At 46.6% G+C, this 254134-nt stretch overlaps 1 protein-coding gene across 1 annotated transcript; it reads left to right on the top strand.

The window, feature by feature from the left end:
- Nucleotides 1-34201: 34201 nt before the first annotated feature.
- LOC144818807 (protein NipSnap homolog 3A-like) lies at nucleotides 34202-233593 on the top strand. Its single transcript, XM_078676577.1, has 6 exons — nucleotides 34202-34433; nucleotides 93600-93807; nucleotides 186395-186553; nucleotides 206775-206924; nucleotides 212667-212753; nucleotides 232140-233593. Exons 1-6 carry the CDS (start codon nucleotides 34377-34379, stop codon nucleotides 232214-232216), a joined length of 738 nt encoding a protein of 245 aa, XP_078532703.1. The 5' UTR covers nucleotides 34202-34376; the 3' UTR covers nucleotides 232217-233593.
- Nucleotides 233594-254134: the final 20541 nt, after the last annotated feature.

Genomic DNA, 254134 nt, shown 5'->3' on the forward strand with positions numbered 1-254134 from the left:
CTCAGCACCACCACAGCATCACTCAGCACCACCACAGCATCACTCAGCACCACCACAGCATCACTCAGCACCACCACAGCATCACTCAGCACCACCACAGCACCACTCAGCGCAGTCCCAGCATCACTCAGCACCACCACTGCATCACTCCGCGACATCACAGCATCAATCTGTGCAACCATTCAACAACAACTGGTTCAATTATGTTCTCTCAATGTTTCAAGCTCTATTACAAATGTCACAAAAAGATGTTATTTCACTTCTGTTCTTGGATTTTCATCACAATAAAATACACTGAACATAATCTTCACAAACGTTATTTACAAAAGTTTAAGCTATTGCCAATATAAATTACAATCACTTTTATTTAAGTATTAATTATTTAAAAAAATTAAAAGCCGTTGCTATTTGTAATATCAATACATCTAAGTCACGTAAATACAAAACATGTTGCATTACAAATGCTATACTCGTCACATGTGCGAAAGTTATAACTATTGGCATTGAAAATGACAAAGCTATTAATTTAGCTATTTTCAAAATCAACACATAAATAAAAAAATTGTCATTTACAAGACCAATAGCTCAAACTTTCATAATGCGAGACCTATTGCATTGCAAATGCTTGTCTCTCTACCAGTTTATTAAAAAAAATGTTTTTCCATCCCAAACTCTTTATACCCTATGAAGTATTCTGCATTTTGGCTTCACAAATACCCTACATCAGTGGTTCTTAACGTGTGATCCGAGGACCTCTGTGGGTTGTGAGCCCTTCTCAGGGGTCCCCATCTGTGTTAAAAAAAATTAATAATATTAGAACTAATACATTAAAATGAATAAAGTATATACAAATAAAGAAGCACAATTGAAAATGTATAAACGTTTTTATATTTGATTGTGGATTAAAGAAAACATTTCAATATTTGAGCAATTGTTTTGTTGTAAAAAAAATATATATATATTTTTATGTATTGTTTCAAAGTTCAAATCATAGACATTGCTTTGGAGGGGGGTGCCCAGCTTCCAATATTAACTCAGTGGAGGCGCCCGGAATTGAATAATGATCCAGTGGGGGTCCACAGAAGTCAAAAGGTTAAGAACCGCTGCCATACATTTTTGGGATTCATATATGAAATATGTACGGTTTTCAGTACATAGTGTATGCCTATAGGCGTCATGATAGGTTCATGGACATCATAGACAGACAATCAGGCTTATACAGTAAGAAGTACATTTTCTTTGGGCCTGGCAAATTCAAAGTCTTTTCTGAAATAATGAACGAATTTGTGTTTTTCAGGCACCAAACAATCTGCTGGGAGACGTTTATGCCTCAGATTGGGTGCCAATATATAGTTTCAATTATTTATGTTAGATGTAGTGTGAGTAATAATATACTTCCTTGAATGCACACTGTAAATTGAATGGTTTGCTTTGTGTGTGCAGGGAAAACTCAATGTTTTGCATGCTTGAGTTGCACCCTGTGTTTCTTGAGTGGGATGTTTAGATTATCAAAGTATTACATGTACTTGTATAGGTTAGTTTTAATTCACAGAAACCATACATAGCTGTGTAGTGATTAGTGTGGGCGTTGTACAACCAAACCTACGTTCTGATAGGTCATGTGAATAGTTATGCCGACTATTTAGTCAGACTATGTATATGCTGTGTGGTGATTACTGATTGGATTGTATTGCTGAAATTCTTTGGAGTATTCTTGAAAGTTTGAAAGGAATTATCTATTCCTTGTGGTACACTATTGATGCTGACCTGGACCCTCAGTCTTACATTGCTTTTGGGGTTAGCACTTCCTCATCTGATGTTATGGGATTTTGTTTGTCTAATAGTCCGATCATTGTGCACTGATTGTTGCGTTGTTTTGATGTTCTTGTTTTCATGGGCAATTTCTAATGTCTAAGTATGTGGTGCACATGTTTATACGAATCATGTGTAACTGTGAGCCCCATAGCGAGGAGCCTCCGGATTGCCAGTAAGTATTCAACAGAGACAGTTGACAGTAGAGCTTCTTGTGTTGGGAGAGAAATGTGTGTAAGAATGTATAGTATATATAAGGTTCTATTGTCAGATGTTTACATCCTGCCAGCCAGAAGGCCAGTTGAGCCAAGGCTGAGCAGCAGAAAATGAGTATTACATGAGGGATATTGTGCAAACCATTTACATGTAACATTTATGTTTCTGAAACAAAAAGTATTATGGACCTGACCATGTCAAGACCTTCTTCTTTAAAGTGGAATCCACTTTGTAACAGAAGATTCCACAACATAACAAAAGACGTGGAAATACAGTATTAATATTACACTAGCAGGAAAGCTAATGAATGTCATCCAATGCTCTTACCATTTTCCTTGCTTTTATTCTACTGTCTAAAGGGTCGACTGGATGATCCTTTATGAAAGAAACACCAGTAATGACGATGACGAATCCCTCAGAAATGTGCAAAATTAATTCATCAAAATATTGAATTAGCTCGCACAATTAGATAGCATAGGACCCACTTTCATAGTTGAAAAAGTTGAAAAATATTTATTAGTCCGAAAAATTGTATTTTCTTCTCCGTCTAATTTACTGTTCTTTTTTCTTTCTTTCAATCTTTAATAAATACTTTGCTCCATTTTCTTCCATTTTACTATAAATTCTCTCTCTCCATTGCTTACTTATGTTCAGTAATAAGTATTGCACCAAATCTATGAAGTATCCAGGTACTTACACTTGTATGGCATAGAACCATCAGAAAGTGTTTCCATTTTAAATCATCCATACTTCAATGTCAGTTTCATACGTCTTTATTTCAATTTTTACACCATAAAAGACATCATATAAAAATACATACATATTTCATAAAACACAGTGCATAATCAATTTATCAATTTAAATATACACATTAATCCTCTATACATCATTAATCCATTAAGACTTAATTAAATTGACTCAAACAGACGTACAAAAATTCATTCATAATAAAAAACTATCACCTAATCAAATGACAGATGGGAACCTAGCTCTAATAGTCCATGCCCACCCTAAAAACTTTGCTACACCTATAGTCACACACTCTGAGGTATTTGTTCTTAGAACCCAGAGAGCTTCCGCACACACCCGTGTCTTAATCCTCCTACAAATGGGTTTTAGCCATTTGCATCGGGGGGCAGAATCTGCAGGGCAGGCAAAGAAAATATGACCGATAGACTCCCTGTAACCACTACACCAGGGACAGAACTCTGTTTGCTGGCAGCGCCATTTGTGTGTAACCATCCTAACAGGTAGCGAGCCAACTCTAAAATGGTGGTAGAGCTTTCTGTCCAAACTTCTAATGATGATGTCCCAATAAGACTCTAATCGAGTGTCTACCTTATGAGTCATAAACAAACCTGTCAAATTTGCAGACTGTGATAACATGACAGATTTTTCTTTTACAGTCGCCCAATATAATAATTTAAATTCTTTTTTAGACGGAAAAACATTGTTTCCCGGATCTGACCACTGTAGACTTAGACCCATGTTTCGCAATATAGACTTCACTTCACGAAACCACGGGAGGTTGCCTGACCCTATGATTGATCTTAAATCTAAAATTTCTTTAGCAAATAAGGCCAGTTCCGGTGTAGACCATATACGTCTTCACAGAGCTACCATCCTGTACCGTGCTAAGTCTTTAATTGAATGACAGCCCATGTCTAATAATAGAGGTTGGAACGGGGTTGATTGTGGGAGACTTACCAGGCTGCGCAGAAACTTATTTTGAATTGTGACCAAAGGAGCAAGATCCACAAAGCCCCATAGGTCTGCACCATAAAGGATTGCAGAACTTATTTTTGCATTATAGATTTTTAATGCTGGCATTATCCTTTTAGTTTGTGAACATCGTTGCTCCTTACTTCAATGTAATTCACATCTACCTGGGCATTTGCAAAATACAGACAGTGACATGCGGAGACATACTAGTAGTTTAAAGAGTTACCTTGCATTAAACCCAAAATTAGCATCAATTGCATATTGTGACAGGTTGACATGAGCCCCAGAATAGACATCACCAATGCAACCCTAAATTGGAAGAGGTCACCCATTGTCCCTGACCTGAAAGTGACGTCACTCATGGACCCTTTCTGACAGTCACAGCCCCAGAAATGACCTCATCCAGGGGAACTGGCCCGAAGACCCAATCATTACTGACATTGGCCATGAACCTTGACTCTGAAAACTCACCCCAGAAGTGACCTCACCATGAGCCTGCCCCCTCCGAATTCCTGAGCCAGAACTGACACAGGTGGTGGCTACAAAATCCATGTTCCCAGGGGCCAAATCACATTAGACCTTCAATCTCATTCCTCCATGCAATGCACAGAAAGTACAATAACTAGTGGCCTAAAAATCAGGGTCCCATAAGGTAAACCACTGTTTGACCCCATCCCACCTTGCAATTCACAGGAATTGAGGTCGCAGGAAGTGAACAGTGTGATTACACCCTCTTTCTTGGCCCAGGCTAATTAGAAGAAGCTCATGACACAGCCGCAATCAGAGTTCAACATTTGCTACATTACAAAGATTCTGCTATTTCAATAAAGCGATACTGCTTCTTTACCAAAAAGACACTACATGGGGGACATGGCTAGCTGCCAAGGAAGGTGGCAGCGAGCTATAGAAGCTCCGAAGCCATACAGTAATAATCCTCAAATATACGCTCAACATCCTGATGGAGCTGTGAGCAGCTGGGGCGCTGGTGTGCCTGTGACTCCCTGGAAGCCTGGAAAGGGGGGAGGGGTTTGAGGCAGACGCCTAAAGTTGTAGACGCAAAAAGCCCTGCATGATTGTTGAGAGCACCCTTGCCGGCCATCAGACTGCTGCTGTGATGCTTGTGGCCCCCAGTTGTTGGCGGGGCAGCCCTGTCCCACCGGCCCGTGGATCAAGGGTTGATGAGAAAGGCCTGACTCGGGGCAGCAGAGAGAGGCCCTGGAAGGAGCGGGGTCGGCCATTCTGCTTGCTGGGCTCCCTGGGAGCAGATGGAAGATTTGTCTGCCCACCACAGTCTGAAACGTCAGTGAGTCAACTTGTGAAGTGGGCCTGGGGGTGTGGCTGACTCTGGGACTGTAGTTGCAGGGTGCCCAAGCTAAAGAATATGCAGAGGTCTTGGGTTGGGCCCCTAGGTGAGAGGGGCTTGGTGTAGCCTGTGGGACTTGGGCCCTCTCACCTCCCCCTCACCTGCAGTTTGTTCAGGACTGGAACTATAGAGTTTGCCGTGGCATTTCAGGCTCCTAAAGTGAATGATACCCATCGGGGGCAGTGCGAGCGCCCACTGTTTTAAGCCAGTGTTGGCCCCAGGGATTTCTGACCGGTCATGTGGCCCACTGATAATATACAACAATTTTTATTGTCGTGGGGAGAACCACTGAATCCACATCCACTTTAAGTAGTACCTTGCTCCTTGGAACACGTTGAGCCCGGCCTGGCAGTTGTACTGAGTTTCGGAGGTGTCCATTGAGGCCGGAGCTATGGATGAGGCCTCCCGGTGGTGTAGGGGTGGTGTCGTCCTGGTCCCGTGATGACCCGGTGGCGAAAAGAGGAGTCAGCTCTGGACATGGTGAGAGGTAGTAACCAGAGGTTCATGCAAAAAGGGAGTCTGGACAAGTACCAGTTTAAATGTCTTCTACAACAGCGGGGCCGCGGGGTCGACAGCGGAGGGGAGGCTAGCGAGTTGCAGCGGAATGCAAAGCCTACCCTTTGCTCCATTATAGCTGACCTTCAGGACCTATGGGGCTCAATGGCACCTATTGAGCCAAAACTGGACACAGTCACTACAGAGGTCAAACTGTTCTGGGCAGATTTCCAAAAGATTTCCTGAAAAAGTTGCAAAATTGGAAACTAACATAAATGGTCTACTAACAACAACAAAACGCCTGGAGGAACAGGTGCAGACCTTGACCAATCAAAATGCAGCCCTGGCGACAAGGCTGGAGGGCCAAGAGGGGTGTGCAAGGACAAACAATATCAGAGTGGTGGGTGTCCCGGAGGGGCTGAAGGGCCTGAGTGTGGACCTTCTCCTAGAAGACCTTATCCGTAAACTTTAACCTAAGAGAATGTCCAACTTCTTCTCAGTGGAACGGGCTCATCACGTGCTGGCCCCCCATCGCCACCTCCCCAAGGCCTGGGGATTGCCACATAAAGTCATTGAGCAGATCCTGAACTACAGGGACCGAATGCAATAGTTCAGACGTCTCGCTCTCAGGGAGACTTATGCATTGAAAATGCAACGATCCGTTTCTTTCCAGACTTGGTCCGACAGGTTCATTTTGATGCAGTTAACAAAGCACTGCGAGAAAAAGAAATTAAATATATGATGCTCTTCCCTGCCAAACTGAGAGTAATGGCCAATAGAAAAAAAACTTGGCATGCTGTCACACCAGAGGAGGCGTGGGATTGGATCAAAGGATGAAGGGTAGTGTGCAGATGAGCGAAGGTTGAGTTTGAGGGACTAGCTCCCCCAACCCTCCTCCCCTCCCTCCTGGCAGAACAAAGCAGCTGCAGATTCCGCCATGAATTGAGCAAATGGAGCTGGGTGGGGATACCCCTAAAGGATTGTAATTGATGTGAAATATGACAGTGACTGGCCTGCTTTGGGTTGCAGGGTTTGGGTGTGTGGGGATGGGCACATACAACTCAGATAACTTTGAACTGGCCTCAGTAGTGATGACGCAATTTTTTGATTTTTTTCTTCTTATAGGGATGCACATATACAATCACTGATCTTATCCAGACCGTACTGATCTTGGCCGCCATAGTCAACCCCAGTTACTAGATGCTGTTAGAGAGTCGACAGGCGCTCTGCAAGTTGGGGGAGTGGGTAGTTCAAAACTCATGATGCATGGAGTGGATAGTTATGGGGATTTACATATGTATTACAGTTAACAGAGTTTTTTGGCTTCATGTGACACACGTTTCTATGAGGGGAGGACAAGGGTCCCCGCCTCTTTTGGAACCTCGACCATGCAATGACATTTAAAATCAAAGCATGAGAAGGAGTAAAAAACCAGGTGGCAAGTGGAGAGGCCTCAAGCGGAGGCCAAGGACGGCACAACATTGCCAAGTATGCAAGAAGAATTGTACCAAAAATAACAAGAGGAGACCACCCTGCATCTTAGAGTATTTCCACTATAGTGTATGAAGTTCAAGGTACATATAATGGTACCTGGAATAGAACAATTTGCGTGGGGAGGAGCAGTTGGAGGAACACTACCGCAAGATTCCAAAATAAAAAAAAAAACATTTTTTTTTAAAAAGTGTCCGATTGCCGCAGGATTTATTGAAGAAAAGTGAAAATCACAAAAACATCACCAAATCCCTCCAAATACCCCAAAACAGTACTTTTGAGATAAACCCACAAAAAACACAAGCTAAGAGCTTGTCTCCAGTAAGCCCCCAGTAGGCTGTGAACAGGGCCTGGACACAGGCCAGACCATGTGGCTACCCATTACAGCGCACTGGTAAAGGTTGTATGTAATCGGTATACAGTGTAGGGCCAGGCTGCAGGCAAGGCCCTGTAGCCAACACCCCTCTCCACACTGCCATAGGCTGTGCAAAGCAGGGATTGGCTGCACTTGGTAGGTTGGGTGCAGAACTTGGTTGAGGAGACTGCTGCCCGCAATGGTTAGGGGGCTGGGCCCTGCATAGACCAGGCTCTGCACCCTAGCTCTTTCTGTGCATGGCCAAATACTTTAAAGGGCTTTGAAATGTAGTATATTGTTTAAAAATATTTCAATAAATAAGTAGTCAAAAACTGAGTTATGTTTCTGAGTCAAATGCACAAAATCCGCAGAAGTTGCCAGCTATGGTATCAAGAACACAATAACTCATTTTGTTTACAATGCACAAAACACCTATTTGCCAATTTTCCAGGGAAAAACAGTCCAGCACGGGTTAAATATGGGGTGTGATGTGAATTATGGCATTTGTTTTGTGCACTGCATACCGCAAATGGTGAGTTTCAGTGGTTTTGCGCATTTGAGCTAGACCCATAACTCATTTAAAAAAAATTGTATTGACATCACATAAGTGTAATATACATAAGTTCATAACATAAAACAAAATAAATATAAATAGTCATCAATAAAATACATCGAACATACCCGAGTATTTAAAGATAATCCTAATCATCGACTGGTATAACTGATCAGGAAAATTCCAAATATTTAGCCTTTACAGTAAAGTCAGCTTATTTCCTTATTTTTTTTTTTCCTTTTTTGCTACACCCATTCAGTCCTTTATACATGACACAAAAAAAAAAGTTTCTTTATCCTAGTTAAACAATATCGGAAGATCCATTGGACCCCAAATTTTCTCATTCTTGACCATAGCCTTAGCCAGGGCAAATTCCATGTCATAAATTCCTTTAATAATAGACCACCAATCACAGATCGTTGGCGGCAGTGGGGAGACCGACATCCCAGTGATAGCCAACCTAGCTGCCACCATCATGATTGAGAAAGACCGTGCCACAGCCGGTTTATTTACCTTTTAACCTAACATAATTTCTAGAACCATCAATGTAGGTCCCACTCCAAGTTTGCTATGGAACACTTGACCGATATTCTGCCAATAAGGCTGCAATTTCGGACATTCTATGAACATGTGAATGAGATTTGCAGCCTGAGTCCCACATTTAGGGCATTTGGTCTTTTCGCCACCACTATTACCTCCTGCCCATTTATCAATCCTTTCAGGTGTATAAATACAACATACCGATTGTACGAAATTGTTGTAATTGCAGACTCACAGAGTGGACTGAGTCACCTGTGTTACCCAAAGCCTGTCTCAATGACTGGAACAGCTTCTACTGGATTAATAGAAAAAATTGCCAAATCATCCGCGTATGCGGTTATCTTCAGGCTGCTAGAAGTAGTCCTTAATGATTTGATATGTTTATTAGCTTGTGGGTACATATCAACGGCTCTACATAAAGAGCAAATAACAGCGGGGAAAGAGGGCAACCCTGCCTCGCCCACAAGAAATATCAAATGAAGTAGAATATGATCCAGAATATGAGAGCTTAGCTGTAGGTTTATGATATAAGGCACGCACCCACTGTCTGAACTGCCTCCCAAGGCCAAATGCACTCAATGCAGCCCATAAGAAATCCCACCGACCTTGTCAAAGGCCTTTTCGGCATCTAAAAGGATCATACCCAGACCCACCCCCTCTTTCTCCGCATAATAGAATCCCCCAATGGCCATATTAACGTGAGCCTGTAGTATCTCTGCCAGGTATAAAACCATGTTGGATATCGGACACCAAGCCTGACATCATTGGGGCAAGTCGATTTGCGAGAACTTTCGAGAAGATCTTCCCATCTGTATTTATGAGGGAGATGGGTCAGTATGATCCACAATCTGTTGGTATTTTGCCCTTTTTAAGAAAAAAAAACAATCTGGGTGATAGTCCATGACTCTGGCATTTTACTGTCTATACCAATATATTGGATAACTGCACTAAATGGGGCAAAGTGCTTTTAAAAACCTTTTAAAATTCAATAGGTGTTGAATCGATCCCGGCAGCTTTGCCTGAAGGTAGTGCAGAAATAGCTGTTCCTATTTCTTCCAATGATACGGTATTATCTAATGATGTTACCTCGTCATCGCTCAGAACCAGAAGATTACTTTCTAGAATATATTGTGTAATGTCCTCCTTATCAGCTATAGCAGAAGACGAATAAAGTTTCTGATAAAAAAATGAGAACTGCTCCAGAATAGCTGAGGTATGGTTGTGTAAAGTACCATCTGCACTCTTTATAGCCTTAATTTTAGTTTGGGCCTTTGCTTCTGCTGATTGAAAAGCTAAAACTTTACCAATATGTTCACCATATTTATATTGTTCCTGACGGTACTTATTATACCTTTCCGCTATTTTTCCCCTAACAAAAATTTTCATTGCTGTTCTTGCATCTAACAAAGAAATAAAGAGCTGATCCTGGTCTGGTTGACATCGTATTACCACCTCGACATGTCGCTTTTCCCTGTAAGCAAGATGGCGGGCTGACACCACCACAAAGCACACAGCATGGGTAAGCCTCTCCACACTTGGCGGTATATCGAATTGTGCTCGACCCGGAGCGGAGGAAATAGCAGAGGAAATAATGGATTAAATCGGCTGTTTATCTATCTAAACCAAAGGGCCGACTTGAACTCAATATTTCAGGAACGATAAGTGAAGAAAACTGGAGGACTTGAGGACGTATGCAAGTAATCGGGCTGCTGGCACTCAGGCTGCTACGTTGGCTGGCTGGCTGCCGCTCGACATACAACAGGCCAGGGCTGCTTTTCGGCTTCCCAACGACGTTGGTTTCGAGGCGGTACATGGCGCCTCCAAAGAATCCTCTGAGGGGGACACGGGCTGGTTGTGCCCTTGCCAATACTGACACAGGTGGAGGTACAAGCGAGGCTGCTGCTGCTGAGAGTAAGGTCGGAGGGTCGGCTGTCGGTAAGCCAATACTGCGTCTATTTCAGACAGGCTGCTGAGCTGCTTGCAACCGGGTCGGTGAGTCAGATGGATGATAGCAACAAACTATTTGAAACATTGTTGGAGACAGTACCCACGTGTCTGAGTGAAATTAAAAAATTGTCACAGTCCGGGACACAATGTAGCACTGAGGTTGGTTCTGGGATTAAAAAGGGGGGACAAAGAGAAGCAGAGACTGATCTTTCTATAGAGGGCAGCCAGGCTATCCCTACGCCAGTCAGTCCCTAATGGAGTTGAGGGGCGGACTTTCCGAGAAGAATAATCTGGGTCTCACAGTTAACAATGTAGTTAATAATGAGGGCGCTGACAGTGGAGAGACATATAATAATGTCTTGGAAGAATGGGAAGAGCTGGCATCTCCTAGCGACGATACTCTAGTAGCTTCAATAGCGGGAGTAGGAGATGGTGTCAGATTTAATAGGACCCCCCCTGGAAAGAAAACTAAGGCTAGAGTCAAAAATAAGAAGACACCGCAGAGGCAGGGCAATTTACAGCAGTGCTTATTTCAAACTAACATGCATGGGAAATGTAATTCAGAAAATAGCTCTCTCCGTAAATGGGTCCAAGCAAAGGGAGGAGTGAAAAGTATGGTCTCCCGAATCACTGGCAATAGCCCTAATGAGAATAATATTGAAAGCAATACGGCAAGCAGTTGAGAAAGGGGACAGTTCTGCTAAAAAACGAATGGAGATGGGTGCTAACACTCGACTAACATTTACCACAGCAGCATCACTTCCAGTGGAAACAACTCAGCCTTTGGATACTCTGGTAGACTCTGACCTGACACTCATCTCGATAATGCAGTTTTTGAGAGATCAACAAACTGAAGCTCAAGGTCAATATATATGGCGAAATCGGATACAGACAAGATGTCACAATTGTTGCAGGAGATGTCAGTAAAAGTTGGGGTTCTTGCTAGCGATGTATCGGATTTACAACAGAGAGTTGGAGAGACGGAACAAACTGTACGCCTTACAGACACTACGGTTCGGAAACAGATTACTCAAATTTCAGCCCTTCAGCTTAAGCTTGAGGATTTAGAAAATCGTCAACGTCGCCATCATTTGTGAATATATGGTATTCCTGAAGGAGCGGAAAGAGCGGATGCCAGGGCCTATCTTGTACTGCTATTCCAGAGGGATTTCCCTGATTTATCTGATTGGGACTGGGATTCTCAGCTGCAGAGAGTACATAGGCTCCCAATTGTTAAATGTAACCAGGATAGCAGATACCCTCGTCCATTCATAGTTTTTTTGGGGAACTTTTTATTAAGGCAGACAGTTTCTCTTAAAGCCCGAACCAATACACCGGTTACTGTGGAGTCTGTTACCTTTTTTGTTAGATCAGATCTCTGTAAAATCACTATGGCTAGGCGTTGGCAGCTCCGTCAGTCAATTGATCTGCTTAAGGCTCTTGGGGCCCCAGTGTTTCTACAAGAACCGGCACGTCTGAAGGTCTTCAAAGATGGATGGGCTTACTTTTTCAATGATGAACATGATGTTAAGTCGGCCATTGCTAAATGGCAAATGGAAGCTGCTCAGATGTCTTGTTTATATATATGCTTTCCTAGTGATATGACAACCAGTCTTTTTGGATTAGTTTAAATGACAGTGTTTATTTTCTGTTTTCTCTTATCGCTTGGGGGGTGTGTTCAGGTGTGGGGGTGGCTACCTTAGCGGGGTGGCTCTGGAGTGCTGCTCATTCAGTGGCTGCTGGTTAAAGGGAGGATTCCTCCTTCAAGTAACAGGGAGGGGTTGGGGTTTTCTAGGGCCTCTCGGGTCAAAGGGAGGACTGGGTGGGGTGGGTGGCAAACATTTTTTAAAAAGGACATCACTAGGGTAAAATGTAGTTATCACAAGAGGTCACTAATAAGTCATCAGGCTTTGTTTTCTTTTTTACTTTTTTTAGGTTAATTTCTGTTTGTAGGGGAATATTGATAAGGAATATAATTCAGTATGGCTAAGATAAAATGTATGGTATGGAGTGTGTCCGGACTCAATAGTGTCAATAAACGACAATTGGTGCAGGAAGGGTTAAAATTGCATCAACCGCATTTAGTCCTCATAACTGAAACTCATTTGGCCTATAAAGACCGTCATTTGTTGAAGCATTTGGGATATGAAACAATTGTTAGTACTTCCCAAACAATATGCATTTAAGGATCTGCTATATTAAAAGAAAAAGGTTCTTTAATAAAATAGCTAAGACAATGGCTGACCCAAAAGGTTGATGTGCATTTGCCCAAATAGAAATCCGTGGCAACAAATATGTATTTGGTTCAATATATGGACCAAATACTGATGATCCTGGCATATTTGATTTTCTTAATTTAGAAATGCTGAACTGGGATATTGAACGTTTTATAATGGGTGATTTTAATTGTGTTATGGATTATAACATTGATTCTACAAAACGAGGGGGTACTAGTAGAATGCTTAAAGTTAGGGCAGCTAAACTTGAAATGGCCTGATTACAATCTTTGCAGGATGGTTGGAGGCAGATATATCCACTTATTCCGGGTTACACTTATTATTCGGCCCGCACAAATCTTACTCTAGAATCGACATGGCCTGGATCTCTGACAGTTTAGTATCAGGATTAGATTTTGCAATATGTCCTCTGGTGACATCTGACCATAACCCTATTTTGCTATCTTTTACAGTTATTCCTGAAGCTAAAAATGTTAGACCATTTTCTTTTCCTAGATATCTGCTTACTGATGGGGAATATGTATCCAGAATGAAGCAACAATTAGAGTTTTTTTTTAGGAAAATACAGGGAGAGCTTCCTCATCTATCAGTTGGGATACCATGAAAGCTTATGTTAGAGGAATGAACCAACAATACATTTGGCATCAGAATATGCAAAGGATATGAAGAAACTGATTATGGTCTTACAAAACAGGGAAAAGTAACTCACTTTTAAGCAACTTCTTTTTATTGAAAAAAATATATGTGTGTCTAAATAAAATCCTAACTTCTAGATTAAAGTTCTTTCTGTTTTGAATTGCAGAAAGCAAAATTGGCGAGGCTGCAGGACAACAGTTACCATCATGAGTTTTTACCACCTATGATTTTAAAAATAAGAATGAAAATTTCTGTTTGAGAGATTTGAAGACTGTTGTTTTGATGACATTGATGGTTTTGAAAAGAAATCCCCGAACATACTCCTTGATGACTTCTGAGCATTTAAAGGTTTTGCTGCCACTATTGTAAATGCCCACCTAAAGCACATTTTTATATTTAATATTATGGGCCTAAGATCAATAATCCTCAGCTGGATGGATGCCAATAAGTGTCTACAAGAAGTATGTTGATAAATTGATAAGACTGCTGTATGATTCGTTTGGAAAAATTGTCCTAGTGAAAAACCTTCAGAAAGATCCAACGTACATGTAACTCTAGCAAAAACTTGAATGAGTACAAAATAAATTATCAACTTTTTGTAGTTTGACAGAATGAGCTGTAGAAACATACATGCACTAATGTTTTCTGACAAAAATCCAACATACTTTTGAACAGAACAACCCTTCCCAGGTTCCAAATTCGATGATCTTGCATTTTAACAGCATTTATAAACAACTTAATCACCCTAATGGGTTTAGAAAACTTCCCACTGAACCCAGGTTTTTTGATAGCCACCAAAACACAAATATTCACTTTGGTACTTTTGACAGCTTTTCTAGAGTCAAACAAAGGCTTCCTCACTACAGTTCTCTCAATCTCTCTCTCACTCCACAAGTCTCTGTCAGAACTCCCAGCAGGCTTTCTCTCCAATTCATGCACCCAAGGTGGTTCCACTAAAGTAAACAGAGTTCTGCCTTTGAACAAAACAAAGGGAGATTTACCTGTAGTACTAGGTCAATCCATACTCCAGTTGTATTTCAAAAGGTAGCATGCTAACTCATGCTAAGCAAGCTACAGCAAAGACATTGTGACAGTACATTCTTCAGTAAACATCACTTCAGTAAGATGCCACAGGTGCAAGCAGATGCCACAATTACATTGCCCCAAAGATTTGGAACTGTCTTCCTCTGGAAGTCCGTCAAATTTCCTCCACCTCTTCTTTCAAAAAGGAAGTGAAAAAATCCTAATGCTCAAGTTTCTGCCGTAAAGTCCTCTGCTTCATTACTGCCCTCTATTTTGTTGTCTAGATTGAATTTTTACATGGTTCTGTACCTTGGAATAAGATTGTTTACATGATATGTACATATATGTGCTGAGTGTTCTTATCCCATTACTGTATCCGTCTCACTGGCGTAACGAAAAGTTAGGGGGCCTCCCTGCACGGTACTGAGAGGGGCCCCCTCTGGGCAAAATCAGGAGCTCTCTGGCCACAGTGCAGTGCAGAGGGGGCCCCTTGGAGCTAGAGGCCCCCCCGCACCGCGGGGGCTGCGTGGGCCTGTGTTATGCCCCTGATCCGTCCGCCCCTAATGTGAAGTGCTCTGATACCCATAGGGGTAATGAACGCGCCTTGTATATATATGTAACAAATTTTCTCTTCCCAATATTGAATCCTACTTACCCACAATTGTGAAGCGGGTTGACACCCGTGTGGGTAATGTTCGCACGATACAAAACTTTATAAATAAATAAATCGGAAGATGTAGCTGTTCTGTATGTACCTAAGATAGGCAGAATGCACATCAATGAAGCAGCCTCTGGCATTACACATGGCTTGCACGTTGATGGAGTGTTAGTGGTGCAAGCTGGGGAAGTGATGTTCCCTGTGGTGGCGTGGCTGGATTATCATATATGAGCACTAAATGCAATAATACACAATGGAAATAACAATGGTATAGAATACCATTGCCAACCATTTCCTGTCCACCAGTGACTGTGGTGTGGTGATAAACTGGTGCACTTAGCTGGTGATGCATCTGAGTTTCAGTTGAAAACATTGTGATTAGCTTGCCTTTGAGATTGCCACTGTGTCTCCACTGATCCTCTGTTAATATCAAGTTGCAAGGAAAGGGACTACAGCCAAAATGTTTACAGGTACACAGATGACCTTGTAGAGGGCTACAGGTGAATTAGGCCCTTTATCCTAGTCTGCCACCTTGTCAAGGTTCATAATAGGTAAAAAGCTGAACTATCAATGACTGCTTCCCTGGACATCCTAAATGGTCTTCTTTCTGTAAATCATACTTCTCTTCCTCCGGAAATTGTTCCTCAAAATGAGGGGCAAGGCAACAAAGACATTTACTTACATAGTGAAATAAAATATAATTTTATCTGTGTCTTGCCGTATCATGCGTTCAGCCCATAGGTTATATGTGGCTAATGTAAGGAGTTTCATATGTTGATGGGTGTGGTAGAGTCCTGACTGGGCATTCATTCCCTCTCTTGCAAGGGTAAGTGTGTTGCGCTAAATAAACATTGTATATTCTTTGCATTTTTAATACTAAAAAATATAAAGTTATTAAAGAAAAAAGTAACTTTCTTTCAATTTTCTTCTCAATTCATGTGTAGCGTCAGTGTTATTAAATGACAACATCTCCATAAAGAATTGTGAGGTCTTTTAACAAGATGCAATCCTACACCGTCTTCCTCCTGTAACTTCCTGCTCCTTTACAGACCTCCATCTATCAAGGCAACATTCCCAGAAGCACTTCTAGGCACAGTCTCAAACCTGATAACAATACACTCCAACCTATGTGTTCTGGGTGACCTTTTTTTTATTTCAAATCTTTTTTATTGAAATTTGGAGAAAAAAAAACAGAAGGCAAAGACAATACAATAAGTCTTCCATTACATAGATTGATTCAACCATGGTAATAAATGACACCTACACAAAACCAAAGGAAAGAAAGAAAAGTAAAGTAAGGACAAGTGTATCAATGCATCAAGGTTAAGCAGGCAGTGTGAACAATAACCACAGTACATACAAGAATGGAATATACAATCATTGGAGCATACGGTGATAGAATGCAGAATCAATGAAGCATACATAGATAATCAACCGTTATAGGGTTACATCATGGGGGGTCAAAGTGGGATGACGAAGCATCCAAAGATGACCACAGTTTTTTGTTGGAGGGTTTCCATGTAGCTGATTGCAGCGCTGGGTTGTCAGCCCCTCCCAAGAAAGAGAGCCATTCTAACCAGATTTTAAAATTGGCCTCAGCAAAATTCTTCCACTTACAAAGGATGACCTTGCATGCCAGCGTTAACATTACATCTAAAAGTTGCCGGTCATGTACGTCTGGCAATTGTGTGTCCATTGGACCCAGAATGATATAGATAAATTCCTGTACAGGTTTAATTCCAAATATCTGGTGGATATAAGCAAAGACTTTCCCCCAAAATGTTTGTAGCATGGAACAGTCGAAAAGCATATGCGCTAGATCCCCAGGTGCTGTCTGGCAATTCCAGCAATTGGGCGTATCTTTCAGGTGGCATTTAAACAGCTTCTGAGGAGTCCAGAATGCTCTTTTCAGCAGCATGTACTTTGTCTGACAGAGGATCGGGGAAACCTTGTTTGATAGTGCAGTACTATGTATGACATCCCAATCTATCGCTATTCCCGTTGAGTTAGGTTCCGATTCCCATTTACCTTCCGCTAGCTTATGGGGTTTGTTGGGCATGGGAAGGAGTAACTTATAGACTCTAGACACTAAATGGCCAGCATGGGACAGAATTGGCAAACGCGTCATAAGCCAAGGCAAGTCAGTAGTTAGGGTACGTTTGGAAATGATGGATTTTAATTTCAGGAATTGATCAAATTCTATGGGTGGCAAGTTAAAAGTCGTTTACAGTGTCGAGAAAGGGATGGGTAGCGTACCTTCGTAAAGGTCTTTTACCATGTTGATACCGCTTTTAGCCCACAGATCCCAATAGAGGGTTTTACCATCTATCCGAAACATAGGGTTCCTCCACAGTGATACCAAGGTAGATTTCTTGATCACGGAATTAGTTTTATGGGATTGGTCAAGCCTTAGCAGGGCTCGTTTGGTGTTTAGTAGGATATATTTGGAGTGAGGTAAGTGCGATAAATCCATGCTAAGGAGGGCTGGAAGGGGTGCATGTGCAATGATAGATTTTTCAATAGATAGCCATACTGGAACATAGGATGGAGAATCGACTAGCCAAAGAGCACCTTGTTTGCAGAGGAAAGCCGTCTGGTAGTTCCTGAACGAGGGGAGGCCTAGGCCGCCTTTCTCTTTTGCTAGTTGCAACTTTTTTTATGATATCCTGGCTCTTTTCCCTCGCCACAGGAACTCCCCAAACAGCTTATCCACTTTCTTGACAAACTCATCCGTAAAAGTCATTGGTAGCATGCTAGCTAAGTAGTTAACCAGTGGCGTGCACATCATTTTAAGAGTCTCAGCCCTACCCCACCAGGATAGAAACTTGGGTGACCATCCGTCCAATAATGTGGCTATCTTTTTTTAAAGTTAGATCCTCATTCACTTTTAAGGTTGATATTAAATCTTTCCCGAAATCCAGGCCCAGATATTTAAAGGATTGTGGTTGCCAAGTGAGGCCAGATGTAACAAGTATATCTTTATTTCCGACATTATTCAGGAGTTTGACCTCCGTTTTGTCCTTATTCAGTTTATAGCCTGAAACCCTAGAGTATTCGTCAATTGTAGTCATTAGCGCCGGAATCGCCTCGTCAGCCCTTTCCGACATAATGAGCACATCATCTGCGTACGCAGTTAGTTTTACAGTACACCCGTTAAACGGCACACTGGCAATGGCCTCATTGTTCCTTATATGATATAGGAAAGGTTCAATTGCTAGCAAAAACAAGGACGGGGAGAGAGGACATCCTTGTCTCGTTCCCTGGTTTAGACAGAAGGATGAGGAGAAGGAGCCACCTGCTCTAACCTTAGCAGTGGGGCAGGCGTACAAGGACATTACGAGTTTCGTAAATGTTGTGCCTAAGTTGAATTTGTGTAAAACTGCCTCCAGAAAAGCCTAGTCCACCTTGTCAAAGGCTTTCTCGGCGTCCAACGTGATTGCCGCTGTGGGGGTATGGAGAAGCTTGGCTCTCTCTAATACGTGAGCTAATCCTCTGGTGTTATCGCTGGACAGTCTATGTTTTAAAAATCCAGCTTGAGATGGGTGTATCAGGTTAGGGAGGACTCGCTGTAGCCGGGTGGAGAGAATCATAGCTAGCAACTTACAATCGAGATTAATCAAGGAAATTGGCCTGTAATTTTTTGCCAGGGATGGATCTTTGCCTTCCTTGGGGAGTACCGCAATAATTGCCTCCGCTAAAGTGCCCTTTACCTCACCTGTGTCCGTAATTTCTTGGAAGAGGTGAAGAAGAGGGTCTATTAGGTCTGATGCAAAGCTTTTGTAAAATGTAGCCATGAAGCCATCAGGGCCAGGCGCTTTTCCGCACTTCAGGCCTTTGATCGCCTTCTCTACTTCACTCGCTGTGAACGGGTCATTTAGACTCCGTTGTTCCTCTGATGATAATTTTGGTAAGTCGCATTCTTGCAAGTAATCCTGAATCTTACCCTCATCAACCAATTCGTTTTTAGCATATAGGCTCTCATAAACTCTTTAAAGACTTCTGTTATTTCTTGGGGATCTGAATGGCTTAGTCCTGCAGAATCTCTTATAACATTAATAGAGTTCTTCTGGACCTTGAATTTTAGATAGGCAGCCAGGCTTTTGCCTGCCTTGTTAGATTCGCAGAGTTTAAATTTCAGCCGTCTGTCTAGCCATACTCCCGCCCTTTCACTCACCAATTTGTTGTACTCGTATTTCTTATTAGTCATAGTGTTAAGTGTCTCCCCATCCCTATTCATCTGGTGTCTATCCTCTAAGTCTGCTATCTCACTTTCTAGTTTTTCCAATTTTGCGTTATAATCTTTGTTCATTGCAGAGCGAATCTTTATACATATTCCCCTAAGCGTACTTTTCAAGGCCTCCCAGCGCACAAGGTCTGAGGTGTCCCCTCTCATGTTTAGTTCCAGATACGACCGGATGGCTGTTTGGATGGCAATCCTATGCTGTTCTTTATTTAAGATTTCTTCGTTTAGTCTCCATGACGTTTGTCTTGGAGAGGGCTTAATGTTACTGATGGAAAGGGAGATACATGAGTGGTCTGATAGAACTCTCGGTTCAATGGATCTATCCTCTATCCTCGGTACCCCATTTTGTGTGATGAAGATGTAATCAATACGTGAGTATGAATCATGTGGGGAATAGTAAAATGTGTAGTCCCTATCAGTGGGATTCTGTATTCTCCATGTGTCAACTAGATTAAAACGACGGCACAATTTAAGGAATGCGTTATGTGATTTGTTCGGTTTGAAAGTACACTTCGAGTCTCTGTCTAGGGCAGGATCGAGTGGGAGGTTAAAATTCCCGCCTAGTATGTGTACTGCCGTGTCAGGGATAGTCTCGATCTGTTTCACCAGTCCCGCCCAAAAGTTTAGGTCACTAGTATTAGGTGCATAGATATTGGTGACGTAATATTCTGTGTTATCCCTGGCAAGTTTAGCTGTGACCCAGCGTCCTTTTTCGTCAGCTGATGAGGACAATAGCTCTATCTTGGATTTTCTCGCTAGCAGTATCAATACCCCGTTCTTTTTGCCTAATGCATCTGAGCCCACCACCTCCGAATAGAACTTATTACGCAGCGTGTAAAATTGTTTCGTGTCTAGCTTGGTCTCTTGTAACAGGACAATGTCGCCTTTCTGTCTGCGTACATAGTCTAATATCTTCTGTTTTTTTATGGGCTGATTCAAACCTTTCACATTCAAGGACAAAATCTTTAATTTGTCTAAGGAAGCCGCCCCGAGCGGTGTGTTAAGCGTAGGATGTACCATTTAGGATATTGCATACACCATAAGTGCATTATAAACCTCAAGGAGTTGTGCACCATGCGGTAAATCAGGTAGAGTATCCCCTTGCTTGTCGTATATGACACTAAGTTGACTAGAACCTCGAGCAGGTGTGAGATCACATAGAGATAGCACGCAAATGACCCATCTTGTCCAAACAAAGATCAAAAAGGAAAATGAAAATGGAAGCAAAAATAATAACCACAGCATACAACACACACACCCCCTGACCACCCAATCCCCCCACCCCACCCACCCCTACTGCAATATGTAAGCATGGTGATGTGAGGAAAACCACAGTAGTCCCTCCCGTCAGTATTAGTATTGCATAAACATTGGAACAACATTCTGAAGTATTTAAACCGCACACTAAACCTTTAGAACCATGAGTAGTGTGACTAAACAATGGGACTATAGTCTGATGAACCCGACAATCTCTAATAATATGAAAACAAATGGAGTTGACTTAAGTATAAAGAGAGCCATTGTAGATTAATGTGACATCAGATTCTCTATTTCGGGGTTCCCCAGGGTCCAAGAGATGTGGTACATAAACAAGAATGGCTTACTAACAATAGGTGGCCCCTTCGCCAACAGTCTTAATAAAGCTGTGAAAAGGTGGCAATGCCACACAATTTATATAACTTAAAAACCGGCCACATTTCTAAACTAGAACAGTAAGTGGGACCATTGAAAAGAGGTCAATTAGGCGCATATATGTAAGCGAATATATCAAACAGATGTGACATTAGAGAGTCAAGAGCATAATAATTTGTTATAAGTTTTGAGCCAAAATAATACGCTGGAGCATAACTCACAGTACCAAGAGAGGTTCTCGAATATAAAATCCTAGTGTAATAGGTACCAGAACGACTAGACCTGCGAATCAGTATGAGTAATAGGGTTCAATCGTAGACAGCATATATCAAAAATGCTCATTTGTATCCGAAAGCCGAGGCCGCCATACTGTCAGGATTATTAGTGTCCATGTCGCGCTCCTCCAACTCTTCGAGCATGCGTTTGAGTTTCACAGGATCCGTAAAAATGTGAGGAGATCCACGAACCATTACTCTATATTTCGCTGGGCCCACAAAACCAAATTGGTATCCCCTCGACTTTAATTGTGGGCGCAGGGCCAGAAATGCTTTTCTTACTTCTACTGTTTCTTTGCTATAAACCTGTGAGATACAAATCTTCGTGTCTTTCCATAGGATATGGTTGTGTTTCTGGACAAAGGCTAGGATTTGTTCCACATGCTGATATCGTAATGGCTTACAGACGATGGGTCTGGGAACTTTTTGCGTCTTGGTGATTCTCCCGGGTACTCTGTGTGCTCTGTCAAATTCCAGAGGATTGACGAAGGTCAAGTTTGTGGCCTGAGCAAATCATGATTCCAAGAACTGGACACAGGATCCCTGCGAATCCTCTGATCCTTCCGGGACCCCAAAAATGCGTAGGTTCCCTCTCCTGTTTCTATCTTCCAACTCAGCCAGTCTTCTAGCGGTTTGGTCGGAGGAGATGTGTAGGTGTTTCAGAGCTGCACATGTTTTGACTTCAATGTCTTCAAGTCGGCTAATCCTGGATTCCGTCTCTGTCAGACGTGCATTAGTGTCTCTAATATCTTGACGAATCGCCACCACCTCCTCCTTAGTAGCCTTGGCCAAATCTTTCACTTCGTCCAACCTGTTTAAGATCATGTCTATTGCATCAGTGGTAACTTTCTTTGTCTTGTTCGGCGATCCCGGGTTCGAGTGGTCAGATTTGAGCCTTTTCAGGGTACTCTGATCTTTGATATCCATTGCGACTGTTCGGGACCTTGAGCGTTGCCTCGAGAGATTCGCCACAAGCGCGTAGAATAGACTTGATCAATGCTCTATGTGGCTGACGTGGTCGCGTTGATGTAAATAGAAGGTTAGACAGGCAGATTAGCGTAGAAACAATAGCTCTCCCAAGCAAAAGAAATTGAAGGGCTGCGTGGGGCTTAACGCCTGGCAGAATCCGGAAAAACCTGCCCTGAAGATTGGAACCTGATCAATTCAGCGCCATACATAGAGAACAGATACATGGGAGGAGTTACACGGTTTCTGCATGCATGATTTGCCAGCTCATAAGACACAGAGCAATTAACAGGTACTCTCAGCGCAGATCATGGGTCTGCCGTAGGATGTCGCATAAGTCCATTAATTACTGATCGGACACGTGGCGTCATGGGAGGAATCACCGCCAGTAGAGAAACATGCGTGTCACCCATATGGTGTATGTTCACCAGACCTTCGTCGCTAGTTCAGAATTGCGTGTCAATACATAGCTAATTAGTACTGTTACTGCCTCTTATCAGGAAAATCGGCACTAGAAGCCACGGTTGCTCGTGTCGCATAATTGTGAAGATGGCGCCCGCCATCTTGGTAAAGGCACTGGAAGCCCTGAGCCCCACATGGCGGGTCGAACTGTACTCACGCGTCTGCCGCTCGATGTTACTCTAGGTCCCAGAGCAGGGTCTGAATACTCAAGCCTTCAGGTCACCACCGTGTCTCAGTTCAGCTATGTGGTCCTGGGCAGTTACACCGCATCTCCGATCGCGCGGCGTCCCGCGCTCACTTCCTCATCGGATACACGGCTAGGATCGGTCCGGTTTCACGCTCGACGTTTCGCCGGCTCTGGAGCAGCCCCGGTCCCGAAAAACAGCCCACTGCATTCCGCTGGTGATCCGATCCACAAATCCGCCTTTACATCGCGGGTTTAGTAGAAAAGAGGCGTTCCAAATCTTGATGTAGGATCTCGTCGCGGGAGGAGAGACGCTTTACACCGCCATCTTCCTCGGCGTCCAAACCACGCCCCCCCGTGTTCTGGGTGACCTTAACATTGGTATGATAAACCCAATATGACCCATCCATAAACAATAATCACTGGCCTAGATGCATTAAACCTGCATCAGATTGTCCACAATCTAACACACACCGCTGGACATATCCTAGATGTCATTTTTGCTAAAACTGAACTAGTTACCTTTCAAACTATAACTCCAGTCACATGGTCAGACTACCACTTGCTTGCTTTCCAACATAAAACAACGCTAAGCGACTCACCTAAAACTACCTTACATCCATCCACCTATCGGCTGTGGAACAAACTCAATTTGGAACACTTGCAAACACAACTAACATCCTGTACAAATCTGGAAACCATAAATTCTGTTCAAAATCTATATGAGTGGCTACAGGAAGCTGATACCACTCAAAACCACACAACAGAACAAAAGAAAAAAGCGCCTTGGAGAAATATAGAAATAAAAGACATAAAACAACAAATTAAAAAGCTGCAACATACCTAGCTCAAAACAAACGCCAAACAAGACAAACTTCACCTACAGAAAATTAACAGATTATACAAGTCAGCTATCAAAAAAGCTAAGAAAAGATACTATTCAGACAGAATTCAAAAGGCTAAATGTGCAAATAAAGAATTGTATAAAATACTCAATTAATTTTGCAAACCAAATTGCCTAGAAAGAACTCATCCTGTTACTCAAGATTTCACAGACAAACTGGTAAATCATTACACGGATAAAGCAGACATGTTGGACTCGTACTTAAAAACAGAAACAAAGGACTAGCACTAACCCTTGTACAAAACAACAATCCAAGAATGTTCTAATCAAGCCTCTCCGTTCCTTCCAACACATCTCACACGATGAATTTATAGACCTGGTCAAAGCAAGCAGGCCTGCTGGCAGCCCTTCTGACCCCTGTCCACCACAAACTTTCAAGACAATTCTTTTAACAACCTCTGCTGCCACTCCAGTAAGAAGAATCATCAACGATTCTTTAACTACTGGAATATTTCCAGAAAAACTCAAAAAGTCATACATACGCCCTTTACCGAAGAAAACAAACTTGGACCCGCTGAACCCTGATAACTACAGACCCATTACAAATGGACCTTTCCTGGGACAACTGATAGAAAGAGCAGCGTTCACCCAGATGTCACAATTCATTGAAGAGAATGACATACTTTCAGACTTCCAAACAGGATTCCATCGGGGAAGAGGCACTGAATCTGCCCTCCTTGCCATCTGGGATGACCTAAAAAATACAGCTGACCGCAACGGGGTTGCTGCACTACTTCTCTTGGACCTCTCAGCTGCCTTTGGCACGGTTGACCATGACACTCTGAAACAAAGACTTTATGAAGCTGGCATAGAGGGAACTGCTCTAGACTCGATCGCGTCCTACCTTCGAAACAGAACTAATGTCATCCATAACCCACCTTTCTCGTCCAAACCGTACTCCACAAAAGCAGGGGTCTATCCATGTTCTATCATCTCGCCCATGCTTTTCAACATCTACATGAAGTCATTACCAGTACTGATCAATAAATTTCACCTCACGTGCTATAACTATGCAGATGGCACGCAAATACTCCTTCAACTGGAATGCCCCAAAGGCATTGGAAAATCACCAAGTTTCAGCTGTCTCAGAGCCGTGGATCAGTGGATGACTTGGAGCCATCTCAAATTGAATGTTTCAAAAACTGAAATACTCACGTGTGGCGAATGGAAACATTACAACCCGCTTGCCGCATGGCCTGATGAACTGGGATCACTGCCTAAAGTATCAAAGGAAGTAAGAAGCCTCGGAATGACCATGGACTCCAAGCTGTCGATGAATTCCCAAGAGGATAAACTAGCAAGATCAAGCTTTGCTACTATAAAAACGTTTCAACAAATTTTCCCTCATTTGGGATTTCTACACAAGGTCCAAGCTACCATCTCCCTTGTTATGTCCAAACTCGATTACGCCAATAGCCTCTACCACGGATCAACTTTAACGACCATGAAAAGACTACAACGGATTCAGAACTCGGCTGCCAGACTACTCTTGCATATCAAACCGCGAGACCACATCTCCCCTGCCTTGAAAGCCCTGCATTGGTTACCGGTTGCCAGGAGATCCACGTTCAAGCTGCTTTGTATCACCCACAAAGCAATACATGGAATAGGACCACTCTTCATCAGGAATAAAATCACCAAACACATTCAACAAAGGAACCTCCGCTCTAAAGGAGCATCTCGCCTCAAAATCCCACCATACAAGAAAAAAACTATGGGTGGCACATCCTTCTCTGGAAACTATGTAACTCTTTACCCCCCAACATAAGGTCCACCGACAACCACCTTATCTTCAGAAAACTACTCAAGATGTGGCTCTTCACCACATAAGCACCATACGCAAACAGAAATTTACAGCATATCCCTCTGTATATAAGTATTTGTTTTTCACTATAGATATGTACCTATCTTTGTGTATTACTTTGTATAAACATGTAAAATAATTTTATGTTAAGAGAAAAAAATAATAATAAATAAATAAAAATTATCTTTGGTCTACATGTACCTACTTCCATTGTGCATCTATGTACCTTCCATGTACTTGGATCTGTGTGTCTGTTACTTTTCTCCTGAAAAAGCATATCCAATGCACTACCCTATTTCTCATCCTGTGCCTCTATCAATATCTTTAATCTACATATACTTACCTCCTTTATGTATATATATACTTTCAATGTACTTATGGATCTATATATTTATCACCGTCTTCTAATTTAGCATTTCCAATGCACTACCCTATTTCTCAGCCTATACTTCGCTCAATATATCTTCTAGCCCCACCTTCTGACTCATCTCAAACTTCTTTCTAATACTCCTTCCAATGCACTACACTATCTCTCATCCTATACATCTATCAATACATCCTCTACATCCACTCTCTCGTTTATCCCAAACCCCATACCACTACTATGATCGCCAAAATAACCCTTTCTAGACTCTCTCCTACTCTACCTCTCCTTGCATCATCTGACACCTCTTTTTACTATACCGATCCCCTAAAACAAACCTTTCTAAACTCTTCCCTCTGACTCCTCCCCTCCAAAACTCCTTTATACTCTTCCAAAAGCCTGCTTCCACTGCTAAGACCGAGAAAAAAAATCCTTCACTCTTTTATCCCTCCACCATCCCTTTCAATCAAATTAACAGACTAACATGTTCACTCTTCAAATTCCATATTCAACTATACTAATATACTACCCAAATAACTGAATAGCATATCCACTACTCAAATGACTTCATATTTATACTATACCAATTTTCAACACTAATCCTTTATGGGTTCCGGAGTGGCATGCTACTCGCCAGAAAAGCGCTTTAACGCCCATCAGGGGTAACAAGTGCTATATGAATGCAAATCTTTCTTCCCTTTTATCCCTCTGCTATTCTTCCCACTCCAAGTAACTGACTAATATCCACCACTGAAATTACATCATATTTCACCATATTAATTCACCACTAATCCTTTATAGGCGTCCTGAATAGCGTGCGTCAACAAGCGCTATATAAATACAAACCTTTGTCCTCCTCTATCCTTCTGCTTTCATTCCAAATCCAAATAACTGACTAACCTATCCACTACTTAAAATGTACTTGCCCTGCAGATGACGAGTGAAGGCACAGAGAGGCAGACGGAAGCAGCGATATCTGTACTCCGGATTGGATCCAGAGGCAGAGGGGTCCACCCAGAGCCAGGGAGGGGGGGGTCCATGAGACTGGGCAGAGAGAGGGGTACATGAGTATTTCATTGCAATCACGCATCCCGACTTTGCAGTGATTGTTTCAGATCGAGCCTGATTCCAAGATGTGTACTTGGTCATCGGAACACCTTGAACGCTGGTAAGAGGCAGGAAATGTATTTATATGGCCATACTTCGTGGAGGCAGCGCGAGTGTTTTACAGTTAGCGCTGTATGGAGGGGCCGTCTCCTTGTTACCTGGGGAATTATCTAATCAAGTGCCTGACCCTAAAATGGAGGTCAGATTGTGACAAAGGGTTCTATATGTAAACACCGGTGGTACCAAACGATGCAGTTTTGAAGTGGCTGCAGCAGCAACCATTGGAGTAGTGCCCTTTACCAGCAGGAAGGGATCCAATGTAGGATCAATGTGAGCTGCCTATGTAGGTATATTTGATCTCAAGCAATAATACCTACTTGATGCCCTGGACTATATAAAGTTGTGGAACACTTCCTATCGATTACGAGGCGATGCAGAGGTATTCTGAAACAAAGTGGTGTTCATTAACATTTGTTTGGTCCTTGTTCTTTGGATTGTGGTGTTTCTGTGATTGTATACCCGGAGAAAACACTAGCGCCCCCAGTCCTACCAGCAGTAACGAAGGGGCCCCATAAAGTCGGTCTCCAACTCCAGTGAGACTGTTTGATTTCTGACGATACACCTTACCGGTCCTCGCAAAATGGCGGCCACCTAGAGGCTTCGGCAGCAACTGTCCGACGTGGGCGCTCTTCAGTGCGGGACTGACGCCTTTCCCCCACCCCCTCCACAACCCTGTGGGGGCCCGACGCCTTCTGCCCTACAAAGCGGTGATTGAGCCCGTTAATTGCTGAGTGCCACAGGCAGGCGGGAAGGCTCACGCTCTCCTTGGCGCAGCAAGAAGTGCCAGCTGCACTGTTCAGGCCATTAACAGCGGTGTAGCAGGTAGTGCCAGCTGCATCGTTTAGGCCTTTTACAGCTGCGGAGCAAGTAGTGCCAGGTGCATCGTTTAGGCCTTTTACAGCTGCGCAGCAAGTAGTGCCAGCTGCACCGTTTAGGCCTTTTACAAGCGGCGCAGCAAGTAATACCAGCTGCACCGTTTAGGCCTTTTACAGCTGCGCAGCAAGTAGTGCCAGCTGCACCGTTTAGGCCTTTTACAGCTGCGCAGCAAGTAGTGCCAGCTGCACCGTTTAGGCCTTTTACAGCTGCGCTGCAAGTAGTGCCAGCTGCACAGTTTAGGGCACTTTATCCGAGGGGACATTTCTGATTGAGTTCGGACTCTCGCTGCATTGGCAGCAACCTTGAAATTATGGTTTCAGGGCATTTGAGTCCCCCTCTGAGATGGCCAGTTGGCCAGGGAGACTGCGAGGTTTGTACAGAGCCATGCCCTTTTTAAGTATATGTGGTGCTAGGAAATGCTTTTCGTGTTGTATGATTTACGCACCCTGTTCTGAGCACCTCTAAAGGTGGCCTTATGGTGACGAGGCTGTCGTGCATATTTTGATTTTGCTAGTCAGATTTTGTTCCACCCTATGCTCTTTGCCCCTAATGTTAGTGATTCTCAGGAGATTAGGGTCCAATAGTAGTCTGTTGAGATTATGGGCGTACAATGCGGTTGGTGCCGAATGTGCTTCTGTTACAGGCTGATGCTAAGTACAGTGGTCACTGGGTGTTCATTTGTGATCTGTTTTACTTTAACTAATTGTGCTTCGTGATGGTTTTGACAGTGGCCCAGTTGGTCCTATCATATGTAAACATTTCCCTTGTAAATATTATCTTGTGCCAGTTGGCTTCATGTATACCTAGTTGAAGGGCCCAACAAATACCCACCTCTCTTCCCGGACGGCACATTAGTTCAGATTTCCTCATCCGACGTCTGGAATATATGCCCCCTTTTAGTCCTTATACTTCTCCTCACCACCGCTTTTCTAGTAACACCCTTCTCATATTCCCCCCCGCACTCCTTCTCCTCATTTTCCCAACATGGCCACCACTCGGGTTAAGCTGGAATTAACTGCTACAAAATCATTTATCCTCCCGGCCAGACTAAAGCTTCAGTAAAACGATTGAAGCATAACACTATTGAACGTTTCCCTGATTCCCATTTTGTTGATCAATTTTACAATGGTCGTTTTGGGAGGCGCAAAAATTATTTCATTTTCTTCACTCACAACACCCCCTCTTGGTCCACCAGCTTATATAATTCCCTTAACGTCAACTCCTCCTCCTCTATCCCTCATGGGAAACAACTAAAGATTTCCCCCTCTGCGTATTTCAACGGTTCCCTCACCATCTCAATCTATAACAACGGTACTGTCATGATCCAAGGCAAATACACCTGTCTCTCTTTCTTTGACCACCTGTTCCCCTCCCTAATCCCCTCCTCTGCGACCGGATTTTCCCCTGACTCTCCTTCTAGCTCTACCCATTACTCCCTTTCTCCTCCCCTGACCCCCCTACACTCCAATAGGCTGCACCCTTGGGGAGGCACAGGTCTGCCCCCTTCTTTCCCCCTCCCTTGTGCCCTCCTCTCCCTTTCCTCCCACTTCACAGTGTGCCCCCCCCTTCATCACGTCAGCCGTACCACTAGCTAATATGCTCCTCGTCCAATCTGCACCGTCCTGGTACTCCAATCTCATCTCCTCCCCCCTATTCCTACCTGCTACTCCCTTTTGTAGTCCACCCCTCCTCCAACCTCCTCCCCCAGCTAACTTTCCTTATGCTCCCCTTATTCCTCCCTCTCCCCCTCTTCTCTACCCTCTCCTCCCCTTGCTTCTTACCCCGATTTCTCCACATTCCCATTGCATCTCTCTCCTTCCTCCCACTCCGCCAGCAATGCTGTGCTACCCCCTATCCCACCTTGGTAACCCTTTCCATCTCCCCCCATCGGGCCCAGCAGAACCATTTCCTTTCTTCAACTTCCCCTTCTCCCAACCCCCCTCACTCTGCCAGATGCCCGTACCCTCACAACCACCTCTCCTAGCCAACAGGACCTCTCCAACCACCTCCCCTCTTTTCCTCCCAAGCCTCCTACACTCCTATGACACCTCACAGTCCTCCCCTCTCCCTCTCCTCCACCGCCTTGATCCACACCCATCTCCCCCTAAATATGTCCTTAATTCCTTTCCTTCGTGCAACGCCAACAAAGACAACTCTCCCTTAACCTCTGATACACCAATCCCCGCTCTCAACCTCCACCTTTTTCCCACCTATGAACCCTATACCCCAACTCTCCTCCTGTCCCCCAACCTCTCCCTGCCTTCCACCACCAATTTCACCCCCTCATTTTGCCATCGAGACACCCAACCTTCCGTGCTCTGCCCTACTCTCTCTTGAAAATAAGCTAGGCTCTCTTATCACCTTCATCTCCCAGATGTAGCTTCCATTTCACTTTTAAGCTCCAAGATTTCCACTTTCCCATTCACATCAACTCCTTTGGAAAACTCTCACCTTCCCACGAGATGCACCTCGCCCCCTCACCCCATCATAGCCAATCATAACCTGTCGTCTGCAAACATCGTTCACTCACACAAGCCCTTGAATGCCACCCTTCTTCAACTTGCATATCCGAGTAACCCAACTATCTACACTATTCCGACCATCTCTTCTGTCAGAACCAAGCATCCACCTAAACCCTCCCGTGCACCCCCGTATAAGTACACTATCCCTATCACCCTTCTTAGCCCAAGTGCCCCATCACCAAAACAGTCTCAACAGAGCTGCGATGTCTGCTCCACAACTGCAGATCTGCAATAAAACACAAACTCGAAATCTCTGATACCATGACCCTTCGCAATATTGACATGTTCTTCCTAACAGAGAACTGGTTCAACGATACCTCTTACTCTATGTTTGATCTCCTATTACCCACATGCTATTCTACTTTTAGGAATGACAGACCTATCAAAGTTGGGGGAGGTGTTGCAATCATCTTTAGAAACTCCTTACAACTTAAGGCTCCTCCCATCAGTGCCTTCCGCACTTTTGAATGTCTATCTCTTGAGCTTCAACTACACCACCGCCCACCCCTCGGATTCCATGTCATTTACCGCCCACCTGGCAGCGGCCCTTTGTTTATGGAGGAACTCACTGACTTCATCAGCGACCAATACACGCAAAGTGACAATAAGACCTTCGTGGGTGACTTCAATCTCCACTGGGGCTCTCTGCAAGACTCTTCCGCGAACTTGCTGGCCACCTTCCTCTCTACAAACGATCTTATCCAACACTGCCCAGAATCAACACACTCTAAGGTTTCAATCCTGGACCTTGTTATTTCTAAAGCAGGCATGCTTTCTATCGCTACCCCTATTCACGTAGACTGGTCCGACCCCCTCCTCATCCCATTCTCTCTTCACCTAGCACACTCTATAACTTTTGGCCAACCTAAGAGGGCTACCTCCTGGTTTTGTGACACTAAAAATATTGACACCGTTTCCCTCTGTGCATCAGCTTTGCTGTCACTTCCAAGGCTAGACCCGAACCTAGATGTTGACGATCTCACCTCCCAATGCCTCTCAGTCCTTGAAGTCGAAATCAATAACGTCGCTCCTCTCCAAAGCAAAAAGAAAAGGCCCATTTCCTCAGCACCTTGGTTCAACAAATCCCTCTATGAAGAAAGGAAGCACCTAAGACCCCTGGAGAAACAATGGAGGCAAGCGCCCTCCACCGATAATTTGGCCACACATCGTTCAGCAAGAACAAGTACCACAAGCACATCTTCCTTGGGAAAGCATCACACTTCAAAACCCTCCTTGACGCAGCCAAAAATAGACCCAAAAACTATTAGATCTCATCAAGAATACTAACTGATCTCCCCCAACCTCCAAGTTGGAGGATTCTGCAAAGAAAGCTGCGGATTTTGCTGTATTCTTTGATGAAAAAGTGAAATCACTTGTGGATCAGGTCGCTCACCCTACCCCTCCAGAGGAGCGCAAATCACTAACCCTTTGGCAGAACTTCGACCCCATCTCTGAAGATGTCCTCCTCAAGTGCATCCTCGAAACAAAGCCCTCAAACCATTCTCTTGACCCCATCCCTAGTGCCATTGCCATTGACTTTTATACCCATTCTCTTCCCTATTGGACCACTCTGGTCAACCTCTCCATCTGTCAAGGCTCCCTTCCTGTTCCCTTCAAAACTGGGCAGGTCACCCCTCTGCTTAAAAAACCCACTGCTGATGCGAATGACCTATACAACTTCCGCCCCATCACCAACCTATCCTTTCTTACGAAGATCACATGAAGATGTGTTGCGAATCAGATCTCTTGTTCATATCAAGGACAATGATCTTCTTGACAATTTTCAGTCCAGCTTCATCCAAAACTGTTGCACTGGAACAGCCCTGCTGCAAGTGATTGATGACGTGCTGCGGATACTCCATTCGGGGGGGGGGTCTTGTCTTCTAATTCTCCTTGACCTTTCTGCAGCCTTTGACCAGTGGCGGCTCCCCCATTGGGGCGTGGGGGTGTTGCCCCCGCTGCTTTCTCGCCGTGCGAGAAGGCAGAAACAGAATTGGCAATAATTACCATTGATTCTGCCTTCTCGCACGGTGAGAAAGCGAAGTGCCTGGCTACGGGTGGGCGGTCCTGCTCGAGGGCAGGGTGGTGCGGCTTGGCTACTGTTGTTAATACTGACTGTTTGGGAGGTCTGAGGCCGCCCAAACAGTCAGTATGAAAAACAGTGGGCAAGCCGCCCACTGTTTTTCTGTTCTCCATTCAGCAGCTCGTTTCATTTATGGGGGCAAAAGAAGCGACCACATCACACCCATGTTATCCACCCTCCACTGGCTTCCCATCGAGGCAAGATCTATCTACAAGACTGCCTGCATCATCCACAAAGCTTTGCACTCCTCCTCTCCTCGCTACCTGGTGAATAAACTGAAACTCTCTGGAGGCTTTAGACCATCACGAAATGCGGAAAATCTACTGCTTGAACCTCCCAATTTCAAGAAGGAAAGATCGATGGCCCAATCCTTTTCAGGCAACGCAGTGAGAATCTGGAACTCACTTCCGCCTCAGCTCCGGACCACCAGGCCTTCAAAACTGACCTCAAAGTTCTCCTCCTTCAAAGACACTTCCAAAGTTAATTCATGCCCTCTCTACTATCTGAAGGAAGACCTTTTAGTATGAAAAATTTCTATTCTCCAGGACTATGGAAGTGCCTTCCCAGTGTGTTCTTGTGTTTTGAGAGCCTGCCATTTATTGCAGTACTACCCTTTTACCTGTGTTTGGTACTCTTTTGTAACATGCACACGTCACTTTTCTCTTGTAACACACTGTTTGCTACCTCTTACATTTTGTTTGCTTTCGATACTTGCACAAGTGCCACCATTGCCTACGTAACGTTTGTTGTGTTTGAGTGTCCTCCATTTATTGCAGTATTATACCTCTACTTTGTACGCTTTTGTAACCTGCACACATGTCACTTTTTCCTCCTGTAATGCACCGTTTGCTACCTCTTGTATTTTGTTTGCTCACGATTGTCACTTTTGCCTCATGTAATGTAGCGTTTGCTTTTGTAATTTGTTCACTTGTAATGTTCTCATGTATCAGTTCTGTTCCTATTGTGAAGCGCTCTGACACCTTCGGGTAAAGTCCGCGCTATATAAAAATGCATAAATAAATAAATAAATAAATACTAATTCAACACTAATCCTCTATGGGTCCCGGAGTAGCGTGCTACTCCCCGAAAAAGAGCTTTGACGCCTCGTCAGGGGTAGTAAGCGCTATATAAATGCAATTACAATACAATACAATACTAACAAGCATAATAACGAATGGAAGCAAGCATTTAGGAGGGACAATAACAAACCAATTAAAAATATGGGCGGAGAGTGGACGAGGCCTCAATTCCATTCTCCAATAACAGCTTGCCTGCAGCAGTGCCTGCCTACCCAGGCTCGACCTAAAAAGTTTAATTGAAGTTCTTCCCAACCAAATGCTATAATTAGGATAGCCAACACCTGGAAGTACTTTTGAAATACATTTTTCTGTTAATCACATAAGGTTATAGATAAAGGTCTCAGGCCAGACCTAAAAAACAATTAATATGCCGATTGCCGTGGCTCTTTTTAGTATGTTTCGCTCTTTGTTTACAGTGTAACGAAAATTTCGAGTCCAATGTATTTTGAACATGTTTACACGGTAAACTATTTGCACATTAAAATCGCGCCAGTCGTCTCGCCATGATAATGAGGGGTTTGACAACAGCTTACGCTGTGTTTGTGCTTAGGCAGAATATTCTGTGCTCTCTCGGCTTCCGTACACTGGAAGACGGCAGAAGGCAAAGTGCTGTGCGACGTGGGGTGGGGGTAGCAGAGAATCTAAGGGGGAGGTGGCTGTACTGCCCCAGTGGGCAGGCTAGGTTAGGCTTTTCTCCGGCGTGTAATTTAGGCAGTGGCAAGTGCTGTTTCCAGACATTCTCTTTCGCTTCGCCAGCCAACGGTACAATGATGGTCACTCGGAGCCTGCTGAGGGGAATGGCGGCGGTAGCGGCGCGAGCCGAGGTAACTAACAGATTTCAAAGCCCCCAGACTGCGCGAGCGGTGAATCGAAATCAACTGTCAGCGTTGGCACAGGTGGCTTCCACTGTTGGAATCCCCGGTGCTTTCTCCCTGACTGCTTACAGTAGCTCCACCTCGCAACGGTTTTAATTACTGCCTGAAACGACTTTACTGGAAGTCGCATTATCAGGCAGACGTTGAGAAGGTGGACTGCAGCCTGAAACTACATTACTGGAAGCAGCAGCAGGCAGGCGTGGGGGAGGTGGCTTGGCTCTGTGTACTTCTGCACGTTCGCAATGCCAGCCTGCAGACAGTAGCAGCGGTGGAAGGGTGGAGGATTAATGGTGGCCCACTTATACTGAAAGTGACATTTTAATTCACATTGTTTACTTACGTTTTCAAATCGTGAGCCAAATTTCACAAGGGGTACGATGTTCGTGACTGTCTGTAAATCTAACCGCACACATTTCTGTTTCTGTTCTATTCACTTTGCTTATGTTTTATATAGCGCTAACCCGGCCCATGGGCATTGGAGCGCAACGACAGAGCCAGACTGTTACTGGATTTGTTAGGTACTGAATCGCAGGTTGTTGAGCTGAGGACCGCCTTCGAACATGGTTCCTCGTGTTTAATTTCGGTGGTTTAGCCACTGGACACCATCCCACTCCTCTCCTTTTTGCGTATGATCTGCTTGATTCTCCACGTGCTTCGAGTAGACTGATCCGAACCTGCTACTTTATTTGTTTCAACAAAGGCATTAGTATCTGGGAAACGTTTCCCTGTAGAGCTAGTATTCATCTTGTTGAGTTCTGGACATTGTGCTCTGTTAATGAATGCCTTTGCCATATGCGTCCTTGTACGCTGACCTCTTAGCGTTTCCACCCCTAGCCCCTCTAGTATGTGGCAAAGTTTAACACACAATACTGTGTGACAAACATACAGTTGCATCTCTAAAATAAAGCCGACCACATTTCGTTTGTGGGAAAAAAATGGTCACAAGTTTATTCGCATTATGTTATGCGGCACACAGGTAGGGTTAACTTACGGGTGATTAACCGTGTGCAGCGCCGTTAAGGGCACACTGCTGACACCCATCCTGAAACAATCCCCAGCCTCCGGGTATCACAGTGCTGTCTTATTCGCTATTCGGTGCTGTGTTTTCCTTATTGGGGCTGCGGCTCAAAACATTTTACTGGTTGCTGCACCTGTGTTGCCATGGAGCAAGGTAAGGCCAACCCCCAGCTGTCAGGATACCAACTGTTCCTCGCAGGATGGAGGGGTCGCTGTCTCGTTCTTCTCATGGCCCCCTTATGGCCTGAAGGTATCATATTTAGCTGCCCATCCCCATCTGATAACTGTTTAGTTTCACCTTCCTTTCGCTCTATTTTAGATTGGAAACTGACCCACTGTAATTGAATAGCTTATCCAGGCCAGGCATTTTCTTTGCATTCTGGAACTTGTAGTTCCCAAGTTATTAAGACTACAAACCATCGACTGAAACAGTAAATACTTGGGGCCGCATTTATGAGGATGTACGTCACTTTTTGTGACGCACCAGCAGCGTAAAAAATGCGCCTTGTTGAGCCATATTTACAAAGTGACGCATCTAGGTAGATGCATCACTTTGTAAACCCCTGCACCACATTATACCTGCGCCAGGAATAATGTATGCAGGGGGGCGTTCTGACACAAGAAAAGGTCATAGTAGTGACGCAGTGAAATCTATAAGACTTCATTGCGCCACTTGTAGGACACAAATGCGTCAATTTCTTACGCCTGCCTCACAGCAGGCGTAAGACTGACGCAGGCCCTTTCACATGGGGCTTGCCCCATGTGAAAGGACACATTCCCTGAGTTGCGTCATTTTTGTGACACACTCCAGCAATGCGTCACTTTTGCGCCATACAGATACGTCCGAAATACCGACGTATCTGTAACTCCTTGCGCAATGATGCGTCATACTGTAAATATGACGCATCATTGGTGTCGCAAGGAGGGCGCAATGAAAAGTGACGCATCGCTGTTTTCACGCAGCGATGCGTCACTTTTCATAAATGAGGCCATTGGACTGGGGGAAATACTTCTGGGACTAAGACATGTTACAGAGCTGCCGAAGTGCCTTGTGGATTAGAATTTTTTTTTTCAAAACAACAGTGGTCCCATGCACAAGAAATATTCTGAAAACAATAAATATAGACACAATGGGTACTATATTAGTTGTGACATGTCCAGCCGGACAGAGGTCTCTATCTTTTACTTTCTGGAAAGATCAGAGACAAAATTCCTTCAACAATTCTTTGTAGTAAATGTAAATGTAAATGTATAGGCATTTATATAGCGCACTACTTACCCGTAGGGTCCCAAGGCGCTTCGACCGCTGCGAAACCCTTCCTGGCTTCCCTGAGAGATGGTCCCTTAATGGGTATCTCCAGGGTGAGACCAGGCATCCCCGGCGGTCTGGTGGGGCCGTTAGTGAAGATGAGGCAAGCTAATGCCCAGAGTTGCCGAGTGTGATCGCTGATCAGAGTGGGCACCGAGGCGAGAGAATTATCGAGTCCGCTGACCCTGGTCCAGAAACCTGCCGCGCCGGGAATCGAACCCTGGTCCCGGGCCGTCCTCTGCTCTCGGGTCTGCCGCCTCTAACCAGTGAGCCACACTACTTCACTAGTAGTGGGGCACAAGCCTGTACCCTAACACATACAAATTGGCATAGTGAAGAAATAACAAACAAACAAAGCAGGGCTTTTAGGCAAAAGCTTCAGATTTCCGTGATTAGCAATGTAACAGAAATTCAGTTAACACCATTACAAGCATATAACACAAGGTATGCGTTTTTAGGTTTCGCCTGTCGAAAGCTGCGCAAGCAGCGTTTCGCGCAGGCAAAATCTTTTGTCTAGAGTATGTGTGTGTAGTCCGGCCCCTCTGTTCCATTGGCTAGCTCCATAAATGGAGGCTAGCCATTGGAACAGAGATCTGCTCGTCATTCTGCGAGCAGATTCGTGGGCGTTCCTGCGATTTTTAGGCTTTCCGCCACGTCATGCGGCGGTGGGCGGATGTAATTTTTTTTTCCAGGCCGGCATCCTTCGTCACACCAGCCTGCTCCCTCTCCCTGTGAGGACGCAGACCCGACCCGCTCCCTACTCCGAGCAGGGGTGGGCTGCACCATTTCACTTTTCTTGTTTTTATTGAGGTTGTATTATCTCGGTCGTGAGTTTCAGAGAGCGTTTTCGACTGTGTGGTTGAAATATTATAAGGAGTGTGCATTGGGCGGATCAGTTTGGGGCTTCTGGAGTCGAGCACAGTGAGGCTCCAGACCCCTCAGTGAAGAACACGCTATTAATATTTGTTTTTCAATATAACGCAAATAGCACTCTTACATATCCGCCGCATCAGGGAAAAGGGATATCGTATGAAATCGGGCACCTTCCTAAAATCGGGCAGGAATTGAATGGCTTTCTTTTCGTGGAAGTATTGCTCTGCTGATTTCGCATCCCCGGTGTTGTGCTGGTCACAAGACAGCGTGGCTGCGTTCCTTTGCCCTCGGTGACCTGTCCAGAGTCAATCACTTATTCCACAATCCAGTGGACCTTTTAATTTGCATGCGGTGGGGCTGCAGTCGGCGTGGAGCTGTTTATGTTGGATGGAAGGCAGACTTTGCAGAATGTGTTTGCTGAATTGATTTCTGTGTAAAATTGAATACCGAGGCCCGGATTTATAAAAGGTGTTGCGTTGTCTGTACGTTGCACAAGGCGATGCAAGGCAGAGTGCAGAGTGAGTGTGTAGAGTGAGTGTGCAGAGTAGTGAGGGCAGAGTGCAGACTAGTGAGTGCAGACTAGTGAGTGCAGACTAGTGAGTGTGCAGAGTAGTGAGTGCACAGTAGTGAGTGAGCAGAGTAGAGAGTGCAGAGCAGAGAGTGCAGAGCAGAGAGTGCAGAGCAGAGAGTGCAGAGCAGAGAGTGCAGAGCAGAGAGTGCAGAGCTGAGAGTGCAGAGCTGAGAGTGCAGAGCTGAGAGTGCAGAGCTGAGAGTGCAGAGCTGAGAGTGCAGAGTAGAGAGTAGAGAGTGGTGAGTGCAGAGTAGCGAGTGCAGAGTGACTAGGGAGTGCAGAGTGACTAGGGAGTGCAGAGTGACTAGGGAGTGCAGAGTGACTAGAGAGTGCTAGGGAGTGCAGAGTGACTAGGGAGTGCTAGGGAGTGCAGAGTGACTGCAGAGTGTTAGGGAGTGCAGAGTGACTGCAGAGTGTTAGGGAGTGCTAGGGAGTGCAGAGTGACTAGGGAGTGCAGAGTGACTAGGGAGTGCTAGGGAATGCGGAGTGCTAGGGAGTGCAGAGTGACTGCAGAGTGACTGTAGAGTGCTAGGGAGTGCAGAGTGACTGCAGAGTGCTAGGGAGTGCAGAGTGCTAGGGAGTGCAGAGTGACTGCAGAGTGCTAGGGACTGCAGAGTGCTAGGGACTGCAGAGTGCTAGGGAGTGCAGAGTGCTAGGGAGTGCAGAGTGCTAGGGAGTGCAGAGTGACTGCAGAGTGCTAGGGAGTGCTAGGGAGTGCAGAGTGGCTAGGGAGTGCAGAGTGGCTAGGGAGTGCTAGGGAGTGCGGAGTGACGAGGGAGTGCAGAGTGACTAGGGAGTGCAGAGTGCTTGGGAGTGCAGAGTGCTAGGGAGTGCAGAGTGACTAGGGAGGGCTAGGGAGTGCTAGGGAGTGCAGAGTGACTAGGGAGTGCAGAGTGACTAGGGAGTGCTATGGAGTGCTAGGGACTGCAGAGTGACTGCAGAGATTAAGCTAATGGCAATGTAAATGACACTGCCATTTATTTATCTGTTTTCAAAACCAACACATAAATACAAATTTTGTCATTTACAATGCCAATAGCTCTAACTTTTCCAAAGGCGAAACCATTGCATTGTAAATGCTTGTTATGTATATGGTGCTCAGAAATGTCGACGGCGTTTCGATCCCACTAAGTAATCATGGGGATCATCAGGACATTAATAATGCTTAAACAGTATAAGCCTCTAGTGCCTAGGAAGGAAGGGGAAGAGAAAGGCATAGAAAACACATTACTGGGTTTGCCAATGATTAAAAAGGAAAAACAGGAATGACAAACAAGTGACTGTGACTGTCTGTTAAAAGGCACATTTGTACCAGTGATGGTGACAAGACTATGCAGTGCATTAAGTGCAGAGGAGTGGTGGTACTAGTTTTACAAATTGTAGAAACGGCGAGGAATGACCCATTGTGACGTGGGTTGTGCTGGCAAGGTAGGACCATTCAGCCGGGCAATGTGCCGAATCTATCTGCAGTTCGAGGGCGCTGAAAGACCCTTTTCTTCATTTTACAACTTGCGGTACCCGCTCCGCGGGTCCCGCTGCGCACCTTCATCGCCTGGGAAGCCCGGACACTGCACCCCCGCAAAGCGTGTGTTGGGCAGGGCTGCGAGCGAGTGGGGCCGGACTTCAAGGTCCAGAAGCCTCGGCAACCCGCGCCTCACACCATCTGGCCGCTCTCCCTGTCCACCACGCCCCGCCTGCACACCTGAAAAGGCCGGGGAGGAGAAGACGCCGTGGGAAACATTACCGAATCTATCTGCTGTTCGAGGGCGCTGAAAGACCCTTTTTCTTCATTTTACAACTTGCGGTACCCGCTCCGCGGGTCCCGCTGCGCACCTTCATCGCCTGGGAAGCCCGGACACTGCACCCCCGCAAAGCGTGCGTTGGGCAGGGCTGCGAGCGAGTGGGGCCGGACTTGAAGGTCCAGAAGCCTCGGCAACCCGCGCCTCACGCCATCTGGCCGCTCTCCCTGCCCACCACGCCTGCACACCTGAAAAGGATGGGGAGGAGAAGACGCCGTGGGAAACACTACCGAATCTATCTGCTGTTCGAGGGCGCTGAAAGACCCTTTTCTTCATTTTACAACTTGCGGTACCCGCTCCGCGGGTCCCGCTGCGCACCTTCATCGCCTGGGAAGCCCGGACACTGCACCCCCGCAAAGCGTGCGTTGGGCAGGGCTGCGAGCGAGTGGGGCCGGACTTCAAGGTCCAGAAGCCTCGGCAACCCGCGCCTCACGCCATCTGGCCGCTCTCCCTGTCCACCACGCCCCGCCTGCACACCTGAAAAGGCTGGGGAGGAGAAGACGCCGTGGGAAATACTACCGAATCTATCTGCTGTTCGAGGGCGCTGAAAGACCCTTTTCTTCATTTTACAACTTGCGGTACCCGCTCCGCGGGTCCCGCTGCGCACCTTCATCGCCTGGGAAGCCCGGACACTGCACCCCCGCAAAGCGTGCGTTGGGCAGGGCTGCGAGCGAGTGGGGCCGGACTTCAAGGTCCAGAAGCCTCGGAAACTCACGCCATCTGGCCGCTCTCCCTGTCCACCACGCCCCGCCTGTACTCTATAGGTCCACCTATTTAAGAGAAGGTCTCCACCCGTGGCGCGGGAGCGCGCAGGAGCGTCCCGGGAGAAGCCCGGGACAAGGGCGGGACCGTCTAAGGCCGTCCAAGGACGATCAAGGTCGGGTCGGGCCCACCCTCTTTCATCGGGGACTTGAGGACTTCCTCCCATTAATAGGTACTTGTTTGATAAAGACTTATCGTCGCTTTTGATTTTTAAATTGTACCTTCTATATTTATATGATGTCCTTACGCTCAGGGAAGGGTAGGCAGGTAACTGTAAAGACGAATAATGGGAAAGCAACTGGAACCTTAGATGATTTTATTATCCGGGCTACGGGGATTTTAGAAAAAGAAATTGCCCTTACTGAAAAGCGTTTGTCACTACACTTAATAACAGGGAAACGCTCTTCTCTGGGACGAATTGGCTCAACAACTACCCCTGAAAGGAGTACAGAAAATAATTTGGAAGCCAGCCCAACTCTTGTAGTAATTTCCGAAACCCAGCCAAACACGATTGAAGATCTAGGGGGCTGCCCTGATGAAGCCCCTATACCATCAAGTATTACGGGGGATAGTACTCAATACTGTAATTTGAGCATCAATGGGTCTACTCCTACGCAATCCCAAGTCTTAGATTGTGACCAAGTAGTCACACAACCCATTAAACGGAAAAGAAGGGGGAACCATAGGAATGGAAGTAGAGCCAAACTAGCTAAGACAGTTGCACCAAGAGTTTTGGCAAATGTACCCAAGCAAAAGGGAACCCATTCAGGCGATGTGGGACAGAGAACCTTTCCATGCTCAAATAATAATGAAGAACTATTGGGAAAAATTGAGAAATTGGTGCAAAACCTTTTGTTGCCCCTCTTAGAGAGAACGCAAATTGTTAATTTAAAACTAGATCAACTAGAACACCTCATCTCACTTAATACTCACTCTCTTGAAACATTGGCTAATAAGAGTAAATCACTTGAGACGGAGGGTAATAACATTACATCAAAGAAAGGGGGTCAGAAAAATCCAATTAAAGTTCCCCAAACACCCACAATTGTGGACCCCCAGTTAGCGCCCGTACCATCAGTACGGACTAAACCCGTACCATCAGTACGGACCAAACCTGCAATAGTGGCCACTGTGGGGTCCCAAAGTCAAAATGTGGCAGCCACAGCATCATCGTCTGATGCAACTACATCTAAGCAGGCAGTCACCTCTGGGTCTAAACCAACTCCATTGCAGGGAACTGTAGTCGATAGTGACAGAGTATCCAAAAAGAAATTACTTCCTATAAATTTACCTCCAGACTCTGCCCCTTTTATGGTAATCCTGACAGGAGTCCCAGCAGTCATGCCTAATAAATCGGAATCAAATCAGGACCTTATAAATAAAGTAACATTCTGGCTTAATAATAATAGGCCACTTCCCCCTGACTCTAAAACAAAAATACTCAGTGTGCGAAGAGCCCCCTGGGTGGGACCAAGTAAGAAGGATCTAGAGGGGGATTGCATCCTGATTAATTTCAGGGACACCTGGGTAAAAGATATGATTTGCCGTAAACCAAGGTTTGCTAGAGTTGGAGATATCCAATGCATAGGTTTGGAATACTTTTACCCTAATCTGAATTATGCTCCACCGAATCCGTACCATAAAAATTCTGGGTTGAGCTTCCAGAGTGAAACATATCCTAGGTGGACACATAGAAATATGGCTGCATGGCCGACCCAAAATCACCCGGGAATGTGGTACCAGGGTGATGGTTACGTTAGGGGACCACCATGTAACAATAACAACTTTATGCAACCACCCATTAATGACCCAAGACCAAGAATCCAGGGAGATGACTATCTGGGGTGGATGAAAAACAACAAAGGAGTGACTTTGTGAAAGGAGGTATGGAAAGAACCTAGGAGAAGAACAATCTCGGTTCCATTAAATCTGTGGTAATGGTTATGTAAGCCAATACCCACTCATGCATTGTGTCTTAATCTTGGTCTATGTGATGCTAGCTGTTCCACTAATGTACCGTCTGGTACATAGCTCCCCCTCTGGAGGTAACGATCTGCAACGGAGGAGCTCTTCTCTTTTAGAAGGACCCTCACTCACCACTAGTTGGTGACATGCTTCATCATCGGGTCCCCGCTAGGGTGACCGAATATCACCCTAGCGTGCTACAACGCCTGACTACAGCGGAGCGGGATGTGGTGAGTGGAACAGTGCCCAAATTAGAAGTGACTATACGTGATGTGCTAGTGCAATTTAAAAAAAATGCGTAGGTTGTAACCTTTACAAAAATTTTTAATGATGGTCAACCCGCATTAGCTAAAAACAAAGTGAGCGGACTAACCAAGGTTCTGAGTTAAGGAACCTGAGTCCTAAAAATTGGTCGACATGTTTCTGCTGTTTTTTAGTGCTTTTTGCTCAGCATTCTTCAGGACCTAATATCTAGTCCTCCGGTGGTGTACGCGCGCTAAGGCGTACCCTCCCGAGAGGCTCTAAATGTGAAAAAACAATTTAAATATAAAATATGTGTGAAAAATCACACATCAGTAACCATGTTCATCTCATGCCATTTGCAGAAACAATCATAGAAACAAAAAACGGGACATATAAATGCCCCTTCGGTGAGGCGGGTATGTTTCACGCGGTGGCTTATTCGGCACTCGCGGCTCCCCGCCCGTAACCTACGTTCTGGTCAGGTCCCTCCCGGAAGGGGCATGTATATGTCCCGTTTTTTGTTTCTATGATAGTTTCTGCAAATGGCATGAGCTGAACATGGTTACTGATGTGTGATTTTTCACACATATTTTATATTTAAATAGTTTTTTCACATTTAGAGCCTCTCGGGAGGGTACGCCTTAGCGCGCGTACACCACCGGAGGACTAGATATTAGGTCCTGAAGAATGCTGAGCAAAAAGCACTAAAAAACAGCAGAAACATGTCGACCAATTTTTAGGACTCAGGTTCCTTAACTCAGAATCTTGGTTAGTCCGCTCACTTTGTTTTTAGCTAATGCGGGTTGACCATCATTAAAAATTTTTGTAAAGGTTACAACCTACGCATTTTTTAAAATTGCACTAGCACATCACGTATAGTCACTTCTAATTTGGGCACTGTTCCACTCACCACATCCCGCTCCGCTGTAGTCAGGCGTTGTAGCACGCTAGGGTGATATTCGGTCACCCTAGCGGGGACCCGATGATGAAGCATGTCACCAACTAGTGGTGAGTGAGGGTCCTTCTAAAAGAGAAGAGCTCCTCCGTTGCAGATCGTTACCTCCAGAGGGGGAGCTATGTACCAGACGGTACATTAGTGGAACAGCTAGCATCACATAGACCAAGATTAAGACACAATGCATGAGTGGGTATTGGCTTACATAACCATTACCACAGATTTAATGGAACCGAGATTGTTCTTCTCCTAGGTTCTTTCCATACCTCCTTTCACGAAGTCACTCCTTTGTTGTTTTTCATGAAGCTGTCCGGGGTCTAGGAGTGTCCACTCATACCCTTTCTCTCTTGTTGCTGATATACAGATATCTGGGGTGGATGCCATATAATATTCCTCTAAGAAATCGTTTTGATCCACTTGTGGGTATGGAGGAGTTGGATTGACCACTACATAGTCCACCTGGAAATGTTTTGCCAATAGTAGAGCTGAGCCAGAGGGAGGATGGGGAAAGCGGGAATGATAACTTGATGGAGGATGTGCCTGTATGTGATGAACAGATTACTAATCTCCAGGACTCAGAGGTCCGTACCACCCAAGAAAGTGATTCAAATCTATCTACCCTAAGGCAAGATTTGGTAGCACGATCAGAACTAGTTGGAGATAAACTATGTGAATCAAGGCTGCGTCTGATCTCATGGAACATCGCTGGACTTGCTACCAGATTGGAGGATGAGGCCTGGTTGGATTATGTGGGTGGCCATGACATTTTGTGTCTTCAGGAGACATGGAGCCGAACACCCCAGAACATTGATGGCTTTCAACCATTTAACGTCCCGGCGGTGCCATCACCAGCAGGGAGGGCAAAGGGTGGGTTAATGACAGCAATTTCGCTTAAACTATGTAAACTTGAACCATCTAAGAGAGTTGACACCTCATGGTACCAATTGCTTATGTTGGAAAATTTGTTTCCGGAGCCGCTGGTATTGGTCAACTGGTATTATAATATCTTTAATGATAATGAGACATCTATAATATCGAGCTTGGAGGAAGCAATAGTCCAGGCACGTTGTGATCAGCCCCTACTTTTTATCATCTGGGTGGGGGACTTCAATTGCTCATTGTATAGACATGGTGATTCGAATGTGTGTGGTTTGAAGGACTCACATGAACAACCCCTGACACATTTTAAACACACACCCCAGGGGATGCTTTAAATAATATCATCATCTTAAACGACTTATGTATAGTGGAGCCCTGGGTTGTCCCAAATTCATCCCCAATACCAACCTTTCAGGGAAGTAGAGGCTCGATAAGTTTCATTGATTTCGCAATTGTGTCTAGTGGCTATTTTCATTATGTTGACAAGCTTGAGGTAATTGTAAATGCTGCCAGTGATCACAATCCTCTAATGTTATCCCTGCTTTGTCCTGTTAAATCCAAACATCCAGTTTGGGAGCAACCCATAAAATATAACAGGAATCAAGGCATCATCCTTAAATGGGGTAAAATAGATGCTGTTAGCCTAGAGGCAGAGATCCTAAATGCCTATAGCTCTGAATTTGAGTCATGTCTATCGCCTACAGCCAACCCTGAAAAAGTTATAGGGAATTTTGAAATTTTATGTGGGCATGTAGCTGACCGTCTCAAAAAACCGATTGGGAAAAATAAATCAAAGGGCCCCAGATGGTTTGATGCCGTGTGCTCTGCATCGCATAGATCCTTAAAAATGGCATTAAAACAAAAACCAAGGGACAAAGAGTTGGTTAGAACGTCCAGAATGGCCTACAAAGAGGCCATCAAATTAAGGAAGCAGGATTTAAAAAACCTCGCATGGGAAGATCTAGAGAAGGCCTCGGAACTAAAAGATAGTAGGCTCTTCTGGGAAGTAATTAATCGTCCACTTTTTACGAGCGATGCTAGGGATAATATTGTGATGCAGATCACAGGTGAATCATGGGAAGCCCACTTTGAAAAAATCTTTAACCCAAATGCAATTCACTTTCAGGGCTTACTGGAGGACACTAGGGATCTGGTGGCCTCACAGATATCTTTGTCTCTGAGCTCCTCGCTCACTTTGCAAGAGGTGGAGGATGCCTTGAGGAAAGGCATATTATTAAAAGCCCCTGGCCCTGATGCAGTACCTTTGGATTTCTTTAGGCACAATACTAAGGTATGGGCACCTTTACTGCTAAATGTGTTTAGGGCAGTTGTTATTGGCCGTATCCCGGCATCATGGAAGGAGGCAGTGGTGGTGCCGATTTTTAAAAAGGGCGACAGATCTGACCCCCGATGCTATCGCCCTATATCATTAATTGATGCATCATGTAAACTGTTGGGTAGGGTCATTTTAGCTAGACTGGAAACATGGGCAGATTCGGTGGGCCTCATTGTGAATTCCCAATACGGGTTCAGAAAAGGAAAAGAGACGGTCGAACAGTGTCTGAATTTGGCACTAATTATAGGCAAGTACATGAAGGCAAGGAATTCTTCCATCCACCTTGCCTTCATGGACCTTTCGAGTGCATTCGACACTGTGTGTAGAAGCAAGCTCTGGCAAATGATGGGTGATATGGGCTTTGAGGAATCTTCGGTCACATTGCTCCGTAGACTGCATGAAGCGACAACTGTAGCCATAAGGTTCGGGCCAGGGGGGGAAAAGACAAAATCTACCCCCTCAACTGAGGGTGTACGACAAGGTTGTATATTAGCCCCTTTTTTGTTCCTTGTGTATACAAATGGCTTAGAAAAATATCTGTTGGACCATTGTTGTGACTTCCCGAAGGTTAATGGCAAGAGCATACCTATGCTTTCTTACGCCGATGACACGGTACTTATGACCCTCACAGGAAATAGCATGCAGATCTGTCTTGATGCTTTTAATGGTGGAGAAGTGTGGCTCACTGGTTAGAGGAGGCAGACCTGGAAGCAGAGGTCAGCCCGGGACCAGGGTTCAATTCCCGGCTCGGCGGGGTCTTGAGTCCTAAAATGTCCATGGACTCGACAATTCTCGCTCCGGTGCCTACTTGATTCACGGGTTCACACTCTGCGACTCTGGGCAATAGCTTGCTTAATCTCCACAACGGCCCCTCGCGGCGGGATGCCTGGCTTTCACCTTGCGGATACCCTGCCGGGGTTATCTCACAGGGGAATACCAGGACGGGTTCCCTAAGCAAGCGCTTAGAAACCGCTCGGTGATTTGCGCTATATAAATTCCTGTACATTTACATTTACATTTATGTTGGACCTGGACCTTAAGGTAAACTTCACAAAATCTTTTGCTATGGTCTGTGGCCCAAAGGGGACTAAATCTAGAAAGTTCATGGTAAATAATTTTACCATTGAAAAGGTAGAAAATCTTAACTATTTGGGAAACCTTTTTAATAATAAATTGAGTTGGGCCCCATTAATGAAGACTCGAGTCCAGAGCGCTAGTCGCTCCATAGAAGGGCTATTCCGCTTCTGTGGTAAGTTAGGTCAAAAACCTGTCACACATCTAAAAACCTTGTACAGATCTAAATGTCTCTCTGTGGCCACCTATGGGGCAGGGGCCTGGGGGATCGAAAGCCCTGCCTCGATACAAGTCATGGAGAACAAATTCATAAAGCGTGTACTAGCAATTCCATCAGGATCATCAAATACATTTGCTCATGACGAAATAGGATTGAGTTATGTGAGTGATACCATCCGTCTTTCACCTTTATTATTATGGGGCAAAATATGGTTATCTGAGGATCTTCAGCTCTCTAGAGATATTCTTCAGGACTGTTTAAATCAGGAAAATGGGAAGCAGATCCCTTGGATATCATATGTTAATGAAATGCTTCATAAAATAGGCTTGGGTGATGTCTATGATAACCCTGAAAAAATCCAGGGAGACATTAAAACTGTTATCAAAACAAGTTACTGGAAATCCTCACATGAACACTCTCTGGTTAGGCCATCTGGATGTATGGTTAAACTACACCACCAGTTTTATTTAACTTTCACAACTCATGTGCAATGGCGGTTTTATCTCACAAGGTTTAGGCTAAATATCCTGCATTTTCTTTTTGCCTTCCCTAAACAAGGGGGTTGGTGTGAGAGGCTGCCCCCTTGTCCTTGTAATAACAAAGTTAGTCAAAGTAGTATGCATGTTGTCCTTTTTTGTTCCTTATATAAGGATCCGAGAACTAGGTTTATTAAGCCCATATTGAAGGGGAAGCAACCATGTAACTACAAAGAAGGTTATGACTATTTGTTATCGTTGTCATCTTCTGGAGTGTGTTGCGCCATGTTAAATTTTATACGAGTGTCTCTCCTGATTAGGAAACGATATGGTTAAATTGGCCTTAGACCTGTTCGCTCTTGTGGGATGTCGTGTTTTCTACTTTTTTGCTTTTTTGATGGTCATTCTAGTATAAATACCCTATGAAATAACGCCTGTTGACTTAAAGTGATCGGCATGGGTCCTATTGTCTGTATGTTCCGCTATGCTAAACTATTTGTGAATATATTAATTAATGTCTTTATCTGCTCAATGTGTAATTTTAGTTTGCTTTTTTTTAAAAACATTTGTAAATCATGTTTTGTAAAATCTGTTACTTTTATGATTCTTTCTGAATCGAATAAAGTTTTTGAACCGAACCGACTAGGGAGTGCTAGGGAGTGCAGAGTGACTAGGGAGTGCTAGGGAGTGCAGAGTGACTGCAGAGTGCTAAGGAGTGCTAGGGAGTGCAGAGTGACTGCAGAGTGCTAGGGAGTGCAGAGTGCTAGGGAGTGCAGAGTGACTGCAGAGTGCTAGGGAGTGCAGAGTGCTAGGGACTGCAGAGTGACTGCAGAGTGCTAGGGAGTGCAGAGTGCTAGGGAGTGCAGAGTGACTGCAGAGTGCTAGGGAGTGCTAGGGAGTGCAGAGTGGCTAGGGAGTGCAGAGTGGCTAGGGAGTGCTAGGGAGTGCGGAGTGACTAGGGAGTGCAGCGTGACTAGGAGGTGCTAGGAAGTACAGAGTGACTAGGGAGTGCTAGGGAGTGCAGAGTGACTAGGGAGTACAGAGTGACTAGGGAGTGCAGAGTGACTAGGGAGTGCAGAGTGACTAGGGAGTGCAGAGTGCTTGGGAGTGCAGAGTCCTAGGGAGTGCAGAGTGACTAGGGAGGGCTAGGGAGTGCTAGGGAGTGCAGAGTGACTAGGGAGTGCAGAGTGACTAGGGAGTGCTATGGAGTGCTAGGGACTGCAGAGTGACTGCAGAGATTAAGCTAATGGCAATGTAAATGACAATGCCATTTATTTATCTGTTTTCAAAACCAACACATAAATACAAATTTTGTCATTTACAATGCCAATAGCTCTAACTTTTCCAAAGGCGAAACCATTGCATTGTAAATGCTTGTTATGTATATGGTGCTCAGAAATGTCGACGGCGTTTCGATCCCACTAAGTAATCATGGGGATCATCAGGACATTAATAATGCTTAAACAGTATAAGCCTCTAGTGCCTAGGAAGGAAGGGGAAGAGAAAGGCATAGAAAACACATTACTGGGTTTGCCAATGATTAAAAAGGAAAAACAGGAATGACAAACAAGTGACTGTGACCGTCTGTTAAAAGGCACATTTGTACCAGTGATGGTGACAAGACTATGCAGTGCATTAAGTGCAGAGGAGTGGTGGTACTAGTTTTACAAATTGTAGAAACGGCGAGGAATGACCCATTGTGACGTGGGTTGTGCTGGCAAGGTAGGACCATTCAGCCGGGCAATGTGCCGAATCTATCTGCTGTTCGAGGGCGCTGAAAGACCCTTTTCTTCATTTTACAACTTGCGGTACCCGCTCCGCGGGTCCCGCTGCGCACCTTCATCGCCTGGGAAGCCCGGACACTGCACCCCCGCAAAGCGTGTGTTGGGCAGGGCTGCGAGCGAGTGGGGCCGGACTTCAAGGTCCAGAAGCCTCGGCAACCCGCGCCTCACACCATCTGGCCGCTCTCCCTGTCCACCACGCCCCGCCTGCACACCTGAAAAGGCCGGGGAGGAGAAGACGCCGTGGGAAACACTACCGAATCTATCTGCTGTTCGAGGGCGCTGAAAGACCCTTTTCTTCATTTTACAACTTGCGGTACCCGCTCCGCGGGTCCCGCTGCGCACCTTCATCGCCTGGGAAGCCCGGACACTGCACCCCCGCAAAGCGTGCGTTGGGCAGGGCTGCGAGCGAGTGGGGCCGGACTTCAAGGTCCAGAAGCCTCGGAAACTCACGCCATCTGGCCGCTCTCCCTGTCCACCACGCCCCGCCTGTACTCTATAGGTCCACCTATTTAAGAGAAGGTCTCCACCCGTGGCGCGGGAGCGCGCAGGAGCGTCCCGGGAGAAGCCCGGGACAAGGGCGGGACCGTCTAAGGCCGTCCAAGGACGATCAAGGTCGGGTCGGGCCCACCCTCTTTCATCGGGGACTTGAGGACTTCCTCCCATTAATAGGTACTTGTTTGATAAAGACTTATCGTCGCTTTTGATTTTTTGTTCCTTGTGTATACAAATGGCTTAGAAAAATATCTGTTGGACCATTGTTGTGACTTCCCGAAGGTTAATGGCAAGAGCATACCTATGCTTTCTTACGCCGATGACACGGTACTTATGACCCTCACAGGAAATAGCATGCAGATCTGTCTTGATGCTTTTAATGGTGGAGAAGTGTGGCTCACTGGTTAGAGGAGGCAGACCTGGAAGCAGAGGTCAGCCCGGGACCAGGGTTCAATTCCCGGCTCGGCGGGGTCTTGAGTCCTAAAATGTCCATGGACTCGACAATTCTCGCTCCGGTGCCTACTTGATTCACGGGTTCACACTCTGCGACTCTGGGCAATAGCTTGCTTAATCTCCACAACGGCCCCTCGCGGCGGGATGCCTGGCTTTCACCTTGCGGATACCCTGCCGGGGTTATCTCACAGGGGAATACCAGGACGGGTTCCCTAAGCAAGCGCTTAGAAACCGCTCGGTGATTTGCGCTATATAAATTCCTGTACATTTACATTTACATTTATGTTGGACCTGGACCTTAAGGTAAACTTCACAAAATCTTTTGCTATGGTCTGTGGCCCAAAGGGGACTAAATCTAGAAAGTTCATGGTAAATAATTTTACCATTGAAAAGGTAGAAAATCTTAACTATTTGGGAAACCTTTTTAATAATAAATTGAGTTGGGCCCCATTAATGAAGACTCGAGTCCAGAGCGCTAGTCGCTCCATAGAAGGGCTATTCCGCTTCTGTGGTAAGTTAGGTCAAAAACCTGTCACACATCTAAAAACCTTGTACAGATCTAAATGTCTCTCTGTGGCCACCTATGGGGCAGGGGTCTGGGGGATCGAAAGCCCTGCCTCGATACAAGTCATGGAGAACAAATTCATAAAGCGTGTACTAGCAATTCCATCAGGATCATCAAATACATTTGCTCATGACGAAATAGGATTGAGTTATGTGAGTGATACCATCCGTCTTTCACCTTTATTATTATGGGGCAAAATATGGTTATCTGAGGATCTTCAGCTCTCTAGAGATATTCTTCAGGACTGTTTAAATCAGGAAAATGGGAAGCAGATCCCTTGGATATCATATGTTAATGAAATGCTTCATAAAATAGGCTTGGGTGATGTCTATGATAACCCTGAAAAAATCCAGGGAGACATTAAAACTGTTATCAAAACAAGTTACTGGAAATCCTCACATGAACACTCTCTGGTTAGGCCATCTGGATGTATGGTTAAACTACACCACCAGTTTTATTTAACTTTCACAACTCATGTGCAATGGCGGTTTTATCTCACAAGGTTTAGGCTAAATATTCTGCATTTTCTTTTTGCCTTCCCTAAACAAGGGGGTTGGTGTGAGAGGCTGCCCCCTTGTCCTTGTAATAACAAAGTTAGTCAAAGTAGTATGCATGTTGTCCTTTTTTGTTCCTTATATAAGGATCCGAGAACTAGGTTTATTAAGCCCATATTGAAGGGGAAGCAACCATGTAACTACAAAGAAGGTTATGACTATTTGTTATCGTTGTCATCTTCTGGAGTGTGTTGCGCCATGTTAAATTTTATACGAGTGTCTCTCCTGATTAGGAAACGATATGGTTAAATTGGCCTTAGACCTGTTCGCTCTTGTGGGATGTCGTGTTTTCTACTTTCTTGCTTTTTTGATGGTCATTCTAGTATAAATACCCTATGAAATAACGCCTGTTGACTTAAAGTGATCGGCATGGGTCCTATTGTCTGTATGTTCCGCTATGCTAAACTATTTGTGAATATATTAATTAATGTCTTTATCTGCTCAATGTGTAATTTTAGTTTGCTTTTTTTTAAAAACATTTGTAAATCATGTTTTGTAAAATCTGTTACTTTTATGATTCTTTCTGAATCGAATAAAGTTTTTGAACCGAACCGACTAGGGAGTGCTAGGGAGTGCAGAGTGACTAGGGAGTGCTAGGGAGTGCAGAGTGACTGCAGAGTGCTATGGAGTGCTAGGGAGTGCAGAGTGACTGCAGAGTGCTAGGGAGTGCAGAGTGCTAGGGAGTGCAGAGTGACTGCAGAGTGCTAGGGAGTGCAGAGTGCTAGGGACTGCAGAGTGACTGCAGAGTGCTAGGGAGTGCAGAGTGCTAGGGAGTGCAGAGTGACTGCAGAGTGCTAGGGAGTGCTAGGGAGTGCAGAGTGGCTAGGGAGTGCAGAGTGGCTAGGGAGTGCTAGGGAGTGCGGAGTGACTAGGGAGTGCAGCGTGACTAGGAGGTGCTAGGAAGTACAGAGTGACTAGGGAGTGCTAGGGAGTGCAGAGTGACTAGGGAGTACAGAGTGACTAGGGAGTGCAGAGTGACTAGGGAGTGCAGAGTGACTAGGGAGTGCAGAGTGACTAGGGAGTGCAGAGTGCTTGGGAGTGCAGAGTCCTAGGGAGTGCAGAGTGACTAGGGAGGGCTAGGGAGTGCTAGGGAGTGCAGAGTGACTAGGGAGTGCAGAGTGACTAGGGAGTGCTATGGAGTGCTAGGGACTGCAGAGTGACTGCAGAGATTAAGCTAATGGCAATGTAAATGACAATGCCATTTATTTATCTGTTTTCAAAACCAACACATAAATACAAATTTTGTCATTTACAATGCCAATAGCTCTAACTTTTCCAAAGGCGAAACCATTGCATTGTAAATGCTTGTTATGTATATGGTGCTCAGAAATGTCGACGGCGTTTCGATCCCACTAAGTAATCATGGGGATCATCATCAGGACATTAATAATGCTTAAACAGTATACGCCTCTAGTGCCTAGGAAGGAAGGGGAAGAGAAAGGCATAGAAAACACATTACTGGGTTTGCCAATGATTAAAAAGGAAAAACAGGAATGACAAACAAGTGACTGTGACCGTCTGTTAAAAGGCACATTTGTACCAGTGATATATATATATATATATATACACATATACATATATTGCAGTTTTATATAGCTCGAACTTAACCCGAAGATATCAGAGCGTTTAACAGACAAGCACATTATTTTTAGGCAGAGGGGATTACGTGATTTGCACAGAATAACAATGTTTAGGGCTGCCGCCAGACCGTAAACTGGTTCGTTCCCCATCTTAAAAGTTGGCCGGCCCAGCCGTTAAGCCACAGCCTCTAGCACCCTCTATCTTTACATCATTAATCTCGTGCCCCTCACCCCTCCGGTGGCTCCCTCCATCGTCTCGGGATCAGCAGGCTGCGCACTGAGATCTCCAGACGGCCCCATCACGAACAGTATCTTCTGGGTGACGTCACGCCGCCACCCCCACCTTGAAAAAGAGCTTGGGCTGGCAGCGGAAGAGGAGAATAGAACACCGCACAGAACACTAAATAAAAATCTTCCGTTGCTGAGAACAATTGATACCTCAGAGACATTTTAGTATGTTAAAAAGGGCCATTCGTTCTCAGCTGCACTAAAGTTATTCGGCAGACAATCTGCAGTTGAGGCGCACATTGATATATTAGGGGCTCACCACTCCTGCCAAAAAAACAACCTGGTCTCAGTCCCATCCCCAGGGAAGGATAGCCCAGGAGCAGCTACTATAGCCTTACAGACCACTTGAGGGTGTAAATAGCCCTCAGCTTGAGTTATAGACCACAGTTGTGGAGGAAGGTCTATAAAGAGGGACAGCGCTTTTCACAACGGTACATACAGCCCGAGGCAAAAGGGCTAGAACATTCCATAAACTGTGGGTAGAATTTTCTAAATTAAAAAGGGAAAAATAGAAAGACAAGCTTTAGAATGTTGGAGCTGCGGGCCCATACCAGCCATTAGTAGCCTTGAGCCTTCAGTTGAGCCCTCAATGTCCCACTATTCTAATACAGAGAATAGATGAATTCTTTGTCAGAGAATCCCTTTGCCTTGCCCGCTTAATTCAGAGCAAGTGTCCTTCACGCAGCTGTGACACGCACTCTAGCAATAGGTTTGCGAAGGAGAGGGGCACACTGGCGGGCGGAAATTGTACATTTTAACCATGCAGCAAATTAGAGCATGCAAAAGTGCGAATAAAATTGACACTCTTTGTTCCGCCGCTTAAAAAAAAGGACTTTTGGTCAAATGTGTTTTGAAAACATTAGCGCTTTACACAATGTACGTGTTAGTATCAACACACTGCACAAACATGCGTTGGCTTTTGAAAAAAAAATGGGAGAAACCGTTGCGCACAAAACTCCGGCTTCAATTGGCTACACTATTTAATTCTTTGATAAACATCAAGGATATACCTTTTTCTCTAAAGAAACAAAAACATATTTGAGCTGAAGGTTGTAGCAAAGCTCACGTCCACTTTAAAAAGAGTATTTTCGCTGCACCAAACAATTAATGTCACAGTCAAGTGACTGAATTCCTTTCTTATTATTATTTCTCTTTGCTATTCATGGGACTACAATGAGACACTGGCTCATTTCCAATGCAGGATGCATTTGAATGATACATGACATTCTCTGCAGCTAGCATCATAATGTCAGATTCAAAACGAGGTAAGAAGTTTTCTCGGCGCGCGCTTGAAGTGTTCAGCTGTTCATAATCTATAGCGTTAACAATTTATCATCAAACCCGGAGCCTCGCTGCCAACTTATCAAAGTGCCCATTGGATGCCTATGATCAATCCCGAGCATCGGTCTCTCCGCTGTTCCCAACATTAGCGCAGACAACAGAATCAGTGGACTATCGAATGCAATTACAGCGCGCGAGACAGACAATAAAGATTGATAGCGCCTACTCTTCCTATCGCACACAGCGCTAGTGGGGGGTTGAAGCTCTGCCTTGAGCCGCCCCCGTTTAACAATGATTGAAAATATGCATTTGTGTTGGTAAAATACTGCAGCCCGCCCCACTTCATTTGCTGAACACATTATCAAATTAAATGAAAAGCGAACTGCCAGGAGCAGCAGTTACTGCGTAGTAGGGATGAATATTTACTTTACGGTGTTAGCAGCACGCACAGAGTCGGGCGTCTATTCCCTGTTGTCGCCTTTGCGGGTCACAGCGAGTAGGTTAGCATTTGGAACGGAAAATCTTCAATAAAACACCTCTTGCTTTTTCTGGTGATCTCTGTCAGAATAGTTGTTGTTTTTTTTCTCTTCTAGCAAAAAGCAGAAGATTGGCTACACAGATTCTAAGAAAGTGTAGGTGAAAAGTAAAAAGAGCACAGTCTGGAGTCCAGTCATGCCCTAATTATTTATTCCCGAATCCCTTACCTCCGTGTCATATGCTTTTTTTTTCTGTAAGACAGACTTAATCGACCCCCAAATACAACAAGAGAGAGGCATGACGTTAGAGGGAGCAGAGCAGGAGGGGGGTGGGCGGCAGCTTCGCAGCTCAGGGAGCAGTGATGCGGAAAGTGAAAGCAAGCACCATAGAGGCATGACGTTAGAGCAGAGGTCTTCAATCTGTGGGGCGCGACCCCCAGGGGGGTCGTGGAGTCCTGGGAAGGGGGTCGCAGATATCTGCCAGAGTGCAGTTCCTGGCGTCGGGCTGATTGAGGGTGCTCAAGGCGGAGGCCGCCTAATTCACACCGAGGTGTGAAAAACATCAAAGCCTCGTTAACAAGTAAAGGTCTTTTAAAGACCTGTGATAGTACTCTGGTGTGCCTTTGTGTGTGTCCAAGCTGTTTCAGCCAGGCTGACATACAGGAGCTGGGGGGGCGTGGGGGGGAGGCTGTAGCCCTTTTAGTTTAATGGACTTAGCTGTGTTTTTTTTTTTACTTTTAACGTTTTATATAGCGCTAGTTTAACCCGTAGGTATCAGAGCGCTTTACAAATACACAGTAAACAGCAGAAGGACAGCAGAAGGACAGCAGAAGGACATTACAATCATATCATTTTGTTCAAGTCCCACGAGCCCTCATACCTGGTGCCTGTGCAGGAGAATTGTGGCTGAGAGTCTGTTCCTCATGGTGAGATGTTTTCACAGCCGGCTGCCAACCCCCCGCCCCCCCCCCCCCCCCCAAGCAGGGAGGCACAGAGATGCCCTCCCATGAGAGAGGAAGACGAAGCAGAGAGATACTGACCCCCCATGAGAGAGGCACAGACAAGGTGGGTGAATGAATGATGGGTGGATGGATGGATGAAAGGGTGGACGGATGAAGGATGTATGGATGAAAGGGTGGATGGCTGTATGGATGGATGGATGGAAGGATGAAACGGTGGACGGATGTGTGAAAAGGTGGTTGGATGAATGATGAGTGGATGGATGTAAAGATGAAAGGGTGGATGGATGGATGAAGGATGGATGGATGTGTGAAAAGGTGGGTGGATGGAGGATGGATGGATGAAAGGGTGGATGGAAGGATGAAAGGGTAGATGGATGAGGGATGGATGTATGGATGGATAAAAGGTTGCATGGATGAATGATGGATGGAAGGATGAAAAGGTGGATGGATGAAGGATGTATGGATGGATAAAAGGTTGCATGGATGAATGATGGATGGATGGATGTGTGAAAAGGTGGGGGATGAATGATGGATGGGTGGATGGATGGATGAAAGGGTGGGTGGATGAAGGATGGATGTATGGATGAAAGGGTGGATGGATATATGGATGGAATAATGAAAGGGTGGATGGATGAAGGATGGATGTATGGATGAAAGGGTGGATGGATGAAGGATGGATATATGGATGATGGATGGATAAAAGGTTGCATGGATGAATGATGGATGGATGTGTAAAAAGGTGGGTGGAAGAATGATGGGTGGATGGATGGACGGGTGGATAGGTAAAGGATGGATGTATGGATGGAAGGATGAAAAGGTGGATGGATGAAGGATGGATGGATGGATAAAAGGTTGCATGGATGAATGATGGATGGATGGATGTGTGAAAAGGTGGGGGATGAATGATGGATGGGTGGATGGATGGATGAAAGGGTGGGTGGATGAAGGATGGATGTATGGATGAAAGGGTGGATGGATATATGGATGGAATAATGAAAGGGTGGATGGATGAAGGATGGATGTATGGATGAAAGGGTGGATGGATGTAGGATGGATATATGGATGGATGGATGGATAAAAGGTTGCATGGATGAATGATGGATGGATGTGTGAAAAGGTGGGTGGAAGAATGATGGGTGGATCGATGGACGGGTGGATAGGTAAAGGATGGATGTATGGATGGAAGGATGAAAGGGTGGATGGATGATGGATGTATGGATGGATAAAAGGTTGCATGGATGAATGATGGATGGATGGATGGATGTGTGAAAAGGTGGGGGATGAATGATGGATGGGTGGATGGATGGATGAAAGGGTGGATGGATGAAGGATGGATGGATGTGTGGAAGTGTGGGTGGATGAATGATGGATGGATGGATGTGATGAGGTCTAACAGGCGCATTTATGGTTGTCGATAGTTGTTTATGATGAGGAGTACCAGTTTCTAGAATCTTTTGTCGGAAGGGGGTCCTTACGCCTAAAAAGGTTTTACAAGGGGGTCTCGGCATCAAAAAGTTTGAAGACCTCTGCGTTAGAGGGAGCAGAGCAGGAGGGGGGTGGGCGGCAGCTTCGCAGCTCAGGGAGCAGTGAAGCGGAAAGTGAAAGCAAGCACCATAGCCATATGGCTTCAAGCTAGCAGCAGGAAGCGCGTGCATGCTAATTGAAGCCCTGTGGGAAAGGGGAAAAGCAACAAAAACGGGTAGAGGAGTGACGAGTGCATACAGCGGGACCTGGCCACGGGCAGCAGAAGCATTTACGGCTGGAAACACGGGGGGGGAGGGGCGGGAACGGGGCACACACGGGCAGCGGGAGGGGGGCGGGATATCAAATAAAAATGCAGAGCACTGACCTGGACTTCGTGGAGCAAAGAGAAGTCGACGGGCCCCCGGCGCCATCTTCGGCGGAATGAGAGAACACGCCCTGACAAAAAAAAAAAAAAAGAACACGCCCACCGCCGAGATGAGCGCACAGAGGGGCGGAGAGGGAAAAAATCACGGGAACGCCCCCGAATCTGGTCCGGCCTTTGACGGACAGATCCGGCTCCCAATGGCTAGCCTCCATTTATGGAGCTAGCCAATGGGAGGAGGGGGCGAGGAGGGGGCGGGATACCCGACCCAACAGAGAAACATAAGGATTTTGCTAGCGCATGCGTACTTCGTACGCATTGCCAGCAAAACCTAAAAATGAGTGAAGGCTCTTGATATGCTGGGGCTGATCTCAAAGGGTCATAAAAATAAAGGGAGGACTAGGTGGGAGCCATCTTGGCGAGTGATAGTGAGTGAAGTGCTGGGCAGAGTCCATGCAGTAAAAAAGACAAAGTGGACTTATGTACAATTGATAGAGCTGGACAAAAGAAAAAAGGGTTAAAGAAAAAATAAGTAAAGTGCTGTACAATTATTATACATAGCGAAAAGGAGCACACGGTACTGACACATGAATACTGGCAATTGCATATGCATAGTTTATATCAAATTAGTCCAATCCTCTTGTAGATTTAGTTCTGAATTCAGGCTGTCTGTTCTCAGGATCCATTTAAATTCCTCTTTGTTGAGCAGTTTCGTCAAGTCACCTCCTCTAGGGGGTATGGTAACCTGGCTGATTACAGTCCATCTGACATCATTTTCACTGTGTCCCTTTTCACTGAAATGTTCCACAAGTGGAGCGTTGATTGTTCTGTATCTGATCCTACTACGATGTTGCGAGATCCTTAGTTTAATCTTTTGTTTAGTTTGGCCCACGTAGATCATGTTGCACGGGCAAAAAATTTCATAAACGAGGTTACAGCTGTTACAGTTCGTAAATGTTTTAAGCTCATATCTCACCTCTTTAAACACAAATTCTTTACCTTCAACACAAAGGTCACAGACAACACATGATCCGCATTTAGAATGTCCCCTCAGGGGAGGGAGTGCCTAGAGGTCTTGCCCAGAGGTCATTCAGTGTGATGTTGGCCGTTTTTGCACGGGGTAGAGACGCCCTCACCAATTGGTCTTTCAAGTTTTTGCTCTTTTTAAATGCAAACATTGGTGCTTCTAGGTCAAGGGTCCCTGAGTTGAGGACATGCCAGTTTTTCTTAATGCTTTTGCGGATTTTATTAGACACAGTAGAAAATGTCGTGACACATACTAATTTGTCAGAGGGTTTCTTTGGTTTAGGTTCTAGCAAAGTCTCACAGGGGCAATACCAAGCCCTTTTCATGGCATTTTTAACCAGGCGGCGGGGGTAGCCCCCAAATCTCAGCTTTGCTGCAAGTGTGTTACCTTCTGTGAAATAGTCTGTTTTTAGGAAGCAATTCCTTCTTAGTCTCAAAAATTGAGAGTAGGGTAGACTATCCCTAAGGGTTCTAGGGTGGCAGCTGTGATAGCTAAGCAGTGTATTCCTCTCAGTCGGTTTACGGAATAAGGACGTGAATAGCAGGCCATCCTTGTGTTGGATGCATAGGTCCAGGAAAGGGAAACTAACTTTGCTGTGGGTAAGAGTGAAGGTTAAGCCATTGCAATTAATATTCAGCCAATGTAAGAATAGTGTAAGGGCTTCCACAGGACCCCCCCAGATAAGAAAGACATTGTCTATATAATGTTTCCACGTTAGAACCCCTTGATGGAACGGCTTAGTGGGAGGGAGGATGATGCTACATTCAAGCCAATCCATGTAAAGAATAGCCAGGGTAGGGGCAAAAATTGCACCCATGGATGTGCCCCTTACTTGTTGATAATACTGATTATCAAACATAAAGAAGTTCAGAGTAAGACAAATTTCTAGCAGTTGTATAATGAAAAGTGTAGGTACCGTGTGTGGGCGGGGTCGGCTGTTAAGTATGTTCTCCATGACAAACAGTGATTCTCTTTGCGGGATGTTTGTATAAAGCGACTCCACGTCCAAGGTGCATAGAGTTTCGCTTTCATTGTCAAAGGGATGATTCTCAATCAGGTTTATCATAAACATACTGTCCCTGATAAAGCAGTTTGTGATAGGCACGAAATCTTTCAGGAAAAAATTAACATAGTGACCAAGGGGTTCCAGAACAGACCCACAACCAGATACAATTGGTCGCCCAGGAGGGTTATCAAGTCGTTTGTGGATCTTGGGGAGGGTATAGATAACCGGGGTCCTGGGATTAGTGACATTCAGAAAAGTAAGTTTGTGTTTGCTTAGAAAACCAGTTTCATGTGCCTCTGTGGTGACTTGTTTGATCAAGACTTGCAGTTCTTTGGTGGGGTTAGTTGGTAGTCTGCAGTAATGGTCTATGTTGGAGACTTAACGAAAAAGTTCAGTTTTATAGGTATCAATACTCTGTAAGACTATCCCCCCACCCTTGTCGGCAGGCTTTATGACAAGATTGTTGTTGTCACGTAGTGATGAAATGGCCATTTTCTCATCTAGTGAGATGTTATATGGGATAAATAAATGAGATTTCGCCAGGTTAGAAGTTTCTTTAAGTATAACTTTCTCGAATGTAATGATCTCTTTAGGGATCATGTTGGATGTTGGGGAAAAGGTAGAGGGAGGTCTAAACGGTGTGATGGCAGTCTTGGGCTGGGCGGGGTTCTGATCAAAGAATGCACGGAGTCTGATTTTCCTGAAGAAACCCAGTAATTCAGATTGAAGGTCGAGGAAATTCGGGTAAGTGGTTGGTACGAAAGATAAATGTGGATTAGAAAGGCATGACACCACATACTAAAGGTGCAGTAATGTTGAAACAGTAGGGATTGTAGGACCACATAGAAACCCGCCTTAAAGCTCATACACAGCGGTTTAACCAACTCTTGTAGCCCTGCTTGACTGCCTCATATTTGTCCATAGCCTTTTCATTGTGGAAAGTAATGCAAATACTAGAAAGATGTGAAGGCGCAAGACAAGCATTTTCGATGATTTAAACTCGGTAAGTCATGGCGAATTGGTCGTGAATGCGAGCTACTTAAACAAGCAACCAAAAACAGCGACGGGTGGGAGACAGGGCCAGACTGAATACAGCAACCAGCCCTGGCAGATTGCTGCTCGACCGGCCCTGGGGGAGGGGCGTGGGGGGATTAGCAAAAAGCACCTCTCCCGCTTTTGTTACAGGGGGGCTGATGTTGCAGCACTGTGCAAAACCGACCCCCACTGCCACAAAAACAGCCCCACCCTTCTGGCCCACCAGGGAAATGCCCGGTGCCCGCTGCGACCAGTCCGGCCCTGGTGGGAGGTGGTGGTATTGGGACGGCTCCGCAGGGGAGATTAAGTGATGTAGGATCAAACTAACTCCAAGGGGCCGATTCACAAGAGTAATCTGAGACCGAATCCTAACTTTAAGACTTTCTGTATTCACAAAAGCATTTAGGAGTAGCAAAGATAAGAATCCTATCTTTACTACTCCTAAAGCCCTTGAATACAGAGAGCCGTGAAGTGTAAACTTAAGACCCAAACTTATGTTTAACTGAGACAGAATCCTAACTTTACGATTTTTGGTATTCTCAAAGGGCATTTAGGAGTAGTAAAGTTAGGATTCCTAGCTTTACTACTCCTAAATGCCCTTTGTGAATTCCGAAAATCGTAAAATTAGGATTTTGTCTCAGATTACTTTTGTGAATCGGACCCCATGTTTGTACCACAAAAATGAAATGGTTCCAACGGAGGTGGCTACTGCGTTTAGGGAGACGATGCAATGGAAATGCAAATAGAATTAAAAGAGAGGGTGGGGGAGCAGGGTTTTAAAAACAAGACCAGATCAATCCTGTGAAAGCACAAAGTAAGTCCAATGAAGAACAAGATGCAGATACCTTTTCTAGGAACGGATACAAACTAACTCCCATGTTTGTAACACAGAAATGAACGTGCTGCTGATGCAAATAAAACAATCATTTACAATGCAATGGCCTCGGCATTATTAAAGGTAGAGCTATTGGCATTGCTCATGACTTTTTTTAAATCATAAATAAATGGCATTGTCATTTACATTGCCAATAGCATAATTGTTAAATAAATGGCATTGTCATTTACAATGCCAATAGCGTAATTGCTCGCAAATGCAGGACCTATTGCATTTATACCCACACAGAGCCACACACACAAAGCCTCCCACACACACATACAGAGCCACCCACACACACAGAGCCCCCACACACACAGAGCCCCCCACACACACAGAGCCCCCCACACACACAGAGCCCCCCACACACACAGAGCCCCCCACACACACACCCAGAGCCCCACACGCACACAGAGCCCCCCCCACGCACACAGAGCCCCCCCCACGCACACAGAGCCCCCCCCACGCACACAGAGCCCCCCCCACGCACACAGAGCCCCCCACACACACAGAGCCCCCCACACACACAGAGCCCCCCACACACACAGAGCCCTCCACACACACAGAGCCCCCCCACACACAGAGCCTCCCACACACACAGAGCCCCCCCCACACAGAGCCCCCCCCACACAGAGCCCCCCCACACACAGAGCCCCACACACACAGAGCCCCACACACACACAGATCCCCCCACACACACCCAGAGCCCCCCCACACACACCCGCATAATTTGGCCCTTTCCAGCCGCATCGTTCCAGTGGGCCTGGTTGTACTCTAGAGGACAGCTTGAGACCAATTGCAGGGTGAGCTCTCTTGACCTCGGGCAGCTTGCTATAAAATATGCAAACATGTGGATGTGGGAGCCCAAGTGTCGCAATTCCTACAGCTGGAATAGTGTACGGGGATCAACTTGAAACAGAAAGAGAGCCGAAACGACCCGTAGACTCCGAGCCAATGTATGTATGTTGTGTCCTGCGGCCCTTATTGACTGGAGCACAGATACTCGCCGTGATTGGGAGCCGCAGGGAAGTTCCGGAAAACTTATTAGCTGACAGATAATAAATAGATCCCCGCGAGCAGAGCACGCAGGCGCTGTTCATAACCAGTATCACACTCCGTGTTTAATAAATAAGATAAACGTCTGACCAAAGGACATATTTACAACTTTCTAAAAGAACGTGTACTAGCGCAGATATGCCATGAGTGCCATTAGAAAATGGTGTTGACTGGACCGGGCCCGCCAGTCCTCTTTCTGTGGCGGTGATCGCCGCTCTCCGCCGTCGGCCTGGGATGGGAGTGAACTGGGATTGGGAGCGGAGCTCCGGGAGGGAGGAGAAGGCCGGCCAAGGGAGAGACCCGCAGCAGGAAGGACGGCGAGAGTGGCGGCGGGCGGCCCGGGCCCCCTGCGCTCTGCTGAGGGCTGTGGGCGGCGGCTGCCGGTGCAGTCACGGCTTGGGGCGGCTCCAGGCTCCCTCGCAGTCTGCGCTCCAGAGCCGGCTGAGGGAGCCGCGGGCCGGGTGCGCGAAGTTGCGGATCGGCCTCGGCTTGTCATTAGGAGGCGGCGGATCTCAGGGGCGACATGTCGCGCCTCGCCGTGCATCGGGATGCTGACCAGGCTCTACAACATCAAGAAGGTGAGGCGGGGTCCCGGGAACTCTGACAGCCGCTGCCCGGGGAGCTGGGAAGGGGCAGTGGTGGGCGTTGCTAGATCATGTCCACCCTCAAATGTCAATGTCTAATTTTATTTTTATCTCTTGCGCGCTAAAGCTTTCGGAAAGAAAATCAGGGCAGAGCAAAGGGTCATCAAAGTCCTCATTCAAAAACTATTACTACCAACTCGGTGCCAAGAAGACCTAACTTCATGTCCCATTTGTCCCTTTCCTTGAGGAATTCTGCACTTATGACCCTAGTTTTAGTGCTTTCTGCACGTTTCAAGCGTAGGGAAAGGGCATGGGAACTTGTGGTGAAAGTGAGCAGCATTGCCTGGCCACTCCTCGCCCACGCCCCGAGAGTGTTTATCATTTGGTCTGTTCACGCTGCACACCCGCCCCTTCTGGTGAGGTGTCCTCTGTATGGCGCACAAATACAGGCCCCTACACGCCGTATAACTCTTGAAACATTTAACTCCTAGCAGCTGCTGCTAGATATACAGACTATTCATTGAGCGAGGCAGTGAGTAAGCAGTCGGTGACAACGCCACGCCTCTGGGCTCGGATATGAAGTACTCGAGTAACATTAAGAAGTCCCGCTTCAAATGTTGGCATGTATTTATAAGCTGATAGCAATTTAATCCATTAACTTGAGTATGGCTTGTACGTGTACAAGACAAAGTACTTCCTGCCAACAACAACAACAAAAAAATGGCGGCCGCAACTCCGAAAATTTTCGGAATAGGGGGCGTATTTTTGGCGTTCTGAGTGACGGGTGACGTCACAGTCGAAAGAAAGCAAAAACACGCCCCGAATCCGAAAGATACGAGGCTCTAAAGGAGTGACGCCCCTCTCCTCCAATGGCTGGCCCCCTTTTAGGAAGCCAGCCAATGGAGGAGAAAGGCGGGTTCAAGCCCCCATACTCCAAAACATTAAATCTCCTCCCGGAGACTGCGCAAGCGCAGCCTTCGGTCCTCGACCTAAAAATGAAGCAGCGTGCCCAATTACTACTCACTGGGTCATGTAGTTTGATCCAGGAGTACAAGCTTACCTCAAAAAACCTTATGGACACTAGAATATTGAACAGGAATTGAAACGTCACACCTAAGCAACATAAAAACATGGAAATGTCACACTTAAGCAAGCTCGAAACTTGGCATCTATGGGCCATGAGTTAAAATGTTTTTGGGGTACACAAGTTGAAAACTGAATGTTCAAGTGTATGCAAACCTATGAACAGTAATTAAGTTCGCAAATTGTTACCAACCCATTTTCAGCACAAAAGCCCTACTGTTCTCAGCCGCCCCTTGTTTCACCTCATAACATTGCATAGTTGTGCCAGTCATGAGGAATTAACTGTTGGAAAATAGAAGGGAATTAGGGATCAAACCAGTGTGTATCTTTTACACAAATCATGGCATCTCAGCTGACAAGGCCAACATTGTGTTGTATTAGGGTAAATTTTGGAGTACTACTCTGGGAGCGCCCCTTGCTCTTCCCACCACACTCCATCAGGCTCTCTTGTAGTTTTATTTCAACCATACATTCTTTTTTACTGTCGGGCATATTTCTGTAACTCAGCAAAAAACATTTTTGGAGCTCGGTAACTTGTTTTATTTAAAGAGTGACTTCTGGCCTAGCAGACAGTACACTTTTAGCATTTCGATGAACAAAAGCACTATCCCTGGAGGACTTTTTGCCCTGAGTGGATTGGTGTGCAGCACATTTGACAGTAGCAAGTTTTGAAAGCAACTGAAGGGTCTGAAGCAAACCTTTTACATGGAACATATTTTTGATAGGGGCCACCTGTATTCAGAAGAACCTAAAATCATCGACAACCCCAAAGGTGTCCTGAGAATCATTAAAATTGGTTATAGTTTTCTGTGCACCTACAATGCAAGCACGTATGATGGCTACCATTTCAGCTGCTTGAGCTACTGAGAATCTGCATGGAGTAAACATCAGTGCTCAATAACTTTTTGTATGGTACAGGCAACAGAACCTTCAGCTAAAATCCCGTCATCGTTTCTGAGACACTAGCCATCAACGTGATATTCATGATCGCAATTTGGTAACGGTTCATTGGTAAGGTCAGTACGAGGTTTGGTCAAGTGGCCAAATGTTAGAATACAGTCAAAGTCAAAGTTAAAAGTTTGCTTTATTCGGTTAAAATTTAAAACCATCAAAGCACAGGACAATATTTCATGATGTAAATAGTCATATTACAAACAAACAGAATATATCAATAACACATTACAAATAAACAATTACTATAAATAATACATGAGCCCAATATGTTAGATAGCACCATCAAAAAAGAACACTTGGCATACAAATATATAGGATTAAAAGTTTGTCACCCATGGAGTTCTCCGTTTAAAATCCAAAAAATTAATCAGCTAAATCGTCACACCGCAAATTTTCTGTTTAAAAATCACTATAAATAAAACGGTAGATGGCAATTACTACTGTAGCTGTACTTTGTTTCTTTGCCTGATGGCCCTGTGTTGTAACTAGCTACCCTGAAACACACCACTGAGGTCCCAAGCATTTGCAGGTAGGCCATAGACGGTCTAACTTGCTCAAAGTTACAGCCCCTTAACAATGGCAAAATAAACATTTTACGTAATGAAACATAAAACTCACAGAAAAAAAACCTATGTAAGGCATTCTGCTCAGAGAAATTGTCACAGGGGCAGGGCCCCAAAGCCCCTTCCTTGGAAAAACCTTTTGGGGATGATATTAGCCATGGGAGCATGTTATACTTGAACCTTAATAAGACAAACAGATGATATGGCTTGTTTATATAGGTCAAGTACGGCTGAATTTCTTTCCCTATACTCAGCATAACAAAACTCTTGACTGAAGGTTTTTCCAATTCCCCTTCTTCCCTCATTAACATTGCCCTGTTCAGGAACTGAGTCGTTATGGCTTTAATAGCCGTTTAGCCCAACGCGCTAGGGTTCGTGAACAAATCAGGGCTGCCCAGTGAGTCCATTTGGGTTTTACTATAACGGATCCACGGGATATCAAGGGCTCTGTCTAAAATCCCAATAAATAATCAGCTAAATCGTCACACCACAAATTATCTGTTTAAAAATCACTATAAATAAAACGGTAGATGGCAATTACTACTGTAGCTGTACTTTGTTTCTTCGCCTGATGGCCCCTGTGATGTAACTAGCTACCCCGAAACACACCACTGAGGTCCCAAGCATTTGCAGGTAGGCCATAGCCGGTCTAACTTGCTCAAAGTTACAGCCCCTTAACAATGGCAAAATAAACTTTTTACGTAATGAAACATAAAACTCACAGAAAAAAAACATATGTAAGGCATTCTGCTCAGAGAAATTGTCACATGGGCAGGGCCCCAAAGCCCCTTCCTTGGAAAAACCTTTTGGGAATGATATTAGCCATGGGAGCATGTTATACTTGAACCTTAATAAGACAAACAGATGATATGGCTTGTTTATATAGGTCAAGTACGCTGAATTTCTTTCCCTATACTCAGCATAACAAAACTCCTGACTGAAGGTTTTACCAATTCCCCTTCTTCCCTAATTAACATTGCCCTGTTCAGGAACTGAGTCGTTATGGCTTTAATAGCCGTTTTGCCTAACGCGCTAGGGTTCGTGAACAAATCGGGGCTGCCCAGTGAATCCATTTGGGTTTTAATATAACGGATCCACGGGATATCAAGGTCTCTGTCTAAAGACATACAGTCTTGGATAATCAATTGGTTTAGATTAGGTGGCTGCTGTGCCCAAATTCTCAACCAACCTAATAATGGGGCCACAGCAATCTGATCTAAAATATAACCAACACCAAGGTCCTCATGAATATTAAAAGTTGCAGCAGAAGCTGGGAGCGACAACAACTTTCGTAAAAAGATATTTTCTGCTGTTTGAATTTCGCTAACGTATGTAGCCCCAAACCTTGCTCCCGTATAGCACCATTGGGGACACACTTAGCGTTATAAATTTTCATGAGTGCCGGGAGCGGTTTAGAACCTAACCGTTTTGCAAACCCTAACAGTGCCCCAGACGCCCTGGCAAGGGTATTCTTTTTATGGGCACGCTGCGTGACCCAAGACCTTCTCTCGTCAAAAAGTATCCCTAAATATGGAAAGGCTGGAACTTTAATGAGCTCCAACCCTTTATAGAAATATTTTGCCTTCTTTGCCCGGGCCCCACCTATTGACATAGAGTGTGACTTTTTAAAATTAGTTATTAAGTCTAGAGAGTCCATAAAATTGATAAAACAATCTAAAAGGGATTGTAGCCCTCTTGCCATTCTTGCCACTAACACTGCATCGTCTGCATATAATAGTGCAGGGATCAGTTTTGAGCCAGCTCTTGGGATATCCTTACGAGATGAAATTAATGCGTCTTCCAGGTTATTAATATAGAGCGTAAACAGCAAGGGTGCAAGGATACAACCCTGCCTTACCCCTCGCTTAACTGGCCAAGCTTCTGTTAAAGTCCCATTCTCATTATAACGGACAGCTGCCGTGGTATTCTCATGGATATCAGCAGGAAAGATATCAATGCAGGGTCCAGCCCCATGCCATAGAGTGAAGCCCATAGCTTTTGCCTGTTTACAAGGTCGAAAGCAGTGGACAAATCCATAAAAGCTAGATGAATGTCCCCCTGCTTTGCGACCGTGTACTTCCCTATGACAAGATGTAAGTTAAGGCATTGGCCCGTTGTGCCCTTTCCTTGTCTGAACCCATACTGTAAGTCCGAGACGACGGAATTTTGTCCAGCCAGTCAGTAAGGCGGGCTAGTACGGCTTTTCCCAAGATCTTGGCAGAAGAGTCCAAGAGTGAGATCGGCCTATAACAGGCCGGATCTTCTCTTGAGCCCTTTTTAAATATTGGGACTATAACTGCTTTACCCCAAGACGATGGGAAACCAACTTTAGAGGCTGCGTTAAAAACAGAAGTTAAAATCTTCGCCCATACACTAGGGTCGGCCCTATATAAATCAGCCGGCACCACGTCCGGGCCAGGTGCTTTCCCCTTTGCTGTGGACACAATCGCCTCCATTACTTCTTCCTCTATAAAATTAATTTTTGGGGCCTTTAAAATTTCCTCAAGAGGAGTGACCGGTGACTGACTGGTCTCGGAGTATAGGCCACTAAAGTGTTCCACCCACCTTTCTGGGAGGATGAGACAATCTTTGATTGTGTTATCTGTCTCATCAAATAATGGACTATTAATCACTTTCCAGAAATGGGTGCTATTTGTCAGAACACTCGCTTGGGTCAGTTCATCCCAAGCCATCTCTTTTAGCTGGGTTTTCCTTACTTTAATTGCGTATTTATAGGCCCTTCTGGCCTCTGCAATTTTATTAGTGTCCCCAACAGACTCTTTCAACCCCTCCAAAAGTGCCGTATGAGCAGTAATACAAGCTAGGTCAAACCAGTTTCTAAATTTCTTGGGCCTTGGTTTACCACGCCGAGTCAGATTTACCGCTACCTGTTTTGTGATACGGTCAAAGGCGCCAAGGATTACCCTTGGCTCAGAGTCCGTATTTAGACATAAACTCAGATCCTCAGAATTACTACTATACAAATTATCAAGGTAGTCAGCTGGAGTAATTACCTCCCATCTCAGCCTTCGACCCGACATTTGGTAGCTATACTAGAATTTGAAATAAGGGCCAATGGTATCTCACTTTCAAGGGCCTTAATTTTAATGCCCATCGCAAGGGGATTGTGGTCACTCAGACCATTCTGTGTTACTCAAAAAAAGCCTATTAGGTCCATCAAAGGGGATGATACTAAAATATAATCGATAATACTACAGTGACCTTGACCTGTATAGGTAGGAACAGGGGACGGGGTTTCTGCTTGTGAAGGGCACAACAAGTAATGGGCGGATAAAAGACTCTCCAGAAACGACCCGCTCTTCGTGTGCTCAAAATGGGTGACCCCTTGCGGGCTGTATTCATACTCAATACCTTGTAAACAATTTAGATGACAAACATGGATATTAAAATCGCCAAGAATTAAAAGATGGTAGGGCATATCATTGTTTACATCATAATCATCCAAAAAAATAGACAATGCTCTTAAATGGTCCAATTCATCTATTTTAGTAAAGGAATTATAAAAATTTACCACCAACAGTGTTGGGAGGTTATCACCTACAAGTTTAATAGCTAAAATATTGGGGGAACTTGTCGCTACCAACTCTGGCCTATAAAATAATTTGAGGCTGAATAATAACAAGAGACCACCCCTCGATCTCCCCATTGGAGATGGTTCAGCATTTTTACTAAACGAGTGATACGCATCTAGATGGTAGAGATCTCTAGCCTCCCAGGTTTCCTGCAGAGCAATAATATGATGAGTTGACAGAAAGGCCTCCCAGTTTATGTCCCCTCTTTTCGACCTCAGCCCGGCGATATTCCATGACAGAATCTCTAGTTTATTCTCGTCTACAGTCTGCCCTATGTGTTTTGTTTCCAAGACCGCTATATTAACCGGATTTGGCAGAACAACCTGGCATCCGACCTCATCTTCAAGGTCAGGCGCCTCTGCCAACAACCCAGTTGCTGGCCGACGTACAAGAAGCACGTCCCTGTCCTGCAGTTAACCTTGGTCATCTAAATTGGACAGAGCCTCAAAACTATTTGAGACTGGGATGATTGGAATGATCCTCCCTTGTGAACTCACAGAGGGCCTATAAAAATAACCCAATGGGAGAGCCATAATACAGGTAGTGGTTGTGGAGTAATCTTGTGCTTTAAGGGTTATTTGGGCAAATTCCGGTCTTCTAAAATTGACAATAACACAATCCCACCTTATCTTTTTCTGTGACTTGCCAAGCCATGCCACTCGACGCACCATCAAGATGTTGTTCGATAGTAATGGTCTAAAGCCTTTGTGTCTAGTGAGCCAATCCACAGTTTTATTTTTTAGCTGGGGCCAGGTTTCAATTTGGTCTGATCTCAATGGAGGAACACCAGCCAGAACTACTACCAAGGGGCCCGCAGCTGATGGTAAATCAATGATATCCTGAGCTGGTTTCATCGTGATGTTATGGGCTTGCCTGTCCTGCCTACTACCTTGCTCTACTGTGGGGACATTTGTCGTTCCAGACATGTTGTTTATGGGTTGTGGGTATTGTACACCCGGAGGGTGTTGGTGAATTTGCTGGGCTAGATCTTGCTGTAAGTTACCGGCTAACAATGTCTGGCTACCAGAATGCAAACTCGCACCCGCCACTAAATGATTAGGAATTGATTTTCTGGCATTCGGGTGGTCAGTAGCCGTGATAGTCATTTGCTTGCCCAGAATCTCACCTGTTTCTAAGCTCCTTGAATTAATAATAGGAACATTACCCCCCCTACATTCTGTTGGTTAGTGCTATTTCTAGCTTCAATATCTTTAACCACGCTAATGACTTTATCCTCAATGGCCTCAAGCTTGATCCAAAAGGGGTCAAGAATGGATGATATCAATGACTCCATACGCTCCCAGAAAACCAGACTACACCCTGAGTCACATGGGTCATTTACATCAGAATGTACAACCTGGTCCTGAACCTCCCCAACATCAGGGGTACCTGGTGCTTTCCCCTGACCGTGTCGCTGGAACACCCCTTGTCCGTTTTGCCAAAGGCTCCCCCAAGCACCACTTACACCATTACATTCCCTGGCCGACCTTTTCGGCCGGGTTGATCGGGTGTCGCAAGTTTCCCCTTTATCTAAGGGGGGAAAGTTTTAGTATTGGCTAGGGTTTGATCAGGAGGACAGGACAGATTTTGCAGGTTAGAATGAACCATACTCCCATCTTGTATTGCCTCACACGCAATACCATCCTGGGGAATGATACACTCCTGAGATCGTGGGTTATGCCCAACTCTCGAATCCAGAATTGGACTTAAAACTATATCCCCTATGTCCCTCTATGGGTGGTCTGCGATGGCAGCGTTTAAGAGGCTAATGGGTTGAGCCACTTTCACAGGTGATTTAGCCGATTGAATATTACCCATTGAAGATCTTTTTTGAGCTGCATAGACTCCTAACGAAAGCCTTTTTTCTGTTTGCATTATCTCATGTTGGAGCAAAGAACCAGCTCTCACCAAAAAGGCATCCAAGGTGCCTACCACACTTCCCCCCCACCCCAACCTTCTGTCCACCTCCGTTGTGTTTAGAAGTCATAGCCCCGGTTTAATATTACACTCTTAAGACTTTTGAATCTACTAGACACTTTAAAAGGATTTTATCCTGCGATTAGAGAGGCTATAATCAACAGGGACGCTCACGCTCACGTTCACAAAGCAGCTATGTTATATCCACTAATCACTCCGAGGATACCCCCTCGGATGTATGACATTACAACGCATGCTTTTACATCGCATGCCTTTACAACGCGGTTTTTACAACGCATGCCTTTACAACGCTTGGTGCTTTGGGGCGCTGGATAGTGAATTGTTTAATTTACTATTCCAACTCCAGTCCCCGTGGATAGTAGGGAAGGTGTTGGATAGTACATTAAACCTATTCCCTATCCTAGAGCGCCCCCCAGCGCAATGCGTTGTAATGGTTTGCGTTGTAAAAGTTGCGTCGTAAAGGCACTGCGTGGTAAAAGTTGCGTTGTAAAGGTTGTTTACCTACCCCCTCACTACTAAAAAGCAAAGCGGCCACTAAAAGTCTTTAGATCAATGTCACCATAAATACAGACCGCTTACTTTATGTCCCAATTTGAGGGTTAGAGGGGCGTCCCAGCCCAGCCTCTTCTGGCCTCTGACGGCCGCAGATGGTCCCGCCCTTGTCCCGGGATTAACCCGGCGCGGCCTGCGCGCGGTCCCGCGATGTGGGGGCTCTCCTCAAATTTAAGCGCCTCTGGGCGCGGTGTAGGCGGTGGCGGCTTCCGCCGCAAAGGCTCCCGGGGATTGTAGTCCCCCCTCTCCTCTCCCCTCTGTGTCCATGCTGCGCTGGAAAGATGCAGCAGCGAGAGGGAGGGAGACCATGCAGACCAGCAGCGGCACACGGAAAACAACAGGAGTCCAGGTAATGCCCCCGAAGAAGTGACCACAGAGCCCCCAGTCATGAAGTTACACAGCAAGAGCTCCGGGGAAAAGGGAAGCAGGATTCAACACAGTACATCATACCAATGTTACATGAGAAGTAGACAGCAGTGGCATTTCACATTTTGACAACCTGGACATGGAAAGATGCTGACTTGTGGTGGTCTGTGTAAGTACAGTTACAGCATGAGGTGCAAAAGCAGTGAGAGGTAGTCTTAATAGCAATGGCCACTGCATGTGGGCACAGCGGCAGTCTTGCTGCTACAGCATCAAGAGCAATGAAATAATCAGGGGTATAGCTCCATTGTGGTGTTAGGGGTGTGATTACCCCCCTAATAAATTAATTCTGAGCTGCGTAGTTGGGTTCAGGGGCCTCCAGTCGGACTAGCAGTTTCTGTGGTCCGGTTTCCTCTTGAATTTGCAGCCCTCATAGCACAGACAAGCGTCTCTATACAACTTTGCAGAGCCCCACCTCTCCTCTTCCCTCTCTCACAAAACAGACCAAGAACAAACAAAGGACTTGACTGCTCTTATATAGTGCAGAGAAGCCTTTTATAGTTAATACTATTTTCATCCATTTTGCCATTTTAGTGGCAGTGATGGTTGGAAAATCTCAGTTTCACACCCCATAAATATAACTGACTAAGCTATATAATGTGCAGTAGTTTGGTTTTTTGGGTCACTACAACCTTGTACTAACACACCTAAAACAAAACCCTTTCTCTCATGGCAATACAACAAGAAAAGTTGGGCATAATCAAACAGTCCTCATATGGGTGCAAATGGCAATACTTGTTTCAAACTCTCAAAGGCTTGTTCTGCCTCTGTGGTCCTACACAAAGGTTTATGGGTGTCTTCGTGAAATCTTGCAATAGTTTCACAATGCTAGTATACTCCAAAACTCACTGTTTGCACTACTCTGCTATCCCCTAAAGCTTGTATACCTGGGAGTTGGTAACAGGTCTGGGTAGCTTCTGGATAGGTTTGATGTGATGTACAGACAGGTGTTGTTCTCCAGCCAAGATGTTATGACCTAAAATATCCGAACGGGTCAGATAGATTTGCAGTTTCTATTTATACACGATATGTACCTTTTTAGTCAATTCAGTCAACAAGTGCAGAGAATCGCCCTCATGTGAGGGTTCAGGTAGGATCAGGTCCGGCAATTCTGGTTGGACGGAGCAGGGTCCAGTTTTTTTTGCATATGGCTGGGTGGAAACAGAAGTAGTATGGTGTGCAAAATAACAATGGACTGGGATGTAGCTCTGAGTAACTACCAATGGCTGAGTTTAATTAAAGCATTTCATCCGTCTCTTTTTTGTATACTTCAGTGCGACACTCGAAAGTTGAATCGGCATACCTAAACATGGGGTTTGTGCACACTGCACCAAGTTATACCCGACTGATGAGCCCTGATGAGGGTGAAACAGATCTTGGGTTGCTTGTGTTCCGGTTCACGGAGGACCTGTTCTGGCAGTTCTGGTTGGACTGTTTCTATTGGAGCTGAGTCATGACTGATATTCTTAGGTCTTGGTTCAAACTGAGGTGGCATGATGTGCAAAATAATGATGGACTTGTCTGTGGCCAGGTGTAATTTCCAGTGGCTGATATTAAATCAAGTAATCCATCCATCTCTTTTTTTTTTAGGTCGAGGACTGCGTCGCACTGCGTAGCAGTGTGGGCGGAGCTCCGAGATTTAATGTTTCTTAGTTAGGGGGCTTGAACCCGCCCCTCTTCTCCATTGACTGGCCTCGTAAATGCTGGCCAGTCATTGGAGGAGAGGGGCGTCACTCCATTTAAGCCTCGTCTTTTTCGGATTCGGGGGCGTGTTTTTTGCGTTGTTTCTCACCGTGACGTAATCCGTCACTCAACAAAAACACGCCCCCCAGTCTGAAAAGGACGGGGCTTAAATGCAAATGGCGAGCTCTACAAAGGGGCTGCGTGCATATCTCTGTGCACAGCCTGGACTCTCTGCCAAAATTCGCATGTCTGTGTGATCCTGGGTACCGGTGTGCGATCGGCACACAGTGAGGCTTTGGAGGGACTGCCGCTCCCTTTAACTGCTGCTCCGGCGCTCGAGAGTGCGACTCCGTGCACTGCCAGAGGCCGTTATCAAGAAGAGGCCTGAATCACCGCCACGGGCCCTGTGCCACTGTGGGAAGACGTGCGAGTAATTTTCCCCCCGTGTTGTGCCCCAGAAAGATCACCGCTACAAAGTGCGTGGACGAAGCGGAATTCCAGGAAGAGAGGAGAGCCGCCGACGTCACCACTGGTCCGCGCTGGGATTGGTCCCAGCTGCCCGGAGTTCCCATTGCGTCATCGAAGGGCTGCGCTGTGATTGGTCCCAGCGCCCGTGAAACCCACAGCGTCATCAACCAGCCGCGCTGCCATTGGTCCAGATTGGTCCAACTATAAGAAGTCAGTGACTATGGGGATGAGTGAAGTCAGAAATAAGTCAGATGTTAGTTCTTCGTGCTTTATTAGAACTGCTGCCTGCTCTATTTGCCCAGGCCGTTCGACATATTTTACAAATCAAAATGTTCAATGTTTTTAAAGCACGAACATTATATAGTGAATAAGTGCACGCTTTTAATGTATTGCTCCTCCCTCTGTCTTGGGCGGGTTCAGAGTGGCAGTCGCTCTGGGTCACTTATATCTGCGCCAGTATAAGAGGTGGGAGAGCTTTACCTAGGCAGGATACTGCCTGCAGCAAGTGTTAAGAATGTTCTAGTGATCTTGCACTTTTCTCTCTATTATATGGCTCAATACTGGATCACAGATGCTCCAAAAGTTGGAAGTCTGTTGACTCTGACATCACAAGCCCCCTCCGTGTTCGCATTATAGCTGGGCATTGCCTGACCCATGGAAGCACTCTATATGAGCATTGTGCATGAATACACAGGTTGTCATGGCACTTTAAACATTTCAGCACTTGCTGCAAAGCTTGTCTATACACACTAATTCCTGCTAAAATTGCGCTTTTGTAAGTATTGTTTTTAGGTCGAGGACTGCGTCACACTTACTTGTCTCCTGCATCTCTTTATTCTGTCTTATTCCTCTCAGGCATCTCTTCATTCTGTCTTACTCCTCATGCATCACTTTATTCTGTCTGTCTTTTTCCTCTCTGGCATCTCCTTATTCCATCTTACTCGTCTCCTGCATCTCTTTATTCTCTTACTTTTACTCCTCTCCTGCATCTCTTTATTCCGTATTACTCATTTAAAGCATCTCTTTATTTCGTCTTACTCCTCTCATGCCTCTTTTTATTCCATCATACTTGTCTCCAACATCTCCTTATTCCGTCTTACTTTTATCTCCTTCATCTCTTTATTCCATCTTACTCCTCTTGCACCTTTCTAGTCTCTTACTCCTCTCATGCATCTCTTTATTCCGTCTTACTCCTCTCATGCATCTCTTTATTCCGTCTTACTCCTCTCGTGCATCTCTTTATTTCGTCTTACTCCTCTCGTGCATCTTTATTATGTCTTACTCCTCTCATGCATCTCAATTCTGTCTTACTCCTCATGCATCTCTTTATTCCGTCTAACTCCTCTTATGCATCTCTTTATTCCGTCTGACTCCTCTCATGCATCTCATGCATCTCAATTCTGTCTTACTCCTCATGCATCTCTTTATTGCATGTTACTCCTCCTATGCATCTCTTTATTCTGTCTTAATCCTCTCATTCATGCATCGTTTTATCCTCTTACTCCTCTCATGCATCTGTATTCCGTCTTACTCCTCTGATTCATGCATCTCTTTATTCTGTCTTACTCCTCTCATGCATCTCTATTCTGTCTTATTCCTATCATGCATCTGAATTCTTTCTTACTACTCATGCATGCTCTTTATTCTGTTTGTCCTCTCGTGCATCTTTTTATTCTGTCTTAATCCTCTCATTCATGCATCACTTTATCCTTTTACTCCTCCCATGCATCTGTATTCCGTCTTACTCCTCTGATTCATGCATCTCTTTATTCTTACTCCTCTTGTGCATCTCTTCATTCTGTCTTACTCCACTTTTACCTTTCTAGTCTGTCTTACTCCTCTCATGCATCTCATCTCTCTAACCGTATCTTTTTCTCTCATACAACTCGTGTGCGTCGTACTCCTGTCATGCTCCCCTCTAGTTCGCATTTTACACCTGTCATGCCACTGTCTTGTCTTGCTTACTCCTCTCATGCATATCATTATTCTTTATCTTATCATGCACCTCACTGGTCTGGGTTTTACTCCTCTCATGCACTTCTCTAGTCCTCATCTTACTGTCATCATGTAGCTCTCTGATCTGTCTTACTCCTCTTTTGGATCTCTCTAGCATCTCCAGCATGTGTCTTACTCCTCTCATCCACCTCTTGTCTCTAACTCCTTTCATCCACCTCTATAGTCTGCATCTTATTTCTCTCATCTATCTCTGTAGTCTCTTACTCCTCTCATACATTTCTCTAGTCTTTGTCTTACTCCTCTCATGTACCTCTGTAGTCCATGCCTTGCTCTTCTCATACACCTCGTTAATCAAGTCGTACACCTTCCATGAAGCTCTCTAGTCTGCTTCTTACTCCTGGTGTGCCCACTGCCTTTGTCTTACTCCTTCCATGACGCTCTCTAGTCAGTGCTTGCGGGGGCGGTGTAGACACTTGGGGGTAGGGGCACAGTATGGTGCCACCAGCGTGGGTCACATGGGGCGCTTTACGGGGGCAGGGTGGTACCAGGACGCTCACCTCCCTTTAAATGTGTCGTAATAGCAGAGGGGTGGGGCTTCTGGGCTCCACCTGGGGATCGGTGCCAACCCTGAGCACCTGACTCTCTCTCAAAGGCACCATGCCCACCAGGACGTGGTGCTGACAATCCTGACGTTCAGGGCCTCTGACTCCACTGGCTCTTGGGCTCGCTGCTGTGTGGTGCAGGATATGCAGGGCAGTTTCACCTCTTCCCGTGCTGGCTGTTTCCGCCTTCCATAAAGTAGCGGATTTGCATTTTTATTCCCGGATGTCACTATAATATTCAGTGGTAAGCGCCTGTGGCCGATTTGCGTTTTTCACTCCTTGTTTAGTTTCAGCGCGCGCTACTGGTATTTATTAATGCTAATATGTGTTAATCCCGGTTTTTCTCTGCCTCCGTTCCCTGCTTGTCATCCCGGTTTTTCTCTGCCTCTGTTCCCTGCTTGTCATCCCGGTTTTTCTGTGCCTCTGTTCTCACGGTTTTTCTGTGTCTCTGTTCCCTGCTTGTCATCCCGGTTTTTCTGTGCCTCTGTGTGTGTGTGTGCGTGGCTCTGTCTGTGTCTGTGTGTGCGTGGCTCTGTGTGTGTGTGCGTGGCTCTGTCTGTGTGTGTGTGTGCGTGGCTCTGTCTGTGTGTGTGTGTGCGTGGCTCTGTCTGTGTGTGTGTGCGTGGCTCTGTCTGTGTGTGTGCGCGTGGCTCTGTCTGTGTGTGTGTGTGTGTGTCTCTGTGTGTGGCTCTGTGTGTGTGTGGCTCTGTGTGTGTGCGCGGCTCTGTCTGTGTGTGTGTGCGCGGCTCTGTGTGTGTGTGTGTGCGCGGCTCTGTCTGTGTGTGTGTGTGCACGGCTCTGTCTGTGTGTGTGTGTGTGTGTGTGTGTGTGTGTGGGGCTCTGTGTCCGCGAATACTCTCTACTACTCTCTAATGCTCACCTATTGCCATTGTAAATGACAATACCATTTATTTATGTTTTTAAAAAAAAAGAAAAAAAAATGTCATGAGCAATGCCAATAGCTCTACCTTTAATAACGCAGAGACCATTGCATTGTAAATGCTTGTATGGTATACCCCATCATAATTTGGCGGCAAATAATTGCCACTGTGGAACTGGCCACCCGTCTGGGATATTGGGTTAGAGTTGTGAACATGTGAATATGAACAGAAACTACACTTAAATATATACCATGATGGAACTAGTGCCCTAAGTTATGTAGTCTCATATAAGATGTTATAATAGATATAATATTCAGTCTTTATGTTTTTAGAGAAAACAAATTGTCATTTTCACGCAAAACTGCCAGATAAACGTTCTCATTTTTGTTTAGGGACTTTGAAATTGATACCATCACTATACAAAGCAAAGTACAATTTAGTGTTGACAAGTGCCCCCCCCCCCCCCAGGAGGTTAGAAGGTGAAGAAGGACTCAAGAGGAAAGTGTTGGTCTGTAATTGGACCATAAGAGAAAGACATAGGATCAGTAATATATTGAGGAACATGTGTGTTGTAGATGCCAAAGAACGAGGTAGTACTGGGAAATTGCAGATTTTCGAGGCAGATGTGGTAGCGACAGTGTCAGTGAGGTATGAGGTGGGCATTCTGTTAATGACCTATCATATGTAAGATCCTACAGGTTTTTAGGAAATAAAGCTTTCAAAGAACAGTCAGCTCCCTGTAGTGTGTTCTAAAGGATAAGGTCTCAAATTTGAGGGAGAGAGGTGAATGTAGATTGTTCAAACTGGTCATTTGACTTCTAGTGCACATTTGGACAATCCTGTTTCCAGTGCCCTAACTAACCACAATTGAAACATAGGAAACTACCAGGCAGTCTGGATGTCCCACTTCACTGTACCTAGCTCTGCCCAAAAATCCCACCTCCCTGTCAACCCTGTCCTCCTCGATCATTGTGCATCCTATTCAACATAGGCCCCTCCTACGTTTAGATTCAATGGATTCTTTCTTTCACTTTTGCACAACAGAATGGTTAGAAACTGAAAGCAGTACAGAAAGACCTCTAATTTGTCTGGTCAGTAGCCTTTAAAGGAATACTGCTCCTTGAGTGATTTCTTTAGCATTATCAATACAAGATAACAATCGAACACATCGTTCAAGCAATCAATGTAAGCTGCATGTGTTTCCCCTTTGTTTAGTTTATAGTTATTATTTTTGGATCAGCCACTTTAATAATATACATTTCAACAGTAGCATTTAACTCGGCATCTCTAGCCTCAATGAGAGCATCCTCATTAGTATGTGCTTTTGGTGAATTTTCTTTGTCTATCAATCAGTCTCTCGCTTTACAAAACATAATTACGTGTAGCAATTGCTTGACATCAGCCCAATTGCGTTTATAGTATCGAAAACAATTTGCTGTTATTTTTTAAACTTTTATGGGTTATTGTGTATTTTAGTAAATTGTGTGGTAATATTTAGGAGATTGGATGGGGACCTGGGAACTTAGATGGTGACTCATACTCCCTATACCATAGCTTGGTACTCTCATACGAGTAGGAGGGCATCTGGTTGGAAGTGCGAGACGTCATTGGGGCTTCACTGTCTTTCTCACCGAATGGTAGGGTATTGAGTGAGACCAGACCATGGTTGGCTAGGACGGTGTTGTGGTGGCAGCTTCTTGTCTTGTACCAATAACACGATCACTCACTGCATTCACAAGGTTACTGAGCTTGCTTGCATTGGATGTGCCAAAGTCCTTTTTATCGGCCAATTGAGTGGTGCACACAACACATGTAGCCCTTCATTGTCTCTTAATCATGATCCATTTACAAATACTACATCAGCAAAATGTTCAGAGGTTCATCTTTAATGTCCGGATGAGCTTTTGTGTACATCTGGCACTGCACACAATCATGCATCTGGTTGGGAAGGCAAAGGCAATAATGTGGCAACATTCAAAACTGCACTTTTTACAGGTATGGTGGGAGTAGCGAGCAATGTTATTTCAGAACGTGTAAGTCGGGCTTCCGACAAATGTTGTGTTTTACATTTGCATTTACAAGATTTCCACTAAATGGGTTGCATACAATGTCACAGGATGCCCCAACACAATATTATCATACTGTTTCACAGCTATTGCTACTGCGGAAGTGGTTCTCAAGCACCCTGGGAGAGCTGTCACTACGGGCTCCAAATAAGCTTAATACTACATAACTGGACGCTGTCTATGACCACAGGCAAAGAGCAAACCACACTCTCTGTACAGTACAGGAAAAAATCTTTATTGTAGTCTACCATACTGAGGGCTGGGAATGAACAGATTGCATTTTAAGCTCTAGAAATAACATTTAACAATCCTCCAACCAGGGTACTGGATTGGAGATTTGCATCCAGAACAATTTTTGAAGGGGTTGGTCTATGAGGGTAAAAATTAGAATCCACTGCCTAGAACACCACACAATATTGAGGAATTCCCTCAACACTTTTCTTTCTCTCCCTCCATGCCATCAGTAACATTGCTTTCATCCTCTCCTGGGACACCCTCCATGTGCCTTTCTCTAATTCATACCCTAAATGGATTTTTCTAGACTGACAATATTGGAGCCAAATGATTCATCAAACCAATAATGCCCCATTTACAAGCCTCTCATAGGTGAGGCAGTCAACAAGGCATTCATGTATTTAGCAAGCACAGATCTTTGAGCAAAATGCAAATATTCTAGACCCATGTGAAGGACATGGGAGAAAATAGATGATGATTTGGTATACCCTTGTGGAATTCTTTGTTAACAAAACCCATATTTTTGACGTAAAAGCAAAGGAATATTGACTATCTTCGTGCAATAGTATTGAGGAAAAAATGCAGAACATATTCTTCCATGTCAGGCATGTGGGACATGATCACGGCAGGGTTTGGAACAATGGCGAAATTGAGGTTCACTATTTCATTAATTGCTCTCATATCTTTGATCATCCTTCAAAATACCCCATCAGCTCTGAGCGCAGGGAGAAGGGGATGTTGCATGGGGTGGATTATATTCTGATGATAATCTGCCTCAACACATCTTGTATTGCAGGCTCAATTCCTTACACTGCCTTCTGTGGCAATTTATATTGGGGAATTCATGGTAACCTAGCACCTGCCTTCAACCTTACATATACCGGCTGTGCATTGTACATCTTCCCTATTTTGCCACCATTCGCCACCCAGATTCAAGTTGGCACACTCTTGCGCAAATCTTCAGGGACCTGATTTAATTCCGAAGAGTTTATACACTACATCAACATCAAAATCATCACTTTAAAATGTGTTTGGATATTTTGTCTGCATGCACACACTTACCGGAGTACAATACAAAATTCAGTTAATCTTGCAGAATAGATTTCTTCCCAACAAATCCAGTGGGCTAATATAGCTGACCAAAAAGTCATGTTGTTCCGTGATGGGACCTATAGTTACCAGGATGGGGTTTGAAATGGGATGAATGATAATAGATTTGCAAATGTTGATTGCTTGCACTTATTTTCCAGAGATGGGCAATTAGGGTTCTTCATTTGGTCTTATAGTAGAATTTGCAGCCCCAGTATCGACCAAGAAATTCACAATGTTTACATTCACTTTCCATTTCAATAAGGGCCTTTTTTAGGTCTTGCCTAGCAACGCAGCGCTTGTGCGGCTCGCCTTGGCGAGATCTATTATTGTGGGCTTTGCTTCCGAAGGGGTACAGGAGATGTGCACGCACGGCCAGACAGGTGATGTGCACGTGTACGGCTCATGTCATTTGAGCATAACGCGCGCATGGTGCGCTTTCACTTTCCTAGTCCACGCGCACAGCGCCTCGTGCACTCAGTGCCTATAATCATGCTCCAGTGTCAGCCACCCCTCAGCAATAAGCTTGGGGCCCTCCAAACCAGTTCTGGCCAGTCCTGGAGCACTTTGTTTACATAACTCCTTCTTTCCTTTCACAATGCAGGGCAGAGACATCAGACGCACCACAGGAGGTGGAGCCAGCACTGTGGAGGGAAGGCCCAGCCCTATTCAGTTCCCAGGTGCAACTCCTCCCACCCATATGCATGTAGATCTCTCTATTCAGTCCTGTGCTGACTCACCCTGTCTCCTCAAATTCTCCAGCCCCTGTCACTCGCAGAACCAGACACACAATACACAACCTAGCAGAGGCAGGCTTGGATAGTTAGGCAAGCAAATACCTACTTTCCAAAAGTGGTGTTTTCAAACACAGAATGTTCAAACCAACTTCACTAAAAGGTATATTTTTTCATACTGAGTTCAAGCATACTAAACTCAAATTTCTACCATGTTCCTGAGTCAGTTAGGATTATAAGATGTAATAATCAAACTGCCCATTCTGGACTATGGGGAACAGGTAGCCCTGCAATAGTGGAAAACGAAAATGGCTGTAATTCACTATTAGGACATGCCACACACACCAGGGCATGCCCTACCTTATACTTACAATGCACCCTGCCCTTGGGCCTACCATAGGGGTGTCTGATATTGTTGGACCCGGTCCTTTGGGCAGGTCTACCCCGTGACTTTTTGCTTTTTCCTCGCCTGTTTTTGGAACCTGGATTGGTGATTGTAGGCCTCTGCGCACTTTTTCACTGTGGTACAGTGTAAAGTGCGTGTGCTTTCTGTGTATGGATGGTGAGTGACCTGCCCTCCCATAGGAATGAATGGGGAATATGTATGCCCATGGTAGATTCCTGATGCATGGGGAGTGCAGGGTCGAGTTTGATATGTATGAACTCGTGAGAATGAATGCTGCAAAATGATGTATGCAGCATGACTGTGTCTAGTCCAGAAGTACCACTTTTGGAAGTTGGCATAATTGTGTAAGTTGGTGCTAGCGTGTGATTGGCTGGTGAGTCTGCCCAGGCATGCCTGGGCCTGTTGGTAGATGGACTGTCTGGTTTGAGTAGAACAGGGTCTGCAGGGTCCGCAAGGCCCCGAAGGAGGGCGTAGATGAAAGGCCCCCCATCTGCTGTTAGGGAGGAGTGGAGAGAGCTCTGGTGGTGCCAGGCTGTGTCTGTCGGCCCACCCTGGATGACTCTCCCTCCCGATGGCCCCCTGTCACCTCTGACCTGAGGCTGACAGGGGAGGGAAACCAGATACTCCCAGAGCTTAGGGCTCGCCTTGCACGAAAGCTTCAAAGGCTTCAAAGCTTTTTCTGTGGATAAGAAGGGGCTCTGCCCCTTCCAAAATGTTCTTGTCCTGGCTCTTGTGGCTGAGTCGGATCTACCAGGGGGGGCGCTGCCCAGCCCCTGGGGGCCTGGATTCCTGGACTCCTGGGGGGACCCTTCTGCCCTGCCTGGGCTGAAGGGGGGACTTTGCTTAGCCCCCTGGGACTCTCTGGGACCTTTGTGCAGCATGGTGGAGCTGCATTGCTGAAGGACTTGGCTGGACTTGTCCCGGTAGCGCTGAGGGAGCGCTTCATCTGCATCTAGCGCTGAGAGAGCGCTTTATTGCCTTCCAGCGCTGGGGGCGCTGGACTTGTCCTTCCTAGCGCTGAGAGCGCTTTATTTCCTGCCCATGGCGCTTGGTTGCACTTCTAGTGCTGGAGCGCTTTGTGTGCCTCTATAGCGCTGGGAAGCGCGCTGCTGCTGGAGGCCGGCGGCGGATCGGCGCGGGAGCCCACTCCGCTTATTTGTCCGACTTGGATTTGCCCAGGTTTATGTAAGTTACGAGTGCCCACCTCGCGATTGCTGCCCGCCTGCCTGCCTAGCGAGGGCCGCCGCGCTGCCCGCGGCGACCCGGAAGTACCTGGCCGGCCGGCCAATCCCTGCGCGGCCGGCCGGAAGTCCCGCCCCGCAGCCTGTGAGGCGGGAGGAGGAGGAGGAAGGCGCGAGGGAGATGGCGGCCGATGCCGAGGAGAGGGGAGAGCCTGGGGGCCCGAGGCGCATTGTCGGCGCCTGCCCCAGGAAGACGGAGGAGCCGCCCCGTGAGCCCCGGTGAGTCTGGGCTGAGGGCGGGCCGAGTGGGAGGTCCCCCTTCGTCAGAGCGGCCCCGTATGGCAGCGGGCCGCTCCAACGGTGTGTAGAGCCTGGGAAGGCTCGAGGGGCCAGTCTTTGTCTTGAGGGCCCGCATTGCTTCGCGCCTAGTGCCAGTAGGAAGCCGTGAAGGCTTCCTGGGCGGCCCCGTTGGCAGTGGGTCGCCCCAACGCATTGCAAAGCCTTCAAGGGCGGCCCCAGTTGGCAGTGGGTCGCCCCAACGCGCATGAGCCTAGAGAGGCTCAGAGGGGCCGCATTATGTGTGCGAGCCCGTTTGGCTCCCGAGAGGGCCATATTCGAGAGGGGGGCTTCGGGGCATATTTTCGGTGCTCGTCCCCTCCTGCCCCTGAGTGTGAGGGCTAGAGTCCGGTGAGGCTCATGGGGGCATCTGTGTTTTAAGAGCCTGTGTGGCTCCAACGGTTGGCATCATTGCTTTAGAGCCTTTGAGAATCCAACGTCTGGGGCATGTGCTATGCCCAGAGCCTGTGTGGCTCCAGCAGTGGCGCAGTTGGCGCCGAAGGGCCAGTGAGGGCCCTGGCTCAGTTCTGTTGTTCTCCAGGTGCCCAGCACTTAGTGGGCACCTGCTACGTTTAGGCTTTTTGGTACTTTGAGACTGGCGCTGCATGGCAGCACACCCTGACACTGAGACTCAGGGCGTCTGAGCCCCAACAAGGCCGTTGGCCTAGGGACTGCCACAGGTAGTGGCTCATGTGATAGTATCTGCCTAATGTGAGTTTTGCGCATTGTGATGTGGTGCTAGGAAATGTAATGCTTTTAGTATGATTACGCACCTTGATCTTACACCTCTGAATGTTTTTAGACATCATGTGATTCGTGCGCTATTGCTTTACTTTGACACCCCTGAATGTTTCATGCATTATGTGTCTTTCTCTTCTTGCGCTACACCTCTGAATGTTTAGTCATCATGTGTCTTCTGGCGCTGCACCCCTGACTGTATTTTAATTGCATCATGTGCTCTGTCCTGAACACCGCTGAATGTGTAGGTCTATACATCATGTGTTTTCTTTCTTTACTACTCCTCTGAATGTATATTCATGCATCATGGGTAGTGTGTTTGGAGCTATACCCCTAAGTGGATTTCATCCTTAGGTGGTTGTTCTTTCTAGTACAGGTGGTCCTAGTGAGGTCCTGGTCCCCTGCGTGACAGTCTCCCAAGGAGTGTAGGGTTGCGTAGGTGGTACTTACCTGTTCCCAGTAGTTACTGGGTGTGATCTATAACTGTTACTTTGTGTTACAGTGAAGTTTATATACTTTTATTCTAATTTCTGACAGGTATTTCTATATCTGCAAAGTGTTGATTCAGACAGTGGCCCATGTGGCCCTGTCTTGTAAGTAATCCCTTGTGAATATTGCCGTGCCCGTTGGCACAATGTACATGTGTAATTTCTATCTGATATGTCTTGACAATACAAAAGTTATTTTAATATAACCTTGTGTGGAGTCTCTTTTGTGGTGTACCTCGTATGTTGTTGCTGGTGTGCGCTGACGCAAATGCTTTACACATCGCCTCCGAGTTTAGCCTAGACTGCTCGCGCCATGCTACCTAGAGGGTGAGCAGGGGTTATCTTGGCGTGTGACTTCCTTGCCCTGACTGGAATGGTGGTTTCTGCCTGGCTTTGGCATAAGCCTTAGCCTACCAGAAATAGCCGGTTTCCAACATTGGTGTTTCAGCGGTGCGGATTTGGACTTGCATTTGCCCAGTGCCATAGCGACAACTGGCTACATTACAAAAACTCTGCGTTTTTCAGATAGTCACATATTTGGGATTATTGTTTTTGATTTTATTTTTCCTCAAAAGTGTCATTTTCAGATGGTGTTCCTGCGCTTTATGTTTAGTGGCAGATGAGAGAAAATGACAGGGCGGGACGCCAGTAGATAGGGGAGGTTCCCATAGGTTAGGAATCCCTTGCTGGGTCCAGTGTCCAATTCCCGTTCCTGTCCCTGTGTGGGTAGATGGAAGAGAGGGAGGGTGGAGGAGAAATTGCTTGCTCAGGAGGGTGGTTATTCCCTGAGTGTAGTGTGTGTGTCTGGATTCCCCAGTATGGTAGGATCCAGTGGTGGCAGCTTAAATGTGTCCAGTGCGTGAATTCCCATTCCCAGTTCCCAGAGTATGGTGCCTGGTGCTCAGTAAGAGAGTGACAGGTTGAGAGTCAGGGCAGTGAGGAACTGTCTCACCAGTCTGGAGGGGGAGTGTGTGGATGAGTGGTGTCTTGAACTGGAGGAGTTCGTGTGAGTTTTTTTTAAGGAGCTTGCACGTGAGGTGTACCTCTGGTGGTGTGCAGGACGTCCTGCAGAGGCATTGGACAAGAAGGTGGATGTCTGGCGGTGTGCTGGATGTCGTGCAGAGACATTAGAAAGTGATTCTAAAAGTAGTGGCTTGTGTATCTGATGATCCTGTGTAGGTGAAGAGGTTCATGTGTAGCCCAGCTATGTCCCATTAGGATGATAGGGGTGTAGGGGCTCACGTCCTGTCTCAGTGGAGGCGGAGTGAGTGTGGGACGGTGTGTCCCACGTTAGCCCGAAACCTTGTCTCAGGGCCTGGAGGGTTCCCTAAGGGAGTGCCAGGTCAGGGGCCTAGGCTGTACTTACAAGTCATTTGAAGAGGATCTTCCTGTGTCTAGAGGACGGGGAGTTTCTGTAACCAGAACTCCGGCGGTCCTAGTGTTGGGCTGTACCGCTCCTAAGTGGAGGGTGCAGAAGTCCTGGTTCGCTGGGCATTTGACCGTCTAGAGTGCTTGACCATTTGTGGGGCCTCTGGAGGTTATTCCCCGAGGAGGGGGGAGGCCAGGTTCAGGTTCAGCCTGACCTGGAAGGAAGGGCATCTGTAGTCAGTGTCCTGACCGGTTGTTGGCTTCCAGGGGTACCGCTCCCAGGTGGGAGGGTGCAGAACTCTGGAGGGGGGTGCAGAGGGACGGTGTCCTTACTTCTGACCCCGGTGGGAGGAAAGTGTGTTGCTGATACGCCGCTGGCGTGTGCTCTGTCTAGCCTGGAACATACTGAGAATCCCTCTGTGATAGGGAGTACTGGAGGAAAGTGTGTTGCTGATACGCTGCTGGCGTGTGCTCTGTCTAGCCTGGAACATACTGAGAATCACCCTGTGATAGGGAGTACTGGAGGAGAGTGTGTCGCTGCTACGCCGCTGGCGTGTGCTCTGTCTAGCCTGAGACATACTGTGCCTGTGATAGTGGAACTGGAAGGGGGTGCAGAAGGACGGTGTACTTCTGACCCCGGTGCAACTTAAGGGTGTAAATCCTAGGTTGGGAGATTAGGAAACTTCTAGGTCAAGAGGAGTCTCTACTAAAGTGGATCAACTGAAGAGACTGAGGAGGCGGCCCTTGCTGTGTGTTCGGGGGCCCACCTGCAGTTTGTTGTTTCCACTAAGGTAGACGAAAGGGGGCTTTGCTGTGTGCTGTGTCCCCCCACCTGCTTGAAGAGGGACTGTGCTGTGTGCTTTGGACCTCAGAAGTGGAATCGTTTCCAGGTGATAGACCAGTGACGGAGTGAGGTCCTGATCTGGTAGGAGAGTTGTGTTCTGGTGAGTGCTTCGCTGTGAGGGTTATTCCTTCACCATGACTGGAAGCAAGGGTCCCTACTTGGTCTAAGGTACTTACCTCTGCCAACATGAGACCCCCAGTTCTAACATTGATGGAGTAGAGGTAGGGTGGGGCATGCTTGCCCGTGACCTCTAGTCAGCCGAGGGTGTGGTCCCTAGGTTGTAGGATCAGTGGTAGTGTAGCTACCCTGAGAGAGAGAGTGGAGATTGGCTATTGTGTGCCAGGGGCTTCTGCCCCCACTCTGTGGATTGGTTAGGACCTGTGATCTTTGGATGGCCTAGGGCCTGGTCCTGGCTGTGGATGACTAGTGTGTACCAGTGGGGTATCCTAGTTGTGTCAGAGAGCTTTTGTTGAGGGAAATCCCTGTGGGTTCCGAGTGGCGAAAAACTGTAAGGTGGCCCTGCCCTGCAGGCCCGTCTCCGTGGTTTTGTCGCCCAAAGCATTGAAGACCATCAGTGTATTGATTGGTCTACCCTGCGTTTTGGCTGGAAGGGGGATGTGTTGGACCCGGTCCTTTGGGCAGGTCTACCCCGTGACTTTTTGCTTTTTCCTCGCCTGTTTTTGGAACCTGGATTGGTGATTGTAGGCCTCTGCGCACTTTTTCACTGTGGTACAGTGTAAAGTGCGTGTGCTTTCTGTGTATGGATGGTGAGTGACCTGCCCTCCCATAGGAATGAATGGGGAATATGTATGCCCATGGTAGATTCCTGATGCATGGGGAGTGCAGGGTCGAGTTTGATATGTATGAACTCGTGAGAATGAATGCTGCAAAATGATGTATGCAGCATGACTGTGTCTAGTCCAGAAGTACCACTTTTGGAAGTTGGCATAATTGTGTAAGTTGGTGCTAGCGTGTGATTGGCTGGTGAGTCTGCCCAGGCATGCCTGGGCCTGTTGGTAGATGGACTGTCTGGTTTGAGTAGAACAGGGTCTGCAGGGTCCGCAAGGCCCCGAAGGAGGGCGTAGATGAAAGGCCCCCCATCTGCTGTTAGGGAGGAGTGGAGAGAGCTCTGGTGGTGCCAGGCTGTGTCTGTCGGCCCACCCTGGATGACTCTCCCTCCCGATGGCCCCCTGTCACCTCTGACCTGAGGCTGACAGGGGAGGGAAACCAGATACTCCCAGAGCTTAGGGCTCGCCTTGCACGAAAGCTTCAAAGGCTTCAAAGCTTTTTCTGTGGATAAGAAGGGGCTCTGCCCCTTCCAAAATGTTCTTGTCCTGGCTCTTGTGGCTGAGTCGGATCTACCAGGGGGGGCGCTGCCCAGCCCCTGGGGGCCTGGATTCCTGGACTCCTGGGGGGACCCTTCTGCCCTGCCTGGGCTGAAGGGGGGACTTTGCTTAGCCCCCTGGGACTCTCTGGGACCTTTGTGCAGCATGGTGGAGCTGCATTGCTGAAGGACTTGGCTGGACTTGTCCCGGTAGCGCTGAGGGAGCGCTTCATCTGCATCTAGCGCTGAGAGAGCGCTTTATTGCCTTCCAGCGCTGGGGGCGCTGGACTTGTCCTTCCTAGCGCTGAGAGCGCTTTATTTCCTGCCCATGGCGCTTGGTTGCACTTCTAGTGCTGGAGCGCTTTGTGTGCCTCTATAGCGCTGGGAAGCGCGCTGCTGCTGGAGGCCGGCGGCGGATCGGCGCGGGAGCCCACTCCGCTTATTTGTCCGACTTGGATTTGCCCAGGTTTATGTAAGTTACGAGTGCCCACCTCGCGATTGCTGCCCGCCTGCCTGCCTAGCGAGGGCCGCCGCGCTGCCCGCGGCGACCCGGAAGTACCTGGCCGGCCGGCCAATCCCTGCGCGGCCGGCCGGAAGTCCCGCCCCGCAGCCTGTGAGGCGGGAGGAGGAGGAGGAAGGCGCGAGGGAGATGGCGGCCGATGCCGAGGAGAGGGGAGAGCCTGGGGGCCCGAGGCGCATTGTCGGCGCCTGCCCCAGGAAGACGGAGGAGCCGCCCCGTGAGCCCCGGTGAGTCTGGGCTGAGGGCGGGCCGAGTGGGAGGTCCCCCTTCGTCAGAGCGGCCCCGTATGGCAGCGGGCCGCTCCAACGGTGTGTAGAGCCTGGGAAGGCTCGAGGGGCCAGTCTTTGTCTTGAGGGCCCGCATTGCTTCGCGCCTAGTGCCAGTAGGAAGCCGTGAAGGCTTCCTGGGCGGCCCCGTTGGCAGTGGGTCGCCCCAACGCATTGCAAAGCCTTCAAGGGCGGCCCCAGTTGGCAGTGGGTCGCCCCAACGCGCATGAGCCTAGAGAGGCTCAGAGGGGCCGCATTATGTGTGCGAGCCCGTTTGGCTCCCGAGAGGGCCATATTCGAGAGGGGGGCTTCGGGGCATATTTTCGGTGCTCGTCCCCTCCTGCCCCTGAGTGTGAGGGCTAGAGTCCGGTGAGGCTCATGGGGGCATCTGTGTTTTAAGAGCCTGTGTGGCTCCAACGGTTGGCATCATTGCTTTAGAGCCTTTGAGAATCCAACGTCTGGGGCATGTGCTATGCCCAGAGCCTGTGTGGCTCCAGCAGTGGCGCAGTTGGCGCCGAAGGGCCAGTGAGGGCCCTGGCTCAGTTCTGTTGTTCTCCAGGTGCCCAGCACTTAGTGGGCACCTGCTACGTTTAGGCTTTTTGGTACTTTGAGACTGGCGCTGCATGGCAGCACACCCTGACACTGAGACTCAGGGCGTCTGAGCCCCAACAAGGCCGTTGGCCTAGGGACTGCCACAGGTAGTGGCTCATGTGATAGTATCTGCCTAATGTGAGTTTTGCGCATTGTGATGTGGTGCTAGGAAATGTAATGCTTTTAGTATGATTACGCACCTTGATCTTACACCTCTGAATGTTTTTAGACATCATGTGATTCGTGCGCTATTGCTTTACTTTGACACCCCTGAATGTTTCATGCATTATGTGTCTTTCTCTTCTTGCGCTACACCTCTGAATGTTTAGTCATCATGTGTCTTCTGGCGCTGCACCCCTGACTGTATTTTAATTGCATCATGTGCTCTGTCCTGAACACCGCTGAATGTGTAGGTCTATACATCATGTGTTTTCTTTCTTTACTACTCCTCTGAATGTATATTCATGCATCATGGGTAGTGTGTTTGGAGCTATACCCCTAAGTGGATTTCATCCTTAGGTGGTTGTTCTTTCTAGTACAGGTGGTCCTAGTGAGGTCCTGGTCCCCTGCGTGACAGTCTCCCAAGGAGTGTAGGGTTGCGTAGGTGGTACTTACCTGTTCCCAGTAGTTACTGGGTGTGATCTATAACTGTTACTTTGTGTTACAGTGAAGTTTATATACTTTTATTCTAATTTCTGACAGGTATTTCTATATCTGCAAAGTGTTGATTCAGACAGTGGCCCATGTGGCCCTGTCTTGTAAGTAATCCCTTGTGAATATTGCCGTGCCCGTTGGCACAATGTACATGTGTAATTTCTATCTGATATGTCTTGACAATACAAAAGTTATTTTAATATAACCTTGTGTGGAGTCTCTTTTGTGGTGTACCTCGTATGTTGTTGCTGGTGTGCGCTGACGCAAATGCTTTACACATCGCCTCCGAGTTTAGCCTAGACTGCTCGCGCCATGCTACCTAGAGGGTGAGCAGGGGTTATCTTGGCGTGTGACTTCCTTGCCCTGACTGGAATGGTGGTTTCTGCCTGGCTTTGGCATAAGCCTTAGCCTACCAGAAATAGCCGGTTTCCAACAGATATGAAGAAAAGGGAAGATTTTGGGACAGGCAAGTGGGTGCACTGGCCAAGTCGACATGGCAGTACTGGACTGCCCATAGGCTCTGCAATGGCCGGCCTGAAACCCACGTTACAATCTGCTTCTGTGGGAGGCACAACCAGTGCTGCAAGCCCACCAGCAGCATTTGATTTACAAGCCCTGGGCACACATGGTGCACTGTACTAGGGTCTGACAAGTAAATCAAATAACTCAATCATGGAGTCACTAATTAGTACAACAATTTAACACAGGGAACGCTTTAGCACTGATCAGTAGTGGTAAAGTGCCCAGAGTCATAAAACCAACAAAAACAGGTCAGAAAAAATACAGGATGAAGGCAAAAAGTTCAGGGATGACCCTGCAAAAAGGGCCAAGTCCAACAGTGTCACATTGTGAAAAGGTGCACAATAGTTTAAAATATGCACCATTTTAAATTATATTTAATTTGAGAGAAGCATTCCATCACTTATTATTAGTATTATTTTTATTATTAGTATTATTTATAGTATTATTATTACTTCAAGTTTGTTGTATGCTGTTTTTATTAGTGTTACGCTTGAGTATCATTTACTTTCTGTTCATCCTTTTAATGTCTACATTGCAACTCTTATAATAATTTAATTCCTCAGGCAACTATCATTTTATTTCTTAATGTAATGTCTATCGTGGCATAATAAGGCTCAAATCACACAAATATATAGAAAATTATCTATATATATATATATATATATATATATATATATATATATATATATATATATATATATATATATATATATATTATTAATAGACTCCACAATTCGAAATATATAGATACATATAAATATGAAAATGACACATTTTTATCCCATCATTTCATCCATACCACTCATAACATGTACTACTTCAGCACATCAAAACTGTTGAAGATTTTAATTTCTTTTTCCTATGTTTAATCTAATTAATACATATATCCTTAACTTGAAATATGGTTGTACAAATAGATCACAATTGTTTGAGACGAATGTTTTGATACATCATGACAAATAAACCATATGCAAAGATCCATATAATCAAATTTCCAGGTACTCTCCAACATTCAGAGTACATACGATGCTCCATGTATATTGGATACTCCACTATTCTCTATGTGTGTTTCAGCTGTGAAGCTTTCCCCAAGAGAATCCTATTGCCTAATTTGGGAGTTTTAATCTCATAAACTAAATAGCCTAAACACCTTTCCCGTGCCAATTCCGTTCCTATGCATTCTCAATTATAGATGGCATAGATTCATGATTTATTGCTAGTGGTCCAGGCCCGGGATTTCCAAACTTATTTTATAGAGCTTCATCATATATGACATAAGGAGGTGACAAAGTCATATGGAGGTGCCAAAGTCTCTTTACTGTTGCGGTGGATTTAGCACATGGCTGGACCCTCTCAGGTTATAATCCACTTTGCGGTCAACCCGGGTAACGCGATTAGTGAGATTGACGTGAAGTTGCAAAAAAAAAAGTCTTAACTTGAGTATATTCACTTTCTGTTCATGCTTTTAATGTCTACGTTGCAACCCTTACCAGATTAGGCCATTCTATCTCATAAATTTATGCAAATCATGGGATCCCATACTCGCTACTAATACGTTAACAGTTCACCAGCATTTTATGAAATTGGGACATTTTACCCTTTCCCCTAAAAATTATGTTCACATCAACATTAGGCAAAGTGCATTCTGCTTTCAATTACCTCTATATAGTTACTCTTTATCTGCTTTCTAATTCCCTGAATATTTTTCTTCTTCAGGTACGAAGATCATTTGCCACTGGACCGCGCCAGCAAGACAGCAAATTCTATGAATTCCGAACATATTCCATTAAGCCAGATAAAATGAAAGACTTTATTACTTTGACCAATGACAATTTTCACCTGCGAACAGCCCATTCTGAACTTATTGGCTATTGGACCTTGGAGTTTGGTGGTCTGAACAAGGTGTTTCACATTTGGAAGTATGGTATGCACACTTTCTCTTTGCATAGTAATTTCAATGTGCTACACAGTAAATTGATACATGGCTTCTGTTTTGATAATCCTGCTTGCATAATTTGCCAGGCAGAAAAATTGGAAACTTGAGAATGACAAATGAAAGAAATAATAATCACCCACATGCACAGCATATACATGTTAATTCTGTATGTATGGCATGTAAGGCTTGGCATAGTAAAAAATAATAGTTGTAAGGATTTTCAGAAGCAATTGTATTTTTGATCGTATTATATTTATTTGTATGAGGGGAAATGTGTGCCACAGATTCAAGCGTATTAGAAGATGGCCTAGTGCCTCGGATGATGAGTTAATATTCTTTTGCATAATATAGTTTATGGAATAAAAAAAAATGAGTAAAGTCCTCCATAAACGTAATTGTTTTTTTCAATTTTTTCAACCTTCATAATGGACATCTTATAAGCAACGTAAAAGAAAGTCTTGCTTCTATTAAATATATGGAGGGGAGCATTATGCTTCTCTTAACTTTAAAATTCATCAACAGCAAAGAAAACGTCCAATAAAAAAGTACAACCCATCATGATTACTCCAGTAAACTGATAAAGCATGCTCCAACCAATAGAACTAGCCATGAGTCTATAATATCCTTGAACAGCACCTTCCTTTTCTCGTTTCTTTGATGTAGTTACACCTCATCCTCTCCTCCCGTTAGTCCCTCTTCTGGTTTTCACCTAGCCGAACACAATTTAAAATTAGCGTATATAAGAGGTCTCAGAAAAAAGATAAACATGCAACATACTTTGTCATAGTGTATCTCTTGTATCTCCATTTTTTTCGGACGAGTGAGATAATATTCTCCTCCCTGTCTTTACCCAGACGTTCTTTCCCATTTTTTTTAGAAAATCTCGATTCTCTGTTAAGACACGAGGGCGCTGAGTATGCTAGTTTAAAGCTTGCTCAAAACATTTCCAACCTCGCTGTCAATAGGTTTAAAGTAAAATTCAGTAAAAACGAATTCTTCTATTGCCCTCATTATATCCTTTAAACATGTACCTGCCTGGAACACATTGAAGGCTATTACACCTCTAACAAAATTTCTCATCTGCTAAGGAAGCTGGTTGGCTAACTGATCTTGAATTATTTTAGTCTACAGGATATGTTAACCGTTTCAGGAAAAATTACCTTTCTACCGCATATAAGGTCTTCATTATTTTTCCATTTTGAAAACAGTTCCCACAGCTGTTAATTTTTTTTTTTTTTTTTAAAAGACGTTTATTATTATTCAATACAGCAGTACATATAGCGAAGCCTACAACCCTGTGGGCCAGCTGCAACATTTCGATGTAACGTGAGGGTAGGGGAGTGTAGAGAAAGGTGCACCGTACCATCTATTGTACCCTCAGTGAATGAGACTTTAATTACATTTTACGTATCACATGCGCTCATTATACAGTTATGTCTGCAAGTGACGTCTTATTTTTTCATTTTTTTCCTATAAGTAAACAGTTTAACTCTGCAAACAAAACAGATCAGTTCTCTTCGGTATGTCCCAATTTGTAGCTGCGCCATCGCGTATGTTTCCGGCATCCATGACACTGAAACCCACAAAACGGAGCGTCAGTCCTTGGGGGCGCGGCAATGGAGTAGGGGTTAGCAGTGCATGTGCACAGTCTGCCTTTGTCATAGTGTGCGACAGCCATTGAGAGCAGTGGGGCCCCTCGGGCTGTCGACAGAGTGTGTGAAGCGCCTAACGGATGAACGGTATAGCCACGCTGTGTTCTCGGAGGACGCCACCCGCCTTCGGTCTCGTGGCCGGACATGTGTCCAGGTACATCCTCCAGGTGTGGCGTGTAAGGAGGTCATGGCTATGTTTGGGAAACAAGAGTCTGAAACAATGAACATGGGGATATGTGTGGGATGGGGAGTGGGAGGGGAGAGTGTACTTGCGGGAGCGATGCCACGGAGAGGGGCCGGGAGTATGTTTCAATCCGTTGTGGATTAGTGAGTCTTCGTGTGGATGGCCGTCCGTGCCCATAGCCAGCATGTCGGACGTATGGCGCAGCCGCTGCTCAGGGCGTTCGGGGGGGAGGCGGGCTGCCTACTGGCCGCAGGCGCCACATCTCCAGCGCTCCCGGCGGGCGGGTGTCGTGGGGGGGGATACAGCCTGTATCCCTGTCGTCGTCACTACTGCCCCAGCAGTGCTATCCCATACGCAGCGGTCTCTATGTGAGCCCTCTGGCCGTGCCCTCCCCCTGGAGGGACCTCAGGATGTCGTCCCAGAGTTGTGCTATCGGGAACTGCCTTAAGCCCGCCATCTCCTCCCGGTGTAGTGCCATGCTTTCTGCTCTAGCCCAGTTGGTGAAGGATGCATACCAGTGTTTGGGGATTGGCGGTTCCCTTCGTTTCCAGTGTTTAGTGAGCAGTCGTTTGGCTGTGATGAGGCCTAGATCCCAGAACCGAGCTTGTGTCTTATTGAGTTAGGTTCTTTGGTATAGCCCAAGAATACAAGCCTCCCACGTGTGTGGTAACCCCGGGCCTGTGCAATGTGTCAGGAGAGATGTCACCTCCCCCCAGTATGTGACTAGAGAGGGACAGTGCCAGAGCATGTGTAGGATGTCTGCGCCTAGCAGGTCACATCTGGGACAGGCGGCAGTGTTGGTCATGAAGTATCTGTTGATTCTCTCTGGCGATAAATATGCCTGGTGCAGTATGTACAACTGAATGGTCCGGAAACGGGAGTTACGTGGGATATTCACGGGGCTGGCCAGAACCAGGTTCCATTCCTTATCCGTCCAATCCCTCCCGCGGTGGGCCGCCCATTTGTCCCTAATGGGTTGTGTGGGTCTTTGTGTGTGCATGAGGAGGGCCTGCGCCAGCCAGCGAATGATGTGGGAGCCGTTGCCCATGACATGCAGGTACTGCAGTAGGTGGTGAATCGGTGGCTCATCCTGAATATCCCCCCAGGACTCCGCATATGCCCGCAGTATGGACGCGTGGAGCAGGAATTGCCCCGCCGGCAGACCCGTGTCCTCCGACAGTTCCGCAAATGGGAGCATGGCCCCATCCGCATAGAGGTCGCCCATGGTCTCCACCCCAGCCGCAGTCCAGCTCTCCAGAAGACGTGGTGTCACCGTTCCACCCCTCCGGGGGGTGCCCATCAGGGGGAGTGCAGGGGCATATGGCCTGACTTCCTGAGTCAGTTTTAGGCTACGGATGAAGCATTTACGGGCCACAGCCACGTGCAGGGGTAGAGGGCGGGGTCCCTTGGTCAGGGGGTGAAACAAGGCACAGACCTGCGAGTGGGTCCATTGATAGTCAGCGGTAGCCGTGTCGTCAAGGTGCGAGCCGCTAAGCCAGTGTGTCACCCATTGTAGCTGTGCAGCCAGGTAGTACAGCTCCATGTTAGGGACTGCCAGCCCTCCCTCAGCAGTCGGGGAGTACAGCTTCGCCAGTGCCACGCGGGGGCGCCCAGCGTTCCAGATCAGGCTGCGGAGCATGGATTCCAGGTCACGGAATATCTTTGTGGGGACATACAGTGGGATGTTTGCAAAGTGGTATAGTAGCCTGGGCAGGGCTATCATGCTGGGCACATTCAGAGGCAGAGTCTTCCAGAAGGCCATCTGGGCCCGCAACGAGGAGATGGCAACAAGGGACAACCTTTCTAGTCTAGGAGATGGCGCGCACCAGGTTGCCCTCCAGTATGCTTTGCGTGTCCCTGTATATATACATTCCGAGGTACTTGAATGTGGTGGGATACCATGTGAGTCGAGTGCCTCCGAGGTGCACATCACATTCCCGCAGGTCCGGACTGAACGAATACACTCCGGACTTAGTCCAGTTGACCTTGAGACCCGATACTTCCTCAAAGGTCTGGAAAATGTCCGACAGCGCGCCCGGTACCGCGGTGAGGTCCCGCACATACAGCAGCAGGTCGTCCGCGTAAAGCGAAACTATGTGCACCCCGTCAGCCAGCGGGATCCCCCAGTCTGCTCCCCTGTCCCGCAACAGTGCCGCCAGGGGCTCAATGGCCAGAGAGAAGAGAAGGGGTGACAGGGGGCAGCCCTGTCGGGTGCCTCTGCGTACCCGCACCGCCTCCGAGAGCAACCTGCCCGTCCTCACGCGGACACTGGGACGCTGGTAAAGTTGTCCGACCATGTCCGCGAAAGCATCGCCCACGCCGAATCTGTCCAGCACCGCCCCCAGATAGGGCCACTCCACGGAGTCAAAAGCCTTCTCAAGGTCTAAAACTAGACACCCCGATCTCGGCCAGTGCAACGTGGCGGCTTCCTGAACTCGGAAGAGGCGGCGTATGTTACGGGAAGTGCTCCTTGCTGGCATGAAACCATTCTGATCATCATGCACTAGGTTTGGGACCTCTAAGGCCAAGCGTCGGGCCAACAAGGAGGTGAAGATTTTATAGTCAGTGTTCAACATGGCCAATGGCCTGTAGGACCCCATGCATGTTTCATCCCTGCCTGGCTTCAAAAGCGAGACCAGACTGGCCTCATTAAGCGTGTCCGGGAGCGCCGAGTCCTCGATCGCGGCATTATAAACCTTGAGCAATTCCGGGATCAGTGTGTCCGAACATGCTTTAAAAAATTTGGCAGGTAAGCCATCCGTGCCAGGGGATTTGCCATTGGATAGGGCGAAAATGGCCTCACGCATTTCCTCCTGGGTGAATGGTGTTCCTAGGTCCCCCTGTTGCGCGTTCGTAAGGGAAGGCAACTGTACATCCGTAAGGTAATCTGAAATGGACGCCGAGGAGACCCTCAACTGGGATTTATACAGGGCCTGGTAGTGTCCCACAAAGGCTTGGTGTATCTTACTCTGTGTGTACACTATCTCTCCCTCAACTGTTCGGATGGCGGACACCGGCTCCGTGCGGTTCTCCTGCCTGACTAGCCAGGCCAGCAATCTCCCAGGCTTGTCGCTGTGTTGGTGTACGCGCGCCGAGTGGGCCGCATAATTGATGTGCCTCAGTCGTTCCAGTAATGCCGCATGGTCCACTCGGGCCTCGGTCAAGTGGTCACCTGTCCCAGCCACCGCTTCCTGCTCCCGGCGGAGCAGGTCCGCCTCCACCCTGCGTAGATCTGCTTCTAGTGTTTTCTGCATACTCCCCTGTGTGCCCAGACAGTGTCCCCGTATCACCACCTTGAAGGCGTCCCATTCTACCCGTGGGGAGGACGCTGAGCCCGAATTGTCTGTGAAGTATTGTGCTACGCAGGCCTGCAGGGAGTCTCGAAAGGGGGCATCTAGCAGTAGGGCAGGTTGTAAACGCCATGTGGGGATGGGCGGATGTGGGCGTTCCCAGGCCATGTGCAGCGTGTGTGGATTATGATCCGAGTGTGTCCGGCCAAGGTATTGAGAATCAGTGATGTGCGGCAGCAGTTCCGATGACACCATGTACCTGTCGAGGCGGACGTGTAGCGCGTGCGCCCCTGAGTAATAAGAGTATATCTTGGTGTTGGGGTTGTGTGCGCGCCATGCATCTTTTAAATCCCACCGCGCCGCCCACTGTGTGAGTGCTCTCGTGGCTCCTAGAGACGTTGCATCCGGCCTGGGTGGGGCAGAGCGGTCCAACATGGGATCCAGTACCGTATTGTAATCTCCCCCCAGTATCCAGGGGACACCGTGCCAGGGCGCCAGCTTCTCCGATATGCGCGCCAGGAAGCCCCCCTGGTCCGTGTTCGGAGAGTAAATGGACGCCAGAACTACTGGTTGCCCATCCATGCAGCCCCTCACCAATACATACCTCCCCTCCGGGTCTGTGAGGACATCTGACATTGTGAAGGGAGGGCCCGGTCTCACCCACAGTAGCGCCCCACGGGCAAACGAGGAGTACTCTGTGGCATACAATTGTCCCCTCCATCTACGACGCAGCGCAGCCACCTCCGCCCCACAAGTGTGTTTCCTGCAGGAGTGCAATGTGCACCTGCTGCCTTTTCAAGTAGGAATATATTTGATAACGGCGCGCTGGTGTGTGCATGCCTCTGATGTTCCAGGTGCAGATCGTTATCGCAGACATTCTAGCAGTGTGAACTCCCCCCCACCATATCTACGAGCAGCAGCCCCACCAAGGTCCACCTCATCCCTGTTTCCAACTTTCCCACATCCACCCCCCTCAGTACACTCAGCAATGTTCAGTAAGACATTAGGGAGGGGAAAAACAAAGAACAACAATAACCAGTTGTGGGTGAACCCCACTAAAATACCAAAGGGGCAGTGGCGAAATGGGCCACCGTCCATACTCTCGATCAAGAGGGACAACCTTTCTAGTCTAGGGGGTAACGTGTGCTAAGCACAGTCTCGGCAGTTCAGATGGTCAGTCAAGGAAGGGGATCAAGATCCTCCCCTGGGCCATATGAGATAGGCAACTGGCAGCCACCATCAGCGTTCCGGAACGTGGCGCCAGTCGGCCCACGGGGGGCCCCGCCCAGGCCGGCCCCAGCAGAGGAAGGGTATAATGAAATGTGGTGCGTTTCCCGGGCCCCTGCCAGGAATGGCTCCCCATTGACCGTGGCCTGCGGTCAGAGGTGGTATAGGATGAGTACGGGCCAAAAGACAACCCCACCGCCACCACACCCTGTATCCATCAGTGCCATTGGGGCAGTACTCACTGTTCCAGCTGTCCACTGTCCAATCGGCAGGCAGGGGGGGGAGAAGGCGCCCCCAGCAGCATCGGGCATCAGCCGCGCCTCAGCGTCTAGTCAGTTCCTGCCGCCATCCCCCCCGCCATTGCGAAACAGAACAAAGTGGCTAGCCAGGGTATTTTCAAATTCAAATTGTAACCCACACAGCCCATAAGTACTGCGTGACCAAGCCATTTATTTAGCAAACCATTTATTTTGAATTTGTAATCAAGTTTCAGAATTCATAAAAACATGTAATCGAAAAGGGAAACAATGTCATGCACAGTAAAGTCAAAGGCAAAAACGAATAATTGTGTGCACAATAAGTCCAAAATATACAAACGTACAAACTGAATGTTGAAACAATTACATGACACCAAAGTGCAACTTGGAATACATTACATACATATCAAATAAATTGAGATCAAAAGACATTCAACACATAAGGAAAAGACCAGTCCTTTTACTAGAGTACCAGTAGACAGGCGGAGTGGGGGGTGGAAAACAACAGCCTGCCTATCTCACAGGACCTGTGACTAAATGTTCCGTCTGGTTGCATGCAAGGGCCCACACAAGTGGAGTGATTTAATCCCTCGCTGCACACTTCTATCTTGTCACAGGCTGGGGGTCAACGCGTTTCGAACCAAAATCAGTCAAGGTTCTCCTCAGGACAGGGACTGGGCACAGTCTTAGCTGCACCACGGGCAAAAGGGATTGCAGGAGTGGAGGTAGACTGTGAACCGGGACAATAATTCTGGATCAAGGTGTGGAGGTGTCACTTTGTCGAGCGCCCGCAAAGCGGTGCGCTTTTTGAAGATAACAAGGTTCACATTCCTTGTATCAACTGCACGCCGTGTACCAATGCAGCTGGCTCTGTAGGAATGTGAACCTTGTTATCTTCAAAAAGCGCACCGCTTTGCGGGCGCTCGACAAAGTGACACCTCCACACCTTGATCCAGAATTATTGTCCCGGTTCACAGTCTACCTCCACTCCTGCAATCCCTTTTGCCCGTGGTGCAGCTAAGACTGTGCCCAGTCCCTGTCCTGAGGAGAACCTTGACTGATTTTGGTTCGAAACGCGTTGACCCCCAGCCTGTGACAAGATAGAAGTGTGCAGCGAGGGATTAAATCACTCCACTTGTGTGGGCCCTTGCATGCAACCAGACGGAACATTTAGTCACAGGTCCTGTGAGATAGGCAGGCTGTTGTTTTCCACCCCCCACTCCGCCTGTCTACTGGTACTCTAGTAAAAGGACTGGTCTTTTCCTTATGTGTTGAATGTCTTTTGATCTCAATTTATTTGATATGTATGTAATGTATTCCAAGTTGCACTTTGGTGTCATGTAATTGTTTCAACATTCAGTTTGTACGTTTGTATATTTTGGACTTATTGTGCACACAATTATTCGTTTTTGCCTTTGACTTTACTGTGCATGACATTGTTTCCCTTTTCGATTACATGTTTTTATGAATTCTGAAACTTGATTACAAATTCAAAATAAATGGTTTGCTAAATAAATGGCTTGGTCACGCAGTACTTATGGGCTGTGTGGGTTACAATTTGAATTTGAAAATACCCTGGCTAGCCACTTTGTTCTGTTTCGCAATTGTTGAGGTCCAGGCTGGTCAGGTGTTTGGACCAAAACCTTTCTGTGTACATACATCCCCCCCGCCATGGCAGCTACCTCACAGATGACTCTTACGGAGTCAATGAAATAGGTCAGCAGTTTGGGGTGTGACGTCTGGCAGGTCCACTGAAATCTGAGAGTTCGGAATCCCATACACGGCTTCGTCGTCATCGCTAGGGACTGTCCGTTGGCCATCGTCTAGGGCCGCTTCCTGGGATGGCGAAGTGCTCAACTGGGAGACTCTCCGGAGCGCATCTTGTTGTTCCTGGAGCATTTGGTCCATCGGGGGAGAGTGTCGCGACCCCTCCTCCGGGCGCTGAGACTGCTGTGTTTTGTTTCTGCGGCGGCGCCGTGGCCCGCGCGATCTAGGCCTCGCCTCGCCGCCCCGTGCCTGTCTGGGTGCCGTGTCCGTGCCCTCGTCCAGCCATTCACTGACCTCCTCGGGGGTGTTGAAGAAGTGGGTCTTGTCCCCCGCCACCACTCTCAGTTTTGCCGGGAAGAGCAGGGAATATTTAAGGCCTGCGGTGCGGAGTCTCCGCTTTACCTCCATGAAGTTGTGCCGTTGACGTTGCACTTGGACAGTGTAGTCGGGAAAGAACATTATCACGGCATTGTCTATTCGGATTTCTCCGAGGCATCTGGTTTCCCGCAGCACCGTGTCCCGGTCCTTATAGTTCAGTATCCTGAAGAGCAACGGCCTCGGGTTAGCGCCGGTGGTGTGGGGCCTCGTCGGCACTCGGTGTGCTCGCTCCACTACAAAGTAGGGTGATAGCGTGCCTTCGGGCAGCAGGGTCTTAAGCCAGTCTTCAACATGCTGGGCAGGGTGGTTCCCTTCCCATTTTTCCGGGACCCCCACGAGCCTGATGTTGTTGCGTCTCGTCCTCCCTTCCGCGTCCTCGGCCCGATCCTCCAGGAACTCCACTCTGTTCAGCAGGTCTAGCACTTGCCTGTCCGTCTGGGTGACCTTGGATTCAATCTCCTTCACCGCACCCTCCAGAGTCTTGGTCCGATCGGACAGTTTCCTGTGGTCATCCCTTAGGTGGGGTCAGGTCCACGGCGACACCGTCTATTTTGGACTCTAGGGAAGTTCTGGTCTGTTGGAGCGACTGTTCCATGCGCTCCATGGCCGCTAGCACGTTGTCCAGCCTCGCAGTCAGTTGGTCGGTGGCCATTTTATTTAGCAGCTTGTCTGTTTTTCCCTTCGGCGGGGCGCCACCAGTCCCGGTGCGGGTCCGCACCCCTCGGGACATGGGCAGGATCGCCCGGCCAGCAGCTCCTCCACCTGGGCCTCTCCAGCAGCACCTCCGGGATCACGCCACCGTCTGGCGGGGGGTCCGTCGGCCAGCAGCCGCCCCTCTGGACGGGGGCGTCGTCGTTATGGCCGGGGGAGGGTCCGTCAGGAGGGTCCTCGCCCTCTCCCAGCGCGGTTTCACCACTCCGCCCCAGGTGCAGCGGGAGGCCGGGGGGCCAGTGCGGCACGTGGGTCCAAAGGGTCCAGGTGCTACGGGCAGATCCGGTCGTCAGGTCCAGGCCCAGGTCGCGGCCTCTCGCGGGGGGCCCGCAGGCGAGTCCGGTGCGGAGCGCACTGTTGTGGGCCTCCGTCACGGGGGGCCGGCCAGTCTGCCGCCGATTGTGGTGTGGCGACTAAGTGGGGGGGCCGGGCAGCCCTTCCGCGAGCAGCGGGCCCGCAACGCAAGTCCCAGGCGGCCACCCCGCGCGGGTTCCGCTACGCCGGTAGGCGCGAGAGGGACTCACCGGGTGGTTCCGGTCTCAGCTCAGCATCCCGGCGAGGAGCCCCCGGCAGCCGGGTCCGCCATCCAACTAGCGCTTCACCAGTGGTGTCCTCCGCGTTTTGCCTGCCCCGGGTGTGTCGCCAGGAAACCAAGCGAGTTCGCGCCACTCACGGGGCATCAGGCGTGTGGCGGCCGCGAAGCGAGGGCCGGGCATCCGCTCCTCTCCCAGTCCGGGCCCCTCGCAGGCGTCCTGCAACGAGGTGAGGTGTTTTCGGGGCCACCGGAGGGTGTGTCCAGCTCGGCGGCAGTCGGCCAGGGGGCCGCAGTCAGCGCGGTGAGGCTTGCCGGCCGGGGCCTGCGTGCTGGGCCCGAGCCGCGTCCTCTCTTGATTGCCCCGCCGGCCGGGAGGCAGCAGGTCCCGCAGGAGGGCCGTAGGATAGGCCGGAGTCAGCCTCGTCAGAGCCCCAAGGTGAAAGTCGGCCAGATTGCCGAGAAGTGTTCCGGGGGGGGGGTCCGCCTGCAGTTTCGGGCGGCTACGGTGAAGTGTGGCGGAGAATCGGCTCAGGGAAGGGGAGCTCGGCACGGAGCTCTACCCTAGTGCGACCTCCGCCATTGCGTGCTTAGCCACGCCCCCCTTCCCACTGCAGTTCATATCGTGGTTGAAGGTGTAAATGACATTTTCCTCTAACTTCAACAATCTACATACTAAGTAACATTCCACTGGTGCCTCATTTACATAAAAATTACCTGTGAAAATGGCAGACGCATAACAGTTCTCTCCCCTAATGAATTACCCTGCTAGGCCAGAGTGGGTAAAAAAATTATAAATGTGAACTGCAGCCGCTGAAGCGGGATGCATATCCCCTTCCATGACCAGCTATATAGTCTTTGGTGCCTCACAGCTTCTGAGTGTACCTGGTAACTGTGTTTCCTTAATGAGTTGCTGAGCATGTTCCAAAAACCCACTGGTGTTTCATGTTTCCTAGAAATCCTCAGTACCATTAAGGTCAATAGGTAGTCCTCTAAAAGGGGATGAACAACTTCCATTGGATTCATCAGCATGCAAAGAATTTAAGGCACTAGTACTGGAGGCTGCACTGAAAGCTCTTAACAGATCTGCATGCCACAAATGATTCAGCCGCCATGTCTTCCCAAAGTCTACATACAGCTTTCTCCTCACGTATAGAACCACCCTCGGAATCATCTGGAAAGGGAGAAAAGCATAATTAAGTTGTGGGCCCCAGCATTGAGGAAAAGTATCTGTTGCCACTACTTCTGGATCAGGCCTCCAACTGAAATATTGCTCCATCTGATAATTTAGTCTGGATGCAAATAGATCTTGATGACACTGACCCTACATGTCCTTTAACAATTCGATTCAAAAGGCTTTATTCGAGGATTTGTCTCATAAAAGCACAAACATACATTTAAAATAATACATCATTAAACATTTGTTTCCTCGTTTGATACAATGGTTTAAAAAAGATTAAAAACACATACACAATTGATTAAAAATGAATAAATATAAAAGCTTTGATACATAGGCATCTTTTAAATCAAGCCTCACCATCAAATCCTCTTGTCTCAAAATATCCTCCAGGAGATTAATACTCTCTATCCTGAAATGGTGATAAATGTATCTCTAATACAGTCTTTCAGGTTTATTACTGGGCCCATGTCCAGTGTATCAGTTTTTGCCACCAGAAATACACTGCTCAAAAACCTCTCTACCCTGGTATCTACTTTCACTATGCCCCCTTTGTGTAATAATTTCCTTACCTCTTGATTCAAAGCAGCTATGGCTTCCTTGGAAAATTCAATAGTTTTTTGGTATTTTTTCTTGCTGGGGTGTGGGCACAGAATCTAACCTGATGCCTACCACTAACTGTAATACCCATGCGTCATGGGACATAGTTCACTAATTGTAATTCACTCCCACTCCCCCTGTTTTAACGGCTGCTCGCCTGTCTGATATGCTTTGGTTGCCTCTCTATGATTTGCCTCAACCACCTCTGCCTCTCATTGGGGAAAATGCCAATGCTTATCTACTGTCCCGCCATTGTTGGCCACCTCTGTAGCCTTAGTACCTGCCCTAGTACCTGCTTGATGGTGACCCAAATCGAGCCAAGTGGCCTCCGCCTTGTCCGGCCCTACTGATCTTTTCCCAGAAGGCTTTAGGGATAATTGTGCCTTGTCCAACGTAGCATATGTACTGACAAATGTAGTCGCCTCCTTTGTAAACAGGTCTCTGAACACTTGACCCTGTGCCTTACTACCAGCCTCATTTACTGCCACAACCCATATTTTAGGGTCTATTTTCAATAGAACGGAATTTTGTTTCTCTGTCACTATTGCTCAGTTTGCATTACCCAAAAAACAAACTGCTCTTTGGGCCCGTTCTTTTAAGACATCTGGTTCTAAATGAGTTCCTGAGGTTTTCACTTCTTTACCAAGATCGAAGATTTTTGCTAGGGGCACATTGATGCATAAAAGACAATCTTACCCCAAAACTGGTGCCAGGATGCTTGTGTCTGGTCCAGGGAAGACCTGACTTGGTAGTTCGGTCTGGACTGTTCCCTTGAGGCACAGGGTCATGACTGATTTGCATCTAGCTGTGTCTGAACTGAGGTGGCAAAATGAGCTAAAGAACGATTATGGATACAACCCAGATCTGTGACTGGGGGTGAGGGCCTGAAAAGTTTTGGCGCTCCGTCCATCATCTCCTTGTGTTTGCTTTGTTTGCCTTAAGTTGGCAGGGTATGCCCAAAGGTGGGTCCCTTGCTCACTTTGCCACTGGATTCAAGCTAGCCTGGCGGATGAGGTGGTGTTACCCCGAAACTGGACCTAGGATGCTTGTGTCTGGTTCAGGAAAGACCAGCTTGCCAGTTCGGTCTGGACTGTTCCCGTGAGGCACAGGGTCAAGACTGATTTGCATATAGCTGGGTCTGAACTGGGATGACGAAGTGAGCTAAAGAACGGTGATGGATTCAACCCAGCTCTATGACAGGGGGTGAGTGTCTGAAAGGTTTCAGTGCTCCGTCCATCATCTCCTTGTGTTTGCTTTAAAAGATAATCCTGACATCTCAGGGGTGTGGCATTTAATAAAATATCTGGATGTCCATTGGGCAGTTTGCTTAAAAAATCTACTTGTCCTGTAACAAAATCCACTTGTCCCTTTGGTGCCATGTAGTGTGGTGACAAATTATGGCAGCAATCTCATTATATAGGAGCTCTGCTACAGGCTCTCTGATTATGCCAGCGCTCATACCATAGTAGTGTTTGAATACTTGCAATTCCCTTATGTTGCCACATTTCCGCAGATCTACATACTGGGGCCGAAGGTAGTCGTAAGCAATAGTTCCAGGGTTAGACTGCCTTTTTGAGTCTGAGTAAACCTACTAACTTGCATGTTCTAAGGGTTTTCAACAATTCTTCTCTAATCTTTTCCCATACTGAGAAATGTTGGAAATTTACTCCTGACAATGGCAGGTGTTAAACTTCTTTCAGAGTTTGGAAAAAGTGGTTGGAGGGAAAGTGAACTTGCAAACACTCAGATTTTTGGCATGAGCAAATCTACACATGCATATTTGCTAATGCTAAAAATGCAGGGCAGAAATATTTTCTAGGAATACTATTTCTTGTCCTACTTCTGAAAATTCTTGGAAATAAACGAAAGCTGTATAGCTGCACGTAATGTAAGGACATATACCATGGGTGCCCTTTTAAGACCTTCTTTAACAGCTGGGCCCCTAATTTGGTCTGGGGTTGATCATGACCTTTTGCGTTTATTAAAATTCTGTTTCTCTCACTGCATCGGTTGGCCTCACTGTGAGTGACTGCATTCTGCTCTTTCACAAGGAGCATATGGGCACACAAAGTAGTTTTGTTCAGTGCCACTAACTCCTGTGGCAGAGTGTGCTTTTTGAGACAACATTTTGTTTTGCTTTTGCCAGTGTTTGTTATAATGGTAAGGGCCCGGCAGCTCCCACGCAAAAACATGCCAAAACAAGTCACACATTGACAAAACTAAAGAGCTGACGACAAATTTCAGACCTACTGGCTTTGCCAATGCTTGTTTGTTTGTTTCCCATAATCTTATTGAAACTGGTCACATTGATTTTCCATTATGAATATTTTGGGGAAATACTAGCATGCATCAACACATGTTACTAAATGATGCTGCAAAGAAATGGTACCTGAAATTTTACAGTAGTTTAGTGAAATGTTTTTTTCCTGCTTTTGTTTTTTTATGAAGATTTTATTTTGAAAGCTAAGAAACATTAGTCTTGCTTTCAAGCTTCTGCAAATATTTGCATCAAATCAGAGAGCATTCTAGAAGCATTATATATAGCCTCATATTGCTAAACTTTGAAAACGTGTGTACACATTTTTCTCTGGAACCACTGTCCGTAGTGCAGTCAGATCTTACAACATTTACTTAGAGCGCTCACACAAATAATAAATGCTTTCAATTAATGAACCATAAATACAAGTTTGAACAGCATTAACATATGGACTAAAATATTTCCTCAGCGGCTGACAGTGCCCTTCCCAGATCCATAATGTGGTACTGCAAACTGGCAGCCAACGGGTTTGTGCTGCAGGGGGTTGGGCCTACTTGTCCCAAGGACAGAATACACATGGAAACTTGTTGCCCTTGACCCCAAACAATATGTCCTGGACATCGGGCTATAAGAATTCCACATCCCTGCATCTTTTCCTCCCAGGCTCTAATAAAAGCCTTTTTAGGATCATTATTAGTCTTTGATGTAAACATTAATAGCTTTGTGTCCACCTGTTGAGTCACTGCTACCTTTCCATTAATCTTGATTATGAAGCACCCTGCTGTCAGTTTGTTGTGTACCTCACTGTCCAGCAGTATTCTATGCTATTTAACTAAATAACTGGCACTTCAGTAGATCCAGGGTGTATAATTGTTTCTGGTACAAAGTCCTCAGCCTCCTCCCGTTTGGGATCTGTCTTGCCAAGGGATACCTTCCCTGGACTTGAGGGGAAAGCCAAACGTATCCTTTTTGGTCTGAAGGACACATCAAATCAGGAGTCAGTGCTCATAGCTGAATGAGTTCTGTCCTCATCAGTACCTTCTGTCGCCTCTTATGATGTCTCTGCATCATCCTATATCAGTTGCCCTTCGTCTCCTCACATAGGAACCTCTGTGCCCAGTTCTGAGCTGATACCCATAAAGAACTCCATGAGATCATTAAATGAGTCTCTTAGTGGAAGGGCCTGCCCAAACCTCTGGGTTCCCTCCCAGGCAGGCTCATTGGGTGGGGTATATGGCTGGACACCACCTCTAAGGTGCCCTTGATAGACTCTAGCACCTCAGATACATCACATTGCACTGTTTTTTCCACTGATGTTCCTACGACATGCTTGAAGCTCCTTCCAAGAGAGGAAAAGCCCTCTTTATTTTTCCCTTCTTGGGAACCATAATCCTGTATCCTTTTGAGGGCAAAACTTGGGCCCGTCTCAGAAGCTGCTTATCATTCTCAAAATCATAGGATTAGTAAAGCCTTAGAAAGTCCAACTTACAGCGTCTTAGAGTGCCCCGTGTGTAGGCTCTGTGCTAAAAAAAGAAACGTGGAGCTGTGCCCATAAGAAGGGAGGAAGTCTATGGGAGTGGGGAGATGAGAAGGGGAGGAATGTGGTGGGTACGAATGGTTCGGGGGAGGCAATCCAACATCCAAGTGAATTTAGCTTCCCAATTCAGGGTCTCCAAGGGTTGTTCAGCCAGGCACAAGCGAGGGGATCACTGTCTCAAGACGGGAGTTCCTGAGTGTCCCAGTCAGTAGGGCTGTATTCTATCAGTTTTTTTCAGCCCATTTAAAGCCCTGAGCTTATTGTAATATTGTTGGAATACAGCCCTACCGACTGGGACACTCAGGAACTCCAATGTTGAGAGAGCGATCCCTTTGCTAGCCTCTAGGTTGGACTTTCAAAGGCTTTGCTAGCCCTCTGCTTTTGATTAATGTGGCACCTGACCCGTACATGTTAACACGTTTGCTGTATTCAGCTTGCCTTTTCTGTATGATACATGTAACCCCAATAAAGAAAAGTGAAATTAAAAAGGGTCAAACATATAGAGATCGTTAAATGTTCTCTATACTATATTGACCATTGTTATAATTTTATTCTGTGTATTCATATTTGCTACAATACCTTTGATATCTGTGATAATACTTTTGTATGTGTGCTGCACAAATTCAGCTTTAAATAAAGTCTTTAAAAAAGAAATATTGTTGGAAGTTTTCTTTGCGTTAGTAGTAAAGTTAAGAGAAGCTTAATAGGAGCCTAAGCAGATTTGCATTTTAGAATTTATAACATTATCCCTTGTCAATTCAGTGTCTCTGCAACGTGCAACATAGTGAGAAAGGGGCTGGGAGGCAGAGATGAGGCCAGTCTTGCTGAGCATTGTTTTAAAAAAAAACGCTAGTGTTGGGAATATGGGCCAATACAGAGGTCTGGTTGTAGTTTGGTATGCATTTTGTAAACTACAAAGACAACTGAAAGATGAAGCTGGAGGAACCTGCTCTTTATCTATATTAAGTGTTGTAATACACTTCATATTAAAAGAACCACAAAGTATGCATATTAGGTCATTGCACATAAGTGGTATGTCCTTTGCTTTATAAGTGGTTAGAATTATACAAGTACTTTTCATACATTTGTAAGTATTTTATTACAACATGCAAGTGCAAACCAAAGCCTTCAGCGCCCTGGTACTTCAAACACCTTGCTAGCAATAAACAATCCATCTGCAGACAAGAACGAAAATGGAAGAAGAACCAAACTCCCGAGGCCCCTTGATACTGACGTCCATCTGCGCATCACACAGACAGCTCATCACACCAGCCAAAGCAAAGTACTGTACCAACACCATCAATGAAGCCACCAACTGAAGCAGAACGCTGTTCAAGACAATCAAGCACTGCATCGACACCTTGTCAGACCCACCTATTTCTCTCTTCACAAAAAGTGCAATGCCATCAGCCTGTTCTTCTGTGAAAAATACACTGGAGATCTAACAGAACATTGATGACACTAAGCCTGTTTAATCTCTTACACCTACCCCTTCCCAAAGTATCTTGTTATGGTCACCCTTCAAAACCCTATCTGTCTCTGATCTTGCTGACTTACTCAACTCCCTCAAAGTCACTGCTTATGAAGATCATGTCTTACCCTCGTCCTTCATTAAAGCACTCTCTATGGATGCTCTCTTACCCCAACTTAACATTGTCAGTGTCTCCCTCTCTCAAAATGTCTTCCTAAAAGCTGTCAAGATAGGCCAGATTCTCACACTGCTAAAGAAACCTGCACTAGACCTTGATGACCCCAGCAACTGGTCCATTACTCATAAACCATTGACCTTCAAGTTCAATTAAATAACAGTCCAAGTTCAGCTCCAAGATCACATCAGTGCTAATAGTCTCCTTTACTTCTACCAGTCTGGGGTCATATTATGCTGCAGCATGGAGCCCACTCCCTTATACATTGTAGACAATGCCCTCCTGATCACAGATGAAGATAAACCTTTCCCCCCTAATATTGTCAGACCGCTCAGCGGCCTTCAAAACAGTTAAACATCACACCTGGGAGACTCCTAATGAGATTCACCAGCAAAGTCTACTGTATCTCCTCCTTCCTTTTCAATCTGTTTGTTTGCATGGGCACCTTCAGGTCACAACCCCATCTCTTATGGACATCCTCAGGGCTCCATGCTGTCTACTGTCCCCTGCCATCTTTACATTGAGCTGCTTGGTGCTCTAGATTCACCATCATGTGGATGCACAGCTCTATTGAAAGTTTCCTGTTGCAGAAATCCAAAACATGGATGTTCAGTGCCTACTTGAAGCTCAGCCCAACCAAGACATAATTATTATTATTTCCCAAGTGGAATAAAACAAGATCTAATACAAACCTGGCTGAATTACATGAACCTTGACGGCTTTTAACCTTAACTTCCACCAAATGCCCTGTTTCTTGAATTCACCCTGGACACCAATTCACTCCCAAGTAGTACATTGTCAACATAAAAAGGAGGCCTGGCGCGAGCTCTTCTGAAGAAAGTCCACCCACTTCTATTGTGAAAGCAGCTTCAGAACTGCTGTTCAAGCCCTCATTCCTCTCGCTTCTGGGAGGCGGTAATGCCCTATTCAATGGCCTCACAGACTCCACATTGGCATTACTTAAGGGCATCCCACCCACGGCAGCTCATCTCATCCAGTGCTTGAAGAAATGGGATTACACATCCTTATGCAACTCCATTAGCTCCCCTTACCAGCCCGCCCCAACTTTTAAAACAAGTTACATCATTTCCTTACCCATCACGACTAGCACCCCAACTTATCTTGCAGACAAGCCCACCATCTCTAGTGGTTCTTGTCACACCCGCAGCCAAGACATCATCAGAGTGCAGTCATAGGAAGTGCACAGAAGGAAAAAATAAAAAAGCAGCCCTTTCCATCCATGTACCCAGGATCCTTATATCTATCATAACTGCTTCAACACGGCTCCAATTTCGGAAGAGGTCGAAGACTCATCTCTGTAAAAAAAAAAAATTACATCAGACTGCACAACTGTACTATTTCTCATTGATTCTATGCTTGTCTTTAACCAGGTGCAGTGCTCCACTGCCTTTTGGCTAGGGTTGCACTACAAAATACCATATGCATCAATACATACAGTGATTAATGCAAATGAGCAAACACTGTTAGTTGTAGGTATTCAGAAATTATTAATGCATTTGCGCACGTCGAATGCTACATCCAGTCAATCGAGTAATACAGAAACCATATTTTCACTTCAGCGTAAGAAAATTGGAGGGTTCACATAAAAATCCATTTGAAGAAAAAATAGTTTCTGCTGAAATAATGCTCGTGTCCGAACCGTGGACTTGCAGATTGTATGTACTGCTGAAGTTGTACTCCTGGGGAGTCAGTAAAAAACGAGTATGAAAGGTATGTGGTGCTATACTTTTTATATTTGGACATTTAGGAATGTCCCACGCAAGATACACGTAGTATTGTAACCGTCTAAACATTTCTAAATGAACTGACTGCATTCATGATGTACCATGACCAAAGCAAATTGAAAAGAACAGTTGCCACAGGTGTGTTGAAAATTGCTTTTGGAGCTGAATTGAATTTACCACTTTGTTTAGTTGATGAATTTGAGACCCCCTCCCAAGAATTTCAATGACTAAGATACGACCCTGACTTCGACATCATGTCAGCAGTGATATGTTACAATCATTTTCATCTTGTTTTCCCTTGGGTATTAAGCATATGTTCATAATATCTATCTACTGGCAAACTCTGATATTCTTTGACACTTAGTAAAATATGAGGTGTGGAGAATACCAGAGCTTCTTTCTGATGCTGTGAAAGGTAACCATCCTAATATTTTGGGGAAATAAGTAATGAAAGACCATGTACCTTAACCCCTTAAGTGCTGCCGTCGGCCAACGGTCGTCACGGGCACTACCTCCCCAGTGCTGCGCACGACCGTTGGACGTCCAGTTCAGCACTGGATAATGGACAGCGCAGCACTGGGGAGGTTTGTTTACTAGCTTTAAAGGGGTTAAATACTGGTATGAGCTAGTCACGTTATAAAGAGCATCTGATAGGTTACTGACTGATCCATAGATATATTACCCTATCTTGAAGATCCCTATGAGTAGTTCAATATGTAAATATGGCAGCACAGTGCTTCTGAGACGCAAGTAGAACTGGGGCAGACTTATACACATTAGGCCAGTACATGTGCAAGGCCTGCTGAGGTGTTAATGGGTCAAGCCTTTCCCCACTGTCTTTTCAGATCATTAGCCGGTCTGGAATTGATTTTGATTGGTGCCGCTCGAGATTGGATTTTGCAATCTGAGTCTTTGCCCTCGAACAGGAGGAGTGAGTGGAGGTCCCTGCCTTTCCGGGACCCCTTTGACGAACCTAGGACTTACGTGGCCGCAGAGGAGGTGAGAGGCGCGGTGACCGGGACTGCGAGGACCAGCATTCCAGGAAACACCGACAGCTGGTTCCTCTTCCCGGCCGAGCCGCGCCCCCTACCAGTGCCACGCCCCCTGCTTGCTGCTTATTACCTCTCGCGGCCCCCGCTCCGCGGGCGCCGCTCGAGATTGGATTTTGCAATCTGAGTCTTTGCCCTCGAACAGGAGGAGTGTGTGGAGGTCCCTGTCTTTCCGGGACCCCTTTGACGAACCTAGGACTTACGTGGCCGCAGAGGAGGTGAGAGGCGCGGTGACCGGGACTGCGAGGACCAGCATTCCAGGAAACACCGACAGCTGGTTCCTCTTCCCAGCCGAGCCGCGCCCCCTCCCAGTGCCGCGCCCCCTGCTTGCTGCTTATTACCTCTCGCGGCCCCCGCTCCGCGGGAGCCGCTCGAGATTGGATTTTGCAATCTGAGTCTTTGCCCTCGAACAGGAGGAGTGCGTGGAGGTCCCTGCCTTTCCGGGACCCCTTTTCACGAACCTAGGACTTACGTGGCTGCAGAGGAGGTGAGAGGCGCGGTGACCGGGACTGCGAGGACCAGCATTCCAAGAAACACCGACAGCTGGTTCCTCTTCCCGGCCGAGCCGCGCCCCCTCCCAGTGCCACGCCCCCTTACACATCATAGACAGACCTGCAAACGCGCATCGCGGGACGCGCGCGGGTCGTAGCCCGGGCAAAAGGCGGGCCCTCTACGGCCCTCCAAGGCCATAAAAGACTTGGCTTGGCATACCCTCTAACTCCTACACTCTGATCCCGGTTACAATACATTTTGTACTCACAAGCTCAATCTACCAGAAATGTCCATATCTGCAGGTGAGGATCTTGCATCCAGGGTAGGAGTATCTATCCTCGGCCCCCTGGATAAATACTTTTCTAGAGCTGTTGCAGATGTCGATAGAGACATTGCATTGGCCGAGCGACGTGTGGCACGTCGCCTTTCCATCGAACTAATAAAAAACAATGCTATTGCCTCCATTTCTAAGGATACCAATATTTCACATCTAGATAATGCCTCCATGGAAAATGCAGATGCTGATTTATTTAACACTGACAGTATTCCCTTAATTTTTCAAGTTAGCTCGTCTCCAAAAAATACCAACATGTCGATATCTGTTTCCACTCAGTCAGATCCACCGCCTCCTACCAATCCAATTATTGACCTCATCGATTTTAATACTCCCACAACCCCAAAGGATCCAGTACATACTAGTCCAAGTCTTTTTGGGGCACAAATAGGCTCGGGGGCTGATCAGCAATCGCAAATACGAATTTCCCCTCCTGGGGACCCTAAAACATTAATTGTTAATAACCCTCCTAAAAACAAGCATGGAATCCTTCGCCCGCCTCCTAATAAACGAAGGAAAAGAAACACGAGCAAACTAGCAAGTCCTGCTTGTAAACTAGTGCCTCCTATAGTCTCTATGAGAAAAGAAGCACTCAAACCCGTACAAGGGGTCTCGACTAGTTCATTAAATATAAACTCTTTTCATGTCCCACCATCTCTGAAAGACTTTATTGGCGCGATGGAACTCCTTTTAAAAGCTTTGCTACTACCAATAGCAGAGAGAGTCAAGAGACTAGGTGCCCAACTGGATACACTTGTCGAAGGATCCAAACTAAAATCTCCAATATGAAATGATGTAGTAAAATCAATAAATTTAAAGGAGGCTGATAAAGTAACAACTAAGGCTAAAACAATACCCGCAGTAAATACACCTATTCCACATTTACCTTTTGTCAAAACTAAACCAGCGACTACTAAGGCCCCCGTTGTTACTGAGAAGATGCCCCATAAACTACAGTCACAGTCCTCTCAAATAAACGCACTTGTGGAATCAGCAAGATTAGGGAATGAAAAGTCCCATTCCCAGCTGAACAAGGATAAAATTAAACCAACCCAAATTCGACGTGAAAGAAACGTGGATTTACCCCCCGAGGCTTCTAAAAATGTCATCATCCTAACAGGGGTTTCGCCTTTATCACCAGGAACCCTTGAAAATCATACTAGCCTAAAAAATAAAGTCATCTATTGGCTATGTAACAACAGGCCACTTCCACCTCATATAAATGGTATGATAATTACTGTGCGGCGAACAAATTGGGTTGGAGTGCGCCCAAAGCACATAGAGGGCGATGTAGTAATTGTCACCTTTAAAGATAGCATAGTCATCCCGCATATTAGGGACTGGTTCTCAGATTCAAACAGGGGCTCGATCACTCCAAAGATTTTGAGCTATTTCTATCCTGAATCTTTGATGCCCTGTAAAAACTTTCGCACAACACAGCTCTGTCATAACTACTCTTTTCCCCAGCGCCATGGACAATTATATAGCCCCCACCCCCCAAGGCCAAGTGTCATGGAAAACACATTTCTTCGTTCTTACCCATATGGCTTTGCCGGTTATGGTCAATGTCTGCCAGCGTTAACTCCCCAGTGGAATATTCCTTGCTACAACCAATATGCGCCTCTTTCCGGCTTGGACGATATCGAATGACTTTCCATCTTAGAAGCAGATTCGATAAACTGCTGTGGGTATCTTTTTAAAAACCAACAGCCGAACATTGTGCCCATAAGATACTTAACTGAAAAAACATCTTGGAGGAGCTTAAATGGAGATGAGGGTGCATGGTCTCCTTCTTGTAAAAACAGTACCCGGTATAAAGGAACTTTCCTTGAGTTTTTGGACCCGCAAAAACACCTGCACCTTTCTAAAGTTGGTTCTCAGCTCGATACTAAACCTCCAGGTAATACTAGGGCCCTACCTAGATTGGAAAGCCATGAGATAGGGAATGCCACTGGTACCACTTCTGATGTAGCACCTTTAAATAGTTCGTCCCTGTGTACCAACTTAGATATTAATGGGACAGTTAGTCGGGTAGATTTATCGGACCCCCTAACTATACTATCCAGGGCAACTCCGGTAAATAACACAGAAGTATCCTACAACCATCCTGAGAACCGAGTCATATCTCCCCAAATTCAGATTCTTAGCTGGAATGTGGCTGGTATTTCCACAAAAATTGGTCTACCATCTTGGCTTGATGTGGTTAATTCTTACTCAGTCTTATGCTTTCAGGAGACGTGGGTAGAAACCCCGGTACATCTTCTGGGTTTTCAGACCTTCCATTCACCGGCGCAACAGAGTAAACAAGGAAGAAATAGCGGGGGGCTGTGTATCTATGTAAATGTTGTTGGAGGTTTGAGTGTTCGTAAACATTTTCTTAGGGAGTCTTATCAAATTATTTCCATCCAAATGGGTAAATCTCTAAATTTGTTAATAATTAATCTTTATAATAACATGCCATCACATAAATTAGAGAATGTACTAAATGAGTTGACTCATGTCAAGTCAAGTCAAGTCATAAAATTTATATAGCGCACTACATACCCAGAGGGTTTCAAGGCGCTTAGGAAGGGGAGGAGGATTATTTGTCAAATATCCACGTTTTAAGCTGCTTTCTGAACGCTAGGTGATTCTGGGTGAGGCGAAGGTAAGCGGGGAGTGAGTTCCATGTTTTGGCAGCCAGGTATGAGAAGGATCTGCCTCCCATGGTGGTCTTGTTGATGCGAGGTACAGTGGCGAAGGCTAGGCTGGAAGAGCGAAGTTGGCGGGAGGGGGTGTAGAAGGACAGTCGAGAGTTGAGGCAATCTGGTCCGATGTCGTAGAGTGATTTGTGTGCGTGGGTAAGCAGACGGAAAGTAATCCTCTTATTGACGGGTAGCCAGTGGAGGTCTTTAAGGTGACCAGAGATGTGTTCGTTGCGTGGGATGTCTAATATGAGCCTGGCTGAGGCGTTTTGGATTCGTTGTAGTTTCTTCTGGAGTTTGGCGGTGGTACCTGCGTAGAGGGTGTTTCCGTAGTCCAGTCGGCTCGTGACTAGAGCGTGGGTGACTGTTTTCCTTGTTTCGGAGGGGATCCAGCGAAATGTTTTTCTGAGCATGCGAAGAATGTTAAAGCAGGAAGAGGATACGGCGCTGACTTGTCTGTTCATTGAGAGTGAAGAATCCAGGATGACGCCAAGGTTCCGTGCGTGGTCTGTCGGGATGGGTGCATTTCCGAGGGCTTCCGGCCACCAGGAGTCGTCCCATGCAGAGGGGGATTTACCTAAGATGAGGACTTCTGTTTTGTCTGAGTTCAGTTTCAGACGGCTTTGTTTCATCCATGCGGCGACTTCTTTCATTCCTTCGTGTAGGTTAGTTTTGGCGGTGCTGGGGTCCTTGGTGAGAGATAGGATCAGTTGGGTGTCATCCGCGTAAGAGATGATGTTGAGGTTGTGTTGGCGGGCGATGGCCGCGAGGGGGCTCATGTATACGTTGAAGAGGGTGGGACTGAGTGAGGATCCTTGTGGTACGCCGCAGATGATTTCAGAGGCCTCGGACTTGAATGGTGGGAGGCGGACTCTCTGGGTCCTTCCGGTGAGGAACGAGGTGATCCATTCCAGTGCCTTTCCTTGGATTCCGATGTTTCTGAGGCGTTGTAAAAGGGTGCTGTGGCAGACTGTGTCGAAGGCTGCAGAGAGGTCGAGGAGGATGAGGGCGACTGTGTCTCCATTGTCCAGTAGAGTTCGAATGTCGTCTGTTGCTGCGATGAGGGCGGTCTCAGTGCTGTGTTTGGCTCGGAAGCCAGATTGTGAGGGGTCGAGTGATTTGTTGGCTTCGAGGAAGGCGGCGAGCTGGTTGTTGACAGCTTTCTCGATGACTTTGGCCGGGAATGGAAGAAGCGAGATGGGGCGGTAGTTTTTGAGTTCGGTGGGGTCTGCTGTTGGTTTTTTCAGAAGGGCGGTGAGTTCAGCGTGTTTCCAGTCTTCTGGGAAGGTAGCGGAGTTGAAGGAGCAGTTGATGACGTCTCGGAGGTGCGGAGCTATGATGGAGTCTGCTTTGTTGAAGATGTGGTGAGGGCATGGGTCTGTGGGGGATCCAGAGTGGATGGAATTCATCAGGCGTATGGTGTCCTCCGTGGAGATTGGGTTCCAGGCGTTAAGGGTGTTAACGAGGGGAAGATGGTCAGCTGATGGTAGGGTGGGTTGGCTTCCGGGTTGTTTGTCAAAGCTGTTGTGGATGTCAGCAATCTTGTTGTGGAAAAAAGAGGCTAGGGAGTCGCAGAGGGTTTGAGAGGGGGTGATGTCGTTGGAGTTGGCCAAAGGGTTGGAAAATTCCTTGACGATGTTGAAAAGTTCCTTGCTGTTGTGGGCGTTGTTGTCAAGTCGATCCTTGAATGCTGTTTTCTTGGCTTTTCGGATTAGTTGGTGGTGAGTACGGATGGCGCTTTTGAAGGCGTCCTTGGTGCTGGTGGATGGGTCTTTTTTCCAGGCCTTTTCAAGGGAGCGGCACAGTTTCTTGGACTTCTTGAGGTCATCGTTGAACCATGAGGCCTTCTTGATGCCAAGTTTGTGTTGACGTTTTTTCAGTGGTGCTAAGGTGTCGGCGGTGTTGGATAACCAAAGGGTGAGGTTGGAGGCGGCTTCGTTGGCGTTAGAAGAGAGGGCTGGGGAGGTTTGAAGGAGCGATGTGGAGATCTGCTCCGTGGTGATTTTGTTCCAGTTTCTTTGTAGAGTTGGTTGGAGGTGGATGATGGGTTTCGGCTTGTTGTAGGTGAAGTGAACGCAGCTGTGGTCAGTCCAGAGGAGATTCGTAGTGTGGCTGAAGGAGACATGGTTGCTGGAGGTGAAGATGGGGTCAAGTGTGTGACCTGCGATGTGGGTGGGGGAAGTGACCAGTTGTTTAAGTCCGAGGTTGGCGAGGTTGTCCAAGAGGGTGGCGGTGTTGCGGTCGTTGATCTTTTCAAGGTGGAAGTTGAGGTCTCCCAGAAGGATGTAGTCTTTGGAGGGGAGCGCGTGTGGGGTGATGAAGTCCGTGATGTCTTCACTGAATTTTGCGCGGGGTCCTGGTGGTCTGTAGAGGAGGGTGCCTCGGAGTGTGGTTTTGGGGTCGATGTGGATCTGGAAGTGAAGGTGTTCGGAGTTAGAGAGGTTAGCGTCAGAGCTGGTTGAGATGCGGATTGATTTTTTATGGACGATAGCGATTCCTCCTCCTGTATGGTCGGTGCGGTCCTTGCGTGTGATCTTATAGTCATCAGGGATAGCGATGGCGATGTCAGGGGCGGAGGAAGCGTTCATCCATGTTTCCGTTAGGAAGGCGACGTCAGGAGAGATGGTGTCTAGTAGGTTCCAAAGGTCAATGGCGTGCCTGTGGACCGAGCGGGTGTTGAGAAGGATGCATTCTAGGTGGTTGGGGTCGGGAATCTGTGTTGTGGTCGCAGCGGAGATGTTGTCGGTGCCGCTAAATTTGCAGGAGAGGCAGGAGAACGGTCCATGGGTGCGTCCAGGAGCGGCTTGGACGCAGGTGGGGGCGCGACCGGGGTTAAGGGCTAGGAGGGCGGCGGCATCGTAGGTAACGCGGGGGGGCTGGGCAGCGCGAGGGGCAGGGGGACTGGCGCTGGGCGCGGTCCGGGCGCGGACGGGCGTAGACGGGCTTACCTTTGGCGCACCTTCGGCGCGGCCGTAGCGCGTGGGTGTCATGCTGTGGTGTCCGTCAAAGAGTTGCTTCGGGGTGAATGGGCTATTGCCCTTATGGGTGATTTTAATTGTCAAATTTGCAAATTTGCGCTAAGGGGATTATGTGAGTTTATTTCCACCCCAGAAAATGAAATTGATGACATCTCAAATCACTTTATGCACTCAAAAACAGGGGAGGCATTAAATAACGTCTTAGCATATTTTAATTTAGCCTTTGCAAAAGAGTTATGTTCATCACCGAGACCTTTTAAACCGTCTTTTCATGGAAGAGGCTCAAATTCTATTATTGATTTCGCAATCTTTTCTAGGGTGCATGCTCCTTTGATATCCTCATGGGATACATTAAACCAGATATATGGTGATCACTATCCTATAGCCATAACTATTCTATTTCCATCTTCTACCAACTTTCACCATTCCCAGCCTATAACATACGATCAACCAATTACCATAGGGGCGACAAATGGCTATACCCTTAGATGGGAAAAAATCGATCCTCCCAGTCTCCTAAAGAATTTATTAGAGACGAGGCGGGAAGAGGTGTTTACCTGTCTGTCTACGACTGAACACCCTCAAAAAATCTTACAATCTTTTTTAAAGATACAAGAAACCTTAAAAAAGTTAATTACCCGCCGGTTTAAGCCAGGTCCTCTTCCACATAAAGGATGGTTCGATAATAACTGCACAAGAGCTTTAAAGATTTTGAAGAAAGCCTTACATACCATCCCGAAGTCATTATCTGAGATACGCCAGGCTAGATCCCGTTACCGACATGCTATAAAGATTAGGATAAAATCATTGAAAGCGGAGGCTTGGCAGACACTATTGTTAACTTGTGAAAGCCGCGATTCCTCAGCTTTTTGGAAGTTTGTTAATGCCCCACTTCCGTGGATCAAAATGCCTGAGAGGAGGTTAGACCTGGCAATTGATGGAGACACTTGGGCTGCTTACTTCCAACAACTTTATAGCAAACCAAGTTCTCCCGGCATACCTCTATCGGACCTTACTCCTTTTTCTCATAGTACCACAATGTGCAAGAGAGTGGGTACCCCTAATATTGTTTTTTCCTGTGATGAGGTTATTCTTGCCATTAGAGAGAGCCCAAGTGGTAAGGCCCCCGGTCCAGATGCCATCCCAGTGGATGTCTTCAAGGCCGAAATAGATTTCTGGGCCCCGCTATTAACATCTGTTATGAATTGTGCTAACGTATATGGCCAAATCCCAACCTGGTCAGAGGCAATTGTGGTACCTATATATAAAAAAGGAGATAGGCATCTACCCTCATGTTACCGTCCCATCTCCTTGCTTGACGCCTTAATGAAGGTTGCGGGACGTATTATTTTAAAACGCATACATAATTGGACAGAGCAGGCAGATGTTCTATCAAGACTCCAATATGGTTTTCGAACTGGTAGGGGCACAGTCGAACAGAGCTTGAATCTATATTTCTTAATTTCGAAATATGTAGAGGCTAAAAACGGCAATTTATTTGTCACATTTATAGATTTGAGTTCAGCGTTCGACTGTGTCGACCATAACCAGCTATGGTGTGTTCTTGAGCATATGGGACTAAATTCATCTATTCTTAATTTTATTATTGCTTTGTTTGGAGATGCGGGGGCTAGGGTGCGGTTTGGTCAGAGAGGGGAATGCTCCCCAAGATTCACCATTGCTAGAGGTGTGAGGCAGGGGTGCATTTTAGCCCCCCTGCTTTTCTCACTATACATAAATGCTGTTGGTGATTACATGCGGGCTTTGAATGTGACTATCCTAAGGTGGAGGGACATGCTGTCCCAATCTTGTTGTACGCAGATGATGCGGCCATACTGTCTCAAACAAGGTTGGGGCTGCAAAGGGCTGTCACTAAATTCACTCTCTTCATGCAAGAAAAGGGTCTGAAAGTAAATATTGGTAAGACCTTTTCCTTGGCCTGTAACAAGGGAATTAAGAAAACCCCACGCCCGATATTCATTGAAGGAAAAAAAATAGACACTGTGGAACAATTTCCATATTTGGGTATCTCCTTCCATAGAAAGGTGACCTGGCAGTCCGCTGTAAAAGCCAGGAAGCTTGCTTTTATTAGGGCGATTGGTGCACTCCGAGACTTTGCTAGCAAAATAGGGGGGAGACCAGTCAAGCAGCTTATTACCATCTATAAAGCAAAGTGTGTGTCAACTGCAATTTACGGGGCTGGTCTCTGGGGGATCGACAACATAACATCCATCCAGAAGGATGAAAATCAGTTCCTAAGGTACCTCTTAGGAATCCCGAAGTCAACGTCCACTTATTTGATTCACATAGAGTTGGGGCTACCTTATATTTCTGATACAATAAAATCTGAGCCCATCCTTCTATGGCATAAGATTTGGACTACTAAAGAGACGGCTTTTAATCGAGAAGTAATTGCGGATTGTCAAAAATTGGAGGGGGTTAAACATATAAAATGGATGTCTTTTGTTAAAAGGTTCTGTTTTGAAATTGGTCGCCCAGAGTTTTTTACCGATCCATTAAGTATGGAACAAATCTCCAGGAAAGCTTTGAGAAAACTCTTAATGGATCACCTTGAAGCCAAAAGATGGATTATTCAAAAAGACAATAAAACTGTTTTGGCTTTTCAAAGAATTACAATGATCCAGGGATTACAATTATATCTCGCTACTGTTATCTCTTGCTTTTCAAGAATGCTCCTCACTAGATTCAGACTGGGCTCCTTTTATCGGTTAATTACTTTTCCTTCCTGTAACGACTGGTCCCGAAACCTGCCCACTTGCCCTTGTGATGACATTGCACCTCAATCCAATATTCATTCTATACTTTTCTGTAAATATTATCTAGTACCTAGAAATTTTTTATTGAAACCTCTATTGAAGACCTGGGGTTTGCGGTCTTGTAAAGACGCATTTGAACGGTTACAACAACTGGAAAATAGGGACGTGATACTTGTTATGGAAAAGTTTTTGAAATTGCTGCTAAAATTTAGGAACTCAATATGATGTGACACATGAATTTGTATATTTACTGACTGTTTTTAGAACTTTTTTAATATGGCTTTTTATGGAAAATGTTAATTCATATGTGCCTTGTGAAGTTATGTTTTTCTTTTTGGCATTTTCTTTTGAAACTTATATCTGGATTTCAATTATAAAAATGATTAATGTAATGTATGCTTTTATGATATCCTTGTGATAATCGAATAAAGCTTATTTGATTTGATTTGACTCCGATTGTGTACCAGACTGTGAGGAGGTCATGCAAAACATTACCCTCGCTTTTTATGTAGAGTCTTAGAGAGCTGTTATTTGTTTGCTATCAAGCAAATGCATCGTACCAATGAGAAATGACGTGTTTGCATTAGTAAAATATATGATCGGGAGCAGCACAAAAGGGGCACCTCCTGGGTGTGAATAATGCCTCCCACCCCAATGTTTCTGATAGTCATCTATTCCTGTGTGAGGTGGATTTGAAAGGTCACTAGCGCCAGTCTGGAGCCATTCATGTTGGCAGACCGGACGCTGGTCCTACTGGCAACAGCAAAGAGACTAAACAAAAGAACGAGAAGGTGAGAGCTGGCCTGTCCGGCATTTGTCCAGTCATGATTGGAACAATTTCCATCTCCTCCCTGACTGCAAGGGCAACACCACGCTGGACTCCATCTCAATGAGCAATCTTTGAATGAGCTTGAACACAGGCCTAGATGGCAAAGTGAACAAGCATTTACAATGCAATGGTCTCGTCTGGAGCCATTCATGTTGGCAGACCGGACGCTGGTCCTACTAGCAACAGCAAAGAGACTAAACAAAAGAACGAGAAGGTGAGAGCTGGCCTGTCCGGCATTTGTCCAGTCATGATTGGAACAATTTCCATCTCCTCCCTGACTGCAAGGGCAACACCACGCTGGACTCCATCTCAATGAGCAATCTTTGAATGAGCTTGAACACAGGCCTAGATGGCAAAGTGAACAAGCATTTACAATGCAATGGTCTCGGCATTATTAACCGCATGCGTGCGGGCGGAATTCCTCCCGTACGCTGGGTTTTTAAAAATCGCATGTTACGTGACGAGCTGGGCTCGTCATGAGCGTGCGAGGAGGCTACCCCATGACGAGCCCAGCTCGTCATGAGCGTCGAAGGGGTTAAAGGTAGAGCTATTGGCATTGCTTATGACATATATATATATATATTTTTTAAATCATAGATAAATGGCATTGCCATTTACATTAGCAATAGCTTAATCGTTAAATAAATGGCAATGTCATTTACAATGCCAATAGCTTAATTGCTCGCCCGCAAACACAGCCAGGGGGCATGGGAGAAGCACAGCCAGGGGGCAGGGGAGCAAGCACAGCCAGGGGGCAGGGGAGCAAGCACAGCCAGGGGAGCAAGCACATAACAGATGCTGAATCCGCAGCTATTCAGTGGAAGAGCAAGCAAGGAAACGGAGGCATGAAAACGGCGGGCACAATCACCGGATCACGAGCAGGGAAACAGAGGCACGAAAACGGCAGGCACAATCACCGGATCACGAGCAGGGAAACAGAACCACGAAAACGGCGGGCGCAATCACCGGATCATAAGCTAGGAAACAGAGGCACGAAAACGGCGGGCACAATCACCAGATCACAATTTGGCTCAGGAACCCAAAAACTCAAAATAAAAAACAGACAAGTCTCTAACACAGATTAGATTGAATTTGACATATGCCATGCGCAAAAACTCAAGACCAGTCACCTATTAAGCGATCCATCAGAATTCCAAAAAGCCAAAAAAAGCAGGTACAACTCAAACGTTTTGGATGAAAACAGAAAGGCCCTATATCTCCCCCAGTGTAGCAACCAGAATTGGTAACAGATAATGCAGCTTACACTCAGTTGAGATGACCAGTAAGTTTGCAACATCTGACCATTTATCCCACTCAATCCACACTGCACCACTCCTAGCAGCACAACAGAACATGACTACCACATTCTTTACTTCTTCAGGCCCGGGAAAGGTTGCTGACCCACACCACATCCACCCAAAATTATCAATCCTGCAAACCCTCAATCACGTTTATTAATGTACCGAGATTCTACAAAGAGACAGGAAGCACAGTCACTGCATCTACCAGTACCTTGTACTGCAAAACCACAGAAAAACATATCGTGACAGTAAACAAGCATTTATGCATACTTCACACCATGATAAGAAAGCATGCATTCACACATACACCCATGCACACACACACAGCCGTCCATGCAGTTATGCAAACTCACACACACACACACACACCATGGTTAGAGAACACACATTCACACAGACACCCATGGACACACACACACAGCCGTCCATGCGTTTATGCAGACTCACGTCATGGTAAGAAAGCATGCATTCACACATGCACCCATGCGCACACACATACAGCGGCACGCAGGTACGCACTTACACACACACACATCCATCCGTTTCTGCATACACACACACCCAGAGCCACACACACACACCCAGAGCCACACACACACACCCAGAGCCACACACACACACACCCAGAGCCACACACACACCCAGAGCCACACACACACACACACACAACCGCTCACCCACAGGCGGCACCGGAGAGGGAAAGACACTAAAAGTACATTGGCCAACACCCGCAGGCCACAGTACCGAGGGCGAGAGGGGACATAAGGGGGTGGGGAGAGGAGAGGTGACGCGGTGGGGGTGGGGGGGTCTGTGAGGACCGACGGAGCAGGGATGAGGGGAGCCTGGCAGGGAAGGTGAGCCATGGCAGACTCTGGGGTGGGGGCTGTGGGGGGCGGTGGATTAGGTGAGGGGGCGGAGGGGCAGCTCTGAATGACACGATGGATTTTTGCCTGGATTGCTTTGTCAACATTTACCAAGTCTGAAAGTACAAAGGCAACGGATGAGAGCGCCCCGGGCGGGGGCCTGTCTGCGGCTCTGCGCGGTGTGTGCAATCACATTAGGAGCATGTAAATGTCCGGCGCTGCTCAGGGACCCGAGGCTTGAAGGCTGGCAGATCTGCGGGGGTAGTGTAGTATAGGACGATGACCTGCCAAGGAGGTAGCCATGGGAGCGCGGGACGGGGGCCGACAAAGGAGGTGCTTCATAGGACTGTGCCCAATGCACACCTTCCCAGCCTTGCGAGATCGGTGCAATTACCGGCCAACAGTAAATCTCTGTCCTTCCCTCTCACCACACAGTCCCACAGGTGAAAGAATCCCCGTGATACAAACGTGACAGCTTTGGAACTTGCCGACCGGGTATTTTTCGCAAATACTTTCAGAAAAATAATTGAAACCTCATTGCCATTTTTTCTCGTATTTTTGTTACTAATAAAACATGAACATTTATTGCTTACATTTTCGCTGAAATTATTTTTAAAAAAGAAGCTGAAACGTGTAGAGCCAAAAAAGCAATGTCGAGTGCAAAATCACTAACACGGGGAAGGCGATGAGGCCTCGGGTGAAACAGGGATTTCCCGAGATGTGTCTCGGGGCCAAAGGGTGAGCGGCGGGTTCTTGTGACTAGAGGTCGGGGGGGGCTCTCCAGGCCTCTCCACCACCATGCCACCACTCCTTGGTGGCAGGCTCACGCACGTTTCTGCTCCAGCTCCTCCGAGGAAGCGGCAGGACGGCACTGCCAGCCTCAAAGCACCCCGAACGCTCTCTGGATGTTAAAGGCATCCCGGCTCCGGGCGCACTGCGTGCAGAAGAGAACTCTAGGCCAGCTGGGCGACGAGCTAGGGATAAGTACGATAACCGTGACAATTGGATAACCCTTGAGGTTACATAACCCTCTACCCTAAGTCACACTGTCCTTTAAACTGTCATCACATTACTGCGTGAGACACGTGCCTCCCTTTCCCGAGGTAATGCATGAAAGATATCTGGGAATTCTCAAAGCGGTGAGCAGTGCGGGTGAAGCAAAGGCTACGGCTTTCGAAGTCCCTCGCGCACCCGGATTCCCTTAAGCTGGAGACACACCTAATTCCACGGAGAGCTGCACGTTATCCACTTACTTATGTGCCAGAGTTGCAGGGGGAGGCTCTACCGGACAGGTCGAGAAAATAAGGACCACCTCTCTAGACAAAACAAGAAAAAAAATGGCGGCAGAAAATTTCGGAATCGGGGGCGTGTTTTGGCGTTCTGAGTGACGGGTGACGTCACAGTCGAAAGAACGCAAAAAAACACGCCCCCGAATCCGAAATAGACGGGGCTTTATTGGAGTGACGCCTGTCTCCTCCAATGGCTGGCCTCCGTTTAGGAAGCCAGCCAATGGAGGAGAGAGGAGGAGAGAGGCGGGTTCAAGCCCCCATACTCCAAATCATTAAATCTCCTCCCGGAGACTGCGCAAGCGCAGCCTTCCGGTCCTCGACCTAAAAACGTGTAGAGCAGAGGCTCAAGGCATGCTGGCACTTTAGACTAAATTTACAATGGTGACCGTAGGTGGCGTGCCTTGACTGAGCTGTTCTCTTTGTGGTGTTCATCTGTTAACGCAGCTTAAAACACACCTGTAGAGCATTAGGCCTTTGAACTTTAGATTATATCCATTAAAAAAGCAGAAAAGTTAGACAAAACATAGGGTAAAATATATTAGCATAATGCTTTTGTCTACATGCTGTAGAATGTTGCCAATGCTAGCATGTTTTAAGTTTCCATTGTGTATGTCTCCAACGATGTAGCACCCTTTGTCTTTGAAATGGATAGGAACCTCCTCTCTTGCTGTAGGGGGCATGCTCTGACCTGGGTGCCAATCTAGATCAGGCAGTCAAGGTAGGGCATGGTTTTGTCATCTTTGTTCCAAGATATCATCTTTCATAGCTTATTGGAGTTCTGGTAATGTAGCAGTGTCAAGACCACCAAATCAGTGAATTAATGGAAAATTAACTAGAAAAGAGACCATAAAGACACAGCAGGAGTTCCAGATCATAGTTTCATTCCCAATAATTCAACAATATGAAATTGCATTCCAATTTTCCTTCAACTTCAATTGAATCTAAATACAAAATTAACTGTTTTACCTTAATGAGATTTGCGTATGATATTTCACCGTGCATTGTTTGTTTCTGTTGTTTGGCAATGCACTGCTTTGCTTATAAGGTTTGACAGTGTGCTCTTTTGCTTTCCATGTACCAAGTGTACCTCTAATAAAGTATAGATTTAGTCCATTCAGCTTGCCTTGCTTTTGAGTTTGAAAAATCTTTCGATTCCCATGACTGGACATACATGCAGTCGGTCCTTAATGAGTGCAGGCGCAGTGGACGCATTGCTAACTGGGTGAGATTCTATACTCCACACCTACTGCTAGTGTGAAGACAGGCCGCTGTATTTCAGATTCTTTCATAATATACTGAGGTACATTGCAGGAATGCCCTCTCTGCGCCTTACTCTTTGCGCTCGCAATTAAACCACTGGCGGAGTCCCTCCGCCGCGTGGGCACGAACTTGGGCATCCCTATGGCCGGACCTACACATGTTTCGGTTTTTGTGGATGCCCTGCTGGTCTATGTTCAGGATCTCATGAAAGACCTTCTTTCACTCGATCTTCGGTCTTAAGATCAACTGGAACAAATTGTGGGTTTTTCCGACATGTAAGGGTGCCTTCCGACAGCGCTGCCCGATGGATCTACCGCCTGATTCATCAAGCTAAATTGCACTCGCAAAGGGCAAGATTCTCAGAATCTTGCCTTTTGCGAGTGCAATTTTTGCATTTGGGATTCATCATTCCAAATGCAAAATTCGCTATTTAAGAATTCGCACATTTGCGAAGAATTGAATTTAAGGAATCTTTATTTGAGGTTCCTTAAATGCAATTCATGAAACATTTTAAAATTGCGAAAATGCAATTTTGGGCCACTATTTACCGAGAGGTCAGACCTCTCGGTAAATAGCAAAAACTTAGAAAAATGCTTTTAAAAGCATTTTTCTAAGTTGCATGTTGCACACCCACATGTCCTTTGGACATGTGTGTGCGCAACACCTGTTTCAATTTGCATTTAAGGGGTGCTACAGGGTGTCCTTTGGACACCCCTGGCACCCTTTAAATCGCTATCTTATTTGCGATTAGCTAATTGCTAATCGCAAATAAGGAATACTCCCCATTCATTCCTATGGGCCTCTTGGCCCATAGGAATGAATGGGGAGTTATTCCTTATTTGCGATTAGCAATTTGCTACTCGCAAATAAGGAATGTGTAGGAATGGCTATTTATTTAGCAATTCCTACATGAATACCGTTTTGCTTGTCCTTAATAGCGATTCGCTATGAATCGCTATTAGGGGCTCGCAAAACGGCCTGTTGATGAATAAGGCTGTAGGTGCCTTGTGCTGTGCGCCAGATTGCTTCAAGTACCACGGTAGTACTGGTAACCCACTCTGATGCAGACAATATCGGTGGAAATTGGGGAGCTGCAGTACGTTTCCTGAAATTGCAAACATTCTGATCTCACTTCCCCTATCAATGATGGGCAGAGCGGTGATAGTGAAAATGGTTGTGTTGCCCCACCTGCTGCATTATTTTAGCAACATCCCCATGATATTACCAAGATTCGTTTTTCTGGAACTGGATGTGCTCCTCAGAGAACTGCTGTGGAGAAGTCGGTGGAGCCAAGTAGCTTTATCAACACTTTAGTTAGCCTCAGAGAGAGGAGGGTCAGGGGTCCCCAATTTTGAAAAATATTATATAGCGGCTTAGCTACAGTGGCCTACCTGGTGGCTAGCTGGCCTATCCCTTGATGACACAAGGATGTCCCAATCGGAGCTAGACGCAAGGGCACTACAGATATTGCGTTTTTTTTTTTTAGACCTACTGCCTTAAAATTGGGGTACCAAAGCTGACGGCGGTCACTACTGCTGCTCTGACGCGGGCCATATTGCTTATCTGCCTCACCGACCCCTCAATGCCCCAACGTTACAACTCACTGATCTACAGACCTTGCACACATTCGGACGTCCGTGCTCTGTTCATTTACAGATGGGGAAGTGACATTGACAGGGTTTCCAATGATGAGGAATGGCAGAGAGCGGTGCAATACCCCCTATTTGGTGCAGTACAAGAGCACAAGGAGCAGATTTATTGGCCTCTGGCAGAAAGGAATCTTTCCCGTCAATTAAGAACCCCTCATGCGTCAAAGGTAGGCTGAGTGAGTGAAGCAACATGCCCCTCCCACAGCATCATAAATGTTTCCTTTATGTGCCAAGGTTTGGGCTGTGGAAGGAAGGTGAACAAAGAAAATCAATGCAATATAATCAGCTCTTCCGTTAAACTTGCCAAATATGTACCGGTTTCTCTGCTTTTATCGATGAGCTGGAAGGGATGCAGAGCAACACCGAGGGTGCCAGGGTAGGCATTGAATAAAGGTGGGAGAGATCAAGAAAAAAATGCACTTGCAAGGAGTGCTCAAAGGACAGAAAAATATTAGTCCCCTGATGTGAGCTCTGAAAGAATACAAGTCATCCAATCAAAAGGATGGTAAAAAAACGGTACTCCAGGGGGATGGGCAAAGACGAGAAGAGCAAGGAAAGCTATTGAATAGAAGCAAGAAAATTATTGAAAAGTAAGATAACTAGTGGTAAGCAATAGTCTGACCCAAAGCTCACTCTAAGGATTGGTATTTTACACCTCAGGTCTTCAACAACAGACAGCTAAAAGCAGAATGTAAGTGAGACCTAAAGAGAAGGCAGCCACACTCTTATTTTCTGTGCCAGCTGACCTTCAGGCCGAATGCATTGATGGGTCTACCTCCACATGGACTCAGGTTTTATTAGGGGGAACACAAAGCCTCTCGAGGAAAATAGTAACCAATAATGGGTTGAAGCTGGGATGCCTTTTGTCCCCTTTACTTTTTTCTATTTATATTAACGATTTGCCAAGAAGAGTGGTGCTCAGTAAAGGGGATTCCCCCAAATTAGTAAACTTAGAGCTGAGCTGTCTGCTATATGCAGATGATGCCATAATAATGGATTTAACCCCAATTGGACTACACCGACGACTTGCAGAGCTGATTAGGTACACTGAAGAGTATTACCTAAAAATAAACATTTTAAAGAGTAAAGTCATGATTTTTAGTTATCAAGGATGTAAGGTCAGAAGAAATTTGCACTGGTTTTGGGGAAAAGAGAAATTGGAAGTAGTAAAATTGTATCCATACTTAGGAAAAATATTTACGTATAGGAGCTCGGCTAATAGTCATATGGACCACTGCAAAGGCAAAGCAATTTCACAAGCCTTTGCAATTAACCGCCTGTACCCACACTGTGGGAAAAGATACTTCTGACACATTATATCGGTCTATAAAAAAAAGATCCCACCAACTCTGAGCTACGCCAGTGAAACAATAGATGCACAAGAGTGGGACGAATTCGAGAAAGTAGAAGGGCAAATCTGGCGCCAAATATGCTACTTGAATTGCGCTGCATCTATTGCAGCTCTTAGGCTCGAATTAGGTTTGGTCTCCACTTATGTGCTACCAATGGTCGCATACTTAAGATGGTACAATGCATTGTTATATAGCTCAGAGAACCTGCTACGGGTAGCAGTGTAACAGAGAAATATTTGTAAATATGAAAGAAAAGAGTGCTCTTTTTAGGAATAATTTAAAAGCATTAACAATGTTCGGTTTAGATAAGGACGGTGTGGCGGTTCTTTGTAAAAGGGCTTTGAAAACTATAATTAAGAAAACAATGTAACGTAATGTAATATGGTTCTTGTATAGCGCCGCCTTCACTCCAGGGAGCATCTTGGTGCTTAGATAGACTAGGCAGGGATGACAGGCCGCGTTGAGTCAACTTAGGATAAGGTCAGGTATATCAACTCAGGCTAGGCTTTTGAATTGGACGTCGGATAGGGTATATATCCATGTTTTGAGGGTTTTCCTGAATGCTATCTCCGATGTGATTTGACGGAGGGGCGGGGGTAATTTATTCCAGGCTTTGGACCCCAGGACCGCCAAAGCCTTTCCTCCTTTGGTTTTTAATCTGAAGTAGGGGATGGTAAGGAGGTTGGCTTTTACAGATCTGAGATTACGTGAGGGAGTGTAGTGTTTGAACATGCTCTGAATGTAGCTGAGTCCTCTTCCGTGATAAGCCCTGAAAGTGATTAGGAGGATGTTTGAAAAGAACCCAGTGAAGGGCGTCTATTGTCGCTGTGGCTGACGACCTCCTATTCCATCTCAGCACCAATCTTGCAGCTGCATGTTGTACCATTTGCAGCTTATGGCCGACCGTCTTGTTTGTCCCTGCATAAAGGCTGTTGCAGTAGTCCGGGTGTGATGTAATTAGTGCTACTGCCACCATTTTTCGTGCTGGAAGCGGTATCAGGTCGAAAAATGTTCTTAGTCCTTTTATGATACCGAAGCAGGTACCTGCCACAGCTACTGCTTGTTGTTTAAATGCTAGGGAGGGATCAAATCTGATCCCTAGATTTCTAACTGACATGACGGTGTTTGAGGGGACGGCTGCATCTTCCGGCCACCATAAGATGGGATTAAACGAATTGTCTTTCCCAAATGGCAGAATCTCAGTTTTCCCTGAATTGCATTTCAGATGGTTGTTGCTCATCCATTGAAACGTAGCTTTGAGGCAGTTTTTGAGCTTCATTTCAGCCGCACTGGTATCGTCATCCAGTACCAGGATGAGCTGCGTATCATCCGCATAAGAGATGGTATTAATTTTAAAGGATGATATAAGTGCAATCAGGGGGGCCATATATATATATTGAAGATTGTAGGGCTCAGACAGGAGCCCTGCGGTACTCCTGAACTGAGTCGCTTTTCTTCTGACCTAAACTGGCCTAAGGTGGTTACTTGTCGCCTATTTACTAGAAAGCTTTTTATCCAGCCCAACCTCCAGCCCAACACATTTCCGGCTATCCCAGCCGCGGCTAGACAGTTCACCAAGATGGTATGTGAGACCGTATCAAAAGCCGCGGACAGGTCCAAGAGTACCAGGATAGCCTTCTTTCCCTGATCCATTGCAGCTCGTAGAGTTTCGGAGGTAAAGATGAGGGCTGATTCGGTAGAGTGTTGAGCCCTAAAGCCTGCTTGGTCTGGGTGCCAGATGTTATTAGCCTCCAAAAAGGCAGTGAGATGTTTGTTCACGGCTTTCTCTGTCAATTTGCAGAGAGCCGGGAGCAGAGAGATAGGACGTAGATTTGCCAGTGTTGTTGGGTCTGGTAGATGTTTTTTCTGTAGCGGTTTTACCTCTACTAGTTTCCATTCATCCGGGACTGATGCTAGGTGGAGTGAGGAGTTCATAATGCTGTTTAAGGTGGGGTTAACCGTGCCCACCATTGTATGGAGGACAAAGGGTGGACAGGGATCAAAAGGGGAACCTGACTTGATTGCCAAAATTGCTGTCCGGGATTTCTCTAAGCTAATCGGGTAAAAAGTAGACATACAGGCCGTGGTTATGTTAGCTCTACTGACCTCTGTTTCTCCTTGGGACGGCAAGTGGGGGAAGTCCTTGGTGAGAGTGTGAATTTTTTCCTCCAAAAAATCAGCTATTGTATTGCATAGACTTTGAGAGGGGGGATGTCTTTCTGCATAGTTTTAGGGTTCATAAAGGTACTAACTATTTTGAAAATTTCTTTCTGCTTATTTTTGCTGTTATTTATAGCTTCAGTATAGTGTTCCTTATTTAGGTCTCGCGCCTGTGATTGCAGGGTAAAGCCCTGCTGTCGCAAAGCGAGCCTATAGTGATCGTTTCTGCTTTCAAGGACTACAGAGGAGAGGACAAGAGACTGGCACGCGCACGCAGCCTGCCGGAATCGGATCAGGTCGCGCGCGTGAATACGCGCTCCGATTCCGGCAGGCTGTTCACACACACACAATGGATATGGACGCGCACACACAAACAGACAGGCACACACAGACACACGTACACAGACACACGCACACACACACATGCAGACACACGTGCGCGCACACACACACACGCAGACATGCAGACACACGCGCGCACACACACGCACGCACACATACAGAGACACCCCCCCGCCGTCGCACACATACACACACACACACACGTGGCACACACACACAAGCGCACCAAAACACCCCCCTCCCGCCCCCCCTACAACTAAGGCCCACTTACCGCCACTCCGAACATCTGCAGCCTCCACGGGGCTCTTACTCTGGCCAGGCACTCCGTGGGCGCGGGCTTCACAAGACGGAAGTCCCGCCCCACGATAAGTTTCGTTTTTGTGAGTGCGCGCCCACATCTTGTGTATTCATTGTGAGTTACCTCAATTCCGAAAGCATCACGTTAATTATACGTATTGCGCCTAAACACATTTGCTTGTGACGCAGTTAAGTACAAGACAATGGATTTCAAGAAGTACAACAATTGACAATTGAACGACACCCACTGCTTTGCTAAAGCCATGATCTCAGGTTAAGAATGGTGCAGACTGTAGCGCTACTGCTTTTCTGCCCCCTCGTTCCTCACTGACGTTTTCCTGTGAAATAGATTCTTAAAAAAAATGTGGATGCGTATTTTTCGCAGTGTGCATATTTGGAGGCATGTCTTTTCTCACAAGGCGGTGTTCCCGATCCATCCTGCATTGCCACAGAAAAGTATTATCTTTTGATTTTTTTACGAGGCAATTGCATATGTGAGTAATTAGACACTTCATAGAAGTGCTTCAGTAATCACCTCCGCTAATTGACATGGCCATTTCTTATTTGTAAAAAAGAGTTGGGAAATGACGAGTATTAAAACGTGAAAGCAGCCATTAATCACGCGTTTACACCTTCTTAAACTCCGCCGTGATGGCGGGATTATCATACATCTACTCTGATGCTAACACAAGAATAATGGCTTTAGTAATGATAGCAATGATGATCATAATGCTTTTAACGAACAAAGAATGGCGGAGATGTATTGCTAATAACGTGGCGCAGGAACCCCTTCATTAACATGATCAATAGATGCTCGGCGCATTGGGGCCGTGGGAGGTGAAAACCCCTTTTCATCCTATTTTCTCAGCCATTAGTGTATTATAACACACTTTTATTTGTACAAAGCAGGCGATGACCCTTGACATCTGTTTACCTGAATCTCCTAAATTCACATTAGAAAAGGGTTGCATTGATTGTTTTATTTAATGGTCACATGATAGTAAATATGATAATTCATGCAAAAACAAAGTTCACAAAGATAGTCAACATCTATCTACAACACACACACTCTCTCTCTCCTTCTCGCTGGCTCGTGTTACATGTCTGATTTCAAAAAGTGCAGTGGTTTAAAAACCCCAGTGAAATATGGGTTTCATCATCACAGCAGCCCCACAACCACACTACAAGGTGTCACCGCTGTTCAGGGACGCTCAGTTTATATAGCAATGCAGGACCCGAGTATATAACTGGGTTATCTACATAATCCAGCAAGGAAAGTCCAGATTTACAGCATTATGCAACACATTCTTTGGCAGTATCATTTGTTTTAATGAATTTGAGCCTGAAAACTGCAATTTATGCAGCAATTTGCGTGGCAGGTGCACTAAATCCATACTTATGCAGTATATACCAAAGATTTTAATTATGCTATCAGAGCACTGCCCATTGTTTTATCAAGAATCTGTTCATAAAAACTAAACAAATCTAATCTTTCTAATTCAAATCTGTGCCATTATCAGATCCACCTGGAATAGGACCAGCTGTCAGTGCACACTTTCACTAGGCACAGACACCATCAGACGTTAGTGCATGCTTTCACCGGGCACAAACACCACCAGCCATCAGTGCACGCTTTCACAGGGCACAAACACCACCAGCCATCAGTGCACGCTTTCACCAGGCACACACCACCAGCCATCATGCACGCTTCCACCAGGCGCACACCACAAGCCGTCAGTGCACACTTTCACCAGGCACAGACACCATCAGTCGTCAGTGCACGCTTTCACCGGGCACAAACCCCACCAGCCGTCAGTGCACGCTTTCACCGGGCACAAAAACCACCATCCATCAGTGCACGCTTTCACCAGGCACACACCACCAGCCGTCAGTGCACGCTTTCACCAGGCACAGACACCTTTGGTCATCAGTACACGCTTTCACTGGGCACAAACACCACCAGCGGTCAGTGCACGCTTTCTGCAGGCACACACAACCACACCGTCAGTGCACACTTTCACCAGGCACACACCATCAGCCGTCAGTGCACGCTTTCACCAGGCACAGACACCTTTAGTCATCAGTACACGCTTTCACTGGCCACAAACACCACCAGCCGTCAGTGCACGCTTTCAGCAGGCACACACAACCACACCGTCAGTGCACACTTTCACCAGGCACCAACACCATCAGTCGTCAGTGCACGCATCAATTGTTAACACATCCACAATTAACTATTGTAGCAATCGCAGTATGGCGCACTTTACTTTTAAACATATTCATCTAAAGCGCAGCATGCCACCATTGCTCCAAAAATAAATACACATTTTTTTGGCCTACAATTTATAGACTTTTGTTGCACTTGGTGTTGCAATATTTAGCAATGCCAATAGCTCAAACTTAATTAATGCGAGACCTATTACATTGCAAATGCTTGTTACAATTTTTATCATACTATGGTATTGGCGGCGCGCAGCTTTGTAATTATTTCGGTCATTTTCCCCGTAATTTTGGCGCCATCTTCGCTCTAAGGCTCTTACTTTCCTTTGCTCTTCCTTTAAGGTCGGTGAGAACCACGGAGCAGATGCCCTCTTTTCCTGTGAAAGCTTTCTAGTGCTTGTCCTAGGATCAGCATAAGTGTTCTCTAGGCTGAGTGTATTAATCCATTCCCCGAAGAGCTGGCTATCTCTGGTAGGGTCTTTTGTTTGAGTGGGTCTATTTTCTACAGCTGAGATTAAAAACTCTGGCTGTTTTATGATCTTTTTCCAGCATGGTTCTCCATGAAGACGTCCTGTCGTCCTTCCTATATTCTTTATTGTTTTGCCTGCCCTCACTATGAGATCGAAAGGGATAAAGTTGTGGTCTGTCCAAGTTTGTATTTGGGGCTTTTTTACGCTAAGAGTCCCTAAATTTGAACAGATGCAGTCAAGAATATGCCCTGCCTTATGTGTGGTATTCATTGTGAGCTGGGTTAGACCCAGAACCCTCATCGTATCCTTAAAGCATGTGGCCGCTGGGTCTGTGGGAGAGTCTAAGTGCACGTTGGCATCTCCTAAGAGTGTGAAGTTTGCAGACTTAAGAGCTAGGTTGCTGAGCACTCCCCCAATACTTTCCAGGAAATCTGTGTGTTTCCCTGGTGGGCGATATATTAGAACTCCAGTGAAGGTAAATGAATCATGAACCTTGATTGCGAAGCCCATGCTTTCTGCTCCCTTGAGGTCTGGGAGGTCAAAGGTTAGGCAGTGGAGAGTGTCTCGATATATAATTGCAACGCCCCCTCCCCTCTGGTTCGGTCTGTCCTCCCTGGAGATAAGATATCCAGGGGGAAGAGTGTTTGTAACATCAGGGTTGCTCTCAGGTGTTAGCCATGTTTCCGTCATGCAAAGACAATCTAAGTCCCCTTCTATTAAAAGGTCAAAAATGTCAAGCGTATGTGTGGGCCTGGCAGGTGGGTCAGGGAGTAGAGACACACCTGTCGGTTGTGGTAAAGCAGGCTTTATTGGAATACCCCGTTTAGCGTTTAACATTAGGGTCCTTCTTGTCCTGAATGTTAGTCTCTCTTTTGCGAATTGACTCGGATCCGTTTTGGCGGTGGCAGGTGTCCCCTCTGAGCTGTCGCGGTTCGTCTCTCCTCTGGGCTGTCCTGACGAGGCGTCTTCTCCGCAGGCTCAGGGTTCCCCAGGAAAGAGAAGACCAACAGAAATAGGGCCGTTAGTGTTATTGTCCTCTGGGGGGGATTCGTGCACCCTGGGACCGTGTGGTGTGAGAGGGAGGCACCCGGTGAGACTGTACACTCAGCACAAGTGTGAGATAGTGAGCACAGACAGTGAGGGGTATACGCGGGGTAATGAAATACGAGGAGGGGAGGACTATGGGGCTATTTACACTATCTACACGCGCTTGCTTCCCACCCAGGCCGCCATACGCTGCCGTACCTGAGTGAGCCACACTCCTCCCCCGGGAGCGTGGCACGGCGGCTCGCGATGTCGTTGGCCTCCTGGCTTTCCTTGGGACCCTTCTCCGCTTTCCTCGATCTCTTCCTCCGTTATCCGCCTGATTTCTTCACTCCGTCCTCCTCTCCGCTCTCCGCATTCGGCTCCGCTCCTCTCCAGCTCCACCGGGGTGTCGTCACACGCTCCGAACCAGACTTCCTCGGTTTTGTCCAATCCCGCTGGGCTGACGTGGTCCGGAGGTTGGGCCTCCTCCTCAGAAAACGCCCAGTTAAAGGGACCGGGTTCTTTTTCCTCAGTTCCGTCCTGTTCGCTTTCCCACGGAGACGTCTGTAACGAAGGAGGCATCACAGGGTCAGTTCTGGGGGTCCACCACTCCTTGTCACAGTATGTTTGCTCATTGATCTAACGTTAATGAGCCCGCCTCGTAGGACTTTAGGTTGGCTATTTTCCTGCGTGTCTGTACCCGGCCCGAAACTTTCCCTGCATAGCTTACAACTCCAGGGTCCTACCCAGTCCGCCATGTTGAGTGGCTGAGTGCATATGTTTGGGCCGGAATTTAGCCCCATTATAGATTCCCTCGTAAGTTGTATGATTGGTCTAGGGTGCGTGGCCCCGTGTCCGGCCGTGGCGCAGACGGGCTTACCTTTGGCGAGCCGCCGGTGCGCCCGCTGCGCGTAGGGGGGGCCATATCCTTTTGTCCTCACCGTATGACCTGCAGCGCGTGCTCACCGGAAGTCTACTCACTTCCGGTGTGTAGGGGTAGATGCCGTTCTCCCTCCACTACAATCCGGCCTAATGTCGGTGGTGGACCGTGGAGGCGGCAGTAGGTAGGTTCGTTTTGTTTAAAAGGTGCAAAATAAAGTGTTTTTAAAGTGCAAGGTAGAGTTTAAAAACACAGTGTTACCAGCAGCAGCGCAGCAGCGAGGCAGAGTCTTCTGCGCTATTTCAATCTAGCGAGGGACGGGAGGAGCGTCCAACTTATGTACTGTGGCCAAAAAAACTAGAATGCTGACCTGCAGCGCGTGCGCACCGGAAGTCTACTCACTTCCGGTGTGTAGGGGTAGATGCGTCCTCCCTCCACTACAATTCGGCCTAATGTCGGTGGTGGACCGGGGAGGCGGCAGTAGGTAGGTTCGTTTTGTTTAAAAGGTGCAAAATAAAGTTTTTTAAAGTGCAAGGTTGAGTTTAAAAACACAGTGTTACCAGCAGCAGCGCAGCAGCGAGGCAGAGTCTTCTGCGCTATTTCAATCTATGGGGTTTCTCGTGAACGACATATTAAAATGTGCTCAGAGAATAGAAATATTGATTGTATTGTGGGGAGCAGTATTGACAAAAAAACCCAACCTTATGTTTTATGGAATCTTAAACATGAAGTACGTAGGGTGATTCTGCTACTTAACAGCACATAGTAGCCCAGCACACTTTAAACACAATTTGTAACAACGAATGAGTCAAAAAGAATCTAGTTTCACGAGCAAGTCGATGTTTTCAGTTTCAGTTCTTCTTTATTGTTCAATCTTTAAAAGCTTTGGACAGCATCACTTTTGGAACCGCCAACGCGTTTCGTCCCAACCAGGGACTTCTTCAGGGCTTGAACAGTGAGTATAGTCTATTCTGGTAGACAATTTCTTATGAATTCTTGTTGACAATTTCTTATGAGTTCTTAAAAGGTAGCAATATATCTCAAAGAGAAGACTGTTCTATATGGTGACCCTTTATTATTCACAACTGATGATTATAAGATCTCACTCTAGAGCGTTTCTTCGTGTGTTAGGCATCATATTTGATAGATGGAAAATCTGTTTTACAAGGTAATGACCCGGATATAATAGTTCGGGTCCGCAAAGAGGGTCCTCGGTCGTCTCCGCTCCACAGGAATCACCACAATACAATTGTATTGTGGTGATTCCTGTGGAGTGCAGACGACGAGGACCCTCTTTGCGGACCCGAACTATTATATCCGGGTCATCGCAAAGAGGGTCCTCGGTCGTCTCCGCTCCACAGGAATCACCACAATACAATTGTATTGTGGTGATTCCTGTGGAGCGGAGACGACCGAGGACCCTCTTTGCGGACCCGAACTATTATATCCGGGTCATCGACTTGCTCGTGAAACTAGATTCTTTTTGACTCATTCGTTGTTACAAATTGTGTTTAAAGTGTGCTGGGCTACTATGTGCTTTTAAATTGTTGAGGGTCAGGTTCTTTGAATCAGCCTTTAATTTGAGGGAGTATAGGGAATTGTGCTACCAGTCCGTTGTTTGCACCTTTTCTTTTCACCAAAACTGATAGGGACTTTTAAGACTAGTGCTGGCATCTTATGCTTTGATTCCCTTTCTCTTGTCCGTGATTCTGCTACTTAGATTGATTTTACTTCCCCTAAGAATTGTAACAGGAGCTTGCAAGGGTATTGCTAGACACGAAAGGTATTGTCATTTATCTAATTCTTGTATACAAGACCTGAATCATGTTTTATTTGTTTGTCCCGCACTACAATCAACACGTCGTAGATACTTAAGAAATTATTTTTTTTTTAAATATAATATCGCCACAGCAGAAGAGGCACGGAATGTTCTGCGGTCTCCCCCATATGAACTTACGTGTTTTAAAATTTTTCGCTTTTTTAAACAATTTTTTAATATATACTAAGGCAGTAAGGATCTATTTAATATCTATGCACTGAGCACTTGCACTTTCTCAACTCTTCGGTCTTTAAGGCTGATTTACTATGTTTGTAACCAAGCATGTGCACTTTGACAAATTTTTTTTGCTGCTAGTTACACATTTTGTATGATCTCTAGCACCTTACTAAATCCTTGTTTTGCTGCTATTGTGTACTCCACGCTGAAAAAGGCGAGTCTACAGTATTGAACTACTCTTGCACTATCATTATGCTGCTGATCATACAGTACAGTTTAGTGAATAGACAAATTATTGTTTTTCATTATATGGTTATTCTGTTCAAGATCTAGTACTGTATAGCGAAATTTACATCTTTGCACTTTACAACAAGTTTTAATTCTGAATGTTTTATGATAATATTAGATTATAAGTCCGTAGAAGTCTGTAAGTATTCATGCATGGTAATCCGACTATTCATGGTTCATCCCCTCTGGCACTGGAAAACCTATAGTAGGCTGCTACTGATATGTTCATTTGAGATTTCATGAAATGATAGGATGAATTTAGATTGGTAATTTTTATGAATTGTAATGTTGTTTATAAGATGTATTTTTATGTGGAATTCTTCGGAATTCCAAATCATAATGAATACAATTTTTTTATTTAAATTGGCAGAGGTTGCATTGTCTTCTGAGAGCTGGGCCTGGTATTTGTCTGGAGCTTACCTTAGGCTTTTGACTCTGGTATCCCCCGATTCCTTCATGCATGGCCTTCAGTTATAGGCAGTGAAAAAGCCAACGTCACAGGTCTGCGAGGGACAGCCTTCAGCTACACCCAAAGGTTCTTGGGTGGAGGCCCTATGCTTGGCACCCTTCCCTATGGCGTGCTCTTGTCATCTCCTTGAGAAATTTCATGCAATGTGTAGCCCTAGGCCATTGCCCACTGGCTGCAGATAAGCCTCTGGTACTCTGAGTTCTGGGCTTCACGCTGAAGAAGGCCTTATGCTCTGCATTTTTGTAACGTTTTATTGGTTAATTTTTATAATGCTAACCCAACTCAATTCCGTGAAGTTGGTGCCTCTCATTTGAGAGAATTGTTGAATAAACACACTGAAGGAAAACCCATCTATAGTGCTATTGGGTAATTTTAACATTCACCTGTGTGATTCTTGCTCTTTTCACGAAACTTGGTATTCGTCACTCTTACCAACAGTTGCTCATCACTGAAGACATTCCACTAACGGTGAATTATTAAACACCATATTGAGCAATTTTTAACTTGGTCCTTGTTAAGGCTTCAAGTCCAAATGTGAATCTGATCTCTACTCTGCCTACCTTCTCTGGAAGCGTTTGTTTTTCACTAATTGACTTCATCTTTTTCTCTTCTGGACTAGTACCCTCATGAGTGAACTTTGAGGTGTTCTGGGATTATAGAAGTGACCACACCACATTATGTGCCACCTTTTTGTAGGTGATTAATCCTGCGCCCTGTACTTTTTGCGGGCGGGTATCTGTTAATGATCAGGGTCATAGAATTAGCTGAGATAAGGTTATTTCTTGCCAATTTTCCTTGCTTTGTTTAGGGAGAGATACAGGGAGTTGTTTACTTGCCTGGACGACAATGTCTTGGATGAGAATATTTTAACCTCTTTTTCCATCTTCTGCATAAAGGTTAGGTCTATCCTCACTACTACTAAAACTAGCTCTCCAGTTATTTGCAAATGGTTTGGCCCCCCCCTCCTCCATTTCCCACAAAGTTCTTTTGAACCCAGAAGGAGCAGCCCAGAGACAAACAGAGTCATCTCGTGTCACCACGATTACAATTTGGCTATCAAAATATTTTTTTTTGCGTTTAAAACAAAAAGCCTGGGAAGATCTAATTGATTGTTGTTCGACTAACGATTGATCCAAATGTTTTGGAAATTTGGGGAGTAATTAAAGATGCTTTCGATGCACAGTTGGACATTTGGTTCATCCTTGGCCTCTCCATTAAAATTTAGTTGGGAAGAGGCCAGGGATGCTATTACTGATTTTCCCAAGAAAAAAGCCCCAAGGTCTGATGCAGTTCTGCTCAAGGTGTTTAAATCAATTAATGAATTAATCAAAATACTTTATTTCCAAGAATTACATTCTTACAGAAGTACCCAATTCATAAATAGACAGTCCCAAATATCATAAAAAATGTATAACTCATTTATATAGATTTTAAGCAAACGCATAACTTTGGCTAAGCTGTATATACACAAATAAATTCCGACGCTAAAAGACAGCAAATGGTCGACAACCCAAAGTCCCACATATATTAACAGTCCGTTAAAAGGACAAAAGATGCCTAATTATCCATTAACTTGCAACTCTGTTTGCTCAGATACAACATTGTAAAATTCAGTGTGCATAGCAGCTTATCACAATTCCCCTTCTCGCGCTAGGCCTTGACAAATCTTTCTTCTAAAATGAGCAGGCCTCAGTTAGATCTTCAAAACTGTCCCACCCGTATTAAAAACATTTAAAAAGAAAGATAATAAAAATAACCAGCAGCTTGCAACACATTACTTGCCCGGTCAAAACACCACTCTACCAGCTATGGGGCTAGCCGACATTTACCTTAAAACACTGAGAGGAAAAAAGCATAGCTTGAGATATTAGAATTTTTTGCAGGTATTGACCGGTGGCTATGGGTACATGCTGGTATCTGAGATCACACAGGAATTTTAATTCAATGTATCTCTACGGTATCCCGTACTTTTTAAATATGAGTTGGGGGATATTTTTCCTTTCCTTGAGCGCTCTAGTCCTCCTTACTTAAGGAGTTCACTAGAGGCAGTCTCGAGATTTCTGCTGCAAAGCTATTGTAAGGGTGGTTCCCTCCTGAGGCTGAAGCCGGGAGGTAGACTATTGTGATTTTATGTAACTCTGTGTACTGCGCTGATTACTAGCAAGTTTCTGCATCTTATAAGCGGCGAATTTATAACGTGTTCTGTGCTGACTACTAGCGCGACTCGCACTTCGTAAAGCGCCGAATTTTAAATATTTTAATTTCACTCCTCCTTTACGCACTTATTTCTTTGCCGACCCCTTGGCTGTTTTCGCTCCCCTTTCCCGTACCCTGGACGGTTTCAGACGATTTTGGGGCTGATCACCGAGACCTGGGCGGAGAGCTCCCACAGCGGACATCTTGGGTGGGAGGCGCCAGGACCTTTAGCGCTCTAGTCCTCCTTACTTAAGGAGACGGGCATGTCTCCGCGCAGCGGACGCGATAAGCGGACACGCTGCATCAGCGCCGGAGTCACGCCAGAGTCCAGCCCGTCTGCGCCCGTCAGCACCAAGGAGGCGCCGGGGGCCAGGGAGGATACTGGAAAAATCCTTCCTGATTTAGTTAGTCCTCTCTATTCCCAGGACACTCTCCTAGCTCTAAGACCCCCCTGGAAGCCCTGTCATCACAGGTCTACCCCCCAAAGACTGCGTAACGCTTTTAACTGTTGTAGCACTGAGGGGCCTAGCAATTACATCTTGCCAGCTCCTCCTGCTAAAAATGCCATAAGAACCCCCCCGCCCCCCTCATAAGGAATCTGGCTTCCTAATTAACGCCCGATCCCTGGTTAAAAACAACATTACCTTCAGTGACTTTGTTTCCGAAAAGATGCCCTAATGGGTTTTTATTACTGAAACCTGGGCCACTGACTCCTCCGGGCCCGAACTAGCTAATGCCATTCCAGAGGGCTATGCCCTCGTGAGACTGGATAGAGAAAGGCAGAAAGGGGGTGGAATTGGCATCTTACACAAATGCTCTATAAACTGCCGTATTGTGCCCCTTTCCTCCCCGCAGGACTCCCTTCAAGCTCTGCATTTTATGCTAAACTTCACCCCCACGGCCTCCTTCGCTGGTATCCTCCTATACAGGCCACCTGGTACTAGGGTCGTCTTTACTCCCGACCTCTTGGAATTAATAGAGCCTTTTATTGATAAATCTAACCTCGCCATTCTTGGTGATTTTAATTTTCATCTAGAAAACTCCAGTTCGGCTCATACCACTTTTTTGCTTGACTCTTTGGCATCCTATGGCTTCTCGCAAGAAGTGAAAGGTCCTACCCACTCTGCAGGACATACTCTGGATGGAGTTTTTTCTAACGACTCCAGGTTACACACAGGCTCTCCCCTTCCCTTATCCTGGACGGACCATATGGCAGCCTTACCTTCTGCCTTTCGGCCTTTCCCTCTAAGAGCATAAGTCACCAGACCTCTAAAAGGAACTATAGGGGTTTGAACATTGAGTCCCTAGCCCCCTCATCGCAAATTTGAATCTCTCGTCCATGCTGGACATAGATATGGCTACCCTTGAGCTCTCTAACTCTATTTCGAATGCCATTAATATCCTGGCTCCGGCTAAGCCTTGTTACTCTGCCAGGAAACGCCCCACGGCCCCCTGGTTCACAGACTCCCTCAGACTGCTCAGACAGGACTGTAGGAAGCAGGAAAGACTCTGGAGGTCTCATCTCGACCCAAACGAAAGAATCAAACATAAGGATATGCTTAAAAGATACAAGGCTGCAGTCCTATCTGAAAAAATGTCTTACTTTACCAACCTCACGGCCTCCCTCAGATCACCCAGAGAGCTATTCAAATCGTTGATACCCTATCCCTTGCTCATCTCCCTGACCCCATTGTGGCAACCCAAGAGCTGTGTAACCAGATCTCCACTTTTTTCCACACTAAAATCAGGGATATATACACAGCTCTAGAAGATTGCAACCTTAACCCTGAGGCCGTCCACCGCCCGGTAACTCCCTCCTTTCAGGACTCGACGACCCTGCCTCGCGGCAGTATAAAACGTTTTCCTCCTCTGACTCTGGAACTCCTCTATCAACTTCTTGATAAACTTAAATCTGGATCCTCCTTGGACCCCTGTCCTTTAAAAACTCTGAAAGAGTGTAGAGAGGTTCTGTTGCCCCCTTTTCTGGAAATCATAAAGCAAGCAATCTCCAAGGGTGTCTTCCCAGCATTCTGGAAAATGGCCACAGTCAAGCCGCTCCTGAAAAAAGCCTCCCTAGATCCTACCATCTTAAAAAACCTCCGTCTGATATCCCTGCTCCCAGCTCCTGCCAAGATGCTCGAGGCCCACCTTAACTCCCATCTTAGCACCTTCCTGGATAAATTCTGCCTGCTAGATCCTTCTCAGCATGGCTTCCGGAAGTCGCACAGCACGGAGTCAGCGCTCACAGTGGTGGTAAATAACATCCGCGCTAAGGTCGACAGTGGTCAGACTACTCTTCTGATCCTGCTCGACCTTACAGCCGCATTTGACACCCTGTCCCCCTCTATTCTGGTCGCTCGTCTTAGTGAGATAGGAGTGGATGGGCCCGCCCTGAGCCTCTTGGCCTCGTTCCTTAACCAGCGTATGCAGATGGTCAAATTGGGTGACTTCCTCTCTCCCGCTAAGCCTGTGCAGTGTGGGGTCCCGCAGGGCTCATCTTTGAGCCCTACCCTTTTCAACATATATGTGGCCCCACTTGCCAGGCTAGTAAGATCGTTTGGACTGGAAGTACTGTCGTACGCCAATGACACCCAGATCATGGTCTCCCTCACACAATCTATGGAGACCGAGGCATCTAACTTTAGGAACTGCATGGAAGCTGTAGCAGGGTGGATGACCAAAAATTTCCTCAAATTAAATGGGGAAAAGACAGAGGTTCTTGTTTTCGGAGGCAAACATAAGACCTGGTCGGCGGACTGGGGGCCATCTGCCCTTGGAGCATGCCCCACACCCACCCTTGCAGCTTGTAACCTAGGAGTAATACTTGACACCACACTTTCCCTTGACAAACAAGTAAACAGAACCGTCTCCACCTGTTGCGGGGTCCTAAGGATCTTACGTAAACTCTCAAACTATCTTTCCCTGGACTCCAGAAAACAACTTGGGGTGGCCCTTATCTCTTCACGCCTAGATTACTGCAATGCGCTCTATCTAGGCATAAATAAGAGGCTGGTTCAACGTCTGCAAGTTGTGCAGAACGCTGCAGCCAGGTTCGTCGTCAACGCCCCTAGACGATCCTCTGGCTCTGCCATAAGAAAACAACTTCACTGGCTCCCGATGCTGTCCAGGATAGACTTTAAGGTTCTCTGTCTCACCCACTGTGCCCTTCACGGATCCGGTGCAGAAGACATTAGGTATCTTGTATCTTTTTATACCCCTGGCAGGGCCTTGCGCTCTGCCAACAAGAACCTTCTGTCTGTTCCGCGGACGATGAAGGCCAGATGGGGAGGGAAGGCCTTCTTTGCTCTTGCCCCGAAGCTCTGGAACCTTCACCCTGACGAGCTCAAGGGTCTTGCATCTCTTGATCACTTCCGCTAAGCCTTAAAGACCTGGCTTTACACAGAAGCATACCAATAGACTCCCCCCCCTGGTCTTTGCACTGCTTTCAGCCTTTCCATCCCATGCGCCTTGATGCCTTTGGGCAAAGTTTGCGCAATATAAAACTAATTTCATTCATTCATTCATTCCTCATAGATAAGTACACAATCTATTGAAAGGTGGATCACTGAATATTTCCTACCCCGCCTACAGGGACATTAACCATACCACTCTTCTACTTTGGTTTTTAAACCCGATATTCGTCAACCAGGGTCAATTCCCACTCTCAGTCACAGGATTTCATTTCATGAAGAGTAATCTGGAATTGCATGTTTAAATCCTTTGTCAATTTATGGGTACCTCTTTTAACTCTATATATCAACTCCGCTATCAAATAACAAATTCCGCCTTCATGGGGTAACTGTGTAATCATTCTAGTCTTCAAAAAGGGCAATAGAGGTGACCCACTGTATGCCCCATTTCCTTGATTGATTCTATGGTCAAGGTGATGGGGAGAATTATTTGGAGCAGATTAACTGCATGAGCCAACTAACACCAGGTTTTGTCTTCTATACATTACAGTTTTCAGCCTAGGAATGGGACGGCAGACAAAGGTTTGAACCTCTATTTGCTTATAACTAAATATACCAAGGCTAAGGCTGGCTAAGTCCACTTGGGGTTCATTGATTTAACTTCAGCCTTTGACTGGGTCAATAGGGCTAATATTTGGAACATCATGCTGGGTTTGGGTTTTGATAAAATATGAACTAATTTTTACATGATTTACACTCTGACCTACTCACAACTGTCCATTACAGGCCTACAGGGGTGTGCATGTCTAAATATGTGTTGAACAGAAGTGTCAGACGAGGTTGCATACTAGCACCTTTTTTTAATTCACACTATATATCAACAGCCTGAATAAAGTTTTATGCCTGGGGGCATGATTTACCAATGGTAGATGGCCAGCGTGTACTTGTTTTACTTCAGGTCCACAACACTATTTCCAGAACTGCTATAGGTTTACAGCATCTCCTGAGTAGTTTTGTTGATTTTATGAAAAATATTGACTGTAACACCAATTTTGCCAAGTCTAATATTATGGTAAAAATACCAAGAGCAGAGCTCCTTATGCTAAAGGTGACATGATTAGTATCTAAATTAGGGCATGGTTGCGTCACAGAAATGCTGAAAGCTTATCAAACGAAATGTCTAACTATAGAACTGTACAGCGCTGAGATCTGTGGGCATTCCAACTTGTTGCAAATTCAAACAATAGCGTCTGCTTCCCTTGCCTTGTAGTATGTCTACTTTTAATGCTCATGAAGAACAAGCAGTTGGCTATGTTTCTGATTTAATTCTACTACCTCCTCATACTTTATGGCTTGCAGTCTGGCTTAAGAAAGAACTTCCCCTTCAAAGAGTAATCATCAAATACTGTTTTAACCTTGACGGTAAATCACGACAAAATTCTAAGAAGACTGGAAAACAGGATGGGTTTATCTGGCACAGTCTTTCAATGGTTCAAATCCTTCCTGGAAAACCGAACACAATCGTTCATGGTGAACAAAAATCTCTCTCCCTCCTCACTGAACCTTATAGGAGTACCACAAGGATCAACCCTATCACCCACCCTATTCAACCTCTGTGTCGAACCACTAAGTGAACTACTCCAGCAAGTGAACATTACCTACCATGTGTACGTGGACGACTCTCAACTTTACATCAAGATCTCCTCCATTGAAGACATAAAAACAATGAACCTGGCACTCGAAAAGACCGTCCACTGGCTAACGACCAACTTCCTCAAGCTAACCTTGCAAAAAACAGAATTTCTTCTAATCTCCCCGCCCCCCCCCCCATTAACTCCCTGGAAACAAAGAAATGGACCAAGTTGATCACTGCTCTGAATTGCACGCCAACTTTGGTGGACTCCACCAAATAATTCGGAAGAACACTAGATAAAAACCTTAACATGCAAACATACATCAACCTGATAGCTAAAAACGCATGTTTTCACCTCAGTTACCTTAATAAAATGAAACCATTCATCGAAAACCCAGACCTCAAAACAGCAGTTCAGTCCTTAGTCATCTCAAGACTGGAATACGGATGCACCACCCTAGTGGGGCTCCCCAAAATCTCAACCGCCCCTCTAAAAGCCTGCTTCCACGCCGCAGCAAGACTCTTAACAGGATCTAGAAAATTTGACCACATATCACCACACCTGAAAGCACTCAACTGGCTACATTATGAAGCTCGAATCCACCAAAAATCGCATGCATCACTCACAAAGCGCTTCAACACAATATGCCCCATTACCTATCCCAAAAACTTACCCTATCTGGAGGACTCAGACATTCTAGGAGCGTCGATAACCCACTCCTGAAACCCTCACGTTTCAGCAAGAAAAAAACATCGGACCGACCATTCTCTGGAACAGCACCAAGAATATGGAACTCACTCCCTCCTTACATCAGAAAATCTCCTCTACTATTCTGTTCAAAAGAGAAGCAAAATCATTCCTGATGTGCAAATTCCTCCCGTAAAATCACGCAGGATCTAATCCAGCTCTATATCCTTATACTTGCCTCCTTTCCCCTTCCAAGAACTTCCTCGCACCTTTTACCTGTTGCTCAGATTTCTTTGTGGGCTGTGCCCCTCCGACCTTTTGACAAAACATGTTGATATTATCTACTGCCGTATCTTGCTATTTGTGTTTATTCATTCTGTGTACTCTCTGTAAAGCGCTCTGTTACCCTTCTCTGGGTCTGGTCCGCGCTCTAGAAAAACAAACATTTGCAATGCAATAGGTCTCGCATTATGAAAGTTTGAGCTATTGGTCTTGTAAATGACAATTTTTTTATTTATGTGTTGATTTTGAAAATAGCTAAATTAATAGCTTTGTCATTTTCAATGCCAATAGTTATAACTTTCGCACATGTGACGACTATAGCATTTGTAATGCAACATGTTTTGTATTTACGTGACTTAGATGTATTGATATTACAAATAGCAACGGCTTTTAATTTTTTTAAATAATTAATACTTAAATAAAAGTGATTGTAATTTATATTGGCAATAGCTTAAACTTTTGTAAATGACATTTGTGCAGATTATGTTCAGTGTATTTTATTGTGATGAAAATCCAAGAACAGAAGTGAAATAACATCTTTTTGTGACATTTGTAATAAAGCTTGAAACATTGAGAGAACATAATTGAACCAGTTGTTGTTGAATGGTTGCACAGATTGATGCTGTGATGTCGCGGAGTGATGCTGTGGTGGTGCTGAGTGATGCTGGGATTGCGCTGAGTGGTGCTGTGGTGGTGCTGAGTGGTGCTGTGGTGGTGCTGAGTGATGCTATGCTGGTGCTGAGTGGTGCTGTGCTGGTGCTGAGTGATGCTGGTGCTGAGTGATGCTGTGCTGGTGCTGAGTGATGCTGTGCTGGTGCTGAGTGATGCTGTGCTGGTGCTGAGTGATGCTGTGGTGCTGCTGAGGGATGCTGTGGTGCTGCTGAGTGATGCTGTGGTGGTGCTGCTGAGTTCTCTCTGCAACTGCACTCTGCAACTGCACTCTGCAACTGCACTCTGCAACTGCACTCTGCAACTGCACTCTGCAACTGCACTCTGCATCTGCATCTGCACTCTGCATCTGCACTATGCATCTGCACTCTGCATCTGCATCTGCACTCTGCATCTGCACTCTGCACTCTGAATCTGCACTCTGAATCTGCACTCTGAATTTGCACTCTGAATCTGCACTCTGAATCTGCACTCTGAATCTGCACTCTGAATCTGCACTCTGAATCTGCACTCTGAATCTGCACTCTGCACTCTGCATCTGCACTCTGCACTCTGAATCTGCACTCTGAATCTGCACTCTGAATCTGCACTCTGAATCTGCACTCTGAATCTGCACTCTGAATCTGCACTCTGAATCTGCACTCTGCACTCTGCACTCTGAATCTGCACTCTGCACTCTGCACTCTGCACTCTGCACTCTGAATCTGCACTCTGCACTCTGAATCTGCACTCTGCACTCTGAATCTGCACTCTGAATCTGCACTCTGAATCTGCACTCTGAATCTGCACTCTGAATCTGCACTCTGAATCTGCACTCTGAATCTGCACTCTGAATCTGCACTCTGAATCTTCACTCTGAATCTTCACTCTGAATCTGCACTCTGAATCTGCACTCTGAATCTGCACTCTGAATCTGCACTCTGAATCTGCACTCTGCATCTGCACTCTGCATCTGCACTCTGAATCTGCACTCTGCATCTGCACTCTGAATCTGCACTCTGAATCTGCACTCTGCATCTGCACTCTGAATCTGCACTCTGAATCTGCACTCTGAATCTGCACTCTGCACTCTGAATCTGCACTCTGAATCTGCACTCTGCACTCACAATCTGCACTCTGCACTCTGAATCTGCACTCTGAATCTGCACTCTGCACTCACAATCTGCACTCTGCACTCTGAATCTGCACTCTGCACTCTGAATCTGCACTCTGCACTCACAATCTGCACTCTGCACTCACAATCTGCACTCTGAATCTGCACTCTGCACTCACAATCTGCACTCTGCACTCTGAATCTGCACTCTGCACTCACAATCTGCACTCTGCACTCACAATCTGCACTCTGAATCTGCACTCTGCACTCTGAATCTTCACTCTGAATCTGCACTCTGCACTCTGAATCTGCACTCTGCACTCTGAATCTGCACTCTGCACTCTGAATCTGCACTCTGCACTCTGAATCTGCACTCTGCACTCTGAATCTGCACTCTGAATCTGCACTCTGAATCTGCACTCTGAATCTGCACTCTGAATCTGCACTCTGAATCTGCACTCTGAATCTTCACTCTGAATCTTCACTCTGAATCTGCACTCTGAATCTGCACTCTGAATCTGCACTCTGAATCTGCACTCTGCATCTGCACTCTGAATCTGCACTCTGCATCTGCACTCTGAATCTGCACTCTGCATCTGCACTCTGCATCTGCACTCTGAATCTGCACTCTGAATCTGCACTCTGCATCTGCACTCTGAATCTGCACTCTGAATCTGCACTCTGAATCTGCACTCTGCACTCTGAATCTGCACTCTGAATCTGCACTCTGCACTCACAATCTGCACTCTGCACTCTGAATCTGCACTCTGAATCTGCACTCTGCACTCTGAATCTGCACTCTGCACTCACAATCTGCACTCTGCACTCTGAATCTGCACTCTGCACTCTGAATCTGCACTCTGCACTCACAATCTGCACTCTGCACTCACAATCTGCACTCTGCACTCACAATCTGCACTCTGCACTCTGAATCTGCACTCTGCACTCACAATCTGCACTCTGCACTCACAATCTGCACTCTGCACTCACAATCTGCACTCTGCACTCACAATCTGCACTCTGAATCTGCACTCTGCACTCTGAATCTTCACTCTGAATCTGCACTCTGCACTCTGAATCTGCACTCTGCACTCTGAATCTGCACTCTGAATCTGCACTCTGAATCTGCACTCTGAATCTGCACTCTGAATCTGCACTCTGCACTCTGAATCTGCACTCTGCATCTGCACTCTGCATCTGCACTCTGAATCTGCACTCTGAATCTGCACTCTGCACTCTGAATCTGCACTCTGAATCTGCACTCTGCACTCACAATCTGCACTCTGCACTCTGAATCTGCACTCTGAATCTGCACTCTGAATCTGCACTCTGCACTCACAATCTGCACTCTGCACTCTGAATCTGCACTCTGCACTCTGAATCTGCACTCTGCACTCACAATCTGCACTCTGAATCTGCACTCTGCACTCTGAATCTGCACTCTGCACTCACAATCTGCACTCTGCGCTCACAATCTGCACTCTGAATCTGCACTCTGCACTCTGAATCTGCACTCTGCACTCTGAATCTGCACTCTGCACTCTGAATCTGCACTCTGCACTCTGAATCTGCACTCTGCACTCTGAATCTGCACTCTGCACTCTGAATCTGCACTCTGCACTCACAATCTGCACTCTGAATCTGCACTCTGCACTCACAATCTGCACTCTGCACTCTGAATCTGCACTCTGCACTCTGAATCTGCACTCTGCACTCTGAATCTGCACTCTGCACTCTGAATCTGCACTCTGCACTCTGAATCTGCACTCACAATATGCACTCTGCACTCTGAATCTGCACTCTGAATCTGCACTCTGAATCTGCACTCTGAATCTGCACTCTGAATCTGCACTCTGCACTCTGAATCTTCACTCTGAATCTGCACTCTGCACTCTGAATCTGCACTCTGCACTCTGAATCTGCACTCTGAATCTGCACTCTGAATCTGCACTCTGCACTCTGCACTCTGAATCTGCACTCTGCATCTGCACTCTGCACTCTGAATCTGCACTCTGCATCTGCACTCAGAATCTGCACTCTGCACTCTGAATCTGCACTCTGAATCTGCACTCTGAATCTGCACTCTGAATCTGCACTCTGAATCTGCACTCTGAATCTGCACTCTGAATCTGCACAATCTGCACTCTGCACTCTGAATCTGCACTCTGCACTCTGAATCTGCACTCTGCACTCTGAATCTGCACTCTGCACTCTGAATCTGCACTCTGCACTCTGAATCTCTACTCTAAATCTGCACTCTGCACTCTGAATCTGCACTCTGAATCTGCACTCTGAATCTGCACTCTGAATCTGCACTCTGAATCTGCACTCTGAATCTGCACTCTGCACTCTGAATCTGCTCTCTGAATCTGCACTCTGCACTCTGAATCTGCACTCTGCACTCTGAATCTGCACTCTGCACTCAATTCAATTCAAATAACTTTATTTCGATTCCTCAAGGAAATCATAAAAGTATACATCAATTTAAAAAGCACTAGAACTGCGATAAAATCACAATACTTTTCTACATGATTCTATAGTAAAACCACAATACATAATTACACAAATTTGATTATCGAAAATATTCAATATCGGTTTCTGATTACAAGGGCTGATCTGATAACATTCAATACAGCATTACAGATATTTACAGTTGACAGTGATAGCAAAAATTCATAACCTTCTTTATAATAGCACGTTCCAAGGGATAATAGTAATGGTCTAATAAAGGTATTTCTTGGGTCCTTATACAATGTGCAAAAAAGGATAAGGTGCAGGGTATTTTGCGAAACCTTATTATTACAGGGGCAACAGGGTAACTTCTCCCTCCAACCCCCCTGCTTTGGAAAAGCAAAAAGGAAGTGTAAAGTACCGAGGCGAAACCTTGTGAGATAGAAACGCCCTTGCGTGTTCATAATATAAGTTAAATAAAAGGGTCGCACTAGTCTTCCCCGAACACGTAATACATGTTCATTCTTTTTTAGGGAACCCAAATTGAGACTATACGCTTTTTTTATAATTTCCCTAGTATGCTTATCAAGCATATCAGGATTTGTAAACATTGCGCCTAGCCCAATTTTATAAAAGGTATCCCTCACATATCGGAGCCATGGGATTTCCCTGTAATGCTCAAGTTTAAGACAATCTTGAAGAATATCTTTTGTCAATTTCAATTCATCAGATTGCCAAACCTTAGACCATAATACTAAAGGTGCAACATGAATAATATCACTTACAAACTCAAGTCAAAAGTCAAAAAGGTTTTTATTTGTTTTGGTACTCAACTGAGGACCACAAATATTATAAAAAGTATACAATTTGCTTTACAGTTCAATACAATTTCAATGAAAGTTTTAAAAATTTATAAATTTTATAGCAGACAAATTCATTTGGAGGCCGTTTGCATACAAGTAACAGTTCTTTTGCAGTAACAATCCTACATGTCCGATAGATAGGGTCTAGGTAGGTTGACCGTGCGTTTACAACTTTGGCATTAGGGCATATGAATAAGAGGTGCTCGATGTTCTGATTACCCCCCTGACAAAGAGGGCATAGCGTGGATCTGCCTGGGCTCCAAGTTGAAGTAAAAGTTAAGACGGGTAATATGCCCAGACGCATCATCGTGATAGATCTCCTTGCACCATGAGTAAGGGAAAAGCCTAGGTATGGCTGATCATGCTTGTACTTCAGAGACTCGATATAGGATTTGTACAAAGATAAATTGTTACAGTGTAGGTGGTCAAGATCAAAACTCAATTTGGGGGTAAAACATTTTAAGAAAAGTTTGAGTTGTGAGGGTGTCCAGGTTAACAAAGTTTCAGAGCTAATTTTTGCTAATTGAAATGCCGCTGTCATATTTCTAGAAAAGATAGAATGTGAAGTATCATTCTCAAAGGTCTCGATCTTTAACAAAAATCGTAGTGAGCCTTCTTTGGAGTGGAGAAGGTTATAGGCCCACCTGATAATATTTGCTACTGCTGTAGCGTAAGCGCTAGTAATCGAAAATTCAAGTCTTAGCGCCTGCACTGGTGTGGATGTGGAGACTTTCAGTATTTTCTTTAGTATTTGGCCTTCTTTTAAATCCATATAAGACCATTGTTTTATGGCGATATGTTCGGTGGCATACGACAGAACAGGGGGAATCTTTGCTCTGTAAACTTTTATAAGTGCAGAAAAGTGCCTATTACAAGTGGCCGAATACAGTCTCGAAAGGGCCCCAGCGTGTAAATCGCATTTCCTTTTTAGATGGTTTATTTGTTTAATATTTTTCGTGTTATGTGAGAATATCCTGCCTAGATAGGTGTATTCCTCAACCTCTTCTAACTTCTCTCCACCCAGCTTCCAGCAGTACTTAACGCCTTTTTTCTTTCCGGAGAATGAAACCACTTTAGTTTTATTTATGTTGGGAATTAAAAAGTTGTCTTTCGAATAATTATGTAAGATATCTAGAAGACGTTGTAATCCAAAAGGCGTAAGATCAAACATAACTATATCGTCCGCATATAACAAAGCATGTATGCGTTGGGCGGCGATCTTCGGAGGCATACTGGAGCCTTGTTGCAGGTGGAAGGGTAAGTCACTTAAGTACAAAGAGAATAGAATCAGTGCTAAAAGACACCCTTGTTTAAGGCCATTGGACGTGCGTATTATTTTAGTCAGGCCCTTTTCGCTCCCCATTTGTACTCGGCACCATGTATTGCTATGAAGATTAACAATCACCTGAAGTAATGGTTCGGGGATTCCCATCCTCCTTAGTTTGTTCCACAGGGTAGGTCTGTCCACTCGGTCAAAGGCAGTGGAGTAATCAATAAATGCTGCGTATAAAGGTTGTGATCTCCCTACTGTATATTTATCTAAGATGGTCTGAAATATTGCTATGTTGTCGATAACGGAATGATTGGGTCGGGATCCTGCCTGAAACATGGGTATTAATCCCTGAGAAAATGCCCAGGTTTTTAATCGGTCCAATATTTCCGCTGCAAAGATTTTCCCAGAGGCATCCATCAGCGCTATTTGACGATAGTTTCCGGCTATATTTCTGTTACCTTTTTTATAAATTGGGATAATAGTACTTCCCTGCCAGGAGTTCGGTATTTCGCCGGTGTCGAAGATGTAATTGAACAGGGGAGAGAGCATCTGGCTCCACTCCTTGGGGTCTTTTTGGAGGTCCTTGATAGGGATCTGGTCAGGGCCTGAGGCGCCCGTGCTTCTTGCTTTTCTTATATTCGTGGCGATAGAAATTGCCGAAGTCTTAGTGATTTTGATGTCTTTACTTTCCGTATTATTGTCTAGAATCTTCCTTTCAGAGAGAGATGAGTTAGATTTATAAAGGTCGCGCAGGTATATGTCCCAGTCCTCCGGCGAGACAGGAATAGCTACAAGCTTCTTTATTGATCCAGTCATTTTAGCAATCAGAGACCAGTATTTACGCTGATTACGATGTTTGGCTGCTAATTGGATATCGACCCAGTTACAGTCCTGCACCTGCTTTTTGTGTTTGCTTTTCTCTCTACGTATTTGATTTTTTAATTTGTTGATTTCCACCTTAGTTGCTGTAGAGAAATTCAGATACTGGGCTCGAATGAGTCTGTTAAGTTTTTTTACAGTTGGCGAATTCCATTTTTTATTTATGTTGTTGTTTTTGCTTTTCAAGTAACTAGCCTGTTGTAATTTATTTTCGAGCGCATTCTTAAGATTGTAGACTATGTATTCAAAATTCGTTATAGGATCGTCTGAATGGGTGTTGGTCAGTAATTGAGTATGAGCAACTAATGCGGTTATATAATCCAAGTTGGCAGAGGTCCAATAAATCCGCCTCTGAGATGTATTTACTTCAATTGTAGATTTATGGAATATTGGCTGGTTTGTGAGAGTGGCGGAAGCCGTCCAGAGAGTTGTTAATTGTAAAAGAGCGTGATCGCTCTCTTCTGTGAAGTAGATATTCAGGTGAGTAATTGTCTCCTTTGTATCCATCCCACAGATTAAATAGTCAAGAGTAGAAGAAGTTCCATTTCCCTGTCTGGTATGTGAGGCCGGTATGTCTCCTTCAGTATTGCCATTAAGGATTGTCCCGTTTATACTGGGTAAGAATGATAGTAATGACCTGCCTCTCTTGTCTGATTTGTTACCCTTAGGGAGTTGTGGGAGGGACATTTCAAAAGATTCTTCTTTAAACAATTTTGCCCATTTACCGATTTCACTGTTTGAGATTTTCCCGTTCAAGTCGCCCATTATTAGGTATGGCGTAAAGGAGCGGTCGTCGAGTATATGGATAATAGATTCCATAATGTGATCGAATAGGGCATCATGAATATTACTGGGAGGGGCGTAGATGTTAAAAAGCAATATTGTATTATGGACTGCTATTGATTGAGTTTTCAATGACACCTTAATGCATTGCAAATTGTCAGAGTTTGTATCGATGTTTTCTTGAGACCATGAATATTCCTCGCTTAGTAAAATTGCCAGTCCACCCTTTGCATGGCCCCGGTTGGATTTTTTTGCAGGGATGTCGTAAACATAGTATCCTTTTTGAGAGAAGGTTGTGGTTGACCACGTTTCCTGTAGGGCCAGGATGTCTGGATAATTTTTTGTGGCCTCTGTCATTTTTTTAGCAGTTTTCCCGGCCATATTCCATGTAGTGATCTTCAGACCTTTGCTAAACCGAATGTTGTTGAATGTTAACAGTTTTTTTACAGTTTAAAGTCTCCGATATCCATGCCCAGGATTTTATTGTATTTTCAACGTCGCTTCCTTCTGACTCATGGGTCCGTACTATCCTTTCACCTTGAGTTACTTGAATTTTTAAGGTGTCGTTTCCCATAACATTTGGTGCGAAATCTCCCCAGTTAGTAGAGAAGTGGCTTTTACTTTGAGTAACAGTATTAAATAATCGATTTAATCCGTTATTATGTATATTTTTCCTAGGTTCAGATCTTAGAATCACATCATAGCCGTTTTTGTGTAGGATTTCCTTCTCTCTGAGGATTATTCCTGGGAGTACTGGTGACCAGAATGATACCAGTGCTAATTTATTATTTTCTTTATTCGGAAAGAGCACCAAGTCTATTTCGTTACTTGTGAGGGATTGTAAAGATGGTATTTGTTGAAGGAGATTGATTATTCTGCCACGGTTTAGTGGCAGGTTGTCTGTGGGGAAGAGTTCTTCAATTATTACATGCTTGGAGGGTGTTCCTTCCCAGGACTGGGATTTGCTGTCGTTTATATCTTTTGCTGCATTGATTCTTGGCCCAGTTTTTTTAGGTAATGGGGCCGGGAGATAAGCTTCAGCTTTTGGATTCAAAGATTTCACATTCGATATAGTTTGAGTAACTGAAGGTTCCGCCAGTATCGAAGTAAAAGGGATTGATACGGCATTTTGGCCCTTTGCAGGTTTTATGGAAGTAGTAGGTTCTTGAAATTTGAGTTTACGCCCTTTTTTTTTGTGGATTCTTCTTGGTGGCTTTCTTCTCCTTTTATTCCCCCCGGCGTCTTCAGATCCATTAGTGCTTGGAGTCTTCTCCTTTTGGTCTAATTCAGGATCGATATGGACAGTGGTTATCTCAGCGTCATTGTCACGGACAATTGGGTTTAAGTCAGTTTGTTTTGTAGATTTTGAAAAAATGGGGTACTGTTTAGTTGTGTTTTTTGGATCTTCTCTGAATAATCTCTTAAGTGAGTAAGTAGTAGAAGATTTTTTATTTTTCCTTAATTCCTTTGTTTTTGTCTCTAATATTTCTACTTCCGATGTTTGTGAACTTGTTTCTCGTTTTGTTGGAGACAATGTGTTTATAGTTCGGTTTATTGGATGGCCTTCCAGATGTAGCGTGTTGTCTGTATCGTGTTGTTTTGTCGTTACATTAATTAGGTCTTTTTTCCTTTTTTCCTCTACTAGGAATTTAAGAATACCTATTTGTACATCGAGAGTGTCGTCAGAATTTGCTAGGATTTGACCTAGATGAGTGAGGACCGATTCCAAAATTTCCTGCAGGGAAAAAAGAGCCTTTGACAAGGGAGTTACAGAGTTTCCAGAGGTTATATTTGGGAAAAAGGGATCTGGAAAAGACGCATGGTCGGAGTAATGATGAGATGATTTTTCAGGGGAACTGGTGAATGGCTGTTTTTGGCTTAATGGTACTTCTGATTTATCGTTTGCTGATTTCGTGATATTACCGACAGAATCCTCTAGGCAGATTTGACTATCCAGAGGTTTTATAGGTGTTAGGGGTAATAAGTGAGACATCTCGTGGTACGATTTTTGAAGATCCTCAGCTGGTGAGATCTTTGTTTGGTTGCTCTCTGAAGCTAAGTCGCTTTGGTTGTGTTCGCGTTGGTGAATGGAAGGTAGAGACTGTTTTTCGTCAGTAGTTTCCATGTGATCAGACTTGCTTCCTACTTCAGAAGTGATAATAAGTGAGTGATTTTTCGAAGGTAAAGCGGAAAAGTATTTATTTATAGCTGGAGTACAAAATAGTTGTCCATGTTTTAATGCTTTATCGGAGGATTTTTTAACAGCTTCCTCAGTGCCCAATCGTCTCATATATATTGTGCGTGATCGTAACTTTTTTAGTGCCATTAAGGTGACCTGTAAATCCACTGAAAGTTATGAGATTACTCTTGTTCCGGGAAATATTGTGTGAGGTTGACTTGGGTAACGAATTACGACCTGTTGGGAGAATGAGTTTGAAATTTGCTAAACATGGAATAGTATTCCAGGCTCCTGTGCCTGTATCTACGCCTCAGTGATTCAATTATTAATCTACACGTCTCACCTTGAATATTTTCTGATTGTTTCCGTTACTCATGGAGTCCAGAGCGTAAATCGAAATGGGGTGGCCCGTCCCGTCCTCGTTCGTCCCCGGACGGCCACAGACGGCCCGCCCTTTGCCCGGGCTTCGCCCCGCGCGCGTCCCGCGTGCGCGAGGCTGGATTAACTTATGTAGTATGTTGGTGTATGGGGTGTGGCACTGGGAGGGGGCGCGGCTCACGCGGGAAGAGGATCCAGCATAGGGTGTTGTTTGCTGGTCCTCGCAGTCCCGGGGCCGGCGCCTCTTCCTCCTCTGCGGCCACAAAGTTCTTTTCACGATGTCAGGCAAGATCAATACCAACTATTTCTCCTTTTCAGCTACTCCAGTAGCAGGGGAAAATCAGAACGCTCTAACAGTTGCTTCTCTTTGGCGAGCGGCACTTACAAACTCAATTCCAACCTCACTATGACAAAATATATTTGATGTGCCCGATGGGACAGATAGTAAACGTTTTAGAAACTTATTCTCCATAATCTGTATCTTTTCACAATTATGTGACCCCCATACACCAGCACCATAGGTCATAGCAGAAACACATTTGGCTTTATACAAAGATGTTATTTCAGCTATACGTCGTTGTCCTAATTTACTAGCAAAGCGAAAGAGAGCTTCAATTGACTGTGTAACCTTTTGAACTCGGGCTAACATCAAGGGTTCCCAGTTCAGTTTTTTATTAAAAAGGTTTCCCAGATAATTGAAGTTATCAACTTTCTCTATATTGAAGTCCCTCACCCTGAATTTGCGGATTTTAACACTTTTCGAACCGCAAGTCATGGCAAAAGATTTAGTAAAATTGACCCCAAGATCTAATTTTCCCATAAACATATCAAAAGCATTCAGACTAATCTGCATGCTATTGGGGGTAAGGGTCATTAGGACAGTGTCATCTGCATATGACAACATTGGAATTCTTTTACCATTAATCTTAGGGAAATCAGCACCAGTTTCCAACAGAAAACCTTATAAACCATTTGTATAAACCAGAAATAAAAAAGGAGCTAAAATACATCCCTGGCGGACGCCTTCAGTAGATAATATATGTCTAGTTTTCTCTCCTCCAGGGCCATATCTAATTCTAACCGTTGTCGCGGTATGTAACCTGCGGAGCAGAGTGACCAAAGGCTCCTCAAACCCCATAGCCTCCATCAGACGCCACAATCTGTCCCTACACACCGTATCAAAGGCACTGGACAAGTCCATGAATGCCAAGTAAATAGAATTATTCTTGGCACCCATGTACTTGCCCATAATCAGTGCTAAATTCAAGCACTGCTCAGTAGTTCCTTTCCCTCTTCTAAACCCATATTGTGTTTCTACAATAATCCCAGCTGACTCTGCCCAAGTTTCCAGACGAGCCAATATCACCCTACCCATTAATTTACAAGAAGCGTCTATTAATGATATTGGCCTGTAGCAACGTGGGTCCGACTTGTCCCCCTTTTTAAAAATAGGCACCACAACTGCCTCTTTCCATGAGGTCGGAATCGGCCCCAACACTACTGCCTTAAAAACGTTCAAAAGTAATGGGGACCAGACCTTCAAAATATGTTTAAAAAGGTCTAAGGGAATTGCATCGGGGCCAGGGGCCTTTAAAGCCGCCCCCTTAGTTAAAGCTAACTCCAGTTCCGTAAGCGTTAATGAATCACTGAGTAGCTTTGCTGATTCCGTATTAACATTACCGTATTCACCCTCTCCCGTGGAAGCAATCTGGAGTATCTCATTGGGATTAAAGATTTTACTGTAATGAGCTACCCAGGAATCTTCAGGTATATGTACTCGGATGGTGTTATCTTCCCCTGTTTTTAAAAAAGGCCTATTTATTATCTCCCAGAAAAGCCTATTATCCCTTAGATCAACCGCTTTATCCAGGTCTTCCCAAGCTTTGGTCCTCAAATCATTTTTCCTCTTTCTAACTGCCTCACTATATCTTTTCCTGGCCAGTCTAACCATATCTCTGTCACGTGGGTCTCGGCGTAAGGCCTTTGTTAGGTATGTTTGGGCAGAAGAGCATTCAGCATCAAACCATTTAGGACCTTGATGTTGATTCCTCCCCCCTATCTTTACAAGATGTGAAGCGACATTTCTCAGTAATATTTCGAAGCTCTTAATTATATAATTTGGATCGGATATAGGTGTCAAACAAGATTCTATCTGATCCACATTTTCCTTAAAAATGTCTGTTTCCAGTTGCCCCACATGTACTTTATCCCACCTTAAAGTAATACCCTTATTTTTACTATATACTATCGGTTGTTCCGGGCACTGTCTTTTTTCGAGAGCCATATTAAAAATCAAGATTAGGGGATTATGGTCACTAGCTGGGTTCGCCTCAATTTTAAAATCCTTCAAGAAGTGAAAAAAAAACCTTAGACACCATAGCAAAATCAATTGTACTCATTCTACCCCCTGTACCTTGAAAGGTAGGTATATTCAATTCACCTGAAAAACTGGACATATCCAAGATGCATAGATCATTATTCATGATGATACTATTTAGAGCTTCCCCCTGTTTAGAATGGGTAAAATGGGCCATAGGTTGGTCAGTTAGATCCAGCAGACCACACACCCTGGACCCACTAAACTTACATAGCTCGCAATTAAAATCGCCTAACCATATGATGGAGAGAGGGAAGACCCTATTTGTCACCTTAACAATCTCTTCCTGTAGATTATCAATGTTTACAGTTTCATTGGGGTCAAATATATTGTAGTACCAATTTATGAGAAGAAGATTTTCCGGAAATAAATCCTTAATCATGAGTAATTGGTACCAAGGTGATTCCACCACTCTGCTCACATATATTGATTTATGCCTTACAGAGATCGCTGTCATTAGCCCACCCTTTGCTCTCCCTGATTGCGATGGTATTGCAGAAACATTAAACATTTGAAACCCATCCAAGCTCTGATCCACAGTGCTCCATGTCTCCTGTAAGCAGGCTATGTCAAAGGAATCAACATAGTCTAACCAAACCGGATCCTCCAATCTTCGCCCAAGGCCCGCTATATTCCAAGAGATTAAACGGAAACAACTAGACTCCTCTTGGTTACCTACTTTTCCCTGTTGTGTTTTCATTATAGGATGGGCTAGATCACACCCCTCTACCATATTTCTTACAACATTATTTCCCACATCAACTTCATCATGAGTTTTTGTATCTCTAAGTGTACACATACTATCATCACACCATTGATCCAAATGAGAGTTAGGTTTTGATTTATCCAGGGGAGTAAGAATAGACTTATTGTCCCAAACTGGTATTTTTTCTTGTAAAATTGGATTCAGTCAGTCATTTAGATTCATAGGAGTCAGCGGATGGAACATATTTGATAAAGGAATATTAGAAAAAGTCCTTTGGATTTGTAGGAAGGTGATTAATTGGCCTAGAATAGATATTAGGATGGTTTAGCGAAGGAAAGAAATTAACATTTCTGTTAAAGTGGGTAGAGATAGGTTGATTCCTAAATTGTTTCCGTTGGTAAGGGAAATCCAACCCATTCTGCACTCTGAATCTGCACTCTGCACTCTGAATCTGCACTCTGCACTCTGAATCTGCACTCTGCACTCGGAATCTGCACTCTGCACTCGGAATCTGCACTCTGCACTCGGAATCTGCACTCTGCACTCTGAATCTGCACTCTGCACTCACAATCTGCACTCTGCACTCACAATCTGCACTCTGCACTCACAATCTGCACTCTGCACTCACAATCTGCACTCTGCACTCTGAATCTGCACTCTGAATCTGCACTCTGAATCTGCACTCTGAATCTGCACTCTGAATCTGCACTCTGAATCTGCACTCTGCACTCTGAATCTGCACTCTGAATCTGCACTCTGAATCTGCACTCTGAATCTGCACTCTGAATATGCACTCTGAATATGCACTCTGAATCTGCACTCTGCACTCTGAATCTGCACTCTGCACTCTGAATCTGCACTCTGCACTCTGAATCTGCACTCTGAATCTGCACTCTGCACTCTGAATCTGCACTCTGAATCTGCACTCTGAATATGCACTCTGAATCTGCACTCTGAATCTGCACTCTGAATCTGCACTCTGAATCTGCACTCTGAATCTGCACTCTGAATCTGCACTCTGAATCTGCACTCTGAATCTGCACTCTGAATCTGCACTCTGAATCTGCACTCTGAATATGCACTCTGAATATGCACTCTGAATCTGCACTCTGAATCTGCACTCTGCACTCTGAATCTGCACTCTGAATCTGCACTCTGAATCTGCACTCTGCACTCTGAATCTGCACTCTGCACTCTGAATCTGCACTCTGAATCTGCACTCTGAATCTGCACTCTGCACTCTGAATCTGCACTCTGAATCTGCACTCTGCACTCTGAATCTGCACTCTGAATCTGCACTCTGAATCTGCACTCTGAATCTGCACTCTGAATCTGCACTCTGCACTCTGAATCTGCACTCTGAATCTGCACTCTGCACTCTGAATCTGCACTCTGAATCTGCACTCTGAATCTGCACTCTGAATCTGCACTCTGAATCTACACTCACAATCTACACTCTGCACTCACAATCTGCACTCTGAATCTGCACTCTGAATCTGCACTCTGAATCTGCACTCTGCACTCTGAATCTGCACTCTGCACTCTGAATCTGCACTCTGAATCTGCACTCTGAATCTGCACTCTGAATCTGCACTCTGAATCTGCACTCTGAATCTGCACTCTGCACTCTGAATCTGCACTCTGAATCTGCACTCTGCACGCTGAATCTGCACTCTGCACTCTGAATCTGCACTCTGAATCTACACCATGAATCTGCACTCTGAACTCTGAATCTGCACTCTGAACTCTGAATCTGCACTCTGAACTCTGAATCTGCACTCTGAACTCTGAATCTGCACTCTGAATCTGCACTCTGAACTCTGAATCTGCACTCTGAATCTGCACTCTGAACTCTGAATCTGCACTCTGCACTCTGAATCTGCACTCTGCACTCTGAATCTGCACTCTGCACTCACAATCTGCACTCTGCACTCACAATCTGCACTCTGCACTCACAATCTGCACTCTGCACTCACAATCTGCACTCTGCACTCTGAATCTGCACTCTGAATCTGCACTCTGAATCTGCACTCTGAATCTGCACTCACAATCTGCACTCTGCACACTGCACTCTGAATCTGCACTCTGCACTCTACATATGGTATGTTATGCTTACATACGTTCCATATATTATCCATGTATATGCCACATTTAGTTAAGAATATATGTTCTGTTTAGTTACATTACTTTGTTTGTATACCCTTTTATGCTGCTCTAAAGTTATTTCAATGGGTGAAATGCGGAGCCTGGGTAGCAGGAAGGAGAAGATAAGAGAGTGCATCGAGTGCGGACTTGTGAGCAAGCGCCTTAAGCCATCAGGATGCTACTTCAAGGCACGTAGACAGGGTCGTAATACCCAATGATACTCGTAAAGGTAGCTACAAAAAATGGCGTTAGGTTGTGCACACACCCTGCAAAGATGCGTGTAGCGCCTGAAGTCACAAGTTGAACCTGGTGTTGTTCGCTACAATAGACGATAGTTATCAGTGAGGTTGGTTCCACCATGAAACGAAAGTTGGCTGCCGAGAGTAACAAGGCAGTGCTGGGAGGGGGGCTGCGCACCAACTGAAGTGCTCTGGTTGCATGGCCTGCGGCCGTGTGAAGTGATAAGCCTTTGAAGTATGTCACGGCGCCTGAGGGGAGAGAAGAGAAGGCTCGTGCGGGCAGAAAGGACGGCCGCGGGAGGTGGGAGGAGAATTCGGCATGGCTGGGGAGGGGGAGGAGAAATTAAAGTAAAGGCTGTGTTTGCGGGGAGAGAGAGGGGAGGTGCTGGTGTGGGAGGAGTGCTGCTACGGCCTGGGGGAAGCTGGCTGGGGAGGGGGAGGAGAAATGAATGTAAGGCTGTGGGGAACAGAGTTTATGGCTGTTAGACGGGGACCTGGAGGGTCGGCCGAGCACAGTGATCGCACAGACAGGTAACTTCCCCCCCACAGATGGACACCACACAAAGATTAGGGTAACACCTTTTATAGGCACTTCGGGTAGTAGTGTGGCACGATACAAGGCGATCAGGACACGATGGTCCTCTCAATTCTAGTCTCTAGTAAGGGAAGGGGGTAGCGGGACAGTCTTGGTACCCACGGGTACGGGTGTGTAACGGTGATAGCTCACAATCCTCGAGCTCGGTGTTCGGATGGGTCAGACCGCGGCAGCGCCGGCAGGTCCCGAAGAGGTCGTAGGTGGCAACGGGCCGCGGCAGCGCCAGCAGGTCCCAACGAGGATGAAGGTTACAACGGGCCGCGGCAGCGCCGGCAGGTCCCACGAGAATGCAGGTTGCAACGGGCCGCGGCAGCGCCAGCAGGTCCCAACGAGGATGAAGGTTACAACGGGCCGCGGCAGCGCCAGCAGGTCCCACGAGGATGCAGGTTGCAACGGGCCGCGGCAGCGCCAGCAGGTCCCACGAGGATGAAGGTTACAGAGGGCCGCGGCAGCGCCAGCAGGTCCCACAAGGATGAAGGTTACAGAGGGCCGCGGCAGCGCCAGCAGGCAGGACAATAGTTCACAAGGCAGGGCTGTGGCAGCGCCAACAGTCCGTCAAGGATGAGTTCGTCGCGGTGTCTCTCGACTCCAGGATACAACTGCCTTCCTGTCCTGGGGCTGCCTCAGTTATAGGTCTGGCGCCCTTTGATGTCCGGACCCTCGCTCTTGGAGGTCGGGAGGTCTGGGATGAGGGAGTCCAGACACCCAGCAGGGGGGCGGAGCCAGCGCCCAAGGAGGCTGGGGGTGCTCGGCACCTGGCGGGGGAGAGCCATCGACACTTCGTACTCCCATTGACCTGCCAAGTGGGCCGTTCACCTCCTGGGTGGAGGGTGGTGCCGGGATGTCGGGGCCTGGCCAGGCCCAGGGTTGGGGTCGGGCTGAGGCCGCGCGGCCGCGTGGTGCCGTGTCCAAGATGGCGGCTGGGCCGGGCAATGGTGCTGACGGTGGCCCGGGCCCTGTCCTGCGGGGAGGGAGCGAGCCCTTCATGTGGCCTGTCCAACATGCGTCCCCCCCAGCTGAAGGCGGGGAGAGTCACCCATCTTCTTGGGGACTTTCCTCGTCGAGGCGGAAAAAGCGGGACAGGCCATCCGCGTTGGCGTGGTCTTGGCCAGGGCGATGTTCCACAGTGAAGTCCATCCCCTGCAGGGAGATGGACCATCGCAATAGTTTGGGGTTCTCCCCCCGCATCTGCATGAGCCATTGCAGGGGCCGATGGTCCATCTGTACCCGGAAATGGGTTCCGAAGAGGTACGGCCGGAGCTTCTTGGGGGCCCATACCACCGCGAAGGCCTCTCGCTCAATGGTGCTCCAGCGCTGTTCTCGGGGCAGTAGGCGTCTGCTGATGTAGGCCACTGGTTGGTCCACTCCTTCGGGGTTCAGTTGGGAGAGGACGGCCCCAATACCATGGTCGGAGGCATCGGTCTGCACGATGAACTCGCGGCTGTAGTCGGGGGCCTGGAGCACAGGAGCGGTGCACATGGCGGCCTTCAGCGTCTCGAAGGCTGCTTGACAGTCGGGAGTCCAGTTGACTCTTTTTGGGTGGTTCTTAGACGTGAGCTCCGTGAGGGGCCCCACAATGCTGCCATAGTCCCTTACAAACCGCTGGTAGTATCCGGTGAGCCCCAGGAAGGCTCGGACCTCGGTTTGTGTCTCGGTGGGTTTCCAGGACCGAATGGCAGCTACCTTGAGTTGGAGGGGGGCCACCAGACCGCTCCCCACTTGGTGTCCGAGGTAGGTCACGGACCCCTGGCCGATTTGGCACTTGCTGGCCTTTATGGTGAGGCCGGCCTGTTGGAGGGCCTGCAGGACCTCTCTGAGGTGGTGGAGGTGATCCGCCCAGTGGCGGCTGTATACCGCGATGTCGTCCAGGTAGGCGGCGCTGAATTCTTCGAGGCCCGCCAATACCTGGTTCACCAGTCTTTGAAAAGTGGCTGGAGCGTTTTTCATGCCGAAGGGCATCACTCTGAAATGGTAGTGCCCATCCGGGGTGGAGAAAGCGGAACGTTCTTGGGCTCTGGGGGTGAGGCCGATCTGCCAGTAGCCCGCTGTCAGGTCGAAGATGCTTAGGTAGCGGGCTGCCCCCATGCGGTCGACTAGTTCATCTGCTCGGGGGATAGGGTGAGCGTCGGTTCGGGTGACCGCGTTCAGACCCCGATAGTCAATGCAGAACCGGAGTTCAGGGGTGGTGCCCGGGGCCGCGGCCTTGGGGACCAGGACGACCGGGCTGGCCCAGGGACTGTCCGAAGGCTCGATGACTCCGAGGGCGAGCATCTTGGAGACTTCTTCTTGGATGCATGTACGTACCCGATCCGGTACTCGGTACGCCCGGTGTCGAACAGGGGGACTGTCCCCCGTGTCCACGTCGTGCAGGCACCAGGAGGTGACTCCGGGTGCGAGAGAGAACAGGTTTGCGAACGGCAGCAGGAGGGCCCGGCAATCTTGACGCTGCTCTGGGGTCAGGGCCTCAGAGAGTCGGACCCCGTCCACCGAACCATCTCTTTCCCGGGTCCTCAGTAGGTCAGGGAGGGGCTCGGAGTCTCCTTCTGCGCCACTGTCGGTAGCCATCAGCAGGCTGAGCTCTGAGCGCACGAAGTGGGGTTTGAGTCGGTTGGCGTGGAGGACCCGGAGGGGGTTCCGGGGGGACTCCAGGTCGATGAGATAGGTGACGGGGCTCCTGCGCTCGATCACCTTGAAGGGCCCCGTCCATTTGTCCTGCAAGGCACATGGTTCGATGGGGGACATCACCCATACCTGCTGACCCGGTTCAAACTCGATGGAGGAGGCATGTTGGTCGTACCACTTCTTCATGTCCTCTTGACTGGCCTCCAGATTGGCTTTAGCGATCTCCCTGAATTTCCGGGTCTGATTACGGAGGGTCAGGAGGTATTTGTAGACGTCCGGAGGGGTCTTTAGGGGGGCCATTTCCCATTCCTCCTTCACTAGGCTGAGAGGCCCGCGAACGGGGTGTCCGTACAGGAGTTCGAAGGGGCTGAAGCCGAGGGACTTCTGGGGGACTTCTCGGTAGGCGAAGAGGAGGCACGGTAGTAGCACGTCCCACTGGCGGCGTAGGGGTTCTTCCAGCCCCATGATCATCCCCTTGAGGGTGCGGTTGAACCGCTCGACCAGTCCGTTCCCCTGGGGGTGATAGGGGGTGGTGAATCGGTAAGTGACTCCGCACTGCTGCCAGAGGGATTTCATATACTTTGAAATAAAGTTCGTACCCCTGTCGCTGACGACTTCCCGGGGGAAGCCCACTCGAGAGAAGATCCCCATCAAGGCTCGACCCACTACTGGGGCTGTTATCGTACGAAGGGGGACCGCCTCAGGATAGCGGGTAGCGTGATCCACCAGGACCAGGATGAAGCGATGTCCCTGTGCTGTTCGGGGGTCCAGGGGCCCCACAATGTCTATTCCCACCCTTTCGAACGGGGTGGTCACCACGGGGAATTGTTGTAGGGGTGCCTTGAGTTTGCGGCCGCTCTTCCCACTGGCCTGGCAGGTCGGGCAGGACCGGCAATGGTTGGATACGTCATTTCTCATTTTGGGCCAAAAAAAGTGAGTCACCAGGCGGTGGTAGGTCTTGTCTTGGCCCAGGTGCCCGGCCAGGGGGACATCATGGGCTAGGTTCAACAGGAAGTCTCTGAAGTGGAGGGGCACCACCAGCACTCGCCCGGCCCCCAGTTCTGCGATTTTCTGTTCGCTGTACAAGAGATCATTGTCCCAATAAACCCAGTGGGCCCCGGTGGTGTCTCCTTGGCTCTGGGCGAGCGCTTGCTGTCGCAATCCCTCGAGGGAGGGGCAGGTCTTTTGCTCCTGCCGGAATTGTTCCTGGGTGGGCCCCCCTTCTTGACGCCACTGAGCCAGGTCGGGAAGCTCGGGGGGCTGTGTGGACCCCTCTGGGGTGGGGTCCGGGTGGTCGGTCTGGAGGAAGTCTTCTTCTGGAGTGATCGAGGGCGGAGGTGCTGCCCATTCTGGTTCTTCTGGTCTAGGGATGGTGCGGGTGGCCATGGACCGGGTGGTTACGCACGCCCAGTCCGGGAGACCCAACATCCCCAGATGCTCTCTTCTTTCCACAGCGGCCCACGGGGAGCTCTCGAGATCGTTCCCCAGGAGGCAGTCTACGGGGGCATCGTCACGGACAGTTACTTTCAGCATGCCGGACACTCCTCCCCATTCGAAGGGGACGCAGGCCATCCGACACAGGCTCTCTGAGTTATCTGCCGATCGGACGGGGCAAAGTACGTTTGGTAGGATTTGTTCCGGGGTTACCAGGTGACAGCGGACGGCCGTCACACTGGCCCCGGTGTCACGCAGGGCCTCGGCCTTGCGCCCATTGATGCTCACCCATTGGCTGTACTTCCGAGTGTTGGCGGGCAGGGGAGTCCGCGGGACCATGTCTCTTCCTCCTAGGCATGCCAGGGTCATGGCGGCGGGTTCCCACTCGAACTGCTCCGACTCATAGGTCTCCGTGTCTTCGGAGACTTGTTCTTCTCCCAGGGCGGCGGCCGCCATTTGGCGGGGCCCGGGGGCCTGGTTCTTCGGGCAGGTCGGGTCACTGGCATAGTGGCCGACTCGCTGGCATCGATGACACGTCACGTTAGCTCGGAACCCCGGGCGCATCGGGGGGTTTCCCCGGCCTGCTGGGGCCGGGGTGGCGTTAGTGGGTGCGGCCGGGGCGGCGTCTCTGCCCCGGCCCGGGCCTCCTCCTCCTCCTCGGGGACGATGGTGACCTTGGTTGGTTCTGTTCTGCTCATTCGGCCCACTCCGGGCCACTCGGGTGCTCTCCCACCGGTCAGCCTCGGTGGCGAGCTGCCGGGGTTCAGTCAATTTACTGTCGAGGAGGTGCTGCCTGAGCTCGACAAAGCAGTTGTTGGAGAGGTGCTCCCACACAATGAGATTGAAGAGTTGTTCGTAAGTGGTTACGTTGTTACCCTTGATCCACCCCTCGAAGGCTCGGCTGAAATAGTTCACGTATTCCAACCACGTCGTACCTGGGATCCGGGTGCAGTTGCGGAACCTCTGGCGGTACATTTCGGGTGTAAGTCCATATCGACTGAGGAGGGCGGCCTTCATGTGGTCATAGGACGTCATTTGATGGTCCGGAAGTTGCAGCAGGGCATCACGACCCTCGTTGACGAATCTCCCCCATAGACCGGCTCCCCAGTCACTTCGAGCGACCCGGTGGGCGGTCATGGCAATCTCATAGGCCTTGAACCACTGCTGTATGTCGTCGTTCCGGTGATATTTTCGGACCACATCCTTGGGGATGTGGACCTTCTGCTCGGTAGGACCCGGGGAGTGCGGTTGCTCGGGCACCCCTAGGTTTTTGTTCAGTTTGCGTATTTCTATCTCCGCTAGTTTGCACTCGTGCTCGTATGCCAGTCTTTTTTCTTCGAGGTCTCTCTGTCTCTGTTTTTCCTCTCGCTCTTCTCTGAGCCGTAAGTGTTCTAAGTTTATTTTTTGTTCCGCCAGTTTCAATTCTCCGTCTAATCTGAGTCGTGCCAAGTCTAACTCGTGTAATCTATTTTTTTCCCGCTCTTGGATCTCTTCATGGGAGGGGCCTGTTCTCCGTTCCTCCGTCCGGGTGGTGTTGACTTCCGGGGCTGCGGGGTCCCGGGGGGTTGCGGTATTTGTCTCTGTCCAGGCCTCTAGGGCGTTTTTGAAGTCTTCTTTTGTGCTTAGCCCGGTGGTAGCAATGCCTAAGTCCATGCAAAATTGTTTGAGCTCTCGGTGGTTGTATTCTTCCAGCTTTTCCATCTGGAACTTCTCCGCCGATCCGCTCTCTTTGGTCGTCATTGTGGTTTTAGTCGTAGGGTGAGTTACTGTCTGTACGGTACGCGTTGGTTCGGATCGCGCCGCTAGCCACCAATGTTAGACGGGGACCTGGAGGGTCGGCCGAGCACAGTGATCGCACAGACAGGTAACTTCCCCCCCACAGATGGACACCACACAAAGATTAGGGTAACACCTTTTATAGGCACTTCGGGTAGTAGTGTGGCACGATACAAGGCGATCAGGACACGATGGTCCTCTCAATTCTAGTCTCTAGTAAGGGAAGGGGGTAGCGGGACAGTCTTGGTACCCACGGGTACGGGTGTGTAACGGTGATAGCTCACAATCCTCGAGCTCGGTGTTCGGATGGGTCAGACCGCGGCAGCGCCGGCAGGTCCCGAAGAGGTCGTAGGTGGCAACGGGCCGCGGCAGCGCCAGCAGGTCCCAACGAGGATGAAGGTTACAACGGGCCGCGGCAGCGCCAGCAGGTCCCACGAGGATGCAGGTTGCAACGGGCCGCGGCAGCGCCAGCAGGTCCCACGAGGATGAAGGTTACAGAGGGCCGCGGCAGCGCCAGCAGGTCCCACGAGGATGAAGGTTACAGAGGGCCGCGGCAGCGCCAGCAGGCAGGACAATAGTTCACAAGGCAGGGCTGTGGCAGCGCCAACAGTCCGTCAAGGATGAGTTCGTCGCGGTGTCTCTCGACTCCAGGATACAACTGCCTTCCTGTCCTGGGGCTGCCTCAGTTATAGGTCTGGCGCCCTTTGATGTCCGGACCCTCGCTCTTGGAGGTCGGGAGGTCTGGGATGAGGGAGTCCAGACACCCAGCAGGGGGGCGGAGCCAGCGCCCAAGGAGGCTGGGGGTGCTCGGCACCTGGCGGGGGAGAGCCATCGACACTTCGTACTCCCATTGACCTGCCAAGTGGGCCGTTCACCTCCTGGGTGGAGGGTGGTGCCGGGATGTCGGGGCCTGGCCAGGCCCAGGGTTGGGGTCGGGCTGAGGCCGCGCGGCCGCGTGGTGCCGTGTCCAAGATGGCGGCTGGGCCGGGCAATGGTGCTGACGGTGGCCCGGGCCCTGTCCTGCGAGGAGGGAGCGAGCCCTTCATGTGGCCTGTCCAACAATGGCCCAAAAGCGCGTGCCTGTGGCCACGTGAACTTCAAGAAAACCGCAAGGAACGAAGCCCTTGGTTTGACGAGGATTTCAAGCACTTGAATTCTCGCTCCTCAATGCGCTTGCGCGCATTGTAGGTCACGAGACCTAAAAACAACAAAAAAAAACAAGCATTTGCAATGCAATAGGTCTCGCATTAGGAAAGTTTGAGGTATTGGTATTGTAAATGACAATTTTTTTATTTATGTGTTGGTTTTGAAAATAGCGAAATTAATAACTTTGTCATTTACAATGCCAATAGTTTTAACTTTCGCAAACGTGATACCTATAGCATTTGTAATGCAATATGTGTTGTATTTACATGACTTAGATGTATTAATATTACAAATAACAATGGCTTTTATTTTTTTAATAATTAATACTTAAATAAAAGTTATTGTAATTTGGCAATAGCTTAAACTTTTGTAAATAACTTTTGGGAAGATTATGTTCAGTGTATTTTTTTTTGTGATGAAAATCCAAGAACAGAAGTGAAATATTAACATCTTTTTGTGACATTTGTAATAAAGCTTGAAACATTGAGAGAACATATTAGAACCAGTTGTTGTTGAATTGTTGCACAGAGTGATGCTGTGGCGTTCAGTGGTGCTGAGTGATGCTGTGGCCTTCAGTGGTATTGAGTGATGCTGTGGCCTTCAGTGGTGCTGAGTGATGCTGTGGCATTCAGTGGTGCTGAGTGATGCTGTGGCATTCAGTGGTGCTGTGGCGTTGAGGGATGCTGTGCGCTGAGTGGTGCTGTGGCGTTGAGGGGCGCTGAGTGATGCTGTGGCGCTGAGTGATGCTGTGGCGCTGAGTGGTGCTGTGGCATTGAGTGGTGCTGTGGCATTGAATGGTGCTGTGGCGTTGAGGGGTTGTGTTGGAGGGATGATTTGGAGGGCGGAGTTTGAGTTGGAGGGTGGAGTTGGAGGGTGGATTTGGATGTAGGTTTTTGATTTGGATGGTGTCGTTTGATGGTGGAGTTGGAGGGTGGAGTTGGAGGGTGGAGTTGGAGGGTGGAGTTGGAGGGTGGAGTTGGAGGGTGGAGTTGGAGGGTGGAGTTGGAGGGTGGAGTTGGAGGGTGGAGTTGCAGGGTGGAGTTGGAGGGTGGATTTGGATTTTGAGGGTGGAGTTGGAGTCCGTAGTTGTAGTTTGCGGGTGGATTTGGAGGGTGGCTTTGGAGGGTGGATTTGGAGGCTGGAGTTGTAGTTGGAGGGTGGATTTGGAGGGTGTATTTGGATGTTGGAGTTGGAGGGTGGAGTTGAATGTTGTTTTTGGAGGGTGGATTTGTAGTTGGAGGAAGGAGTTGGAGTGTGGATTTGAAGTGTTGAGTTGGAGGGTGTAGTTGGATGGTGGAGTTAGAGGGTGTAGTCGGAGGGTGGATTTGGAGGGTGTAGTAGTGCTTGGATGGTGGATTTGGATGGTGGATTTTGAGGGTAGAGTGGTGGGCGGGTAGAGTGGTGGATAGGGTGGTGGTGGATAGGGTGGTGGCACATAGAGTGGTGGCGCATAGAGTGGTGGCGCATAGAGTGGTAGAGTGTTGATGGAGAGAGTGGTAGAGTGGTGGCGGTAGAAGGCTGTACTGTGTGAGAGAGAGAGTGTGTGTGTGAGAGAGAGTGTGTGTGTGAGAGAGAGAGTGTGTGTGTGTGAGAGAGAGAGTGTGTGTGAGAGAGAGAGTGTGTGTGTGAGAGAGAGTGTGTGTGAGAGAGAGAGTGTGTTGTTAGGACTAGAAACATGTAAGCGCTTCCCGCACTACAAATCCCAGAATGCCTTACCAGAGAGGGAGGTAATGTGCTGTCCCATAAGGCCATTGAGAACCGTCATGTGTACTGAAGGGAGGTTCATAAGCCTCTCCTACCAATATGGCGGTGCTTGGTTTTCCTTGCTCAACCCTCCTTAGACCTTTCAGAAGCCTCTCCCTGTATTTCGTCCTGTGATCCGTGTTTCCCGTGTTTGGTGCCAGAAGAACCGTGTATTCCCTTTGGGTACACCTTCCTCTCTGGGATTCCTTTTCCGAACTATTGGAACTATTGGTGTTGTTACGAAAGACTCCCTTCTCCCCTGCTTTTTAAAGAACAACCTTACTCCACGAGGCATTGCTTCTTTTTTTTTTTGGTGAACTTTATTGTTCAAACAAAGCCGCTGCATTTCAAAACGCGAGGACGCGTTTATTCCCCGAGACCTGCTCCTGTGCACAAAGCCACTACCCGCTGCATTTCAAAACGCGAGGACGCGTTTATTCCCCGAGACCTTCTCCCGTGCACAAAGCCACTGCCCACTTCATTTCAAAACGCGAGGACGCGTTTATTTTCGTTTCATTTTCAAAAGGCGTGCAAGCCTCTTTTCTTCCAGATGCAGGACGCATCTTTCTGCCGGATATAGTGAGAAGGTTATTTAAAACGCAATAGCGTGATTGTTTTGGCCACAAGGATATAACCAGAAGGAGGCGTGCTCGCGACAGGCTGGGGAGCGTGCGCACAGGTTCCAGGCAGCGAGTCAGCGACGGAGGCCTGGCGCGCACCGCCTCCCTGTGCCGTGTCGCGCGCCGTGGGTCTCGTCCCCTTTTCCTCTTCCGTTTGGAAGACTCCGCTCCTGGTAGTGCCCCCCGCCCAGTGTGTGCACCGCGGGGGCCTGTTTCCTACGCTGGGGGGCTGCAACCGCCGCTCCCTGCGATGTTGGCGGAGGCTGGCGTAAGTACCGATTGTATGGCAGATCTCCCGATGCATGGGGCGGGGGTGTGTGTCTGTGTGTGCGTGCAGGGGGGGTTAGGGGGCGGCGGGGTGTGTATGCGTGCCTGTCTGTATGTGTGTGTGGGTGGGGGGGGCGGCAGCGTGTGTACGTGTGCCTGTGTGTGTGCAGGGGTGTGGGGGCTGGCTGTGTGCGCACGGGAATATGAGGCAAGAGAGGGGCACGGCGCCGTGCGCACCCACGAGGTCAAATCTGCGCTTGTGCCCCTCTCGTGTCCACATTCCCAAATACGGCTGACAATAGGTCTAGAAGCAGACTGCAATCAATGCTTCGCATTGAATGCAGGTCTGCTCGACCTAACAATACATTTCTGTGATTTAATTATGTCAAGGATTGTTTTCACAATTTGGGGTGTCCTGATCTGTTGCACATCCCACACTCCATAGTCAAGGTGATATTGCTTGGGTTAAGAAAGTTTTGTTTTGCTAGAATCTAATGACAGTGAGTCTAGATGTCTGTGCCTTTTGTGAGATCATATGTTTTGGTCCAACAACCCTATCTTTGGAGCCTTACTTAAACCACGGGTTGTCAAACACCCGCCATTTTTGTTATCCATTTTAGGTTAATTTTAATGCATCACTTGCTACGTGTCCCAAAGGATTGGGCAAAGGAGAAAGCTGCTATTCCCTGTCAATGTGTTGGCAGCTCTGTCCTAGACCCGATGCCCTTTTCCTTTTATGCCCTTTCTACTCTTAAATGCGTTAAAGATTTTTAAAGCCAATCCTGGCTGAACGTAGCTTTGGACAAGCTAGGCCTGCCCTGTTGCATCTACAGATGTTGACGAATATCAGAACATGTAACCATGTTGCCTGTTTTTTATTACTGCTTTTAAAATGAGCAATTCAATTATTTTATATTAATGTATTGGTTTTTAGTGTTGTCTGTGTACTCTTCTTGTTTGTAGCTGTAGCCTGGGAGGACATTAATGTGGTTTGTTATACGATTTGTTATTATTTTATTATTTTGGGGTCTTATTGATATTGTTTTGATTTTATTGTCTTTTATGGTTTACATGTTGTTGGAACCTAAAGTTGTCAGGTCACCAAGGGTAGCCTGGCCTAGGATAAGGCAATCTCTAATAGAGGAACATGTGCGAAGGTTGCATACTACCCAGCAGTAACCCCATGCAATTCCACTTAAAAGAATGACGCTACACCAATGTTTTGGAAAAATATGGCTTGATTTTATAAAAATAGGTTTGCTTTTCTTTATCACTTTTACACCAGTATTTCTCCTTATTGAGTTTCAATCCAAGTACTGTATTACACTTCACATCTCCATCTTATTCCGTTCAGTACATTTACATTAAGGTACATTACCAGTCTCACCCCACCTTTCTAACAATATATGCAGCCAGAGAAGGATGTCAGTGATTATCCTAGAACAGCATATGCACCTTTATCTCTTATGAGGACTTAGCACTTTTCCCCATCAGAAGATACTTTTAGCAATATTTCAACAGATTGTACTAGCCCCTCAGATCATGGCCCTGTGGCCGCTCTCCTCTGGACCTGAAACACAAGGTTTACTTCATCATGTCAATTTACTCCCTTCCAGGAAACAGTAAAAGGAGTGAATGGGGTATCAAGGAAAGTTCCAATAGAACCAGGTCTGAATTTTCCCACACAATGGGTCCCTCTGGGAGGAACCGCTCCTCAGTCCCTCTTAGCGTTAACTCGGAGTCTCAGTCTTCACCCACCACACACTCCTTACTTACAGTGGGGTCCGCGAGGCCAGAGTCTCCGATCACTGAACAGAAAGGGAGACCTCGACAGAAGTCTCAGCCGGTAACCTCTGGCGCTTGTTTTGTTTCTTCCCGCCCGACCAGCCACTCGCTGGCACGGGGAGGGTGGGGGTGAGGATCTCTCCGTGTGCAGCGATCGACTGCTCGCTTCCTCGCCTGACCAGGCTCTCAACTCCAGAGCTGGCGCGGGCAAAGGCTTACCACAGCTGAGAGTCGAATCTGATCTTCCGTTCCCTTCTTCCCTTCGGTTGACTCCGCCTCACGCAGTCAGTCGACTCCACACCCGAGGCCGCTCTATCCCGACGGCTCTTCCTCTTCCGCTCCGCCCACTCCGGGATAAATGGCGGTCGCACCAGAGCTGGGGAATGCCCTCCTCAGCCAAAGCCTCTCCTGCTCGATCTCGCCACTTGTTGCAGAGTCCCTGCCTTCATTCCCTCGATGAGCCACTATTCTCACCAGCCGCCTGACATCTTAGGTATGAGGGGAAAGCTCCGCTTGGGTGAATGTCAGTGGGGAGTTGAAGGCAAGGACGTCCTTAGCTGATTTAAGGAGTCAAACGAGGAGGGATCACAATAACGAACCTTCAGCCTTAACCCTTCTCGCTTCTTGGCCAACTCTGTCAGAGTCTCACTGAGGCTTCCCAACTGGGCAATAGGCTGTACTCCTCAGCACTGCAGCCACCCTCAACCACACATAACCCTTACTTCTAGGCTAGGGGTTGATCAGGCGCCCAGGGTCTCCAGGATTCCCACGCAGCGGGGTCAGGTCAAGAAACCACAAGGGAGGAAGGGTGGTGAATCAATAAGGAAGCGTCCCTAGACTGGGAGGTCAACCCTTTGGCTATCCTACCCCCACCTTATGCTACTGCCTGTCCTCCAGCTGACTCACTCTGGCAAGACAAAATGGTTGCCCAGCATTCCGCCTTTTATAGGCTGACCCTCAGAGGTCCAGAAGGGACCAGAAGGTTCTGGAATGTCCTATGCTATTCTATGGGACAGATCTCACGTGTGACAGTTGTGGCAGTTAGAAGCCACCATTTTGTAGATCTGGATTAATTCCGGTCAGGAAAGGCACCTAGGCCTGAGGTGAAAAATCAGGAGGGCAAAAGAGCATCTAACCCCCAGGCCAACATATAAAAATCTGGTGAGGTCAAAAAGATATAAAGGTATGAGGGGCAAAAAGGGGACAAAATAAATAAATAATTGGAGGAGCCACGCAAAAGGCCAGACAGGTCTAACACGCGTCCCCCCCCAGCTGAAAGTGGGGAGAGCTACCCAACCCCTTGGGAGTCCTCATCACTAAGGCGGAAATACCTAGAAAGACCGTCTGCATTGGCGTGGTCCACTCCAGGCCGATGTTCCACCCGGAAGTCCATTCCCTGTAGGGAGATGGACCATCTCAGCAACTTGGGATTCTCCCCCTTCATCTGCATCAGCCAACGAAGGGGGCGGTGGTCAGTCTGAACCAGGAAGTGCGAGCCAAACAGGTATGGCCGCAGCTTCTTCAGAGCCCACACCACCGCAAAAGCTTCCCTCTCAATTGCACTCCACTTCTGTTCCCTGGGAAGCAGTCTCCTGGATAGGAAAACTACAGGCTGATCCAGGCCCTCTTCATTCAGTTGCGATAACACTGCCCCAATGCCATGTTCTGATGCATCTGTCTGGACAATGAACTCCTTGGAGAAGTCTGGGGCCCTCAGGACCGGTGCTGCACACATTGCCTGCTTCAACTTTTCAAAGGCTTGCTGACAAGCCTTTGTCCAAACTACCCGTCGAGGTTGTTTCTTTGAGATAAGCTCTGTGAGGGGCGCTACAATGCCATACCCCTTCACAAAGCGGCGGTAGTAGCCTGTGAGGCCCAGGAAAGCTCGGACCTCCGTCTGGGTCTTGGGGAGTTCCCAGGCCATGATTGCCTCAATCTTTGACTGAAGGGGCTGCACTGTTCCCCTACCCACCAAGTGTCCAAGGTACACAACCGACCCCTGCCCAATCTGACATTCGCTGGCCTTGATTGTCAATCCAGCTTGTTTCAGGGCCTGGAGAACTGCTTGCAAATGTTGCAAATGGTCCTCCCAACTGCTACTGAAGACAGCAATGTCATCCAGATAAGCAGCGGAGAAACCCTCCATTCCGGAGAGGACCTGGTTCACCAGCCGCTGAAAAGTGGCAGGGGCATTCTTGAGCCCAAAGGGCATCACACAAAATTGGAAGGGTCCCTCAGGCGTGGAGAAGGCTGACCTTTCCTTTGCTCCATCTGTCAGGGAGATCTGCCAGTACCCCGAAGTGGGGTCAAAGGTACTGAGATATTGGGCAGCTCCCAGCCGGTCAATTAATTCATCCGCCCTAGGGATCGGATGAGCATCAGTTTTTGTGACTGAATTCAGTCCCCGGTAATCCACACAGAACCTCAGTTCTGGAGTGGTGCCTGGTGGAGCGGCTTTTGGCACTAGAACCACCGGACTGGACCAGGGGCTGTTAGAAGGTTCTATAACTCCTAGCTCTAGCATCTTGGCAACCTCACCATGGATGCTAGCCTTCACCTTGTCGGACAGCCGGTAGGTCTTTGACTTCACTGGTGGGCTGTCCCCTGTGTCCACATCATGGGTACACAGGTGAGTCCTTCCCGGGACAAGGGAGAACAACGTAGAGTACTGCTCCAGTATCTGGCGGCAGTCCTCCCGCTGTTCAGGAGTTAGGGATGGAGAGAGAATCACTCCCTCCACTGACCCATCCTTTTCCTGAGACGAAAATAGGTCCGGGAGAGGTTCGCTTTCCGCTTCCTCTCCCCCATCAGTCACCATCATTAAGATGACCTCGGGCCTCTCATGGTGGGGTTTGAGTCGGTTGGCATGAAGCACCCGCAGGGGCTGTCGTGGGGTCTTTAGGTCCACCAGGTATGTGGCCTTACCCTTCTTCTCCAACACCTCAAAGGGGCCTGTCCAGCGATCCTAGAGGGCACTTAGCTCTCCAGGCTCCATCACCCACACTTTCTGGCCAGGCTCCAATTCCACCTGGTGAGCGTTGTGGTCATACCACTCCTTCATCACTGCCTGGCTGGCCTCCAAGTTGTCAGAAGCTTGCTTCCACAACTTCGCCATTTGGCTCCTGAAGGCCAGCATGTAGCTCACCACATCCTGGGGGGGTTTCCTGGGAGACTTTTCCCATCCATCCTTCACCAGGCTGAGAGGACCGCGTACAGGGTGCCCATACAGAAGCTCGAAGGGGCTGAAGCCCACTCCCTTCTGTGGCACTTCCCTGTAGGAGAATAGCAAACAGGGTAGGAGGACGTCCCACTTCCTCCGCAGGCTCTCGGGCAGACTTCTGATCATGCCCTTCAAGGTCTTGTTGAACCTTTCCACCAGTCCATTGGACTGGGGGTGATAGGGAGTGGTGAACCGGTAGGTCACTCCACACTCCTTCCACATTGCCCGCATGTACGCTGACATAAAGTTGGTCCCCCTGTCGGACACAACTTCTTTGGGGAAACCCACTCGGGTAAAGATCCCCATTAGGGCCCTAGCCACCACAGGTGCAGTGACAGTCCTCAGAGGTATTGCCTCTGGGTACCGTGTGGCATGATCCACCAGAACCAGGACAAACCTGTGACCAGCTGTTGTTGGTGGATCCAATGGCCCTACAATGTCGATGCCCACCCTTTCAAAGGGGGTGCTAACGACTGGAAGTGGTTCCAGGGGAGCTTTCAGCTTCACCCCTGTTTTCCCACTGGCCTGGCAGGATACACATGTCCGACAGTAGGTGTTAGACGCCACTTTCATCTGAGGCCAGTAAAAGTGGGGGACAAGCCGAGCAAAGGTCTTGTCCTGACCTAAGTGTCCTGCCAAGGGTATTGCATGAGCCAATTCCAGCAGAAAGGCTCGGTACCGTTGCGGGACTACCAAGGCCCTTGATGAACCAGGTAAGGGTACCTTGGGTTCACTGTAGAGGAGTCCATCCTCCCAGTAAATGTGGTAGTGTCCCGCAACGTCCCCTGCTGCCTGGGCTTCAGCCTGTCGCCTCAGTCCCTCAAGGGTAGGGCACTCCTTCTGGCCCTTACAGAACTCCTCTCTGGTAGGCCCTCCCTCCACATGCCACTCAGCAGGGATGGGCAGGTCCTCCAGAGAAACTACTTCCCCCTCCACGGACTCCTGGTCCACCACCGCAGGTGGCCGATCTGTCACATGAGGTGTGGAAGCCGAAGCAGGCTTCTCCTGTCTTCGGGTCTGTCCCTTTTTGGCAGCGGGTTGGGCCATTGTTCCAGGCTCCAACCCAGGCGAACTCCCTCTCCGGGCAGTCGCAGACCTTGTGCTTACACAGGCCCAGTCAGGTGTACCTAGCATCGCTGAATGCGTCCAGTATTCCACCTCTCTCCAAGCATTGTGCTCCATGTCATTCCCCAACAGACAATCAACTGGCACGGCAGGGCTTACGGCAACTCGAAGTGAACCTGCAACCCCTTCCCACTCAAAGGGAACCTCGGCCACGGGGTAGTGGCCCATTCTGCCGTCAGCCATCGCGGCGGGGTGGAGTACATTGGGAATCACCTGCTCTGGAGACACCAGATGACTTCTCACCATGGTCATACTGGCTCCTGTATCTCTCAGAGCCTCCCCTCTCTGGCCATTGATGGTGATCCACTGCCCATACTTGGTAGTATTTGGGGGCACCTGGATCTTAGGAACCATCTCCCGTTCTCCCAGGGACACTAAGGTGACACCCGCCCACTCACCCCCCTTATCTAAGGGCAACTCCTCCCCGAGCGCTACACTAGCTACTCCCGGGGCTTCTCCTCCGGTGGGAGGGGGTGGTCTCTTTGGGCATCTGACATCTCCCTTATATTGTCCAACATCACCACACTCAAAACAGTGGACAACCCTTGGCTGCTGGCTTTGGCCAGGATGACGGTTTCTGGGCGGGTTAGCCTTAGGGGTGAAACCTGTTCCCTTTCCCTGGAAACTGTTTTGGGGACCTTTAGAGAACTCCTGTTTTTTAGCTCCCCCCTCCTTCTTCTGAGGGGCGCCCTGTCCGGCCTTTGGGGAATCCCCTCCAGTCCCCTTTGAGGACACCCGGGTACTTGCCCAGATGTCCGCCTCCTCTGCAAGCTTCCGGGGGTTGGTCAGCTTGCTGTCCACCAGGTGCTGGCGCAGCTCGGGAAAACATTTCTCGAGTAGATGCTCTTTCAAAAAAAGATCATACAACCCCTCATAATCCTTCACCTCACTGCCCTGTACCCAGCCCTCCAATGCCTTCCTTGCATAATCTAGGAAGTCCACCCAGTTCTGGGTGCTTAACTTGTGGCTCCCCCTGAACTTCTGGCGATACTTTTCTGGGGTTAACCCAAACTTCCTGATCAACGCTAACTTCATAGTGGGGTAGTTGGTCTGCTCCTTTGGTTCTAAGGCTAACAAGGTGTCCCGACCAGTAGGAGGCATGTACTTGTACAACCCACCCCCCCAGTGTTTCTCCTGGATCCCATGGGCTCTTAAGGAGACCTCATAGGCAGCCAGCCACTTGGCTATGTCATCCCCCTGACTATAGCTGGCAACTATATCCTTAGGCAGGTAGGGTCTGGACTCCCTGGTTGGTTCTCTGGTTTCGCTGCCACCATTTGGAGAGTTGGCGAGTCCTAACTGTAGAGCCTTCAGTTCTAGCTCTTTTAGTCTAAGCTCATGAGTCATCCTCTGTTCCTCCTTCTCCTGTTCTAACCTGGCTAACTCCCACTTCAGCTTCCTTTTTTCCCTCCTTTGGTCAAGCTTCCCCCGGAGACACTACTGCCCCCCCTAGAGGAGGTCATTGGTCCTGGGAGTAGGTTTCCCACCTCAGGGTGGAATAATCCCTCTACCTCTACGACCGTGTCCCGGTCTGTCCCCTCATCCTCCTCCTTCCCTTCACGGTGTGCTTCCACCCAAGCCCTCAAACTGGTCTGGAGTTCCCCCTTCTTGGCACCACGCTTAAAGAACACCCCCATTTGTTGACAGAAGTCCTTTAGCTGGGCCACAGAATAAGTGTCCAGTTCTTCCAGTGCAAATTCCATTTTGCAAGAGGCAATTCAGGGTCAAGCACACAAAAAGAATAGAGTTACAAGGGCAACCTGAAGCTACCTCCACCCCACCACCAGGAATAAATTTGAAAAAAAGCAAAAGTAAAAATTAGGAGGGCCGCTAGGAGAAAACTCCAGGTGTAGGTTAGTGGATTACACTTTGTTACTGCAGAGTAGTCGCAACCACAGTCACCATCCCACCGCTGCCACCAATATGTTGGAACCTAAAGTTGTCAGGTCACCTAGGGTAGCCTTGCCTAGGATAAGGCAATCTCTAATAGAGGCACATGTGCGAAGGTTGCATACTACCCAGCAGTAACCCCATGCAATTCCACTTAAAAGAATGACGCTACACCAATGTTTTGGAAAAATATGGCTTGATTTTATAAAAATAGGTTTGCTTTTCTTTATCACTTTTACACCAGTATTTCTCCTTATTCAGTTTCAATCCAAGTACTGTATTACACTTCACATCTCCATCTTATTCCGTTCAGTACATTTACATTAAGGTACATTACCAGTCTCACCCCACCTTTCTAACAATATATGCAGCCAGAGAAGGATGTCAGTGATTATCCTAGAACAGCATATGCACCTTTACCTCTTATGAGGACTTAGCACTTTTCCCCATCAGAAGATACTTTTAGCAATATTTCAACAGATTGTACTAGCCCCTCAGATCATGGCCCTGTGGCCGCTCTCCTCTGGACCTGAAACACAAGGTTTACTTCATCATGTCAATTTACTCCCTTCCAGGAAACAGTAAAAGGAGTGAATGGGGTATCAAGGGAAGTTCCAATAGAACCAGGTCTGAATTTTCCCACACAATGGGTCCCTCTGGGAGGAACCGCTCCTCAGTCCCTCTTAGCGTTAATTCGGAGTCTCAGTCTTCACCCACCACTCACTCCTTACTTACAGTGGGGCCCGCAAGGCCAGAGTCTCCGATCACTGAACAGAAAGGGAGACCTCGACAGAAGTCTCAGCCGGTAACCTCTGGCGCTTGTTTTGTTTCTTCCCGCCCGACCAGCCACTCGCTGGCACGGGGAGGGTGGGGGTGAGGATCTCTCCGTGTGCAGCGATCGACTGCTCGCTTCCTCGCCTGACCAGGCTCTCAACTCCAGAGCTGGCGCGGGCAAAGGCTTACCACAGCTGAGAGTCGAATCTGATCTTCCGTTCCCTTCTTCCCTTCGGTTGACTCCGCCTCACGCAGTCAGTCGACTCCACACCCGAGGCCGCTCTATCCCGACGGCTCTTCCTCTTCCGCTCCGCCCACTCCAGGATAAATGGCGGTCGCACCAGAGCTGGGGAATGCCCTCCTCAGCCAAAGCCTCTCCTGCTCGATCTCGCCACTTGTTGCAGAGTCCCTGCCTTCATTCCCTCGATGAGCCACTATTCTCACCAGCCGCCTGACATCTTAGGTATGAGGGGAAAGCTCCGCTTGGGTGAATGTCAGTGGGGAGTTGAAGGCAAGGACGTCCTTAGCTGATTTAAGGAGTCAAACGAGGAGGGATCACAATAACGAACCTTCAGCCTTAACCCTTCTCGCTTCTTGGCCAACTCTGTCAGAGTCTCACTGAGGCTTCCCAACTGGGCAATAGGCTGTACTCCTCAGCACTGCAGCCACCCTCAACCACACATAACCCTTACTTCTAGGCTAGGGGTTGATCAGGCGCCCAGGGTCTCCAGGATTCCCACGCAGCGGGGTCAGGTCAAGAAACCACAAGGGAGGAAGGGTGGTGAATCAATAAGGAAGCGTCCCTAGACTGGGAGGTCAACCCTTTGGCTATCCTACCCCCACCTTATGCTACTGCCTGTCCTCCAGCTGACTCACTCTGGCAAGACAAAATGGTTGCCCAGCATTCCGCCTTTTATAGGCTGCCCCTCAGAGGTCCAGAAGGGACCAGAAGGTTCTGGAATGCCCTATGCTATCCTATGGGACAGATCTCAGGTGTGACAGTTGTGGCAGTTAGAAGCCACCATTTTGTAGATCTGGATTAATTCCTGTCAGGAAAGGCACCTAGGCCTGAGGTGAAAAATCATGAGGGCAAAAGAGCATCTAACCCCCAGGCCAACATATAAAAATCTGGTGAGGTCAAAAAGATATAAAGGTATGAGGGGCAAAAAGGGGACAAAATAAATAAATAATTGGAGGAGCCACGCAAAAGGCCAGACAGGTCTAACACATGTTTTAAACCAAATAAAGAAAATGAGTTAATTCATTGATTCACTTTAACTTGGTGATACTGGACAATGATCTGCTTGCAAAATAAAAGTTAGATAATCCAAAATCTTATTTTTTTTTCTATTTCTCCCATTTGTCATAGACAGTTTTGCTCACCGAACAGCAGTCCGGACAGCACTGGCCCAGGATGAACAGTGGCAGGAAAAGTATATTTCCAAAATGCTGCCCTTGTTGGAAAAGCAGGAAAACGAAATCGCATACCTGGTGCCATGGTGTAAATTAGAGAAGCCCGAGAAGGAGGGTGAGTATTTAAGTAGAATCAGAGTGACTGTAAGAAAATGGTCTTATCAGCAGAATGAGAAATATTAGAAGCACAGAGAAATCGATATACACAAATATTAAGAGCGCAACATAGTTTGATTTTAATAGGAATAATCTTTTTTTATTTTGCAAGCAAAATATGCCATATGCTTATTACTTTAAACATCCCCACCCTTCAAATCAAAAAGGTTAAAGGGAAAGAGAATTAGTGCATGATGTTAATTTATTAACATTTAATATATATATATATATATATATATATATATATATATATATATATATATATATATATATATCCACAACGCTTTGCCACCAACTGTCGCTCCTCTTCACCTCGGGTGCCTCCTTACCGCACGGCGGAGTGCGTCAATATATAAAAACACACAGTTCCATATCCACAGACTGCTTCAAAATTAAGGACACTCCAGTCAAAGATCTCGTAGTCTCTACGCCATGTTTATTTTTCCCGCCTGCACACTTATTCAGTCAACAAACGCGTTTCGGCGTTGCCGCCTTCGTCAGTGTTGTCTGATTGAGAGTCGTTTTCACATTTAAATAAAGTTTTCTTCAAAACATTGTCACGTGATTAAAAACAAAACATAAAAGAAGGGCACTTCAATTCATTTAATTGATTTTTTGGCGGCCATCTTAGAGTGTCCGAAAATATTGCGATTTTGCGCATTTCTCAACATAATTAGTCCAACATTATGGTTCATACATTATCATCGCATTAGTTTTCAACAATTAAGGACATCCTATATTTTCTGCAGAATAGCCTCACTTATCTCGCCCTGAATGGGCGTTGCCTCGTTCAAATCACAAGCGTACATCTCAACATTTAGCATTTCGGTTCACAGTATTTTAGGCCTAGGTGATTGTGCCGATTAAGTCACATCCAACTTCTCAATGTTGCCCTGAATGGGCTATCTCAATACAAATATAGTGTGTGACATAAGTTTTATACAGATACGGAAACTGTACTAACATTCTAGCTGTAGGGAACGGTTTAAGGGGTGACATGCTCCACTCTGAATCATCTTACAGTGTAATAATCTCATCCTATATGTACCCACATTTCCTCTTCGTTGTTCAACCCTCCCATATTTTTGGTTTGGAGCATAATTATGTACCTTGATTCCAAGGTTCTCAATTTCTTGACCCAGTCTCCCCCCTCTCTGTTCTTATCAGTTGGTCCAAAATGAAAAAGCTTAGCAAATTACTATTGCTTTTATGAGCTTTCTCATAGTGTCGGGCCACAGGGTAGCTCTGATCTTTTGAGTTAATCGCTCTCATGTGTTCCAAAATCCTGAGTTTGGTCTGTTTCGTGGTGCTTCCCACGCACTTCTTACCACATGGGCATACTAGGCAGTACACAGTAAAATCAGAATTACAGTTAAGTAATTTCGGAATCGTCACCTTCTTTGATTTCCCCGGTACCTCATAATCCTTCACTTTCTGTGAGTTTCTACAGGCCTTCCATTTCATACACGGATAGAAACCGTATTGAAATCTGATGGGGTGGTGGGTGAACTTTTACCTGATTATCCACTGGTAACATATCAAAAAAGCAATTCCCTTGGAGACCATCTAGTGAACAGCCACTATGAACACAAGAAGAAGAAAACAGACCAAACTCAGGATTTTGGAACACATGAGAGCGATTAACTCAAAAGATCAGAGCTACCCTGTGGCCCGACATTATGAGAAAGCTCATACAAGCAATAGTAATTTGCTAAGCTTTTTCATTTTGGACCAACTGATAAGAACAGAGAGAGGGGGAGACTGGGTCAAGAAATTGAGAACCTTGGAATCAAGGTACATAATTATGCTCCAAACAAAAAATCCGGGAGGGTTGAACAACGAAGAGGAAATGTGGGTACATATAGGATGAGATTATTACACTGTAAAATGATTCAGAGTTGAGCATGTCACCCCTTAAACCGTTCCCTACAGCTAGAATGTTAATATAGTTTCCGTATCTGTATAAAACTTATGTCACACACTATATTTGTATTCAGATAGCCCATTCAGGGCAACATTGCGAAGTTGGATGTGACTTAATCGGCACAATCACCTAGGCCTAAAATACTGTGAACCGAAATGCTAAATGTAGAGATGTACGCTTGTGATTAGACCGAGGCAACGCCCATTCAGGGCGAGATAAGTGAGGCTATTCTGCAGAAAATATAGGATGTCCTTAATTGTTGAAAACTAATGCGATGATAATGTATGAACCATAATGTTTGACTAATTATGTTGAGAAATGCGCAAAATCGCAATATTTTCGGACACTCTAAGATGGCCGCCAAAAAATCAATGAAATGAATAGAAGTGCCCTTCTTTTATGTTTTGTTTTTAATCATGTGACAATGTTTTGAAGAAAACTTTATTTAAATGTGAAAACGAGTCTCAATCAGACAACACTGACGAAGGCGGCAACGCCGAAACGCGTTTGTTGACTGAATAAGTGTGCACGCGGGAAAAATAAACCTGGCGTAGAGACTACGAGATCTCTGACTGGAGTGTCCTTAATTGTGAAGCAGTCCGTGGATATGGAACTGTGTGTTTTTATATATATATATATATATATTTAAACTTTTGTCTCTGTGTGCTGCTCACTTAGTTAAATGGCAACAATATTATTGTTTCTAATGTGTTTTAAATAGCAAAAGTGTACATATTCTTTAGGAACTCACAAGCTGTGCGGTCATATTTAGTATTAATTGGTTTTGTGTCTAACACTTGTGTATTGCAACTATGTGGTTTTATCTACACATACATCAGATCATTTATTGTTTCAAAATAGCTTGGAGAAATTTGAATTTTTTCGTTTTCAGCTTTTAAAAGATAAAATTGGCCAGGATGGTGGCAGAGTAGGACTTGTCTTCCGTCTTTCTGCCACCCGAGCCTGCATCAACAGTGCCCCGAGGGTTTCCTGGCAGGTAACACTCTAAGCATCGGTGTGCCTACGCTGCATATGGGGCGCATCAACAATCTGGGGGTGAGTACGTGGCTGCTAACCGCTCGTCCGACTCTGGCTTTGGTTGAGTAGCTGGGCAAGGCAACCATCAAGATGGCGGATGCCTAGGCCTCTATTTATGGGCTTCGCAACTGTTGGCCCTGAACGCTAAACCCAAGGGGGAGTGGCACCCGAGAATGTCCACCTCTCCCCTCAACCTCTACACAGCGCTGCCTGGAGGATGATTTGGAGTGCTTTGGATATCGGGCCATGAGGCTCTGGACGGCTCTGACATTGCAGCCTGACCTCCCACGGCCAACAATACCCTTTGGAGGGATACCAGGGCCAATGAACCTGCTGCCAAGCGAAGGCCCCTGGAATACTGGGTCTTCTAAGTGACTCCATCAACACCTTCAACAGCAGTAACAGAAACTATAATGGCACCTTCTGTAGCACCAGTCCGGTACTTTCAGCAACCTTACCTGTAGTACTGCTGTCGTATACCATGAGCCCAAGCATTGTGGCAGACTCACTGCTGTTTTTCGCAGCTTCAGGGGAGTGAGTATCACTCTGGGTTCCTGATGACCCCTACTGGTCCAGTGGAACCTATGAGAGAGCTTTGCTTCAAGAGGGCAGTCTACATTTGCAGGTCCTTAGTCGCAACGGGCCAAGAATCAGTGGCCTTTCGCAGCAAGCGACCCTGAGCCTGCTCTAAGACGAATAGATCCAAAGTAAAGATCCCGTTTGCTGCTGTGGGGTCCTTTGCCCCCCTTCTTCAACATCGTCCCAATACAAAATGATATCTTCAAATACAAGCGGGACCTATCTGTTTGAGAAATGCTCACCCACCCCACTCCGGTCCAGGGCAAAGAAACAGCAATAAGTTCTCAGCCCCTTACTCGCCCTGAGCCAGAGGGAATGCTGGATGTGGATCAAGCCCCGGTGACTCTGGGTTGCTTATCTTCTCTCTGTGATTCCCTGAAGACAGAGCTCTAAACCCCTAAAGATTACCTCTTACAAGACATGTGGGAAACGTGTCAGGACCTGTCCTCACTCGGAGATCGCGTTTTTATACTGGATGAAAACAAAATCTCGAAGGGGGAAGAGGTGGAGATACTATGACCAGAAATTGTACGCCTGCATAAACAAAATGACGAGCTAAAGGCTCAAACAGAGGACCTTAAAAACAGGTCCAGCCATAGTGGCATTTGACACAGAGGGTTTTCGAGATAAGTGTATACACCCAGGTGCTCATTCACAATACTCTAAATTTGGAAGACAACACTGAACTTGGCCTAGACAAGGGCCATCGGGTCAGTCGGCTTGGGGGTACCGCATCAAAGCCATCTGACAGACTAGCTTGTGTCTACGTCTTTCAGATAAAAAAGGACATTCTTAGAGCTGCTAGATCTAAACAACCCATCCGCTTCAGAGGACACACCATAGGCCTCTTCCAGGATGTCTCCCTCCTCACCCTCCAATGCTGCAGTGAGTTCAAGCCAGTGACTGATTTCTTACTCTCCAAAGTGGTGTCTGTTAGTTGGGGGGGCACCTCTTCAGACTAGTCTTCTACTGGGAAGGCCAGCTTCATCAGCTGCGATCACTGGAAAAGGCTTGCGGGGTTCTGGGCCTCCCGGCTGAGAGCGTGTCCCCCACTACTGCAGGCTCTCCCCATGGTTCCCCAACACAAGCCTCAACAAGGCAGACTATTGGAAAGATAAAACGGCTCCCACATCTTGACCCCAAGGAGTGGGCGCAGGAGCACCAACATGTCCTAGATAAACTTGCCTACGGCACGTGTGGCAAATCCACCTGACAATGCCCCTCACCGGTTGCTTTCTGTCTGCTATGATTCTCAGCTGGCACTTCAGAATTGATGGCGGCCTCGGGTGGCGGGGAGGCATCTGCCATCTTGGAGATCTGGCCCCAGTCTCTCCGCTCCCGGCCTACTGGACTAAGCAGACTATGACGTTATTTTTTGATAATTGTTCATGGGGTTATCATTCCTTCACCTTTCATGGTCTGACTAGGACATCTTTGTTTGGGGTCCAGTGCCAGCCCTTCCCATGGGGCTCATACTCTGCATGTCCTTTCCCTGCTCTTCTGCAGCTCGCCTGGCCTTAGCAGTCCCCTGACTGACTGTCCTGGAAATTAAAATTACGAGCCTCAACTTTAGAGGCCTTAATAACCCTACTAAACAGAAGAAACGCACATATTACCCAAGGACTTCCACCACGTGCATTCTCGTTGCTTTCCCCGCCAGCTGTGGTCTTCTAGCTCCTTAAAGCGAGGGGGTAGCCATCTTGTACTCCATGACGTTTAGGCTGCCATAGTGTCTAAAGTGGCAGAATTAGGGACGCCTTCCTGAATACCAACTTTGACTTGGCACCTTTCATTTAACCCTGGCAAAACATTTATGCACCCACCCACCAGTAAGAGTCCTTCATCATTAACACCCTCTCTCCCGTACTTCAGACCCCAAATGCTGCCATACTGATCGGAGGTAACTTAAACCTCATCAGGGATAATGATCTAGACCATTCTGGCCAACTCTCAGACCAAACAGGGGCTTTGACACCTCAAGGTTACCGCTGGTTGGTGGACTGTGACCTGTGCGATATTGGTGTATGTTCCATCCCTATTGGCTGACTACCTGGACAAACCTATAAGCATTGAAGAGGTAGTCTTGACCACAGCCCACCTGCAGCTAATGAAGTCCCCGGTACCGAATGGTTTCCCCTCAAAATTCTACAAAACCTTTTGCCAATAACTAGTCCCGGGCCTCACTCGACTCTTCAACTCCTTTATCACCACAAGCTCCCTCACGGATTCCATGGTGGAAGCCTTGATCTTGGTCATCCCCAAAATGGGCACACATCCGACGTTATGTGGGTCTTACAGACCCATATCTCTTCAAAACGTGATGCCAAATTATTTTCAAGCATATTAACCGACCGCCTCAACCCCCTCATGCCAGGACTGATCTCTCAAGATCAGCCTAACTACATACCAGTGCACCAATGCAGAGACAACACTAGACGCATTTACCATCTACTTGATAAAAGTATCACATGCACTTTGATCAATGCAATTCGATAATAATATGTTTTTGGGGGGAAGGGGAGAAACCTCGCCTCCACAAACATCTCATGTACCGTCCGACACGTGAGAGAGACCTCGCTATGCCCTCTCTACTGCGGTACTATAAGGCCTCACAGCTACGTTTCTTAGTAGAATGGAGAAGGCAGGTTCCTACATCTTGATGTAACCCTGGCTTTCTCGGAGGCTTAGGTTTGGGGACTCCACTCTTCACCGGTCACAAGCTCAGTATTTTGAGTATGGGATGCTGTGGTGACCAAAGCAGGGTTAACGTACTTCCCTTCTCCAATGACACGTGTTCCATCAATTCCAGATTTCACTCCAGGGCTTCAACCCGATCGGTTCCGATGTTGCCACGAGAGCCGCTGTAAGCAGATTGGCTGCATGTTTGACCCCCAAAGGATAATTCTCTTTGACCAACTAAAAATTGACTACAGCTTGGAGGAGGCAGACTTCATCTCAGTACCTTCAGGTCTGCCACTGGGTGATGAAGCCTTCTGCCTGGCCTCAAGCAGAGATACCCATGACACCTTTCGAGAAGTGGTTAATACTTAAGGAAAACTACAGGCAACTCATCACTGAATTATATACCATCCTCAGCCGAGGGCAGACTACTACTCACTTTGCAGGACAAAGGAAGTGGGAAGAGGAAATATGCAGAACACATACCGATGGGGAATGGGTTGGCATTCTCCATAGAGCCTGTCATACTGAGCACAACATATCTAGCACAAAAACAGCATGCAAAATCCTCTCTAGCTGGTACCTCACCCCTGCCTGACTTGGCTCTTGGAACTCAGAGTGTTTTAAAGAATGCTGGAGGGGTTTATTGGTTGACAAGTTTGCTGCTTCGCATCTTATGCAATGCACCAAACTCACTCGCTTCTGGGACCAGATACTGGACAATATCGACAGTCCGTTCAAGACTTCGATCCCTCGGTTTCCTGCATACACAATCCTTTGGCTGTACTGTTTTTTTTTTCTTTTCTTTTTCACTGACGTTTCTACTTCACTTGTTTAAAGGGACGCATATGGCATTATCTTTAGGGGAGTCTCGTATATGTACTGTGCATTTGTGAGTGGGATGTGAATTTTTTTTTGGGTGCTGCTTCAGCCATAAATCTTTTGGCCTATCTGTGTGAGCCGTGCTTGTATGTCTGTTGTAAAGTTTCCATACCCATTTTAACTTTGCCTGCCCTTTACTGTGTTTAGGTCGCACCCTATAATGATACATTTTCCTCCATCTGTTATGGTTTCTCTAGACCTGAGTTAGAGACCTAGAATATCAATCGTGTTAAGCTAGGTGTTACTTCTCCAATTTTAGTTGGGTACACTCAATGTTGCATTGTTGTGCAATATTAAGGCTTAACCCGGGGGGCGTGGCCAACTGCCTAGGGAAATGGCCACACAGTAGCAAAGCTCCATCGCGCCACTCCCGAAATATCCATCTAAAGTGACATTGTCCAGAGTGGAAATCCTTTAAAACTTTACCATCCACCTTTAATACGGTGGCGCCTCGATCTGTCAGCTGCGGTTCGGAACAGACAAGCACAACCTCAGTTTTGAGGCCGGACCTGGGACGCCCCAGCTGGAGCAGACAGAGCGGCTTGGAGGCCAAGGCTGCCGGCGCAAGACATCCAGGTGCCCTTATTTATTTATTTTATTTATTTATGCGATTTTATATAGCGCGAACTTTACCCGAAGGTGTCAGAGCACTTTACATAAGAACCAGTTGAGAAACATAAGGATTTAGGATTACATGCGTTACATAATGGATACAAACAGAAAAAATTGCAAATGTACAAGATGTAAAGTCACACAAGGAGGAGATACAAATGGATATACTCTAAGAGTCACATAGGATTGGTAGATAGTGCAAAGGTCTACTGCATATACTAGTGATTAGAGTTCTCTATATACATAAGGAAGGGATACAAATGGATATACTCTAAGGGGCACATAGGAATGGTAGAGAGTACAAAGGTCTACTGCATATACTAGTGATTAGAGTTATCTCTATATACATAAGGAAGGGATACAAATGGATATACTCTAAGGGGCACATAGGAATGGTAGAGAGTACAAAGGTCTACTGCATATACTAGTGATTAGAGTTATCTCTATATACAGAAAAGCAGAGTTCCATTAGGTAAGGTCGGAGGGGGGATGCAGTCATAGCACCAAGGGAGGGACAGAGAAGGGCAGGAAAGTGAGACAAACCAGAGAGGGAAGCAGATAGTAACGAGTAAGACAGCGAGGAGTGTGTCAGAGGCAGCAGGAGAGACAATAGAAAGGTTGTTAGGACAGAGGGGAGGTCAGAGATCGCTAAAGTGGCGGAGGAGAAGGGTAGAAGAAGAAGCGAGTCATAAAAAGAAAATGGCAGGAAACTCAGAGGTCCAGGTCTGAAAGTCCAGGAAGAGGGCTGCCATAGCCAGCAAGTCCGGGGGGAGAAAGGCAGTCCGCGGCAAAGTCACAGCCTCATCGTCCATGAGGAGCTGGGGCAGAGGAGTTTGATCCGGATACCAGGAGTCAGGGAAGAAAGACCACAGGCGCCAAAACAGCTGTTCGCAGAACGGGAGGCAGTCCCTGGAGGAGGGGAGAACACGCCACAAAGCCGACCCACGTCATCTGGGGCCAACTGGAGGAGCCTCAGCAACGCTGATGCTGGATGGGCACAGGAGGAGGGATCAGGAGGAGAGCTCTTCAGGCTATGCTTAGGCAGCAGCCGATCGCGAGCTTGAAAGTCTGTCCGGGGAGTCATTGGCACCGATGTCCCTAAGGCGCTGCCATTTTGGGATCAGGCAAGCCCCGGGTCAGAGTAGACTGGAGCGCTTCTCTGAGGAGAGCAGCGAGGGCGCCCCGTTAGTTACGGTGGGGCCCGGCTCACCTCTAGTGCTGGTGTAACGTGGGAGGCCAAGGTCTTCAGGTGGCAACCTCCGCTGGCACGACAGGATCCAGTGAACAAAGCCGCCCGGCAGCCGCCATTTTGCCTCACAAGCACGAGATCCCCCCCGAGGTTGCGCCAGGGACGATTCTGTATCTCCAGAAGCATCTAAGCGCTCTACAGCTGAGCACCGCACCTTCCGCTTCCGAGGCGTGCTGGAAACAGCCCCCGGGCCACTGCGGAACCGCCAAATTAAGCTCCCGAGCAGCGGTGCGGCCCCCGCCTGTGGTCTCCCGGAGGGACCGCTCTGCCAGATTTATTGCGCCGATGGTCACCAACGGGCGCTGCAAGTAAGCAGCCCCCGCTGTCCCCATTCCTCCTCAAGGGACTCCTGCCACAAAGACTGGCCCATAATTGCACGCGGCCCCGGCACAACTATTCAGAGCCTGCCTGGCGCGAGGGAGACACTGGGGGCAGATATTCGACGCATGGCTCACGAACCGGTGCCCTAATAGTTGCTCCAGTCCTGGGTACAGGGCTACTCATCGAGGCTCATAAGCCTCCTTGCTCCTCCAGTGCATATCTGCCTATTCAAGTGCGCATAACACGAAGAGCCAGTGTGGCAGAAAATGCTGCACAGAGGAAACTCCCGCAGGTCACAGCAGTGACTCACGAAAGGTGCTAACACGCAGTGAGACACACCTCGTCGTTATGGTCTGCCCTCTGGGCCCAGAAGTAACATACAATGCAGGCTCCGACGTGGTGATCACTCAGCTACTACAAAGAGGAACACTAAATCAGTGTTACCGCACTGGCCCAAGCCGTCACTAGCACCATGCTTTTGCTGTGTACAATGTCTGCATCGCTTAAGTGAGTAGCAGGGTCATAACCGGGCCCCCCGCTCGCTGGCTGGTCTGAGTGCGGCTCCGCAGACACTGTACGCAGCCCTAATCGGCTGTGGAAACCCGACAGGCCGGACTGGGCACAATCCCACACGCAGGTGGCGGTGAGTAATCAGCTGATTCCACCATTTTACTTGCTGAGCCTAGACTACGGCTCAGATCATGGCGAGTGGCCGTGGCGGCCGGCAAACGCTCCAGACAAAGCTTGAAAAATTCAGATGGCAGAAAGGGCAGGAAGAGTCGCAGTCCACTCAAAAAGAGAAGGGCGAACCGCCCGAACCCACGCTGCAAGATGTACTGGCTGCCATTACCACAGTGCGCACTTCCCTGGCAGGCCGAATCAGCACAGTTGTGTCAGAGGTTTCCCTGAGCATGGCAGATATGCGGAAAATGACCAAAAAGCCTCACATCGCTGGAAACTACTACTAAGGATCTAACGATGGACTTTGATCTGCTTAAGCGCCAGGTCACTGACCTCCAAGCAAAACAGGACCTACTGGAGCACCAACTCGATGACTATGAGGGCCGTATGCGGCGCAACAACATCCATATCCTGGGAGTGCCGGAACGAGCAGAGGGGCAGGCGGCGGACCTATTCGTGGAAGATCTGGTGTTGAAGCACCTCCAACCTAAGGGCCTATCCAACAACTTTTCCATTGAAAGGGTGCACAGGGTGCCAGGCGGCAGACCAAGACCAGGAGCACCGCCCGATCTCTCCTGGCACTGGTGTTTAACTACCGAGATCGGGACGCCATACTCCATGCAGCGAGAGTGCGCCCCCCTACCGGTTACTGTTGATAATAGTCAAGTCACATTTTTCCCAGACTTCACACTTCAAGTCCAGAGACAACGACGCAGTTTCTTGGAGGTGAAATGCACCCTGTGCGACCAGGGAATTCAATACGCCATGCTCTTCCGCCCAAAACTACGTGTTGCCTCCAAAGGAAAAACATGGTTCTTGTCAAGTCCTGAAGATGCGTGGGGTTGGAAAGCAACTTAATAAGGATCGCCGTGGAACGGTGCGCCACGATCGACTGGACCACCAACATGGGTCCCGAGGGGTGACGGCGCGGCCCCGGGAGCCTCACCACAATCGCACCACATGGTTTGAGGACATGGATTTAGCCGCAAGTCTCCATGGTTGATCTTGCCACAGCTTGCTGCTGGAACTGAGCTCTATACTACTATACTTTACCAGGGGGATCATCTAAGACAATTTGCCACTGCGACCCATGGATCCAGAGACGTAACTAGATAGCTATTGTTGGGGTCTTGGGATAACTTGTGGATGAGATGTGAGATGACTTGGCTTGCTCTCCGGATACTTAAGCTTGGGAGAGCCTGGAGCTTCTTCAACTGTGATCCACACCAGAGAACTCATTGTGGACACTGTACTTTATATGCTGCGCCTATGATGGGTCGATTGTTTGGGTTTGCCTGCTGCTGCTGATGAAGACAACAGAGACATAACTATGTATATAAGGTGGGTTGTTGGGGGGTACTCACTGAATGCTACTGTTGCGCGGCATTGCCTGTTCTCTAGGGGCATGTGCCGGGGGCATATGTTCGTCACAAAACGCTGCTCTGGGGAGTGGGGTTGGTACACGCACCTAAAAGTTTTCTAGGGTGGGCGAAAGGCACTCTGCAAGTTTGAGGAGGTGGGTGGTTTTTTGCCTGCCATGCAAGGAGGCGGGGTGGATGGGGGTATCGCGGGGGTGGGGGTTTTGTTCGTCTTTATCTTTTTTTGTTGGATTATTTGTGAGTTTGGAGGGTGGGCATCCTGCTCGCTGCACCACTTTGTCATGTACCTCATTCAGTGTATTGTTCAGGGTTCTTTTTATTGCGAGGGATGGGGGGATGTTCTAGTTTATATTGTTCTTTGTTTCTCAGTTATGACATATATTACTAGGTAAAGAGGACAGGGTTTTCGTGGACAGGAAGTAATGGTGCTCTGCTAATATTAACATAGTAGTGTGTGGATAGCAGTAATATATAATGGTTCTGACAGGAAGGGGAGACCCTACAACCCCTTAATCAGTGCAGGAAAATCCACACACAACTACAAATAGCAACAGTCCTGCACACTCATATAGTATGGTAATACATCCAGGTTGATTCAGTGTAAAAGCAAACGGAACCAATACAACCTGTGACAGGGCCAGATCACTGTTGAGCTGCCACACCACCAAAGATATGGGACTGGTTATGTTCGCAAAGCACATACATCAATCACAGGCGGCCCAAATTCTGGAAGAGTTCCCCAAGCTGTTTAAGGGACTCGGATGTCTCAAAGCAGTAGAGGTTCAGCTGCACATTGACAAGTCGGTCCAACCTGTGGCGCTGTGGCACCGAAGGGTACCTTTTTATCTCAGACCCTTAGTAGAGGCGGAGTTGGATCAGTTGGAGCGGGAAGGAGTCATCGCGAAGGTGTCGGGCCCCACGCCGTGGGTGTCCCCCTTGGTGATAGCGCCCAAGCCGAAGCAACCCGGAGCCATCAGGCTGTGCGTGGACATGCAGATGCCAAACAAGGCCATTCGCCGGGAGAGGCACATCACTCCAATGAATGACGAGATTGTGACTGACCTGAATGGGGCGCAGTGGTTTTCGAAGGTAGATCTGAACTCTGGTTACCATCAATTGATGTTGGAAGAAGAAAGCAGGTATATCACCACGTTCTCAACTCATGTGGGACTGCATCGTTTTAAGAGACTAAGCTTTGGGGTTTCCTCGGCGGCCGAAGTATTTCAGCAGGCCGTGAAAGAAGAGCTGTCTGGCCTGGTTGGAGTCATCAATGGGAGCGATGATATCCTGATTTTTTCGAAGTCGCTGGAGGAGCACCATGTGAGATTGAGAGTTACTCTGAAGCGGTTGGTGGAACAAGGTTTAACATTGCACCAGAAGAAGTGTGAATTCTATGCCACGGAGGTGGAGTTCTTTGGATACAGGTTCTTGGCAAAAGGGCTGCAGGTGGACCCTGGCAAGGTAGAAGCCATCAGAACGGCAGCTATCCCTCAGACGCCGTCTGAAGTGAGGAGTTTTCTGGGGATGGCCAACTACTGCGGCCGATTCATCCCGCAACTGGCTACCCTGTCAGAGCCGTTGCGATAACTAAAAAAAAAAAGACACTACCTGGTGGTGGACGGACAAAGAGACCCAAACATATGCTGATGTGAAGAGAGCATTACTAAATTGGGGCAACTGTAGCGTATTTCCGGCCGGGAGTGGCCACAGATCTGATAGTGGATGCCAGCCCCTTGGGACTGGGGGCCGTGCTCCTTCAGAGGTCGGACCAGAATGAATGGGTACCTATTGCCTATGCCAGTCGATCACTCACGGCAGTGGAGACCAGATACGCGCAGATTGAGAGAGAAGCTCTGGCCATCCGGTGGGCATGTCAGCATTTTCACATCTATCTCTGTGGGCACCGTTTCACCATTGTGACCGACCACAAACCACTAGTACCCCTCTTCTCGGGGACAGCGTGAAGCGGAACACAGCGAATCAAAAGGTGGGCTGTCCAGATCCATCAATATCAGTTTGAGGTGGTGTATCGTCCAGGAGCCAGCAACCCGGCCGATTACTTGTCGCAACACCCACTGGCTCCCAGTGGGGTGCAGGGGCACGTAGTAGACGAAGGGGCTGAAATATATGTGAGGCAACTGCTGGAGGAGGCTCGTCTCCAAGCGTTACTTCTAGAAGATATCCAAAAGGCATCCTCCGAAGATGAATGTCTACAGATGGTAGCCCGTACGCTGCAAGATCACTAATAGAAATGGTTCCTTAGTGGAAATGATTGAAGGTCGGCCGAGGAGAAGGAGTCCTGGGAGAGAATGTGGAGGTGTCGGGGTGAGCTGAGTGCGGTGGAGAATGGAATAAGACCCCCCCTATGTTTCCACTCTAAATTGTTTTTAACCAGTGCGGGTTGGACTCTGAATAAAATAGTTTACTGTCACAACTATGCACTTTTTAATTTTCCTCTTTTTTGCACTCACTTAGCACAATTCGGTTTGTCTGTTTGCACCCTCAACACTCACAAGAACCAGCTCCGCTGTATACAGGCGTTGTAGCACACTGGAAAGACGCTAGGTCTTTCCAGTGGGAACCCAGTGATGAAGCATGTCACCAGTAGGTGGTGAGTGAGGGTTCTTATTCAATCAGTCTTTTGTGTTCCTTCACCTTTTGTTTGTTTGTCACCACATCAAGATTCCTCTTGTGAAAGTGGTATTCCGTAATCTTCACTCTTCAGTTGTTTACAAAAACATTCTTTAGGGGTAAGAGAGTGAACTACTATACCCTTACTCTCCCTTTGTTTATTTGTGAGTTTGGAGAATGGAATAAACCTGCGGGATACACGGATCGTAGTACCTGCCGCACTCCGAGACCGCACGATTGATCTAGCTCATCAGGGCCACCAGGAAGTGGAGAAGACCAAGGCTCGTCTGCAGACCAAGGTCTGGTTCCCGGGCGTGGACCGGATGGTTGTAGACAAAGTCCGGCGATGCCTCATAACCGGGGCTGATCCTCCGGAAGCTCCTGTTATCACCGTAGGAACCCAGCCTATCACCCTGGGAAAGAGTGAGTTTGGACTTTGCAAGTTTTCCCGATGGCCAACAAATGGCCGTGTTGGTCGATAGCCATTCGAAGTTCCCGGTGGTGGAGTTGGTGGCCTCGACGACTGCTCTGGAAAATACTTTTGCATTGCTAGGAATGCCGACAGAAATTCGTACAGGCAATGGACCGCCATTCCAAGGGCAAGACTTTCAAAGTTTCCTCGAACAACATGGTATCAAACACTGGAAGATAACGCCGCAGTGGCCGCAGGCGAATGGAGATGTCAAAAGGTTTTATGAGAACTTTGAACAAGGCCCTACGAATCAGGGTAGTACAAGGTGTCAACCTGGAAACCTGTCTGCATCAGTTCCTGAGACCATACCGCCAAACCCTGCACTGCACGACGAAGTGTGCACCCCATGACCTTCTACTAAAAAGAGCGGTAGGGATGGAATACGTATCAGTGAAGCCTGGACTCTACCGGTAATTGATATAGAAAGGTCCCAGGCCCGCCGCAAGAACAACAATGACCGGGCCAGCCAGAAAAGAGGGGCAAGGCCAGCCGACATTCAAGTTGGGGACTATGTTGTGGGAAAGAACCGCTACCCCGGGTCCAAGTTTGGCACGCCGTTTGAGCCTGCCCCATGGAGAGTGGTGCAGGTCCAATGGACTTTAGTGCTGGCTGAGAAAGGACACCAACGTGTAGCCCGCAATGTCTCCTGGTTTAAGAAAGTACCAAGGCCCGGCACAGCAGTGACGGAACCTGATGTCGAACCGTGGGGAGAAGAACCCGCTGAAGTGCGGTTTTCCGGTGTAGCTACCACGGTCTGAAAATCAGACCGTGGTAGCGACACCGGAAAACCCTGACGGAGTGGCCGAGTCTAGTGTAACGGGGCGTGGAGATGGCAACTCTCAGGAAGAAGCTGAGGGGAGAGAGAGCTGGAGCAAATACCATTTTAATGAGTTCCGTGACAATCCAGTGCCGAGCACCAGACTACGGGACTTTGTGCTGTAAGGCGCCATGGAGGGACTATTGTTCTTAGTGTCACCCAATGCCTGCGTGGGTGCTGCCACCTGGATGTTGCCATAATGACTGGCCGTGTTTTGTTTGGACAGTGTTCTTCTTCAAGTTGCCAGTTTGGATGGGATGTGGTGAGCCACCCGGCTGCTACCATACAATGTTTGCATGCACCTCCCTGGGCCGAGCGCGGACCAGAAAGTATTTAATAAAGAGTGACGTCAGCGCACGAGGCTGACGGCATGGACTGAGTATCTGTGTGGAAGTGTTTCATGTGTACTCCGCTGCAAGGTCAAGGCTCTAGCTTCCTCCCCACCATTATCTATGTCTTGAGGGCGCCTGGTGCCAATCTACACCGGGGGATCCTAGCAGTGTCCCTGAGGGCATCACACTAATTTGTGCACTGCTGCACATCATAATTTTTTCTGTTGCAGGTGCCGTTAACAAATGGGGGCACTTCTTAGTGTGCTCTTCCAAAGTCTAAAAAAGTTGGCATTTTTCTCTCAGTAAAACACACAAGGTGATGGACGGAATGTTGCACATTGGCATTACATTCACCCCCAGTCACAGATCTGGGTTTAATCCATCATTATTTTGCTCACCACGCCACCCCAGTTCAGACATGTCCATATGCAAATCAGTCTTGACCCTGTGCCTCATGGGAACAGTCCAGTCCGAACTGCCAAGCTATGTCATCCCTGGACCGGAATCGAGCATCCTAAGACCGGTTTCTGGCTATCAGCCGTCATCAGCCAGGATAGCTTGTCTCCAGTGGCGTATTAGCACGGGACCCACGTCTGGGCATACCCTTCCCAAATAGGGTGAACAGCAAAACACACAAGGTGATGGACGGAATGTTGCACATTGGCATAACATTCACCCCAGTCACAGATCTGGGTTTAATCCATCGTTATTTTGTGAACCACGCCACCCCAGTTCAGACATGGCCATATGCAAATCAGTCTAGACCCTGTGCCTCATGGGAACAGTCCAGCCAGAACTGCCAAGCCATGTCTTCCCTGGACCGGAATCAAGCATCCTAGGACCGGTTTCTGGCTATCAGCCGTCATCAGCCAGGATAGCTTGACTCCAGTGACGTAGTGAGCACGGGACCCACCTCTGGGCATACCCTTCCCACATAAGGTGAACAGCAAAACACACAAGGTGATGGATGATATGTTGCTCATTGGCAAACCATTCACCCCCAGTCACAGATCTGGGTTTAATCCATCGTTATTTTGCTCACCACACCACCCCAGTTCAGACATGGCCATATGCAAATCAGTCTTGACCCTGTGCCTCATGGGAGCAGTCCAGCCCGAACTGCAAATCCATGTCTTCCCTGGACCAAAATCAAGCATCCTAGGACCGGTTTCTGGATATCAGCCAGGATAGCTTGACTCCAATGGCGTAGTGAGCACGGGGACCCCGTCTGGGCATACCCTTCCCACATAGGGTGAACAGCAAAACACACAAGGTGATGGACGGAATGTTGCACATTGGCAAAACATTCACCCCCATTCACAGATTTGGGTTTAATCCATCGTTATTTTGCTCACCACACCACCCCAGTTCAGACATGGGCATATGCAAATCAGTCTTGACCCTGTGCCTCATGGGAGCAGTCCAGCCCGATCTGCAAATCCATGTCTTCCCTGGACCAAAATCAAGCATCCTAGGACCGGTTTCTGGCTATCAGCTGTCATCCGCCAGGATAGCTTGACTCCAGTGGCGTAGTGAGCACAGGACCCACGTCTGGGCATACCCTTCCCACATAGGGTGAACAGCAAAACACACAAGATGATGGATGGAATGTTGCACATTGGCAAAACATTCACCCCAGTCACAGATCTGGGTTTAATCCATCGTTATTTTGCTCGTTATTTTTCTGATAGCCAGAAACCGGTCCTAGGATGCTTGATTCCGGTCCAGGGAAGACATGGCTTGGCAGTTCAGGCTGGACTGTACCCATGAGGCACAGGGTCATTACTGATTTGCATATGGCCATGTCTGAACTGGGGTGGCGAGGTGAGCAAAATAACAATGGATTAAACCCAGAACTGTGACTGGGGGTGAATGTTTTGCCAATGTGCAACATTCCTGTCCATCACCTTGTGTGTTTTGCTGTTCACCCTATGTGGCAAAGGTATGCCCTGACGTGGGTCCCGTGCTCACTACGCCACTGGAGTCAAGCAATCCTGGCTGATGACGGCTGATAGCCATTAACCATTCTTAGAATGCTTGATTTCGGTCCAGGGAAGACATGGCTTGGCAGTTCGGGCTGGACTGTTCCCATGAGGCACAGGGTCAAATCCACATCTATTGTCACTCTGTAGCCATTACTTGTCTCAAGTACTGTTTTAGGTCGAGCCTGGGCAGCGGATGCGCTGCTCGGGGAGGCATACTGTATTCAGGTATGCACTTGAAGCTCCGCCCACCCCCCTCCCATATTTTTCATTGGCTTGTGTCATTGTTCTATGGACACTGTGGCTTTTCATTGGACGATAGGCTTAGTAGTCCCTCCTAAGTAACTTTGTGTTCCATTTTGTAAACTCCCATGGCGACACACCCTGTTAAGTATCTTGTTGCTCGGCAGGCTTTAATGACAGCCTCCGAGCACTATTTTCTGAAATAGCTTTGTCCTGCCAGTAGTAGCAGCTCTGCACTCCTCCACAAGCATAATGGCTACTGCACTTTTATTTTCATATTTGTTGGCTCAAAGCGGTTGCATGACTTACTTTTTATTTTAATTATTTTTTATTTTATTTTTTACATGGCAGCAACCGCGCTTTAAATTTTAACATCTGAAGCTAAAGCACATATGCCGCAATCGCGGGAACCGCATTGTAGCTTAAGATGTTCATAGCGAAAGCACAGGTGTCGCCATACTAACAAAAGAAAGTAAATAGGCAATAAAAAACGTGCATCCGCAATTTTCTATTTGCTTACTTTTTTTTACAATGTCGGCCCCCGCTCTTTCGCTTAGAACATCTAAAACTAAAGCGGGGGTGCCGTGATTGTTTAAAAAGTAAAGCAATAGAGAAAAGTTTTTTTCTATGCTTTACTTTTGAAGCTATCATGACACCCGCACTTTACCTTAAAATGTGTAGAGATAAATCGCGGGTGCCGCAAAGGTCTCGCATTTGCGAGAGTTTAAGCTATTGACATTGTAAATGACAATGCAGTTTATTTATGTGTTTACAAAACTTGCAAGCGGCAGGTTTTGTAAACACATAAATAAAAGGCATGTCATTTACAATAGCAGTAGCTAAAACTCCAGCAAATGTTAGACCTTTTGCATTGCAGAAGCTTGTTTAGGTTGAGCCTGCAAGCAGCGCGGGTGCACATTTGACTAAGATGGTGGCAATGGGTGCATGCTGCATGGTGCCAAAACAGGAGAATCTATATTGTTTTGGTCCAAATAGTGGATCATGTTCTAGATCAATTGATTACTTTTTTTTGTCCTAACTGGAAATTATGCGTTCCGTAAGCCACTGTACATTGCTGTTGTATTTTTTGTTTTAAATACAAAGAAAATGTTATGGTTCTATTGTTTGCATTATTTTTTACATCAATCTTTAGTTTTTCTGTGGATTTGCTGTTGCTACAGCATCCGCTATCTATAGCAGGAATCTATAAAAGGCTTCGAGTGTTTGCCCCACTGGGCCCTGGCATGTTGCCCATTTTAATGTCTTTTTACCAATTTTAATGAAGCCCTAGCTTTCGATTATTAGCTGGCATCCTTTGCAGGGATTCTGAATACAATTCAAAAGCATGTACTGGGTTCTGGACATGATGATCTACACAAACTTCAGCTACATGGTAATGCGTAAAGTATAGGCTTGCATTACATGAAGCATGTTGATATCTTTTGTTATGGATAAAGCCTTATTTTTGCTTAAAGTGCATCCATGCAAATTATTTATGCAGGCCATCTTCTCCCTCACCTAAGCTGTTGTAGTATTTTTGTGTAGGGCAGCTACCAACTCATCCAAGAGGACTAGATAGGATTCGTTAAGACATATCTCCATTACAGCTAAAACCTGCACCTGCTGCTGATATTTGAGTGGCTTCTTAATGACGGACATCTTCTACACATCATACCCTGCATTAATAAGCCTCGCTCCTTAAATTTGTGTAAAATATCATATTCGGCCCCTGTGGAAGATAACCGAAGGAATCAAATGGTGGAATGGGAGCCAAAGAACTATCTCATCTTTTACGTCTTTTGGAACTGAGTCTATTGAAGACACCTAGAGGTCACAGATTACCAGACGTAAGCCACAAGGCATCTTTTTTCTATCTCATATCCAATTACCATTTAGCAGTGCAACTAAAATATTTATTTTCCTGGTGATCAGGCCATTAAAGTATCTGAGACAATATGCATGCCTTCACAGCCTGGCTGGATTAGCTTCTCACCAACAGCATGTAAGGCATGCTAATCTGAACAAGTCCAAAATGCTTCTTGTTTAGACAGTGTGCAGCTTGTTGGCCTCTTGCTAATAAGGTGCTCCAGTCCCTGCCTCTGCAGTCTATAGTCATGCACAGCTACACCATCAGCCTATGTTTTGTAACTACAGAGACTCCAGATACTTTCTTAATATCAGCTTAAAATGTGCTTTTTTTTCTAACCATAGTGTCCCACCCTGCAGTAAATATGCTATAAAAGCTCACCTGTAGAAGTTTAAAATGTAGTTAGAATTCCGTATTTACAAATTACAAACGTAGACATATGTTTATAGAGGTACTCTAATGCTAACAAACTGTGTGACTAATTCTTTCTAGGTGTCTATGAGATGGTCAGCTTTCAGATGAAGCCTGGTGGACCTGCACTTTGGGGCGATGCTTTTAAAGCAGCCATTTTTGCCCATGTCCGTACTGGTTATACAAAACTAATTGGTGTGTTCCATACTGAATATGGATTACTCAACAAAGGTAAGTAGAAAGTTACATTTTGCTAACAATGATTATCATGGCATTAGGTCTTATTGCCTGGATGTATTTTGTTGTTCATTTTTAGCTGGCATATTGTCTGAACCACACACTTAGCCATTTGACTGTATTATTGTTCCATTTGAAAAATGTGTGTGTGTACACGTGTATGTACTCTGTTGACAAATCACCTTACAAATTAAGTATCACAAATTGGTCCTTAAGTTTACCCACATTAGGCATCCTCTTTGGTCCAGCCATTATATGTAATATTACCTCTTGAATGTTCCCCTATACCATAAGGAAACAAAAAAGCTTGTAGCCAGCTGTGAGATACTGGGGTGACTATTCATTCATGGGCGAACTCAGAGACTCAAGCTGTTAATTTCTCATTTTCCATCTTTTGTCTATTTTACTACTTCCTACAGAAATCACATGTTCTATAACTTTCATTATTCTTAACACTTCCAGGTTTTTGATCCTATTTAAGTTTAGTTTACAATGTTTCATCTCTGTTCATCTTTCTCTTTAAAGCAAAAGACCTGTATGAACTTGTTGTCCTGTTTTGACTGGGATATGAAAGTAGGTATGTTCAGCTGAAAATAATTCTCACTTTTGGTAGCAGTGATGAGATGTATTAAAGGGTAGTATTTAAACATTTGTTTACTTTATAATTTGTTGATGAATAAGAGGTCCAAACAAAGCCACATATTATCTTGTATTGGGGTATCTTTCATAGATTCACATGCCTGATTCATTCCCCTTCGTCGTAGTGGGTGCCCCACCATACATATAACAAAGTGGTAGATAGTAAGTAGTACATTCCATAGGCTATCATGATGGTAACCATGTATTCAATAGACTATTAGCCTCCTGTTACAAAAAGGACCAAACTCAAAACACAACCAATCAGCAGCTAGCACCCTCTAGAACCTTCCTAAGAGAGGCTGAATCCCTCAGATTTTCACCGCACTTCGTGTGTAAGGGAGTCTCCCTGAGCTCTGCTCAGTTCTTCAGCTTTTTTCAGATACGTTTATTTCTTAAACCTTTATGAAGAATGTCTAATAAAAAAGGATTATTTAGAGCTTGTAAATCCTGTGGAAAGAAAAGAGTGCATGTGGATGATGCCCACAAAGATTGCATTTATGTCGCACTTTCTCAACCAAAACCTTGAGAGATAGAGAAGGAAGACTTTTATTGTGGCTTAAAAAGAAGCAGAGTGCTTAATCTGATGTGGATAGCGACACGTACTCCAAGTCTCACAAGAGGTCCAGGTCGCCTGAGGGTCAACCTGAAGAGAGAAAGAAACATTCAAAAGTCTTTCATCTGACCAAGGAATCTCTTAAGCAGGAGAAACAGCATAAGGTCTCCTCAGAGATTGGATCTCCTCAGTCTTCAGGAACATCAGAAAGAAAACCAGAGTCGTCAAGCTATTCCAGAAGTAAAGTCAGCCAAAAATCTTCATTGGCGTCAAGTTCACAGTTGACTCCTATTACTTCTTCAACGACGACTACAGTGACTCTATCGTCGTTGAGACCGTCGACGGCGAGAACTACATCTACGGCGACTATCAAGGGTTCCATTCCATCAACGTTGCCTCTATCCGCACCACAGGCGAAGAGCTCATCATCGATGAGACCGGCGACAAAAACCTTGTCGTCGGCAAAGACCACGACGACTACACCATCGTCGTCGACGACGACGACATCGTCGATGACAACACCATTGTCGAGGACGACACCATCGTCGGCGATCCCTGTATCGTCAACGACATCTGTTTTGTCTACGGCAATCCCGCCGACTACCGCAATACCACCGTCTATGACTGTATTACCGTCAACGCCTCCGTTGACGATAAAAATTTCACCGCAGATGATAGCACCGACAACAAAAATTTCAGTTTTGTATGCAGGTCCTTCAAATCCATTACTGCAATCTGCACAGATGGAATTTAAGACTCCAAAGATTTCACCGCTATCTCTCCGCCATCTTTTAGATGTGGAGGATTCTGATGAAGATGAAGGCCAATTTGGAACGGCACATAGCCCTTCTGAGCTCAACGTCAAATACCAAGAAGAGGACGATGACTATGAGGATGAAGAACAGTATTATCAGCACTATCCGGCCCCTCATGCTCAGTATCAACAGTACAAATACATTGAGCAGCCTTGGCAAAAACCTGCTCAATTTCCTCCTACACTAATACTGGACCTACAAAATATGTGAGCAGATTATAAAAGGAGGTTTCCTCCTCAAGAGGACAATGTTACAGTGCCCCCACCTCTGCCGGTAGCTCCTCAAACACCGCTACCACCACCTCCTGCCACACCTGGGTTAACACCAGGTTCCATAATTCCTCTGCTTACCAGGGAGGATCCTACCACCTCTGAAGAAGAACTTGAGGAAGGAGAAATTCATGATCCTCCTCTGCCCACCGACGAATGGGATGATTACATAGCACCAACACCATCCCCACCACCTCATCGTCCTTCAGACTCGCCTCCAGAGGATATTGGAGGTTTCCACAATATTATGGACAGAGCCATTAACGGATTCCACTTGCCCACAATTGTACGACAGTCAAACTGTTTTCTGTACAATTTTAAAGAGCAATAGAGAAAGACAGTCAGGTCAATACCTATAATTATCACATTTGGCAAGAGGGGGTCAAAGTGATGAAGACGCCAGCCTCGGTGGTTCCTGTGCTACTGAGACTTGACAAAAATATAGAGCTCTAGAGGACTCTCCTGCGTGTCTCACGGGTCACCCAAGCCTGACTCTGTGATCTCACAAGCAGCCCAGATACGATCGAAGAATCCATCTACTCCCATCAGATCTCCACCGGACAAAGATGGTCGACATCTTGATGCCATTGGAAAAAGAAGACCTTATCCCGGAAGAGAACAAAGAAGAGTTCATTAAGATCTTTGCGGAAGGCGAAAGAGCAGTGTCAGAAATAATATACATTGCAATGGACATTGCCACTACCAGCTTCTGGCAGTAAGCAGGTGCTGCCATTCTAAGGCACCAGGGATGGCTAAGACCTACAAGTTTCCACCCAGAAGTGCAGTCCAAACTTTTGGATATGGCCTACAATGGCGATAGCTATTTGGCAGTCACATTGATGAGGTGCTTACCGCAATAAAAAAAGATACAGATACTGCCAAAGCGCTAGGTGCCCTTCAGTACCTCAAGGTGCCCTTTCGGGGAGCTTGAGGCCGGGGTTTCTCAGGATACAGGGGAAATTACCAGTATTCCCAGACTTACCAGTCCTACCAGCCACAATATTGCCAAGGATACCAGCAGCATTCCTACCGACAACAGCTGGTTTCTCTAGACCAGGCTACAGAGGAAAACCGGGATCTCAAGCCTGCGACTCCGGTCGCAAGCAGTGATTGAGACAGGGTACCACTTGCTTTTCCTTTTCCCCCAACCAGTGCGAAATTCTCCAAGCATATCCACCAGTGGCGCAACATCACGCCAGACAAGTGGGTCCTAGATCTCATCTCTTATGGCCACACTTTGGAATTTACTCAAATACCTCCCAATACCCCTCCCAGGGGATCGCACCCCCTCGTCTTCACTTACTCACAAAGGATGCAAGGTTCATGCTTCAGAAAGGAGCAATAGAAAAAGGTCCCTTTTCCTCCGGGAAGAAAAGGTTTCTACTCCGCTTCTTTCTCATTCGCATAAAATCAGGGGAGTGGAGGTCTATCTTGGACCCTAGGGAATTAAACGAATTCTTGAAAGGTCAAACATTCAGGATGGTCATGCTTTCAGACATCCTACGATGCCTCAACAGCGGCGACTTCAGGACTTCATTGGATCTCGAAGATGCATAGTTTCATGTCCCTATTCCAAAAAAGCACAGAAAGTTCCTAAGGTTCACAGTGGCTGGTACCCACTATCAATTCTGAGTCCTTCCATTTGGCCTCTAATCAGCTCCACAGACTTTCACGAAATGTTTTGCTCTGGTGTCAGCAGCCTTGCGGAGCAAAGGTCATCAGGTATTTCCGTACCTAGACGATTGGTTGCTGAAGGCACCATCTGCTTGTCTAGTGGAAGTTGCAACAGAGGATTGTCTACCCCTGTTTTGCAACTTTGTTCTCTCAATAAATTACCAAAAATCTTCAGTCCTTCCAAACCAGATAATGACATTTCTGGGTGCCAGATGGAACACCATTCAGAACAAAGCCTTCCTCTCCCAGGAAAGACAACAACGGTTGCAAGCATTAGCACTCAAACTGTATTAGCACTCAAACTGTCCAGAAAAACAGTGCTTTTCTGTAAGAGTGTACAAGTCTCTCCTGGGAATGCTCTCTTCGCCAATAGATCTTGTGCCGCTGGCTCGCTTACATATGAGGCCTCTTCAAGAGGAACTACAATGCCAATGGATCCAAACCACAGGTTCTTTCGATGACGTGATAATTATCACTCCATGGATGAAAGATGCTTTCCAGTGTGGGCTCAGAAATCACATCTGTCCCAGGGACTATCTTTTCTCCCGGTTATTCCAGACTACATAGTAACATCAGATGCCTCTATCGAAGGCTGGGGAGGACACTTACACGACCTGCAGGTTCAAGGGAAGTGGTCCTTGGCTCAACGCCAAATGCACATAAACAGGTTGGAATTGAAAGCCATTTTTCTCTCCCTCCAGGCTTTCCTTCCTCGAATACAGGGATGATCAGTGTTGATCCGCATGGGCAACACCAAGAGCATGTTCTATATCAACAATCAGGGAGGCACAAAATCCCTATCTCTGTCACAGGACGCCCAACAGTTATGGAACTGGCTGACGCTCCACCAAATTTCCCTAACAGCGGAGCATGTTCCAGGCCTCTGGAATACCTTAGCGGATGCTTTGACCAGAACGAACGAAAGCTGTCACGAGTGGGAGCTGGAACAGGAGCAACTGGACAGAATATTTGCAGTCTGGGGAAAACCAGCACTGGACCTGTTTGCAACCCAGTTCAACTCCAAATGCGGATTCTTCGCAAGTAGCATACCTCTCCCAAACTCACGGGGGAATGCTCTTTTAATGCGCTGTCGCATTCTGCTGATAGTCCCCAGGTGACCCAGACAGCACTGGTACACGGACTTCTCCTATTGTCAGAAGCTCAACCCATCCGCCTGTTGACAATACCAACGCTGTTGACCAAGAACAAATGCCAAGTATGTCACCCGGAGACAGCTACTCTTCAACTTCATGCATGGCTCCTGAATTCTTTGAATTTAAAAATCTGAACATTGCACAAGAATGCAAAGACATCATTTGTAAGTCACAATTCAATCAGTTCTTTCCCTATCCCTTTTTGTGATCACCATATAAAGAAATGTTAGGTAAATATACACTGAATTACCTTCAGAATTCAAGTAGAAAGGGAAAGTAGATCACAGTCCAGAGACTTCAGAAACATAAAAGTACACAATTTCTGAAAATATCAAGCCTGCTGCAAAATGCATTTACAGTGTACTTAATGGAATGGTGACCTGAACAACAGATGGCAATTTTAATTTCTTATAACTCAGGTGAAGAAACATCGTCCGGGAAAACTGGCATTGCCTTCAGTTTGGAAATCATCAAGTACAAAAATGTCTAGAAACCAATAACATTTTTATGGAATTTTCATTTTTTATATCTTACCACATGCATTTCGTGTACTACATATTTCTACTACAAACAAGTTTTGTATGCAAACACTGTCTTCTATTGGATAATGTTATTATGATTTTGTTTTGCAGTTCATGTACTTTGGTGGAATGAAAATCCAGACAGTCGTGCTTCTGGTAGACACTATGCCCACGAAGATGCTAGGGTTGTAGCAGCAGGTAAGTAACAATACTTAATTTGAACCATGTATGTTCTGATTTGAAATTGTTGTTTTTTAAACCATTTCTGCATCTAACACTGCAATGCAGTAGATGTTAAAGTATTTAAACAATTAATTGTTCCTATTTGCATTCTCAGCTGGAGGTCTCTCTGGCTCTTTAAAAGAGACAGGGACCAAATTCAGAAAACTAACTTAAGACAACATCCTAAACTTACTACCATTTTGGTATTCACAGAAGGCACTTACTCATTTCGGTATTCACAGAAGTTAGGAGTCCTAACTTTAGGACTCCTAAATGCCTTCTATGAACACTGAAAGTCTTAAAATTAGGATTTTTCTCAGTTTAGGAGTGGTAAAGTTGGGAGTCCTAACTTTAGGACTCCTAAATGCCTTCTTTGAATACCGAAAGTCTTAAAATTAGGATTTTTCTCAGTTTAGGAGTAGTAACGTTAGGAGTCCTAACTTTTCTACTCCTAAACTAAGGAAAACCCTAATTTTAAGACTTTCGGTATTCACAGAAGGCATTTAGGATTCCTAAAGTTACGAGTCCTAACTTTACTACTACTAAACTGAGAAAACCCCTAATTTTAAGACTTTCGGTATTCACAGAAGGCATTTAGGAGTCGTAAAGTTTAGGAGTCCTAACTTTACGACTACTAAACTGAGTAAAATCCTAATTTTAAGACTTTCGGTATTCACAGAAGGTATTTAGGAGTCCTAAAGTTAGGAGTCCTAACTTCTGTGAATACCGAAATGAGTAAGTGCCTTCTGTGAATAACAAAATGAGTAAGTGCCTTCTGTGAATACCACAATGGTAGTAAGTTTAGGATTTTGTCTCAAGTTAGTTCTGTGAATCAGGCCCGTAGAGTTTGCTAATGAACATGACTGTTCACTTCAAATGCATTGAAGCTACTTTGACAAATATGTGGCCTTAAAGTTAGCTCCTTCTCAAATGCTCATGGGTGTCAAGCCTCATCTCAAATCGTATGTGTGTTCTTCCTGATTAGTGAGAAATTACAGTGTTCTTTTCCCACTCAGAATTCATTAATGTGGTCATCTGAGGCTCAGATTTCTTCTGTCTGCTGGGAATCTAGTGTTCCATAACAGGGCTCGAAATATCAACACGCATTTGCAATGCAATAGGTCTTGCATTTGCGAGATTTTGAGCTATTGGCATTGTAAATGGCAATGCTTATTAATTATGTTTAAAAACCTAAAAGCGGTGCATAAACTCGCACTTTCTACTTATGGTCCTTACTTACGAGAAGCAAAGCTGGCAGTAACTGCGCCTCTTTTACTGCCAGCATTGCTTCTTGTAAGCAAGGACTAGTAGGAAATGTGCATGTTTACGCACCGCTTGCAGGTTTTCAAAACATATAAATAAAAGGCACTGTTATTTACAATACTAATAGCTCAAACGCTAGCAAATGTGAGACCTATTGCATTGCAAATGCTTGTTTAGTGGAAGCGCACAACTTCTTCCCAATCCGCACATGTACTTTTGTTACCAACATGCGGGCGGAGCCAAAGCCCCTCTCTAGTGATGCTCACCTAATCGTCTGGTGACCGCTGCACTGTCCATCCAGACCATAATAAACTGGTCATTCTGAGCTTGTGCCTTCAGCTGAGCTGAGCTGCACACCACAGGCCTCTCAGAGACCTTTGAGGGCCAGAGTCCATTATTGGGGGCTGGCCCTCTCGGGGTTCACTCCTGGCAGTTTCAGGGCACTGGACATGCTTACCAGCAACCCCCCCCCGTATTGGACACTATTTCTAGCAGGTCACAGGCTGGCAGTGGCTTGAATGGGAAGTTCATGGCCTGGGGGTTGGGGAGGAGGGGGGGGCAGTACTGGAGGACGGCGCAGCTGGGGTGGTAACACTCTACAATGCAGGGCTTGAATGAATGCGTGAATAAGGTATATCGACAAAGAAAGGGTGGCTGAATGTTCCGCGCCTGTATTACACACCGTTTATAGGGTGGTGCGCATCGCCTACGACATGTTTGCTGGACACATCTTGTGTCGTGAGCAGCAGTGCACTATGGGTAGGTCGGCAGTCTCATGAGCTGCCCCCCCCACTCTGTGGGCCCTGCTGTTCATGTCATGAATGCCACACCAGTACCTCCCCATCTCCTGTCCCTACAGATGGAGGGTGTCTCTCCTGGTGATCCCCGCTGTGACCTCCCTGTGACCCAGATGTTAGCCTGTGCTTCAGGCAACCAAACTATCCCTCCCTCCCTCACAGAGGCTCCTGAAGGAGCTGCTGAACAGTTGATGTCTAAATCGAGGGTTTAGCTTCACGGGGAAGAGTTTTATGAAGGCCTGGACTGGCCATAGCGGGCACCCGGCAATCCCCCGGTGCGCCGCATGGGTGGGGCCCGGTTTTGGGCCCCTTGGGTTTTTTTTTGTTACGGGCCGTTTTTGCAGCATAGCTGCAAAATCTGCCCTGTACCAAAATCGGCCAAAAACCGGCCCCGGCAAAGAGCTCAGCGGCACCTCCAACTCCCACGAGTGGGCATGGAGGGGTGGGCCGGCCGAACACTTTGCCAGGGCTGGTTGTGGTACCTAGTCTGGCCCTTGTTTTATGCCTTCTCAGTCCCCATGGTAGGAGGAGCAGCCCTCATGACTGGGTGTAAAATTTAAACAGCAGTCGGTGAGCAGCGTGAGAACTACGGCGGTGCTTCTGTATCCGATAACACATGAACGAAATAACCTGCAGAAAATCCTGGCACATTTTAAAAGACCTTTCACAAAAGATTCTAATTTCAACTTTCTCTCAGTCCATCTGGAGAAAAGTGCAAATAAGCATATTCTGGGGAAAATGGGTTTCTCATACTTATGCTTTTTCTACCTAAGCGCGCTATGGTGAGCCCAGGCGGTCCATATTTTACAGTAAGTGACAAAAAGACCACTGTTAAACACTCTGCAAACCAATAAATACATAAATAACATACTCACGTTCTTGTTTCCACTTATTCTCGTTCACTTGCACTCTTTTCCTCTTTCTCTCTCCCTCACACACACTCTCCTCTACTCTTTCCCTTTCCCTCCATTTCTTTGCCCAATTTTACGCTTCTTCTTTTCCATTTCGCTTTCTGTCTCTTACTTTCTCTTTTCACTCCCTTCTATTCCACACACACTTCCTCTTCCTCCTACTCTCACCCATTTTTTTCATACCTCCTAACCTCCCCCCTTTCACTCTCCTTCCTCCTCCGCTTTTCCCTCTTCCTCTCATGATCCTTCCTACACTTTCTCTCACTCTACGCCCCGTTCTAATCCCAGATCCTTTTATTAGGGCTCGCTGCGAAAAACGCACGAAAGCGCGCTCTCGCAGAGAGCACTATAGCTGTCGGCTCAGCCGACGAGTGGGAATGTGGATACAAGACCTGGCCGCGCGCAGCGTTTTCCCATAGGATTACGTTGGGCGCGTGCGCTTTTGCCGGGTAGTGACGCGCGCCTCGTGAACAGTTCACCTGACTGACATTGGAATACAGGGGGAGTCTGCAGAGGGGCGTGCGGCGCTGATAAACAGGCTGGCTGCTAACTGCAGACTTTACTGTGTCATTCCATCGTAGCCCCTTCTCTCTCTCCCTCATTCATTTTCTCTTTATGTGCATCTCTCTCATACACATGAAGTCCGTCTTTCTTTATCCCCAATACAAATTGTACATCCACGTTAAAGTATTCCAATTTAGAAAAACAAACACTTCAACACAATTGCTATGTGTAGCTGAGCATCCAACTATTAGTTCTTTCTTCTTTTGTTAATCTGCTCAGCACAAATGTATGGATCTGTAATCTGTTTTCACGTCGTGCAAACGCCACTACAGGGCATTCTTCGACAAGGGCGTGAACTCGAAAGCTCACTCACAGAGTACGAGGGAGTGGAGCAGAATTCTAATTGCGTGTGCGTGATGAGCTGGCCACTGGCCAGGGAGTGGGCCGGAGCGCACCAGAGTAGGACGCGGCGCGTGCCTGGAAGAGATGCTGTAGGACGCCACACGACTGTACAAACAGCCAGTTACGTGTATGTGATTGGCAGATTTCCAGTGCACGTTTTTGTGCCGCATCAGACTGCTTATTAATGCATCTTTATACAGTTGATGTGCGCGCTCTCGAACTAGAGTTCCACTGCCCAAATACACTTAGGGGATTATTTACAAGCCCCTTGCGCCGCCGGTGCGTCGCTGTTTCCCATATTAAAAGTGAGGCACCGAAGACGCAAGGGGTTTGTAAATAAGCCCCTTGGGGTTTAAGAACAATAAGACAAATTAGCACAATCATTGGAAAGTTAGGATTTGTCCAGATAATCAAAAGTTAGAAGTTGGTCAACCAATGAGAATTCTTGTTTTATTTCAGTACGTTATGCATTTACTAAAAGTACTGCAAGTGGAAGAAATGCACGGAACTGTTACAAAATTGCATTTGCATTTGACCTATTGGTATTTTAAATGACAATGCCTTTCAACATTGCAAGTTTTTTAAAGACATAAATTAAAGGCATTGTCATTTACAATGCCAATAGCTCAAATCTCGCAAATGCGAGACCTATTGCATTGCAAATGCTTGTATGTTTAATCTCCTGCCTCCTCCGGCTTGTCTTTAACTGTCCCAATTCCCTCCGGATGCCAGCAAAGCAAGGGTGTAAATGACAGGCCGGGTATGATGCCCCCAGTCTCCCGTTCTTCGGACAGTTCTGGATCATTAATTGTACCCTTATTAATGTCTACCGGAAAGGGCACGGTTTCTACAAGGAGCCCGAAAATCTCTTTAAATGTTTTCATCTTACTGGTTACGCTGTTAGATAAATAATGCAAGGACTCTGGAAAAAAGGGACGCTATTTCCGTGGTGCCTTCACTGCGTCATTATTTTTTATGCTGCCAGCAGCCGGTGAATAATTTCGCAGATATCATTTACAATACGTGCAATCAGCAAAGCTGGTCTATTAAAAAATGATTACCTCTAGGGCTACTCATCGATTGTGTCTGGAAGTGAAACACGTAGGACTTATCATGCTATTTTTAGCAGCAGTGGGAGAGAGCACGAGCCAAGACAGAGCTGCATGCAATTATCAGAAGCGGCTGTTGACAAACACGCACACAGGCTGACAGAGGCCTGCCCCCCCATAAATCCCACTGCCTGCTGCCCAAAACACGGGGCCGTTGCAGAGCACAAGCGATGGCTGTGCGGGGTCTCTCTGACATTATCACGCCCAGGTGTCAAGAGTGGTACACACAGAGCTGAACCCCCCCGCCCCCGTGCAGGTTTGGGAAAGGCACATCGACCATCCTCTCTGCCTCCTTTTCATGTCGCTCTGCCTTCCTTAAATAGGGGGTTCAGAGGCTGTGCAGCATGCTGGGGTGGAGGGGTATAGGGGGTGGGGGGCAGCAGCTTTGGACGCGCACTGATGGATATGTACACAGGGCATTAATGGGTGTATTCATTAATGACCCGGTGGCCTGAGGATGCACTGCCTGCTTCTCTCTTATGGCGACTGAAAACAGCACCTCAACCTTATGAGGTTTCTAGGAGGGCGTAGCTAAAATATCGGTTTGTGGTGCTCCTTGCAATGCCCCCCCCGCCCCCACACACCCCTCACAAACACACTCCTCGCACATTAAACCTTTGATATACACAGAAAGCGTAGTGGAAATGACATTCAGTTCAGACTCCAAACTGGATTAGCTTTGAGCTTTACCACCTCTGGTAGCTTTGTGAACTTGACCCCACCCCTCTCTCCCTCGCCAGTCACTCCTTTTCTCCTAAGACTTGACACCTCAAATGACGTAACATAGCGCACTTTTCACTACTGTCTCCTGTACCCAGCAGTCTCTTGCCGTTCTTCGCTCTGTCCCTCGGGTGGTTTTTGTGTCCACCATCCATGGGTGACCCGGAATCGTGGATTTGCCAGAACAGTCCCAATTGTTCATCAACTGCCCGAGCAAAGGTCAGTAAATGACGAACATGTCCCGATTTTCAGAGACGGTTGAGGGAACCCAAGGGGAGGCAGGGGTTCATGCGTTCCAGAGCTAGTTAGCAGCTAGTAGGAGGAAGCAATTTAGGAAACCTGCCCAGCCCCATTTCAGGGCCTCGGCGTCTAGCAAGGACAGACAGCAAGGACAGAGTCCCTCCTCGGCGGGGCCCCTCTGACGCCTGGCACGCCAGCCCTTTCCCAGGCAGGAGCCTGTCCGCGCCCTGGCTTGGGCTCTGTATAGTATGCTCCGAAGGAGGTGGGGGGCTCAAGTGAGGAGAGGCTGCCCGTGCACAACATGGAGTTTGCCGGGATCCCCCTGTCCTCCTCGTGACCCCGTGTGCCTCTGTGCTCGGTGCCTGCTTCACAGCTGTGGTGAAGAATGTTCTTGTTAAATAAACAAGCAGATAAGAAATGTCTTTACCACAGTCGTAAAGCATGCCACGGTGTTCAGAGGGGCTGTCCGAAAAAACGGACAGGGTGGCACCCAAAAACCCTCCTTTCCATTGGGAAGCCAACGTTTATCATAAACGCTGACACTACCCAATGGAAAGGAGGGGTGGGGCTTACAGTCCCTTTCAGAAATCTTGTATTTACAAGATCTCTCGGAGAAGCAGGGCAGCTTTGCTGCCATGCCCAGCCGAGACCTAAAAACGTGTTACTAGACCTGCAGGTCTAGTAACCTAAAACATCTACTCTACCTAACGGTAATGCACTTGACCTCTGTGAGTAAATGTGACAAGTTAACAGGATTTAAAGGGATTTCTATTGCTCATTCACTTTGTGAGCAATAAAGATGCCTTTAAACCTTGCTATCGTGTCACATTTGCTCTGCTTTCAGAGACAGCAGACAAAAGTCAGTTTGTCTTCCTACTCGCCAGAAAGGACGAGTAGGACCTAAAATTAGCTTGTTCTTATTAAATCTGGCTCGCACATGTGAGCAGGCGAGTGGATTTTTCGAGCCCTGCATAACCCCAGTCCTTAATACTTTCTTTGCTTGTGTCTGTGCCTCTACTTTCCCATTGGTTTTACTGCTGGTCAGCAGCAGGTTTCACTTGTTTCTTTACTACTCTGCCGGACGCATCTCTCCTTTTTCTAGAGGAATCTTAACACCTGATGAATTCTGCACAAACCATACCTTTTTTCTGAGACAACCAATTGACTTAACTGACATTTTCCAGCACTACTGTTCTTTCAGAGGACTACTTGACATATGACTGATTCCCCTCTGTCCCTTCATAACCAATTGACCCCAACCCCACTGTTGTACTGTTTGAGCTTAGACCATCAAATAATGGTTGCTTCAAAGGCACATGTCTTCTCACGAATTTCAGTTTTCCTCATAGACCATTCTATCTATGTACACTTGGCCTAGTACATGATATTGTGGCAAAGATTTCCAGAATAACTGATATTTCTCTCTCAGGGGATCTCCAATGATAATCATAAACAATGAATAGTCCCACCCTTGCACGGGGACCCTGAAGTAGTTCCTTTAAAGTCAAATTTGCCTAGGCAAAGTTAGACAACGCCAGAAGGAGCAGGAGATTCTCCGGCAGGCGCGTCACGGACGACACCGATATCGCCTGTGCCTTTAGCGAATTTTATGCCGATCTATATGCTGGGAACCCTCCAGGGGCCTCAGTCGGAGAGGCTTTTCTAGATTTCGTTTCACTTCCAGCTCTCACGAGGTATCAGGCAGGTCACCTGGACCACAATGTTCGACTGGAGGAGGTTATTGCTGCCATCTCTCGCTTGAAGTTGGTGAAGACGCCGGGGCCGGATGGCTTCCCTGCAAGCATTTATAAGATGTTCTGTGCACAGGTGGCCCCCCTTCTTACGAATCTTTTTAATTCCTATTCGGAACCGGGGTTGATCTCAGGGGACCTCCTAGAGGCTACTATCGCGGTCATTCCTAAACCAGGGAAGGATTGTTCGCAATGTGGGGCGTATCGTCCGATTTCCCTCCTTAAGTTGATCTTAAAATATATATGGGAATTCTAGATGCCCGTCTTGCACCTCATATGGGCGACTTAATCGACCCGGATCAGGCAGGCTTTATCCCGGAGCACCAAACCTCGGACAATACCAAGAGGGCCTTGCATCTGGTGGAAAAAGCTAAGCGTACACAGGGGGAATTCATGATGCTTGCCATCGACGCCGAGAAAGCGTTCGATCTTGTTCATTGGCCCTATTTGGAAAGAGTTTTGGAGAAGGCGGGGTTGGGGGGAAAAGTTCCGTACTTATGTTTTGAACTGCTACAAATTTCCAACTGCAGCGGTCCAAGTTAACGGTTGCACATCCCCTCGGTTCGCTATCGAACGGGGCACGAGGCAGGGGTGCCCACTGTCGCCTCTGCTTTTCGCCCTTTACATGGAGCCGCTGGCGCAGAGGCTGAGGCTTAACCAGAGGGTGTGGGGAATCAAGTTCGGAGGCTACATTCATACCATCAGCCTTTATGCAGACGACATCCTGCTTACGTTGTCCATTCCACGAGAGTCACTACCCGTATGCCTCGTAGACCTGCATTCTTTTGCCCAGGCGGCCGGCTTTAAGGTCAATATGAGGAAGTCCATAGCACTTGACCTGTCGATGTTACTCTGTGAGGATTCCCGCAGAGGGAGATCCAAAAGGAGAAGATATGTTGAAAAACAACGTTCTTGTATGACATCAAGAAGAGGTACAGCACCTACTTGCTCAGGAGCTGATCCATCATCAAAAACACATATGACGTGGAGGAAGAGAGCAACATCTATGTTGAGACACCATATGACGTTCGTAACTTTGATGTAGAGACATAGGGCCCCATTAGTACGAAGTCCACCCGCCATACCCCCGGGAAACAGGACCGCCCGCTGAGGGTGTGGCGGTCTCGCACTCCCAATTAGGATGCGCCCGCCACACTGGCGGGTGCATGGCGCATTTGCGAGATGGCGGTGGGCTGAAAGCACCGCCCGCCGCAATGCCACAAAGGCAGGTTGTGCGTTTTCAATGCACACCGTGACAGGCACTGCGCGGTGCCTGCCACGTTGTTGATGTGCACCCCCCCGGGTCCCTGGTGGCCCGCAGGCAGACTCCGCATGCCTTTCCAAGGCATTGTCGCCACGGAAAGACATGTCCCTGGCCACATTGTAATATTGCTGTCGGTGTCTAACAGACACCGCCACCATATTAAACCCTTTTCCGCCCGGTTGACTTGTCATATGGCGGGGGGTCTTTGCTGCAAGGACGGCGGGCGGATCGCCCCCGCGGGCCGGTGGTCTGGGGCGATCCGCCCGCCATCCTAATGGGGGCCACAGTTTGATGTTGAGACATCATATAACTTCTCTGACCATGACAACAGAGTAGCTTTCACGGATGAAAGCTTGCTGTAGTCCTAGTTTTTTGCCTCGAGCTGGGCCTTCAAGGCAACACTTTTTACAATTCAAAATTATTACTTTTCAACTCTTCCTAAATATACTTGGGGAAATGTATAACTTTCCCCTAAAATATTCCAGGACTGGAGTTAGAATAGTAAGTAAACCTGGAATATTTGTGTTAAAGTTGCTCATTCCCAAAATATTCTAGGACTGGTGTTAGACAGTAAATTCAACCTTCCAGATTCCGCTACACCCACTTCTGCCCTGAGGGCGCAATTCGGGGTAAGAAACATGAACGAGCAAAGTGCACAGGCTTCCATCAGAGCCTGACTCGGAAGTACTCATGAGCCTATTCTCCATCCACACCTATATCCACAGTGACTATTCCGGATTCACCAACATCTCTCCTCAGGCTCAGAATCCATTCCTCCTCCACACTCCTCTCCTCCGACTCCTTCTACGCCTCCTCCTCCTCAACCAGCAATTCCAGTGGTATTTCCACTGCCAATGCTGCCAGCCACTCCTTCTCGGCCACCAGTCTCCTGTACCAGTGGCACCTACACCAAGACACCCTAGATCTTGTTCCCATCACACCAGGCCTCACCCATATGTCTAGGTCAAGATCTAGATGCCACTGTTTTCATCGTCCAAGATATCACAAAGGCTCATGCTCAAGATGGGAAAGATATTCTACATCCAGATCTAGATCCTCATGGTCTCATCATACCATATCTTCTTCAGGACTATTTTCTCAAACTTTAACAGATCTTCCCCCAGCAAGAATATCTCCTGGGGATTATATCAGTACCTTCTAGGAGGTACTTATTATGAGTGCTAATAAATTAAATATTGATTTACCGACTTCGACTACTGCATTCACGTCAGTTATTTTTGAGACATTTCTGTAAACATCTGCAGTTTGACTTCTACTACCTTTGGTTCCATGTCTCTTAGAACCAGCTATGGAACGTTTTGTGACAATCGCTGCTATAAAGGCTGCCCTACTGCTCCTATAAAGCCACCAGACCAGGATCCAGATTTTCTTCACTCGGTTCCTTTTCTAGACTCCATCATTGTCTCAGATGCTCAGAAACAACATGCTACAACTCCATCCTCTACTGTGTCCTGTGACAAGGAAAGTAAAAAATTGGATTCCATGGGCAGAAAAGTCTGCAGGATATCTGGGTTTTCTATGAAAGCTGCTAGCGCAACTGCTCTCCTATGGAGTTATGACAGGTTGCTGTGGAACTCCATTCAACAATTCTTGAAATATCTACCTAGAGATGAGCATCAGGACTTCCAAGAAATTATCAATGAAGGCATGATGGTGTCAAACCAGGTCATTATTGCTGCAGTGGATTCCTCTACTCTAGCAGCACATGGCTACTATCATGGTCTAGCACTTCGGCGCTCTTCTTGGCTGAGACTCACAGACTTGAAACCTGAAGTCCAACACTATTTGTCTCTCATGCTGACGATGAGAAGTTTTGAATGAAATCAAAGCTCAGCACTCTGAAAGCTGTCAGTTTCGAGTAAAGGCGGGAATATATGAGACACTCCTATTGGTCCTTTTATCTCCAGTATGTACAACAGAGGGTTCAAACCCCTCATTTTCTTCAAGGGCAGGAACAATCATCTCAACAGCCACACAGACATCAGCAACAGCGCTGTTAGTCAAGAAGCAGAGGAGTTTAGCATTCATCTACCCAAACCACTAGACCAACTGCTGGCTAACAATGAGTTGTCTCTTCCCCCCATCGCTATTATCCACTTTGGTTGGGGGGGGGCAGGGGGGGGGGGGAAAGAGTATAACATCCTATCTACAAAAGTGGTGAAAAATAAACTACCAACAAATGCGTTCTGAATATTGTAGAACAAATATGCTCTCTCAGATTCAAGTATCCTCCACCATCCATTCCAGTGAAGAAACCATCCCTCTTCCATGGGGAAACCTGCAACAAGAAGTTTCCATCCTCTTCCAGAAACACACACATGGTGGTAAAGGTCCCCTCCCACCTGAGAGGTATGGGAATTTAGTCTTGTTAATTTGTAGTGAAAAAGAAAGGACTGAAAAAGTACAGACCCATTTTAGACCAAAAGCAAGCAAACAAGTGTATTTGGAAACTGAAGTTCTGAATGGTGGCTCTTCATAAAATGTTCAATAGATCTCTAAGATGCCTATTTTCGCATCCCAGTAGCCAAGAAACAGAGAGAATTCTTGAAGTTCACTGTAGGAAAGGACAATTACCAATACAAGGTTCTTTTGGTGATTAAGATATTTCTGTCCAAACAAGCAACACGGAATTTATCATTTAGCTATCATGACTCTCAATCAGCTTGGTCTGCATTTAAATTACAACAAATCAATTTTGATACTGGTTCAATTCCTCCACTACCTGGGTGTAGACAGAAAACACTTAAATGTGTTTCCATAGGAGGAGCGTCGATTATCTATCCTTCAGAAATGTCACAATCTGCAGACAATAGTCCCTCCAATGACGAGACAAGTTTCCTCTCTCCTGGGACCGATATTGTCATGCATTTTTCTGTCCCGAATGCATGTCTTTACATGTGGCTTCTCCAACAATACCTAGAGGACCAATGGGATCAACTGTCAGGACGATAGGAGGACAGGGTGATACTGGCCACTCACGCAAAACACATAGCTGCCAAGGTTTCAGATTGCTATGTGTGACATTTTCATAATTTCAGTGCAATTATGAGTGACATTTCAACAACTATGAGTGACACCTTCTTGCGAGCAAAATCAAGTAATAAAGACGAAGGAAGCATATAAATATCAGAAATTACACCCATCTGAGGAATGAAAAACTCTAATAAGATCTTGAAACTGCTGTAAAGCACTAGAAATGGAAGGGCACTTAGGTGTGAATGTGCGAGGCTCGCTGCTTCTAAGCACCTCATGCCCATGACCCCCAGGACCTCCAGTCTCGTCCTCCCTCAGTTCTGGGGTGCTCCATTCGCCCTACTATGCCTCTCACATTCCTCCGGTGACACCCAGACTGCAGGTACAGAGAGCACGTGCAACCTCGCACTACAGGTGTAAATGTGTGAGTCGCTCTGCTTCTAAGCACCTAACACCATTTATCCACGTCCCCTCCAGCCCTCCCTGAGTTCTGAGGTGCTCCCTCTGCCCTACTATGCCTCTCACAACTCTAAGGGGTCACCCAGGCTGCTGACACACATGTAGGGCCATAATACATGTGTGAATGTGCTAGTTGGTCTGCTTCTTAAGCACACCACTGCCACCCAGAACCTCCAGCCCTCCCTGAGTTCTGAGGCGCTCTCTCCGCCCTACTGTGCCTCTCACACTCATAAGGGGACATCCAGGCTGCAGGTACAGAAAGCATATGACAGATGAGCTGCCTAAATTTAAAATTAAGAGTCAACAGCTGACTCGTGGATGCTGCTGCAGACAGGCACGGACATTGACTGGGCAGCAAATAGCACTAAGCAGATGAGGTACACAGCCAGCAGCATTATTTCATAAACTACCCATCGATTCAGTGACACCAAAAATAATTATAACCCCGCCTCCACATCCACCCATTGCACAGATCACAGCACATCACATCTTTCACAGAGGCCTACACACCACTGGCCAGTCACCGGCACAGCCCAATTAAAACGAGTTAGTACATGACACTGCGGGCTCGCTCTATTCTAGGACTCTTGAAAAGTACAGTGTAACTAACTGCAGCCAGACAGATTACTATTAGAATGTACTAAGCGATGGGCACCGAATGAGACTAGTGTAAATGCTCAGCTGAATTTCTGTGCTCCTGTTCTTAGTGATGGTTTGAGCGTGGGATTACGTGGGGACACAGTGGCAAGGACTGCAGTGCTAAGAAGTTTGAAACAGACCCCCGGGCATGGCAGGAGAAGAGCCCGAGTGGGAGCCTTACCGTAGTGCCTGAGGGACCTGCATATTTTGTGCTCACAGTGAACCATGGTTGCCGGCACAAAGGTCAGGCCCTGAGTCTTCTCAAGGCACAAGAGGTGGGAGGGGCAAGCCGCTGCGAGTACACGAGCGAGAGAGAAACGTAAGGGCAGGGATGCAGCCTGACTGGCGTCGGGGACTCTGCAGCACTGGTGCCAGGCTCAGGCCGTGATCCACTCCGCCCCCCCCCCCCTCCCTGCACCAATCATTTAATTTTAAACGGCGGCTGGCCTTATTTCAGGCTGACTGTCCCTGGTTTGAGTTCTATTGGGTCTGGCACCGGCTGCTGCACCAATCTTACAGTTCAGCGAGTGTCGCGGAAGAATCCCACGATGTCCGATCACTCCACTGTACTCTTCCTCAGCCGGGCATGGTAAAATCGCATTCACAGCTTGTGGCGGCCATCATAAACCCCACAGCATGGGGGCCCCTACGAGCAGACAGCAGTGCTGAGAAAGCCAAGTGCGGATCCATCTGCAAACCAATGAGCCCACGCAGTACTCGTGCAGCGCCAGATGGCAGCAGAACGTGAAGTTCCACGCGGCACCACTGTGTAATTTTATCCGTTGGGCCCAGCCCTGGAGTCATGCTGTCTGACTCACAGCTGCGCAGCGCCATGGAATCACCACCTCATGAATAAGATAGATACATTATAGCATTAAATGACGATGAGCCTGCCAGCGGCTCCTTGGCTCAGCTGGAAGCCCCCAAGCCTGGGGAAAGAGCGCGTACATGCCACAGGCTGTGCGCTGTCACCCACCAAACATGCAATTCCTTCCACTTCACAGTGTCAGCTAGCCTATGCAGATATGCGTGACCATGAATTTCAGTGCGGTGATGTGGAGCACCACACTGAAATGCGTTACTCTAAGACCTGATGCGTGATACTTGGCAGGGCTGAAAACAATCACTCCAGTGGTAATGCCACTCAGGAAATCTACTAAAAAGAATGAATTTCAGTCAAGATGTACCAACCCAAACCATAGTGACGGATGCCTCCCTAACAGGTTGGGGTGCTGACTTGGACCATCCACAGATACAAGGCATGTGGTCTCAGAAGGAACGGTCTTAACACATCAACTTTCTGGAGTCGAGGGCCGTACCTCTAGCCCTTAAAGCTTTTCTCCCGTCATTCAGGACTATCTTTCTTCTTGTTCAGATGGACAATTCATCAACCATGCATTATCTGAACAATCTGGGAGGAACGAGATTCAGACCTCTGTTCCTGGAAGAACAAACAATCTGGAATTGGCTAATATCGAGTAAACTCAGGATTACAGCGATCCACCTACTGGGAATCCAGTACGTTCAAGCAGACACTCTCGGCAGAATCAGTCAAGTAAATAGCAAATGGATATTAAATAACTCTGTATATGTAACAATTCCTAGGCAATTAAGATACAAACAAGGGGACTAATATATGTGGAGGGGAAGATCACTAATACAAAAAATTATTATTAAAATCATATAATTTTTAATAGGCAACATCAAATAGTACACTCAGATAAAAGATACATCACAATAAAAACTACACATAAATGTTCACAATAAAGCTAAATAAAGAAAAAGCAGTAACCAATAAAACATAAAACGAGAGTGGCAAGAGAATGTTTCTCGACGCGCGTTTCGGCGTAGAACAACGCCTTCCTCAGGAGCCACACAAAATTCTGTAAACATATAACAAAGGCAGAAAAATTCCAATTAAAATATAGTTGTATATAATAAAATTACAGTTGTAAATAAATCCTCCACAATATATATTAATCCCTGATAGAGCAGTTAATAAAGTTAGAATCAAAGAGCGATTATTAAGAAAACAGATATACCATCAAAAAAACTTCATTTTGTAATGCATGACCACTTAGGGCAAACTGTCATATAATGTTGTAAATATGACATAAGTTTCCTATAGGCAACAAATTGCTACATCTGTGCATGTGAATACATGTATAAAGATTCAAATTCATAAGGTTTATAATAATTTGTTACATATAGTAACATAAGGAATCAGAAATATAATTATCATGATTAATATTTCATAGCACCCTATAGGCAAGACATTACTACATCTGTGCATGTGAATACATGTATGAAGATTCAGTTTCATAAGGTTTATAATAATTTGTTACATATAGTGACATAAGGAATCAGAAATATAATTGTCATGATTAATATTTCATTGCACCCTATAGGCAAGACAACGTTCATGAACACAAAAACTGATGTTACAAAACATATAAAAGTCATAGTCCATCAGGTAGTAACACAGAAGATTAAGCATGAAATTCCTACAGATGACATTTCATAGGGTCTACGTATAAGCGAACTTATTCATGAGAAGGCATATATAATAGAATGCAAAAACATGCAAGTCACCTATAAATGATTTCATGAACTAAACATGCAACGTTGTAAATATGGATGGACTTACTTAAAAAAGTGTAGACGTACACCTGTCTTTCGTTAATTTCTAAAACAACCTCTGTGTTGTGCAGCAAGGTTTTCAAAAAATTAAAAACTATCCTTTTTAATTTCGGAAACAGTGTCACCTAATGAATTAAAGGGACTAGTATTAATGAGATGCAGGAGGAGAGGTGACGAAATCCAAGGTTAATATAAAGATAATGTCCTCATACCTCACCTTCATAAAATAATCATGTTGTTTATAAGTGGAAGATAGTTAGAACATATGATTACGGTGGAGCAGCTCAGCACAGGGGGAACGGTTCTGCAAGCGAGATATGCTGAAGAAACGTAGCAATTCTCCCTACAACGTAATAAGAATCAAAATATAATTCAATTCCTTAAAACGAAAAGTTTTGCAAAAACAGCCTAATATGCTATTAAATAACTCACCAATGACTTTAGGAAAGGCAAAATTCCCTTAAGTGAGTTCAATAGCTGAGATGACAAATGGAACGCCCAAAATGATGGGTACTTCACGACAAACTTTCAGATGGGGGGTTTCCCCAAGTAGATGTTTTTGCAGATGGAGAAAGCAAAAAATGCCCAAGCTTTGCTTCAAGGTTTTACCAACCAGGTACACCAGGGAATGCCCTATGGATCAAATGGTCAGGAACATTTGTTTACGCCTCTCCTCTGATTCCCCTGCTGCCAACAATGATTATCAAATTTTTTTCTCCAAATATCTTTATTGGCATTTTATACAAACCAAAAAGACATTATATAGTTTGTACATAAACTTAGAACCACAGCAACCTTCTGAACTTGTTTTACTTCTTAGTGTTCTACATTTCACCATGTCCGCACTATGCTCAGGTGCTGGGCCTCAATCCATAACTTTTAATTAGCAAGAGTATCCTCTATTCCTTGTTTAACTCCCCCTCCGTACCCTCCCAGACCCATATCTTAGACCTGGTATCACAGCACTTCCAGGGTCCCTTTTTGTCTATCTAATGTCTTTCCATATCATATCTTTTCCTTATGTCATGTGTTCTTTCTGTCTGTGGAATGCTATTAATGTGGGGTATTCATAGTGGGTATTGCTATTGATGTCTGCATATGCTTAATGTCTGCTAACATTACTGACCATGCACTTAGATCGTCTTCCAGCTTTTCATCATATCTGACCCTTTTCACACATATTACTTCTGCTGTAGCCCATTGGCTCAAGTCGCTCAGCCACATCTTTATGCGAGGTGGGTTGGGACTCCTTCAGCATATAGCAATTTGTCGTTTCAATGATTATCAAGTTGTCATGCTCAAAGGCCAGAATGGTTGTGGTTATTCCGAAGTGGCCCGACAATGATGCTTCATGGATCTACTTCACCTCTCTGAGTTTCCACACAGGAGGCTGCTGTGCAGATCGGACCTCCGTCAGAAGTACGGAGGCCAGATTCAACACCCCAAACTTCACACTTTGAACTTGGCTGCTTGGATTCTGAACTCATACAATATGGTCACTGAATGTCCCTCAGAATGTATGGATGTGTTGAAAGAAGCCAAACAACCATCTACTAGCATTTCCTATTTGTTCAAGTGGAACAGATTCTGCATCTGGTGCTCTCAGAACAACTTTAATCCTCTCGTTTGTCAAGAACAGGCGGTTCTTCCATACCTCCTCCATTTGGCTAAGGCAAAATTACAATTCTCCTCTATTAAAGATCAATTTGCAGCAATCACAGCTTACCGAAAATTTCCTTCACAAATGTCCTTTTTCAGAATACCTGTGGGCAAGGATTTTCTGGAGGGCTTTAATAAGATGTATCCTCTTCTCAGGAGACCTTCTCCTTCATGGGAGTTAAATATTATCCTTTCTTGCCATATGAGTCCTTCTTTGAACCCATTCATAAGGCCTGTGTCCAAAATCTATCCTGGAAAACTTCCTTCTTAGTAACCATTACCTCTGCTCATCGAGTTAGCAACATACATGTCCTATGTTCCCAAGAGCCATTTACAATTCCTCAGTTACAGGGTAGTGATGAAAACCCATCCTAAATTTCTCCCTAAAGTAGTCCCAGGTTTTCATGTCAATCGAACTATTTCATTACATATATTTTTTTCAGAATCTCTTTTACTGCAGAGACATCTCTCCATACTCTAGATGTTAGGAGAGTGTTGAAGATGTATCTAGATAGTCCGAACACTTTAGCACCTTCCACGCGGGGCTAATTCCCACGTGGTGCGGGGGGCCCTGGTGCTCGTGACGAGCCCAGCTCGTAATGCTGCACAGTGGAGCTGTGCTCATGACTAGCTGAGCTCGTCACGACACCGCCCACTCCCATGGAATTGCCCGCACAGGAGGAGAATTAGCCCCGTGTGGGTGTTCCGCTGCAGTTATGACGAGCTTGAGCACAACTCCACTGTGCCTGATGACAAGCTCAGCTCGTCATATGCGTCGAAGGGGCTAAGGAAGTCAAAACATAGTTTTGTGGACTATTGTCCCTTACGGACAGGTTTGGCCACTTTGTCTAGATCGATAGTCTCCTGTATAATCCTTTATCAAAAGGTCAACAAAACTCTGCCTGGAAGCCCTAAAGCACATGTAACTAGAGGTAAAATAGCTACTGCTGCATTACTTGGGAACATTCCAATTGTTGAGATTTGCAAAGCTTCATCTTGGAGGTTCGTTTACACCTTTACAAGATCCTATTGTCTTGATTCAGAAGAGAGGGTAAATGCCAAAGTCGGGCATTTCTCTCTGAGAAATTTGTTTGTTTACTTACACTATTCCCTTTTATCTCCTCCCCTGCAGCATTATTGGGGATGAGCTTGCTAATCTATTCACTGCTTATGATTATCAATGGAAATCCTCTGAGAGAGAAGGAATGGTTTACATGTAATTCTGGTTTTCTCTCAGTGGAATCTCCATTTAAATCACAAGTAACCCCCACTCCTCCCAAAAGGAAAGAGATAAAGTAAGTATAGCTCTGTACTGCTAATTGTTTCGTCAAAAAGAACTAAGTAAACTGCCACCTGCAGGGCACGATGGGACACTGGAGGTCAAGATGCCCTTAAAGGTACATACAGTATGTTATTCTCCATGTTTTCAATGCTGCAGCCTGGACAGCTGCATTGCCATATAGTTCCCCTTCTCTCACTTTAAAAAGAAAGAAGTTGAAAAAGTTTGTAAAGGGTGTTTTTAAAACATCACTTTTTAATCTTTTCTAGTGACTTTTAAAGGGTTAGGCATTTTATCTTCCAAATTTTAAAGTAGTTGAAAATAATTGGCAATATAGCCTGTTGTAAGGCTGCAAAATTTAACATTTGTGTCACATGTGCCTCCTGCCTTTCTGTAGTAAGCCAAAGTGAATGTGACTTTGTAAGAACTGGTCAGGGGTTCCTATATGTGGGCAGGACTATTCAGTGCATATGATTTCAATGGAGATTTCCCTGAAAGAACTAGGATTTCTGGTTAGAAACCATTCCTTTTCTCTGTCCAGTAGGTAGTCTGGTTTACAAGATGCTAGCACCAAATAAGCAGTCTAGAATTCAGTCATAACTTGAACTAGAATGGCTTTTTGTGTCACTGTTATTAGTTGTTTGTAACATCTTTAAAGGTTTTTCAAAATGCATGCCAATATTATCGGGTTTGTCTATACTTGTTTTTTACACATTTTTTTTCCATTGTAGTGCGTGAAAGTGTACGATTCCTGGTATCCCAGAAGAATAAGCTACTGATTCCTGCACCATTTTCACCACTGAAGTAGACTATAACACTTTTCAAACACCCATTCTATGGAAACCCAACTCGCTGATTAATGTAGTATTTATACATCTTACCTCTTGTGGCTTTCCTTATGGATATAAACTACCAGAGTTGATGACAATGTATTTTCCCCATTTATGGGTATTGAAAGTATTTATTTACTGTTCCCGGGATCAGTGTCCTATTAAAATCCACCTTTGCTTCTCTGTTTCAGAAGGTACAATAATTGTTTTTCTTTTTTGCATTGTAGGCCGTTCAAAAATACTGAGTCTGACTGTTTGCACCAGTTTTCTAGAAACTCAGTCAGTACCAAATAATGTGTATGAGAAAAGTGATTTTCAAAGATGCAAATAACTATTTTGTCTTTCTTTTCCTTTTATACAAAACAAAACCTGGTTGTTTGTTGCAAGCTGCTGTGGAGCTAGATAATCATCTGTGTGCCTCACAGCACAACAAATTACTGACTGCTTTAAGATTTAAAGCATGGTTGTACAAGGTAGACCTTGGAGGGGTAGAACATCCTACATTTTGAGGACATCCCCAAATATGCATTTATATACAGTGGATCTAAATATAACTCCTTTAGAAAGTGAGTGGTTATCCATAACATTTGGCATTCATCAGACCTTACCTGGCTTAGGTTGGATTTATTCCACTGGTTTAGAGGATGATAGTGTAGTAGTACACATCTTTACCATAAATGGATTAACTATTTTCAAACTTGTAATTTCTACAAATCAAATTCAACTGATTGTTTTTAGTTTTAGTACTTCTGCTAAATCCATTATTTTCTATTGACTTTGTAGTGTGGTTGGAAGCACTTGGCAGTAAATAAAATGTTTTCTCACTGACTCCCTCACCCTAATATCATGTTCGGCTCAAGAGAACAGGAGGCAAGAATTCCATGTTGAATTTACTGCATAGTTTTACCCATTGTATCTGAGCACCTTATCCGCTTTTTTTGTCCGCTGTATTTTATGATGTAAGCATTTGTGATGTGATTAAAGTTTTCTGTTTTGGATATTTTCATGTGACATTCTGGACTGTGTGAACTTCCAGAGTTCTTTTTTAAAATGGCATGTTCCGTCGACTTTGCAGCTATGTTTTTTCTGTGGTTTGGAACATACCTGACAAATGTATTGTTCTGAAGTGTACTTGATTTTAAATGCTGCTCGATAAACCTTAACTTGCTCTCGATACAACTATATGCATCAACATATTGTAACATCCCAGCCGCACTTGCTGTACTGATGGCACCGTAAAATATGAAAATTATTTCAATCATGATGTTTCTTTTTCTGAAAAAAGAAACTGTTACTTGTAATCCAAGTTTTCCTCATGGAAATGTTGTTGAAGCCATAAACGCTGAATATTGCCATTCATGTGTGGAATCCTCAATATGTTTAACAAGAGATGATAGTGCATCTCAAAAAACATGTCTGTAAAAATGTGTGTGTGCATTAACTCCTTTACTTTAGATCAGGTAGATGACGCACCCCCGAGCAACAGTATGCTCAATACGTGTTTATTTAGGCAAGACAAGCACCCACAATTTGGAACACGCTGGTGACATTGTGATAGTCCATCAAATAAGGGTGGGAGTGTGATTTTTCTCCTTCAAGAGAGGTATATAAAGGAAGGTCTCGGCCATGTCATGGATACATGTGTTACATCCCTATTGATAAGGCATCTAAGAGTAAAATCAATGTAGACTATAAGGAACTCCTGGCGGACTTGCAGAAGAAAGGTTTTATTGAGTGGGATGAAGTCCAGTTTTTAAAGTGTGAGAGCATCCTAGAATGCCCCTTCTGTATTACCTAAAATCTATAAAGATCCGGTCAATCACCCTGGGCAACCACTCACATCTGCAATTGGGAGCCTACTTGAAAACACTTCTTGATACATTGTTTTTTTTCTCCAAGTCCATAGGTATCCAACCTCGTATATACAAGATCTAAGACCTTTTCTTTCTCTTGTCAAAGGCATGCACTGGGAGGAGGATTATTTTTTGATAGAAGGATTATTTTTTGATTACACTAGATGGGAACAGTTTGTGCATGAACACTGCACATGCCTCTGGGGTACAGGCTTGTCAACATTTTTTTTAGATCAAGCTCGCTGGCCTATTTATTACAGTGCAATGTTGCTTGACAAGCTGATGTTTTGTCGTCCAACAGCGCGTTTCTATTTTACTTAACTTTGCACAAGCAAATAAAAGGATCTGAGATGGAGACCTGCTTTGCCCCAGCTATGTGAATCTTTACATGAGCTATTGGGAGAAGCAGTTACTCAGCATGACTAAGGTATTTGGTCACACCGTGTCATGGATATGATTTTTAGACAATATATTTCTCATTTGCAATGGGCTGGATTGGGAGGTGCACGAGTTTATAGATGACTTGGATTTACATTTCCTGTGATACTTCAGTTGATTTCCTTGACATCAGGGTTACAATATGTGGACATACTGTTACCACTAGATTGTTCAAGGAAGAAACTGCAGGTAATAGCCTATAACACGCAAGCCGCTCTAGGAATCGAATGCATAGGATAGCATATGCTGAAATCTTGAGAGCACAACAGAGCAATTGCAGCACTGAGGGGCATTTTCCGGTAGAGCAAGAATCTATGATACAGAGATTTGAAGAACGGGGTTATTCTGAATCAATATTGATAAATGCTTTAATACATGTTTATACTATAGAAAAGGATGATCTCCAGCACAGAGGTGGGAGTAAGAAGTTAAAAATTGAGGAGGAAGAAGGTGTGACAAGATTTGTTTCCACATACAACAACAACGCTGGGGATATCAGAACATTTTACGTAGACACTTGTCTATATTAAGATCAGACTCTGTTATTGATGGGTAGATTTCCTCTAGTCCCTAAATAACCTTTAGTAATAATTCGAGTCTCGGAGATAAATTAAGTAGAAATTAGGTTGCAATCCCCTGGGGGTCTGTGAGGCCTTTGTTCACAGCTTTTGCTGTGAACAAACATTAGAATTTTGATTCTCCGGGCTTCTACCCGCCATTAGAAGCCCGGAGCACTCCATTTGTTATTTGCTTTTATAAGGCGCACAGCTACCGAATGGTTTCCTGGCACCGCCTGAAAATATCAAAAGAGAGGTGGAAAGACCTATTGATTAAAAAGCCAAGTTTTCAACGTCTTAGGAAAGTGTACAAAGCTAGACTCGTTCCTCAATGACAGAGGAAGGGAATTCCACAGGGTGGGACCCAAAAAAGAAAAAAATCGGCCACCCACCCTGGACAATCTATATCTCGGGACCGAGAATTTTGCCTGGTTAGCTGAACGGAGAGGGCGAGAGGGGACATATGGTTGGGCAATGGAACTCAGATATTGGGGGGGCTTGTCTGTTTTAATCCATTGTTTTCAATAGATCACTCAACATCCCAATGTTCTAATTAGTGATAACTGTTTTTTGATATGATGTTCCCACTGAGGAGAGCAGAAAGATCCTGACATACATCACATGCTCTACCAATTATATATTAGATGCATGTCACATGCCTGTGTAAGAAACGGTACATTGATAGTCCTATACACCCTTTAAAGAGAAAAGTTCTGGAGCATATGTGTGTTACTTAGAATGTGGATATACATTACCCAGAAGGTAGACATTTCAGAGATATGTACAGTCAAAGGGAAATCCCTGGGTACACACTCAAGTATAGACTACTGTACTTTCGCACCACTCTATCTAAGCATTCAATCATCGAGTTTAGAAGACTCAACTCATAAAAAATATAAGAAGGATTTAAATTTCCACACTAAAATACGAACGTTCACAGTCTTTTTAATTGAAACATAGAAAAGTGTACATCAATTGACAAATTAAAATTTCAAAGAATAATCTCTGAAAAAGAATTTTTTTAAAAACACAAAGCAAGGAATCATAGCAGTTCATTACAGTTGATCGCATGCATTCTGAAATTGACATAAAAGTTTACACATCCAAAATATACCTCATAATAAAAAAAGAATTAAAAAAAAATAAAAAAAAATTTTAAGTAAAAATTACACTTAGTCACAATAAGGAACAAACAAAACCCCCTACAGAGTGTGGTTGGCTGATGTCTTTACCACCATTATTAACTGGATCCAGAGGTCATTAATTGATCAGAGAGTGACGTCAAGAGTACCACTTATGCATGTCAAGTCAAGTCAAGTCATATAATTTATATAGCGCACTACATACCCAGAGGGTCTCAAGGCGCTTAGGGAGGAGAGGAGGATTACTTGTCAAATATCCACGTTTTAAGTTGCTTTCTAAATGCTAGGTGGTTCTGGGTAAGGCGAAGGTAGGTAGGGAGTGAGTTCCATGTTTTAGCTGCCAGGTATGAGAAGGATCTGCCTCCCATGGTGGTCTTGTTGATGCGGGGTACAGTGGCGAGGGCTAGGCTGGAAGAGCGTAATTGGCGGGAGGGGGTGTAGAAGGACAGTCGTGAGTTGAGGCATTCTGGTCCGATGTTGTAGAGTGATTTGTGTGCGTGGGTTAGCAGTCGGAAAGTGATCCTCTTATTGACGGGTAGCCAGTGGAGGTCTTTCAGGTGGCCAGAGATGTGTTCGTTACGCGGGATGTCTAATATGATCCTGGCTGAGGCGTTTTGGATTCGTTGGAGTTTCTTCTGGAGTTTAGCGGTAGTACCTGCGTAGAGGGTGTTTCCGTAGTCCAGTCGGCTCGTGACCAGAGCATGGGTGACTGTTTTTCTGGTTTCGGTGGGGATCCAGCGAAATGTTTTTTTGAGCATGCGGAGAATGTTGAAGCAGGATGAGGATACGGCGTTGACTTGTCTGTTCATTGAGAGTGAAGAATCCAGGATAACGCCTAGGTTCCGTGCGTGGTCTGTCGGGATGGGTGCTTTTCCAAGGGCTTCCGGCCACCAAGAATCGTCCCATGCAGAGGGGGATGTACCTAAGATGAGGACTTCTGTTTTATCTGAGTTCAGTTTCAGACGGCTTTGTTTCATCCATTCGGCAACTTCTTTCATTCCTTCGTGTAGGTTGGTTTTGGCGGTGCTGGGGTCATTGGTGAGAGAAAGGATCAGTTGAGTGTCATCCGCGTAGGAGATGATGTTGAGGTTGTGTTGGCGAGCGATGGCCGCAAGGGGGCTCATGTATACGTTGAAGAGGGTGGGACTGAGTGAGGATCCTTGTGGTACGCCACAGATGACTTCAGTGGCCTCGGACTTGAATGGTGGAAGGCGGACTCTCTGGGTTCTTCCGGTGAGGAACGAGGTGATCCATTCAAGTGCTTTTCCTTGTATTCCGATGTTTCTGAGGCGTTGTAAAAGGGTGCTGTGGCAGACTGTGTCGAAGGCTGCAGAGAGGTCGAGGAGGATGAGGGCGACTGTGTCTCCATTGTCCAGTAGAGTTCGAATGTCGTCTGTTGCTGCGATGAGGGCGGTCTCAGTGCTGTGTTTTGTTCGAAAGCCAGATTGTGAGGAGTCGAGGGAATTGTTGACTTCTAGGAAAGCGGCGAGCTGGTTGTTGACAGCTTTCTCGATGACTTTGGCTGGGAAAGGATGGAGCGATATGGGGCGATAATTTTTGAGTTCGGTGGGATCCGCTGTGGGTTTTTTCAGAAGGGCGGTGAGTTCAGCGTGTTTCCAGCTTTCCGGGAAGGTAGCGGAATTGAAGGAGCCGTTGATGACGTCTCGGAGGTGCGGTGCTATGACGGAGTCTGCTTTGTTGAAGATGTGGTGAGGACATGGGTCTGTGGGGGATCCTGAGTGGATAGAGTTCATCAGGCGGATGGTGTCCTCAGTGGAGATTGGGTTCCAGTCGTCAAGAGTGTTCAAGGGGGGAGGATGTTCATCATACGGTTGGGTGGGTTGGTCTCCGAGTTGGTTGTTGAAGCTGTTGTGGATGTCTGCAATTTTGTTGTGGAAGAATAAAGCCAGGGAGTCGCAGAGGGCTTGAGAAGGGGTGATGTCGTTGGAGTTGGCCGAGGGGTTGGTAAATTCCTTGACGATGTGTCGTTGGAGTTGGCCGAGGGGTTGGTAAATTCCTTGACGATGCATGCATATCAGTTGCTCACTAGACCTTTCTTGGATTCTAGATTGAAAAAAGTTTCAGAGATATGCACAGAAGCAATCGAAAATGGCTCAAGTTCTAAGGAATTGACCATGGTCCTAGATTTGTAAGAGGTGTTGATCGAGAACTAACCATTAGGAGAATAGAGAGTTCCTATATTAAGGTCCCACAGGCTTATCATTGAAGATAAAGTGAATATACACTTAGGAGTGCCTCAAATTACTTACTGATCATATCATAGCTCTAACTTCACCCTCTGAGGCGGAAGCCGAAGGTTCTCTGCTCTGCCTTTTCTTATTTGTCTCATTAGATTTATGCTTGATTAAATAAGCATTTTCAGCTCGTTTTTTAAACTGTGTGTGCAAATTACCTCTGCTTCACTTAGAAAGCGTTTCCACCGGACTAGACTCTTCCATCATCCCACCGCCGCCTGGGCCACTCTCAGCTGAGTATTGACGCTGAGAGTTGGTCCCGGGGAGGTGAAGGCGTCACAGCGGCCATATTGCGTGTGGTTGCGCCCTGACGTGCTCTAGCTCTACAAAAGGGGCTTCCATTTCTGGCGCGCATCATAGCTCTAACCTTACCCTCTGAGGCGGAAGCCGAAGGTTCTCTGCTCTGCTCTGCCTTTTCTTATTTGTCTCATTAGATGTATGCTTGATTAAATAAGCATTTTAAGCTCGTTTTTTAAACTGTGTGTGCAAATTACCTCCGCTTCACTTAGAAAGCGTTTCCACCGGACTAGACTCTTCCATCATCCCACCGCCGCCTGAGCCACTCTCAGCTGAGTATTGACGCTGAGAGTTGGTCCCGGGGAGGTGAAGGCGTCACAGCGGCCATATTGCGTGTGGTTGCGCCCTGACACGTTCTAGCTCTCTACAAAAAGGGACGGGCCTACTCCGCGTAGCGGACGCGTTTTGCGGACACGCCGGACTCATGCCAGAGTCATGCCAGAGTCCTGCCCGTCTGTGCCCGTCCGGGCCAGGACGGGCCCAGGGTCCAGGCACCCTGTTTGTTCAAATCTTATTTGCCCCCTTAAAAGTTATAGTCGTGACGATCTACTTGCACTAAGGAGGAGGGAAAGTTTTCTTTGTACTAAGCTTAACACACACTTAAGGACTTTTCAACCTTGCACAGGATGCAATTATAAATTTAACTCGGGCAATCCCTGTGGGACAGAGGATACTCCTCATCGGTGCCGCCTCGCATTACTGAATTGCAGATCACTGCCAAAACATGCGATCGAGCTCCACATGCTCCTGGAGGAACGAGACCTTGATGTGCTCTTCCTGTCGCAGACATGGATGGATGATAGCTCGGAGCCGGAAATTATCCGGGCTCTACCCCCCAACTTTGCTATACTGAGGCAAGATCGCTCAGAAGGCCGGGGGGGAGGTATTGCTATTATCTATAGGATAATTTTGACCTGTAGAACAGAAGAGATTGCAATCTCAGGGGCTGAAAGCCTAAAGTTTGCAATTTATTTTTCCCCTACCTGCACTTTATCTGGATTTATGCTCTATAGACCCCCAGGCCCCTATGTCCAATCCTGTGAGGACCTTTCTATTAATGCAATAAATTGTGCAAGCTCTACCCCCAACTTCACCATTTTAGGTGATTTTAATATCTATTTCGATGAGCCTGACTCCCCAGCCTGTCGTAATTTGACCTCCAATTTGGAAGTGCTCCAACTGAAGCAAATAGTTACAGGTCCAACGCATAAAGCAGGACACATCTTAGATCACTGCTATACCAATATAGATACCCTTAGTTTTGACAATTCGATTAGAGTTCCCTGGTCTGATCATTGACTATTACTTTTTTCCCTGACCCCAGAGGAACAGCATGAACCAGCAAATATTACCAAGAGGGCAACCCGAGTCTGGTCTAAACTCTCACCCGACAGGTGGAATATGAACCTTAAGAAAATGCTACCCGATTTAACGAATGATCCTCTGGAGGCTGATGCGCGGTTTAACCAATGAGTGGAGGCTTCTTTGGATCTCACCCTTCCTAAGAGCAATTTATCCCACAGAAGCGGCGGAAACAAAAAACCCTGGTACACCCCGGAGCTGAAAGCTCTCAAGTTGCTGTGTAAACAACAGGAGAGAAGCTGGAGGAAAGATTACACTGCAGCCAGTAAGGAGAGCTATAGGCTAGCCTTAAGGAAGTATAAACAGGAAATTAAAACTACACAATCCAACTACTTCCAGATAAAAATTAGCTCAGCTGCCAATGCGCCTAGAGAAATTTTTAAAATATTCAAATCTCTTGTTGCCCCCCCTGTTCCTACAGCTGACCCTGGCCAAGCAATTACACGCTGTAATGAACTTGCTAACTTCTTTTCCACAAAGGTGGCTAGTATATTTTCATCCTTTCAACACCCTCCCACTGAATCTACCTTATTCCCTTATGTGAGCGTAACTGAGCTCAAGCAATTTGCCCCTCTAGACGGCCAGACTACCAAGATGCTTCTAAAAAATCTAAAATCTGGTTCTCCTATAGATCCTGCACCTCCAACCATACTGAACCTGGTGTTGGATACTGTGAGCCCAGTGATTCAGGAGATGATTAACTCCTCCTTAGCATCAGGCATCGTGCCTCCTTCCTGGAAACAGGCAAGAGTTAGGGCCTTGCTAAAGAAGCCCAATCTTAACCCGGAAGACTGGGCAAACTACCGACCTATATCTCTTTTGCCAACTATTAGCAAACTTGCTGAGAAGCACGTAAATTCCGTGCTCTCTTCCTTCTTAGAGGTTAGTAACTCCCTACACCTAACACAGACAGGTTATAGAAGCAAGCAGGGTACTGAAACAGCCTTGATCACAGTGGTGGAAGAAACAAGGAAGATCATGGACAGTGGAAGTTGTGCGGTCATACTACTTTTAGATCTCAGCGCGGCCTTTGACACCGTGAATCATTCCATTCTGATTCAGAGGCTAAGAGAAGAAGGTGTCACGGGCCAGGCGCTTAATTGGCTGTGCTCTTTCCTGTCCGACAGGTCGTTTGCGGTGGTTGAGGACAATGTATCCTCCCCCCAAATGCGTCTACAGTGTGGTGTTCCCCAGGGCTCATCCTTCAGACCTACCTTATTTAACATATATATGAGGCAGTTGGCTGAGGTAGTGTTGCCCTGGGGGGTACAACTGGTGACGTATGCAGACGACACCCAGCTCATCATCTCCTTGACTACTCAAGCCGCCCCGTATGATAATCTTTCCACCTGCCTTGACAAGATGCATGAATGGATGGATAAATCCTTCTTAAAGCTAAACGGTGCGAAAACGGAGGTGATGATGCTGGGATACATCCCACCCACCACTGTTGAAAATTGGTGGCCTGCCAGCCTTGGCCAGCCGCCCCCACCAAAGGAGCAAATCAAGAGCCTGGGGGTCTGGCTAGACCCAGCTCTGAACTTTGCGGTACAGGCCCGGAAGGTAGCCGGTACCTGCCTCGCTCTGATCAGGCTACTGAGAACAATTGTTAAGCTCCTTCCTTTTGAAGCTAGGAAGATCATGGTGCAAGCGCTGATCTTATCACGCCTAGATTATGCTAACGCCCTATACCTCGGGACTCCTCTAGGGACAGTTAAAATTCTTCAGACAGTACAGAATTGTGCAGCACGAATGCTGTTGAATGTCCCACGAAGGTCATCCGCTAAGCCTGGATTGCGCCAGCTTCACTAGCTACCAGTGCAATAGAGAGTGGAATTTAAAGCCTTGACTATGGTACACAAGGCAGTCAATAAATTCGGACCAGCACTTATTCAATCAATGTTCTGCCCATATAACTCCAAGCGGACTCTGAGATCCAATAACAAAAATTTGCTTGTGGTTCCCAAAACAAGGAGAGTGCGTACGGGGGGGGGGGGGAGACGTTTTTCCTTACAAGCCACAAATTTATGGAACAACCTCCCCGAATCAATCAGAATGGAAGTAAACCACTTAAGATTTAGAAAGTTGCTCAAAACCTTCTTGTTCGCTTAAACCTCAGAGAATGGAATGAGCTTAAAGCGCTGGGATGCCTCCGGGTAGCCATGCGCTATACAAATGCGGAATTCATTCATTCAGAAACAGAATTATGTAAAATATATACATAATATTCTATATGCATCTGCTATCATAGTCAATCACTGTAATGGTTTTTAACAGATTCACGTTTCCTTGCAGGTTGTAGAGATGAAATATAAATTGACAGAAGTTGAAGAATTGTGTTCCTCATCAGTATTATCTTCGATAAATGTGTTAATGCACACAAACTTACACATTTACAAATGTGCATTTGCACTGTAAGACCGTGTGGCTGATTCGCAAAAGCATTTATGAGTAAGGGAAGTAGTACTACATGAGTACTCTTACGTACCTTTACATGCCTGTGAATTGGTCCTGAAACGGCCACCACAAAGATGGCACAGTCCTTTCTATTTCTACTGATTATATATGAACATTCCCCAAATATGAATATGCCCATTTTAATCATATAACATTTTGGGCAAATTCTCAAAGTTGTGTATGAACTCCAAAAGGCCTCTTTATTTCAACAATAGGAATATATTTTTCTCCCACAAAAACTTAGAAGTGCATTTAACTGCAAAAGAACCAATACACATAAACGTGCCAATGGGTAGGTGCTCACCAACCTTTGCAGCTATTTCCACCCAGAAACGTCCACGCATCACCGCTTTAAGAAGTTTTAATCAGACGTAAGATCCTACCAAAATGGTGTATTTTTATGTGTAAGGACATATGTTGGTGAATGTAGACTCGACTCTTGAATCAAGACATTTGTGCATCTAAGATGGACTTAGAGGTGTCATTTGTGAATTGGTTTATAGTTTTTGCAGCTGGGCAACCCACCTGCACATTCTGAAAAACACTGTCCATGTCTTTACCATATAACATTGTGAAGTTTTCCAACTTTGAAACTCATTCCCCATCTTAAATTCGTAAACGACTTGTGCCATATGATTATTTTTTCTTGTACAGTGTCATGATAGGCCATATCACACATGTTCTTCCGTTGCAGTTATTTACACACTGTTTTTATGTATCAAACTGTGCCAAGACTGGTGCGTGACCTAGGTTTTTAAGTTTCCCATACTCCACGGAATACTTCATACAACCTGAATAGATTTATAATTTCATGAAATCCTTCTAAACGTAGCATATTTGTCCAGGCCTAAAAACTACAGCATCAGAATGCATTTAAGCAAGCTATATGAAAATATATATGCCTTTAACTGAAAACTCCAAGAACCACATATCAAAACTCATATCCTTTTCTCTGTCCACCAACTAACGGTGCCAGAACTACTTAAAAACCCTTAGTTCCAAACGCGCCTATTCCCGCCCAAATTACATAGCAGGATTCTGTTATCTAATGGCTACAACTAGTCTTCCTAAATAATAGCTTTTAAAGGAACTTTGTCATATCAGTTATTGCAGTGCTCATATATATTAGGTTAGTTGTGTTTGCAATACATTATATATTTTCCTCAGTACAAACACACTGCGCTCAATAACTGCCAGTGTTAATTACATAAAAACACGACACACACTACATTCTGTTCTCTACAAAATAAAAGTAAATAATCGCTATGGCTCAGATGGCCATGTTTGACTGTTCAGTAAAAGGTTTGTTTTCTTTCTGCAACTCTATGTCTTGGCTAGACAACTTTAGCTGTTATATGCTGGCTTACTACTTCCAATACATAACATATACTTAGAGTGGGCATTGGGTCAGCTCTTGCTCATGACCGGCTGCGATGTGGTCTATCTCATTTGTCTGCTCTTAACTTGATGGCTTTCTTCTTTCTTCTTATGCTTGTCTCACCTAAGCCTATTTCGGTCCTAGAGTTTTGATTGGCTTTTGTAATCTTCTACTGCTTATGTGAGGAAACCTTTTACAAGACTTACACAATTTGAGGTTTCTCTCTTTATGAGAGCTCCTAGCCCTTCCTCTTTTCCCTTTTTTTCTCTGATCTCAATCACGCACTGTTATGCCTACCGGATGTTTTTTTAATAGCGGTTTACCATGATTACTGTAGAAACACCACGTTGTATGTCTCTTGTGTCAGATAACTTTGACTGTTATATATTGCACAATATCCACATAATCTCTACCTATGTCACCTTTAATTTTAAGTGTTCGGACCTCCGTCACGAATGATTACATGTTACCCATGTGTTTTCCTTCTGATTATATCCATCTGGTGTATCCTTCGCGCTCATATTACTGAATGACGTTATATTGCTTCTCGTTTGCCTCGCTTTTTTACCTGTCATCTACTTTTTCTATGTTCGTGCCTACCACATAGCGCCAATGTCATACTTATCACGCTTGTTTTATGACGCTAGAATGCTACCCATTTAGTACAGTTCAGATTGACTCTGTATTGTCACCGCTACTGTCGTTGTCTTTTGGACCACCAGCACAGGCAACTTTCTATTAGATACTCATGTCATGCACTTGTTTTTGTTCACATCAATACACTTCACCTTTTGCTCACTTTGCGACGATATCTTGTTTGTTTTTTGTCTTCTCTTAGGCTGACCTGCAACAGTACTCTGTGACATCAAGTCCTCCCATTTCTAAACTTTTTGCCCGCCATTTTAAATACGTTTCCATGCACTTCACGCGTAATTTTGGGCGTCATGGTACTTCATGTCATCTCTTATCATGCCTTTTGCACCATAGGGTCTCCACAATCCACTCAGTAATTTCTCCCTCACGGTCTTTCACATTCACCTTTCAATTGTTGATGATACATTTCGTTTACCCCAGTTTAATTGCAAATTTTCCTTTTATTGTTTTACTTTATGTCCTTCCTAGCCCTGATGAGTCACATCTCCTTCACGGTGTGACGAAACGCGTGTCGGCTGGCTATTATTTTCTGTACTGACCAACAATTGATTTATAAAAAACATTTTCACCTACATGAACCTTTGTGTTTGAACTTTTGAACCTCTCACGTATTTTCCATTATCAGGTAAATTTGCGTCCTGACTGCAGGACCACCGATTTCATCAGCGTGTGCACAGGATCTGCTCTTCCTCTTTTCCCTTATGTTCACCTTGCATCTGTGTTTTGGCCCCTCCTTTCTTCTGGTCTTTCCAGCTGTTCCTTTCTTTCCCTGCCATTGTATACAAAGCATACATACTGTAGCTTGGATCTGAGGAGCCTCCATGTCAAGTAGTGTACAGCTTGAGAAGAATAAGGGCAGTATTTTTTCTGTACCACAATAAAACTGCAGCCTTCACCGCTGCCATCTCCCATGCTCCACATGGCCATGCTGGCGACCATGTTAGAAGTGAATTTATTGTGTATGTGTAGTAGAGCAATTGTGGGACCTTAGGTGGAAATGGCAAGCTTAACACTATATCCTATTCTTCCATTAGGCATTAAGTTAACCTACCCCACAACACAGCCTGCATCCAAGCAGCAAGAGAACCTACCCACAAACCTTAGCATTTAATACGTTGTTAATGGTTTGCTACATACGAAGCCCGAACGGAGATGGCTAGGATAACCGCCTCAATGCTAGTCATTACGGATACTCTTTTCTGTAATGAACTTTTCACCTTCAAATTACTGATTTCAAGTGTGTTAGATAACACCCTGTATGCATTAAGATGTCCCCAAAAAGTTCAGGACACAAGTTTCCTTAATGACCTGGATGGAGGTGGGCAAACTAGGTTTAGCTCAAGTATTTCTGAAAGAGACTTCTTCCTGCAGATTCCTCGCTTTTTTAATATTCCCCAGGTGTAAGACTGGATCTGGAAACTTTTCGGCAAAACCTCTGTGCCTCGGAAAGTAGCTCCTTGCAGCTCTGCACTGATGCTGTTCCGCTCCATACAACGTGACAGGCCTACATTGGCATCACTCCCACCGCTGTAGGTTCCTTTCTTTCTGCACCTCAAGAAGCTAATCCAGAGCTTCCTCTCCAGAGAAATGTACCTCGATTTTCAAATACAATTCTTCAGTATGCAAGGGATGTCACCTACTAAAATGACAGGTTTCAAGCCCTTTGGGACGGTTGCAAACATTTGTTTTGACAGATACCCATCATGTGTGCCTGTGGTCGTGGCATGACAAAACCTGTGGGAACTGCGCATCAATGAACACTATGGGCACCATAGAATGAGAGGTGAAATGCTGTGTTACCAATCATAAGAAGACTCCGGGACGGGACCGCTGCAAGTCCTGCTCCCTGTCCAAGTATCCGGAGTCATCAGAGCTGCTCCAGAGGTCGGTCTTAGTCACGTTCCAAGCCCTCAGGTAAGTATGAAAAATGCAAGTCGTCGAAACACGATTCCGCTTCCTCGCACCACTATCATTTGAATGAACAGGTGTGGAGGCGGTGTCAACCTTCTTGATCTTGCGACCGAAGCCGACCAGCTTCAGAACCAATGGCAGCACAACCCAAATTTCTGCGGCCTTCAGCCACACTGGAGCTATGTTTTTGCTCGTAGAAACCCTACTGACTCCTCCTGGTGCACCTTTAGGCTGCAAGGAGCTCAGAGGTGTTCCACCTGGCATTCTGCCAGCTAGTTCACCCTCCTTGCCAGGTGGACCTTCTACACTTCTCTTGCCTCCTGCTAATGTTCTGACTGCGCTGCTAGTGCTGTAACTCATGCCAGCCCCGGCACTGTGACGCCGATTTCAAAGTCCAAAGATGTGGCCCCGATTTTCCTTTCCGACCCTACGCCGATCCGTCTTTGGCCATGAACCCACCAGAGGCATCGCTTCCCCTGCTAAGAAGTACAGCAGCCTAGCCTAGAGAATATTCTCGACATTCCCTTTTGGGGATGGAATCTGATAATGATTACGACCCAGTTGATGAGTTTGCTAAGTCCTACCAGGATGGAAATTGGTACAAGGGATAACAGGAGGTTAGGGGCCTCAATACCTCCATGGTGACAGCTGTTTTTTTCTATTAGGGACCACCCACAGGAGGATCTGCTTCCTATGCTGTGGTTATATGGTGGTCGAAATACTTGCTTCCCACCTTAGAGGCTAAAACTAATGTCTTAACGGAGGTTCACCAACTGGGGAAATGTCTACTGAGCCCCTTCTTGCCTTTAACAAGACACTGAGAGATACTTTATTGGGGGAATGGGCCAGGCCTTGCTCTAGGCCCGCAGTCAATATACAGATTGCCAGGTCTCCTCTCCCTGCTCTGGGCAGGCTAGCTTTATTTTCACATCACCCCTCACTGGAAGGCATAGTGATGCAAGCTTCTGCCAGTTGTCTAATCCCAATACTTTCCCCACGCCTCCCCCTGACTAAGCAAGTCGAAACATTTTGGAAGCGTCTTTTCTCCTAACAGCGTGGCCCTCTACGCAAACTGTTGGGACCATACTCACACACTCTTTGGGATTTAATGGCATAAGTCCTCCCTGGTGTGCCCAAAGACCTTTGTCCTTTACTTTCTCAGGTGCTCAAAGATAATTGTGATGCTGCCCAGCTCATGATATTCTGTGGCTTGAACACCACTAATTCTATTGGGCAGGCTGTACATACCAGCATTGCCATTCAAGGCCATGCATGGCTGCGATCAACTGGGTTCTCTGGCAATGTCCAGTCCTCCTTGACAGACAGGCCCTTCGATGGGACTTGTGGCTTGGAGAAAAAGCGGATTCCACTTTCCAAGGCTTAAGGGAGAGCAGGGCCTCAAGTCAATCTCAGGGCCTTTCCGCCCAGGCTTGCAAACTGCAACAGTTCCACTGTACCTATTGCGGCTTTGGCTAACATGTCCCTTACGACCAACTCACCCATCCCTCACAGGGAGCCCAGCAGTTTTGCAGTAGAAGCTATGGTGTTGACAGTCTCCGTGACCCAGCCCACCGCCTCGACTGTGGCCGCACCTCCCAAGTGTGCCCTTGAAGAGAGACTGCCACCTGGCGTAAGGGAGACTCCAATGATTCCTAACGAGCTGGCAAGCCATCACATTGGAAAGGTGAGTCCTGCAGATTGTTCACAAGGCATACGTCTTGCCCTTTCTCTCTTTGCCACTGCACCTTCCACCATCCCATCCCCTCAGCGACTGACTGAGGACTAACGCTCCCTTTTATGGCAGGATGTGCAAACCTTTGTGGCCAAATGACCTGCTAAGAGAACGCCGGTGCCCAGTACTGTCTGGTGCCCAAGAAGAAACCACCTCCAGACTACAGCTAAATTCTTGTCATCTTTGGGGCTCATTATATATATGCCAACATTACACTTGACTCCTCCTCGGATGCTCCCATTCAACATAGCTATTCAGGACATGGTTCATTTTTTGTCTTTTCCCTGGGAAAGCGAGTCATGGGCATTCATGCTATAATCCAAATCTTTTAGCCTCTGTCCTGGATTTCAGTGAGGTCAACTCTGAGGCTACTGGGACTGGTGGCCTTTGTATGTTGAGCACGCCAGGTGGTATATGCAGACTCTGCAGAAGGTTCTGAATTCTCAGTGGGCCAAACAAAGAGGGCCTCTCTGACCACATTCAGATTTCGAAGACTGCATAGGATCTGCAGTGATGGCTACTGGGCTGTGACTGGGTAAGCGACAGTCCTCTCTCCCTTTCCCACTGAGAGCCGTCAAGGGTGACTGATGCATTGCTTCTTGTTTGGGGCGCCATCTGGGACAGGTCATCAGAAGCCTGTGGGAGTAGACAGAGTCCGGGCTCCACATCAAACACCTGCTTGGTGCGGGGAGGCTGGTAAAGGTGCTCACAGACAACACCACAAGCATGTGGTACTGTAACAAACTAGGTGGGATGGGGCCATGGGGCCATGTTCCGGGCAGGCTTGTGCCCCTGGAAATGGCAGGACCACCAAGGAACTTTTCTGGTGGTGAACCACCTGACAGTATAATTGAATGCCAGGGCAGACAAGCTCAGCTGTTGATGCTTAGCAGATCATGAATGGCAGCTACACTCTAAGGTAGCTGAGGCCTCTTCCGGATATGGGAAGAACCATGGCTCGATCTGTTCACCACCGCAGAGAACATGCAATGTTAGCAATTCTGTGCTTTAGAGTTTTCAAGGCCTCTTGTTCAGAGACGCCTTCGGTCTAGAGTGGAAACTGGGACTCCTGTATGCCTGTCTGCCAATACCGCACCTGCCTCAAGTTGATCAGGACAGACTGGGCCCAAGTCATACTAGTTGCTCTGGATTGGGCACGGAGAGTGTGGTATCAAATCAATCATTTATAAAATGTGGCAAATCACCTGTGAGGGTCTCAAGGCGCTGGAGCTGCTAGCATCTGCATGGTGATCTGTTCATTCGAACAGCGAGGTCTTGACTCCTTTCACGAATTGATGGCGCAATGAAGTGATCCTGAGGTGCAGGGGAAGGTTGTTCCAAGCTATGGCTGCCCGGTGTGAAAAACAGCGCCCTCCACTGTTGGCTTGTCGGATCCGCCGGGTGTCTGCGAGGAAGAGAGAGGCAGATCAAAGGTGTCTGGTTGGTTGGTGTAAGGTCATGCGTTTGTTGATGTAAGCTGGTGTTTCGTGGTGCAGGGCATTATATGTGTGGGTCGACATACTGAACTGGCATCTTTTCTGGATTGGGAGCCAGCGTCTCTTCTTGAGGTGGGGTCTGATGATGGCCCGTCTCCGGAGCTCTTTGGCTTGAGCGTATGTCCTCCAATCAGGCTGCCCCTCTGGGGGGACCTGCTGTCACAGTAACCGGGCACGGCAGGGCTCTGCTCCTGGGCCTTAATAATCTCCACCTTCATGCTTCAAGATGAAGGAACAACAGCTGAACACCTTCAATCTTTCTCCAAAGGTGGTTGATGTCATCTTGGCAGTCAGGCATTCCTCGACAAAAACTGTACACATCTATTGAGGCAAATAAGTGGCTTGGTGTGGCACTCGCCCCATTGACCCCACCCTTCTGGCCAAAGTATCTGATGTCCTGTTGTTTGTCTCTTGCCCAGTAAGGCTTTGCTTTGAGCACTGTTGAGGGTTATCTTTCAACCTTCTTACAGTTGCCAAATCAACTACTGTTCAGTCACTGGTAGCGAACCAATTTTTGAAAGGGCTGCAACATGTTTCCCACTTCTCGTTTTGTCATGCCACAATGGCACCTCAATCTAGTTCTGATTTTATCTGATGTGCACTCTGTTTGAGCTGCTTCACAGCTGTTCCTTACAGCTCCTTACCATCAAGAGTGTGTGCTCCTCCTTTCCATCATCTCACCACAGCATGTGAGTGAGCTTCAAGCTCTTTCTGTCAATCTACCATACACTTTCTTCTTCACAGGCAAACTGGTTCTGCGGACACAGGTATCCTTCCTGCTAGAAAGTAGTGATGCTGATTCATGTCGGTCAAACCATCACCCTGTCAGCATTCTATGTTCTGCCTCCTCTCTCAAAGGGGAAGGGGAAACTTCATCGCTTAGACCCCAAGAGTGTGACAAGCGCCTACAAATATCGTACCTAAGTCCACGGGCTGGAAGATCAGCTCTTTATGGGGTTTTCTGGAGCGAAGAAAAAGCAATGCATCAAGATCTGCTACTCATTTACCAAAAAGCAGCCTCTAGAAAGACTGTGGCTTAATGTTAGGTTGCCCCACAAGTCTTACCTTTGCTTGTGGCGCGATTCCGCAGAGACGACAAGAGCACCCGTCCCTGTACCCACCTGACCCTCGTGGAAGACAATACCCAACAGGGATGAGATGGACGCAGGGATGGGAGCCAGGTTGTAGGGTTAAGGATGCGTGGAGCTGGCGGGGCGTCCCGGTGTCAACTGGAAACCAAAGAAGATAGATCAGAAAATAAAGCAGACCCGAAAAGGAACCACCCCCACATACACACACAGGACTAGTTACCCCTCGAGGACTCACCAAAGTTCCCGGGAAGAATGGTCCCCAGATGAGTACAGCTCCGGATGTGAATAGCGAGGTATGGCGCTCCTGCGCGTTATCGCCAAGTTCAAACTAAAGAAAGCGCTCCTGCGTGTTTCACTCAAGCTAAAACAAAAAGAAAGCGCTCCTGCGCGGGTAGCTGAAATCTGGAAGCAACCACTCAACCTGTGGCATCCCTGGTAAGGAACCCGAGTCTGTAGGCTGAGTTATTTCCCTTTAGCGCTCCTGCGCGGTGGGAAACCGAAAGTGTAAACCCCAAAACACAATCCAGGTTCAATAAACACCCTCAAGGCGCTCCTGCGCACCAAGGGTTAAGAAAACAAAAACGGGCACTTTCCTGGAACCCCCAGGTGAAGAAACAAACAAGCGCTCCTGAATGGCGCAGTCTTGAGGCAAAGTAGCGCTCCAGCGCGGCTTGCCTCCTTGAAGTCAGCTGAGGCTAAGGAGAGCTCCGAATGTGCGGCTGACGTGACAGCCGAGCAGCACTCCAGCGCGGCTCTTCTCCGGACAGGCAGGTCTCGGCAAGCGGGAATCCCAGAAGGAATCTGGAATCCGAAGCACTCAGCCGGCGGGAAACGCGAGGTTTAAGCGTTTTCCCCCGGAAGTGCTTCTGTGCCTTGCTGCCCGGTGACTAGACCGGGTACTCGACTTCCGCCGGAAGTGAGTATTCCGGCCTCCCGTGTGTGTGTGCGGGAATGGCCGGCCGCGGCAACGCCGCGAACCGTGACACTTAATTCTACCAGGGCCAAAGCTGCTATCCCTGAATTAGCACACGGAGCCCTGTCCTAGACATTTGCCAGGAACTTACATGGACATCCCTGCATACGTTCACTAAGCATTATTGCCTGGACAGACGGGTTTGCCAGGAGGGGCATTTTACCCACTCTGCCTAGAAGGACCTTCTGATTTGAGTTGATTCACAGACACACCTACAAATAGTATTGCTTTGTCATCTATTCAAAAGGTGAGGAATCTATGGCTTGAAGTCTCTATCAGAAGAGGGGGGTGAGCCGATTCTAGGCGTACTCATGGTCAGCTAAACATACGGCGAGGAATCGACGCGGGAGATCCTGCGGCACACCGCTGATTGCCGAGGACACTGATACCCCACGGAGCACCCCCATGAAGATTACCGCCATCAGGAATAGTGCCGGTGAGTGGAGGGCGCGTGATGTGAGGTGCGACCGATCGGAGGGTGACTGACCCCGACATAAAAATAGTGCTCCCAGCGGGGGAACCCCTGTGGAGTCCTGTGTCGTTACAACCACGTCAGGGTCTGAACTGAGTCTGGGCGTCAGTGGGGCCCATCGACGGGAAAATCTGAGGCGGCAAGGAATAGTTGAAGCTGGGTGCCTGACTTTAAAATGCCACCCGGCGGAGACGCTCCATAAGCAAACAGGCAACAGAACCAGCCTTTGGAAACCCTGAAGCAATACTCACTGGAAAGGTTCCCTGAAGCTAATTTGTGGTCCTGCCCTCGGCGCCCGCCCATGATCCCGGCCCTTATTCAGTCCATCGAGATCCAGAGAGTGAGCGTACTGGCCCTAATAAGAGCAAAACGAGAGAACAATTTGAAAATGCCCATGCTGAGTCCACATGAAAAGCGACTAAGGAACCACAGCATGCAGGTTCAGAGGATGACTAATCTTGGCGGAATTGGCGCTTCACGATATATAGGCTAATATTTATACTGATGATTATGTATGTCGTTGGGTGCCTAGGCATGGGTTGTCATCATAACCCACCAATAATCCACAGATTAAAGTTTATAAGTACAGAACCTATCACACCAATAGAAATTTTCAAACAAAGATTTGTCATGCAATATTTCCAAATTCCACAAAATTACACGAAGTGAAGAAAAATAGGGTTCATTTAATCTCAAAGGCTTTCCCTCAGTCCAGCCAACACGTGTTTCGTCGATTGGGCGGAGACCCACAACTTCATCAGGGCTGGGAAAAGATACAATACAAAAATATATTGGAGTTGCGAGATACACTATCTCGTAATTATCAAGTATACATTAAGTCATTCTATTTACATGAAAATAAGTGGGAGAAAACATTTCTCATGTACACCCTCGTGCAGTATAGATCCATGCATTTGGGGAGGAAAAGGAGGTGGGAGTGATAGTAATCTCCCATAGAGAAACGAGTAGAGACATCTCAATGTCGAGAGATGGAAACAATACCCCACAGTTCGTGATAGTTATTCCTATTCCTATGTATATTGTGCTATAATAAATATAGTTAATGGACTTGTGCTCACCCCAGTATTCATCAACCCGTTCAGTGTTCAATTACCGTGAATTAATAGTGCCGGGTCTATAAGTCATTCAAGATAATATGTTTGAAAAGTGCTCTGTTAAACTCATTAGGATGCTGAGTACTTCATACTCAGGCTTACCTGATATCAATTGCTAATGGACCTGTGTACCTAAAATGACCAAGTTATAAAGGATATTAAATTTCCTACATGGTCCACATTCTACCTCTACATTTATGATAATGTTATATTTTAGAGCCGTGCCATAAGTAGAAAACGTACCTTCTAGCTGGTTATATTTCCGGCCCAGCTTTATGTGGCATGGGCAAAATTTTCTTTGTCAGGTCTTAGTCTGTATCAAATGAGTCCGCTAGAAATCACAAAACGAATAGATTTTGTCCTGATCTGGTCTATTTAAAACCTTAATTTAATTATTTATTCCTGCCAGTATAGGGTCAAGAGCTTACCTTCAAATCGGTAACTCTTAATGTTCCCCGTTCTCCGGTAATCTATTTATTTGATCCCGGCATATATCTAAGATCGTACAGTCCTTCCTCCAGTGGTATCGATGGAGTGAAGTTGTCTCCCGCTGCCAAAATAAAAGCCACAGGCTCGTGTTAGTGCGAGTGCTATTTGAAGTAACCTAGTTATGCTCGTCATTCTGCTATGTCCAAAAGACCCGTTAGATGTACGGCGCTTACCTCCCAATATTATGGAGTCCTAGGGCGGCGAAGTCCCACTAGTGTCTCGAC

The sequence above is a fragment of the Lissotriton helveticus genome, chromosome 2_1, assembly GCF_964261635.1.
Source record: "Lissotriton helveticus chromosome 2_1, aLisHel1.1, whole genome shotgun sequence".
Taxonomy (NCBI): domain Eukaryota; kingdom Metazoa; phylum Chordata; class Amphibia; order Caudata; family Salamandridae; genus Lissotriton; species Lissotriton helveticus.

Bases quoted from the DNA above. Each gene is read 5' to 3' on its own strand.
- LOC144818807 (XM_078676577.1), top strand. From the start codon at position 34,377: ATGATGGTCACTCGGAGCCTGCTGAGGGGAATGGCGGCGGTAGCGGCG. The intron at 186,554-206,774 runs GTGAGTATTTAA...AATTCTTTCTAG, and splicing joins AGAGAAGCCCGAGAAGGAGG to GTGTCTATGAGATGGTCAGC. The intron at 212,754-232,139 runs GTAAGTAACAAT...TTTCCATTGTAG, and splicing joins TGCTAGGGTTGTAGCAGCAG to TGCGTGAAAGTGTACGATTC.